General features: G+C 42.6%; 1 protein-coding gene across 22 annotated transcripts; it reads left to right on the forward strand.

Moving 5' to 3' along the window:
• Positions 1-10,819: 10,819 nt before the first annotated feature.
• On the forward strand, positions 10,820-235,953 carry depdc5 (DEP domain containing 5, GATOR1 subcomplex subunit). 22 transcript variants are annotated; one of them, XM_061838759.1, is made up of 48 exons: positions 10,821-11,016; positions 16,942-17,009; positions 17,091-17,178; positions 17,304-17,350; positions 21,451-21,536; positions 31,072-31,155; positions 31,225-31,274; positions 37,997-38,066; positions 48,433-48,511; positions 48,588-48,649; positions 50,320-50,389; positions 50,485-50,557; positions 50,630-50,733; positions 50,811-50,885; positions 63,682-63,816; positions 75,722-75,783; positions 75,857-75,927; positions 76,015-76,084; positions 76,186-76,222; positions 76,298-76,418; positions 77,263-77,498; positions 77,562-77,762; positions 81,768-81,903; positions 86,429-86,512; positions 96,004-96,092; positions 96,292-96,345; positions 110,335-110,491; positions 117,470-117,630; positions 134,198-134,318; positions 134,398-134,565; positions 143,606-143,828; positions 156,623-156,747; positions 158,686-158,764; positions 165,109-165,221; positions 169,428-169,523; positions 176,243-176,375; positions 184,825-184,924; positions 185,033-185,275; positions 201,208-201,377; positions 208,677-208,848; positions 208,919-208,979; positions 216,127-216,209; positions 216,290-219,033; positions 225,294-225,412; positions 225,486-225,699; positions 226,603-226,681; positions 228,373-228,425; positions 235,581-235,953. In XM_061838759.1, exons 2-43 carry the CDS (start codon positions 16,952-16,954, stop codon positions 216,586-216,588), a joined length of 4,746 nt encoding a protein of 1,581 aa, XP_061694743.1. In that variant the 5' UTR covers positions 10,821-11,016; positions 16,942-16,951; the 3' UTR covers positions 216,589-219,033; positions 225,294-225,412; positions 225,486-225,699; positions 226,603-226,681; positions 228,373-228,425; positions 235,581-235,953. The 22 variants fall into 22 exon arrangements, with proteins under 22 accessions (XP_061694752.1, XP_061694750.1, XP_061694754.1 ...); XM_061838751.1 differs by having other exon boundaries at positions 225,486-226,770; XM_061838753.1 differs by having other exon boundaries at positions 225,486-226,681.
• The last annotated feature ends 16,920 nt before the right edge of the window (positions 235,954-252,873 follow it).

Genomic DNA, 252,873 nt, shown 5'->3' on the forward strand with positions numbered 1-252,873 from the left:
CAGAATATATGTGCGTGAATGAGATGAGAGAAGGAGGACGAGTGAGGCTCCAAGGAGAAGAGATTGTGAGGATGAATGGGTTCAAATACTTGGGATCAACAATTAAGAGCAAAGGTGAGTGTGGTAAGGAAGTGAAAAAACAGCTCAAAGCAGGTTGGAACAGCTGGCGGAAGGTACCTGGTGTGTTATGTGACAGAAGAGTCTCTGCTAAGATGAAGGGCAAAGTTTATTAAACATGGAATTCTGGTCTGGTATTTATTCTCCACTCAATGCTGCTGATTTCATGAAAAGATTGTCAGCACCATCCTACGCACCCTTGGGAACTTGTGCCCCACACGAACTTGGACAAGGGGAGCAGGATCCTATTGGTGTGTGTGTGTTTCTTTCGGCTTGTCCCTTTCGGGGTCACAACAGCGTATCATCTCAGATGAACGCATATATATGTCTGGCACAATTTTTACCCCGGATGCCCTTCCTGACGCAACCCTTCTCGGGGAGTGGAGGCCCCAGTGGAATACGAACCCACAACCCCTGGTTTACCAAACCAGTGCTCTAACCACTGAACTACGGGGCCTCCGAGCAGGATCCTATTGGTAAAGCTGGTAAAACCTAGTAAAGCGTTGGTGATGCAGCTGGAAAGCCTTGACCTCACAGTTCTGAGGTCCCGGCTTCAATCAAGGACCCGCCTGTGTGGAGTTTGCATGTTCTCCCCGTGCCTGCGTGGGTTTCCTCTGGGCACTCCGGTTTCCTCCCACGTCCCAAAAATATGCAACATTAATTGGATACTCTAAATTGCCCGTAGGTGTGATTGTGGGTGCGGCTGTTTGTCTCCATGTGCCCTGCGATTGGCTGGCAACAAGTTCAGGGTGTACCCCGCCTCCTGCTCATTGACAGCTGAGATAGGCTCCAGCACTCCCTGCGACCCTCATGATAATAAGCGGCAAAGAAAATGGGCGGATGGATATTATTGATTATTCATGCACTCAGTGTGGTTGTGTAGTGTAATTTAGCATTGCATTAGATAAAACCTGTGAGGAGAAGTAAGGCCTGAGCTGAAAAATTAAGATAGACAAACTCCCTGAGAAATTCTATTTCAAAGGAATTCACTGTCCATTTGGGGCTTTTACAGCTAGCCACCCCACAGCTGACCACTTGGGGTTATCACCAGTTCCACCTGTTCCAAATATGCATTCAGTGGTTTATTGCAGCCAAATATTCAATGACCACAGACCTCCCGGGCTAGAGAGGGGAGGACGTAGTGGGGCAGGGCAGGTAAGATACTAGTGAACTGTAAGTGACAGAAAGTTCGCTCAACATGCTGTCAGAGGGAGGGGGGGAAGGTCCAGCAGTATCAACCTACAACATGCCACAAGGGAACTTGGACAGGCACCTGCAAAGTACAGAGTGACCCAGGTCGGTGAGAGCAGTAATGACCTCATCAATGGTCCATCAACCACAGCTGAACCCGGAAACACAAGACCAGCATGTCAAAGGTGTAAATCCAAACATTATGAAAATTACCGTTCAAGGTGTTTTAGGGCACTCACTTTTACTGCCATGTTTGTAGATATAAATTCTTTATGATCTCGGGCCTGAGTGGGTAAATAATCAAGGGAAAACACCCGATCTACCAAATCGCACTTTAAATGATAATAACTTTCTGTTCAATACCCTGAGGAGATAAGAGGTTGAAGGTGATGGTGCACTTTTTTATACAACGAATTCAAAATACAGACTGGGGACAAGATTAGGACGAACTCTAACCCTCGTGTATAAAATCAAGGTCAACGAATAAAGGAGACCTCCTCAAAGGTTAAATCTCAATTACAAAAGCTATATATTTGACCTGATAGAAGACAAAAATCGAAACCGGACCTTCTCTAAAGGAAAAAGAGAAAAAGCATGTCGCATCCACCAAAGATAGTAAACGACATATAACACATCAAAATTGAAAGGCTAAATGTGAACAACCAATTTGACCACTCATTGGGTGAAATTAGCCAGCATACCACCAAAGAATTAGTATAACAGTAAAGAGATGGATGAGAGCTATTCGCCCGGCCCAAATTGGTCCCGAAAATGTCAGGGGTGTAGCCAGGCCACTGCCTTGGGTGCAGTTGCTTCCATCAGCAGCTCCACACCTGCACCTTATTGACACTAATTAGTCCAGGCATATAAGCCTTGTGTTTTTCATTTCTTGGTGGCCAGTTTGATGTGGTTGAGACTGCATTAGTCTGCGTGAGTATACGAGCCTCTCGCCTCATTGTCATGGCCAGTGTTCCTGTGCCACCACAGCTAAATCAAGTCTTGTTTTTTGCCAAGAAGTAATCTTACACCGTTTTCATGTTTGTGGACCTTGCATGATGCCACTTGTTTTTGGGCTTCTGCCCTTTTGGACTGCTTACCTGTGTATGACCTCTGCCTGAAATAACCCCCTCCCCCCTCAACATCATGTCACTGCCTCTGAGTCCTGCATTTCGGTCCACCCCTATGTCGCATGCTCGTGACCGAAAAGGGGTAAAAAAAACAACTTAAAGGATTTAAAGAAACGGGGAAACTCAATGGAAAGCTTCAGGTTTTGACTCCTTGGCATTGCAAAGCAATGACCTTTGGGCAAGTTGAAATATGTGGTATCAGCGGTTTATTCATTCAATTAGAGAGTCTGAGGTAGGCAGAGACATGTTTGGTCAGGGTTATGCCTCATAGTACATCTCAAAACTATACAGTGTCCACTGCGATGCCATTGCTAGAATGCTTGGTTAAGGAGTCCAGATTTCATGCTAGGCAATCCTACAGCACATTATCTGATGTGGTATGACAACATTATAAGAGTGCCCGGAGGAGAATGTGATTGGGTGTGGAATATACAACAACTGAACCAAGGCCAGGTAAAGAGCATCATAGGAGAGTACAATACTCCAGAATTAAATGAGAAATGGCTGAGTTCCATTCTTCGGAAGCTTATCGTTGGAGAAATAGAGTATTGTTTTTTCCCATAGTACGGTGTGACATTTTTGGCAGATCACATTGATAAAATAACATACTTTACAAAGATTTGTCAATGAAACAATCAAGGGGTTCGAGCTCATGTCCAACCCTCAAAGAAACCATCAACTAACTATTTAAACATCACATGGCATTCGACTACATTCTTGCCCACCGAGGCCAGTGTGGTAGAAGCATTAAATGTTATTAAGGATGCTTTTGGCCCAGCTGCCAAAGCTAGCTGGTCAGTCAACCCCTGGTTCCAAGATAGATTTGGGCCCATTGATCCAATGCTAGTTTAACTGTTAGTAGTACTCATAGTGGCTTTGTGTGTTGTGGTTTGTTTTGGCACATTGTTGCTCACATTTGCAAAGTCCCTGATCCTTCGATGGATTGGCGTTGTAATGCCTGGAAACAAGGCACAATTATCAGTGTGACAGGGATAACTTCAAGGATGAGGCAATGAAAATGGAGACCATTGTACTTGATACATATCCACTGTGAATTTTAGTTATTGTTTGGATGTGAAATGAGGTTCTTCTCAATGCACAGATGTCTTCACGAATGAGGGGGTCCACAGCGTTGACACTCAAAGGTGTCATGTACAGATCCATTTTTGAAGTGGGGGTGGTACAAGAGGGGTTGAGCTATTCAACAAAAATTTTAGTAACTCCACTAGTGTTAAACAACTTCTTCCGCTGGCAGCCACCGGCGAATGCCAGCCACCGCATATCGACACATTTAACACCCCAAACTAACGTACTTTATCAAGCAAATCTTTTGTTACGTTCTGAGAGAAGGATTACATTGTCGGACGTGGACGGAGCTTGTTCATCATCAACTCCCCCTGCTCCACTTGCTGCCAAGTATATATTAAATGTTTGCTTGAAACGCCTCCAGTTATCTGCAAGATTACCAGTCAGTCGCATGGCGCTCGGTGGACTTAGCTTATCCATGATCGTACGTTAGGTAAATTACTGGGACTGCACAGCTTTTTGTTGTTGGTTAAGTACCAATTCAGGCATGGAATCCTTTTCTGCTTGTCCAATCTGTTGTGGTCCTCTGCTTCACTTTTCCGCTGCTTGTAGCTGTCATACACTGCAGCGAACTCCTTTTTACGTGTTCCTTTGCTAACATGTCTCACTCTCGCTACTGGAGACTCTTCTTTTTCTGTCATTCTCTTTCTTGACTCCTCCGTGACAAACATTCCATCCGAAGCTGCTCACAGCTATTTCTGACACCATGTGTTGTCTTATTTTATATAACAAATCGGTGAGACGTATTTCAAAACATCCAATATTTACTTCCACGTTGTAGAATGCGTAGCAAAAAAACACTCTCGGGTTACTTCCGCAGCTCCCCCATCCGGCTACTGAGCATGCCGGGTAATGTAGTTGTTATGATAACCCAGGGGTGCTCAATGCGTCGATCGCGAGGCAGTTTTGGTCGATCGTGGAACGGCGTGCCAAAAAAAAAAAGACATCAGGCAATGTTCCCTCGAAAATGCGCATGTGCATTTGTGCACCGCTGATGTCTCTTTGCACAGATATTCTGCATTGCTCGGAAAAAAAAAAAAAAATCCAACGCAAATTGAAAGTTGTCACGATCCAGCGACACGGGGGCGGACCCAAATGTAGGCATTCCAGGCAATGACATAATATTCAGAGTGGCTTGATTCCAGAAATAGGTCGATACCAAAAGAAAACAAGGCAGAAGCACAAAAACGGTAGGCTCGGCGAAATCCAAAAAAAAAACCAGGAAACAAGGTCCAATGACTATGATGCAAACTAAGAAACGAGACAAGACACGGTCAAACTAAAGTGCACAGAATAGCTGTGACTAAGGATTGCTCGAACTTACGGACATTAGAAGAGTGTCCCAGAATGCAGTGAAGCATGTGCAACGAACTGCTAAATGCCGATGACAAAACTCCAACTTAAATGCCTGCTCTAAATACAGTCAAATGAATAACATCTGTGTGACAGCTGTCAGAGGTGGTCCCGCCCAGAGCAGTGGCGTGGCCACACCCCTCATGGCAGTGGCCAGGGCATGCCCATGACAAAAGTATCACATACAGCTATTCAGTTTGTGGCATTTTGCAATGTGATTCAATGAGTGAGGGATGACTGGTTGCTTGGCAGAATTCAATACTGTAAAAAATGAAAAGGAGAAGCCACTGGTTTCTTTTAGACAGCACAGAGAACTTTCTCAAACAACACTTGCTGCTGGCCACACACTCTTTTTTTTTTCCCCTAATTTACCTAAAACCGCCCCCTCCGCTCTTAAAGGGGTCAACTCATAATTACGAATGTTAGAGTACTTACATAGCCCATCAATGTGGTTTATAATGTAGTAACGTAGAGCTAAGATGAGCTAGACATGCTGCTGATGTTTACTCTCACTGATCTAAAAAAAAGACTGGATAACTCATTGGCCATCGTAGCTGAAGTTGCCAGAAGCAGATATCCGCCATCTTGATACTCCCAAAACAACCATGCTGACCTGTGTTTCGTGGCTGTGAATATGCATTGACATATTCAGTGTTAACACTTGGGACTAAATGTCTGTGGAAATATATTTCTAAATAAAACATACATGGATATCCCTCCTGTTCTTGAGCTGCCACCTTATCGTGGTGGAGGGGTTTGTGTGCCAGGCCTGGAGGTGGGGCTTGAAGGCGAGCGCCTGGTGGGCTGCACCCATGGGGCTCGGCCAGGCACAGCCTGAAAGGGTAACATGGGTCTCCCTTCCCATGGGCTCACCACCAGTGAGAGGCGCCGTAGGGGTCGGGTGCAATGTGAGCTGGGCTGTGTCCAAAGGCGGGGACCTTGGCGATCCGATCCCCGGCAATAGAAACTGGCTCTAGGGACATGGAATGTCACCTCTTTGGCAAGGAAGGGGCCCGAGTTGGTGCGTGAGGTCGAAGTTCCGACTAGAAGTAGTCGGACTCGCCTCTACGCACCACTTGGGTTCTGGCACGACTCCTCTTGAGAGGGATTGTACTCTGTTCCACCCTGGAGTTGCCCACGGGGAGAGACGCCAAGCAGGTGTGGGTATACTTATTGCCCCCCGGCTTGGGGCCTGTACGTTGGGTTTACCCCAGTGGATGAGAGGGTAGCACCCTCCGCCTGCAGGTAGGGGGACGCGTTCTGACTGTTGTTTGTGCTTATGCACAAAGCGGCAGTTGAGAGTACCCACCCTCTTAGAGTCCTTAGAGGGAGTGCTGAAGAGCGCCCCATCTGGTGACTCCATCATTCTGCTGGGGGACTACAATGCCCATGTGGGCAATGACAGTGAGACCTGGAAGGGCGTGATTGGGAAGAACGGCCCCCCGATCAGAACTCGAGCGGTGTTCTGTTATTGGACTTCTGTGCTCATCACGGATTGTCCATAACAAACATAATGTTCAGGCATAAGGGTCTACTTTGCACCAGGACACCCTAGGTCGCAGTTCGATGATCAACTTTGTGGTCGTTTCATCGGCCTTGCGACCACATGTCTTGGACACTCGGGTGAAGAAAGAGGCGGAGCTGTCAACTGATCACCACCTGGAGGTGAGTTGGCTCCGATGGTGGGGGAAGATGCCAGTCCGACGTGGGAGGCCCAAACGTATTGTGAGGGTCTGCTGGGAACGGCTGGCAGATTCCCCTGTCAGAAGGAATTTCAACTCCCAACTCCAAAAGAACTTTGATCACGTCCCAGACGAGGTGGGGGACACTGAATCCGAGTGGATGGTGTTCTGCGCCTCCATTGCTGAGGCGGCTGAACGGAGCTGTGGCCTTAAGGTGGTCGGTGCCTTTCGTGGCGGCAACCCACGAACACGTTGGTGGACACGAACAGTGGGGGATGCTGTCAAGCTGAAGAAGGAGTCCTGTCAGGCATTTCTGGCCTGTGGGACTCCTGAGGCAGCTCATAGGTATCGGCTGGCCAAGCGGAATGCAGCTTTGGTTGTCAATGTGGCAAAAACCAGGGTGTGGGAGCAGTTCGATGAGGCCATGGAGAATAACTTAGGACGGCTTCGAGGAAATTCTGGTCCACCGTCCGGCGTCTCAGGAGGGGGAAGCAGTGCACAGACAACACTGTGTATAGTGGGGACAGGGCGCTGCTGATCTCAACTCGGGTTGTTGTGAGTCGGTGGGGAAAATACTTTGAAGACCTCCTCAATTCCACCAACATGCCTTCCCACGAGGAAGCTGAGTCTTGGTACTCTGAGGCGGGCTCTTCTATCTCTGGGGTTGAGGGTACTGAGGTGGTTAAAAAGCTCCTTGGTGACAGGGTCCTGGGGGTGGATGAGATTTGCCCGGAGTTGCTAAAGGCTCTGGATGTTGTGGGGCTGTTCTGGTTGACACGCCTCTGCAACATCGCGTGGACATCGGGGACATTGCCTCTGGATTGGCAGACTGGGGTGGTGGTCCCCCTTTTCAAGAAGGGTGACTGGAGGGTGTACTCCAACTATAGAGGGATCACACTCCTCAGCCTCCCTGGTAAGGTCTTTTCAGGGGTACTGGAGAGGAGGGTCCGTTGAGAAGTCAAGTCTCGGATTCAGGAGGAGCAATGTGGTATTTGTCCTGGCTGTGGAACAGTGGACCAGCTCTACAGTCTCGGCAGGATCCTCGAGGATACATGGGGGTTCGCCCAACCAGTCTACATGTTTTGTGGACTTGGAGAAGGCATTCGCCTGTGTCCCTCGGGGAGACCTGTGGGGGGTTCTTCGGGAGTATGGGGTACCGAATCCCCTGATATGAGCTGCAATAAGTCAGTCAGGTTTTTGGTGAGAGTTGGACTCCACCAAGGCTACCCTTTGTCACCGGTTTTCTTCATAACTTTTATGGACAGAATTTCTAGGCGCAGCCGAGGCATGGAGGATGTCCGGTTTGGCGGCCTCAGCATCACATCTCTGCTTTTTGCAGATGATGTGGTTCTGTTGGATTCATCAAGCTGTGATCTCCAGCTCTCACTGGACCGATTCACAGCCGAGTGTGAAGTGGCTGGGATGAGAATCAGCAGCTCCAAATACGATACCGTGATTTTCAGCCGGAAAAGGGTGGCTTGCCCTCTCCATGTCAGGGATGAGATCCTTTCCCAAGTGGAGGAGTTCAAGTATCTTGGGTTTGAAAGGCGAAGCTCTCAATTTACCAGTTGATCTATGTTCCTACCCTCACCTATGAGCATGAGCAGTGGGTCGTGACCGAAAGAACAAGATCCCGGATACAAGTGGCCAAAATTAGTTTGCTATGCAGGGTGTCTGGGCTCTCCCTTAGAGAAAGGGTGAGACGCTTGATCATCTGGGTGGGGGGTCAGTGTCGACCCGCTACTCCTCTGTATTGAGAGGAGCCATATGATGTGCCTGGGGCATCTGATTCGAATGCCTCTTGGACCCCTCTCTGGTGAGGTGTTCCGGGCATGTCCCACCAGAAAGAGACCCCGAGGATGACCCAGGACACGTTGGAGAGACCGTGTCTCTCAGCTGGCTTGGGAATGCCTCAGGATCCCCCTGGAAAAGCTGGAAGAAGTGGCTGGGGAAAGGGAAGTCTGGGTATCCCTGCTGAAGCTAGTTCCCCCCCGCGACCTGACCCGGAAAAACAGGAGATGATGGATGGATGGATGGATGGATGGTTGGATTGATATCCCTTACAGCCCATCTTACTGATATGTTTTGAAGTTAAATTCCGGATCATGCTGGAGTATGCTGGGCTGAGTGGCAGCAAGCCTCTAGATTTCACATTTTGAAGGTAACTTTTTTTCTTTTCCTGTTCAATTCTGAAAAATCTTAACACTGGTCCAGGTAACGTACCTCACCTTTAATGTTGACTTACAGTATATGTCAGCTTATACAGTGTTCAGTTATGCAGTGTTTACTGTATTTTCAGTTCCATGTTTTTCTGCCGACAGTACCAACAGGGTACTGAAACCGATAATTCCCATGAAATCTATACTGTGGCTCGAAAAAGGTGGTCTGCTCTGTAACTTGGGGATTGTTTTGGCTCGAACCACATTTAGACCTGTTCTTGGTCTCTGAATGATTCAATGGTACATGTTTAATGTTCTGCTTAACAGCATTTCAGTCATATGAGAACATTATCTTTGTGTTGCAGGATCCATTTCTACAGCTGTTGTCTTATACTGCCTCACAGAGGTCATTTGCCAGAGACACATTATAGCCAGCCCCCTGACACTCACATGTGATAATACTGACACACTACCAACCAGTTGCCGTTGTGATACCAATTACTGAACTTCAAGTGAAACAGTGGCAGCTATCACTCTTATCTTTGGTTTGACGACCCAGACTCAAACGTTTTCTGACAATATTTGGGGTGGTTTTGGCTCATACGACATCAATACTCTTACCAATCATTGAATAACTGGTGTTTAATGTCTTGGATTACAGTATTTTACACCTTTGACGATGGTGTTTCCTTGTAGCAGGACAGATTTCCGTTGCTCTTTATCTGGTGCTGCCTCACCGAAACAACTAGCCAAAGACACGCAGCAAGCCCACTCATTCACATTATAGGCCTCCAAACAATGGGCCAACCAGTCGCTGCTCTAACTCCGATTGCTGAGTGCCACGTGAGACAGGCAGCATCCGCTGTTACATGTAGTGTGTGTCTTACTTGAACCGGGGTTTAAACCTGGATCTCTCAGGCTATATCATTTATATTTACACTGAAGTGTGTCTTCTGTTCATATTTAGTCATGACTGTATAACTCATGTTTGAAGCATGCCAACTCATCAGTTAACCTTAAGTGAATCTTGCTGAAATGTTTAATAGAGACCAGAACGTAAGAATGTGCCCGTTATTACCAGATAGATTTGGTTTAGTCATTATGATGCAGATATTTTGTGATGCTCTTCATTTCATGATGCGATTCTCTTGTGATGCTCTTTATTTTCCTTTCATACTTTTGTGATGCGGACCCTTCTGATAGTGTAAGAATGCTGCAAGTCCTCTGTATCTTTGCACTTGTGATCTGCTAAAGCCATTGTCTGTCACTCATTTGTGCCCAGAATATTCTGTAAGTAAAAGCTTCGGAGAAACTGTTCATCTACTCCAGCCTGTATTTGGATAACCAACATTGCTATGCTTACAGGATGGCTTTTATCTAAATCCTATTTATTATAATTTACGGGACTAGCATCAGGAGTTTTGGTGCAAACTCATTTCCTGCTTTGAAGTGCTGAAATAGTGTGGATATACAAATGGGGGGTTGGGGAAAAATCCCTTAAATTTGTTCTACCTTATTCAGTTCCTGGGGCCTCCCTGTCTTAATCAATATATATCTGTCAGAAATTTGGTCTGCACTCTTGGATTATTTCACATAGTGCTTCACAGCGTATTGTGGGAAAAGTTCACATGTCACGGAAATCGGGCCCTAGGTAATATGCAAGGTTTCTTGGTAGTCACGGTGTTATATGTCTTTCCTTTGCACTTAGCCTTTTTTGTCTTACCAAGTCGAATTCAAAAATCCTTCATGTTACCAGAGCTGAAAAAATGTCAAACTCACACGAGCAAGTTTAATTCTAGACGGCAAACTTTACTGAGGAAAAATTCCACCGTAATCCAACCTGTAAACCATGTCCGCCACACATTTTGGGAGTACCAAGATGGCTTCAACCAATCGATACACCGCTAGATATGTATGAGCTATCCAGTCTTTTTTTTTTTTTTAAGGTCAGTGTTTACTCTTGATAATAATTGCTAAAGTTTTCTCCGGGAAGTCCGATTTCCTCCCACACCCCAAACTCTAAATTTCCCCTATATATATAGTTCTGACACTTTGCCCCCACTAGCTCAACGTAAGTGGGCATGCATCATAAAGAGGCGTGTCATATCTAACTATTAACCTATCTATGAGGTCTACCCCAATTAAAAAACATCGAAGAAGAATACTAATAATGTGAAGAGAACAAGACCAATAAGAGGAAGAAGACGACAAAAGGACGAAAAAGAATTCTTAGTTTCATTTGCAACTTGGAAAGGTGTTAAATCTGACGGAGGGTGCGACTTTGGCGACTACTCACGATCGGTAATCCATCGAATAATGACTTGCTCGTTTTCATTGTCACGTGTTGTGAATGACTAAAACGGATCATTGCACTGACTCAACCACTTTTAATCTGCTGTAGTTTAAACACGTGTTCAAGCAGTACATGAATTCAGAAATAGCTGTGACCATAGCAATTGTACTGGGAGACTTTTAACAGTCACACATTTCTTATTATGGAGGTCAAAGAACACAGGTGATAGGTGAAGCATGAAGTTTTTTTTTTTTTCTATCGTTAATTGATCCGATTGGTCTAAAGACTGTGGGGACGTCATTGGAAAACCATCCATTACCCACTGTACATTTCCCTACAAGGTCAATTCAATGTTGAATGTTTTCAAAGTCCACAGGGCAAACCATGTTCTTGTTTTATTTTCATTTTTTAAATCACCATCACATTGATGTAACTAAATGGTAACCTCATTATCACACAACCAGTTTGAGCAAAAGTTAACTTTTTTTTTTTTCCCGAAACAAACACTCAAAATCTGGATGTCAAAGAGGATGGGTATCAAAGTTGCTTCGCTGTTAATTCTCACATATACAGTAGATATGTTTTCTCCATAACACAAGTATTAGTTTAATTCTTGTCACGCCATATTATTTTGTTCCAGAGTTCTGAGTCCAGGTGGTGTTTGACAAGCTCTCCGTTTTTGGATGACATGATTTTGGTCACAGTCATATCGGAGGTCAAACAGTTTTGTTTCAATCAACCACAAAAAGAAGGTTAATTGCATCCAGCGACTGGCATGGGGATAGCAAAAGAGAGGCCGTAAATAGGAGGCCAGCTTGCTCGAACGTACCTTTATGTGCATGACATCGACCTATCTGCCACATCTGAATCAAGCGACGAGATGGATGATAGGCTGACGTCTTTTTTTTTTTTTGGCACTCTATCACGCAACCGACTTAAACTGCTCCAGTCGTTCGCGATCGACACAGAGGATCCCTGATCGAGACCTTTTGAAAGCTTTCGTTTGGTCTGGTATGTGAGCCGGGTTAGGCGAAAATAGAGGTATTTTCCTATATTTGCATAACACACGTCAGGAAAAACCTCTAGATCTTTTAGAAATGACTTTTTGTCACTCTCATAAGGATCTATACCACCAATAACTGCACATTTTGCATTCTACATGGTCCTATTGACAGGAGAAAGTGTATTTGCGTAACTAGTGCGCGACATGTAGATGGAGAACCTGCCATGTTAATGTCTTAGCGGCGTTTGTCCTCCAACATGGTGGCGTAAACGAAAAACACTCAATTGGAAGCCGGTTGTCTCGTGGCATTGGCGCAGTAATGTTTGACTGTTTCAGGTCATTTTTAATTACTTGGGTATCGTACTTCTTGAAGCAGCCGTACCACTTTTTTGCTGAGAAGGCTGAACGTATTTCAGCTGAAGTTGTTTTGGGTTTTCCTTCCTGAATTGAACTCTCGGTCCGTTGTCATACTGGAGTGACTCCAACTTCCGGAGACAAATTCCTTGTGTGTTTTTCACATACTTAGCAAAATACAGATGATTCTGATTCAGATGGCAGTTGCATCTAAAATCTTTGCCTACATGAATGTGGCTTGGGAATTTAATTTTTAAATCTTGTGGGATATTTGTTTTGTAGGCAGTGAGAGAAAAAGGACAAATATATTCTCAAAAATACACAACAGCACTGTAGGGGGATGAATACTTGAGAGAACTGAAATAAGGCACATCATTATTTATTATAATGCCTAAAAGTGTAATTAAAAAAAAAATTCAATTGTATTATGACGTGAGTTAAAAATAAAATTTTAACCCAGTAATTGTCCAATTTACCAGTTTGATGACAGTAATCCCTTGTTTTTTTGCGGTTAATTCGTACCAAAACCACCCGCGAAAAGTGAAAAACCGCGAAGGGTGTATGTTTATGTAATGAATGAATGTTTAAAATATGTAAGCAGGATTTGTACTTGCGTATTTGAGACAAAAAGAGGTATTTCGTTAAATCTTCAATTATAAAACCTTATAAATATAGTACAAAAAGTATTATAAACGTATACTATAATTACAAATGACAAAACACTGTAAGATATCAGTATATAGTTACCATTCATCACTTGGAGACTTTTACTGGAGCTGCTGCGTGGATACCAGAAAGTTTAGTCAACAGTACAGCATTTATACTTTGAGACAAAAATTATAGCACTACAAGAGTCTAGTCAAACTACTTCTTTTCCTTTCGGCTTGTCTTGTTATGGGTCGCCACAGTGTGTCATCTTATTTCATGTAAGCCTATTTCGTGCATCTTCCTCTCAACCACCCACTGTCCTCATGTCCTCCCTCACAACATCTATCAACGTTTTCTTTGGTCTTGCTCTCGCTCTTTTGCCTGGCAGCTCCATCCTCAGCACCCTTCTACCAATATACTCACTCTCTCACCTTTGAACATGTCCAAACCATCGGTCTGCTCTCTCTAACCTTGTCTCCAAAACATCCAACTTTGGCTGTCTCTCTAATGTCCTCGTTTCTAATCCTATCCAACCTGCTCACTCCAAGCGAGAACCTCAACATTTACATTTCTGCTACCTCGAGTTCTGCTTCCTGTTGTTTCTTCAGTGCCACCGTCTCTAATCTGTACATCATGGCCGGCCTCACCACTCTTTTACAAACTTTACCCTTCATCCTAGCGGAGACTCTTCTGCCACATAGAACACCAGACATCTTCCGCCAACTGTTCCACCCCCTTTGGACCCGTTTCTTCACTTCCTTACCACACTCGCTATTGCTCTGTATTGTTGACCCCAAGTATTTGAAGTCGTCCACCCTCGCTATCTCTTCTCCCTGGAACTTCACTCCACCGGCCCTCTCATTCATGCACATATACTCTATTTTACTTCGGCTAATCTTCATTCCTCTCCTTTCCAGTGCATGCCTCTATCTTTCAAATTGTTTCTCAACCTGCTCCTTACTTTCACTGCAGATCACAATATCATCTGAGAACATCATAGTCCAAGGGGATTCCAGTTTCACCTCATCTGTCAGCCTATCCATTACTACCGCAAACAGGAAGGGGCTCAGGACGGATCCCTGATGCAGTCCAACCTCCATCTAAAGTCTTGTCTAGTTAAACAATGACAAAGTACAATTTTTCTTGCAGTACAGAAACTCACAAACAAATGAAACGCGTGATGTCCTCCAGCCCCTCACAAGATGCCCATTGCGCATTGTTGTGGTGTCACTTCCGCTGCGCCGCTGTGATATCACTTCCATTCCGCTGGGGCTGCTGTGCGAGTAACAGAATGTTTATTCAACAGCACAGCATTTATACATTGCCCACTTGAGAGAAAAATTACAACAGTACAAGTGTCTAGTTAAAGTAATATTTTTATTGCAGTACAGAAAGTCACAAATGTCCATGGTGCGTTGTTGTGATGTAACCGCCGCTGTTACATCACTTCCAGTTCACCGGTGTGCCGCCCCCTCCTCACTTTTGTTTGTGAGGATAATGCTGGATATGTCTCTCTCACCTTCTCCAAGTCATTCTGGCCACATCTACACAAATCCTCTTTATTTATGCAGCATACATGATAAATAAAGCAACCGTGCGTTGATAAGCAAATGCTAGTTAATGTACACAGATTAAGTATAACAAAAGAGCATAAAAAGCAAAACAAGTGAGCAAATATGAGAACTTTATGTACAAATAATCCCTTTAATCTAAGACCCTGTACAAAGACAATGCCGTCAACACAATTCCTAAACTCGACGGCTCATACCATATTGTAAGTCTTCAAACTGACATTTGCTTCGTCCTCGAGGGCTTATGTGCTTCATTGCAGCTTCAGGTTGGTGTTTACCACATCATTCTTTCTGGCATGCCGCTGATTCATTCACGCCATCATGGCGCCAAAAAAGCGTAACTTGTGCTGTCTTTGATCATATTCAAAAGTTTCACTTTTTTCCTCTTCTTCATTGTCACCAGAACGTTTGTTTTTGCTATCCGCTGTCCACAAAGCGAAAGCAGCTTCATTTTCAAGCAATCCTCTAATTTTGCATCTTTTCAGGTTGGGTGTTTCGGCACCAGCTTTAAGATCAAGCACGAGCGCTTTGGCTGCATTTTGAACTTGAGAGGTTATGCGCACACAGAGTAAACAGACAGAAATTTGCAGCATTGGAAGAAGCGAGGGAGAGAGAGTTGCTGGGTGGAGCTTTGATGATGCAGCCCATCAGCACCAAAAGGCGGATCTGTCTTTTTTTGTTTGGGCTTCGTAAAGTGATATAGAAAAGAAACTTTGAGGGATGGATGGTGGTGGACCAAAGTCTTGCAAACAAGAACAAGAAAGTATGGAAATGGCAGTAATGAACACTTTTTTTTTTTACAGAAGAGGCAGTAACATAAGGTGACCTACGAGACCAAAGGTAGAAGCAAGCAGGTGGATTACATTTGAAAAAATATAAAGGCAATTGGTCCAATTGACATACCTGTTTATACCTGCAAGCAATTTGGAGAGGTGGCTGTGGAGTTTTTTACCAATTGTTCCACAGAATAGTCGCAGGCGAGATCATGCCTGAAGAATGGAGGAAAATTGTGCTGGTTCACATTATTAAGAATAGTCGATTTGCAGAGCTGTGGGAACTATAGACGAAAGATAGTTGATGAACCACAGAATGAAGTTATGGGAAAGACTAGTGCAGGCTAGACTCAGTATCTGTAAGCAATAGCATGTGTTCATGTCTAAAAAGAGTATTACATATGTATTATTTGCCTTGAGGATGCGAGTGGAAAAGTACAGAGAAGGTCAGAAAGAGCTCCATTGTGTCGGTGGGGATTTCGAGAAAGCTCATGACATAGTACCAAGAGAGAGTATACCATGTGTAGGTCTGGTGTGGCAGAGAAACAAGTAAGTTTCTTTCAGTTTGTCCTGTTAGGGGTTGCCACAGCGTGTCATCGCTGATGAAACACCAATATTTGTTTAGCACAGTTTTTACGCCGGCTGCCCTTTGTGACGCAACCCCTCAGGGGGAGTAGAGGTTACCTAGTAGAGGCTAACCCTAACCCCAAAACTGAAACGTTTTAGAGACAAGGTTAGAGAGAGCAGACCTCGATGGTTTGGACATGTTCAAAGGTGAGAGAGTTAGTATATTGGTAGAAGGGTGCTAAGGATGGAGCTGCCACGCAAAAGAGTGAGAGGAAGACCAAAGAGAAGGTTGATGGATGTCGTGAGGAAGACGTGGGGGCAATTTGTGTTATAGAGGAAAATACAGGGGGTGGTCTTACTTGGAAAAAGATGACTTGCTGTGGCGACTCCTAATGGAGCAAGCCAAAGGAAGTGTAAATAAGACTTCATGTATTAATGTACAGAAAGCAATAGTGATGGATGTTTTTTTACAGTCTCCAACATCTCTCATGGGTATAAGCACTGGTGGCACCAGAGGATTGCTTCTTCCATGTTGTAGACATGTAATGTGCTAAAATGACTAAAAGATGATGGTTGTTTGATAGCGAGTTCATTTTGCCAACCAATAAGTAATGGACATATGACTTTGTTATGAAAGTGTACACAAAGCAGTAATGGTGATTGGATATCTACATTTTCCATTAACATCTGTAATATGTATAATCACAAGCAGCACCAGAGGGATCCTTTTCTGAATGAGCTTTATTGGTCAGGTCTGTGACAAGACAAGCAATTTCTCTCTGGTAGTTCGAGTTACTCCGGTATAATCACTGACAATATGATGAAATATACATTTAGGATATCAAAAACATATGGAGAGTCATAATGAAAGTGTACCACTTGTGTGGTGATAGTGAAATGACAATTGTGCAAATAGATGCAGTCCTCAAGCAATTTAGAAAGGTTTAGTGAGTAATAATGCAATGTTGCTTCACATATTATGTATGTAATGACATTAACTGATTGTTGTTTGATCAGCTAGTTCATTATGAAGACCAATAAGTCATACAAGCTTGTCCTGCACAAGAGAGGTTTTGGTGGAAGTGGTAAGTTAAAGAAAATATTAAAAAACACATTACAATACTGTTTTATTAGAAATGATTTTATAAACAAACATTTATATTCAGATGATGAGGTGGTGGTCAATCCAAAAGTCTTCCCTCAAATTTGTCTTTTGGACATCATTGAAATTGCACATCCCGCAGATGAATTCAGGTGAGCTTGGACCGTAGAAAGGAAGTTGGTATTGAATTTAAATTTATAGATGTTGTTTTGTTGTTATTCCACAATTTTAAATTCACATATCCTTACCAATCTGTTTCCCCCCCTTAAATACATAGTCCCCTTTTGCTGCAAGTAAAGAGCTTAAAAGAAGACCTTCAAAAAGGTAAGTCAGGTGATATTTAACACCACATGGAACTGTTTATCAAACTTTTTCTGTCATTAAAGTTGAGCAGGGAAAAAAACATTTTTGTAAGTTTTGAACACTCAATTTGTTTCAAGCGTTTAACAATTGAAAGTCACAGTTTAAATTGTTCTCTGAAACTGAAACGAGGAACATATTAAGTTACACGATATAGAATCAATCTATAAACTTGGGCTGTATGATTTCAGTTTTTTTTTTCCTGGGAGATATTGCAGTTTTATTTTGATTCTTGATTTTATTCAAATAAATTAACTTGTCAGTGGAATACAGTGCCTTGTGAAAGTATTCGGCCCTCTTTAACTTTTCAACATTTTGCCACATTACAGGCTTCAAACAAAAAAGTATATATTTTTTTTGTCAAGAATCAACAAGTGGGAGACAATCGTGAAGTGGAATGAAATTTATAGGAAATTCTATACTTTTTTTTTTAACGAATAAAAACCTGAAAAGTGAGGTGTGCAATGTTATTCAACCCCTTTTCTTTCAGTGTAGCAAAGTCACTCCAGAAGTTCAGTGAGGATCTCTGAATGATCCAATATTGACTGATGATAATAAATACAATCAACGTGTGTGTAATCAAGTTTCTGTATAAATGCACGTGCTCTGTGATAGTCTCAGGGTCCTGTTTAAAGTGCAGCGAGCATCATGAAGACCAAGGAACACACCAGGCAGGTCCGAGATACTGTTGTGGAGAGGTTTAAAGCCGGATTTGGATACAAACAGATTTCCCAAGCTTTAAACATCTCAAGGAGCATTGTGGAAGCAATCATATTGAAATGGAAGGAGTATCAGACCATGGTAAATCTACCAAGACCCGGCTATCCCTCTAAACTTTCACCTCGAACAAGGAGAAGACTGATCAGAGATGCAGGCAAGAGGCCCATGATCAGTCGATGAACTGAAGAGATCTAGAGCTGAGGTGGGAGAGTCTGTCGTACACTGCACAAATCTGGCCTTTATGGAAGAGTGGCAAGAAGAAAACAATTTCTCAAAGATATCCATAATCAATCTCATTTAAAGTTTGCCACCAGCCACCTTGGAGACACCAAACATGTGGAAGAAGGTGCTCTGGTCAGATGAAACCAAAATTGAACTTTTTGGTCACAATGCAGAATTATGTTTGACGTAAAAGCAACACACCATCCCCACTGTCAAACATGGTAGTGGCAGCCTCATGGTTTGGGCCTGCTTTTCTTCAGCAGGGACAGGGAAGATGGTTAAAATTGATGGAAAGACAAATGGGGCCAAATACAGGACCATTCTGGAAGAAAACCTGTGTGAGTCTGCAAAATATCTGAGACTGGGACAGAGATTTATCTTCCAACAGGACAATGATCCCAAAACATGAAGCCAAATCTACAATGGAATTGTTCACAATTAAACATATCCATGTTTTAGAATGGCCAAGTGTTAGTCCAGACCTGAATCCAATCGAGAATCTTTGGGCAGAGCTGAAGACAGAGAGATATACCCCAAGCGATTTGCAGTTGTAATTGTAGCAAAAGGTGCCGCTACAAAGTATTAATGCAAGGGGGGCGATTAATATTGCATGCCCCACTTTTCAGGTTTTTATCTGTTAAAAAGGTATAAAATATCCAATAAATTTTGTTCCACTTCATGATTGTGTCCCACTTGTTGATTCTTGACAAAAAAAATAAATGTATCTTTGTTTGAAGCCTCAAATGTGGGGAAAGGTTTAGAAGTTCAAAGGGGCCGAATACTTTCTCATGGCACTGTATTTTCCATCTAAAGTGACATTGAAAAACATGACAGAAACTGACATGATACCACCAAAACAGAGAACTATATGAGCGTTCCCTGTCTCGTCACCAAGTGGTCACGTGGTGTCAGTAGAAAATCTGTCTGCATAGTTGACTGATCAAAAGAAGTCATTGAGTTGTAAAATGCTTATTTACGTACTGTATTTTCACAACTTTAAAGGGGACTTAAGTCTTAAGATTTCTCCCAAATGAATGTGGCACCTTATCTTACGGTGCGCCGAATATGTCAACAGACGTCCAAAATGTGTAACTGATTGGGAACATTTCCTGCTGACACACTAGTTATATAAAGGAAAAGTGGATATGTGAGAGGACAGCATACGGAAGTAACAGGAGGAAGTGTGGGCGTGAGAGAGGATGCTAAAGACATGCCCCCCAGAAGGTATATAATGCCAGAATATGTTATTGTTTTCGGCTAAGTACTCCCAAAAAGGCACCAACGAAGAGATGTGCTTACAAAGCACAGTTTAAACTGCAAGCAATCACTTACGCATAGAAACATGAGAATCAAGTAGCGGTGAGAGAATTCAAGATCAACAAATTTATGGTGCTAAAGTTGAGGAAGCAGGAAAACGAGCTTCATCAAGTGAAGAAAATGAAGCTTAGTTTCTGCGGAAACGAGATGAGGTGGCCGGAGTTGGAAGACCAACTCGGGCAATGGATAACTGAACAAAGAACAAACAACTGCCATGAAAAAACAGGTGCAGTAAATTAACTCGGTGCTTGCTATTATTCCAGGAGGCTTGACATGGTAACTTCATTTGCTGGACATCAGTGTAAACACGGTGTACAAAGTGAAGATGCAAGCTGCATGGGAGCGATGGATGACAAATGGCAAACAGTTTTATTTGAAGGCACTGCCGGGCGAGTTACGCCACAATTTGTGAATGGACTGTGAATGCTCGGGCTAATGTATCTGTTTCCACCTTTCGGAAATCCGATATCATACCTGAGAAGCCACATAAGTCAACGTGACTGACAATGACGAGAGGGAACCTAGCATGCTTGATGGAGAACTTGCCCAGCTGTTAATCTTAGATACAGAAAATAAGGACTTTGATGGACTACTATGGATTGATTAAAAAAAAAAAAAAAACAACATAGGTACGTACATTAAGTATTTCAATAAAGTCCAACCGAACTGAGTTTTGCTCCCGGTGCCTTTTCAAATGGCGTGCATGCACGCTATCATATGTTGTAAGCTAGTGTGCTTTATACAATAGCAATAGGTGAATACTTTTTCACGGCACTATGTATAACGACAATAAATGCCATTCATGTAGGCCTGGCCTGCATGAAAATTTTTGGGTTATGTCAATTGTTGTGTGGGTCATACTATAATTTTTTTGTTGTGTTAAGGGAATAATGCTGAAGATAATTGCAATATTCATATAAAATGAAAAAAATGACACTTCAGATTTCCCAATTTGTTCAGCCTAACTCCTGATTGGTAAAGAGATTTTTTTGAATTGGCGTCAACTTATCGATTTCCCAGTGTGAAGGTCTGACTCAGTGTGGCAAAAGGTTCAGCCACCAAAATGGTGAGCTACAACACAAAGGTATTTTTTAGCCACATTTGGCGCAAGGGTTTCATGGCCCGGTCCCAATTCCTTTGTTTTTTGTTGTAAACTGAAGGCGTTTGGGTTTGACATTAAATGATGAATACAAAACAAAATTTCGTAATTCCAGATTCTCCCTCTTGTCTCAGCTTCAAAACGGTTGGCTTATCTCCCATAGGAACCTCTCTGGTCTTCATGTTTGCTTAAAATGAAATCCATTTTTCATCGGCGCTGCAAAAGCCACAATTAAACGGTCTGTTTAAGCAATTTATCTAAAAGGCAACACCTGATCTATTAGAAATACTCATCCGTCATGAGTTCCAATACTTTTGCTCACTTGAAAAGTGAATAATACAATAAAAAGTGATCTATCCTGGATTGTTTTTAACATTTAGATGTAAATACCATGAAATAAAAGCTAGAATTCTGAACCTGTCTTATGTTTCTTTTTATCTGAAACCTAAATGCCTTTGCTATATAACAAAAAAATAAGAAATGGCCTTTGCTGTTTTCAGATTTTTGGAGAGGACTGAAAATCTATCTTGTCTGTCTGTAATTAAAGTTAATTAAAATAAATGGTACCACCCCTGTCAAAATAACTGAAAGAACTGTGTTTTCCTAATGAAGGATGTTGTATGCTTGTGACATTCATTTATTCTTGGAAAAGAGAGCTATTAATGCCTAAATTTCTTTTAATCCCTTCCTTTTTATACTTCTTTAGAGACAATCAGTGTGGATCAGGCTGTGGCACAAGCCTTCAGACTCCGTGCATACCAAGATGTCTTTGTTAATGTTGTTGATCCAAAGGTTTGTTAACTTAATTTTTCAATTTTCAGTTGTTTTTGAAAAGTATTTTCAAAACATACAAGGAATATGTCTTCAACTTTTTGAAATGCTCCACATTATGTCACATTAAAACCACAAATGTAAATTTTGGTAAGTTCTGTATAATTGTGTAAAATAAGTGATACATGGGTTTAAAATAATTTTATAAATAACTCTAAAATATTTGTCCCACTTCCACTAGAACTTTGACCGTGACTTTTCATTTGTTGGGCTATTACTTGAAATAGTAGTAAAAGTAAAAATTGGAATTCGCTCGTTATTCGCTTATATGCATCCTCACAAAAAACGATTGCGAATATAAACGCCGGGTTTCTGCTTGACAAGCAAGGTTAGTCATCTCAAGTGAAGTACTTTCCACTTTACATCAGGTAGTTTGGTTCAAGGAGGTGGATCAGATCATAAGGTTTTCTTCACAACCAGATACATTGGTATCATGTGCTTAAAGGGAAATTCCGGTGATTTGGAGTAACAATGTATCCAATAGGTCATGTAATATGTACTCTATCTTGATAATGTGATGTTAAATTCTCTTTCATTTAATAGTGTTTTGAGAAGATTTTTGACAATTACGAATTTTCAGATGCACCGCCATTTTCGCGAGTCACATGACCTATATGCGCGGATGGGACGTGTTACATGCCGTTCCAAATGCTCGATTACATGGGACACCATTATGCCCAGCGCTGATTTCTTGAATTTATCCTCGTATGATGAAGAAATAGCAGTATCGGTTGATGGGGAAGACAGAGGAATACTTCCACATAGATTTGAACCTGGGGCTGTAAATAATGTTGAATATTCGGATGGTTCTTTGAGCAGAATGACACGGAGTTTGACGAGCTCGCGCCGCCGGGAGGTGGAGCCTTGAGCTCACTCCCTGGCGAGCCCCAAATCACGCTCGGCTGGGGAGCTCGCGCCGCCAAGCGGCGGCGCCGGGAGCTCACTCCCCGGCGAGCCCCAGTGCAACGAGCTCGTCAGACTCCACGTCATTTCGCCCGAAGAACCATCTGAATATTCAACATTATTTGCAGCCAAGCGGCTCTGCTCCGCGTCATTCAGACCGAAGAAACATCCAAATAGTCAACGTTATTTACAGCCACAGTTTCAAATCTGTATTCCTCCGTCTTCCCGATCAACCAATACTGCTATTTCTTCATCAGGTGAGAATAAATTCGAGAAATCAGCGCTGGACATACTGGTGTCCCATGTCCTGCATTCAACTTCCGGGTTAGTCTGATTTATTTTTTTTTAAATGTAAGAATCAACTAACTTTGTCTCAAAAAGGGGACCACATCACTTTTTTTTAAAAATATCTAACATTTTGTAAAGCGATGACAAACCTTTTTAGCAGTCTCAGAAACGTGAAGTCGACTTTCAACAGCAATATGAGTTACTAAAACTGCCTTTTACCATCTGAAGAACATATCCAGAGTGAAGGCTTTATGTGTCAAGCAGACCAGGAAAAGCTTTAGAATAGATTTTAAGGTTCTGATCCTGGTCTATAAATTACTAAATGGCTTACGTCCTGAATACATAGAAATCCTGATGGAATACAAACCCAGTAGGGCTTTGAGATCAACAGTTGGGCCAAACAAATAGTGGAAGCGCACTGTCTAAAGCAGGGGTGCCCAGACTTTTTATACCCCAAGATCTACTTTTCAAGCAGCCAGCCTCTTGCGATCTACCAATGGGGGAGGGGGAGCATGTGCGCTTTGCTGCAACTGCCGTGGAGGTAGCAAAAGAGTGACCATCATTAGGAAGCCAACTTGCTAGAACGCGCCTCTATGTGCCTGTGATCGACGTGTCTGGCACAACTGATTCAAGCAATGAGATGGATGATAGGCTGATGTCTTTTTTTTTTTTTTTTTTTTTTTTTTTTTTTGCACGCTGTCACATGATTGACCAAAACTACCTCACGATTGACTGGTCGATCACGATCGACACATTGAACATCCCTGGTCTTCAGCAAACATGGGGAAGCAGCATTTTGCTATTGTGCTACACATTAATGGAATGAGTTGCAATTAGAGTTGGCATCAGCTCCAAGTGTAAATGTTTTTAAATCTAGGCTAAAAACGATGCGTTTAAATATTTCCACTTTTTTCAATGACATTTCTTGCACTGTGAGCTGTTGTAATTGTGCTCTAATTTTACTGTGTTTTTCTCTGTTTTAAACTTTTTTTTAAATTAGTATTGCTGTTTGGTCTTGTAAAGCACATTGAGTTACCTTCTGTATGAAATGTGATATACAAATAAATTAGCTTCACGCTCCATTTTGGATATAGAGATCGTCCACGTGACGTGACCATTTTCACGGCGCTATCTTGCTGGTCAAATAAACTGCTCGGCAGTGTCGGAGTTATTGAACCGGAGCAGATTTTTCACAATGCCAGAGACCTATTGTGTTGTTGGTTGTCACAATAGACGAGACAGCTCTTCAAATAGATCATTCTATCGAATACCAGCTGAAAAGACGAGAAAAGATCAATGGATTTCGGCAATTAAATGGGATGGATGGTGCCCAACGAATGCAGCCCTATGGGGGCACAGGCCAGTGCAATCTGTAGGCCGGTCCCAAGCCCGGATAAATGCAGAGGGTTGCCTCAGGAAGGGCATCCGGCGTAAAAACTGCCAAACAAATATGAGCGTTCATCTAAAGAATCCCATACCGGATCGGTCGTGGCCTGGGTTAAGAACGCGCGCCCCCGGCACTGCTAACCTGCAGGGCGTTGGTGGAAATTCAGCTACTGTGGGTCGAAGACAAAGAAGAGGAGGAAACCGGATCTGTCGTCAGAAGAAAAAGAGGAATGCACAGAGCCTACAACTGAGTGTAGGGACTTTGAATGTTGGGACTATGACAGGAAAAGCACAGGAGTTGGTTGACATGATGATTAGGAGAAAGGTTGATATACTGTGCATCCAAGAGAGCAGGTGGAAAGGTAGTAAGGCTAGAAGTTTAGGAGCAGGGTTTAAATTATTCTACCACGGAGTACATGGGAAGAGAAATGGAGTAGGAGTTATTTTAAAGGAAGAGCTGGCTAAGAATGTTTTAGAGGTGAAAAGAGTATCAGATCGACTGAGATTTAAATTTGAAATTGAGGGTGTTATGTATAAAGTGGTTAGCAGCTATGCCCCACATGTAGGATGTGACCAAGAGTTGAAAGAGAAATTCTGGAAGGAACTTGATGAAGTAGTTATGAGCATCCCAGACAGTGAGAGAGTTCTGATTGGTGCAGATTGTAATGGACACATTGGTCAAGGAAACTGGGGCGATGATGAAGTGATGGATAAGTATGGCATCCAGGAAAGGAACTTTGAGGGACAGATGGTGGTGGACTTTGTGAAATGGAGGGAAATGGAATTAGTTAACACTTTTTCCAAAAGAGGGAGGAACATATAGTGACCTACAAGAGCGGAGGTAGAAGCACGCAGGTGGATTATATTTTGTGCAGACGATGTAATCTGAAGGAGGTCACTGACTGTAAAGTAGTGGTCGGGGAGAGTGTAGCTCGACAGCATAGGATGGTGATATGTAGGATGACTGGTGGTGGGTAGGAAGATTAAGAAGACAAAGGTAGAGCAGAGAACCATGTGGTGAAAGCTGAGAAAGGAAGATTGTTGTGTGGCCTTTCGGAAAGAGGTGGGACAGGCTCTCGATGAACAGCAGAAGCTCCCGGAAGACTGGACTATGACAGCCAAGGTAATCAGAGAGACAGGCAGGAGAGTATTTGGTGTGTCTTCTGGTAGGAAAGGGGAGAAGGAGACTTGGTGGTGGAACCCCATAATACAGGGAGTCATATAAGGAAAGAGATTACCGAAGAACTGGGACACTGAGAGGACTGAGAAGAGGTGAAAGGAATACATCGAGATGCGACGTAGGGCATAGGTAGAGGTGGGAAAGGCTAAACGAGGCATATGAAGACATGTACACCAGGTTGGACACGAAAGAAGGAGAAAAGGATCTCTACAGGTTGGCCAGACAGAGGGATAGAGATGGGAAGGATGTGCAGCAGGTAAGGGTGATTAAGTATAAAGTGTGCTAAATAGATTGAAAGAATACTTTGAGAAGTTGATGAATGAAGAAAATGAGAGAGAAGGAAGATTTGAAGAGGCAAGTGTGAAGGACCACGAATTGGCAATGATTAGTAAGGGGGAAGTTAGAAAGGCACTACAAAGGATGAAAAATGGAAAGGCAGTTGGTCCTGATGACATACCGGTGGAGGTATGGAAGCAATTTGGAGAGATGGCTGTGGAGTTTTTGACCAACTTATTCAACAGAATACTCGCAGGCGAAAAGATGCATGAAGAATGGAGGAAAAGTGTTGTAGTTCCCATTTTTAAGAACAAAGAGGATGTTCAGAGCTGTGGGAACTATAGATGAATAAAGTTGACACAATGAAGTTATGGGAAAGAGTCGTGGAGGCTAGACTCAGGAGAGAAGTATTTGCGAGCAACAGTATGGTTTCATGCCTAGAAAGAGTACCACAGATGCATTATTTGCCTTGAGGATGCTAGTGGAAAAGTACAGAGAAGGTCAGAAGAAGCTACATTGTGTCTTTGTGGATCTAGAGAAAGCCTATGACAGAGTACCAAGAGATGGACTGTGGTACTGCATGCGTAAGTCTGGTGTGGCAGAGAAGTATGTTAAAATAGTACAGGATGTGTATGATGGCAGCAGAACAATGGTGAGGTATGCCTTAGGTGTGACAGACGAATTTAAGGTGGAGGTGGGACTGCATCAGGGATCAGCTCTGAGCCCCTTCCTGTTTGCAGTGGTAATGGCTAGGATGACAGATGAGGTTAGACTGGAATCCCCTGGATGATATTGTGATATGAGAGAATAACCAGGGATCAGGTGGAGGAACAATTAGAAAGGTGGAGGCATGCACTAGAAAGGATAGGAATGAAGATTAGCCATAGTAAAACAGAATATAAATGCATGAATGAGAGAGGTGGAGGGGGAAGAGTGAGCCCAAATGAAGAAGAGATAGCGAGTGTGGAGGACTTCAACAATCCAGAGTAATGGTGAGTGTGATAAGGAAGTGAAGAAACGGGTCCAAGCAGGTTGAAACAGCTGGCGAAAGGTTTTCTGGTGTGTTATGTGACAGAAGAGTCTCTGCTTGGAGGAAGGGCAAAGTTTGCATAACAGTGGTGAGGCCGGCCATGATGTACGGGTTAGAGACGGTGGCACTGAACAAACGACAGGAAGCAGAACTCGATGTAGCAGAAATGAAGATGTTGAGGTTTTCGCTCGGAGTGACCAGGTTGGATAGGATTAGAAATGAGCTCATTAGAGGGACAGCCAAAGTTGGATGTTTTGGAGACAAGGTTAGAGAGAGCAGACTTCGATGGTTTGGACATGTTCAGAGGCGACAGTGTGAGTATATTGGTGGAAGGGTGCTGAGAATGGAGCTGCCAGGCAAAAGAGGGAGAGGAAGACTAAAGAGAAGGTTTGTGGATGTGGTGACGGAAGACACGAGGGCAGTTGGGGTGAGAGAGGACGATGCAGGAGATAGGCTAAGATGGAAAAAGATGACACGCTGTGACGACCTCTAATGGGACAAGCCGAAAGGAAAAGAAGAAGAGCATGGTGGCCAATGAAATACACACACCTATCTTGCGATTATTCTTCTCAATCTCAAATTGTCAAGAAGTATTTATAATGACAAGTTGACCCATTTGAGAACCATGTGTATTTAAAAAAAAAAACCAAAAAAGTCCATCGCAGAGGTTGACGGAGCTAACGTGTCCTCTTCTGTGTACGGAGATGACTCCCTGTCGTAAATCTTTTTTATAATCATAGTTAAATGCAACTTTGTGTATAACCAGGGGTCTTTTTTATTTTTATAAATGTTCGAATTTGTATTGAAAAAAAATCTGAGTGGGTGCATCACTATGGGGGATTTATTCCTGATTGAGAACAGATCCAGCAACTATCAGCAATCTTTGCTTCGATGAAGGGCAAATTTATCAGACAGTTGGTAAGACAGCCATGATATACGGATTAGAAACAGTGGCACGGAAGAGACAACTGGGAGCAGAGCTGAGGGTGGCGGAAATGAGCTAATTAACCAATGTTAGATGTTTTTGAGACAGTTAAGAGAGAGCAGACTTCGAAGCTTTATACACGTCCCGAAGGGACACTGTGAGTATATTGGTAGAATGGTGATGTGGATGGAGTTACCAGGCAAAAGAGTAGGCGGTAGACTAAAGAGATGGTTGATGGATGTTCTGAGGGAATGGCTGTTGGTGTTATTTAAGAAGTAGATGCAGGAGACAGGCTAACATGAAAAAAGATGACACGCCGTGGTGACCCCGAACAGCACAAGCATCTTGACACTCAACAGAGAAGTCAAAAACAATTATACATTGTAGCGTATATTATTTTAGCGATCAAGAAGATGCCTCAAGAATGGAAGAAAAGTGTGCTAGTTTCGAGTTTTAAAAACAAAGGGGATTTGCAGAGCTGTGGGAACTATTGAGGAATAAAGTTGATGAGACACACAATGAAGTAATGGGAAAGAGTAGTGGAGGCTAGACTCAGGACTGAAGTATCAGTAGTATACCACAAATGCATTATTTGCCTTGAGGATGCTCTTGGAAAAGTACAGAGAAGGTCAGAAAGAGCTACATTGTGTCTTTGTGGATGTAGAGAAAGTCTTTCACAGAGTACCAAGAGAGGAACTGTGGTACTACATGTGTAAGTCTGGTGTGGCGGAGAAATGTTAGAATAATACAGGACATGTACGAGAGCAGTAGAACAGTGGTGAGGTGTGCTGTAGGTTTGTCAGAATAACTTAAGGTGGAGGTGGGACTGCATCAGGGATCAGCTCTTAGCCCCTTCATGTTTGCTGTGGTAATGGATAGGCTGATGAGGTTAGACTAGACTGAAATCCCTTCTACCATGATGTTTGCAGATGATATTGTGATTTGCAGTGAAACTAGGGCACAGGTAGAGGAACGATTAGAAAGATGGAGGCATGCACTGGAAAGGGGAAGAAGATTAGTTGAAGTAAAACAGAATATATGTGCATGAATGAGACCGATGGAGGGGGAAGAGTAAGGCTCGAGGGAGAAGAAACAGCGAGGGTGGACAACTTCAAATACTTGGGGTCAACAATCCAGAGCAAAGCTGTGTGTGGTAATGCAGTGAAGAAACCGGTCCAAGCAGGTTGGAACAGCTGGCGGAAAGGTGAGAGTGAGTATATTGGAAGAAGTGTGCTGAGGATGGAGCTGGCAGGTAAAAGAGCGAGAGGAACTGGTTGATGGATGTTGTCAGAGAAGACATGAGGCCAGTTGGTGTTTGAGAGGAAGATGCAGGAGATGTGCTTTGATAGGAAAAAGGTGATACGCTGTGGTGACCCCTAATGGGACAAGCCGAAAGGAAAAGAAGTAGTAGTATGTTACCTTCTGGCTTTAACAGTAACTCAAGACAATACTGGCAGCATGTTGCAATGGAGTTTTAAGTTAACTGTTTAAGAAGTTAATGCTAAGAGGGAAGAAGCTGTTGGAATAGCTGCTTGTTTTACTTGGCATTGTTTGGTAGTGCCTACTTCAGGGAAGAAGCTGGAAGAGGTTGTGTCCAAGAAGCCTTTGCATGCACCTGTCTTATTTCTGCCAGTGCTGCAACACTTTTAGGGTGGATAAGGTGTACTGACAATCTTTTCATCAGTTTTCATTGTCCGTTGCAGACAGTTTGTCCTTTTTTTTTTTCTTGTCTTATAATACAGTTGGCGTGATCACCTCATGTTGTTATCCTCACGGTAAGTATCAGGTTTACCAATTAGACATTAAACAGAACAAAAAGGAAGCAAAGACACCAGTTCAAGTTTGACAGCTCGCGAGGACAGAGGAGAGGAACTGTCTTGTACAATTCACTACTGCGCTCTCTGATATCCTCTCCTCAGCACTTCTATTTATTTGGTTTCCAAACACCTCTTATTTACATGGATGTTACAAAAAGGAGACTGGAGCACAAAACATAGTTGGAAACACTTGTTTGTGCGTGTGCGTGTGCGTGTGCGTGTGCGTGTGCGTGTGCGTGTGTGTGTGCGTGTGTGTGTGTGTTGTGTGTGTGTGTGTGGGTGGGTTGGGTGTGCATGTGGGTGGAAGATTGCAAGTACATGTGTGGTCCTCATTTTTTTAACAGACAACAGGTGCTCCTGGCTCTAACAGTTGAGATGATTAGATGGTCTTGTTCTTGTGCGGTCGCCATGTTATCTAAAGCAGAGCAAAGCATTTCTTTATCGGAAGCAGATGATGATAATTATATACACAATTATTCCGACAATAAGTAGTATTTACAGTTGCAATTGATTTGACTGGATAAAAGCCCACTGATTGTGGGGAAAAAATGGGATGGGGTGGTGTCAGAATACATTTTATTGATGTACTTTAACAAAGTGCAATCGTGAGAGAACAAAATTGTTGTTGATCTGCACATTTTGTACTGGTATTCTTGCTCCCATAGAGCTGCATTTAATAAAAAAAAAAAAAAAAAAAAAACGTATTGGCAGCCAGATATTTACAGTTCTATGTCAAAAGACACAAAATCTTTTACAAATGACACTATATACAAATAAACTAGCTTTTGGTTTTCTTATATCCTGTGCCCAACAGCGATGCAGTGTACAGTAAATGTCTTCCGTTTCAAGTCCCAGCGACTCGAACGCTTCTGATCGCAGCAGGCGGCAGAGCTCAGAGAACAAATCATTTCATAAACAAATTCAGTTAATTACATCTACTGAAACGATTTAGCGATCATCACCTTGGCCATCTGTCACACAATGACTGTATTGAGCAAATAGCACACTGTATGCACAGTTATGTAGTATCCTGTTATTGTCACAATAAATAATACAATCCCAGATTGGATGCTACACAATTAAAAAAGGAACTCTGCAGCATGCAACACTCATGTGAGTAAGGAAGATTAACGTTAAACCCACCAATTTGCTCTTCACCTTTATCTCGAGTGGCATACTCTGCAGCGAGAGGTCGCTGTTAAAATTAATGTTGCTCACCTTGCATTTCACCATGAAATGTGGCCACATTTTCAACAATTTCTTTTTTCTTTCTCTCTTCGGCATCACTGTCTTGGTGATTTGTAAGTGTTATGCTTGACTTCCATGTCCATACATTGGTGACCAAAGCACGTTGTGTCAAGCCACGGGGAGCCGAAGCAGAGGGATACTGAAGTTGAAAGATTAATGAACCACTTACGGCTCTGTTCATTTGAATGGGATAAATAAATAAATGGGGTCTGTCTCTGTCCGCCACCATGTCCATCAGAGTACTGTATATTTTTCAGATTGGTAAATTAATAGAAAAACATAGTACAATCACAAAAGATACGAATTGGTCGATCACATGAAATTTCAAGAAAATATCGTTTGTGGGTGTAATGTGACAAGATGTACAAGATTAAAGGGGTATGAGTACTTTACAAGTTACTGTATATTTTCTAGACTAACTTTTCCCCCCCTCCCCATTAAAGGATGTCACTCTGGACTTGATGGAACTGACATTTAAGGACCAGTACATCGGCAGGGGGGACATGTGGAGACTAAAAAAGAGTTTGGTATGGTTTGCAAAAATATACATCAGGATTTAACTCTTTTAGGTCATTACTTCATTTTCCTTATTGTAGGTGAGCACATGTGCGTATGTGTCACAGAAAGTGGAGTTTGCTGGAATCAGGTATGTAAGTATAATCTACAAAGGACAAGGGCTAGCTGAATAATGTCTCATGAAATTAATATTTCAGATCAGTATCAATATTTTTTTGATTCAATAAGGACAGAAAAAAGCAGATTTAAATGTATTTAATTATTAATTTAAAAAAGAGGCCAACACTACAAAAGCACTACTTCCTAATCCGACCCTTATTCACACACATATTTTACTTCAGTTAATCTTCATTCATTCTTTCTAATTGTTCCTCCACCCGCTCCTTGCTTTCACTGCATATCAACAATATCATCTGCGAACCTCATGGTAGAAGGGGATTTCAGTCTAATCTCATCTGTCAGCCTATCCATTACCACAGCAAACAGGAAGGGGCTCAGAACTAATCCCTGATGCAGTCCCACCTCCACCTTAAATTAAATAAACTAGCACACTTTTCTTCCATTCTTTAGGCATTTTCTCGATCGCTAAAACAATATATGCTACAATGTAAAATTATTGTGTGGCTCATCAACTTTATTCCTCTGTAGTTCTCACAGCTCTGCAAATCGTCTTGTTAAAAATGGGAACTAGCAGACTTTTCTTCCATTCTTCAGGCATCTTCTTGCCTACGAGCATTCTGTTGAATAAGTTGGTCAAAAAATCCACAGCCACCTCTCCATATTGCTTCCATACCTCCACAAGTATGTAATCCGGCCCACCTGCCTTTACAGTTTTCATCCTTTGTAGTGCCTTTCAGAATCAGCTTTATTGGCCAAGTGTGTAAAAACACACAAGGAATTTTTCTCTGGCAGTTGTTGCTGCCCAGGTACAACATTCATTCATAACAAAGAACTTGGAACAACATAGCAACAAGAACAAAGAACTCGCAACAACATAGCAACAAGAACAAAGAACAAGACATTTCTTTTTATAGGAGCGATTCTTTATAAGAGTCGCGCAAGATGTAAAATCATCTAGAACAGGTAAGAGCTAAATGTGTTAATGTCCCACATTGTGTTAAGCTTGTACAGAGCACCCTTATAGACCAGAGCAATGTCAATTGTACAAAGGGGGCAGTTTAAAGTGAACAAAATATAATACTATATATATATATATATATAACTAATACTGGTTGGACCAGCAGGATGTGAATGAGTGTCCTAACATGGCACAAGGTAGAAAAATAGTAGGTTCGACAATCAAAAATTTAAAGACTTAATTGCCAGAGGGGAAAAAAACAGTTTGAATGCCTGCTACTTTTGACTTTCATCGATCTGTAGCGCCTTTCCGACGGAAGTTGCTGAAAGAGCTGGTGGCCAGGATGTGGAGGATGTGAAAGGATCCTGCTTGCTCTGCACCTAGTTTGCGTTGTGTGCAACTCCTCAATAGTGGGTAGCGTGGTGCCGATGATCCGTTTAGTGGTGTTGATTGATTTTTGCAATCTGAGTTTGTCCTTTTTTTGTGGTGGCCCCAAACCAGACTGTGATGGAGGTACACAGTAATGATTTTATAACCGCTTTGTGGAACTGTCTCAGCAGCTGGAGTGACAGGCCGTGCTTCCTCAGAACCCGCAAAAAGTAAATCAGTTGCTGGGCTTTTTTGAGCATGCAGTTGATGTTAGTCCCCCACTTCAGGTCCTCTGAGACTGTAATTCCCAAGAATTTGAAGGTCTTGACTTCTACTCTTCCTTTTTTCTGATTTTATTCATTCATCAACTTCTTCCATTTCATCCATTCCATCTATTTAGCATACTACTGGCAGCAGTCAACACATTTCCATCTCTATCCTTAACCTTACTTGCTGCACATCTTCCCCATCTCTATTCCTCTGTCTGGCCAACCTGAAGAGATCCTTTTCTCATTTCTTTCTCCAACCTGGTGTACGTGTCCTCCTCTGCCTCTTGTTTAGTCACCATCTCTACCTTTCCCCTACGTCGCATCTCAAAGTATTCTTTTCGTCTGTCCTCAGTCCTCTCAGTGTCCCACTTCTTCTTTGCTCACCTTTTCTTGTACGTCTTCCTGTATTTTGGGGTTCCACCACCAAGTCTCCTTCTCCCTTTTCCTACCAGAAGACACACAAAGTACTCCCCTGCCTGTCTCTCTGATCACCTTGGCTCTAGCAGTCCAGTCTTCTGGGAGCTCCTCCTGTCCATTGAGAGCCTGTCTCACCACTTTCTAAAATGCTGCACAACATTCTTCCTTTTTCAGCTTCCACCAAATGGTTCTCTGCTCTACCTTTGTTCTATTAATCTTCCTACTCACAACAATCATCCTACGCTGTCGAGTTACACGCTTCCCCGACACTACCATTACAGTCAGTAACCTTCAGATTACATCGTCTGCACAAAATGTAATCCACCTGCGTGCTTCTACCTCCGCTCTTGTAGGTCACTATATGTTCCTCCCTCTTCTGGAAAAAGGTTTTCACTACTGCCATTTCCATCCTTCATGCAAAGTCTACCACCATCTGTCTCTCAAAGTTCCTTTCATGGATGCCGTACTTACCCATCACTTCTTCATTGCCTCTGTTTCCTTCAACAACATATCCATTACAATCTGCATCAATCACAACTAACTCTTTTTCTGGGATGCTCAGCAATACTTAATCTAGTTCCTTCCAGAATTTCTCTTTCAACTCTAGGTCACAACCTACCTGTGGGGCATAGCCGCTAACCACAAGACACATAACACCCTCAATCTGTCGATCTGATACTCTTTTCACCTCCAAGACATTTTTAACAAGCTCTTCCTTTAAAATAACCCCTACTCCATTTCTATTCCCATCAATTCCATGGTAAACTCATTTAAACCTTGCTCCTAAATTTCTAGCCCTATTACATTTCCATGTGCTCTCTTAGATGCACAGTAAATCAACCTTTCTCCGAATCATTATGTCAACCAGCTCCTGTTCTTTTCCTGTCATAGTCCCAACATTCAAAGTCCCTACACTCAGTCGTAGGCTCTGTACATTCCCCTTCTTCTTTTGCCGACAAATCCATTTACCCCCACTTCTTTGTCTTTGACCCACAGTAGATGAATTTCCACTGACCTCCTGCAGGTTAAGGGTGCCGGGGGCAGGCGTTGTTAACCCGGGGCATGACCAATCTGGTATGGTATTCTTTAGATGAACGCTCATATTATTTTGGCACAGTTTTACACCGGATTCCGTTCCTGACGCAACCCTCTGCATTTCTCCGGACTTCGACCGGCCTACAGATTGCACTAGCTTGTGCCTCCATATGGCTTTTTTGAGGTTGTCTTCAACAAATACACAGATGCAAAATGCAAATCATGTTCAAACTATATTGAATGCAATAAAAAGACAAAACTTTTAATATTCCTTACTTTTTTTTTTAAAACAATAATTAACTTTGAATATTGTGACTAACGCGTTCCAAAAAAGATGGGACAGGGTCATATTTACCACTGTGTTAGATCACCTTTTTCTTTTAGGTGGAATTCTCTCCCATTCTTGCTTGATGGATTTCAGCTCTTCTATGGTTGGGGGTCTCCGTTGTCAGATTTTATGACTTAATGTGCCACACTTTTTCAATACGAGACAGGTCAGGACTGCAGGCAGGGCAGTCTACTACCCACACTACGAAGAACACTTACTACGAAGCCAAGTTGTTGTAACACATCCAGAATGTGATTTGGCATGATCTAGGTGAAATAAGCAGGGACGTCCTTGTAAAAGACATTGCTTGGATGGCAGCATATATTTCTCCAAATACTGTATGTACCTTTCAAAATTAATGGTGCCTTCACAGATGTGTAAGTTACCCATACCATGGACACAAACACAGTCCCTTACCCTCACTGATTCTGGATTTTCAATTTTGCATCCACAACAGTCCAGATGTTACTTTTCCTCTTTGACCCAGAGGACACAACCCCAACAATTTGAAATGGAGACTCATCGGACCGCAGAACACTTTCCCTTACCCCATCTTAGATGAGCTTGTGCCCAGAGAAGCCGGCGCTGTTTGAGTGTTGTTGATGTTATGGCTTTTGCTCTGCAGGGTAGTTTTACAGTGCCTTGTGAAAGTATTCAGCCCCTTTCAACCTTTCGCCACATTTCATGCTTCAAACATGAAGATACAAAATTATTCTTTTTTTGTAAAGAATCAACAAGTGGGACACAATTGTGAAGTGGAACAAAATTTATTGGATATTTTATCCTTTTTTTAAAAAATAAAAAACTGAAAATGGGGCGTGCAATATTATTTGGCTCAATTACTTTCAGTGCCGCAAACTCACTCCAGAAGTTCAGTGAGGATCTTTGAATGATCCAATGTTGACTAATGATGATAAATAGAATCTACCTGTGTGTAATCAAGTCTCCGTATGAGTGCAATTGCTCTCAGGTTTCTGTTTAAAGTGCAGAGAGTATCATTGCTTGGGGTGAACAGGTTGGATAGGATTAGAAATGAGCTCATTAGAGGGACAGCCATAGTTGGATGTTTTGGAGACAAGGTTAGAGAGAGCAGACTTCGATAGTTTGGATATGTCCAGAGGCGAGAGAGTGAGTATATTGGTAGAAGGGTGGTGAGAATGGAGCTCCCAGGCAAAAGAGCGAGAGGATTACCAAAGAAAAGGTTGATGGATGTTGTGAGGGAGGACATGAGGACAGTGGGTGTTAGAGAGGAAGATGCACGAGCTAGGCTTAGCTGGAAAAGATGACACGCTGTGCCGACCCCTAACGGGACAAGCCGAAAGGAAACTAAGAGAAGAAGAGTATCATGAAGATCAAGGAACACACCAGGTAGGTCCGAGATACTGTTGTGGAAAAGGTCAAAGCCCGATTTGGATACGAAAAGGTTTCCCAAGCTTTAAACATCTCAAGGAGCACTGTGCAAGCAATCATACTGAAATGGAAGGAGCATCAGACCACTGCAAATCTACCAAGACCCGGCCGTCCCTTTAAACTTTCACTGCGAACAAGGAGAAGACTGATCAGAGATGCAGCCAAGAGGCCCATGATCACTGTGGTTGAACTGCAGAGATCTAGAGCTGAGGTGGGAGAGTCTGTCCATAAGACAACAATCAGTCGTGCACTGCACAAATCTGGCCTTTACAGAAGAGTCGCAAGAAGAAAGCCATTTCTCAAAGATATCCATAAAAAGTCTCATTGAAAGTTTGCCACAAGCCACCTGGGAAGATACACCAAAGATGTGGAAGAAGGTGCTCTGGTCAGATGAAACCAAAATTGAACTTTTTGGCCACAATGCAAAAAATTATGTTTGCCGTAAAAGCAATACAGCTCATCAGCCTGAACACACTGTCCCTGTTGTCAAACATGGTGGTGGCAACCTCATGGTTTGGCCCGCTTTTCTTCAGCAGGGAAGGGAAGATGGTTGAAATTGATGGGAAGATATATGAAGCCAAATACAGGACCATTATGGAAGAAAACCTGTTGGAATCTGCAAAAGACCTGAGACGGAGCTGTTCACAAACGCTTTCCATCCAACCTCACTTAGCTTGAGTTGTTTTGCAAAGAAGAATGTGCAAGAATTTCAGTCTCTCCATGAGAAAAACTGAGAGACATACTCCAAGCGACTTCCAGCTGTAATTTAGCAAAAGGTGGCGCTCCAAAGTATTATCGCAAAGGGGCCAAATAATATTGCAGGCCCCAGTTTTCAGGTTTTTATTTGTTAAAAAAAGTATAAAATATCCAATAAATTTTGTTCCACGTCACGATTGTTGATTCTTGACAAAAAAATGAAAATTTTATCTTTATTTTTGAAGCCTGAAATGTGGCGAAAGGTTGAAAAGTTCAAGGGGGCCAAATACAAGGGACTGTAATTGGACTTATGTGTAAAACCCACATTCCATCGACCTTTACCTTGTGCAGATGAACTGCCTGTTTAAGGTCATACCTCAGCATCTCAGTTGGGTTTAAATCCGGACTTTGACTTGGCCACTGCAGCCCTACGGGCACACAAGGATTGCAATCTGTAGGCCGGTCCCAAGCGCGGATGACTGCAGAGGGTTGCGTCAGGAAGGGCTTCCGTCTTGAAATTTGCCAACCAAATAAGCGTTCATCTAAAACAATCCCATACCAGGTCTGTCCTGGCCTAGGTTAACAACGTCCACCCCCCGGCACGGTCAACCTGCAGGGCGTTGGTGGAAATTCACCTCCTGTGTGTCAAAGACAAAAAAGAGGAGAAAAGCGCATTCTTCAGCAGCGGCGCAATCCAAAGAGCTGACAACTGGGTGGAGGAATTTAGAATGTTGGGATTATTACAGGGCTCATTCAGCTGTCTCAGGTTTAAAGGGAGACTGCATGTTTTAGGTTCATCGAAGAGAACACTAAGAAACTTGGATTTGGCACAGTTATGTTCTGGTGGCCGTATTTTTGCTGCAATCATCCACAGATTGTAATGCAATGCTAAGGGTGGGTACTAAAATGAAAACCCGAGACTATGAAAGCATACTGAAGCCAAATGTGCTTCCAGGTCTCAGAAAAATTATTTTGCATTCCCCAACAGAAAAAATGACCCCCCCAAAAAAATGACAACAAAATATTGTATAAGTAATATATAATACAATAAGTTATAGGAAACATTTTTTGTCCATGCCAGTTTCATTTTTGTTATTCTGTGAAATAATTGTTTGACCAAAAATATTAAGGTAATTCTTGGTTTTCATTCTTGCTCTTATCAGTAGTACATTATTTCACTGTTGGATGAGGGTTTGTTTTTCACGGAAGTGTCTTCACAATTTTGTCCATATGTGTATTTGGTGTGCTAGATCCCAGGCAAGTGAACTGTGGGTGAAGGGGGAGAAAGTGACCTGTGGATACATCAGTGAAGACACGAGGGTAAGACCGTTTATTTAGCTCTGGCCAGAATACATAGTATAGAAACCATATAAATTGATGGATTTACAGTAATATGTAATTTCTGAAGAATATGCTGCTAACTGGTGATTATTTCAGGATTGTCTGCCTTTTGCTTGAAGTTAACTGGCATAGGCTCCAGCACTCCCTCGGAGGATAAGATGCTTGGAAAATGGATGGATGGATAATCCGGTGATCAATGGATTGGAAGGGGATTTTAGAGTTTTTACGCCTGTGTCCAAACAATGTGCACGTAATTTCTGGCACCATGACAGAGCTCTGTTGGTGTGACTACTTTGGAATCATTACTTCTGAGAACAAATACGGTGGCAGCAGCTGTGAGTGCTGGAGCCTATCCTAGCTATATTAGGGCAGAAGCCGGGGTACACCCTGAACTGGTTACCAGCAAATTGCAGAGCACATAGAGATAAACAATTGTTCACACTCACATTCGCACCTCTGAGCAATTTAGAGGCTTCAATCTGCTGGAGTACACAGAGAAAACCCACGAGACATGGTGAAAACATGCAAATTCCACACTGGTGAGGCTAGGGTTTGAACCCCAGTCCTCAGAACTGTTAGGTAGATCCACTCTTCCATTGTGCCGCCTTAAATAGAACCTGTTTGACAAAATTCTTTTGGCCAAAACACCCCCCCCCCCAAAAAAAAAAAAAAAAAAAAAAAAAAAAACAACCTGGATCCAAAGAAATTCAAGATCACATGAGCTATAAATCAATATCCATCAGTCTGGAAAGGGTTACAAAGCCATCTCTAAAGTTTCAGGACTCCAACAAACTATGGTAAAAGACATGATCCACAAATTAAGACTACATGAAACAATGGAAAACCTTCCCTGGAAAAATTTCCCAAGAGCACATTGATTCATCCAGGAGTTACAAAGTAACCCAGGTCTATATCTAAAGAAATGCAGGCCTCCCTTGACATTGACATAGTTGAGGATTGATGGAAACATGCACAAATAATGGACGCATATATATATATATATATATATATATATATATATATATATATATATATATATATATATACACCATAATTTTGCAAATATAAGGTGCACTCAAAGTGTACATTTTTTTCCAAATTGGACAGTGATTGTGTTTTAGCGTGTATGTTCAATACCATATGATGGTGCTCACAAGGCAATTAGGAACAATTGCAATTTTACAGCTGTAAGCAGAAGAAGCTTACATTGCACCACACACAGCCAGCGTAGGCAAGTCATTACTCAAGATGCTCTTGACACTCACGGTGTCACACTGAAACAAAAGTTTTTACACCACAGCAAACAGAATAACTAGCACATAATAAAATCAATAAATAATGACTGAAGAAATAATTGACACAAAACATCCTCTTTAAACTCGATTTACATTCTTCCAGCATGCTTTACGGCACTCCCAGCGGCACTGAGGATCTCCTTAGTCCCACTCCAGACTTGCAGTTCCACAGTTCTTCTCTGGGAACTGTCGTAGGATTTCTCAAGCTCTCCAAAGATGTATGTAGCTCCTTCTTACCTCAAACACCCTCAGGCTGTCTGAGGTAAATCTTTTTTGGCATAAAACCACACTGTTGCTTGGAAATACTCCCTTCTGAAAATAGCATAGTCAAATTTGCTGACAACACAACAGTGGTCGGTCTGATCTCAAAGGGAGATAAGGCACTGTGCAGATAGGCGGTCCAGAAGTGCACAACCTAATGCACAGATGAAAATTTGGCATAGTACACAATAAAAACAAAAGAGATCATCGTGGACTTCAGGTGAAACAGAAATGAACCGGCTGCGCTCTTCGTCAATGGTGAGTGTGTGGAGAGAGTACGCACATTCAGGTTCCTGGGAGTGCTGGACATCATCACAGCGGCCCCTTAAGAATGTTCAATAGCGTCTCCACTTGCTGAGAGTCCTCAGGAAGAATGTGGACACCGCTCATCTATTGAGAGCCCGCTGACATACTGTGCCTCTGTTTGGTACAGGAGCTGTCCTGAGGCTGACAGAGCAAGCCTTCAGGGAACAATAAAAACAGCATAGAAGATCGATGGCTGCTCTCTCCCTTCCATGGCAGGAGACATTTCATTTCATTTGAGCTCTTGCGATCTGGAAGGCGGTACAGATGTGCAAAAGCAAGAACCAACAGACAAAGGAAGTGTTTTTTTTCCCCGAGAGCCTACCACCCTGAACTCTCATCTTTTCTCGAGATGCGCTATTAATGCAAAGGGACACTGATTCCAATATCTTGAGCTATGCTTTTTAAGGCCATTTTACACATATTTTTATTTTTGTATTTTAATCTTTTATGTATGTACTGACTCAGGAGAGGCTCTCAAATTTCGTTGTACATTTATATGTTGCCTTTTTTTCCTTTTCGGCTTGTATGATTTCTTGTATTTTGGGGTTCCACCACCAAGTCTCCTTCTCCCCTTTCCTACCGGAAGGCACCCTAAGTACTCTCCTGCCTGCCTCTTTGAGTACCTTGGCAGTAGTATTCCAGTCTTCTGGGAGCTCTTCCTGTCCATCTAGAGCTTGTCTCACCCTTTTCCGAAAGGCCACACAACATTCTTCCTTTCTCAACTTCCACCACCTGATTCTCTGCTCTACATTTGTATTCTTAATCTTCCCACTTGCTACCAGAGTCATCCTACACACCACCATCCTATGCTGTAGGGCTACACTCTTCCACACACAATACCCTAAATTTCACCCCATCACTCGATCTGATAGTCTTTTCACCTCCAAGACATTCTTAGCCAGCTCTTCCTTTAAAATGACCCCTACTCCATTTCTATTCCATGGTAAAATAATTTAAACCCTGTGCCTAAACTTCTAGATTTATTCCCTTTCCACTTGCTCTCTTGGATGCACAGTACATCAACCTTTCTCCTAATCATCATTTCAACTAACTCCTGAGCTTTTCCTGTCATAGTCCAAACATTCAAAGTCCCTACACACAGTTGTAGGGTCTGTGCATGCCTCCTCTTCTTCTGCCGATTAAGCCGCATTCCTCCTCTTTTTTTTTTGTCTTTGACCTACATTATCTGAATTTCTAGCCTTGCAGATTAACAGTGCCGGGGGCGTGCTTAATTATCCCGGGCCACGACCTATCCGTTATGGAATTCGTCTGATGGTTGGCACAGTTTTACGCCGGATGCCCTTCCTGCCACAACCCTCCGCATTTATCCGGGCTTGGGACCGGCCTACAGGACGCACAGGAATTGTGGCCCCCTTCAGGCTGCATATAGTTATAAGTTGACAATAAATGATATTAATTCCTTTAATAACTCATCTCCTTCAGTTTCCTCTTCCTCATTGTCTTCTTTATTCATTCAGTTCTTAGGTAAGGTACCCTAGAAAGCAGTTTTTCTTTGTTCTGCAGAAAAAACATCTTGTAACTGATGCAGCACATATATATTTAGCCTTTGTGACCTTGGTTTCACCACTTTCCATGGTTGCAGTGTATGATCTCCAGCATTTGTCTGGGGTAGCTGTTGCTGCTGATATAATAGGCTGTTTCGTCCTCTTTAAATGCTGCTAGCTAGAGCCATTTCACATATCCACCATCTGCACACAGATGTAACTGAGAATTTTACTCTGTGGCGGACTAATATCGAAGGACATTAGTCTGAGGTTCTGCCTGTGCGCTCGAGACCTGCTTTGTTTGGATAAGTTATAGAAGTTGACGAGACTAGAAAAAATACTTAACCAGCTTCTGCAAAGAAGTAATAGCAGTTATACTCTTTTACAATGGTTTAAAGGTCACAATTATTTTATTCATCACTTGCTTATTTAGCCACTAATGCACAAGACTTCTGCACTGGAAAATGTAATATCAGTGCAAGTGACGTCAAAGTTCATCATCACATGACAAAGTCATATCACCTTACACGTCTTTGATTGGTTTTCCTGGGCATAGGTATTATCACTATATAAGCCTGCCCGGCTGATCGTGGTGCCTAAATCCTCTGTATTTGGGGGAGATTGCCATACCATGAAGATAATGGCGCGCTACTCTTTACATTTTGACAAACTAAATCAACAGCTTTCAAGTATTGTAGTATTCTTCTGGCAATGTATGCCCGCATAATTTCACCGCATTTATATATACCTCTACTTGCGAAATTAATCCATTCCAGAAGCCATTGCGTAATGTGAATTCTTCGTGAGTCTTCTTCTTTTCCTTTCGGCTTGTCCCGTTAGGGGTCGCCACAGCGTGTCATCTTTTTCCATCTTAGCCTATCTCCTGCATCGTCCTCTCTCACCCCAACTGCCCTCGTGTCTTCCGTCACCACATCCACAAACCTTCTCTTTAGTCTTCCTCTCCCTCTTTTGCCTGGGAGCTCCATCCTCAGCATCCTTCTACCAATATACTCACTCTCTCGCCTCTGAACATGTCCAAACCATCGAAGTCTGCTCTCTCGAATCTTGTCTCCAAAACATCCAGCTTTGGCTGTCCCTCTAATGAGCTCATTTCTAATCCTATCCAACCTGGTCACTGGTTGCATCTCTGCTCTTTGCAGATGATGTGGTTCTGTTGGCTTCATCAAGCCGTGATCTTCGATGCTCATTGGAGCGCTTCACAGCCGTGTGTGAAGCAGCTGGGATGAGAAACGGCACCTCCAAATCAGAGACCATGCATCATCAGTTGGAAATGGGGGCGTGCCCGCTCCGGGTCAGGGATGAGATCCTTCCCCAAGTGAAGGAGTTCAATTATCTTGGGGTCTTGTTCACGAGTTAGTGGAAAAATGGATCGACAAGTAGGACGGTGCATTGTCTGTGGTGATGTTGACTTGGTATCGGCGCATTGTGGTGAAGAGGGAGTTAAGTCAAAGGGCGAAGCTTTCAATTTACCAGTTGATTTACATTCATACCCCCGCCTATGGTCACGAGCTTTGGGTCATCACCAAAAGAACAATATCCCGGATACAAGTGACCGAAATGAGCTTCCTCCGCTGAGTGTCCAGGCTCTTCCTTTGATATAGGGTAAGAAACTCCGTCAGCCGTTAGGGGTTCAGTGTCGAGCTGCTGCTCCTCCCCATTGAGAGGAGCCAGATGAGGTGCCTGGGGCATCTGATCCGTATCAATCCTGGAGGCCTCCCTGGTGAGGTGTTCAGGGCACGTCCCACCGGAAAGAGACCCAGGGACGTCCCAGCAACAGGTCGTATCTCGAAAAACTTTTTTTTTTTTTTTTTTTGTCCTGACCATGGAACACTGGACCAGCTCAACACTCTTTGCAGGGTCCTTGAGGATGCATGGGAGTTCATCCATCCAGTTTAAATGTGTTTTGTGGAGATGGAGAATGTGTTCAACCGTGTCCCTTGGGCATTCCTTTTCAGGGTGCTTTAAGAGTATGGGGTACTGAATCCCCTGATTTTGCCTGTTTGGTCCCATTATGACCATTGTCAAGAGTTTGGCAGTAAGTCGGACTCCTTTCTGGTAAGAGAACTGTGATGGCAGCGTGCATGGACGCAGCAGTTTATGGTTCTCCCAATCAGTGTTTTTATGTGTATTTTCTCTTTGTTTTGTTGGGGCACTGTGCTCACGTATGCCTTGGCACTATACTTCTACACCTGCCAGGAACTTCTGGACCTGGATAACACACTCCATAACTGGGATCGGACTAAGAACTTTGGTAAAAGCAGATTGAAGGGGTTTTCGTGCATGATGATTTGTGCAACAGCAGCGTGATTGAGAGACTGTTCACCTGACATTGCCCATTAAATGCTGGCCCTTTCACCTCCCGAGGGAGCTAACTGTAGCCATCATCATGGCTGTTTACGTTCCATCAGATGCGCACACTAAAGGTGCTCTCTTTCTCTCCAGCTGAACTTCGTACATGAACAGCAATGGGCACGCCCAGTAGGTGTTCACACGCTCGCCAGGTACTTTAGCAGGGCATATCTGAAGACTGTATTCCTAAAGTTCCACCAGCATGTTAAATGTCCATCAAGAGGTGGAAACACTAGAGACCATGTGTACAACAACATTGACTAATGGCTACAGAACCACACATCTCCCCCCACATTGGTGAGTCAGACCGCATTTGCCAATTGTTTATCCATTCATACTTTTCATCACATCCAGGCCCACCACAATGACTGGAATAAACTGGGCAGAGTTTACACTCTGTGAACTTCAGGACTGCTTCTAACATGCAGACTGTGAACTATTGGTACACCAGGGCCTGGAGAGATACACTGGGGCTTTACTGGATCATTTAGAATTCTGTAGGGAAACTGTGTGTTTGAAGAAAAGTATGGATGACCAGCCAGGCACTGCATTCAAGTCAGGGGAATGCTCTTTACAGCACGGCTTGAGCAAAATTGGAAAAAAGGTTATTAAAAATGCCAAAACGCCTCTTGCATCTTCCTCTCTAACCCCAACTGCCCTCATGTCTTCCCACACCACATCCATAAACCTTCTCTTTGGTCATACTCTCGCCCTTTTGCCTGGCAGCTCCAGCCTCAGCACCCTACCACCAATATACTCACTCTCTCGCCTCTGAACATGTCCAAACCATCAAAGTCTGCTCTTTCGAACCTTGTCAGCAAAACATCCAACTTTGGCTGTCCCTCTAATGAGCTCATTTTCAATCCTATCCAACCTGCTCACTCCGAGTGAGAACCTCAACATCTTCATTTCTGCCACCTCCAGTTCTCCTTCCTGTTGTTTCTTCAGTGCAACCGTCTCTTATCCGTACATCATGGCCGGCCTCACCACTGTTTTGTAAACTTTGCCCTTCATCCTAGCAGACACTCTTCTGTCACATAACACACCAGACACCTTTCGCCAGCTGTTCAAACCTGCTTGTACCCGTTTCTTCACTTCCTGACCACACACACCATTGCTCTGGGTTGTTGACCCTGAATGTTTGAAGTCGTCCACCCTCGCTATCTCTTCTCCCTGTAGCCTCACTCTCCCCCTTCCACTTTTCTCATTCACGTACATATATTCTGTTTTACTTTGGCTAATCTTCTTTCCTTTCCAGTGCATGTCTCCATCTTTCTAACTGTTCCTCTGCATGCTCCCTGCTTTCACTGCATATCACAATATCATCTGCGAACATCATGGTCCTAGAGGATTCCAGTCTAACCTCATCTGTCAGCCTATCCATTACCACTGCAAACAGGAAGGGGCTCAGAGCTGATCCCTGATGCATTCCCGCCTCCACCTTAAATTCCTCTGTCACACCAGCGGCACACCTCACCATTGTTCTGCTGCCATCATACATGTCCTGTACTATTTTAACATACTTCTCTGCCAGACCGGACTTACGCATGCCGTACCACAGTTCCTCTCTTGGTACTCTGTCTTAGGCTTTCTCTAGATCCACAAAGACACAATGTAGCTCCTTCTGACCTTCTCTGTACTTTTCCACTAGCATCCTCGAGGCAAATAATGAATCTGTGGTACTTTTTCTAGGCATGAAACCATACTGTTGCTCGCAGATACTTACTTCTGTCCTGAGTCTAGCCTCCACTACTCTTTCCCATAACTTCATTGTGTGGCTCATCAACTTTATTCCTCTATAGTTCCCACAGCTCTGAACATCCTCTTTGTTCTTAAAAATGGGAACTACAACACTTTTCCTCCATTCTTCAGGCATCTTTTCGTCCGCTAGTATTCTGTTGAATAAGTTGGTCAAAAACTCCACAGCCATCTCTCCAAATTGCTTCCATACCTCCATGGGTATGTCATCAGGACCAACTGCCTTTCCATTTTTCATCCTTTGTAGTGTCTTTCTGACTTCCCCCTTGGTAATCATTCCCACTTCCTGGTCCTTCACACTTGCCTCCTCAACTCTTCCTTCTCTCTCATTTTCTTCATTCATCACCTTCTCAAAGTATTCTTTCCATCTATTTAGCACACTACTGGCACCAGTCAACACATTTCCATCTCTATCCTTAATCACCCTTACCTGCTGCACATCTTTCCCATCGGTATCCCTCTGTCTGGCCAACCTGTAGAGATCCTTTTCTCCTTCTTTCGTGTCCAACCTGGTGTACACGTCTTCATATGCCTCTTGTTTAGCCTTTGCCACCTCTACCTTTGCCCTACGTCGTATCTCGATATACTCCTTCCGCCTCTCCTCAGTCCTCTCTGTATCCCACTTCTTCTTCCCTAATCTCTTTCCTTGTATGACTCCCTGTATTTTGGGGTTCCACCACCAAGTCTCCTTCTCCCCTTTCCTACCAGATGACACACCAAGTACTCTCCTGCCTGTCTCTCTGATCACCTTGGCTGTCGTCGTCCAGTCTTCCGGGAGCTTCGGTTGTCCATCGAGAGCCTGTCTCACCTCTTTCCGAAAGGCCGCACAACTTTCTTCCTTTCTCAGCTTCCACCACCTGCTTCTCTGCTCTACCTTTGTCTTCTTAATCTTCCTACCCATCACCAGAGTCATCCTACACACGACCATCCTATGCTGTCGAGCTACACTCTCCTCTACCACTACTTTACAGTTAGTAACCTCCTTCAGATTACATCGTCTGCACAAAATATAATCCACCTGCGTGCTTCTACCTCCGCTCTTGTAGGTCACTATATGTTCCTCCCTCTTCTGGAAATAAGTGTTCACTACAGCCACCTCCATCCTTTTTGCAAAGTCCACCACCATCTATCCCTCAAAGTTCCTTTCCTGGATGCTGTACTTACCCATCACTTCTTCATCGCCCCTGTTTCCTTTACCAATATGTCCATTACAATCTGCACCAATCACAACTCTCTCGCTGTCTGGGATGCTCAGAACTACTTCATCTAGTTCCTTCCAGAATTTCTCTTTCAACTCTAGGTCACATCCTACCTTTGGGGCAGAGACGCTAACCACATTATACATAACACCCTCAATTTCAAATTTTAGTCTCATCACTCGATCTGATACTCTTTTCACCTCCAAGACATTCTTAGCCAGCTCTTCCTTTAAAACAGCCACTACTCCATTTCTCTTCCCATCTACTCTGTGGTAGAATAATTTAAACCCTGCTCCTAAACTTCTAGCCTTACTTCCTTTCCACCTGCTCTCTTGGATGCACAGAATATCAACCTTTCTCCTAATCATCATGTCAACCAACTCCTGAGCTTTTCCTGTCATAGTCCCAACATTCAAAGTCCCTACACTCAGTTGTAGGCTCTGTGCATTCCTCTTTTTCTTCTGACGATGGATCCAGTTTCCTCCTCTTCTTTGTCTTCGACCCACAGTAGCTGATGCCCTGCAGGTTCGCAGTGCCGGGGCGGGCGTTGTTAACCCGGGCCACGACCGATCCCGTATGGGATTCTTTAGATGAACGCTCATATTTGTTTGGCACAGTTTTTACGCCGGATGCCCTTCCTGACGCAACCCTCTGCATTTGTCCGGGCTTGGGACTGGCCTACAGATTGCACTGGTTTGTGGCCCCATAGGGCTGCATTTCTGAGGACATGCACTAGCTAATCAAAAGAAAAAGATGACAGGACAAAAAACAGCACACTATGTGGGAAATGAGCAAGGCAGTGCTATTGATGAGTGGTATGCTGGAATACTTGTTTTAGTTTCCAAACACTTATAAGAACATGTTAGTTATGTTTGTACAACTTGTGTTGTTATTCGTTATCACAGCACAGGTAGTTAAAGCCTATATCATAGGGCAAACTCGATAGCTTTTCGCTTACCCCAATAAATTATCCTCATTTCCATCACAGTATATAGTCATATAAGTGGTATTTTCCTCACAAAGCATTAAAATGAACTCTGACCTAATTTTATAATGCATGACATGTTCATAAACAAGTAAATAGATGATTATCAAGACTAAAATAACTATCTTAACATTTGTCTTTTGTGTTTTCCGGGCATTGGATTTTTTTTTCCTCAGCAAGAAAGCAATGTTCCTCTGATCCTACCCAAACATACATCATTGGAGAGACAAAGATGTTCACCACTGAGCATACAAGCGTTTTTGGAAAGTCAAAAGATATAAGAGAGAAACAAAATGTCCACTAAAGATGACACAAATGAATTGGCTGGGTCTCAGGAGGATTGTTTTGGGTTTAGTTTTTTTAGGCCACACCTTTAAATTGTAGCAAACATGTCAGTGCTATGGTGCACACAAAATATTTCCAAAAACTCCTTAAATATGTATGTGTATTTTATGATTATAAAATGAGCGACTGCTTTCTTTTCTGGCCTGCGGTTGTATGAGAATAAGTCATTAACATCCAAGGTAAGTGTAATTGCAAAATGTATCTACCTTTATTATGAACTCACCGCCGCCCCATAAATTTTAATCTTTAATATCAGCACATTGAACAGTGATTTTTAGTTTGTATTCTTTTTACAATAAACCCTTTGACCTTGTGATACAGGTTGTGTTCAGATCCACATCTGCAATGGTTTACATCTTCATCCAAATGAGCTGTGAGATGTGGGACTTTGACATTAACGGTTAGTTGGTTGCCTTGGTTTGCACTAAGTTAATACTTTTAGATTTTTTTGCCTCATCTTGGCATTTCACTTTTAGGTGATTTATACTTTGAAAAGGCTGTGAATGGTTTCCTTTCAGACCTTTTTGGCAAGTGGAAGGTTTGTGAGTTATCTTTTAGTTTGGCCATTTTTTGCCTATAATGTGCTACAATGAAGAAAATAAGTATTTGAACACCCTGCTATATTGCAGGTTTTCCCACTTAGAAATCATGGAGGGGTCTGAAATTTTCATTGTAGGTACATGTCAACTGTGAGAGCGATAATCTAAAAAGAAAAATTCAGAAATCACAATGTATGATTTTATTAAACGATTTATTTGTGTGATACAGCTGCAAATAAGTATTTGAACACCTGTCTTATCAGCTAGAATTCTGACCCTCAAAGACCTGTTAGTCCGCCTTTAAAAGTCCACCTCCACTCCATGAATTATCTTGAATCAGATGCCCCTTTGTGAGGTCGTTAGCTGCATAAAGACACCTGTCCACCCACACAATCACTTAGACTCAAACTTGAACCATGGTCCAAAGACACCAGAGACAAAATTTTACAACTCCACATGGCTGGAAAGGGCTCCGGAGAAATTGCCATGCAGTTTGGTGAAAAAAGGTCCACTGTTTGAGCAATCATTAGAAAATGAAAGAACCTAAACATGACTGTCAATCTCAATCGGAGTGGAGCCCTATGCAAGATATCACCTCGTGTGGTCTCAATGATCCTTGGAAAGTTGAGGAATCAGCCCAGGACTACACGACAGGACTTGGTCAAAGGCCTGAAAAGAGCTTGCACCACCGTTTCCAAGGTGACTGTTGGAAATACACGAAGACATCATGGTTTGAAATCATGCATGGCACGGAAGGTTCCCCTGCTTAAACCAGGACATGTCAAGGCTCGTCTTAAGTTTGCCAATGACCATTTGGATGATACGGAGGAGTCATGGGAGAAAGTTTTGTGGTCAGATGAGATCATAATGGAACTTTTTGGTCATAATTCCACTAAGCGTGTTTGGAGGAAGATGAATGATGAGTTCCATCCCAAAAACACAATCCCGACTGTGAAGCATGGGGGTGGTAGCGTCATGCTTTGGGGGGGGTTTTTCTGCACATGGGACACAACAACTGCGCTGTATTAGGGGAGAGGATGACCGCCATGTGTTGTGATATTTTGGGGAACAACCTCTTTCCCTCAGTCAGAGCATTGAAGATGGGTCATGGCTGAGTCTTTCAACATGACAATGACCCGACGCACACAGCCAGGAAAACTAAGGAGTGGCTCCGTAAGAAGCATATCAAGGTTCTGGCGTGGCCGAGCCAGTCTCCAGACCTAAACCCAATAGAAAATCTTTTGAGGGAACTGAAACTCCACGTTTCTCAGCGACAGCCCAGAAACCTGTCTGATTTAGAGATCTGTGTGGAGGAGTGGGCCACAATCCCTCCTGCAGTGTGTGCAAACCTGGTGAACAACTACAGGAAAGGTTTGACTTCTGTAAATGCAAAAGCTACTGTCCCAAATAACATTGTTTTTCTCAGGTGTTCAAACACTTATTTGCAGCTGTATCACACACAAATTGTTAAAAAAAATCATACATTGTGATTTATGGATTTTTCTTTTTAGATCATCTCTCTCACAGTCTACGTGCACCTACGATGAAAATTTCAGACCCCTTCATGATTTCTATGTTGGAAAACTTGCAATACAGCAGGGTGTTCAAATACTCATTTTCTTCACTGTGTGTGTATATATAATTTCTAATTAATTGCTGTTTTCAATAGGATAAAAATTGCACTCATGAAGTGACAGTTGTGCTCTTTTCACGCACTTTCTACAATGCAAAATTAATTGGTGAGCCACTCATCACCTTGTTTGTTGCACATCAATATTACAGATATATATATATATATATACAGATACAGAGTAAGTCGTCATTTTTTCAACAGATGAATTTCCCGAGAGTCTTAGAGCGTCAGTCCAACAGGATCACGAAGGACGTTTTTATGAAGATTTTTATAGGTATTTTATGCATTCAATTGCATGAGGTTGTGCCAAAATAGAAATGACCAGTCTGTTTTCTTTTGTGATTAGAGTTGTTGCTCAGAATGAGAGGCGTGATGAATGGACATCCCTATTGGTCACTGTCAAGAATCTCTTCATTCAGTATCCTGTCCTTGTACGACTTAAAGAAGCAGGTGTGACTTTGACCGAGTATTTGTCTGGTGCGTGTTTTGGATGTGTATTAATCAAGTTATTTAATTTTTAATTCCAGATGGGCTTCCCTTTGGCTGTAATTCAACTTCTGCTCAGGGAAACTACTTGGAAGCAATCAACCTTTCTTTTAATGGTTCGTACTCTAAAGTAATTTGAAGAAATTGTAATTGTAAGAAATTGCTGTAATTTGAAATTTCTACATTTGTGTAAACCGATTTATCGTGAGCGGGTGATACCTTCCAGACCTGCCTGCAATCGGTTCCAACCTGCATTTGTAAAACTGTAAACATCTAAACGTAAAACTGCTTCTGTAATCAATGCAGCAGAAGTGAAGAAGTGTTGCGAGTTGAGTGATCAATCGTGAAGGTAAAAAAAAAAGTGTGGAAATGTTTAGTGGTTAAAAAAGTCATTTACAAAAGCACGTTCCGTCATAAATACAGTACTTAGCTATGTGTGTATAAAATTTTCATACTTCTGAAGGTGTTTATTAATGTGCCACCATAAAAATGTTGCCTGTCGGCTTTTTGATAAAACTGTCTCGACCATGCTTTTAAAGTTGAGCCCAGAGTATGTAAAACATAACCTTTAGTCAAATGACAACTGTCAATTGGCTGGTCATTTCTTTTAAATTGTGATTGTTTGAACACTGCCACATTCCTATTTATAAGAGCATGTGCAGACACAATTTCTTTTTACTTCTCTTGAAAAAATATGTTTTTAATATTTTCTACAGTTTGTGAACGTAAAATCGTTTGTTCAGAAATGGTTGCTAAATTGAGTTTGGAAAAACAACGTTAAAGGAATTAGTGCAAAAAAATTCAACCAACCATTTTTTTTTCTTTTTTTGGGTGATTTGTAAGGGTGGGACAGTGGCGACTTGTTAGCACTCTTCCCCCGCAGTTTTGAGGTGAGAAAGCAAATCCCGGCCTCACCTATGTGGATTTTGCATGTACTCCCCATCCTTGCGTGGGGTTTCTCCAGATACTCCGGTTTCCTACCACATCCCAAAATCAAGAGTGGTAGTTTGATTGAAGACTCTAACTTACCCATAGGTGTGAATGTGAGTTCAAATGCTTATTCGTTTCTATTACCATGCGATTGCCTGGCGAGCAGTTTGAGGTGTACTTCTGCTATCTTTCTTGAAGATAAGTGGGATAGGCCCCAGGAGCCGTGCTACCCTAGTAGCGATAAGAGGTATGGAAAATGGATGGGTTTGTGAAGGGTGGCACGGTGGGCCACTGGTCAACACTGTGTATAGTAGGGATGGGGGACTGCTGACCTCAACTCCGGATGTTGTGAGTAATTGGGGAGAATACTTCAAAGACCTCCTCAATTCCACCAACACACCTTCCCATGAGGAAGCTGAGTCTGGGTTCTCTGAGGCAGGCTCTTCTTTCTCTGGGGTTGAAGTCACTGAGGTGGTTAAAAAGCGACTTGGTGGCAGAGCCCCGGGGATGGATGCGATTTGCCTGGAGTTCCTAAAGGCTCTGGATGTTGTGGGGCTGTCCTGGTTGACACGCCTCTGCTCCGTATGGAAATCGCCTCTGGATTGGCAGACTGGGGTGGTGGTACCCCTTTTTAAGAAGGGGGACCAGAGGGTGTGCGTTTCACATAGTTGATGGCTCCATCACAAACTATTAATGTTTGGGGTCCCAATTTTTTCTTGGATGATTTAATTGCATACCTTTCAGTGTTAGTGGAGGATGAGCATTCTTGGCCAGGGTTTGTAAAAGTGGTTCAAATGTATTTGTAAGTCTGACGTCAATATTTTGCACTGACTCATATTTGTTTTTTCTTTCTCTTCGTTGTAATGACCAGGCTGCTCACTTGGTGTTGAGGCGGCCGGCAACATCGGCCAGCCAGATTCCTCTGTAATCTCCTGGTGCTGTCATGTCTTGAAGGCTGGTCTTGCTGCTAACACCAGGCTTGTGCTAATTAGCAGGCCACAGTCATGTACTGATGAAACAGCTGATGATCCACAAAAAAAGAAAAATACTGTCCCACAGATTTAAAAGTATCCAGGAGTCACTGCTTCTAAAATATTCCAAGTCATTTCAACTCTTGCTGCAACAGCACTTGAGATAATCTTCTCTCCATTCATCAATGATAGGGAATGGTAATTAGCTGAGAAAGTAAGGTCTTTACCTGGTTCGAATAATAACTTAATTAAAGCTGTATTCCTACGGCAACTAAATTTACCTTTTCTGTTTATCTCCGTGACTGTTTGGGGGGGGGAATAAAGTGGTGCAAGTATTGGACAAAAATGTTTAATGAATTGAATAAGGTTTCCATCTCGGCCAAGGTCCTGTCTCGTGTGTGTGTGTGTGTTTTTTTTTTTTTTTTTTTTTCTCTAATGCTTTATATATGGTGGTAGTTAAAGGAGCATCAATGTATGTCATTGTCAATTTTGCTTGGATATTTGAGGAACGTTTCGACCCTTCAAAGTTTCAATTACCTTTTGATCTGGGTTAAAAATCCGGGCTTTAAAATTGTAAAGAATTATTTCGAGTGTTGACTGTGTACAGTTTCTGTTTGACTCTTGTGTAGCTGTCATGAATGATTTTTCTTTATTGCACTGAAGTTGGTTCTCAAAGGAATTTTCCGATTTTAACTGTTGTAGAAATAATGCTCTTTTAGATAAGATGACATCTAATTGATGTTTTGCCTTTTGAAGTTGATTTTTAAGCGTTTTCTGTTAGATTAATTGATTATTATACTGGTGAGGTGTTTAATTTTTTCCTCAATTCCATTTTCATGTTTTTGTTGTTTTTCTTTTGTGAACAATGATATTCTTCCTCTCCAAACAGCTTTCCTGGTTTCCCCCAACAGAGACAAGGATAAGGTTGTAGAGTTATTGAATGTAAGAAACTAATCCCATTCCTTCCTCAAAAATTAATCAAAATCCAGGTTTTTCCACTGGCACATGAAGATTGGATGTATTTTGCAAGTACAGTGACGAAAATAAGTATTTGAACACCCTGCTATATTGGAAGTTCTCCCACTTGGAAATCATGGAGGGTTCTGAAATTTTCATTGTAGGTGCATTTCCACTGTAAGAGAAATAATCTAAAGAAAAATCCAGAAATCACAATTTATGATTTTTTTTTTTTTTAAAACGATTTGTGTGATACAGGTGCAAATAAGTATTTGAACACCTGTCTATCAGCTAGAATTCTGACCCTTAAAGATCTGTTTGTCTACCTTTTAAAAGTCCACCTTCACTCCATGTATTATCCTGAATCAGATGCACCTGTCTGAGGTTGTTAGCTGCATAAAGACACCTGTCCACCCACACAATCACTAAGACTCAAACTTGTACCATGGCCAAGACCAAAGAGCTGTCCAAAGACACCAGAAACAAAATTTTACAACTCCACACGGCTGGACGGTTCTACAGAAAAGTTACCAAGCAGCTTGGTGGAAAAAAGGTCCACTGTTGGAGCAATCATTAGAAAATGATAGTCAATTTCAATCGGAGTGGAGTCCCATGCAAGATATCACCTCATGGGTTCTCAATGATCCTTAGAAAGGTGAGGAGTCAGCACAGGACTACACGGGACAGGACTTGGTCAATGACCCTAAAAGAGCGAGCTGGGACCACCACCGTTTCCAAGGTGACTGTTAGTAATACGTAAGTCGTCATGGTTTGAAATTATGCATGGCACGGAAGGTTCCCTTCTGAAACCAGCACGTCAAGGCCCGTTTTAAGTTTGCCAATGACCATTTGGATGATACGGAGGAGTCATGGGAGAAAGTTTTTGTGGTCAGATGGGACCAAAATGGAACCTTTTGGTCATAATTCCACTAACCGTGTTTGTAGGAAGACTAATAATAAGTTCCATCCCAAGAACACTATCCCTACTGTGAAACATGGGGGTGGTAGCTTCATGCTTTGGGGGTGTTTTTCTGCACATGAGACAGGACGACTGCACTGTATTAAGGAGAGGATGACCGCGGCCATGTATTGTGAGATTTTGGGGAACAACGGCTTTCCCTCAGTCAGAGCATTGAAGATGGGTTGTGGCTGGGTCTTTTAACTTGACAATGACCCGAAGCACACAGCCAGAAAAACCAAAGAGTGGCTCCGTAAGAATCATATCAAGGTTCTGACGTGGCTCAGCCACTCTCCAGTCCTAAACCCAATCAAAAATCTTTGGAGGGAGCTGAAACTCCGTGTTCCTTAGCGTCAGGCCAGAAACCTGTCTGATCTAAAAAAGATCTGTGTGGAGGAGTGGGCCAATATCCCTCCTGCAGTATGTGCAAACCTGGTGAACAACTACAAGAAACTTTAACCTCTGTAATTGCAAACAAATGCTACTTTACCAAATATTAACATTGGTTTTCTCAGGCGTTCAAATACTTATTTGTGGCTGTTTCACACAAATAAATCGTTAAAAAATCATACATTGTGATTTCTGGATTTTTCTTTTTAGATTCTCTCTTACAGTGGACAAGCATCTACGATGAAAATTTCAGACCCCTCAATGATTTCTAAGTGGGAGAACTTGCAATAATTTGTTAAGCTGCTGATTAATTTGAAAGAAATCTTTTCTTGAGTAACAGTGGTGAACTGATTACAAAACAGTATTTTCGTAAAAGTCATCTATATCCTTCTCTAGTATATTGGAACATTGTCACTGATTGCTATTTTTTATATTTGAGCGCACTATTAGATTTAGTGTAAGGTTAAAATTGCCTCCAATAATATTGTAGAATTGGATGACATTTCATTATTGTGAAAAAAAGCACATGAAAAAAGGCTGCATCTTCTTTATTTTGAACCTATAGTTTGATAATTTTGTCAAGATTTTGAATATTGTAAAAAGTAATCTTTTATGGACTAATATTGAGACTCCCCTTTGTCTACAGTTCTAAAAGGCAGAAAGAACATGAGCAAAATTAGATTTAGGCATTTTTGTTATTGGTCTGTTTTAAATTTTGCGAGATCTTGATTTGCTTTGCCTCTGAGCGAATCATTGACTTTCCAAGATAATGTCAAATGTGACATAAAATGTGTTTGTTTCATATTTTTAAATAGATTTGGTCCCAGATATTACTTTGTTTTTTTTGACAGCTTTCAGGGAATTTTTTATTGTGTTAAAATGTTTTGTTGAGAACAGGTGCTCAAGATGCTTTATTAAAGTACTGCGAAGCCAGGGTAGGTAGGAGGATAATGAACGAACAGTGAACATTGGAAATAGTAACAAAAGGAAAATATGGTGCTGAGTTATAGGGATTCGTGGTGTGCATAGAAAGTTTTGGGCAACTTTTTTCGTGCGTGTGGAATCAAGCAGAGGAGCAGAAAGATGGATGGTGGTAGCATGCGTGACTCCGTTTTCTAAATTGAGGTAGTAAAAAAGGACACTAGTTATCCCTCTCTACTTCGCGGATCACTTATCGCGGATTCAGTGCATCGCCCCCACCCCAAAAAAGCCAGATCGGCTTCCATTAGGTACTACATTTACGTGAGGCGAATTGATACAACACGGATTGAATCAATGCGTGCGGAACTTGTGGAACAATGAAACAAAAAAAAAGAAATTTTATTGGTTGCCGGTGCGACATCATCCAATGAGAGCACGAGTGGCAACTTCCCTAGTCCCACCCATTTGTGCACGTCTTATCCATGCTGTTAACTGGCTGTGTATGTACTGTATCTTCTTGTGTTTGTGATAACTTTTCATTTTTTTATGTGATAGAATTTTTTTTGATAATGTGGTTACAATACAGTACCACCTCAGCATTTTGCCCATTAAAAGCTTCCTCCGCAGCACCCGACAAGTGGTTACGCCGCGGGCACTTTTTTCCTTTATGGATCCACCAAGAGGAATCGGCTCGTATTTGGGAGAACTTTTATCCTTTTTAATTCACTTTGGGAGGAATCAACCACTTTGTGCAGCAAATGGCACGGGCACCGCGGGGACCTACTAGATGTCCTGCAGGGCTCCGGACAGGGCACTTTTCACCTTGTTGGACCCTGCATTGGTTCTTTCATATGAGAATTTTTGACCAGAAAAGGATGGTTAAAAAAAAAATACATTCTCCGAAATGTGCCTCTGTATGGTGCTGCTTGTCAGTACGTGCAGAAAGTGTTTCCTCGATGGCGGGTGGCCAGACGTTCTCCTTCTTGGCCAGACGTTCTCCTTCGGGATTTTCTGGTACACGGCACAATTCATTGCCCCATCAATCACACCAAGTTGTCTTGGTCCTGAGGCAGCAAAGGAGCCTCTGACCGATAAATGCAAAACAAAATAGCAGGCGATCAAACACTTTTTCTTCTCTGGCAAATAAGTCATTAAATTTTTGATTCGCGAACCCACTATTTTCTGCCTTGTACCTTTGTTGGGACATACCCTCATATCCTACTGGTCCAATCAGTATTAGTAATATATTTTGTAGACTATCACACAATTCAACACTTTAAACGGCTCTCCTTGCACAATTGTCATTGCGCTGGTCTATAATGGGACCCGTGAATGGCTAAAGGCACTCTGTACAAGCTTAACAATGTGGGGCATTGACACACTCTTAACTGTTCTGAATGAAGAAGATTCTGCATCTTACACATCTGTGACTATTATTAGGAATAGTTCCAATTAACTGTCTCTTTTTCTTTGTTTTTGTTTATTTTTTTTCCTGAATGTAGTACCAGTGTGGCACCGACTGCCGGAGGCAAATGACATGCATGTTGTTACACACTTGGCCATTCACTCGTGGCATAATATTTTTATTTATTTATTTATTTTATCAAATGCTGTGCCATTTTTACATCAGATACAACTGGCCGCACACTGCACAAAAGTTCAATATTTGACCTGCCAGTCCACAGAATGTTTCTCCAAACATTTTGAGGATCATCAAGATGTTATTGGGCAAATGTGAGATGAGCCTTTGTATTCTTTGCTGAAGCAGGGGGTTTTCCCCTGGGAACTCTCCCATCTCCCAGTCATCCTGACGTCTTTTTTTTTTTTTTTTTTGGAAAATTTCAGAGTACACGCAACATTCTCTTAACAACAACATGCTGCTTGGCGACACATTCCTACATAGTTTACACCGCCCCCCTCCGCTCTTAAAGGCATTCACTCATAATTACAAATGGTACAGTTCTTACGCAGCCTGTCAATGTTGTTTATAATGCCGCGCCCTCCACCGGTGCTTTAGTTAGCAACAGAGTACGGGCAACGTAGAGCAAAGACGATCTAGACATGTTACTTATATTTACTCTCTAATAATAGCAAAAGTACAAAAAAGAAATGCTGTTGCTTTAAGATGCCATGAATGTCGGGAGTATGTGAATAATTGAAGAAAAAGTGGTGAAACTGGATTTTCTCTTTTTCGAGGGAGAAAGGTCTGGTCTGAAGCCAACGTAGAAAGTGCAGGATGAGATGGTGTGTAATGTTAAAGTTCCACCTTGGCACAGCCTGATCGAGGATGAAAGCACAGATAAGACAGTGCACAAAAAGCTAGTTCTGGTTTTTAAAACTAGGAGGCAACATAACATTAACCTAAAAACAGTTTGGGAGCATCATTCAGCTTTCAACATGCATTGTTAAAGATATTTCGCAAGCAACAATTCAGTTTTACACCAAGAAAAAAAAGACGAGGATATCATTGTGGATTAAAAAAAAATGAAACAAAGTTGGAAGCGACCATTCAAATTTATAGTTCAGCGTTGGCTTAGTTTGGTTTGCAATGTATTTTTTTGTTTGACATTTTCATTGCAAATTTAAAAAAAACACAATTTTTCTTATAAATGTTCTGATGAGAATGTAAATGATGTAATCAGATTCTTTTAATGAGACATGTAACTTCAATGGATGAGACTGATCTGACCACAGTACAGATTAAAACCACTGTTACATAATCCATTAAAAACACATTATGCAAATCTGATCACTGCTTGCTGTACTTAATACCTACATACAGGCAAGCACTTAAATGTGCAAAACCTTTAGTAAAATCAGTTAAAAAGTGGACCAACGAGGCAAAATTTGAACTTCAAAGCTGCTTTGACTGCACAGACTGGAGTGTCTTTGAAAATTCAGCGCACAGCCTAGATGAATTCACGGACATTACTGCGTATGTCAGTTTCTCTTACGAGGTGTTTGTACCAACAAAAACCTTTTACACGTTCAATAAAACCAAGAACATGATGCTGAAGTTCTCGCGACGATTGAACAGGTTGTATAGGATAAGAAAATTAGTTCATTTGAGGGACAGCCAAAGTTGGATGTTTTGGAGACAAGGTGAGAGAGAGCAAATTTCAATGGCTTGGACATGTTCTGAGGCAAGAGAGTGAGTATGTTGGTAGAAGGGTGCTGAGGATGGAGCTGCCAGGCAAAAGAGCGAGAGGAAGACCAAAGAAAAGGATGAGGTATGTTTTGAGGGAGAACATGAAGACAGTGGGTGTTAGAGAGGAGGATGCATGAGATAGTCTTACATGGAAAAAGCTGACACGCTGTGGCGACCCCTAACGGGACAAGCCGAAAGAAAAAGAAGAATAACAAGCCATGGTTTTCAGTTAGACTAAGGGAACTCCGCCAGACTAAGGAGATTGCATTTCGTAGTGGGGACAGGGCCCTCTACAATTGCATTAGAAACCAGCTGACTAAAGAAATTAACATTGCACAGAGGGTCTATGCAGTTAAACTGGAAAAACATCTCAGCGCTAATGACTCCAAATCAGTTTGGCACGGATTACAATCGCTCATTAATTACAAGCGACAATCCCTCTTGGTAGAAAACAAGAGCGGGCTAGCCGATGACCTAAATAGCTTTTACTGCAGATTCAAAATAGGCGGGCAGGACACAGCAGGTGAGGCTGGGGCAGACCACCACATCCATACACACTATCAGCACCGGGGCACCCCAAGGTTTTGTCCTCTCCCCTCTGCTCTTCTCTTGCAACACAAACGACTGCACCTCAAGTCACCTGGCTGTCAAATTCCTGAAATTCGTAGATTACACCACAGTCATCGGTCTCATCAAAGACAGCAATGAGTCTGGGTATCGACAGAAAGTGGTGATATTGAACCTTTGGTGTGGCAAACACAACCTGGCATTAAACACTCAAAACACTGAAGAAATAATTGTGGACTTCAGGAGGCATCCTTCCCCACACCTGGCCTTCACACTTTCTAAAGATCTTGTGTCAATCGTCGAGACCTTCAAGTTCTTAGGAATTACAGTCTCACAGGACCTGAGACGCGAAGACAAAGAAGAGAAGGAAACCGGATCCATCGTCAGAAGAAAAAGAGGAATGCACAGAGCCTACAAGTGAGTGTAGGGACTTTGAATGTTGGGACTATGACAGGAAAAGCTCAGGAGTTGGTTGACATGATGATTAGGAGAAAGGTTGATATTCTGTGCATCCAAGAGAGCAGGTGGAAAGGTAGTAAGGCTAGAAGTTTAGGAGCAGGGTTTAAATTACTCTACCACGGAGTAGGTGGGAAGAGAAATGGAGTAGGGGTTATTTTAAAGGAATAGCTGGCTAAAAATGTCTTGGAGGTGAAAAGAATATCAGATCGAGTGATGAGACTAAAATTTGAAATTGAGGGTGTTATGTATAATGTGGTTAGCGGCTATGCCCCACAGGTAGGATGTGACCTAGATTTGAAAGAGAAATTCTGGAAGGAACTTGATGAAGTAGTTCTGAGCATCCCAGACAGCGAGAGAGTTGTGATTGGTGCAGATTGTAATGGACATATTAGTAAAGGAAACAGGGGCGATGAAGAAGTGATGGGTAAGTATGGCATCCATGGAAGGAACTTTGAGGGACAGATGGTGGTGGACTTTGCAAAAAGGATGGAGATGGCTCTAGTGAACACTTATTTCCAGAAGAGGGAGGAACATATAGTGACCTACAAGAGCGGAGGTAGAAGCACGCAGGTGGATTATATTTTGTGCAGACGATATAATCTGAAGGAGGTCCCTGACTGTAAGGTAGTGGTAGGGGAAAGTGTAGCTCAACAGCATAGGATGGTGGTGTGTAGGATGACTCTGGTGGTGGGTAGGAAGATTAAGAAGACAAAGGTAGAGCAGAGAACCATGTGGTGGAAGCTGAGAAAGGAAGAATGTTGTGCGGCCTTTCGGAAAGCAGTAAGAGAGGCTCTCGATGGACATCAGAAGCTCCCGGCAGACTGGACAACGACAGCCAAGGTAATCAGAGAGACAGGCAGGAGAGTACTTGGTGTGTCTTTTGGTAGGAAAGGGGAGAAGGAGACTTGGTGGTGGAACCCCAAAATACAGGGAGTCATACAAGGAAAGAGAAGAAGAGGTGGGATACCAAGAGGACTGAGGAGAGGCGAAAGGAGTACATCGAGATGCGACGTAGGGCAAAGGTAGAGGTGGCAAAGGCTAAACAAGAGGGATATGAAGACATGTACACCAGGTTGGACACGAAAGAAGGAGAAAAGGATCTCTACAGGTTGGCCAGACAGAGGAATAGAGATGGGAAGGATGTGCAGCAGGGTGATTAAGGATAGAAATGGAAATGTGTTGACTGGTGCCAGTAGTGTGCTTAATAGATGGAAAGAATATTTTGAGAAGTTGATGAATGAAGAAAATGAGAGAAGGAAGAGTTAAAGAGGCAAGTGTGAAGGACCAGGAAGGGGGAATGATTACCAAGGGGGAAGTCAGAAAGACACTACAAAGGATGAAAAATGGAAAGGCAGTTGGTCCTGATGACATACCCATGGAGGTATGGAAGCAATTTGGAGAGATGGCTGTGGAGTTTTTGACCAACTTATTCAACAGAATACTAGCGGACGAAAAGATGCCTGAAGAATGGAGGAAAGTGTTCTAGTTCCCATTTTTAAGAACAAAGGGGATGTACAGAGCTGTGGGAACTATAGAGGAATAAAGTTGATGAGCCACACAATGAAGTTATGGGAAAGAGTAGTGGAGGCTAGACTCAGGACAGAAGTAAGTATCTGCGAGCAACAGTATGGTTTCATGCCTAGAAAAAGTACCACAGATTCATTATTTGCCTCGAGGATGCTAGTGGAAAAGTACAGAGAAGGTCAGAAGGAGCTACATTGTGTCTTTGTGGATCTAGAGAAAGCCTAAGACAGAGTACCAAGAGAGGAACTGTGGTACGGCATGCGTAAGTCCGGTCTGGCAGAGAAGTATGTTAAAATAGTACAGGACATGTATGATGGCAGCAGAACAATGGTGAGGGGTGCCGCTGGTGTGACAGAGGAATTTAAGGTGGAGGTGGGAATGCATCAGGGATCAGCTCTGAGCCCCTTCCTGTTTCCAGTGGTAATGGATAGGCTGACAGATGAGGTTAGACTGGAATCCTCTAGGACCATGATGTTCGCAGATGATATTGTGATATGCAGTGAAAGCAGGGAGCATGCAGAGGATCAATTAGAAAGATGGAGACATTCACTGGAAAGGAGAGGAATGAAGATTAGCCAAAGTAAAACAGAATATATGTGCGTGAATGAGAAAAGGGGAAGGGGGAGAGTGAGGCTACAGGGAGAAGAGATAGCGAGGGTGGACGACTTCAAATATTTAGGGTCAACAACCCAGAGCAATGGTGAGTGTGGTAAGGAAGTGAAGAAACGGGTACAAGCAGGTTTGAACAGCTGGCGAAAGGTGTCTGGTGTGTTATGTGACAGAAGAGTCTCTCCTAGGATGAAGGGGAAAGTTTACAAAACAGTGGTGAGGCCGGCCATGATGTACGGATAAGAGACGGTGGCACTGAACAAACGACAGGAAGCAGAACTCGATGTAGCAGAAATGAAGATGTTGAGGTTTTCGCTCGGAGTGACCAGGTTGGATAGGATTAGAAATGAGCTCATTAGAGGGACAGCCAAAGTTGGATGTTTTGGAGACAAGGTTCGACAGAGCAGACTTCGATGGTTTGGACATTTTCAGAGGCGAGAGAGTGAGTATATTGGTGGTAGGGTGCTGAGGATGGAGCTGCCAGGCAAAAGGGCGAGAGTATGACCAAAGAGAAGGTTTATGGATGTGGTGTGGGAAGACATGAGGGCAGTTGGGGTTAGAGAGGAAGATGCAGCAGATAGGCTAAGATGGCAAAAGATGACACACTGTGGCGACCCCTAACGGGACAAGCCGAAAGGAAAAGAAGAAGGACCTGAGACGAACATCAACTCCATCCTCAAAAAATCCCAGCAAAGGTACTTCTTGCAGCTTCTGACGAAGCACAGCCTGTCACAAGAGCATTTGAGACATTTCTCCACAGCGGTCATCGAATCAGTACTGTTGACCTCCATCAGAGTCAGTTTTGGGGCTACCACAAAGAAGGACACACTCCGACTGCATCGGACAATCAGAACCGTTGAATGGCTTGTTGGTACCAGCCTAGCCACCTTTGAAGACTTGTATGCCACTTGAACTAGGACCAGAGCAGGCGGGATAATTTCTGACTCATCATCATCTTGGAAACCAGCTCCTTCCATCGGGTAGGCGCTACCAATCAATGCCGACATTCAAAATTAGTTTTTCCTCTCGCAATTAAGTCATTAAATTCTTGATCAGCAAACTTACTATTGTCTGCCTTGTGCCGTTGTTGGGACACACCCTGCTCGTCGTATCAGTATTAGTAATATATACTGTATACGATCGCACGATTTGTCATTTTAAATTTCACCCTTTGCACAATTGTCATTTCACTGGCACACTGTATAAGCTTATAATGTTGGGGGTTGATGCACTCACTCTAAATGCTAGAAGACTGCATCTCTGGAAAATTGTGACTTATAAGAAATAGTTCACTATTACTTGATTATTCTTCGTTCTTGTTTGTTTGTTCTTCTCTGACTTAACATGAATGTTGTACCAGGACAGCACCAACTGCTGGAGACAAATTCCTTGTGTGTTGTTACATACTTGGCCGTTAAAGCTGACTCTGATCCTGATGTTTGGTAACCATAAACTGATAGTCTTCCATTTTCTTTTAGTGTTTGATAAGCATTATATCAATCGCAACTTTGACCGGACTGGTCAGATCTCAGTTGTCATCACGCCGGGTGTGGGAGTTTTTGAAGTTGACCGTCTGCTCATGATTCTGACCAAGCAACGGATGATTGACAATGGTAAGTACAACTACCATGCTCCTAAAAACCGTGTGTGTGTGTGTGTGTGTGTGTGGTGTGTGTGTGTGTGTGTGTGTGTGTGTGTGTGTGTGTGTGTGTGTGGTGTGTGTGTGTGTGTCCATACAGTCATGGCCAAAACATTGATACAAATATTGGTTTTCACAGTTTGGAGTTTGTGGTTTTTTCTTAGATTTTTTTGTTAGATGTTACTATGAAATTTTGAAATATAATTTCATAAGTCTCAAAGGCTTTTATTGACCAATGAAATGTATGCAAAGAGTCAATATTTGCAGAGTTGACCCATCTTTTTCACAGGGTTCGCACGCGTCCCTAAAAGTCCCTAAATACCCCTAAATTTTCAAAGGTGCATTTAGGGGCTCTTAAAAGTCCTTAAAATCTGCGAAAACCGGTCAAGCCCCTAAAAAGGCCTTAAATTATAAAAAAAATCAAAGGGAGGTCCTCTACCGCCAAAATTCTCCCGAAAAAAAAAAATTATCTTTTATTTAAAAAAAAAAAAATAGCGATCCGTCTGGCGTCTAAAACAGCCGGAAATTGTCGACGGAAGTCACCGTGTTGACAACGAGTCGCCATCTTGTCGTTGATATTCCATTGTTCATTTCCGTGAGTCGGCATTTCACTTCATCTTCGTTACGTCTTTCATCGATCCAACTTGTATCATGGGGAAGTGCATTTTTCAAGATGCTTGGGTTCAAAGTAAGTAGTTTGGAAGCTGGGTTCGTCGAGATGCAAAAGATCGGCACATGTTTTACTGCCATCTGTGCAAGCAGAGCTACCAGCTAGGATAGATGGGCGTCAAAGCGCTGGAGTCGCACCGGGGGGAAAAAAAGGAGACACGCTGATTTGGCGAAGACTCTCTCATCTTCCGTTGGTATGAATCTGTTTCTAAAATATAAATATAGTGAAGCATCAACTTCGGGCAGTGGTACTCGCAGTGCATGCGCACCTACAGTTGTCCAGCCATCGACTTCAACTAGCCAGAAGTCAGGCTCTTTGAACGTAGTTCAATACACGAAGGTGGACTCGTTAAAGGCAGAGATCGTGTGGACTTTAAAAGTGATCTGCAGCCATTACAGTTCCAAATCTTGTGAAAATAATTCTAAAGTGTTTGCAGTCATGTTCCCAGACAGTGACATTGCTAAAAACTACCACTGTGGGGAAAGGAAGACTTCGTACCTAGCTACATTTGGCATCGCTGCCCACTTTTCATCTCTACTGGCTCAAAGCCAAAAAAGCCAGAATAGACTGACATATCTACGCATATTGAGAAGGCTGACAGGCTGTGTGAGCAGGCAGAAGAAAAGAGGAAGCTGAGGTTTATCACCGAGCCCAATGCACTCAGAGGCAGAGCAAAGTACAAGAGAGCCTCTTTGGCACCTCTGCAGCAGCAAATAGAGGAGGCACTGGGTAGGCTCAAGGAGCTAGAGTAGGGGTGGTGAGACAGACATCAGTAGAAGACATTTGTGTATATAGTTGCAATTGTAGTTAGAATCAGTTTTTCTGTATACTGTTTTGTGAAGACATTGACAATGGTCATATCAATGAGAACTACCACAAGGGGCAACAGGTGATCACTGTCACAGGTACTGAGGTACTGGAACCTTTGATGAACCAAGAACAGCCGATGGCACCATTGGGTGAGTCTTTTTTCCTTACTCTTGATTTCCCACGATGGCCCTAAATTTTTCGTGTCGGCCCTAAATTTTTTCCGTTTCAGCCCTAAATTTTTCGTGTCAGCCCCTAAGAATGGCCCTAAAAAGCCCTTAATTTTTTTGCTTCCGACTGAGTAACCCTGTTTTCAAGACCTTTGCAATTCGCCCTGGCATGCTGTCATTTAACTTCTGGACCACATCTTGACTGATTACCGCCTTTTGTTACAAAATAAGTGCTTCGAGTTTGTCAGAATTTCTCGGTTTATGTTTGTCTCACCGCCTCTTGAGGATTGAACACAAATTCTCAATGGCATTAAGGTCTGGGGAGTTTCAGAGTCATGGACCCAAAATGTCGATGTTTTTCTCTCTGAGGCACATAGTTATTACTATTGCCTTTTGCCTTCATCATGCTGGATAATGAATTGTTCCTCACCAAACTCTTCATGGATTGTTGGGAGAGGTTGCTCTCGAGGGATATTTTGGTATCATTCTTTTTTCATTGCTGTGTTTTGGGGAATAATTGCAAGTGAGCCAAGTACCTTGGCTAAGAAGCAACCCCACAAATTAATGGATTCAGGATGCTTTACTGTTGACATGACACAGGACGTGTGGTAGAGCTCACCCTTTCTTCTCTGGACAAGGTTTTTTCAAAATGCCACAAACAATCGCAAAGGTGATTTAAAAAAAAAAAAAAAAAAAAAAAAAAAATTACTCTACCCCAATCCTCAGCAGTTAATTGACCCCTCCGTAGAAATTGCGTCATCCGCGTCGCTGACCAATCAGAGGCTAGACATCTGCATAAACCACGCCCCTTTTTTGCACCCGCCGTTCCCTCAGATAACGTTGCATGGTCCAGTATAGCTTTTGTTAGCGTTTTATCGCGTATTTGGGTTCTTTAACAGTAGTTGTAATAGTGACGACAGGTATCCTGAAAGGCTAGTTGGAGTTCAATTCATACCTTTTCCAAAACCGAAGACCCAGTAGAAAAATGTCTTCGATGGATCAAACTTTGTGGAAGACCACATCATCAACTGAATCCATCTAAAATCAACCGGAACAGAAGACCGAGTACGAAAAATGTCTTCGATGGATCAAACTTTGTGGAAGACCGCATGATCAACTGAATCAAACTGAATCAACCGGAACAGATATGTTTGCACGAAGGTGACCCCTATATTTGATTTTCAATACATGTCTCATATAAATGAATTAGCAGTTCTTCGCTTGCATAACATAGCTACGTGTGAACGATTGACACACTTGATCTGTGTTGAGCGATATTTTCCGATGATCTGACTGCACAAATGTGTCAATGTTCGGCGCTCCCGAGCTAAGCTAAACCAGACTTTGTTTGCACGAAGGTAAGCCCTATATTTGATTTTCAATACACGTCTCATATAAATGAATTAGCAGTTCTTCGCTTGCATAACATAGCTCCGTGTGAATGATTGACACACTTGATCTGTGTTGAGCGATATTTTCCAATGATCTGACTGCACAAACGTGTCTCTGTTCGGCGCTCCCGAGCTAAGATAAACCGGACTTTGTTTGCACGAAGGTAAGCCCTATATTTGATTTTCAATACACGTCTCATATAAATGAATTAGCAGTTCTTCGCTTGCATAACATAGCTACGTGTGAATGATTGACACACTTGATCTGTGTTGAGCGATATTTTGCGATGATCTGACTGCACAAACGTGTCTCTGTTCGGCGGCTCCCGAGCAAGCTAAACCGGACTAGCGAGTCCTAAAAGCCTTCGAGGTGCACCGAGACACCAAGACTGAACGAAGGATGTTTGAGGACACTATAAAGTAGTGATTGTCGTACTCTGTCAGGACTTACGTAGCTTCGGCACTAATTCAAGAGTAATTATTGAGGGGAGCGCGTGACGTTACATAAAGAAAACGAGAGAGACGACTCGTAAATCAAGCCTCGCCTTCTTCTTTTCCTTCATACGGCGGTTCACAAACGGCTATACAGATACACATACAGATTCTGCACACAAGTGTGATAGGTAACACGAAAATAGGAAACTGTCAATGACGAATTGGTCTTTGGGTTATAATATATTATGTGGCTTCTCGGTCTTCCTCTGACTCCGGAAAGATCTTGTGCTAATATCAATGGTTTCGCCGTCGATATGCATGGAAATACCATTGAAATACCCCTCGCTGAAATACTTGAAGCCCTGCTGTCTGGTTTTCAACGATAATTCACTATTCGCAAAGAATGTGAGTGAGAAATCAGCTGGTAAATCGGACAATTTCGCTCTAGTCTTTTCTTCCTGCGCCGCCATTTTTGCTAATTGTTTGTCTGAGGTTAGCACACGTGGGGTGACGTAACTTCAGGAGGCGTGGTTAAGTGCCCTGTACGGAGGGGTCAATTCCCTGTACCTTTTTGCAGAACATCACTGTCCATGTTTTTGTTCGAGTGAAGTAGTTTCTTTGCTGCCCTTTCTTGATACCAAGGCCGTCCTCCAAAAGTCTTCACTTCAGTATGGGTGCACATGGACTCACACCTGGTTGCTGCCATTCCTGACCAAGCTCTCCACTGTTGATGGTCGATTGGTTGATGGTTAACCCCTTCTTATTTTCCTTTTGGCTTGTCCCGTTAGGGTTGCCACTTGTGTCACCTTTTTCCATTTCAGCCTATCTTGTGCATCTTCCTCTCTAACACCCACTGCCCTCATGTCCTTCCTCACAACCATCCATCAACATTTTCTTTGGTCTTCCTCTTGCTCTTTTGCCTGGTAGTTGCATCCTCAGCACCCTTCTCCCAATATACTCACTCTCTCACCTCTGAACATGTCCAAGTCTAAGTCTGCTCTCTTGAACCTTGTCTCCAAATCATCCAACTTTGGCTGTCCCTCTAATGAGCTCATTTCTAACCCTATCCAACCTGCTCACTCCGAGCGAGAACCTCAACATCTTCATTTCTGCTACCTCCAGTTCTGCTTCCTGTTGTTTCTTCCGTGCCACGGTCTCCGTACATATCATGGCCGGCCTCACCACTGTTTTGTAAAATTTACCCTTCATCCTAGAATAAACTCTTCTGTCACATAACACACCAGACACCTTCTGCCAGCTGTTCCACCCTGCTTGGACCCATTTCTTCACTTCCTTACCACACTCACCATTGCTCTGTATTGTTGTATTATAATTTACTGCTATTGAATTTAATCTGTCTGCCATCCAATACAATCACTAACCAATTGCAAGTGACCAAGCTCCCAAGGTGAGGACAAGAGACCAGCTGACTTGAACAGTTTCTAGTGCAGATTTGAAAAGGACACTTTCACACTCCAGAGCCACCCAGCCGCAAGATTGATCACATCAGACTTTTAACTTCCTCTCGTTTGTTGACCATCCAAAAGCAGCCGGTGAGATTTATCTACAAACGGTAAACAATCAACAAAACAGCAGGCCCAGATCTTGTGTACCAATCCTGCCTTAAAGTCTGTGCTGACCCGCTTGCTCCAGTCTTTACACAGTTCTTTAATAGAAGTCTGAAGCTTTTTGAGATACCATCCTGTTTCAAACACTCAATCATCTTCCCAATTCCCCCCAAAACTGCAATCTCGAGTCTGAATGATAGTAGGCCAGTCACCCTGACATATGTGGACATAAAGTCCTTTGAACGAATCGTACTGGAACTCCTCAAGATCGTCACAATTCCACTGATGGACACCCTGTAATTTGCCTACTGACCAATGAGGTGTGCAGATGATGCAGTCATAATGGGGCTGCACTGCATCCTTGAACACCTCAAGGGCACAGGAACCTACACGAGGATCCTGTTCATGGACTTCAGCTATGACTTCAACACAATCATCCTCGAACTGCTCTCCTCCAGGCTTCTCCAGCTCAGCACCAGCCCCTCCATCTGCCCGTAAATTCAGAGCTTCCTGACGTGACGTTCGAATAACACTAGGGGAGGGTGGGCTTCATCTACATGCACCGGAGCGCCTCAATGTCTCTTCTCTCTCTACAGGAATGACTGCACTGCAATGCACTCGGTTGTCAAATTCTTGAAGTTTACAGACGACACCACAATCTTCGACAAGTGTGCGTATCGACAGGAAGTGACGCCCCTGGAGCTGTGGTGGGGCTGACACATCTTGGAGCTGAACATGCTCAAGACTGTAGAAATGATTGTGGACTTAAGGACACACCCTTCGCTGCAGATGCCTGTTTTGCTGTCCACCTGCTCTTTGTCAACCATTGAGATCTTCAAGTTCCTTCCAATTATAGTCTCACAGGACCTGAAGTGGGAGATCAACATCATCTCTTCTCTAAAAGGCCCAGAAAAGGATGTAGTTCCTGCTGCTTCAGAGGAAGCATGGCCTGGTACAAGAACTGTTGAGGCAGTTGTACACCGCAGTCATTTAATCAGTCCTGTGTTCTTCCATCACAGTCTGGATTGGTTGGTACAAAAAAGGACAAACTCCGACTGCAACGGACAATCAAAACTGCTGAAAAGACTGTCGGTACCCCCACCCCCCAACTACCCACCCACTCGCCCTTGAGGACTTGCACGCTGCAAGAACTAACACTAGAGCATGCAAAAATCTCTTGGATCCTCCGTATCTTGGTAACCACCTCTTCAAGCTCCTTCTCTTCCCTTAACAATGCAAATAAGAACAAGCAGAAATTCCGACAGGTTCTTGCGTCTTACTATTAACTTCTTAAACAGTTAACCCCATTATGATGCCAATTTTGTCTTGAGTTTGTTGACACATCTCTGTTGGAGCAATGATACATTACTCGTGCACTCATTGTTGTAGTTAAGACGATCTGTTGTTGACCAAAACTGGCCTCTCGTGCTTGAGTACATTTCCGCACTCAACATTGTCCCAGATTATTGGACTCTCTGCGCCTTTTGCACAATGGTCACTGCACTGGACAATTGTTCTATTAGTCATTTCTAACTGCTCTAATTGACCCCTCCGTACAGCGCACTTAACCACGCCTCCTGAAGTTACGTCACCCCATGTGTGCTAACCTCAGACAAACAATTAGCAAAAATGGCGGCGCAGGAAGAAAAGACTAGAGCGAAATTGTCCGATTTACCGGCTGATTTCTCACTCGCATTCTTAGCTAACAGTGAAATATCGTTGAAAAGCAGACAGCAGGGCTTCAAGTATTTCAGCGAGGGGTATTTCAATGGTATTTCCATGCATATCGACGGAGATACCTTTGAAAATTAGCGCAAGATCTTTCCGGAGTCAGAGGAAGACCGAGAAGCCACATATTATAACCCAAAGATGAATTCGTCATTGACAGTTTCCTATTTTCGTGTTACCTATCACACTTGTGTGCAGAATCTGTATGTGTATCTGTATAGCCGTTTGTGAACCGGCGTATGAAGGAAAAGGAGAAGGCGAGGCTTGATTTACGAGTCGTCTCTCTCGTTTTCTTTATGTAACGTCACGCGCTTCCCTCAATAATTATTCTTGAATTAGTGCCGAACCTACGTAAGTCCTGACCGAGTACGACAATCACTACTTTATAGTGTCCTCAAACATCCTTCGTTCAGTCATGGTGTCTTGGTGCACCGCGAAGGCTTTTAGGACTCGCTAGTCCGGTTTAGCTTAGCTTGGGAGCCGCCCCACAGAGACACGTTTGTGCAGTCAGATAATCGCAAAATATCGCTCACCACAGATCAAGTGTGTCAATCATTCACACGTAGCTATGTTATGCAAGCGAAGAACTGCTAATTCATTTATGAGACATATATTGAAAATCAAATATAGGGCATACCTTCGTGCAAACAAAGTCCGGTTTAGCTTAGCTCGGGAGCGCCGAACAGAGACACGTTTGCGCAGTCAGATCATCGGAAAATATCACTCAACACAGATCAAGTGTGTCAGTCATTCACACGTAGCTATGTTATGCAAGCGAAGAACTGCTAATTCATTTATATGAGACATGTATTGAAAATCAAATATAGGGGTCACCTTCGTGCAAACATATCTGTTCCGGTTGATGGATTCAGCTCATCATGCGGTCTTCCACAAAGTTTGATCCATCGAAGACATTTTTCGTTCTGTCTTCTGTTCCGTTTGATTTTAGATGCATTCAGTTGATGATGCAGTCTTCCACAAAGTTTGATCCATTGAAGATATTTTTCGTACTGGGTCTTCGGTTTTGGAAAGGATACGAATTGAACTCCACCAACTAGCCTTTCAGGATACCTGTCGTCACTATTATAACTATTGTTAAAGAACCCAAATACACGATAAAACGCTAACAAAAGCTATACTGGACCATGCAACGTTGTCTGAGGGAACGGCGGGTGCAAAAAAAGGGGTGTAGTTTATGCAGATCTCTGGTCAGCGACGCGGATGATGCAATTTCTACGCAAGGGTCAATTGCTTGAGGACTCTGCATTGTTTTTCATAATTGTCAAAAAAATATAACAGCTTGACCACAGTAGTAAACTTCGATTGCTCTGTGACTGTGTTTTTAATGTCTTTGTCTTAAAAGTATTCTGTTAATTAACTGTTGTTGTACGAGAGAGGCTCCAACTACTGGAAAAATTCGTTGGCAAATAAAAAAAGATTCTATTTCTGCGTAATGAATGTTTCCTTATTTAGTTCTCTGCTTATTCACAATTTTTTTTTACTTTTGCATCATTGTCCAGTTTAAAATCTTATCAGCAAAAATTTGAGCTTCAATTTTAAATTTTGATGCACAAGGCAAGCCTTTGAACATATTCCAAAAGCTTGTGTTTGAAACAATGCCTAACCTTGTATTTAATCTCATCATTGATTTGGAATATCTTTAAAATCTATTGCATTTTTTCCACCTAAAATAACTTCACATCTCATCTGACTCGTCTTGATGTGGAGGAGCAGCACCTCAACTCTTGAGGCCCTCCTGGGTGACAGCGCGATGACAGATTTCACCCTGTCTCCAAGAGATAGCCGGGACACCCTGCGCAGGACATGCATTTTGGCTACTTGTATCGATGATCTTGTTGTTTTGGTCACAGCTCACAGCTCCTGACCATAAGCAAGGGTAGCATCTGAGATAGACTGCTAAATCGTGAGCGTTGCCTTTCATCTCGATGACCTCACCATCACAGACGGCAGACTTTAAAAAAAAAAAAAAAAGACCCCAAGATTGTTGAACTCCCTGTCAATCTCCTCTCTGACCTGGAGAGGGCTCTCCACCCCTGTTGTCACTGAGAGCCATGGCCTCACATTTGGAGATTCTGTTTTTGGTCCCAGTTGCTTCACACTCATCTGCAACCCATTCAAGCAAGAATCGGAGGTCATGGCTAAATGAAACTATCAGAACTACATAACCTTAAAAAAAAATCAGTGATTTCATAGTATCAAACCAGATCCCTTTAAAACTCCAACAACCCCTGAAACTTCTATCCATAAAGGTAATGAACAGAATCGGTAGATTCCAATTCTCACTGCAAATTAATATGACTTCATCCTTGCAATGTAGCACACCCTTCAAGGACTCAAGAAGGACAACGAAGTTGAGACCAACTATCTATCGGAACTGCACCTCACACACCAGCTTGGGTTTTTACTCTGCCAGAGAGGTAACATTCCATGTCCCTAGAGCCAGCTTCTTTAGCTGGGGATTGGACTGCCAATATCCCAGCCCTCACCTACCACCCAGCTCACTCTGCACCTGACCCCCTTATGGCCCTTACAGAGGTGGCAAGTCCATGGGAATATGCACCCTCTTTGCACCATTAGGGTATGCCTGGCCAGGCCCATTCGGCGGTCATCTGTAAGCCCCCACTTCCACGTCTGGCTCCGAAAGAGGGTCCCGTTGCCTGTGTCCAGGAAAGCGAAGTCTAGGTTTATTTACATTTATATGGTCTATAAGCCATGGTTTAATGCGGCATGTGGTTCAGCTGGTAAAGAGTTGGCCTCACAGTTCTGAGGTCACTGGTTCAATCCCGGACCCGCCTGTGTGGAATTTCATGTTCTCCCTGTGCCTGCATGGGTTTCCTCCAGGCACTCCAGTTCCCTCCCACATCCCAAAACCATGTAACATTAATTGGACACTCTAAATTGCCCCTAGGTGTAATTGTGAGTGTGGCTGTTTGTCTCCATGTGCCCTGCGATTGGCTGGCAACCAGTTTAGGGTGGACCCCTCCTCCTGCCCATTGACAGCTGGGATAGGCTCCAGCACTACCCGCAACCCCCGTGAGGATAAGCGCCAAAGAAAATGGATGCATGGCTGATCCTTCACCTAGGACCAATTTTCCATGTGTGATCCTATAAGAGGCGTATAGCCCCAGACAACTTAAAGGTCAATGAACAATGAACATTCTAAAATAGATATTGTAAGGAAAAATACATGTGACATTATTCACTTCAATGTCTAAATGAAAACAACAAATATGACCGCAGAGCACATCATCCATGCACAAAGTTGGCAAAATGTCATTCGACATCGAAGTGGTCGCCATATTGGCTGCATCTACCGTCTCTGACGTCACCCCGGACATTCACCATTGAAAACACGCTGGGGCCCTACACTGGGAGACGAACGCACCCCTTCTGACACAGAAGCGATTTTCGAAGAAGAGAAAATGTCACAAACAAGTGACGTTACCGGAGCAATATTACCCTATTGTTTTGAGCCATATTTAGATGATATGCGGATCACGGCCAAACGGCCACCCCGTCTGATCCACTTCTGGAGCGGAGATGAGCCATCGCGGCCCGATACCGCGACGAGCCACCCCGGCTGACAAGTCCGGTGGCTGGCTCGGCCTTGTCAGCCGGGGTGGCTCATTTTCGGCGGCGAGCTGGCTTAACACGGCGCTGAGCCTGGCCGCTTTACGGCGTTGTCGTCGCACGCGGCTGAGTGCGCCATTGCCGGCAGTGTTGTTCATAACCACCACCGTTCGCGAGCCGACGTGGCAGCCGTCTGACGCACACATGGACACATTTATCACCCATTTATCACACATACGCGGATCTTTTGTTACGTTATGAGAGATGGATTACGTGATCCGGCCCAAACTATTATTTTTTTAGTAGCTGTATCAACACCTACCTGTCGTTTGGGACCCACGAAGCTGTCGTCCTTTGCACCTGTGCAATCCGCTTTTCACGACAAACCGGGTCTCTTATGAACTTATGAAGGGTAAATTCATCCTCCCGAGTGTTCGAGCAATATCCAGCAATGGAACAACCCGGCATTTTGGCTAACACGAACGAACAACGAGCTACCTTCCCGCAGGTAAAACTAATAGAAACAAACAAGTCTGCTGGACAGCGCCCTTGAGCCGTTCTTCTCAAAAACAAATCCCTTGAAAGGATTTTCGTGGCGGGAGTTACAAAAAGGCATATATGTCAAAATCATGTTTTGTGGTGGGGAAAAAAAAAAAAGATGGGCCCATACTGGCTGCTGTTTTTCATTAATAACATACCAAAAATCATCCATTTCATAACACTTGACCTTTAAACTTAGCTCCTCTGCTCATTGGGATACATAAGACCCCCCCATCCCGCTCGCCACTACCACGATAAGTTGTCCTCAGGGACTTTTTTGTAATTTGATCTTCACTTTTAACAGTTTTTCTTTGACAAATTAGTCTTCAACATCTCATAGGTTTGAATCACATCTTCCACCATCATTTGAATCTTATAGCATTTGGAATTCAATGCATAGTCTGAAACAATCTCAAACCTTTGGTTCTGAGAAAAATCCATACATTTCTTTTCAATTCTTTGTAAACTTGATCAGATATCTTTATTCACAGGTTTTAGGGAAATTACTTTCTTTTGGCTTTTTAAATTAAATATGTATCTTCATAATTTTACATTTTTCACTGGTTAAATCCATTCGAGATGCCTCTCCCTGTATGAATGATTCTAAACAAGAATTCCCTGACAATGCACAACAAACATGTCTTACAATGATCCTCTTTTCCAAACTGTCCATTCCATAATCGCCCCCTCCAAAAAAAAAAGAAAAAGTCAAAGAAATGGCCTGAAGTGCTTTGAAAGTTCTAGTCATAATGGCTTCTCTTTTTCATCTGGATTACTGCAATGCACTTTTCACCATAGCAATGTCCCATGTTGTCACGCCAAACACCACCACTTATACCACTACCCCCAGAAAAAATTATTTCAAATCCATTATGCTCTTATTTATTTTCTGTTAATTGTCTCAATGCTCTTGTACTGTAGGTACCTTTCCACAGTTCTGCAATGTGAAGTATCTTACAAGTAAAATAATATATTTTAGGTATTGGTGTTGACTTGGTGTGTATGGGGGAGCAACCATTACATGCAGTACCGCTCTTTAAGGTAAAACCCAGTCATTTTACCTGCATAAAATCAAGTATATTTATTAATTATGCATTCTACATTGACTCCATAGTTGCACAATCGATCGACACCGGACTCTTGTATGGGGAATGACTATAATCTGCCTCATTGGATCAACCATAGGTAAGTATTTTGACATATTTCATTTCATGAGTTTTTCAACTTGAAAAAAAGAATAGACTATAATTTTTATTTACTGTGACTTTTTAGTTTCTACACCTCCAAAAGTCTGAATTCTTGCAATACCTTTATTCCGCGACTCAAATGTGCTGGTCACAAGGTAAACTCTTTCATTTTTATTTTGATCTTCTGTGATTTGATGTGTGATTTAATGTCAATGAAACAGTTTTCAAAACCACATCTATATATTATTTTCTTTAGTGTCATTGTGAAAAACTAAAGAAAGGCACCAAACAAAGTAAGTTTTAACAGTGGATCAATTTTCATTTACTCTTTACTCCTACTCAAGCCCCATTTTGAACATTTCTTCAAGCTCTATGTATACAAAAGGGGTGGGACAATTGTCTGCCTATACAGCTGGACTATGATGCCTATGACTCCCAGGTTTTCAGACTCCCTGGTCCTTCACTGATTCAGAGAAATCCCAATTGCAGGTGTGTTCATTTTTGTTGGACTTGTTTGTCAATTTAAAGGGGAAGTCCACTCATTGAAAATAATATCAGATAGGTCACGTCACTGGTACTGTAACTTTTGAAATAAAGATTTTCATCAGATGTCATTTCAGGTCATTTATATCAGCAATTTTGAATGTTCCCGGTCGCTGACATTTTGGCGAGTCACATGACCTACGTGCGCGGATCTAACTTGTCATGTGCTCAACCTGAGGCTCGGTTACGTTCCTACACAGTTATTGTCAGCGCTGATTTCTCTGATTTATCCTCATCTGATGAAGAGATAGAGGTATCGGTTGATCGGGAAGATCGAGGAATACGTCCATACAGATTTGAACTTTTGGCTGTCCGGGGGCCTTTGTTTACGCACTTATGTCCCGCGCGTATGCCTCAGTAGTCACACTCCGCGCCATTCCCGTCCAATGAACGATCCGAATATTCAACATTGACAGCCACAGGTTCAAATCTGTATGGACGTATTCCTCCGTCTTCCCGATCAACTGATACTTCTATTTCCTCACCAGATAAGGATAAATCCGAGAAATCAGCGCTGACAATAACTGTGTAGGAACGTAACCAAACCTCAGGTTGAGCACATGACACGTCACATCCGCACACGTAGGTCATGTGAGTCGCCAAAATGTTAGCGACCAGGAACATTCAAAATTACCGATATAAACAACCTTAAATTATATCTGATGGAAATCTTTATTTTAAAGTTACAGTGCCAATGACATGACCTATTTGATACATTGTTATTTTCAATGAGTGGACTTCCCCTTTAAATTCAACACTTGTATCAATATTTGCAAGAAATACTGTTAAGTGTGTCCTTCAGGATGACTCGGAGTAAAGAGAGAAGTGAAAAGAAAAGCTGTGGATCAGTTGATGTTGCAACTGGCATAGGCATATCCCCTCCCTTGTGCTTTGGTGGTGCAGATGAACAGCATAGCCTGGCATCTGATGATAGTCTGGGCCCTGTGTCCAGCATGTTTCTCATACCTAGGATGCCCTCAATGGTTTATGAAGTCAGTAGCTCTTTAGGATACGCATGTGGCAGAGGTAGGTAACATGCCAATACTGATTAAACACATTTAGTTCCTATTCAAAGCTATTTTTTTCCAGGGTTGTATGAGAAGACTATAGACTCCCAACGAGACTCAAGTGCCCCCGCTAGGTTCACAGTGGGAAGTGCTGAGTCCACACTGTTAATACAGCCAGGAGGTTATACACCCCAGAGAGCGCTTATAAATCCCTTCACACCAGCCAGGATACCCATGAAACTCACATCAAACCGCCGGCGCTGGATGCACACATTTCCACTTGGTGAGCAGTAATTTCTTTTCCATCATCTTCTGTACTGGCCTTTTTAAATGGTATGGAAGGTCCTCAATGCACCTTTTTGCTTATATTATACAATTTTTTTAATGCAGAATTCGAATCTGAAATCCGTTATGAAGGAAACATTTTTATTTTTTGATTATTGGCAAAAGATGATCGCACGTTGCTGGATTCGTCGGAAAAAGACGCAAACTAAGCAGAAAAACCCGAGAAGGAACATGACATTAGACAACAATGGCAAGCAGTGAAATACATTGTAAGAATCATGATGAATTTTCCGATATTTTGACCGATGAACACTATTCTGAAGGGTCCCACGACGACTGTGACGAATATGAGCTTTGTAAAGGCGTTAACGTTTATCAATTTGAGCCAGTTAGACAGCAGACACATTCGAATGCAGACAAAATAGCTGGCCATGAAGAAGGTGCCGAGCACGCATGGAGCAGGATATGCCTCGTGTTGGAAACAAAGACTGGTAATTGTGAAGTTCTTGTTTGGTTGAGTTAGTCATAAACTGATAAATAGTAAAGGCTTCGATATCCTGAATGTACAGTATATACAAAGTGTTCGGTCTTGTTTTAAAATTATGCATACGCCGTGTATTTAGGAAACAGGTACGCGACCATCTGCCCGTTCATTGTACAGCGCGATGGATCTGCCTGTACTTGGATAAGAAACTATCTGCAGTACGATGTGTGTCACTGATTTGCGTGCAGAAGGCTTGTTGATTATTGCACCAAAACACACAGAAGATAACGTAGTCCACAGTCTAAATTGGTGTATTTTCACAAATAAGGATTTTAATGAGGAAGAGCTATATTAAAAAATATTTATCCGAATCAGCCCATCTTTTTGAATTTAGATTCATGCATCCATCCATTTTCTTCATTGCTTATCGTCACAAGGGTCGCAGGAGTGGTGAGCCTATCCCATCTGTCATCAAGCAGAAGGAACTGGAGATCCCGGAGAAATTGCACGCATGCACAGGGAGAACATGCAAACTCCACACAGGTGGGGGCGGGATTAAACCCCGGTCGTCATAATTGTGAGGCCAACGCTTTACAGCTGCGCCTCTGTGCCGCCCCATTTACATTAAGATTTTTCAAAATAAAGAATTATTAATAATATTAGTTTTGCTAAAAGCACCATTTGTCCAATCAATGCTGCTTCAAACAAAGTCCCATTCTGGGAAATTGTCATATTTTCTTATTTTCAGGTTAATGCGACATACTGCTAATAGACAGCTTGTGAGATGGTATTGGGGAATTGTTGGCAGAAATAACCGCGTGCCCCTTCCATCCTGCTGTGTGTCAAAAGATTTGTGACACCTTTCCTAATCTAGAGGGCCAAGAGTACAAAGGATTTAAATGGTCTACATACTAATTTTTTTTCTTTGTGTAAATGATAATGTATATGTTTGAATATGAAGTAAACCTATGCCTCAGAACTCGATTCATACCATTTTTATTGAACTGTATACTTATTTTGTTTAAATGTTACATAACATTTGCACAGAATTATTATTTGGTCTTTCAATAAGAATACTTTGAGAACACCCGAGGTTGAAATACATGCAGTATTCTCTCTGCTGTCGAAAAGATGTGTGTTCCATTTTCAGTAATAGGCACTTCATTACTCTGGCAACTTTTGGAATGTACCAAAGATGGAGATTCACCATCTGCTGGTACGATATCAACCTCTTGTGCAGAAAATGCTTCCTGCAACATCTGTAATTAATTTAGAAAAATAAGGTTCAAAGTTAATAAAATAAGAAAAAAGTGTGGATAAAGCGCAGATTTATTCCAATCTATTTCATGGTGCACAAACTATTTTTGATAAATTGCAAACATCCCTATTATACGATTGACTAATCTGTAATACTGCTTGTTTTAATACTATGTAGTATTTTATTGAAATTAAAAACCCTGCTCAGATAAATAAAAAAGGTTTCTATACATATATCCATTTTCTTAGTCTATTATCATCAAAAGGGTCGCGGGAGTGCTGGAACCTATCCCAGCTGTCAATGGGCAAGAGGCAAGGTACACCCTGAACTGGTTGCCAGCCAATCGGAGGGCACATCGAGACAAACAGGTGCACTCACTATCACACCCAGGGGCAATTTAGAGTGTCCAATTAATGTTGCATGCTTTTGGGATGTGGAAAGAAACTGGAGTGCCCGGAGAAAACCCAATCAGGCACAGGGAGAACATGCAAACTCCACACAGGGAGGGCTGGGATTGAACACGTGTCCTCAGCTCTGTGAGCCCAACTCTTTCCAGTCGAATCACCGTGCCACCATTTGTACACATTATTATCCTGTTTTTCTAGGTGAGAATGGTCAAACGATTTGCGGTAATAAAATATTTTTTGCTAAGAACGACGTGCTTCTGTCATACACTATCTTTCATTGTTCACTATGTAAACGTTTTCACGTTAAACATTTTCAGGGAAAAAAATACAAACCTCCGCAACCTGTCTTTTAACAAACGCTCTTCGCAGTTTTGGTACTTTCATGGAGGGGTTGGGGGGGTTGTCGAAGCATGTCCGGGTTTCAGCGGCCGATCCAAGTTCGTGTTTGCCTGTGTGTTGTGTGTGATCGTGTTGCCTTTAGCAACAGCGATCTGGTCAGATGTTGGAACTGGCTGTATGATCAGCACTGATCCAGGTTTTAACAGTTTTTTACATATAAAACCCATCTCAGACGTGAGTCCACCATGATAAAATGTTCACTGCATATGACAGACTGCTGACCGTGGAATTCTCCAAACGAATGGGTTTTTCTTCGATGTAAACCAGCGAGGCTCTGCTAATTCTCATCCCACAACAGAATCTTGACCTAAAGTGAAGTCAAGAGGTCAGCCACACGAAAGGAGGTGTTTCGCAGACACTGGAAACTAGGTCAAAGTTCGTGGACTGTAATTCATAAGCACTTATATTTTTCAGTAAAAACATTTAAAAAGGTTATGCATTTTATGGGACAGTTTAACATATATTTTCACGAGATAAGGTAATTTGCGTTATAAATTCCTCATTCCATGCACTTTCAACATCCCTACTGGGCCTCGATTAATTTCCTGAGTTCTCTGAGAAACTAATTGAGCCGGCTCATATTTGGGTATATAAAGGTTAATTCATTGTAATTTGTTATTGGTTTTTCAAATGGCAGGACATGAATGTGAAATGTAAACAATGTGGACAACTTGTGTGTTTCTTTGTTTTTGTTTCTATATCTGGCTTTGCCAATGTATTTATTTTTATTATTTATTTATTTGCCAAAAAAGGGCTACTTTCAAGTCAATGTGAAGAATCTTAGTGCCAAGAAGAAAGTATTTTCTCTTTCTCAAAATCTTATATTGTGGCTTACTTTCCCCATTTTGTTAAACTACTTCTTCTTCCCCCATCGTTCAGTCGCCGAGCCGGGGGCAATAAGTATACCCACACCTGCTCCGTGCTTCTCACCACGGGCAACTCTTGAGTGGAAGAGTGTACCTCTCAAGAGGACTTATATCAGGGCCCAAGCCGTGTGTGAATCCGAGCCTGACTATATCTAGTCAAAAGTTCTCAAACGCAGACACCTGACGGGCTCCTTCCTTGCAGGAGAGCTTAATGAAGTCATAAAAACGAATAAAGCAAATGTTTCTATGGGGCCCAATTTGTTCGTTATTCTGCAGTTAGAAATTGAAATGATGGAAGTTGTCAACTCCCATATTAGTTTTTGTTTATGCACAGATTTAAAAGGAAAAATATCTGATTATGCAATTACTTGTGGTTTTGTAATTAAGTACTTTCTTTGTAGTAAATATCTGTATGAATACTGAATCATTATAAAATAAAAGTCCTCTTCCTTAAGTACAATATTTGACTATTTACCTACCTCTGCCTCTCTCCACAGATGGAATAGGTTCTAGCATGATCGTGACCCAAGTGAAGATAATTGGTACGGAAAATGTATGTATGAATAAGAAGTACTCTTTTATTCTTCAGATCCCTATGGTGAAGCTATTCAAATCCACCACCAGACTAGACAAAACATCACTCATTTGCAAGACAGCCATCAGAGATTTAACGGCCACATCTCAACTGATCAACTGGAAGTCGCATATCAGGAAGCCACAGGAAGGTTAGATACACTTGCAATACCTGAGAATTCCTTGTATGTTGTTACATACTTGGCTATTAAAGCTGATTCTAATTCAAAGCCGCAAGCAAATTAAGAATGATTAGTGGTCACTTTTCATGTGAAACTCAAGATGCTTTCTAATTAACTGTTGCATCAAGGGCACAAATTGTCTTTCTGGATTTGTACACACTGTTCCAAAATATGAGGCCTAAATCACTTGAGACTGAGTGAGTCCGAGGATGCACATCATGGATCTACTATTTCAAGGTCCTTGTTTTGGAGTCCTGCTACATTGCAGATTTTTATTGCCGTTTTTACTCTTCCGTTCTACAATGAAGAAAATGTGTATTTGAACACCCTGCTATATTGCAAGTTCTCCCACTTAGAAATCATGGAGGGGTCTGAAATTTTCATTGTAGGTGCATGTCCACTGTGAGAGAGATAATCTAAAAACAAAAATCCAGAAATCACAATGTATGAATTTTATTTTAGTGATTTATTTGTGGGATACAGCTGCAAATAAGTATTAGAACACCTGTTCATCAGCTAGAATTCTGACCCTCAAAGACCTGTTAGTCCGCCTTTAAAAGCCCACCTCCACTCCATGTTTTATCCGAGATCAGATGCACCTGTGTGAGGTCGTTCGCCTTATAAAGACAACTGTCCACCCCATACAATCAGTAAGACTCAAACTTGTAACATAGCCTAGACCAAAGAGCTGTCCAAAGACAACAGAGACAAAATTTTATAACTCCACCGCTGGAAAGGGCTACGGAGAAAATGCCAAGCAATTTGGTGAAAAAAGGTCCACTGTTGGAGCAATCATTAGAAAATGGAAGAAGCTAAACATGACAGTCAATCTCAATTGGAGTGGAGCCCCATCCAAGATATGACGTCGTGGGGTCTCAATGATCCTTAGAAAGGTGAGGAATCAGCCCTGGACTACACGACAGGACTTGGTTAATGACCTGAAAAGAGCTTCGACCACCGTTTCCAAGGTGACTGTTGGTAATACACTAAGACGTCATGGTTTGAAATCATGCATGGCACCGAAGGTTCCCCTGCTTAAACCAGCACATGTCAAAGCCCGTCTTAAAGGTCAAGTGTCATCCCTATAAACATTCTAAAATCGATATTGTAATGAAAAATAGATATAACATAATTCACTTTGTCTATACAAAAAAATAAATATGACCGGACAGCGCATCATCTGTGCGCAAAATTGTGGAAGTGTCATTTGACATCCAAGTGGTCGCCATATTGGCTGCATCTTCTGTCCGTGGCGTCACCCCGGACATTCGCCATTGAAAACACGCCGTGGCCCCTACTGTGTGAGACGAACACGCCCCTTCTGACAAGGAAGCTCTTTTCGAAGAAGAGACCATCTCACAAGTCAAGTGAAGTTACCCGGGCAATATTATCCTATTGTTTCGAGCCATATTTAGATGATGTGCGGATCACTCCCGAACCATCTCCCAGTCCGATCCACTTCTGCGCCAGAGATGAGCCATCATGGGCCCAGCGCCGCGACAAGCCACCGCGGCCGAAAAGGCCGGTCCGGCCACGACGAGCCACCCCGGCCGACAAGCTGGCTCATTTTCAGTGCCAAGGTGGCTTATCATGGCGCCGAGCCGGGCCCCTTTACGCCGTTTTCATCGCACGTGGGTGAGTGCGGCAATACCAGCAGCGCTGTTCATAGCCGCCGCCGTCTGCGCCGTTGTTCATAGCCCCCGCCGTCTGCGATGAACACCACTATCCAGCCGGGCCGTTTTACGGCGTTGCCGTTGCACGTGGCTGAGTGCGCCATTGCCGGGAGTGTTGTTCATAGCCACCGCTGTCCGCAAGCCCAAGCGGCAGCCTTCCGACGCGCACATCAACACATTTAGCACCCCTGTCATACGTACGCGGATCTTTTGTTGTTATGAGAGACGTATTACATGGCATCCGATTATTTATTTTTTTTTTTGTAGCTGTATACACACCTACCTGTTGTTTGGGACCCACGAAGCTCTTGTCCACCTGTGCAATCCATTTTCCACGACGAACTGGGTCTTTTGGAAACTTATGAAGGGAAAATCCATCCTCCCAAGTGTTTGAGCAATATCCAGCAATGCAACAAGCCAGCATTTTGGCTAACACAAAGGAACAACGAGCTACCTTCCCGCAGGTAAAACTAATAGAAACAAACGAGTCGGCTGGAGGGTGCTCCTGCCCTATACATCACTTCCTGCTTCTTCTCAAAAACAAATCCCTGAGAGGATCTTCATGGCCATATACGTCAAAATCATGTTCTGTGGTGGGGAAAAAAAAAACAAAAACTGATGGGTCCATACCGGCTGCTGTTTTTCATTTATTTCATACTAAAAGTCATCCATTTTATGACACTTGACCTTTAAGTTTGCCAATGACCATTTGGATGATAGAGGAGTCATGGGAGAAAGTTTTGTGGTCAGATGAGACCGAAATGCCACTTTCTGGTCATAATTCCACTAACCATGTTTGGAGGAAGACGAATGAGGAGTTCCATCCCAATAACACCATCCCTACAGTGAATTATGGTGGTGATAGCATCATGCTTTGGGGCTGTTCTCTGCACATGGGACAGGACCACTGCACTGTATTAAAGAGAGGATGTCCGCGGCCATGTATTGTGAGATATTGAGGAACAACCTCATTCCCTCAGTCGGAGCATTGAAGATGGGTCATGGCTGGGTCTTTCAACATGACAATGACCCGCAGCACACAGCCAGGAAAACCAAGAAGTGGCTCCCTAAGAAACATATCAAGTTTCTGGTGTGTCCTTGGCAGTTTCCAGACCTAAACCCAATAGAAAATCTTTGGAAGTAGCTGAAACTCCATGTTCTAGAGAAGATCTGTGTGGAGGAGTGGGCCAAAATCCCTCCTGCAGTGTGTGCAAACCTGGCGAACAAGTACAGGAAACGTTTGACCTCAGTAATTACCAGAGTGTTCAAAGACTTCTTTTCTTGACGGTATTTATGGTTTTATTTAGACAGTTTCTGTTGCAGGTGTCTGCATAAGTGGACCAAAACCGGACAGGAGACGTGTGTTTAGAGTTAGGTTCATTTAATGTAACAGAGTAGATTACTTGTACAGCAGTTTGGCGGGTTGCTGGGGTGAGTCAAGTCGAGTCACAAGAGTATTGTTCTTGGGTTTGTTGAAGAAATGAGAAACTTGAGACAATATATGGAACCAGTTTGGACACGGTGATGGTAGGTGTGCAAGAATGACTGTCCCTCTCGAAGCAGCCCACCATGAAACAGTCAAGCAAACAACCAGCACTGTGGTGCAGGAAACGAGCCCACTAAAATAAGACGAGGGGTTGCTGTGCCACCATAGTTTCGACTATTTTTACAATTGGTATTGTTCTCTCAATACCCAACCTCAGATAAGCGGTGGAAGATGAATGAATGTTCAGCAAGCATTAGAAGTGCTGCGTTCGTGCTATCTTGAGGTCAAATTTAGACAACAGCAAGGATAAACTAGGCAAACTCATGGCTTATATTGTAGTTAAAAAACAGTGTCTCTAAAACCAGGTTGCTGTGTGTGCTGAGCTGTGTAACAATTGTACACCAGTTTAGATTTATATAAACGCATATCGCACCATATTTTGTTGTCCTCCAAAACTCTGTGACATAGTACGATTTACTTTGTAGATCAAACACAAATAGTTTTACGGCTCCGTTTGGGACAGCCTCCCAAATATAAATATTGGATATCGGTTTCCCTTGCCCAGACATGTGTCACCGAGGGCCCCCTCTGGAGCCAGGCCTGGAGGTAGGGGGTCGAAGGCGAGTGCCTAGTGGCTGGACCTGCACTCGTGGAGCTCGCTCGGGCACAGCCCAAAAAGGTAACCAGGGTCCCCTTTCCCATGGGGTCACCACCTGTCAGAGGGCTGATAGGGGTCAGATGCGATGTGAGTTTGTGCATGAGGTGGAGAAGTTCTGACTAGAAATAGTTGGACTCTCTTCTACCCACTGCTTGGGCTCTGGTACCAGTCCTCCTGAAAGTGGTTGGACTCTTTTCCACTCTAGAGTTGTCCACGGTGAGAGGCGCTGAGCAGGGGTGCGTATAGAGGTCGTGCACCTACGTCATCAAATCACGTCACTGGCTGGAAGTGTTGATCAAGCAAAGCATTCTTCAATGCTAAGTCGGTTGGAGAAGGCACGAAAATATAGGACGATGCCCAGAGTTTTGTCCGATACCGTTATACATTTAGAAGGTGATAATAATTGAAGGTATGCCCCAGAATCCCATTGGAAGAATCGGAGGAAGTGCCTTTAGAGAGGAAAGTCTGGGCTTCCCAGCTAGTTAGATAGTGCCGCCAAGGGCGTTGCGCCTTCATTTCTCAAACATAATGGAAGGTGGCATGTCTGTTCAAAATTATATTGTCACACCACACATACCTGCCGGAGGAACTGTAAAATACGCCAGTCAATATCTTGTGTTCAACCTCTTATGTTGATCATTCAACTAAAATGTATTTATCACGAATCTTTCTTTGCAGAAAATGCCTATACCTGTTCCTTGATCAAGCAGAAGAAAATGGATGGGGGGATCTTTGTCTCCTGTTTTGGCCTCAAATGACATGGTTTTTGGTTTTATTCTCAAATAGTCTTTTACTTTTTTTTTTTTTTTTAATCTGTGAAGGTTTGACCTTTCAGGGTGGTTTAAAAAGTGCGTGATTAGGGGTTTAAAAGCCTTAAAACATATATAATGGGAGAGAAATACTATAAATGAAAAAAAAAACCTTTGAGACAAAAACACACCCTGTAAAAAAAAAAAAAAAAAAAAAAAAAAAAGTTAATGAACAAAAAAATGACCAAAAAATCTTTGCCTCCACAGATTTCAATTAAGTTTTTTTTTTTTTTTTTTTTTTTTTTTTAAATTTAACCCCCGCTTTAAAGGAGGAAACATTATTAATATTAAGTGACATTTGTGTTGTGTGCAGTGAAACGTCATCCGGTTCAGGTGACAAAAATATTTGACATCAGACATTCAAATTTACTGAAATACAATCACTACTGGTGCTGTTGCAATGGTAAGACTAAAGCGTTAGTGCGAAATTTTTAAAATTTCATATGACATTCAAATGCAGTGAAGATTGTAATTTATTCTTCCGTAATTGCAGTCGCATTCCACCACCTGTGGGTATAAAGTCCTCCATTCATCCATTGTCTCAGGCAAGGAACTAATGTCATTATTGCTTAATGAAGAGCCACCAAACCGTGGGTTCCTCAACTTCTTGTTTTTCAAGTTAGTGTCGCCCCCAAACATAGAGCCGCTTTGTTGGTGAGACGCTTCAGGCTGGTTGGGGGTGAAAGTTAATCAACATTTGAGTGAGAAATTGTTTGTTTCAGCTTTCATTAGCTATTTGGGACTGGTCGGCAATTCTTTTTCTATCCATGTGTGGCGTTAAACCTCTCATGCTTCTTCTTTGAATAGACAAGGCTTCCCTAAGATGTTTTGTGTATCCTCAGACAGAATCAGCGGGGGTGTCAATGCAGATATATGGAACAGCACGAGACCGATGGTGCTGGGTGTCGTCTTTACTGTGCAGCTATCATTGGGCAGGAGGCAGTGTACAACCTGAACTGGTTGCTAGCCAATCGCCAAGCGCATAGCAACAGACAAGAATCGCACTCACAATCATACTCAGGGGTAATTTCAAGTCTCCAATTAATGCATATTTTTGAGATGTGGGAGTAAATGGGAGTGCCTTGTGAAAACCTTCACAACTCCGGGGAGAAGATGCAAACTCCACACAGGCGGGGTCGGGACTCAAACCCCAGTCCTCAGAACCGTGAGGCCAACGCTCTCACCAGTTGCTCCACTGTGCCACTCTTTTCCTCGCGTGTCTGTGACAATGTTTGAACATTCTGCAGAATGCATTTATCATGTACATTAACATACCCTGCCAACATATGGAGTTAAATGATACAAATCAATTAATCCTAAATTAAAATAATGTTAGTAGTTCTCAATCCATCCATTTTCTTTGCTGCTTATCCTCACAAGGGTTGCAGGGAGTGCTGGAGCCTATCCCAGCTGTCAACAGGCAGGAGGCAGGGTACCCCCTGAACTGGTTGCCAGCCAATCGCAGTGCACATAGAGACAAACAGCCTCACTCACAATCACACCTAGGGGTAATTTAGAGTGTCCAATTAATGTTGCATGTTTTTGGGATGTGGGAGGAAGCCGGAGTGCCTGGGGACAACCCACGCAGGCATGGGGAGAACATGCAAAGTCCACACAGGCTGGCCCGGGATCGAACCGGGGTCCTCAGAACTGTGAGGCCTACTCTTTACCAGCTGATCCACCGTGCCTCGTTGTTATCTATCCATCAATTTTCTGCGCCTTTTATCCTTACAAGGGTCGGGGGGAGAACTGGAGCCTATCCCAGCTATTTTTTGGCAGGAGGTTAGGTACAACGGAAGTGGTTGCCAACCAATCGCAGGGCACATAGAAACAACCATTTTCACTTGCATTCACACCTATGGGTAATTAAGAGTCTTAAATTATTAAATTGCCGTGTGTTGTATCACCTCCAGCTCCTTTCGCTCTTCCGTCGAAAGATCCTTGTGATGCTCCTGAACATCGAAAGATCCTGAACCAACTTGTCAATGTCGTCAGCCTTTCCCAGCGAAACAATTTCCTCAACTTGAGGTTCAACCTCCACTTTGAGCCTCTCAAAATCCCATGGAGAAGCAGCATGAGGCCACATGCATGCATGCCTTTTTCATATTTATGGATTATTTCTTGTTTTGTTTTGATGAACAAAACAACTCTTGTCTTCTCACTGGCACTGAGCATCAATTTATTGGGGCCCATAGTGAAAAAAGCTGAATAAATCCGCAAAAACGTTGCACAGTACAAGTGTGTGCGAGTGTATGACAATGCAGGATGTGTGTCATGGTTAAAGATTGACGTCCCTCCTACCCAATGGAGGGATGTGATGCCAGGAAGATGCTTCATGCTAGCCAATGGTAGAGTAGCTTTATCGGGCCACTTTCAAACCAAGATACAGTACATGATGTTTACGTTCGGTGGAATTCACACCATTTTTATCCTTTCGTATCCTGAATTTTCTTTCTAAACTAGAGATAAAATCTTTCTGGGGAGCCTTTTCATAATCTAAATTTTCCACAAGTCGAGACATTCGTAAGTAGAGGTATGACCATATTTTGAAAATGTGATGGCTTTGGGCCTCTCCCACCAAATGGGTTCTTGCTGTGTGCATCTAAGATTCACAAAGTTGAAAAGAAATCAGTGTTGTAGTTTTTCCCCCCATGGTCTTCATTTTCATCTACTAACAAACTAATGACAGTAAAATCTAGATTCCCAGTCAGATAAAATGCTACACTGACGGCCCTCATCAAAGGTTCCATCGCCCTCATGCTGCAGGGACAATCTGTCCTCACTGGCAATTTGTGGCCAAGGCTTTGGCATTTAATCTGAAAATACCTCCATAAGAAGTCTGAATGCTTCAAGCTGGAGCACCAGCCAGCATCATTCTGTTCTATTTGGTATGCTGATCGTGTCAGGGCTGCATTCACTTGTCCAAAGTGCGTTGGAAATCCTACGAGTACATCACCCCAAAGAACGACCCAGGTTTCAGTACGTTGACCATCCATCCATCCATCCATCCATTTTCCGACCCACTTATCCTAACAAGGGTCACGGGAAAGCTGAACCCAATCCCATTTGTCTTTGGGCAGGAGGCGAAGTCCACCCTGAACTGGTTTCCAGCCAATCACTGGGCACAGACAGTTGAAGGCAGTGGTTTCCATATATAAATAAATATAAACACGCATTTCGGTTTTTTTTTTTTTCGTCAAATCAGAGTAAACTCCAGATTGTGATCATTCATCTATCCAGGCATCTATTTTCTCACACTTTTCCAGATCGGGTTGCGGAAGAAGTAGCTTCAGCAGGGATACCCAGACTTCCCTTTCCCCAGCCACTTCTTCCAGCTCTTCCGGAGGGATCCCAAGCAGTTCCCAAGCCAGCCGAGAGACATAGTCTCTCCAGCATATCCTGGGTTGTCCCCAGTGTCTCTTTCTGGTGGGACATGCCTGGGAAGCATCTGAATCAGGTGCCCCATCTACCTCAACTGGCTGCTCTCAATGCGGAAGAGCAGTGACTCGACACTGAGCCCCTCCCAGATGACCGAGCTTCTCACCCTATCTCTAAGGGAGAGCCCGGACACCCTGCGGAGGTGATCTTGTTCTTTCGGTCACGATCCACAGCTCGTGCCCATAGATGACGGTAGGAACCTAGATCGACTGGTAAATTTAGAGCTTCGCCTTTCGACTTAGCTCCCTCTTTAACACAAAGGACCAATACAAAGTCTGCATCACTGCAGACGCTGCACCAATTAGTCTGTCGATCTCCCACTCCATTCTTCCCTCACTCGTGAAGAAGACCCCAAGATACAGTGAAGAAAATAAGATTTTGAACACCCTGCTATATTGCAAGTTCTCCCGCTGAGAAATGATAGAGGGGTCTTAATGAATCTTAGAAAGGTGAAGAATCAGCCCAGGAGACCTGGGACCGCTGTTTTCAAGATGACTGTTGGTAATATACTAAGACATCATGGTTTGAAATCATGCATGGCATGGAAGGTTTCACTACTTAAACCAGCACATCAAGGCCCGTCTTAAGTTTCCCAATGACTGTTTGGATAGTACTGAGGAGTCATGGGAGAAGGTTTTGTGGTCAGATGAGACCAAAATGGAATTTTTTGGTCATAATTCCACTAACTGTGTTTGGAGGAAGAAGAACGAATGATGAGTTCCATCCCAAAAACACCATCCCTATTGTGAAGCATGGGGGTGGAAGCATCATTCTTTGGGGGTGTTTGTCTGCACATGGGACAGGACGACTCCACTGTATTAAGGAGAGGACGACAGCGGCCATGTATTGTGAGATTTTGGGAAGCAACCTCTTTCCCTCAGTCAGAGCTTTGAAGGTGGGTCGTGGCTGGGTCTTTCAACATGACAATGATCCGAAGCACACAGCCAGGAAAACCAAGGTGTGGCTCTGAAAGAAGCATATCAAGGTTCTGGCGTGGCCTAGGAAGTCTCCAGACCTAACCCAATAGAAAATCTTTGGAGGAAGCTGAAAGTCTGGGTTTCTCAGCAACAGCCCAGTAACCCGTCTAATCTCGAAAATATCTGTGTGGAGGAGTGAGCCAAAATCCCTCCTGCAGTGTGTGCAAACAACTACGGGAAACATTTGACCTCTGTAATTGCAAACAAAGGCTACTGAACCAAATATTAACATTGGTTTTCTCAGGTGTTCAAATACTTATTTGCAGCTGTATCACACAAATCGTTAAAATAATTCATTGTGACTTCTGGATTTTTTTTTTTTAGATTATCTCTTATTTTAGATCTCTCTTACAGTATACATGCACTTACGATAAAAATTTCAAACCCCTCCATGATTTCTCAGTGGGAGGACTTGCAATATAGCAGGGTGTTCAAATACTTATTTTCTCGACTGTACTTGAACTCCTCCATTTGGGGCAGGATCTCATCCCTGACCCGAAGAGGGCATGCCACCCTTTTCCAACTGAGGACCATGGTCTCAGATTTGGAGGTGCTGATTCTCATCCCAACCGCTTCACACTCAGCTGTGAACCGCTCCAGTGAGAGTTGGAGATTATGGCTTGATGAAGCCAAAAGAACCACATCATCTACAAAGAGCAGAGATGCGATGCTGAGGCCACCAAACCGGACACACTCTCCACCTCAGGTGTGCCTAGAGATTCTGTCCATAAAAGTTATGAACAAAATCGGTGACAAAGGGCAGCTTTAACGGAGTCCAACTCTCACCGGAAACAAGTCTGACTTATTGCCGGCAATGCGGACCAAACTCTTAGACTGGTCATACAGGGACCGAACAGCTCATATCAGGGAGTTCGGTACCCCATACTCCCGAAGAACCCCTCACAGGACTCCCCAAGGGACATGCTCGAGCGCCTTCTCCAAGTCCACTAAACACATGAGACTTGTTGGGGGAATTCCCATGCACCCTCGAGGATCCTGCCAAAGGTGTAGAGCTGGTCCGCTGTTCCACGGCCAGGACCAAAACCACATTGCCCCTCCTTTATCTGAGATTCGACTTCCTCACGGGCTCCCCTCTCCAGTACTCCTGAATAGACCTTACCCAGGGAGGCTAAGGAGTGTGGTCCCCCTATAGTTGGAACACATCCTCGGGTCACGCTTCTTAAAAAAAAAAAAAAAAAAGGGGCCCACCACCCCAGTCTCCCAAACCATAGGCACTGTCCCCGATGTCCACGCAATGTTGCAGAGGCGTGTCAACCAGGACAGCCCCACAACATCCAGAGTCTTTAGGAACTCCGGGCAAATCTTGTCCATCCCCGGGGGCCCTGCCACCAAGGAGTTTTTTCACCACCTCGGTGACCTCAACCTCAGAGATAGAAGAGCCTGCCTCAGAGCACCCAGATCAGCTTCCTCATGGACAGGCGTATTGATGGAATTGAGGTCTACGAAGTATTCTCCTGACCGACTCACAATATCCCGAGATGAGATCAGCAGTGCCCCATCCTCACTATACACAGTGTTGACAGTACGCTGGTTCCCCCTCCGAAGACGCCAGACGGTGGACCAGGATTTCCTCAGAGCCATCTTGAAATCGTTCTCCATGGCCGCACTAAACTCCTCCAACGCCCGGGTTTTGGCCACAGTGACCACCGAAGCCGCATTCCACCTGGCCAGCTGGTACCTATCAGCTGCCTCGGGAGTCCCACAGGCCAAAAATGCCTGTAGGACTCCTTTTTCAGCTTGACAGCATTCCTCACTGCTGCTGACTGAATCACCTAAATTATTTAATTTTGTTGAATGCCACAGTAAAGAGTTTCCTGGAGTATTCTGTTTTTATATTTTGTTTTGTCTGAGGTCAAACGTTTACATACACAAAAAAACGCTCTCTCTTCAGAACATGAGGGAAGCCCAGATGATAAGGTCTTGGCTTTGAAAACTCCTGATAAGTTAACCGACAATATATGAGTGAAACGAGGGGTACACCTGCAGAAGTGTTCATGGCCCCTCCTCAAACACTCTGCTTCCTTGTTTGATATGGGAAAGTCAAAAGAAGGTGACCAGGAAATTAGAGACAGAATTGTGGAGCTCCACCTGTCTGGGTCATCCTTGGGTGAAATTTCCAGATAGTTGAAAGTGCCACGTTCATCTGTTCAAACAATTCAAAGAAAGTCTAAACATCATGGTAATGTCTTGCCATCACACCACTCAGTAATGAAACTGTCTCGGTGTCCTAGAGATCAACGTGTTTTTGTCAGAAATGTGTGAATTAACCCCAGGAAAAAAGCTAAAAACCTTAAGATGCTATATGTAGCTGGTCAGAAAGTGTCATTTTCAACAGTGAAACAAGTCCTGCACTGACATGGGCTGAAAGGCCACTCACCAAGAATGAAGCCATGGCTGCTCAAAAAACACTAACAAAAAAAAAAAAAAAAAACAAGAATACAGTTTGCACAAAGACAGCAAGACAAAGATCTTAACTTCTGGAGACATGTCCTGTGTTCTAATTAACGTGGAGCTGTTTCTCTATATTGACCAAATGTTACATTTGGACGTACAAGACGACGATCACTTGATGAACCTGAGAACGTTATACCATCCGTGAAACATGGAGGTAGCAGCTTCAGGTTGTAAGCCTTTTTTGCTGCAGCAGCTCTTCATAAAATAGACAGCATCATGAAGAAAGAACATTACATGGAGAAATTTAGGCAACATCTCGAGAAATCAGCCAGGAAGCTAAAAGTTGGGCACACATGGGTCTTCCAAATGGACAATGACCCAAAGCAAACTTCCAAGTTGGTGAAAAAGTACCCTGAGGACAACAAAGTCAATATCTTAGAGGGGTCATCACAAAGCCCTGATCTGAATCCCATCGAAAATTTGTGAGCAGATCTGAAACAGCTTGCGCAAGCAAGGTGACCAACAAATGTGACTGTTACACCAGTTCTGTCAGGAGAAATGGGCCAGGCAGAATTCCAGGAGTACTCTCAGAAGCTTGTGGAAGGTTACAAAATATTTGACCCAAGTCATGCTGTTAAAAGGAAATGCAACTCGATACTAAGGAAATGTATGTGATGATTTAACCTCTATGAAAATATATGCCGGTAATTCTCTCAGAAAATGTTTCTGACTGACCTGAAACAGAGAGGTTTAGTCTTGATTTGACTTCTGACAGTGAGACAAAAAAAATGAAACGTCCATTTTTGCAAAGTGTATTTAAACTTCTGTCTTCAAAAATAACATTACACTACATTCAAACCCATGGGCAATGTTGAGTACCGTAATTTCCGGCCTATAAGGCGCGACCTTTTTCACACACTTTCAACCCTGCGGCTTATGCGGTGATGCAGCTAATTTGTGCATTTTTTCTAACGGCCGCAGGGGGGGCGCTTGAGTAGAAAAGGTAAGAGTGACACCGGTGGAATATATGTGCCGACGAAGTGACTTTTACCAGTATTTTTTTTTTTTCAATCCAACCCTGTTAGCGCTGCGCTAGCCTGTTACTGCCGTGTCTGAGTGATTACCAGTATGTTTTTTTTTTTCAACTGCCTGTTAGCACTACGCTAGAATTAGTGCCGCGCTGACGTTAACGCTGCACTAGCGTGTTGCTGCTGTATTACTGCCACGTCTCAGTGATTTAGGTATGTTTTGTTTTTAACCAGCCCTGTTAGTGCTCTCCTACCATGTTGCTACTGTGTTGCTGCTATGACTGTTTTTTTTTTTTTTTTAACCAACCCATTTCATGCTACCGTGTTGTTGCTAATTGAGCTAAGATAAGGTATTAAAACTTTGAAAACTCTTTGTGTACCATCTTTGTAAATATTTCGTGTTTCATTGTGGGCACTTGCTGCTTTTACACAGGTGCAGCTTATTTATGTATCAAATGGTATTTCCTTTCCAAATGTACTGGGTGAGGCTTATAATCGGGTGCACTCTGTAGGCTGGAAATTATGGTATTCATTTCACCCACCACACACGTTTTAGGGATGTGGCAGGAAACCGTGAGGTAGCAGAAATGAAGATGTTGAGGTTCTCTAGGAGTGAGCAGGTTGGATAGGATTAGAAATGAACTCATTAGAGGGACAGCCAAAGTTGGATGTTTTGGAGACCAGGTTCGAGAGAGCAAACTTCGATGGTTTGGACATGTCCAGAGGCGAGAGAGTGAGTATATTGGTAGAAGGGTCCTGAGGATGGAACTGCCAGGCAAAAGAGCGAGAGGAAGACCAAAGAGAAAGTTGATGGATGTTGTGAGGGAAGACATGAGGGCAGTTGGCGTTAGAGAAAAAGATGCGGGAGATAGGCGTAGATGGAAAAAGATGACATGCTGTGGCAACCCCTCACGGGACAATGCTGAAAGGAAAAGAAGTAGTAATGACTTGAATTTGTTTATGAAATGAAATGTCTCTTGTTCTTGTTCTTTTTCCTATGTTGTTCATTGTTCTTTGTTCTGCATGTCGAAACAATGGCAGCACCAACTGCTGGAGAAATATTCCATGTGTGTTTTTACACAATTGCCCATGAAAGCTGATTCTGATTTGTTCTTTGAGCTCTGTCGCCAAAAGCCAGCCCGATGTGACCAGAAGCTGAAGTGTTCGAGTCGACTGGGACTGGAAACAGAAGCATTCTGTGCAGTCTCAATGTGTAAATTGAGACAAGGAGCTATTGCAGTGGAGAAGATGCGGTCAATTTTCATCATAAAAGACTTACACCTGAATTGAAATACAATAAAAATATCAATTGGTCATTCTTTCTCTGTGGCCCGGTAACAAATGCCTCACATCCTGGTAACGGTCTGCCAGCCAGTGATTAGGAACCACTATTTTACATCACAATGGACATCAAATCTGCCTTTTTCACAGTTCTGATTCTCAGGCATTGTTACAAAATGGTTAGTTTAAGACAATCTGCAAATTTCCCACATACTTTTATCATCATTCTCCACAACCTTAAATGGTGAAAACAATTGTATATTTCTGAATGCTCAGTAAACCACTGTGGATCATTTCCGTTTCAGCCCAACAAGTTATCCAAAAGCAGACGAGAATGTCCTCTGCATAAGTGAAGGAATGGAAGAATACACTCAAAGTTCGGCCAACAGTGGAGGTAAGCATATTCAAAAACATACTGTGTGTGTGTGGGTGGGTGGGTGGGTGGGTGGGTGGGGGTGTGGGTGTGTGGGTAGGTGGATGGGTGGTAAAATGTTCCACAGTGCTATGCCTCAGCTAATCATCATATTTGGCTGTATTGTAAAAATGCAGCTATGCTGCTGTGTTGTCTGGCCTAAAAATTAACATCTTTATAGGGACCAGGAGTGCTTCTGAATTTGATGACTCGACCCAAATCGGTGCCAATCCAAGTAAGTTATTCAATAAATTCAAACTACTACTATGGGTGACAGATAAGTCATGTGACTGTAGAGTGAAGGTTCATTTCTCACTGAGATTGTCATCAGTAAAACCATCGAAGTCAGCTCTCTCGAACCTTGTCTCCAAAACATCCAACTTTGGCTGTCCCACGAATGAGCTCATTTCTAATCCTATTCAACCTGCTCACTCCGAGAGAGAATCTCAACATCTTCATTTCCGCCATCTCCAGTTGCTTCCTGTTGTCTTTTCAGTGCCACAGTCTCTAATCCGTACATCATGGCCGACCTCACCACTGTTTTATCAACTTTGCACTTCATCCGAGCAGAGACCCTTGTCACATAAGACACCAGACATCTTACACCATCTGTTCCAACATGCTCGGGGCCGTTTCTTCACTTCCTTAACACACTCACCATTGCTCTGGATTGTTGACCCCAAGTCATTGAAATCATCCACCCTCGCTATCTCTTCTCCCAGGAGCCTCACTCTTTCCCCTCCACCCCTCTCATTCACACACACACACACACACAGTGGAGAAAATAAGTATTTGAACATCCTGCTATTTTGCAAGTTCTCCCACTTAAAAATCATGGAGAGGCCTGAAATTTACATCGTAGGTGCATGTCCACTGTCTTCTTTTTCTTTCAGCTTGTCCCGTTGGAGGTCGCCAGAGCGTGTCATCTTTCCATCTAAGCCCATCTCTTGCATCCTCTCTAACACCGACTGTCCTCATGTTCTCCCTCACAACATCCATTAACCCTTTCTTTGGTCTTCCTCTTGCTCTTTTGGCTGGCAGTTCCATCCTCATCACCCTTCTACCAATATACTCACTCTCTTGCCTCTAAATATGTCCAAACAAAACAAGTCTTCTCTCTAACCTCGTCTCCAAAACATCCAACTTTGGCTGTCCCTCTCATGAGCTCATTTCTAATCCTATCCGACAAGCTTACTCCAAGCGAGAACCTCAGCAACTTCATGACTGCTACCTCCAGTTCCGCTTCCTGTTGTCTCTTCAGTGCCACCGTCTCTAATCTGTACATCATGGCCGGCCTCGCCACTGTTTTATTAACTTTGCCCTTCATCCTAGCGGATACTCTTCTGTCACATAGAACACCAGACAGCTTCCGCCAACTGTTCCATCCCACTTGGACTCGTTTCTTCACTTCCTTACCACACTCACCATTGCTCTGGATTGTTGACCCCAAGTATTTGAAGTCGTCCACCCTCGCTATCTCTTCTCCCTGGAGCTTCACTCTCCCTCCTCCGCCACTCATATTCATGCACATATTTTCTGTTTTACTTTGGCTAATCTTCATTCCTCTCCTTTCCAGTGCATGCCTCCATCTTTCTAATTGTTGCTCCACCTGCTCCCTGCTTTCACTCCAGATCACAATATCATCTGCGAACATCATAGTCCAAAGGGATTACAGTCTAACCTCATCTGTCAGCCTGTCCATGACTACCGCAAACAGGAAGGGGCTCAATGCGGAACCCTGATGCAGTCCAACCTCCACCTTAAATTCTTCTGGCACACCAGCGGCACATCTCACCGCTGTTCTGCTGCCCTCATACATGTTCTGCACTATTCTAACATATTTCTCCGCCACAACAGACTTGCTAATGCAGTACCACAGTTCCTCTCTTGGTACTCTCTCATAGGCTTTCTCTAGGTCTACAAAGATACAATGTAGCTCCTTCTGACCTTCTCTGTACTTTTCCAAGAGCATCCTCAAAGCAAATAACGCATTTGTGGTTCTCTTTCTGTGACTCGCAGATACTTACTTCTCTCCCAAGTCGAGCCTCCACTACTCTTTCCCATAACTTCATTGTGTGGCTCATCATCTTTATTCCTCTGAGGTTCCATAGTTCTGAACATTGCCTTTGTTCTTAAAAATGACGAGCACACTTTTCCCTCCATTCTTCTGGCATCTCTCCCGTTAGTATTCCATTGAATAAGCTGGTCAAAAACTCCACAGCCACCTCACCAAATTGCTTCCATACCTCCACTGGTATGTCATGGGCACCAACTTTCTTTCCATTTTTAATTCTGTTCAGTGCCTTTCTAACTTCTCCCTTACTCATCAATGCCCTTCCCGGTCATTCACACTTGCCTCTTCTACTCTACCTTCTCTCCCATTTTCTTCATGCATTAACTTCTCCAAGTACTCTTTCCATCTACTTAACACACAACTGGCACCAGTCAACATATTTCCATCGTTATCCTGAATCACCTTTACTTGCTGCACATCCTTCCCATCTCTATCCCTGTCTGGCCAACCTGTAGAAATCCTTTTCTCCTTCTTTCCTATGCAACCTGGAGTACATGTCATCATGTGTATCTTGTTTAGCCTCCGCCACTTCTACCTTTGCCCTACGTCGCATCTCGATGTATTGCTTGCGCCTCTCCTCAGTCCTCTCCATGTCCCACTTATTCTTCACTAATCTCTTTCCTTGGATGATTTCCTGTATTTTGGGGTTCCAACACCAAGTCTCCTTCTCCCCATTCCTACCAGAAGTTACCCCAAATACTCTTCGGCCTGCGTTACTGAATACCTTGACGGTAGTATTCCAGTCTTCTGGGAGTTCTTCCTGACCATCTCGAGCCTCTCTCACCTCTTTCCAAAAGGCCACACAACATTCTTCCTTTCTCAACTTCCACCACCTGATTCTCTGCTCTACCTTTGTCTTCTTAATCTTTCTACCTGCTACTAGAGTCATCCTACACAGCACCATCCTATTCTATCGAGCCACACTCTCCCCCACCAATACTTAAAAATCGGTAACCTTTATCTGTAACATCCTTCAGATTACATTGTCTGCCCAAAATATAATCCACCTGCGTGCTTCTACCTCCGCTCTTACACGTCACTCTATGTTCCTCTCTCTTCTTCACCGCTACCAATTCCATCCTTTTTTGAAGGTGTCTGGTGTGTTATGTGACAGAAGGGTCTGCTAGGATGAAGGGCAAAGTTTACAAAACAGTGGTGAGGCCGGCCATGATGTACGGATAAGAGACGGTGGCACTGAAGAAACAACAAGAAGCAGAACTGCAGGTAGCAGAAATGAAGATGTTGAGGTTCTCGCTCAGAGTGAGCAGGTTAGATACGATTAGAAATGAGCTCATTAGAGGGACAGCCAAAGTTGGATGTTTTGCTGACAAGGTTCAAGAGAGCAGACTTCGATGGTTTGGACATGTTCAGAGGCGAGAGAGGGAGTATATTGGTGGAAGGGTGCTGAGGAGCTGCCAGGCAAAAGAGCGAGAGGAAGACCAAAGAGGTTTATGGATGTGGTGAGGAAAGACATGAGGCGAGTTGGGGTTAGAGAAGAAGATGCAGGAGATAGGGTAAGATGGCCAAAGATGACACGCTGTGGCGACCCCTAATGGGACAAGCCGAAAGGAGAAGAAGAAGAAGAAAACTGTTAATATTTGGTACAGTCGCCTTTTTTAACAATTACAGAGGTCAAATGTTTCCTGTAGTTGTTCACCAGGTTTGCAGACACTGCATCAGGGATTTTGGCCCACTACTCCACACAGATCTTCTCTAGATCAGACAGGGTTCTGGGCTGTCGCTTAGAAACACGGAGTTTTAGCTCTCTCCAAAGATTTTCTATTGTGTTTCGGTCTGTTAAAAGACCCAGCCACGACCCATCTTTAATGCTCTGACTGAGGGAATGAGGTTGTTCCCCAATATCTCACAATACATGGCCGCGTTCATCCTCTCTTTAATACAGTGCAGTCGTCCTCTCCCATGTGCTGAAAACACCCCCAAAGCATGATGCTCCCACCACCATGATTCACTGTCGAGATGGTGTTCTTGGGATGGAACTCACCATTCGTCTTCCTCCAAACACGGTTTGTGGAATTATGACTAAAATGTTCATTTTGGTATCATCTGACCACAAAACTTTCTCCCACGACTCCTCTGTATTATCCAAATGGTCATTGGCCAACTTAATACTGTCCTTGACATGTGCTGGTTTAAGCAGGGGAACCTTCCATGCCATGCATGATATCAAACCATGACGTCTTAGTGTATTACCAACAGTCATCTTGGAAACGGTGGTTCCAGCTCTTTTATGGTTATTGACCAAGTCCTGTCGTGTAGTCCTGGGCTGATTCCTCACCTTTCTCAGGATCATTGAGACCCCACGAGGGGATATTTTGAATGGGGCACCGCTCCAATTGAGACTGACAGTCATGTTTTATTTTTTTCCATTTTCTAATGATTGCTCCAACAGTGGACCTTTTTTCACCAAGCTGCTTGGCAATTTCTCCTTAACCCTTTCCAGCTGCGTGGAGTTGTACAATTTTGACACTGGTGTCTTTAGACTTCAGTCTTGGCCACGGTACAAGTTTGAGTCTTACTGATTGTATGGGGTGGACAGGTGTCTTTATGCAGGTAACGACCTCACACAGGTCTGATTCAGGATAATACATGGAATGGAGGTGGACTTTTAAAGGAGGGCTAACAGGTCTTTGAGGGTCAGAATTCTAGCTGATAGACAGGTGTTCAAATACCTATTTATGTATCACTGAAATTGTTACTAAAATCATACATTCTGATTTCTGAATTTTACTTTTTAGATTATCTCTCTCACAGTGCTTTTTGTTGTTAATGAAAAGAATACCACGCTTATAGATTTTGGTCTCCTGCAGGCCAGGAGAACAATTGCATCATTTTGTAAAAAAAGTAGACGTTCCTTCAATAAAAGTATGGATGTTGGAAATGGCATCTTGTGTTGCACTGGAAAGACTCACGTATATCATGAGAGGAAGAGCTCAGGAATTTGAGGACATATAGAGACAGAAGAGTTTTTGAAAAAAAATGTGAATAATTTGTGATGTGTACTTTTTTTTAACACTTATGTCTGTGCATAGTTTTTTTTTGTTTTTTTGTTTTACTGTTATTGTTGTTTTTGTAAAATTATATATGAGAAATCAATATAATCAGTATAAAAAAAAAAAAATCTCTCACAGTGGACATGCACCTACGATGAAAATTTCAGACCCCTCCAAAATTTGGAGTGGGAGAACTTGCAATATAGCACGATGTTCAAATACTTATTTTTTTCACTGGAGTACACTACTGTGATCAGTCAACATATTTCCATTGCTATCCTTAAACACCTTTACTTGCTGCACATCCTTCCCATATCTATCCCTCTGTCTGGCCAACCTGTAGAGATTCTTTTCTCCTTCTTTCATATCCAATCTGATGTACATGTCGTCATATGCCTCTTGTTTAGCTTTTGCCACCTCTACCTTTGTCCTACGTCACATCTCAATGTACTCCTTTCACCACTCCTCAGTCCTCTCCGTGTCCCACTTCTTTGCTAATTGCTTGCCTTGAATGAGTTCCTATATTTTGATGTTCCACCACCAAGTTTCCTTTTCCCCTTTCCTACCCGAAGACACCCCAAGTAAACTCCTACCTGCCTCTCTGAAAACCTTGGCAGTAGTATTCCAGTCTTCTGGTCGCTCTTCCTGTCCATCTCGAGTCTGTTTCAACTCTTTCCAAAAAGCCACACAACATTCTTCCTTTCTCAAATTCGACCACCTGATTCTCTGCTCTAACTTTGGCTTCTTAATCTTCCTACCCGGTACCAGAGTCATCTTACACACCACCATCCTATGCTGTCGGGCTACACTCTTCCCCCACCACTACTTTACAATGAGTAACCTCCGTCAGATTACATCGTCTGCACAAAATATAGTCCACCTGCGTGCTTCTACCTCCGCTCTTGTAGGTCACTCTATGTTCCTGTCTCTTCTGGAAATAATTATTCACCACTTCCAATTCAATCCTTTTTCGGAAGTCCACCACCATTGACCCTCAAAGTTCCTTTGCTGAATGCCGTACTTACCCATTACTTCTTCATCGCCCCTCTTTCCTTGGCCAACATGTCCATTGAATTCTGCACCAATCACAACTCTCTCGCTCTCTGGGATGCTCAGAACTCCTTCATCTAGTTCCTTCCAGAATTTCTATTTCAAATCTAGGTCACATCCTACCTGTGGGGCATACCGCTACATTATACACAATACCCTCAATTTCAAATTTCATCCTCATCACTTGATCTCATCCTCTTTTCACCTCCAGTACATCCTTAGCCAGCTCTTCCTTTAAAATAACCCCTACTCCATTTCCCGTCCCATCTTCTCCATGGTAAAATAATTTTAACCCAGCTCCTCAACTTCTAGCCTTCTCATTTTCCACTTACTCTCTTGGATGCACAGTATAGCAACCTTTCTCCTAATCATCATGCCAACTAACTCCTGAGCTTTTCCTGTCATAGTCCCAACATTCAAAGTCTCTACCCACAGCTGTCGGGTTTGTGTATTTCTCTTCTTCCTTTGCAGACTAAGACGTTTTCCTCCTCTTTTTTGCCTTTGACCTACATTTCCTGAATATCTACCTATGCCTTGCAGATTAACAATGCCGGGGCCGGGTGGATTCAGCCCATGCCACAACCTATCCGTTATGGATTTCGTTTGATGAAAGCTCATTTATCTTTGGCACAGTTTTTAGGACGGATGCCCTTCCTGACACAACACTCTGCATTTATCAGGTCTTGGGACTAGCCAACAGGTCGCACGATATTGTGTTCCTCAAAGGGCTGCAGATAGTCAAAAAAAGCAATGAAATCAACCAAGTCAACACATAAGGTACACAATTCACATACAACTTTATCTATGTTAAAGTCCAAATCGAAGCAGTCAAATAAACAAAGTCAACATATAAGTAACACAATTCACATACTACCAAGTCTATGTTAAATTTAAAGTTAAAGTTAAAAGGGTATATGGCTAAGAGGGTTCGAGTATTAAAAAAAATGTAAAGGATATGTAGATTTAAAGGATATGGGGATGAAAAAGATTCACACCAATGGCTCTCACTCCAGTAGTTGCAGGTTGAGGTTGCTCAAGATATTCTGCAAGCAATAATTCGGTTTTACACCAAGAAAAACAGACAGGGATATCATTGTTGGTTTAAAAAAAATAATATATGATTCATGGTTGGCTTGGTTTAGTTAGCAATGTATCTTTTTTTGTTTGTTGACATTTTCATTATAAATTTGCAACAACACAAAGTTGTTCTTAAAAATATTCTGATGGGATTGTAAATGCTGTAATCTGAATCTTTGAATAAGACATGTAACTTCAGTGATCAACACTGATCTGACCACAGTGCATCCGTCTGATGTTGCTCACAGGAGGGAACGTTGGTTTTGACATTAATTTACAGGTTTATTTCTAAATGTTGGTTACAAAACAAGCCTGATCCTAAACAATCAGTATTCACCTGGAAACTGGAAATTCAAGTTCACCGTACTGAGCATGTTTGGAAGTTAGGCCAAAAGCACGTTTAGAGCTTCTTCATGTACTGCGAGCGGATTTATGTCGAAAGTCATCAACATCATGAGCCATGTCCAAGGAAATTCAGTTGCACAGAAAACATTTCCGAGATATAGCACAGGTACTGTTCAGCATATAACTATAATAAGTATGAGATTGTGATTTACTTTGATTTGATCTATGTTCTAACATTAGACTAGTCTGTCTATATATCTAAATGCAAACGTTCATTTTCTCACACGGTACTGCGTCATTTTGAAGTTGAAAACTTTTTCACTCTACATACTTTAGGAAGATAGAGATCTACTGCTAGCTTTCATCAATGAATTGATAATAGATAACGCCATAAATTACGCTATATTATAACAATACATCATGATTAAATAAAATATAAGTATATGAATACTTGGTTTTGAAATTTAATGTCTATTGACCTCTTTAAAAATGTCTGTCTCACTCTGTGCAGTGTCAAATTATGATTATGGTGTTAGGTAACAACTACATGTTCTTGGGATAAGAACTCAGTAAGTTATTTTAAGGTCTTAAGATTCCATCCCTGATCACACCCGCAACTTTATATCTGCGCGCACAACTGGTGAACCACACTCGCAACTTTATATCTGCGGTCATGACTAACCACACCCGTACATTTTTCAAATGTAAATGACAGCTGTACTTTTCCACGAGCATCCTCAAGGCATCTGTGGTACTCTTTCTTAGCATGAAACCAAGATGTTGCTCACATATACTTACTTGTGTCCTGAGTCTAGCCTCAACTTCTCTTTCCCATAACGTCATTGTGTGGCTCATCATCTTTATTCCTAGTTCCCACAGCTCTGCAAATCGAGCAGAGTAATACAATGGCGTCAGTATACCTTGCTCCCATCATCTGGATTATACCTGCGTTGTTGAGCACTCTTGGTCCGTGTATTCATCCCCAAGGAACTGACCCATGTCAAATACATGTACGGGAGACAATAGGGAAGCCTCGTCCAGTTGGGGTCGATAGTCGTACAAATTCTTGCCCACACAATAGCACCAAATGTTAGCTCGTATTAAGTTCATATTTGCTCTATGGGAGCTCTTGTGATGCATGCTATTATTGAGCACACTGCGATGTATTTCGCACTTGTGACTATTTGGTGAAATCAATTAGATATTTTCCATCATGTTACATCACTGATCGAAAGGCATGTGTAATAATTTATCCATCCTCTTTCCGCAATGATTATCCTCACAAGGGTTGTGGGCGCGCTGCCGCCCGTCCCAGCCAATCCCTGGCAAGAGGCGAGGCACACCCTGAACAGGTCGCAAGCCAACTGCAGGGGACAGAAAGCAAAACAACCCTTTGCATCCGCCTTCACCCTTATAGGTAATATATCTTCAATAAACCCGCCATGCTTGTTTTCGGAATGTGGGATTACACCGTAGTATCCTCAGAAAAAAAACACATAGGCATGGGGAAAACACACAGGACTTCAGAACTGCAAGATAGATGTGCTAACTCGTTCTCCACCATGCCTCGATGCACGTAGTTATTCGTAGTAGGAAGGAACGGGAAGAGGAGGATCAGCTATTTTATCATTCTTGGCAAAAAGGACATGACAGCGTGAGAGAGACCCAAACGAATTAGCAGAATGGAATACAGGGCGGATTTTTAGAAACTGCAGGATACACCTCAGGGATGCATTGTTTTTTGGGCAATACAGGTGTGAATGCTACATTTCAGAAGAAAAAAATTTTTAATGATAAGGAGCAATTGAACTTTTCTCAGAACTGTCTGCCTGAGACTTTTCAGGTATGGCACTTAATTATGGCAAACACTTGACAGCTTTTGAGACCCATTCCTCTCTGTAGATTAAGGACAGCTTGCTACTATGGGGTCTTTCATAAAAGAAAGAAAAAAAAAAAAAATTCCATTGTCTCTCCAGTCTGAGTGTATGGTCGAGTGCCGTCAGATTGTCCTCAAGTCTGTGTTGTTTGCAGAAGCTTCTTTTTGTCTTTATGAATATCATTTCTACATGGCCTTCTGTATTGGCAATTTGCCAAATGGTGCTTCAAGTTTGTCATTCTTTATTCACTAATAGGGAACAAAGGCCCCCAAAATATCAAATTTCTTAAAAGTTTTGGAATGTAAAGTTTTGGACTGCTTCACACTTTTTTTCTTAACTTTGGTAGTATGAATTTGAACTTTGGCACAGTTACGTAACCTAAGAAAGCAATTAATATAAACAGCCTTGTTTAGTGCCAGTTAAAACCCAAATGGTGCTAGCTTCTTTTGCTGCAGCATGTAATCCCTGTCTAACGCCAACTGATGTCATGCAGGGCTCAACATTAACCTTTGCATCTACTTGCCCTACTGGGCAAGTGAATCTAAATCTCACTTGCCCCATCCGAAAGCCCACTTGCTATAGCTTTCAACAAATATTTCGTGCTTTTATAGCAACTGTTATTATATACTATATATAGGTTTTGTTATCGTTTATTGCATCCATGTGACAATACACAATGTAGCTCCTTCTGACCTTCTCTCTACTTTTCCATGAACTTCTGCAAGGAAAATAATGCATGTTTTTTTTTTTTTTTTTGGCGTGAAGACATACTGTTGGGCAGAAAGTTACTTCTGTCTGCACTTCCACATGCATTGCCACAGTTCCTCCATGTGTACTCTTTCATATACTTTATCTACAAAGACGCACTGTCGCGAGAGCCTTTCTCACCACTTCTCAAAAAGCTCCCTAACACTTCCTTTCACAGCTTCCACCTTATAATCCTCTGCTCTGCCTTTGTCTACCCAAACCTCCTCCCTACAACCAGAGTCATCTTAGACACCACAATCCTCTGCTGTCAAGCCACACCCTCCCCTAGCAATACCTTAGTCACCAATATCCTTGATTACTTCGTCTGCACAGGATGTAATTTACCTGCATGCTTCTACCTCCGCTCTTGTAGGTCATCTTATGTTCCTTTCTCTCTCTCTCTCTCATCTCTCTCTCTCTCATCTCTCTCTCTCTCTATCTCTCTCTCTCTCTCTCTCTCTCTCTCATCTCTCTCTCTCTCTCTCTCTCCTCTCTCTCTCTCTCTCTCTCTTCTCTCTCTCTCTTCTCTCTCTCTCTCTCTATCTCTCTCTCTCTCTGTCTCTCTCTCTCTCTCTCTCTCTCATCTCTCTCTCTCTCTCTCTCTCTCTCTCTCTCTCTCTCTCTCTGTCTCTCTCTCTCTCTGTCTCTCTCTCTGTCTCTCTCTCTCTCTCTCTCTCTCTCTCTCTCTCTCTCTCTCTCTGAGCTATTTCATCTAGCTCCTTCAAAGATGTCTGTCACAATATACCTGTTGTTTCGATATGATAATCTCCACCTCAAAGACATTCTTAGCTAACTTTTCCTTTAAAATAACTCCCTCATTTCTCTTCCCATCGTCACCATTGTAGAAAATTTTATGCCCATAAACTTCTCACCTTATTGCCTTTTCACCTGCTCTCCTGGACACACAATACATCTATTTTTCTTGATTATCGTTTCAATGAAATCCAGATATTTTCCTCGCCCTCATGAATGTGAGCAAGCACTTGAGAGAGTATGAGTGACTGCTTGACTCGAAGAGGACCGCAGCTCATCCGCCCTGTGTGCCTTCGGCATTACTTGGCTCTAGTCTGCTACCCAGTCAACATGGGCTTAGCTTTCCCCAGGTGTTTGGACACTTAGAATTGGTCGAAAACCAAGGTATTTTTTTCTACAATTTTTGGGGTCGAAAACCAATTTGTACAACTACTGAGCCATTCAAATTCCGAGGTTCTACTGTATTATGTCAAACTTTGTTGAAAGTAGAGTTTTAATTCCAGAAACTGAAGTACCAGCTACCGTCATTTACATTTACCATAAGATCATCATAAATATCAGACATTGCATTTAAGCATCCTGTGAGTAACAATGAATAAGGTTGTAACACAGCGCCATCTTCTGGTTTAATAACTGGCCAATCCAAGACTTCCTGATGTAGACTATCGCTGATAGTGATCACCCAAAAACGTTTCAGCATTTGCTTGGCTTTTACGTAACCAATTGAGGGTTTCATTTGGTCGCAGCTTTTGACTAAATCATCCAGTGGTCCACTTGTTTATTGCAGTAGAAACTGTAGTCAGTCACGATTAGCACTAGTTCAGCCTTCTACTCCTTCGATTGATCTAAGAAAATGATTTCTAATCAAGAGGATCCAAAAAATCCAGTGTATTTGTCTAGGCTCAAAACACTTTTGCTAAAAATTCCAAAATTCCTCCTTATCCGTAAATTGCTCTAAGCCAGAATTAAGATATACAAATTTCTGCTGCATGCAGTTAAAATCAGCACGCAATTTATTCTTTACAGTGTTGACATTTGAGTCATCTTCTATAAGCTGTTCAGTTTGTTTTCCAATTATTTGGGATTGTTTCTGCTTGCGTACGTGCAACTGTCTTGCTTTGTGCTCTTCCACAGCCTCAGTCATTTTAGCTTTGTTTTCCGATGTTTTGTTCATCTAGAGTTTTCCACAGAGCAAAATGATAGGGCAAAATACCTAACGTAATTTCTTCCACAACAGGCTACAAAGATTTCAAGATCGCCATCTTATTGGCAACTCACATCATCGCAACATGGAATCAACTTACAGTTTAAAATCCTTAAGATGTCCGCACGTTATTTTCTTCAAGCTTAAAAATTATTTTCCTTTTTGTCCAACGCATTCTCTTCCAAAGTCCACATATTATTATTATTTAAATGTACTTTTGTGAATGGCGTTAAGCTTGATGCATTCTTCCTGAGTTCATTTGCTTACCAGTAAGTAATCCGCTGATGCAGTTGTTTTGGTCAAAGAAAGCGTTTACTTGTGTTAAAAAATAAGCACAAGGGAAAATTTGACCCATTGAATAAGGTTTCCAGTGTAAAATTATGGAATTAAAACACAGCAAAACCAAATAAATGAAGAGAGAACAAAGAGAGGTTAAAAAAGTATTTTGGGCTTTTGTCAACATTTTCACTACATGTCTTCCGGTTCATTACATCATCATCTCAACATACCAACTTCCATACCATCGTCTAGTTGGGCTTTCAGGTGAAATAGAATGGAGGATCTGGATCGTTTTTCTGCATGAACAGTTTCATTGTATCACATTAGAGTTTCTAGTTTCAGATTTTTTATTTAAACTATTATACTGAATTAATTTTTGCGAGTCAATCAGTCAAACAGAAAAGTTTCTAGAGGCTGAAAAAAAATCAAAAGACAAAGCACTAGTTCAAAACGAGTAATGAGAAAAATTAAATAAATAGATAATTTCATATGTGCAACAAAGCAACATTAAATATAAATATTGCCTGGGGCTGTAGTGCTACACCTTGTGAGGGAAGGACATGACCAAATAGCCTATGACAAGACAGGGACAGTAGAAGAAGCATGCAGGACAAGGGTTGTGAATCTGGCAGTACAATGGAAATGTGTTGGGATGAATTAAAAAAAAAAGTTAAGGACCTTCAGTGGTCCACCCGGAGCCATTCTGTGGACAGGACGCATCCCACACCAAGGGACTCATAGTAATCTGCTGGCCCCCCTTAGGTGACCTCTCAACTGGCAAGTCCCCAGTCCCGCTCACCCCACCATCCTCCAGATTTCCCTCCCCCAAACCCGCAGGGCCCACAATGCGGCCAGGCCCTGCCCAGTCCAATAATGGGAGAACATCCCCCACCTAATGGATCGGGCAAATAGGAGCGCCCATCAGAGGAACGATGACGGGGGACCCCACGCCAAGGAGTCATACAGCACAAGGGTCCTCGGCCTCAGCAGCACCACCATATAACTAGGTGATGATTCACCCCACCCCCCATTGCAATGAATGCAAGATCCCCGACTGGCAGTCATTGACCCTAACCCGTGGATCAGTGCTGCCCCTGAGTGAGGTGGTGCAATTAAAATCTGGAGGGCTATTGAGCCAAGGGGCAGGGGGTTGTTCAGGCACTACTAACAACCAACTGCACCCCCACCCCACCCCCACCACGCCGCCACTGACCCATCGACCCACAGAGATGGGTGTATGCGATGGATGGAAAAAAAAAAAAGGTGATTTGTGTAATGCATTTAAAATCCTGGAGGGCAGGCAGGATGGAGGGGCAGAGCGCACGGACATTTCAAAACCCTGTCCATCACTCATTAACCCCAGACCAGTCCCCCAGGAACACGATATGAATATGTGCCCAGGTGTGATAAGAATATGTACAGTTTATAGTGTGTGTGCGGCGCTAGGTGAGGGATTAAGAGACATGGCAGGTCAGGCCTATCAGGCTGGTAAATCACCCTATCCCCACCCAGTACTTGCCTCAAAGAATGGGAGGTGGACACTCCCCAGGCAGGGATCCACCCCCCCCCCAAAAAAAAAAAAAAAAAAAAGGGAAACAGGCCCAAGGAGTTGACCGGGGAGGCATCATTCCCACCAGCAGTCACAGCAGGAAACCCAGAGGGTGCCTATAAAAAAAAAGTGTGCGAACCACTGCATTCAGTTTCCTGTTTAACTGCTTTTATTTTTCATTTTCATACGTGTTTGTGTTTTGTTGGGTTAATTTTTTTGTTTTAATATAATGACCTCAGTACTATATTTTTGTCACAGTGCCTAGCTTCTGTTGTGCAGTGGGAGTTGACTGGAAATCTCTGACCACACCGGCCTGCTTGCCCCTCACCACTGACTACTTCCCTGACCGCCAAATGCTACAAAGTGACTACACTGAGGGATGCTACGACTTACTGCCACACAGTGATCTGGAGAGGTATCTGGAGACATTTAGTTTGACCCAATCATGCAAAAAAATGTTATTGAGATTATGTACAAAATTAGTCTGAGAAAAATGGGTACATCTTAAATATCCAATCATTTTAAAGGTACCCATTGATCAAATAGGTTTTCTGCATTTAAAATAAAAGAACAAAAACAGATGCTGAGTCATAAGTGAAGTTGAAACCCAAAGACTAAAAATGTGTTTTAAGACAAGTTTTGAAACTGGACAAGGAGGAGGTCGGGGGACCATCTTTATCCATCTGCAAAGGGAGCTCCTTCCACAGCGTGGGACAGCAGTTTGTAAAGGACCAATCCCCTCTGAGCTCCTGGCTAGACTTTGGTTCCTCAATATGGACCTGACCTGAGCCACCAGGTACGCCATAGGGATAGAGTAACTCAGTGAGGTAAAGTGGACAAGACAATAAGAGATTTAAAAAGGAAAAAAGAAGGACAGCAACGCCGGGGCATATCTAATGTACAAAGGGAGCTCCTTCCACAGTGTGGGACTGCGACGGAAAAGGCCCATTTCCCTCAGAGTTTCTGCTTAGCCTTTGGTATCTCAAGAAGCACCTGACCTTAGGCACCAGACCCTGCATAAGGATAGAGTAACTCACCAAGGTAAGTTAGCCAAGACCACTTAGAGATATAAAAAAAAAAAAAAGGAATCTTAAACGACTGTATTCTAAAATTCACTGAGTTAAAAATGAGCCTGTGACATGGTCAAATTTTAAATTGTAGGCAGTTGTCGATTTGAACGCAAAAAGTAAATCCAGTCATCCCGCTCTAGTTTGCGGATCACCTATCGTGGATTCAGTGCATCGCGGGTTTTTTCACACACTAAAAAAAAAGACAGGTAATCTCCTCCATGTACTATATCACTTTAAGCCATATCCGCCTTTTGGAGCTGATTGGCTGCATCATCGAAGCTCCACCCAGCAACTTCCTTTCTCCCTTCTTGTTCCATTGTTCAATTTGCCACGACTTTTGACTCTGTGTGCATAACCTCTCGAATTCAAAATGCATCCAAAAATAAGATAATCTTAATAGAGTTAAGAATAAGCTTTAAGATTAAGCTGCTGCCGAAATGCCCAAGATGAAGAGACAGATGAAAAATTAGAGGATTGCTTGAAAATGAAGCTGCTTTCATTTTGTAGACAGCGGATGCAAAAAAAAAAAAACAGCCTGTGACTATGTGAAAGAGGAGGGGACGGAGCTGATGTATCAGTAAAAAAGGGAAACTTTTGGATATGATCAAAGACCGCAGAAGTTACCATTTTGTGATGCCATTGTGGCGTGAATTAATCAGTGGCGTGCCACATAAAGAATGATGTGGTAAGCAACTTTTAGCTCCAATGAAGCATTCAACCCCTCGAGAACGAGGCTTTTCAGCAAGCAATGGTTGGTTTGAAAAATTTTACAAGCGTGGTCCATGCTGTTGAGTTTAGCAATTGTGTTGATGGCATTATGTCCTTTTACTGGGTGTTGTATTAAATAAATTAATAGTTATCTCATATTTGCTCTTTTGTTTTGCTTTTAATGCACTTTTGTTATGCTTAATTTGCATACATTGACCGGCATTTGCTTATCAACGCACGGTTGCTTTATTTATCATGTTTGCTGTGTAAATAAAGAGGATCCGTGGAGATGTGGCCAGAATGAGAGACAGTCAGAGAGAGACATCCTGCGTTCTCCTCTCATAAAAAAGTGAGGAGGGGGCGCCACACCAGCGAATTGGAAGTGATAGAACAGCAGCGCGCCGGAGGTATTGTTACAACAATGCGGTGCGGACACTGCGCTACACTGGAAGACATCACGCGTTTTATTTGTGACTTTCTGTATTGCAATAAAAATGTATTTTGTTATTGTTTAACACGACACTTGTCATGTTATAATTTTTGTCTGAAATGTATAAATGCTTGCTGTTGAATCAACATTGTGGTACCTCCACGACAGCCCCAGTGGAACGGAAGTGACGTCACACCGGCGCGCCAGAAACTGGCGTCGATGCTGGGTGCCACGAGCATTTGGTTCTACAGAGAAGACAGCACGTGTTTGGTTTGTTTGACTTTCTGTACTGCAATAAAAAAGGTTATTTTATCATTAACTATACACTTGTAGTGTTGTAATTTTTGTCTCAAGTGGCCAAAGTATAAATTCTATACTGTTGATGAAACATTCTGATTTCCACATGGCAGCTCGAGTAGACGTTTTCCAGTGATGAATGGTAACTATACAGTGATATAATACAGTAAGTGTTTTATAATTTGTAATTGTACATTTATAATCCTCTTTTCCTTCCGGCTTGTCCCGTTACGGGTCGCCACAGCGTGTCATCTTTTTCCATTTAAGCCTATCTCCTGCATCTTCCTCTCTTAACACCAACTGCCCTCATGTCTTCCCTCACAAACTTCCATCAACCTCTTTGGTCTTCCTATCACTCTTTTACCTGGCAGGTCCATCCTCAGAACCTTTCGACCAATATACTCACTCTCTCGCCTCTGGACATCTCCAAACCATCGAAGTCTGCTCTCTCGAACCTTGTCTCTAAAACGTTTCAATTTTGGCTGTCCTTCTAATGAGCTCATTTCTAATCCTATCCAACCTGCTCATTCCGAGAGAGAACCTCAACATCTTCATTTCTGCCACGTCTTGTTCCACTTCCCGTCATCTCTTAAGTGCCACGGTCATGGCCATCTGAACCACTGTTTTAGAAACTTCGCCCTTCATCCTACCAGAGACTCTTATATCACATAATCCACCAGACTTCTTCCGTCAACTGTTCCAATCTGCTTGGACCCGTTTCTTCACTTCTTTACCACACTCACCATTGCTCTGGATTGTTGACCCCAAGTATTTGAAGTCGTCCACCCTTGCTATCTCTTCTCCCTGTAGCCTGACACTTCCCCCTCCACCCCTCTCATTCACGCACATATATTCTGTTTTACTTTTGCTAATCTTCATTCCTCTCCTTTCCAGTGCATGCCTCGATCTTTCTAATTGTTCCCCCACATGCTCCCTGCTTTCACTGCATTTCACAATATCATCTGTGAACATCATGGTCCAAGGGGATTCCAGTCTAACCTCACCTGTCAGCCTATCCATTACCCCTGCAAACAGGAAGGGGCTCACAGAGCTGACGACTGATGCAGTCCCACCTCCACCTTAAATTCTTCTGTCACACCCAAGGCACACCTCGCTACTGTTCTGCTGTCCCCATACATGTCCTGTACTATTCTACCATATTTCTCCGTCAAACCAGACTTATACATACAGTAACACAGTTCCTCTCTTGGTACTCTGTCATAGGCTTTCTCTAGATCCACAAAGACACAATGTAGCTCCTTCTGACCTTCTCTGTACTTTTCCACTAGCATCCTCAAGGCAAATAATGCATCTGTGGTACTCTTCCTAGGCATGAAACCATAGTGTTGCTCGCACATACTTCTGACCTGAGTCGAGCCTCCACTATTCTTTCCCATAACTTCATTGTGTGGCTCATCAACTTTATTCCTCTATAGTTTCCACAACTCTGAACATCGCCTTTGTACTTAAAAATGAAGCTCGCTCCCTCTCGCTGGTATTCTGTTGAATAAGTTGGTCAAAAACACCACAACCACCTGTCCAAATTGCTTCCATATGTCCACCGATATGTCATCAGGACCAACTCCCTTTCCATTTTTCATCCTCTTTAGAGCCTTTCAAACTTCCCCCTTAGCTGACCATTGCCACTTCCTGGTGCTTTACACTTGCCTCTTCTACTCTTGCTTCTCTCTCATTTTCTTCATTTCTCAAAAGTATTATTTCCATCTATTTAGCACACGACTGGCACCAGTCAACACATTTCCATCGGTATCCTTAATCAACCTTACCTGCAGCACATCCTTCCCATCTCTATCCCTCTGCCTCATCAACCTGTAAAGATCCTTTTCTCCTTCTTTCGTGCCCAACCTGCTGTACGTCATCTTATGCCTGTTGTTTAGGATTCATCACCTCTAGCTTTGCCCTACATCGGATCTCAATGTATTCTTTCTGCCTCTCCTCAGTACTCTTCATGTCCCACTTCTTCTTCACTAATCTCTTTTCTTGGATGACTTCCTATATTTTGGGGCTCCACCACCAAGTCTCCTTCTCCCCCTTTCTACCAGAAGACACACCAAGTACTCTCCTGCCTCTCTGATCACCTTGGCTGTAGTAGTCCAGTCTTCCGGGATCTCCCCCTGTCCATCAAGAGCCCGTCTCACCTCTTTCCGGCAGGCCGTACAATATTCTTCCTTTCTTGGAATCCACCACATGGTTCTTTGCTCTACTTTTGTGTTCCTAATCTTCTTACCCACCACCAGAGTCATCCTACACATCACTCTTCTATGCTGTCGAGCTACTCTCTCCCCTCCCACAACCTTACAGTCGGTAACCTCCTTCCTATCCTTCTGTTCAGTTCTTTTCTAACTTCTCCCTGAAGATCAATGCCACTTCCCGGTCATTCACACTTGCCTCTTGCTCTACCTTCTCTCCCATTTTCTTCATTCAGTAGCTTCTCAAAGTACTCTTTCCTTCTACTTAGCAGACTACTGGCACCAGTCAACATATTTCCATCTCTATCCTTAATCACCCTTACCTGCTGCACATCCTTCCCATCTCTATCCCTCTGTCTGGCCATCCTGTAGAGCTCCTTTTCTCCTTCTTTTCTATCCAACCTGGAGTACATGTCAGCATCTGCCTCTTGTTTAGCCGTCACCACCTCAACATTTGCCCTATGACACATCTCAATGTATTCCTTTCGCCTCTCCTCAGTCCTCTTCGTGTCCCACTTTTTCTTCGCAAATTTTTCCTTGGATGACTTCCTGTATTTTAGGGTTCCACCACCAAGTCTCCTCCTCTTTCATACCAGAAGACACCCCAATTACTCTCCTGCCTGCCTCTCTGAATATCTCAGCAGTAGTATTCCTGTCTTCTGGGAGCTCTTCCTGTTCATCTAGAGCCTGTCTCACCGCTTTCCGACAGACCACACAACATTCTTCCTTTCTCATCTTCCACTATCTGATTCTCTGCTCTACCATTGTCCTCTTAGTCTTCTTACCCGCTACCAGAGTCATCCTACACACCACCATCCTACGCTGTCAAGCTACAATCTCCCCCACCAATACTTTACGATATGTAACCTCCGTCAGATTACACCATCTCCACAAAATATAATCCACCTGTGTGCTTTTACCTCCGGTCTTGTAGGTCACTCTATCTTCCTGTCTCTTCTAGAAATAAGTGTTAACCACTGCCAATACCATCCTTTTTGCGAAGTCCACCACCATCTGACCCTCTAAGTTCCTTTGCTGGATGCCGTACTTACCCATCACTTCTTCATTGCTTCTGTTTCCTTTGCCAACATGTCCATTTAAATCTTCACCAATAACAGTTCTCTCTCTGTCTGGGATGCTCAGGACAACTTCATCTAGTTCCTTCCAGAATTTCTCTTTCAAGTCGAGGTCACATCCTACCTGTGGGGCATAGCTGCTAATGACATACATAATACCCTCAATTTCAAATTTCATATTCATCACTCGATCTGATATTCTTTTCACATCCAAGACATTCTTCGCCAGCTCTTCTTTTAAAATAACCCCGACTCCATTTCTCTTGCCAAATACTCTGTGATAAAATAATTTAAACCCTGCACCTCAACTTCTACCCTTACTACCTTTCCACTTGCTCTCTTGGATGCACAATATATCAACATTTCTCCTAATCATCATGTCAACTTAGTCCTGAGCATTTCCTGTTATCGTCGCAACATTCAAAGTCCCTAAACACAGCTGTAGGATGCCCGGATCACGACCTAACTGTTATGGAATTTCGTGTGATGAACGCTCATATATTTTTGGCAGAGTTTTACGCCAGACTCCCTTCCTGACACAACCCTCTCCATTTATTGGGGCTTGGGACTGGCCGACAACTTGCACAATATTGTGCTGGACAACGGGCTGCAGTTGGTCAAAAAAAAAAAAAAAAAAGCAATCACATAAACAGTGTCAACACATAAACTACACAAATCACATACTGCCTAATCGATGTTAAAGTTAAGGTCAAATGAAAGCAATCACATGAACACATTCAGCACATATGGTACAAATCATACTGTGTGAAAATATAAAGGATATGACAAAAGGATATGTGGATGGGAGGGATTCAAACCACAATGGCCCTCAGTCTCATAGTTGAACGTTGAGTCCAAGTTCGATGTTTGGTCCTCGTTGTTTATGTAGGTAGTGTTGTTAGCGCGCTGAGCTAGGCTAACTTGGGCTGAACAGTTTCAAAGGGAACGATATGGCAACAATTTGGGTACTAAGATGAACCAAAATAATACTTGTTAAATTTCCTACAAATCCTCACGGCCCTCGTCGTACAAGTTATGAAGTTATTCATGTTCGATGTTTCTTCAACAGCTCGGTATGATCACAAACGCGTCTCGTAGTTAGCCAGCTAAGATAAGGTGGTCTGGGACTATAAGCAAGTTCAAGTTGACGTTTCTACTTGCCCAGCTTACTCCTATGTACTCACGGTCCTCGATGTAAACGAAACGTAGGTTTTGCTGGTCATGCAAGTACTAACTTAATATTAATATACTAAATATTTGATTACAGACGTTACTTGATGTTATCAAGCTAGGTTAGGTGAGGCTAGGCTAGGCCGCGCAGCTTCAACTTAAATGAATAAGGCTCCAATTTGGGTACTAAGATGACACAGATGATGGTTTTAGTCCACAGAGGTCGTCACCAGAGGTGTCCTATGTCGAGTATTCACAAGATTCGGTCCAAATTCAGCAAAATTTATTTAATGTACGGTCTTGCAGTTCAGAGCCTCTTCGATTAGTTGTCAACAGTTCAGGGACCGGAAAGCTAACTCAAATAATGCATATTGCTCTCCCATTTTTTAATTACAAACTGTCGTTTTTAATGGAAGACTTGATTCTGTGCAGGCGAGAAGATGAAGTGCCAGGGATGAATGCTGCTCAAGTGTTTGAAGAATTTGTCTGTCAGAGGTTGATGCAGGGCTACCAGATCATTGTCCAGTCAAACAAGAGGAGACGACATACCTCTGTAGCTGCTCCCCTTGCCAGCAGTCCTTTATACACCAGAGGTAATTCCAAGTTTCGTAAATGTTTTATCCATTAAATACCGCTGATAAAATGGGATCCTGTCCATGTTTTTGTTTTTCTTGGGATATCTTTGAAAAGTTTTCAGGTGTCCAGAGTGTGGCAACTATAAAATATTTTGCTCCTAAACAAACTCATTTTCAGTCTACCATCTGTCCTTCAAAGTCAAAACAAATCTGCTTTCTCCTAGTGTTGTCCTCATCTGCTATAGTACAGGTCCTCCCTTGTTTTTTTTCGTACTTTTTTCTATGGTCATTTTGTTTAGCGTGAACAGCTAGCTCCAGACTAACACACTGGATGACAGCCTCCATGCTGACTTACTCTTCCATACAGCTGTTAAAGTAAATCAATTTGTTCTTTTGATAAAGTATCATCAATTAGCATAAGTTTTCTTGCCTAGCACATGTGAACCAAAACTCAATTTATCTTGTCAGCTGGTTGCTCTGTCACATCTACATGTTGTCAGAGCGTTGCTGGTGCTGGCACTCGTATGCCTGGAAGAAGTGTGAGCCAGTTGCATGCTCAGGGTTCTGACAATGTGCAGTGGATTTTAGTCTGCTCAAATGCAGGCCTAGTCTCCCCAGCATTTCAAACGTCAAAATGGGACTTTTAAGTACACAATCACTGACAAATAACTTGTGAATTATCAATGACCACATCTTGAACAAAAGGGTTGCCTTGATTTGTATCACTGAAACCCACCACCAGCCAGTCTATTTTAAATGAAGGCTGTTCTCCTGACTATGGAATTATATGTAGAAGTCACAGCATACTGGCCGTGATGGAGGCTTGTTGGTTTTCTACTGGTATGAACTCAAATTGTTTCTTCTCGTATTTACAGGACTTTCTTTTGAAGATGGTTCTTTTGCCTTCCCACAACACCTATGCTTATCAATCAACCAGCAAACTGTTCTCAGTTTGTATGCCAGATATACAAGTCCCCTCAGCCTTCTGCTCAATGTGTACGAAACGGTAGTTTTTGGTGAATGCGGCCCTATGGGGCCACAAGCCAGTGCAATCTGTAGGCCCATCCCAAGCTTGGATAAATGCATTGTGTTGCATCAGGAAGGGCATCCGGCTTAAAACTTTGCCAAACAAATATGAGCGTTTATCTAAATAAACCCGTACTGGATCAACCTTGGCCCGGGTTAACAATGCCCACCCCACGCACCGTTAACCTGCAGGGCGTCAGTGGAAATTCAGCTCCTGTGGGTCGAGGATAAAGAAGAGCCGGAAAGCCGATTTGTCGGCAGAAGAAGAGGAATGCACTGAGCCTACAGCTGTGGATACGTACTTTGAATGTATGGACTATGACAGGAAAAGCTCAGGAGTTGGTTGACATGATGATTAGGAGAAAGGTTGATATATTTTGCATCTAAGAGCTCAGGTGGAAAGGTAGTAAGGAAAGAAGTTTAGGGACAGAGTTTAAATTTTACCATGGAGTAGATGAGAAGAGAAACTGAGTGGGGGTTATTTTAAAGGAAGAGCTGGCTAAGAATGTCTTGGAGGGGAAAAGATAGATCGAGTGATGAGGCTGAAACTTGAAATTGAGAATTATAAGTTATGTATAACGTAATTAGCGGCTATGCCACACAGCTAGGATGTGACCTAGAGTAAAAAGAGAAATTCTGGAAGGAACTAGAGGAAGTAGTTCTGAGAATCCCAGACAGAAAGTTGTGATTGGTGCAGATTGAAATAAACATGTTGGTGAAAGAAACGGGCGAAGAAGTGATGGAAAAGTACGGCATCCAGGAAAGGAACTTTGAGGGACAGATGGTGGTAGACTTTGCAAAAAGAATGGAAATGGCAAACGTGAACACCTTTTTCCAGAATAGCCAGGAACATAGATTGACCGACAAGAGCAGAGGTAAAAGCACATAGGTGGATCACATTTTGTGCGGATGATGTAAGCGTAAGGAGGTTACTGACTGTAAGGTAGTGTACTCACTCACATTTGCTGAGCGCGTTTACGCCCGCGTGCCATTGCACTCGCAAATCTGTACAGTAGAGCACGAAAAATCACACATGTAAAATTTGTTATGAGTAGAAAGACATAGACATTCTCTGGCCACATGAAAACCAATACAGCGCAGTGAACCACAGCCTGACTTTTTTTTTTTTTTTCCTCAACACAGAAGTCCACGGTCTCCTGCTAGTTTACCTGACTCTGCCCCCCTTCGGCTCTTAAAGGGGTACACTCATAATTACAAACACTGTCCACCCACACAGTTGGGGCAACGTAGAGCATAGAAAGTTCGACATGCTGCTTGTGTTTACTCTCGATAATAATTGTAAAAGTAAAAAAAAAAAAGTGCTGTTGGTTTAATGAATGTCGGGGTCTGTGAATATTAGAAGAAAAAGTGGTGAAACTGGATGAGATTGTCTCTTTTTGAGTAAGAAATAGTCTGGTCTGAAGCCACCTTGGCACAGCCTGATCGAGGATGAAAGCACAGACAATACAGTGCGCAAAAAGCTAATTCTGTATTTTAAATATAGGAGGCAACATAACTAACTTTAAAACCGTTTTGTAGCATCATTCAGCTTTCAACATGCATTGCTCAAGATATTCTGCAAGCAATAATTATGTTTAAGATCAAGAAAAACTGACAGGGATATCATTGTGGGTTAAAAAAAAATAAAGTTGCATGTGATCTTTCAAATTTATAGTTCATAGTTGGCTTGGTTTAGTTCGCAATGTATTTTTTTTGTTTTTTGACATTTTCATTGTAAGTTTTCAAAAACACAAAATGTTCGAAAAATCGAAATGTTCTGATGGGAATATAAATGCTGTAATCTGAATCTTTGAATGAGCCATGTAACTTTAATGGATGACACTGATCTGACCACAGTGCGTACGTCTGATGTTGCTCACAGTGGTCAAAGGGGGCGCATAGTGTATTTGCGCTGACATATAAAAAAATTAGAGGGAACGTTGGTCTTGACATTAATTTACATGTTTATTTCATAAACTTTAACAAAACAAGCCTGCTCCTAAACAATCAGTATTCACCCGGAAACAGAACATCCGAGTTCACCATACTGAGCATGTTCCGAAGTGATGCCAAAAGCACATGTTCTGACCTGCTGCGAGCGCGTTTAGGTCGAAAGTCATCAACATAATGAACAATGTCAACGGAAATTCAGTTACACTGAACACATTTCTGGGATATAACACAGGTAATGTTTCAGTATCTAACTATAAAAAGAATGAGATTGTGACTTACTTTGACTTGATCTAAATTCTAACGTTAGACAAGTCTGTCCAAAAATCTAAATGCAAACGGTCATTTTCCTCTGTGGTAACGCGTTATCTTGAAGTTGAAAACATTTCCCCTCTACATGCTTTAGGAAGATACAGATCATCTCCTGCGAGCTTTCATCAATTGATTGACAATAGACAGCGCTGTAAATTACGCTAGATAACAATACATCATGATGAAATAAAATGATTTGATTATATGAATACTTAATTTTGAAATTGAATGTCTACTGACCTCTTTAAAAGTGTGTGTCTCAGTGCAATGTCAATAAATGTATTATGGTATTAGGTAACAACTGCATACTTGGGTATAACAACTCAGTCAGTTATTTTAAGGTCTTGAGATTCCATCCCTAATCACACCTGCAACTTAATCTGCGGGAATGACTGTTGGACCACACCCGTAACTATAACTGTGAGCATGACTGACCACACCTGTACATTCTTCAAATGTGAGTGACTGGTTGTGGTTTACCGATTGTAAAGTATTGATGGGGGAGATTGTAGCTTGACAGCATAGGATGGTTCTGTGTAGGATGACTCTAATGGTGTGGAGGAAGAGTAAGAATGTAAAGGTACAGCAGAGAACCATGTAGCGGAAGGTGAGAAAGTAAGAATATTGTTCAGCCTTTTGGAAAGAGATGAGACAGGCTCTCGATGGACAGGAAGAGGCCCGGGAAGACTAGACGACTACAGCCAAGGTGATCAGAGAGACAGGCAGGAGAGTGCTTGGTGTGTCCTCTGGTAGGAAAGGGGAGAAGGAGACTTGGTTGTGGAACCCCAAAGTACAGGAGTCACATATAAGAGGTTCGCAAAGAAAAAGTGGGACACTGAGATGATTGAGGAGAGGCGAAAAGAATACATTGAGATGCGACGTAAGGCTAAGCAAGAGGGATATGACGACAAGTATACCAGGTTGGGCACGTAAGAAGGAGAAATGGATCTCTACAATTTGGCCAGACAGATGGATAGAGATGGGAAGAATGTGCAGCCGGTAAGTGTGATAAAGGATGGAGATGGAAATGTTGACTGGTGCCAGTAGTATGCTAAATAAATGGAAAGAATGCTTTGAGAAGTTGAGGAATGAAGAAAAATGGGAGAAGGAAGGGTACAAGAGGCAAGTGTGAAGGACTGGGAAGTGGCAATGTTTGGTAGGGATGATTTTAGATAGGCATTAAAGAGGATGAAAAATGGAAAAGCAGTTGGTCTTGATGACATACCTGGAAGCAATTTGGAGAGGTGGCTGTGGAGTTTTTGACCATTTTATTGAACAGAATATTAGTGGGCAAAAAGAAGCCTGAAGAATCAAAGAAAAATAAGATAGTTCTCATTTTAAGAACAAAAGAGAGGAATAAAGTTGATGAGCCACACAATGAAGTTCTGGGAAAGAGTAGCCGAGGTTAGACTCAGGACAGAAGTAAGTATCTGCGAGCAACAGTATGGTTTCATGCCTAGAAAGAGTACCACAGATGCATTATTTGCCTTGAGGATGCAAGTAGAAAAGTACAGAGGCCAGAAGGAGCTACATTGTGTCTTTGTGGATCGAGAAAAAGCCTTTTTCTTCTTCTTTTCCTTTCGGCTTGTCCCATTAGGGGTCACCACAGCGTGTCATCTTTTGCCATCTTAGCCTATCTCCTGCATCTTCCTCTCTAACCCCAACTGCCCTCATGTCTTCCCTCACCACATCCATAAACCTTCTCTTTGGTCTTCCTCTCGCTCTTTTGCCGGGGAGCTCCATCCTCAGCATCCTTCTACCAATATACTCACTCTCTCGCCTCTGAACATGTCCAAACCATCGAAGTCTGCTCTCTCGAATCTTGTCTCCAAAACATCCAGCTTTGGCTGTCCCTCTAATGAGCTCATTTCTCATCCTATCCAACCTGGTCACTCCGAGCGAGAACCTCAACATCTTCATTTCTGCCACCTCCATTTCTGCTTCCTGTTGTTTCTTCAGTGCCACCGTCTCTAATCCGTACATCATGGCCGGCCTCACCACTGTTTTGTAAACTTTGCCCTTCATCCTAGAGGAGACTCTTCTGTCACATAACACACCAGACACCTTTCGCCAGCTGTTCCAACCTGCTTGGACCCATTTCTTCACTTCCTTACCACACTCACCATTGTTCTGTATTGTTGTATTATAATTTACTGCTATTGACTCTAATCTGTCTGCCATCCAATACAATCACTAACCAATTGCAAGTGACCAAGCTCCCAAGGTGAGGACAAGAGGACACTTCCTGGTCCTTCACTCTTGCCTCTTCAACTGTTCCTTCTCTCTCATTTTCTTCATTCATCAACTTATCAAAGTATTCTTTCCATCTATTTAGCACACTACTGGCACCAGTTAACACATTTCCATCTCTATCCTTAATCACCCTAACCTGCTGCACATCCTTCCCATCTCTATCCCTCTGTCTGGCCAACCTGTAGAGATCCTTTTCTCCTTCTTTCGTGTCCAACCTGGTGTACATGTCTTCATATGCCTCTTGTTTAGCCTTTGCCACCTCTACCTTTGCCCTACGTCGCATCTCGATGTACTCCTTTCGCCTCTCCTCAGTCCTCTCTGTATCCCACTTCTTCTTCCCTAATCTCTTTCCTTGTATGACTCCCTGTATTTTTGGGTTCCACCACCAAGTCTCCTTCTCCCCTTTCCTACCAGATGACACACCAAGTACTCTCCTGCCTGTCTCTCTGATCACCTTGGCTGTCGTCGTCCAGTCTTCCGGGAGCTTCGGTTGTCCATCGAGAGCCTGTCTCACCTCTTTCCAAAAGGCCGCACAACTTTCTTCCTTTCTCAGCTTCCACCACCTGCTTCTCTGCTCTACCTTTGTCTTCTTAATCTTCCTACCCACCACCAGAGTCATCCTACACACTACCATCCTATACTGTCGAGCTACACTCTCCCCTACCACTACTTTACAGTCAGTAACCTCCTTCAGATTACATCATCTGCACAAAATATAATCCACCTGCGTGCTTCTACCTCCGCTCTTGTAGGTCACTATATGTTCCTCCCTCTTCTGAAAATAAGTGTTCACTACAGCCATCTCCATCCTTTTTGCAAAGTCCACCACCATCTGTCCCTCAAAGTTCCTTTCCTGGATGCCGTACTTACCCATCACTTCTTCATCGCCCCTGTTTCCTTTACCAATATGTCCATTACAATCTGCACCAATCACAACTCTCTCGCTGTCTGGGATGCTCAGAACTACTTCATCTAGTTCCTTCCAGAATTTCTCTTTCAACTCTAGGTCACAGCCTACCTGTGGGGCATAGCCGCTAACCACATTAAACATAACACCCTCAATTTCAAATTTTAGTCTCATCACTCGATCTGATACTCTTTTCACCTCCAAGACATTCTTAGCCAGCTCTTCCTTTAAAATAACCCCTACTCCATTTCTCTTCCCATCTACTCCGTGGTAGAATAATTTAAACCCTGCTCCGAAAGTTTTAGCCTTACTACCTTTCCACCTGCTCTCTTGTATGCACAGAATATCAACCTTTCTCCTAATCATCATGTCAACCAACTCCTGAGCTTTTCCTGTCATAGTCCCAACATTCAAAGTCCCTACACTCAGTTGTAGGCTCTGTGCATTCCTCTTTTTCTTCTGACGCTGGATCCGGTTTCCTCCTCTTCTTTGTCTTCGACCCACAGTAGCTGAATTCCCACCGACGCCCTGCAGGTTAGCAGTGCCGGGGGCGGGCGTTGTTAACCCGGGCCACGACCAATCCGGTATGGGATTCTTTAGATGAATTGAGAGAAAGCCTATGATACAAATACCGAGAGAGGAACTGTGGTCTTGCGTGCGTAAGTCAGGAGTGACGGAGAAATATGTTAAAATAGTACAGGAGATGTTTGAGGGCAGCAGAACAGTGGTTAGGTGTGACATAGTTGTGACAGAATAATTTAAGGTGGAGGTGGGACTCCATCAGCTCTGAGCCCCTTTCTGTTTGCTCTGATAGTGGATAGGTTGACAGTTGAGGAATCGCAGACTGGAATCCCCTTGGACCATGATGTTCGCAGATGACATTCAGCAGTGAAACCAGAGAGCACGTGGAGGAACAATTAGAAAGATAGAGGCATGCACTGGAAGAATGAAGATCAATCAAGAGCAATCTTGAGTGTGGCAAGAAAGTGAAGAAACGGGTCCAAGCTGATTGGAACAGCTGGCGGAAGGTATCTGGTGTCTGATGTGACAGAAGAGTCTCAGCGAGGAGGAAGGGCAAAGTTTATAAAACTGTGGTGATGCGGGCCATAATGTACTCATAAGAAGGAGAGCCAAAGTTGGATGTTTTGGAGACAAGCTTCGAGAGAGCAGACTTTGATGGTTTGGACATGTCCAGAGGCGAAAGAGTGAGTATATTTGGAGAAGGGTGCTGAGGATGGAGCTGCCAGGCAAAAGAGCGAGAGGATGACCAAAGAGAAGGTTGATTGATGTTGTGAGGGAAGGCATGAGGGCAGTTTGTGTTAGAGAGGAAGATGCAGGAGATAGGTGCACATGGAAAAAGCTGACACGCTGTGGCAACCCCTACTGGGACAAGCCGAAAAGAAAAGAAGACGACTCGGTCAGGATTATACTGTCAACATGGGTCTGCATTCATCCTTCAACATCTCGACAGTGAGGGTATCTATGTAAGGACCCTGTTTGTAGACTTCAGATCTGCGTTAAACACCAACATTTCTGAACTCCTTTCCTCCAAACTTCTCCAGCTCAGTGTCTTGCTTGCCATCTCTCGTTGGATAAACAACTTCCTGAAGGGCAGGACACAGCAGGTGAGGCTAGGGGACATCACCTCATCCACGCCCACTATCAGCACCGGCGCACCCCAAGGTCCTCTCCCCTCTGCTCTTCTCCCTCGACACGAACGACTGCACCTCATGGCATCCGACTTTCAAACTCCTCAAGTTCGCAGATGACACAACGGTCATCGGCCTCATCAAAGATGGGGAAGAGTCTGCGTATCAAAAGGAAGTGACGAGACTGGAATTTTGGTGTGATCAACACAACCTGGCGTTGAACACTGAAGACTGGAGAGATGATTGTGGACTTCAGGAGGCATCCTTCACCACAGCTGCCCCTGACACTGTCCAACTGTCAAGTGTCAACTGTTGAGACCTTCAAGTTCTTGGGAATTACAGTCTCAAAGGACCTGAAGTGCAATTACTATGAGGACCTGAAGTGGGAGACGAACAACAACTCCATCCTCAAAAAAGCCCAGCAAAGGATGTACTTCCTGCACCTTCTGAGGAAGCACGGCGTGTCACATGAGCTCCTGAGACAGTTCTACACAGCGGTCATCCAATCAGTACTCTGTACCTCCATCACAGTCTGGTTTGGGGCTGCCACAAAAAAGGACAATCTCAGACGGACTATCAAAACAGCTGAACGCATTATCGGCACCACTCTACCCACTATTGAAGACTTGCACGTGAACTAGGTCCAGAGCAGGCAGAATCCTTTAGGAGTCTCCACATCCTGGCCACCAAGTCAACCAGTTCCTTCCAACAGGAAAGCGCAACTGATCAATGCAAGTCAAAACTAGCAGGTATTCAAACATTTTTTTCCTTCTGGCAATTTAGTCATTAAATTCTTCATCAGCAAATTTACTATTTTCTGCCTTGTGCCATTGTTGGGACACTCATTCACATCCTGCTGGTCCAATCAATGTTAGTCATATTTTGTTGACTATCGCACGATTCATCACTTTTACCTGTTCCCTTTGCACAGCTGTCATTGTCCTTTCAATGGTCTGGTCTATAACGGAAACGGCGAATGGGTAAAGGTACTCCGTACAACTTTTACACAATGTTGGACGTTGACACACTTATCTCTCACCTGTTTTAAATTTAGATCTTACATCTTGCGCGACTCTTATAAGGATTAGTTCCTATAAATGGAAATTTCTTGTTCTTTGTTGATGTTGCTTTGTTGTTCTTTGTTCTGTATGTCGTACCACGGCAGCACCGACTGCTGGAAAATAATTCCTCGTTTTTACACACTTGGCTAATAAAGCTGATTCTTATTCTGATTAAGATGCAAAATTTTTATGAGCACTGCACTGTTTGAGCATGGATCAACATGTTAACTTCCCTCTTCACGCAAAGGGTCACATCCTCAACCTGGTTATTGCAGAAAAAAAGCCTTCAAACTATTGACCATGATGTCTCATGGTTGTTTCATTAAAAGTTCAATTTCTTTCCCACTGTCTCCAAACAAAAACATTAAATCCATCCAGAAGACTATAACAAATCCTCATTATGCTTGTGGATCCCCACACCCGTCTAAAAAAACAGCTGTCTTTTTTTTTTTTTTGGGATAAACTGTGCGTGTGTGTGTGTGTGTGTGTGTGTGTGTGTGTGTGTGTGTGTGTTATTTGGGGGACAGACACATACGTTGGAAAGAAAGAAACCACAGCGCCACACAATCAATATTCAGACAGTCGTTCAATTTCGCCATATCATTTTCAGGTTCATTTGATTGATCGGTAAAGGTTTCGCATCACAGTCCAGGAGCTCAAGGCTGGACCTTCCATCCAACCATTTTCCACACTGCTTATTCTCACTGGGATCGTGGGGATGTTGGAGCCTATCCCTGTACACCCTGAACTACAATGACTCATTCGCATTGCACATTGAGACGATCAAACATCCTCACATTTACAACTGCGGGCAGTTCAGTCTCTAGTCAACTTACCATGCATGTTTTTGGGATATTGGAAGAACTGGGGAAAAAAAAAAACACTGGCATGGAAAGAACATACAAACTCCCACAGGGGAGAATGAATTTAAACATGGATCCTCAGAACTTTGAGGCAGTGTTGCTCAACACTGTGACTGTGCCACCGTCAATAATGATTATCCTATTCTGGGTAGGATGGACCTTATTTTACTTATTTTATTTACAGTTGTATTCAAAATAATGCTTCAATGTCTTCAGTTTGAACTGTGGGTTGAAATCAGAGTTTGGGGGTTGTCTCACAAACTGTCTGTGGCACCTGGTTCTGAAAAGAAGAATTTAACTCTCATCAGTCTACAAATGTTCCTTCATTTCTCTTTTGGCAAATTGTAGCTTCTCGTGCACATGCAATTTTCTAACAGAGGAACTTTGCTGTGTGTGTGTGTGTGTGTGTGTGTGTGTGTGTGTGTGTTGTGTGTGTGTGTGTGTGTGTGTGTGTGTGTGTGTTATTTGGGGGACAGACACATACGTTGGAAAGAAAGAAACCACAGCGCCACACAATCAATATTCAGACAGTCGTTCAATTTCGCCATATTTTCAGGTTCATTTGATTGATCGGTAAAGGTTTCGCATCACAGTCCAGGAGCTCAAGGCTGGACCTTCCATCCAACCATTTTCCACACTGCTTATTCTCACTGGGATCGTGGGGATGTTGGAGCCTATCCCTGTACACCCTGAACTACAATGACTCATTCGCATTGCACATTGAGACGATCAAACATCCTCACATTTACAACTGCGGGCAGTTCAGTCTCTAGTCAACTTACCATGCATGTTTTTGGGATATTGGAAGAACTGGGGAAAAAAAAAACACTGGCATGGAAAGAACATACAAACTCCCACAGGGGAGAATGAATTTAAACAAGGATCCTCAGAACTTTGAGGCAGTGTTGCTCAACACTGTGACTGTGCCACCGTCAATAATGATTATCCTATTCTGGGTAGGATGGACCTTATTTTACTTATTTTATTTACAGTTGTATTCAAAATAATGCTTCAATGTCTTCAGTTTGAACTGTGGGTTGAAATCAGAGTTTGGGGGTTGTCTCACAAACTGTCTGTGGCACCTGGTTCTGAAAAGAAGAATTTAACTCTCATCAGTCTACAAATGTTCCTTCATTTCTCTTTTGGCAAATTGTAGCTTCTCGTGCACATGCAATTTTCTAACAGAGGAACTTTGCTCGGGATTCTTGTAAATAGATAAGCTATATTTTCTCTCTCTCAGTACTGTACTTACAGGTAACTCCAAAATGTTTTTGATTTCCCTGGAGTTGATCAGTGGCTGAGCCTTTGCCATTCTGGTTATTCAGTGATCCATTTTGATGGTTGTCTTCTGTATTCTACCACGTCTCTGATTTTGTTCTCCATTTCAAGGCATTAAAAGATTATTTTAGTTGAACAACCTATAATATTTTGCACATTGTCATAAGGTTTACCCCTCCAATTAAAGGTTTATTCAATGTACGCTTTTCTTCTGACCAATGTGTTGAACGACTCATTTTCCTCAGGCTTTCAAAGAGAATTGCATGCTCAACAGGCGCTGGCTTCATCCTGAAATACGGGGCACCTGATCAACTCCTCCTTTTCACAAAATTGATATCACTGATTGAATGCCACTTAGAGACCGTGGCATTGAAAACATCAGGAAGCAGAGATGGACGTGCCAGAAATGAAGATGTTGATGTTCTCTCTAGGAGTGTGCAGGTTGGATAGGATTAGAAATGAGCTCATTAGAAGGACAGCCAAAGTTGGATGTTTGGAGACGAGGTGAGAGAGAGCAGACTTTGATGGTTTGGACATATTTAGAGGCGAGAGAGTGACTGTTAGTAGAAGGGTGCTTAGGATGGAGCTGCCACTCAAAAGAGCGAGTGGAAGACCAAAGAAAAGGTAGATGGATGTTGTGAGGAAGGACATGAGGACAGTGGGTGTTAGGAGGATGCACGAGATAGGCTTGGATGGAAAAAGATGAAACACTGTGGCGACCCCTAACGGGACAAGCCGAAAGAAAAAGAAGACACCGTTTTCAACAAATGCTTAATTGCACAGCCTTAAGAGTGTGTATATCATGCATGCTGTGTCTTGTTGGTTTTCTGAGAATCTAATGCACCTACAGGTAATTTGACTTGTAGCAATAAAAAAATACCCTGAAAATGTGGATTAATCTGGTTTGTAACATTGGACTATTGTATTGAACACTACTGTGTACTTGAACTGGGTAAAAGGTTTCTGAGAATTCTTGAAAGCCAAGAGGCATCAGAAATTACATGGGTAGTAGAAATTACAGTATGCAGTACATCACATGACAACATGAATACATAATATCCATCCATCCATCTATTTTGCATTCTGCTTGTCCTCACGAAGGTCGCGGGCCTGCTGGATCATACCCCAGCCTTCTTTGGTCAAGAGGTGCGGTACAGTCTGACATTGTCGCCAGTCAATTTCAGGACACTTATAAACAACCATTTGCACTCACATTCACACTTATGGGTAATTTATTCTTCAACCTATGGTGCCTTTGACATGTAATTGTCACCAGATGTTGGGAACAACCCAAGTAATCCATAGATATAAAGAAAGTAGAACAAATCAGATCAGAAATTGTTTTATGTAATGACGTGAAATGACATCGGGAAAATATACTGAACAAATGAAGGGATTTGCGAAAAGCCAAGACAACACCTAAAATGTATCAATAATCAAACAGCAAACCAGCCCCTTCTCAGTGCAAATGAGTAACAGCCGGTTTAGTCCCTACTTATGGCCTACAAAAAGGTCTCATTACCAAGGTATGAAAGACAAGTGCCAAAGAGCTGTCTCAAAACCATTGCAAACCATTTGTTCCCAAAAGTAATGATGGCATTGGCTACAGGTGCATACCGAAGCTTTGAAAACCAGGGGTATACAACCTGCGGGTTCTTCAGCACTGCCCTAGAGGCTTTTTCAAAAATGTATGAACATGGAAAGAGATGGGGTATAAAACTAAAGAAGAACAAAAGATAGAGAAAAGACCCCAATTGGGCCTTCAAGAGAATTGAAGGCATCTATGTGGTGAAGCTTGGACGCTGGGATTCACTGCTGAACCCTCTCGAGAATGTCGTGGGCCTATCAGCAAAACACTTGACGGAAGGAAGCCCACTTGATAACCCATAGGGTGCAGTCAGTGAACTGAACATCCCACAGAGCCTCATCTGAGCCTCAAAATATGCATGAATAGAGGGATATTAACATCTAGTCCTACATAATAATATCTGATCATCTGGGGAACCAGTGACTGCTGTGAAAGGGTAGCTGTCAACAAGGGAAAGACCTTGTAACGGACTGAAAAGACAGCTGGGAGGAAGATTAGATTAGCTCGTGGCGGCAGGGCCAAAAACAACTGTTCTATGCTGAATTTATCCTCACGAAGTTTGCAGGCGAGCTGGAGCTTCTCCCAGCCTTCTGATGAGAGTTGGGGAACACATTGTCGCCAGTCAAGCATCACTACTGAGTGTGGGGATTTTTAATGTTTGGACGTTGACAGGAAAAGCTAAGGAGTTGGTTGACATGATGAGGAGAGAGGTTTATATATTATGCATCCAACAGAGCAGGTGGAAAGGCAGTCAGGCTTGATGTTCAGGAGCAGGGTTTACATAATTTTATCAAAGTGTAGTTGGGAAGAGAAATTGAGCTGGGGTTATTTTAAAGGAAAAGTTAGCTAAAAATGTAAAAAAAAAAAAAAAAAAAAAAAGGTCAAAAGAGTGTCAGATTGAGCGATGAGGCTAAAACTTGAAATTGCCGGTGTCATGTGGAATGTGATTAGCTGCTAAGCCCCAAAGGTCGGATGTGATCTATAGGTGGAAGAGAAATTCTGCAAGGAGCTAGATGAAGTACTTCTGAGCATCCCTGACGCATAGAGAGTGGTGATTGGTGCGGATTTTAATGAACATTTTGGTGAAGGAAATGGGTCGAGGGGCAATGAAGACGTTTTGGGTAAGTACGGCATCCAGTAAGGGAACTTTGTAGATTGTGGTAAACTTCACAAAAAGAATGGAAATGTCAGCAGTGAACACTTTTTCCAGAATATGTAGGAGGTAGACGTACGGAGGTGGATTACATTTACGTTCTGTAAGATAGTGGTAGGTGAGAGTGTAGCGAGAAAGCATAGGACAGTGGTGTCTAGGATTTCTGGTGGTGGGGAGGAACATTAATCAGACAAAGGTGGAGTAGAGCACCATGTGGTGGAAGCTGAGAAAGGAAGAGTGTTGTGCGGCATTTTTGAAAGAGGGGAGACAGTTTCTCAGTGGACTGGAAGAGCTCCCAGAAGGCTGGACTACTATACCTATGGTGATCAGAGAGACAGGCAGGGGAGTACTTGGCATATCTTCTGGTAGGAAAGGGGAGAAGGAGACTTGGCGGTATAACCTCAAAGTACAGGAAGTCATACAAAAGGTTAGCAAAGAAGATTGTCATTATGTGGTATTGTGTGCAGAATCCTGAGGGAAATTGGAACAGGCCTATAACAGAAAATTACTGTAAATACTCTCTGGATGCTGTAGAGTTCTACCCAAACAGTCCCTTTTAGAATGTGCCACAGGTTTTTTTCTCATCAGGTTAAGTTAAGGGGATGATGGTGGCTACAGCCTTACGTTTTCACCCATTCCCGTTGCAGCTTGAATATTTTTCCAGCACTATCTTGCATGAGAATTATTTTACTGTCGAAGACAGGAAACCAGAATTTACGTTTTGCGCAGGTTTTAATACCTTCAGCTACCCTAAAGTGGCCTCCCATCTCCTTATCCCTTATTCTCGTTGAAATCATGACTCCCACCTTCATTCTGATGTCACAGCTTCGTGTGTATGACATGGTGGGATTCCACAGAAAACAATTCATCTGTGGGTACAAACTACAGTGGTAACTTTAGTTATGAGTGACCCAACGTCAAGTTATTCAAAACACGAGCAGTTACTTGGACGATTTTATGATTTGATTCACAAGCAAAAAAAATTAGATATGAACCCGATGTTCGCCAAGACATCAACTAAAAAATTATTCCCGATCAGATATAGGCCATGTGCTTGCTTCAAGCTGTCTTTGGATTACATGTTCAATAGTTCAATGAAACACCTAACTTTTCCTTTCGTATGTCAGTTCCACTAATAACAACAAATAGTGCAAAATGTTATAATTGGGCAAATGAAGAGCATCAATATCACCATGTTAGAAGCAATGGATATTGGAACACAAGTGGTGCATAACATTCAGAGACAGAACAACAATACTCACACATGTAGTTTATCCTCTAAAGTTGACATCATTTAAAACAAAAACTACAATGATTTCAAAATTAATTAAACCCTATACACTACAAATACAAAAATACAAATACGCTACAGCCAATGTGATCAGAGAGGCAGCCAGGAGAGTACTTGGTGTGTCTTCTGGTAGGAAAGGGGAGAAGGAGACTTGGTGGTGGAACCCAAAAATACAGGAAGTCATACAAGGAAAGGGATTAGCTAAGAAGAAGTGGCACACTGCGAGGACTGAGGAGTGGCGAAAGGAGTACATTGAGATGCAACGTAAGGCAAAGGTAGAGGTGGCAAAGGCTAAACAAGAGGCATATGACAACATGTACACCAGGTTGGACACGAAAGGAGGAGAAAAGGATCTGTACAGGTTGGCCAGACAGCGGGATCGAGATGGGAAGGATGTGCAGCAGGTTAGGGTGATTAAGGATAGAGCTGGAAATGTGTTGACTGGTGCCAGTAGTGTGCTAAATAGATTGAAAGAATACTTCGAGAAGTTGATGAATGAAGAAAATGAGAGAGAGAAGGAAGAGTACAAGACAAGTGTGAAGGACCAAGAAGTGATTAGTAAGAGGGAAGTTAGAAAGGCACAACAAAGAATGAAAAATGGAAAGGCATATTCCACTTTCTATTACTATTAATGAATGTATTGGCTACTGCTAGGGATACAACTGTCCATTCAGTGTTGAATGTGTCATTTTTATTTAGACAGTGGAGGACACACTAAAAACTCTAGTTACCAAGAGTTCCAAGGTGTGGAGAGCGCAGCCAGAGAAAACACACCCTATATTTATATGTTGTGTGTTTGTTGTGTCTGTGCGACTAAGTGTGATGCAGTTCTGTTTATAAGGATGTCTTATGTTACTAACATGTTATATGGATGTAACAAACAAAAGTGTATGCTTGCAGCCAGTAATTTCCATCAAGACGAGGCACTGGGGCGATCTTCAGGCATGTGGGCTTGGACCAGTTTGAAGTGGCTGAGGTTCATGTGCTGCTCCACTTTTCCACTAGTTTGGAGCCTGAGTCGGGAGGTTCTAAGCAAACATCTGGGAGTCATTGCAGCTCATTGTCGGGATTCCAGTAATCGACTTAAGTCATGTAGTGCTCCTTGACATATCATGCAACTTGTAGGCCTTGAGGGCTGGATTTTCCTCATGAGCAGATAATTGCAATGATTTTAGTGTTCGTTTGTATCCTATGTGTATGATGATATATTGCAGAAAATCTGTTTATTTTCCATGTGTTTTTTTTTAACATCAGGTTTGATGGCAATGCGGCGAGGCGAGGAAGAAGAGAAAGTTTACTGGCTCAGTATGGGTAGGACCTTCCATAAAGTTTGCCTCAAAGACAAGATACTCACTGTAACTCGATACTTGCCAAAGTAAGTTCACTTGTATATTAAAAGACTGTACAGAATGTTATGTAAGACTATATGATTAATATCTATGACTGTGTTTTAGATACCCATATGAGTCAGGTCATATTCGGTACAGCTACAGCCTGTGTCCTCCACATGTCGATGCTCAGTTTGTGTCCTGTTGGGTCGAGTTTGGCCATGAAAGACCAGAAGAATATAAATGGAATTACTTGGACCAGTACATCTGCTCTACTGGCTCTGAGGATTTCAGGTATATTTCAGTGTGCTTATGGTTTTATTTATGCCCTCTGGAGTTCACATTTTATTCCAAATAAAAACGTAACTATTTCATGTGGTGTACCATCAAAGTTACCGATAATTGTGAAATTGAAAGGTAATGATATATGATTTTAATTAGGTATTTTACCAAATAAACTTTAAAGGGTGGCCTGTTAAATGATGCAGTTCTCATTACTCTAATACCACTACATAAAATCCAGTACAACTAGTTGACCTCAAAGGTCACCTCATGAGGAAATTTGGATTCATTGTCACAATCATCAAGTTTGTAATTTGGCAAGAGCCATTTTATGGACAGAAAACGTGGAAAAATGTGCTATTCTCACAGTAGACTGAATTAAAGTTCTTGCCGTAAATGGAAAGCAATGGGCCTGATTTCCTGAGCTCCAAAAACCCAGGTTACATAGTAATACTATACTATACTATTACTATACTAGTAATACATACTTTAACAAGTTGCACATGATTTCAGATTGTGTCACAATTCACTTCAGATGTCAAAAAAAGTAGAGACCACTGTATTTAGATTTTGCACTTTTAAGTAGCTGTGATGGTTTTCACTCGGGCTGAACAATGTCGTTATGTAAATTCAAGATATCTGAAGTTTCAACTCCTATTAATTCTCCGAGACGGAGGTACACCCCAAGTCACGAATGATAACATTGTTTCGGAATGCTAAAATGGACAGTCGTTCATGTCTCTGGCATGAAGGTCAAGACAATGAGACACACCTGGACAACAATATATACTGTATGTGGATGGAGAGATCTGATTGTCTTATAAACAGGGCTGGCAAGAATGATGAAACCAGGTAGATGGAGACAGACTGTTGAGACACAAGACCAATAAAAAATTCCAGGTAATATGAATCAAAAGCAAATATGATCAAAACATAATAAAGCAAATCCGATCTTGACAAAATTATTTTTCTCATATTGCATGACTCCTCCTGATGTGTCCAAGTCAGGCAAAATATTTTTTATAACCTCCAAAATTGCATTCCTAAATGATGTGCTAATTTTTTTTCAAAGTCATTTAAAAAATCTGTAGTCCCTTTTGTCTACCATTTTGCTTTCTCTTTCCCACTACAACTGCAGCCTTCATTACCATAGTTGTGCTGGTTTACAGCCGCTGGTCCTCAGCAAGAAAAAAAGTAGCCTGCCCCCTCTGCAGGTCCGTGATGACCTGTTGTATCCCATTGGAAATGTGTTGCTTATTATTGATCTTAAAATGTGACAACTGAGCCCCAAACTTTTGAACAGATGAAGCTGTGCATCAAGCGAGATTGGGAAAGAATTCCACAGACAAAGCTTCAACAATTAGTGTCCTCATTTCCCAAATGTTTATTGAATCTTGTTAAAAGAAAAGGTGATGCAACGCAGTTGGAAATGACAACCCTGCCCCAACTTGTTTTGGAACGCGTTGCAGCCATAAAATTCAAAGTTACTGATTATTGGCTAAAATTACAGTTGATCAGCTTGAACATTGAATATCTTGTCATTGTGTGTATTCAATTAAATATCGGTTCATCATGATTTATATATTATTGTATTTTGTTTGAAATAATGTCCCAACTTCATTGCAATTGTGGTTTTAAAATTCTTTTGCAAAACATGAAACTGGAGAAAACCAAGACAGAAAAACAAAAACCAGAATGTAAAAATTATCAAATTTAATTTGGAAGCACTTTTCATTGAAAAAAAAAAAAATAAAACAATACCTTCTGATTTCCTATCGGCTTGTTCCGTTCGGGGTCGCCACAGCGTATCATCTTTTTCCATGTAAGCTTATTTATTGCAGCTTCCTCTTGAACATAAACATCTGTCATGTCTTCTCTCACAATATCCATCAAACCTGATCTTTGGTCTTCCGCTCGCTGTTTTGCCTGGCAGCTCCATCCTCAACACTCGACTACCGATGTACTCACTCTCTCCTCTCTGGACATGTCCAAACCTTAAAAGTCTGCTCTCTCGAAACTTTTCTCCAAAACATCTAACTTTGGCAGTCCCACTAATGAGCTAATTTCTAATCCTATCCAACCTGCCCACTCCTAGAGAGAACCTCAACATCTTCATTTCTGGCACGTCCATCTCTGCTTCCTGATGTTTTCAATGCCACGGTCTCTAATCCGTACATCACGGCTGGGCTCACCAGTTTTATAAACATGATAAAACTCTTCTGTCACATAACACACCAGACATCTTTTGCTACCTGTTCCAACCTGCATTGACCTTTTTATTCACTACCTTACCACACTCACCATTGCTGGATTGTTGACCCAAGGTATTTGAAGTTGTCCACCCTCTATATCAGTTCTTCCTGGAACCTCACTCTTCCCTTTCCACCCCTCTCATTCATGCACTTATATTGTGTGTGTGTGTGTATATATATATATATATATATATATATATACACACCTGTGTGAAGGTGTTAACTGCATAAAGACACCTGTCCACACCATACAATCAGTAAGACTCAAACTTGTAACATGGCTAAGACCAAAGAGTTGTCCAAAGACACCAGAGACAAAATTGTACAACTCCACACGGCTGAAAAGGGCTACGGAGAAATTGCCAAGCAGCTTGGTGAAAAAAGGTCCACTGTTGGAGCAATTAGAAAATGGAAGAAGCTAAACATGTAGGTCAATCTCAACCGGAGTGGAGCCCCATGCAAGATATCACCTCGTGAGGTCTCAATGAGTCTGAGAAAGGTGAGGAATCAGCCCAGGACTATATTACAGGACTCGGTCAATGACCTGAAAATATCTTGGACCCCCGTTTCCAAGGTGGTTGTTGGTAACGTACTAAGACAGCATGGTTTGAAATCATGCATGGCGCAGAAGGTTCCCCTGCTTAAACCAGCACATGTTAAGGCCCGTCTTAAGTTTGCCAATGGCCATTTGGATGATATAGAGGAGTCATGGGAGAAAGGTTTGTGGTCAGATGTGACCAAAATGGAACTTTCTGGTCACAAATCCACTGACTGTGTTTGGAGGAAGACGAATGATGATGATCCATCCCAAGAACACAATCCCTACTGTGAAGCATGGGGGTGTTTTTCTGCACATGGCACAGGATGATTGCACTGTATTAAGGAGAGGATGACCGTGGCCATGTATTGTGAGATTTTGGGGAACAACCTCTTTCCCTCAATCAGAGCATTGAAGATGGTTCGTGGCTGGGTCTTTCAACATGACAATGACCCGAACCACATAGCCAGGAAAACCAAGGAGTGTCTCCGTAAGAAGGGTATCAAGGTTCTGGCGCGGCCTAGCCAGTCTCCAGACCTGAACCCAATAGAAAATTTTTGGAGGGAGCTGAAACTCCGTGTTTCTCAGTGACAGTCCAGAAACCTGTCTGATCTCGAAAAGATCTGTATGGAGGAGTAGGCCAAAAGGTGTGCAAACCTGGTGAACAACTACAGGAAACGTTTCACCTCTGTAATTGCATACAAAGACTACTGTAACAAATATTAACATTGCTTTTCTCAGGTTTTCTAATACTGATGTATCACTCAGATAAATCGTTAAAAAATCATACATTGTGATATCTTGATTTTTCTTTTTTGACTATCTCTCTCAGCGTGAACATGCACCTGGGATGAAAATTTCAAACCCCTCCATGATTTGTAAGTGGGAGAACTTGCAATATAGCAGGGTGTTCAAATGCTTATTTTCTTCATTGTATTTCTTTGCCACACCAGACTTGCGCATGCAGTTCCACAGTTCCTTTCTTGGTACTCTGTGATAAGCTTTCTCTAGATCTACAATGACACGATTTAGCTCATTCTGAACTTCTCTCTAGTTTTCCACTAGCATCCTCAAGGCAAATGCATCTGCCATCCTCAAGGCAAATGGCTCTTTCTACGCATGAAACCATACTATTGCTCGGAGATACTTCTTCCCTAAGTCTAGCCTCCACTACTCTTTCCCATAACTTCATTGTTTGGCTCAACTTTACTTCTCTATAGCAGTGGTCCCCCACCACCGGGGCGTAGAGCGGTAATGGTATTCATTATCCAAGTCTGAACGATCTTTTGTTTTGAAAAATGACTGGATTCTCTTGGTCTTTTGGTTACATCTCTCATTTGACTGCCAAAATTTACCCCCACAAGCCAGCATAATTTGTACAAAACGGACATCTTTGGAAAGTTTATTTTTGAAGGCCAGTGAAGAGACAAAAGAGGAGCCTACAACTTCCAAGAAAAAAAAGTTATCTACCAAATTAAAGCACACACCCTTACTTGTGCCTTTTTTACGTGCTTTGTGAGTAGATGGACGTAGAGCACACATGGCTTCTCTTATTTACGGAAACAAGATAATTATCCAAAGGGAAATCACTCGCAAGAGTGTTTGAATTACGGGAGCCTGCTGCAAAGATTTCTCTCCAAAAAGAAGCTGCCACTGGCAGCACATTTCAGTGATGAGGAATGGGTCGCAAAACTGAATTACTTGTGCGAGATATTGACAGCGGTCTTCAAGTAGCCAGATAAAGTTGCTGGATTGAAAGCCAAACTGGATTTGTGGGGATGGCGCGTGAACAGAGACATATTTGTCATATTTCAAACCTTGGTGTGGATTTTGTGTGACACTGAGCCTTCATTCTGCGAGCTGGTGCACGATCACCTGTCTCTCCTCCTTACAGTCAATAACCTCATTCAGATTACATCGTCTGCACAAATTATAATCCACCTGCCTGCTTCTCCCTCCGCTCTTGTAGGTTACTCTATGTTCCTGCCTCTTCTGGAAAATTATCATCCTTTTTGTCCACAACCATCTGTCCCTCAGAGTTCCTTTCCTCAATGCCGTAATTACTCATCACTTCTTCATTGCCCCCGTTTCCTCCCCCAAGATGTCCATGACAATGTGCACCAATAACAACTCTCTCTCTATCTGGGATGCTCAGAACTACTTCATCTAGTTCTTTCCAGAACTTGTCCTTCAACTCAATGGGGCATAGCCGCTAGTCACATTATACATAGCCTCAATTTAAAATTTCAGCCTCATCACTAGATCTGATACTCTTTTCACTTCCAAGACATTCTTAGCCAGCTCTTCATTTAAAATAATCCCGACTCAATTTCTCTCACCATCTACTCCATGGTCAAATAATTTAAACCATGCTCACAAACTTCTCACCTTACTACCTTTCCACCTCTTGGATGCACTATATATCAACCTTTCACCCAATCATCATGTCAACCAACTCCTGAGCTTTTCCTGTCATAGTCCCAACACTACACTACACTCAGTTGTAGGTTCTATGCATTCCTCTTCTTCAGCCAATGAATCTGCTTTCCTCCTCTTTATTGTCTTCAACCCAAACTAGCTGAATTTCCACCGACGCCCTGCAGTTTAATGGTGCCGAGGCGGGCATTGTTAACCCAGGCCACGACCAATTCTGTATGGTGTTCCTTAAATGAACGCTCATATTTGTTTGGCACAGTTTTACGCCGGATGCCCTTCCTGATGCAACCCTCTGTATTTATCCGGGCTTGTGACTGGCCTTCAGATTGCACTGGCTTGTGCCCCCGTAGGGCTGCATTAATCAGTTACCAGCACTGATTGTTGTTTAAAGTGAATCTTCTTTCGAGACTATTCAGCCACATCGAACTTATGCAGGAAAGTGCTCCTTTCTGGTTGTGGTGACCATTCAGGTTTATCACACCAGGCTTTCTGACCACTCTTTATCAAAGATTGAGGAGGAAGAGGAGGGTAAACTATATGAGCATGATCATGTCCAGGTGACCTTAACCCCTGACTCCTGAACTCCAACTGGGAAGGCCTTAACCTAGACCAGCAGTCGGCAACCCGCGGCTCCGGAGCCTCATGCGGCTCTTTCATCCTTATAATGCGGCTCTGATTGGCTTGGGAAAATAAATTACTAATTTTTTTTTTTTGTATTTAATTGAAGTGTGTTTTATTTGTGTTAGTTTTTATATTATTTTAGTTCTAAATTTGAAGATTGTGATCTTGAAATATTAAAATATTAATTAAATTATTTGATATTATTTTTTCGTCGCTCAAAATAGACGTCACACTGCGGAAGCGGGTATACCCGCTGAAATGCCGTCTATTTTGAGCGACTTTCAAGCCCGGCAAAGCCAATGGAGAAATGTAAGAAAAGAAAAATATCTCAAGAAAATAGAACATTCAATGATTCCTGGGCAGATTCATTTGCATTTACCTCGGGCGAGAGTGGCCTACCAGTATGCCTAATTTGTGGAGAAAAACTGGCTAACAATAAACGGTTAAATGTCGCAAGACATTTTAACAATACACACAGAGCCTTTGCTGAAAAATATCCAGAGGGAGAAGAGAGGAAAAAAGCTGTTTCGGAACTGATGCAGAAGGCTGACCGGACGAAAAATCAATTCAAGAAGTGGGTGAAGTCTGCAAATTCAACTACATATGCAAGCTTTGTGGCCGCTCAGGAAATAGGCAGGCATGGGAAACCGTTCACAGATGGAGAATATATGAAAGAATCATTCCTTAAGATTTCAGAACACTTATTTGCGGACTTTAAAAACAAAGACGAAATTGTGCAGAAAATCAGAGAGATGCCTCTCTCTGCGAAGACTGTCAAAGACCACACTATAGTTGTTTATACAAAGTGTAAAGGTAAGAAAAAGCAATATATACAGTGTTATCTTCATTTTAGATAAGATAAATGGATATAGGGATGACGCCTCATGGCATTTTTCTGCTTTCGTTTGCTACATGGACAATTTAAATTCAGCTTTTTAATTTATTTGAAAGAGACATTCATTGTTATTATTTTTCAAGAATTCAAAATGTTCAAAATGTGTTCATTAAATGAATAAAATGTAATTTTCTCTGTAGCACGTGGATTTCATAAGAAACATGCTGCGGTAAAGTAGTAGAAGTTTTTTTTTTTTAATTTTAGATGTGCGGCTCCCAGTGTTTTCTTTTCCGTGGAAACCGGTGTCAAAGGTTGCCGACCGCTGACCTAGACTTTAACTGGGCTCAGACATAAGAACTTTAAACCAGGACCTTAACCTGGCCTTTAACCCAAACCTAAGTATTCAGACCTTAACAATCAAATGTGGGTACAGCCATTACAATAGCACTTCTTACAAAGGCAAGGTTATTTCAAATTCAGTACACCATATGAAATGTTTCAATGTTCAAGGAATTCAGATTTTCTTTACCATAATTCTTCGCTTGGAGGACAACAGGTTAGTCTGGTTCCTGAGGTGATAACCGACATCCAGAGCCTTTGTGAGGAGGTTAGACTCATGCATTCTTCTTATATAATGAATTACTTCCAAGGTCCCCTTGATCTGCAATCAATCCTAGGATCCATCCATTTTCTTTGCCGCTTATCCTCACAAGGGTCACGGGAGTGCTGTAGCCCATTCCATCTGTCAACGGGCAGGAGGCAGGGTCCATCCTCAAGGGATTGCCAGTCAATCGCAGGGCACATGGAGACAGACAACAGTCGCACTCACAATCACACCTCGAGGCAATTCACAGTGTCCAATTAATGTTGCATGTTTTTGGGATCTGGGAGGAGACCCGAATGCCCAGAGAAAACCCACACAGTATGGAAAGAACATGCAAACTTAACACAGGCGGGCCCGGGATTGAACCCTAAACTTCAGAACTGTAAGACCGACGGTTTACACCTGCACCACTGTCCTACCCAATCCTAGGATCCCACTTCTGAAATCACGTTTGTGTTGGAAATTAATTCAGGAAATAATGTTGTCTTCTGTAGTTTTAATATTTGCAAAGAGAGAGATTGATGTTACAATTGCCCTACGTTTATTTCGTAAATGAATAAACTGTTGTGCTTTAACTGCACTTACACTTTAAAGGGAGGATTTATGGTACTCGGGAGAGGGAGAGAAATATTTTTGACAAGTCCAATGCAGACTGTCATTACTCTGTTTCTTTATTTTATTAAGATCACATACATACCCCAAAATACCGTGAAGAAAATAACTAGTTGAACACCCTGCTATATTGCAAGTTCTCCTACTTAGAAATCATGGAGGGGTCTGAACTCTTCAGCGTAGGTACATGTCCACTGTGAGAGATAGTCTAAAAAGAAAAATCCAGAAATCACAATTTATGAATTTTTTAACGATTTATTTCTGTGATACAGCTGCAAATTTTATCGTAGGCCTTTCCAGCCATGTGGCGTTGTACAATTTTGTCTCTGGTGTCTTTGGACAGCTCTTTGGTCTTGGCCATGTTACAAGTTTGACTCTGACTGATTGTATGGGGTGGACACGTATCTTTATGCAGCTAAAAACCTCACACAGGTGCATCTGATTCAGGATAATATATGGAGTGAAGGAGGACTTTTAAAGGCGGACTAACAGGTCTTTGAGAGACAGAATTCTAGCTGATAGACAGGTGATCAAATATTTATTTGCAGCTGTATCGCACAAATGAATTCTAAAAAAAATCATACATTGTGATTTCTGGATTTTTCTTTTTAGATTCTCTCTCTCACAGTGGAGATGCACCTATGATGAACATTTCAGACCCCTCAATGATTTCTAAGTGGGAGAACTTGCACATAGCAGGGTGTTCAAATACTTATTTTCTTCATTGTAATATAGTTGTCATTGGAGCAATATTGACTCAGGGACAGTGAATACTTTAGAAAGAACTAATTTTCTGATTATGATTTTTAAAAACAAATCAATTTCTTTTCCACTTGACAATTACAAGCCACTTTGTGTTGGTCGATCACATAAAATCCCAATAAAAATTCATTGTTTCTGGTTGAAAGGTGACCATTTATAAATGCTCTTTTTACATTTTCTTTCATCAAAAAAAAATAATAATAATAATTTGCAGGTGATTCTTTAAAGTGAATTTTTATTTTATCCAAAACCTAGCTTGTGACAGACTGGAGGGCATCATTTAAATGCATAAGCATTTGGGGACAATGAATTATGATTGTATTATTAAAATTGTAAACTTAGATGTGAGTATAATCTTATGATGAATATTGACTTTCCTCTTCCGATGCTAGTTTGATCGACTCACTAAAGTTCTGGAGGACAAGGTTCCTCTTGCTTCCAGCTGGAGGAACTCGGCGTGTGGCTGATGGAGACGGACACTGGGATGTTTATGGAGATGGATCAAATACAGGAATCGGTGGTTGTGCTGATTGGTTCCTGGTGGATGGTTTCATCCGCTTCCTTGAAGGAGTCAACCGGATTCGACGGCGTCATCGCTCCGACAGAATTATCAGAGTGAGTCTTGGTAGAATAGTATTTGGTTTGCTATGGGTAGTCTTAGAGATATCAAATGCTACCTCAGCTACCTAACAAAACAAAGAAAAACAATAAACCTACGAGCTACGGTGGGCTATCTAATACACCTAAACAAAATGCAGAGCTGCATTGGTGAGAGTTCTCTTGTGTCTGGTGTCCATGCAGCAGGGATATGCACATACATTTTGGGGGGTCAGTGACTCAAGTGAGGATTAAGCACACGTTATTTATTACTGAATAAATATTCAGGCATCTCTTTATTTCAGTACTTACATTCAAATTGAACCCTACAAAATAACACCAGTTATAGTTAATATATCATGTTATTGCCGAGTTAACTGCATTCTGTTCCTCTTGTTTTGTACAAAAAAATCCAACTTTTAAAAAATAAAAATTCAAGTTCCTCAACTATTACTTACTTCCTTTCTCTGTGCTTTCAACTTTCTTTTTTAACTTGTTAGGTATTTTCTTGTCTCCTCTTTTTGCTTTTCATTTTTGTTGACACAAGCAACCTTTTCTAGGTGGTATTTTTCTGCAGATGTTTACAAATAAAATGATGCCAAAGCTGATTAAAACATGGTTCTTCAGGTAAAAATTTTCATGTTATAGTCCTTAGTTGAAAATATATGATCCATCCTCTCTTCACTCCAAAAGAAGAAATTTAGAAAAATATACAATATTAAGATTCCATTTTTTTAAATTGCCCTCTTGTCTGTGTGTAATTGAAGGCTTCTTAAATCATTAACTACATTTCTTGATATAACTAAATATGTCAGGGGGAGATCCGTCCATCCATTTTCTGAGCTATTTATCCTTCCTACAGTTGTGGGAGTGCTGGAACCTGTCCCACCTAGCTTTGTGCAGGAGTTGTGAGAGACCGTTAGCTGGAAACCAAGCCAATTGCAGGACACACATCTGCACCTGCAGGCAATTTAGAGTCTCAGGAAAATTTCCTCTCTAATAACTGAAGAGGTTCTATGATGATTTTGTTTTCCATGATTTTTTTTCTTGCAATTCCTAGACAATTGAAAATGCATAGAAATTAATGAATTTTAATGTCACAATTCCCCAGATGTGCGGTTTTAGATGTCAAAATAAGATAGATACATCTAACTGTATTTAGCAATATTGTTGCAGTATATGATCCTGTATGACCAGGGAATAGAACAGCCTGAGCTAAACCAACCCGGTGCAGTGTTTAGCAGTTTGAGTCATAAAAAGCATTTTTCTCTTGGGCTGTATGGTAATTTTCGCACAATGGTGTGGACGCCCCTGGCTGTCTCCAAATAAGAAAGGTCGGGGAGACTTCCTACCTACTCTGGCTTGAATTCAGTGTTTGCGGGTCGTCTCACAAACAGTCTGCGGCCCGTGTACCCAAAAAGAACAGTTTTACTTCTTCTCCATTTCTCTTTCGGCCAGTTGATGTGTTCTTTCTCTAGCCTCTTCTGCACATGCCTTTTTTTTTTTTTTTTTTTTTTTTAAAGAGATGGACTCTGCATGGGATTCTTGGAAATAGATTTACTTCACAGAGATGTCTTCTCACTGTCACAGTACTGACAGGTAACTCCAGACTGTCTTTGATCATCTTGGAGCTGATCATTGGCAGAGCCTTTGCCATTCTGTTTTTTTCTGCGATCCATTTCGATAGTTATTTCCCATTCTCTGCCACGTGTCTCCTTTTTAAGGCATTACAGAGAATTGAACAGAACAATATTTTTTTTTGCATCTCTCTATAATATTTCCCCTCTCCAATCAAACTTCTAATCAAAGTATGCTGTTCTGAACAATGTGTTGAACGTCCCATCTTCCTCAGGCTTTTAAAGGAAAAATGAATGTTCAACAGGTGCTGGTTTCATCCTTATGACCTGATTCACACCTGGTTTTCACAAATTTGATGACCTCACCGATTGAATGCCACAGTGTTATTTTTTTTAACACACTCCTTTCAACAAATTAGCCAGTTCCACAGCCTTAATAGTTTATATTGTGAATGTTGGGTGTTGTTGGTTTACTACACCTATTGGTAACTTGTTTGACATGAATTATCTGGATTAATCTGGTTCGTCACATTGGACTGCTATTTTGAACACTACTGTGTGTATGTATGTATGTATGTATGTGTGTGTGTGTGTGTGTGTGTGTGTGTGTATGTATATATATATATATATATAATATATATATATATAGCAATACTGTATATACACCCATCATTGGACTGAAATCAAGTGTTTGCGATGAGTCTTTCATATCACTCTGAAGAAATTTTGTCCCACGATTTCAGAATTATTTAAACTCCACCATATTGAAGAGTTTTCTATCATAAAGTGCCCATTTAAGGTCACACGAGCATCTCAATTGGATTTAAACCTGAAATATTATTATTATTATTTTTAGCCATTCAGAGGTCGACTTGCTGGTGTGTTTCGGATCGTTGTCCTGGTGCATGATCCAAAAGCGCTTGAGTTTCAGGGCACGAACTGATGGCTGCCATTCTACTTCAGTATTTTCTGGTACACTGCAGAATTAATTGTTCCATCACAGCAAGTTGTCCTGGTCCTGAGGCACCAAAGCAGCCCCAGACCATCACACTGCCACCACCATGCTTCACTGTGACATTGTGCTCATTTTATCAAGTCCTCTGGCATTTTTACGCCAGATGTAATGGGCCAAACACCTTACAAAAAGTTCACTTTTTGACTTGTCAGTGCACAGAATGTTTCTCCAAGTCTGGAGGATCATCAAGATGTTTTTTGGTAAATGTGAGATGCGCCATTGTATTCCTTGCTGACAGCAGGAGTTTTCGCCTGGGAACTCGCCCATGGATGCCATATTTGTCCAGTATGGTAGAGTCATGAACACTGACCTGAACTGACACCAGCAAGGCATGCATATTTTGTCTTAGGTTCTTTCGGGTCCTCCTGGATGATTGTCCAATCCAAATAATTTTTATTGGTTGTCCACTCCTGGGAAAGTTTGCCACTGTTACCAGTTTTCTCCATTTGTGGATAATAGATGACTTGCAGGTGACGTCACACATCACATGACTTTTGTTTACGACACCATATTGGACAGCTACATTCAGCATGTCTACTCACCCCCAAGGCGCCGCGTCCGCCGGTCACTGCTTTGGCAAAGGCTGCCGGGTCCGGCTCGCGGACAGCGGCGGCTCTGAACACCACTGCTGACAATGGCGCCCTCAGCCGTGTGTGATGACAGTGCCGTAAAGCAGCCCGGCTTGGCTCCGTGATCAGCCACCTCTGCGCCGAAAATGAGACATCCCGGCCGAGGCGCCGCGTCTGCTGGTCACTGCTTCGGCGAAGACTGCCGCAGCGGGCTCGCAGATGGCAGCGGCTCTGACCAACACTGCCGACAATGGCGCACTCAGCCACGTGCGACGACAATGGCATAAAGTAGCCCGCCTCAGCTCCGTGATAAGCCACCTCGGCGCCAAAAATGACACACCCCAGCCACGGCGCCGCGTCCGCCAGTCACGACTTCGGCGAAAGCTTGCGCGTCGGGCTCGTGGGTGATGGCGGCTCTGAACAACGCTGCCGACAATGGCGCACTCAGCTGCATGCAACGACAAGGCCGTAAAGCTCCCCAGCTCGGCGGTGTTGTTCATCACGGATTGATTGTGTGTGTGTTTATGCGCGCGCGCGCGTGTGTGTGTGTGTGTGTGTGTTGTGTGTGTGTGTGTGTGTATGTATATATATATATATATTATATATATATATATATAGCAATACTGTATATACACCCATCATTGGACTGAAATCAAGTGTTTGCGATGAGTCTTTCATATCACTCTGAAGAAATTTTGTCCCACGATTTCAGAATTATTTAAACTCCACCATATTGAAGAGTTTTCTATCATAAAGTGCCCATTTAAGGTCACACGAGCATCTCAATTGGATTTAAACCTGAAATATTATTATTATTATTTTTAGCCATTCAGAGGTCGACTTGCTGGTGTGTTTCGGATCGTTGTCCTGGTGCATGATCCAAAAGCGCTTGAGTTTCAGGGCACGAACTGATGGCTGCCATTCTACTTCAGTATTTTCTGGTACACTGCAGAATTATTGTTCCATCACAGCAAGTTGTCCTGGTCCTGAGGCACCAAAGCAGCCCCAGACCATCACACTGCCACCACCATGCTTCACTGTGACATTGTGCTCATTTTATCAAGTCCTCTGGCATTTTTACGCCAGATGTAATGGGCCAAACACCTTACAAAAAGTTCACTTTTTGACTTGTCAGTGCACAGAATGTTTCTCCAAGTCTGGAGGATCATCAAGATGTTTTTTGGTAAATGTGAGATGCGCCATTGTATTCCTTGCTGACAGCAGGAGTTTTCGCCTGGGAACTCGCCCATGGATGCCATATTTGTCCAGTATGGTAGAGTCATGAACACTGACCTGAACTGACACCAGCAAGGCATGCATATTTTGTCTTAGGTTCTTTCGGGTCCTCCTGGATGATTGTCCAATCCAAATAATTTTTATTGGTTGTCCACTCCTGGGAAAGTTTGCCACTGTTACCAGTTTTCTCCATTTGTGGATAATAGATGACTTGCAGGTGACGTCACACATCACATGACTTTTGTTTACGACACCATATTGGACAGCTACATTCAGCATGTCTACTCACCCCCAAGGCGCCGCGTCCGCCGGTCACTGCTTTGGCAAAGGCTGCCGGGTCCGGCTCGCGGACAGCGGCGGCTCTGAACACCACTGCTGACAATGGCGCCCTCAGCCGTGTGTGATGACAGTGCCGTAAAGCAGCCCGGCTTGGCTCCGTGATCAGCCACCTCTGCGCCGAAAATGAGACATCCCGGCCGAGGCGCCGCGTCTGCTGGTCACTGCTTCGGCGAAGACTGCCGCAGCGGGCTCGCAGATGGCAGCGGCTCTGACCAACACTGCCGACAATGGCGCACTCAGCCACGTGCGACGACAATGGCATAAAGTAGCCCGCCTCAGCTCCGTGATAAGCCACCTCGGCGCCAAAAATGACACACCCCAGCCACGGCGCCGCGTCCGCCAGTCACGACTTCGGCGAAAGCTTGCGCGTCGGGCTCGTGGGTGATGGCGGCTCTGAACAACGCTGCCGACAATGGCGCACTCAGCTGCATGCAACGACAAGGCCGTAAAGCTCCCCAGCTCGGCGGTGTTGTTCATCACGGATTGATTGTGTGTGTGTTTATGCGCGCGCGCGCGTGTGTGTGTGTGTGTGTGTGTGTGCTTAAACTGATAGAATAATGGAAATAGTGGAAAAAGATTTTAAATTTTGCATGGGAATATTATAATGATTCTATGAATGATTCTTAAAATATGTTGCATTTGCTTCAGATCAGAAGAGGAATGATCCTCTGTCGCCGGATTATATTCCGATATTCTTCTTTGACTCCTCCTGTGAAGATCAAGAAAAAAACAATCATGGAAATGTCTGAAGACGCAGGTAAGAAAACAAGTTCAAGAAAATGGGGACTACTCCCTGGCCACCTCTGTTCTTCTGGATATAAGAACAGGAGCTGGGATTAATATTTTATCCACGGAACATGAGCCTATTCCCATGGAGAAGGAACCTTTTGAAGATCCAGAAGAGACTCCGCTGGAATCTGCCACAACAAGCCTCACTTCATGGAAAGCACCAGGCAGTAGCCATCGATATGTCAATGCAATGAAGCAGCAGTTCCAGCCACTTCTTGAAGTGCATGAATTGCGAGATCAGGTCAAGGCACTCTCTCTCACAGAAACGATGAAAAGGTGAAATTCTACAGTAGATTCTCATCTTCTAAAGTTATTTATGCTCTTTTCTGATGAATACTTTGTAGTGCCACTTTTTGTTCCAATCACAGCTGCAAGTAGGTAGGTAAGTAGTCTCTATCAGTTTTACACATCGAGAGACGGAAATTCTTGACCATTCTTCCTTGCAAAACAGCTCAAGCTCAGTGAGGTTGGATGGAGAGCATTTGTGAACAGCAGTCTTCAGCTCAGCCCACAGATTCCTGATTGATTTCAGGTCTGGACTTTGACTTGGCCATTCTAACACCTGGATACATTTATTTGTGAACCATTCCATTGTAGATTTGGCTTTATGTTTTGGATCATTGTCCTATTGGAAGATAAATCTCCATCCCAGTCTCAGGTCTTTTGCAAACTCCAACAGGTTTCTTCCAGAATGGTCCTGTATTTGGCTCCATTCATCAATTTTTATGATCTTCCTTCTCCCTGCTGAATAAATGCAGGCCCAACCATGAGATTGCCACCACCATGTTTGACAGTGGGGATGGTGTGTTCAGGGTGATGAGCTGTGTTGCTTTTACCCCAAACATATTGTTTTGCATTGTGGCCAAAAAGTTGGATTTTGGTTTCATCTGACCAGAACACCTTCTTCCACGTTTGGTGTGTCTCCCAGGGGGCTTGAGGCAAACTTTAAATTCAACTTATTATGGATATCTTTGAGAAATGTCTTTATTCTTGCCATTCTTCCAGAAAGGCCAGGTTTGTGCAGTGTACGACTGATTGTTGTCCTATGGACAGACTCTCCTACCTCAGCTGTAGATCTCTGCAGTTCATCCAGAGTTATCATGGGCCTCTTGGCTGCATCTCTGATCAGTCTTAGCACCCTGCTATGAAAATTTAGAGGGACGGCCGGATCTTGGTAGATTTGCAGTGGTCTGACACTCCTTCCATTTCAATATGATTGCTTGCACAGTGCTCCTTGAGATGTTTAAAGCTTGGGAAATCTTTTTCTATCCAAATCCGGCTTTAAACATATCCACAATTGTATCTCGGACCTGCCTGGTGTGTTCCTTGGTCTTCATGATGCTCTCTGCATTTTAAACAGAACCCTGAGACTATCACAGACCAGGTGCATTTATATGGAAACTTGATTACACACAAGTGGATTCGATTTGTCATCATCAGTCAACATTGGATCATTCAGAGATCCTCACTGAACTTTAGGAGTGAGTTTGCTGCACTGAAAGTAAAGGGGCTGAATAATATTGCATGCCCCACTTTTTTAGTTTTTTATTTGTTGAAAAAGTATAAAATATCCAATACATTTCTTTCCACTCCACCATTGTGTCCTACTGGTTGATTCTTGACCCCCAAAAAAATCATTTATGTTTGAAGCCTGAAATGTGGCGAATACTTTCACAAGGCACTGTAATCCTATCTGCATCTTCCTCTAACACCATTTGCCCTCATGTCTTCGCTGAAGACTTCAAAAACAGTGAAGAAAATAAGTATTTGAGCACCCTGCTATATTGCAAATTCTCACACTTAGAAATCATGGAGGGGTCTGAAATTTTCATCATAGGTGCATGTCCACTGTAAGAGAGACAATCTAAAAAGAAAAATGCAGAAATCACAATGTATGATTTTTTTTTTTTTTTTTTTTTTTTTTTAAATGATTTATTTGTGTGATACAACTGCAAATAAGTATTTGAACAGCTGAGAAAACCAATGTGAATATTTGGTACAGCAGCCTTTGTTTGCAATTACAGAGGTCAAACGTTTCCTGTAGTTGTTCACCAGGTTTGCACACACTGCAGGAGGGATTTTGGCCCACTCCTCCACACAGATCTTTTTTTTTAGCTCCGACAGGTTTCTGGCCTGACGCTAAGAAACACGGAGTTTCAGCTCCCTCCCAAGATTTTCTATTGGGTTCAGATCTGGAGACTGGCTAGGCCATACAAAAACCTTGATATGCTTCTTACTGAGCCACTCCTTGGTTTTCCTGGCTGTGTGCTTGGGGTCATTGACATGTTGAAAGACCCAGCCACGACCCATCTTCAATGCGCTGACTGAGGGAAAGAGGTTCTCCCCAAAAATCTCACAATACATGGCCGCGGTCATCCTCTTCTTAATACAGTGCAGTCGTCCTGTCCCATGTGCAGAAAAACACCCCCAAAGCATGATGCTACCACCCCCATGCGTCATAGTAGGGATGGTGTTCTTGGGATGGAACTCATCCTCCGTCTTCCTCCAAACACGGTTCGTGGAATTACGACCAAAAAGTTCCATTTTGGTATCATCTGACCACAAAACTTTCTCCCACGACTCCTCTGTGTCATCCAAATGGTCATTGGCAAACTTAAGACGGGCCTTGACATGCGCTGGTTTAAGCACGGGAACCTTCCGTGCCATGCATGATTTCAAACCATGACGTCTTGGTGTTTTACCAACAGCCTCCTGGGAAACGGTGGTCCCAGCTCTTTTCAGGTCATTGACCAAGTCCTGTCGTGTAGTCCTGGGCTGGTTCCTCACCATTCTAAGGATCATTGAGACCCCACGAGGTGATATCTTGCATGGGGCTTTACTCCGATTGAGATCGACCGTCATGTTTAGCTTCATCCATTTTTTAAGGATTGCTCCAACAGTGAACCTTTTTTCACCAAGCTGCTTGGATATATCTCCATAGCCCTTTCCAGCCATGTGGAATTTTGTCTCTGGTGTCTTTGGACAGCTCTTTGGTCTTGGCCATGTTACAAGTTTGTAGTCTTACTGATTGTATGGTGTGGAAAGGTGTCTTTATGCAGCTAACGACCTCACACAGATGCAGCTGATTCAGGATAATGGAGTGGAGGTGGAGTTTTAAAGGCGGACTCACTGGTCTTTGACGGTCAGAATTCTAGCTGATAGGTTTTCAAGTACTTAATTTCAGCTATATCGCACAAATAAATCGTTAAAAAAATCATACATTGTGATTGCTGGATTTTTCTTGTTAGATTATCTTTTTCACAGTGGACGTGTACCTGATAAAACCGATGGAAAATTTCAGACCCCGCTATGATTTCTAAGTGGGAGAACTTGCAAGATAGCAGGGTGTCCAAATACTTATTTTATTCACTGTATTTGAAGTCTTCCACCCTCGCTATCTCTTCTCCTTGGAGCACCCCCCCCCAAATCACACATATATTCTGTTTTACTTTGGCTAATCTTTGTTGGTCTCCAGTGCATGCCTCCATCTTTCTAATTGTACCTCCATCTCCCTGCTTTCACTGCCGATCCCGATATCATCTGCAAACATCATGGTACAAAGGGATTCCAGTCTAACCTCATCTGTCAGCCAATCCATTACCACAGCAAACACGAAGGGGCTCAGAGCTGATCCTTGATGCAGTCCCACCTCTACCTTAAATTCTTCTGTCACACCTATGGCACACCTCACCATTGTTCTGCGGCCGTCATACATGTCCTGTATTCTTCTAACAAATTTCTCTGCCACACAAGACTTATGCATGCAGTACCACAATTCCTCTGACATTATCTGTACTTTTCTACCAGCATTCTCAACGAAAATAATGTATCTGTGGTATTCTTTCTAGGCATGAAACCATACTGTTGCTCGCACTGTCCTCCACTACTCTTTCCCATAACGTTATTGTTTGGCTCACCAACTTTATTCCACCATAGTTCCCACAGCTCTGAACATCGCCTTTGTTCTTAAAAATGGGAATTAGCACACTTTTCCTCCATTCTTCAGGCATCTTCTCACATGCTAGTATTCTGTTGAATAAATTGGTCAACAACTCTACAGCCATCTCTCCAAATTGCTTCCATACCTCCACAGGTATGTCATCAGGAGCAAATGCCTTTCCATTTATCATCCTCTTTTGTGCCTTTCTAACTTCCCACATTGCCACTCCCTGGTCCTTCATACCTGCCTCTTCTATGCTTCTTTCTCTCTTATTTTCTTCATTAATCAACTTCCCACAGTATTCTTTCCATCTATTTAGCACACTACTGGTACCAGTCAACACATTGCCATCGCTTTCCTTAAAGCGACACTGTCATGTAATGCATGATTTTTAGTATGTTATTAATGAAAAAACGGCAGCTGACATGGACCCATGCGTTTTTTTTTTCGCTACAAAACATGATTTTGACGTTTACAGCTTTTTGTAACTCCCGCCATGAAAATCCTTTCGAGGGATTTGTTTTTAAGAAGAAGGAACTGACGTACACGGCAGGACCGTCCTCAAGTGGACTCGTTTGTTTCTCTTATTTTTACCTCCGGGAAGGTAGCTCGTTGTTCCTTTGTGTTAGCCAAAATGCCGACTCATTGCATTGCTGGACATTGCTTGAACACTCGGGAGGATGGATTTACCCTTCATAAGTTTACAAGAGACCCGATTCGTTGGGAAAAATTGATTGCACAGGTGCAATGGACGAGAGCTTCGTGGGTTCCAAGTGATAGGTAGGTGTGTATACAGCGACTTAAATAGCGAAAATAATAGTTTAGTGCGGACCACGTAATCAGTCTCTCATAACATAGCAAAAGATTTGTGTACGTGTGATAGACGTGCTAAATGTGTTGATGTGCACGTCGGACGGTGTCGGGCTCGCCGGCGAAGGCCGCTGCATCGCCTCGCGGACGATGGTGGCTCTGAAGAACGCTGCCGACAATGACTCACTCGGCCGCGGGCGACTACAACGGTGTAAAGCGCCCATGCTCGACGGTGTTATTCCTCGCGGACGGCGGCGGGTATGAACAACCCCGTAAAGCAGCCCGGCAACGAAGTAAAGTAGGGTCCACCGCATGTTTTCAATGGTGAATGTCGGCGTGACGTCACGGACAGGGGATGCAGCCAATGTGTCGACCACTTGGATGTCATTGATGCTTCCACAACATTGTGCGTGGATGACGCGCTCTCTGCTCATATTTATCTTTTCGTTTAGACATTGAAGTGAATGTTATATGTATTTTTCATTACAATATCTATTTTAGTACGTTTGTAGGGATGACACTTGACCTTTAATCACCCTTACCTTCTGCACATCCTTCCCATCTTCATCCCTCTGTTTGGCCAACCTGTAAAGATCCTTTTCTCCTTCTTTCGTTTCCAACCTGCTGTACATGTCATATGCCTCTTGTTTAGCCTTCGCCACCTCTAGCTTTGCCCTACATCGGATCTCGATGTATTCTTTCTGCCTCTCCTCAGTACTCTTCATGTCCCACTTCTTCTTCACTTATCTCTTTTCTTGGATGACTTCCTATATTTTGGGGCTCCACCACCAAGTCTCCTTCTCCCCCTTTCTACCAGAGGACACACCAAGTACTCTCCTGCCTCTCTGATCACCTTGGCTGTAGTAGTCCAGTCTTCCGGGATCTCCCCCGTCCATCAAGAGCCCTTCTCACCTCTTTCCGGGAGGCCGTACAATATTCTTCCTTTCTTGGAATCCACCACATGGATTGTGCTCTACTTTTGTGTTCCTAATCTTCTTACCCACCACCAGAGTCATCCTACACACCACCCTTCTATGCTGTCGAGCTACTCTCTCCCCTCCCACAACCTTACATTCGGTAACCTCCTTCAGATTACCTTCTCTGCACAAAATATAATCCACCTGCGTGCGTTTACCTCCGCTCTTGTAGGTCACTCTATGTTCCTGCCTCTTCTGGAAAAAAGTGTTCATTACAGCTATTTCCATCCTTTTTGCAAACTCCACCACCATCTGTCCCTCAAAGTTCCTTTCCTGGATGACGTACTTACCCATCACTTCTTCATCACCCCTGTTTACTTCACCGACATGTCCATTACATTCTGCACCAATCACAACTCTCTCTCTGGGGATGGTCAGAAATACTTCATCAAGTTCCTTCCAGAATTTCTCTTTGACCACTAGGTCACATCCTACCTGTGCGGCATAGCCGCTAATCACATTATACATAACACCCTCAATTTAAAATTTTCTGCCTCAGCACTCGATCTGATACTCTTTTCACCTCCAAGACATTTAGCCAGCTCTTCCTTGAAAATAATAATGATGTCAACCAACTCCTGAGCTTTTCCTGTCACAGTCCCAACATTCAAAGTGTCCACACTCAGTTGTAGGTGCTGTGCATTTCTCTTCTTCTTCTGCCGACGAATCTGGCTTCCTCCTTTTCTTTGTCTTCAACCCCAATAGCTCAATTTCCACTGACTCCCGGCAGGTTAGCGGCGGCGGGGGCGAGCGTTAACCTGGGCCACGACCGATCCGGTATGGGATTTTTTAGATGAAGGCTCATGTTTGTTTGACGCACAGTTTTACGCTTGATTTCCTGCCTGACGCAACCTTCTGCATTTGTTCGGGCTTGGGACCAGCCTACAGATTGCACTGGCTTGTGCCCCCAGTCGGACTAGACAGACAGTTTTGTGATAGCTACATGCTTGCTACAGTTTTTTTTTTTTTTTTTTACATTTTGCATCATTATGTATGCAATGTTATCTTATTTTGGGAATGATTTCACATACATATTTACACACAAGATATATTAAGAATTTAAAAAGAAATTATAACCCTTAACATTTTGTACTTACTGTTCAACTGGCATAAAAATGCCTGTCTTCATGTCACTTAGCATACATGCCCATAATAAATGCATTTTAAATGAACGAGTTACTAGACACAATTTTTTTTTGTTTTGTTTCCATGTGTATGCTGCACAAAAACCTTTGATAAATAGGTTTACCCTGAAAGGTGATCTAAAAAAAAACGTTTTGTGGTTGAATTTGTAACGTATTAACTTTTACTTTGAAATTTAAACAACCTTTGTGTGTTATATGCAAATAATCAGGAGAGGCAAATAATTTTCACAGCACTGTGTACAAGCTTTTGCACGTGCGTGCACGTGTGTATACATATGTCAGTTAAATGTAATAACATTGTGAAACAGTATCAATTATTGTCTGAAATGTCATTCTGTAGGGAATTCATATGTTTATCTACAGCCGTATGAGCTAAACTTGATTTTGGTGTTTTTATTCATATTTTACAATGCAGAAAGGCACTCCAATGAAGGCCATAAATATTCTCCTTTCATATCCTTCCGAACCAATGGTGACGCTGCAAGGGAAAAAAGGAACATCAGCTTTATCAGCTTTACTGGAGATGGATCAGAGCCATAGGTAAGTATGCATTGTATATTAGACAAATATACGTTTAGGTTCAGAAGCATGTAGGGAATCAGACTTTATAATTTAGTTTTTATTGTGCTTTATTAATTGACAAATGATCATTATGTGAATAAAGAGTACCTTTATCACTTTATATCGTATAGCTCTGCATCACCGTGACAGCTGTTGTAAGGATGCACGTGGCTCATGTGGAAGAAAAAAAGCCTTGAAAGACAGTAAAAGCGTTGATGGTATTTCGAGTTGTGAAGACGGCACAAAGCCACTAAATTGCACATCAGTTTGTGTGGGATCCATGCATACAGAATGTGGTATTCAGCCCCCAAGCCTCCCTAAACAGTGGTACCTTGTTCGTATGCCCCAATGTACACCTTGAGGACACAAGGCCGCTTGTGGGGACCAACATCGACTGTGACTGTTCAGATTAAAGATTTTTTTTTTCTGTGTGTGATCTGTGTAGTCCAATTAGTCACCTGGACATCTTGATTTGGTTAGAATTGCTGGCAATTTGACAATAATATGGCAGCATTGACTCACAAAAGATTAAATAAACTGTGGGGAATGAAAGCTTAGTTGGCAATTCTTTCACTCACACATTTGATTAGTCACTCAGTTGCTGGAGTTTTGTAATGAGCATGACTGACTGGGATGCCACTGTTTAACACAAACCACAGTGAAAAGTTCATGAAAATAAATTTACAAATAGGCAGCAAGGTGGAGTTGCTGGAAAGCGTGAGCCTCACAGTTTTGAGCTCTTTGGTTCAATCCCGGACCCGCCTGTGTAGAGTTTGCATGTTCTCCCTGTGTCTGCTTTGGTTTCCTCCCAAATCACAAAAACATGCAACATGAATTGGACACTAAATTGTCCCGAGGTGTGACTATGAGTGCGGCTGTTTGTCTTGAATGGGCCCTGTGATTGGCTGGCAAGCAGTTCAGGGTGTAACCTACCTGCTGCTGCCAGTTGACAGCTCGGATAGGCTCCAGCACTCCACGCGACTCTTGTGAGGATAAGCGGGTAAGAAAATGGATGGATGGAAATTTACAAATACCAATCTAGCCTGACATGCAGTGTAGTGAAAGCACACTCAATGATATGTATTAAATGTAAGCAAAGGGGAACATTTTTATTTTTTTAACAACCTGAATTTAAAAAGAGCACAGCAATCAATTCTGAGAAGCAGCAACAAGGACCATGATGCTTTGTGCTGTCTACTTCTTCGTGTACAATCTACTACTACTAATCTACTACTTTGTCTACTACATTGTTCATTTGAACACAGTGTTCATGGTGTTTATGCATGTTTTTGTCAGTCTTGTCTTAATTCACATATGAGATATAAGACCCTTTGTTAATGATTGGCTTGTTTAAGTAATACAAACATTGAAGTGTTGTTTTATTTATTTTTATTTAAAGAATGATTAATCTTGTTACAAATATCAGCAGTCACATCATTAGTGCATTCCACTGAGCTCAAGGTCTTTTTTTTGTTCAAGGAAAAACCTTCAAACAGCCACTGAAGTTTTCATCACGGCAAAGCAATTCAAACATTTTAAATGAAAAGAAATTTCAAGTGTCATCGCTCCTGATTAGTCATTGACTGCAAAGAATGTCCAGCCGTGCATTGCAAAATATTGTATTTACAAAGATACAACTTTGGGGTAATATTTCTGAACTCCGAAAATTGAGACACTCTCTAATCAATGACTGAAATCTTAAATGCAATATTGTGTGGCAAGCTTCAACTTGAGGTTTAAGTCAATGCTACTATCACGTTAACCATTTTATTTAAAGTCCATTATGGTGTTGAAAAAAGTTGCACCCATGAAAACTTTAAATTACACTACCGAATCTATATCGAAATATAATCAAACATTTTTACACTATAGCCAGGAATGTTCATCTTTGTGAATTGTCGCTTTTTCTTCTGTAAGGACATTTGAAGAGCAACAACAGAAGGCCAAGCCCATAACACCGGTTTCTGAAGTCTCAAGTGCAGAAAGTCCACATAAGGTAAACTTTTTCCCAATGTCTTAAAGTCCTTGTGAAGTGTCAGCTAAGGGCATCTAAATTTGACAAACCAAAGAGAAGTTGTCAGCATTGCCAAATTTGAATGGTTAAAAAAAATATGCATAAAATGAGGGTTCAAAATCATGAAGAGTCAAGCCTTGTCTCTGCACTTAAATGGTGTGGCCATGTCTGCTGAATGAGCTGAAGCCATGCCCCACTCTACTGTCACTCAAATACCTCTACTACCACCGAGAAAAATGCATTGCAATTGCGCTGAATAACCTTGACTATCAATAAAGGTGCTCAATTTCCTTTGTAGTGGTGAAGAGGATGACTGAGGCATGTTTGAACTTGAACCAAAAAAGTCAGGAAAATTGAAATGCCGAAACTCAGTTTAACACTAGAGCTGTACAGTTGAGTGCAACATTTTTGCACATTTTGAGAATTTGGGAACCCTTTAGATGTATCAAACAATTACACTGTCTCAATGTCCTCCCTATGGACAATGACACGACACCTCAATTAAATTATAGTCATCTGGACACACAGCTACATATAATTGTGTCATCTGCATAGCTATGATAGGCTAAATCAAAGTTCTGAACCAAGGATAGCATATACAGGGTGAACAGGAGGGTTCCAAGAACTGACATTTGAGGGACCCATTGGTCATTGCCATTCAATGACATTGAACACTTCCAATGGATACAAAATCACTCCTTTCCACCAGGTAGCAGCTGAACCATTTGTCAACTGTTCCATTATGATCTTCCTTATTAAAAACAGCTCTGAGTGCCAACAAGATGAAAAGTGGTTACTTTCCCGAGTCAGTATTCAGACTCTTTACTACAGATTTTATGTAGTGATGAGTTCAGAAACTAGATTGAAACTTTTCAAAATGTTCAATTAAGTTCAATACATTTCTGAGTTGATGAAATTTCACATTTTCTACAATTTTGGCGGTGAAAGGGAGATTGGAGACAAGTCTGTAGCTTGCTAACATGGAAGCATTCTGCCTTACGGCTGCGACTTTAGCTTTTGGACACTCGCCCTACTGAAGTGAGCAATTGATTATTTCGTACAAATCAACTAGCACAGACTTAGCAATAACGTTGAAATAGTCAGATGTTATTGAGTCAAGACAACTCATTGGTTTCAGCTGCTGAACCGCTTTCGCTACAATTTTTTGGTTAACTGTATCAAATTCTGACATGCTCATAGAGATTTTCCTGGCTTCAGATGTCGTACCAATTACTTGTTCTGCTATTTAACCTGATGGATTGTATTTTTTTTTTCACTAAAAAAAAAGCAAATTAATCGCATTAAATCACTGTGAGGAATTCTGTAGCCGTCTGATCTGGAGGCTTGTGAACTTTTCAACCATAGCATAGAGTGAATATTGTTGAAGTTCTTACTCATGATTTCCAAAAGTGTTGTTGTCCAGCCCTGACTAACTCTCTGTTGAAATCACAAAGACAGTGTATGTATAGGTCATAGTCAGTTTGGAGTTTAGTTTTTCTCCGCTTAGGTTCTTCTTTCCTCCACTTTGATATTCAGGTTTACTATCATTGTTCTCCTCCACTGTATTTTAGGTCACATCAACATGGTCTTAGTATTAATAGGAGCAACAACATTCATGACATTTGAGATTTCCCAGGTCAAACTGTTCAAAGGTTCATCAATCGTCCTAGCAATTTACAATTTGTGGCACAGCTATGTTCTCCATAAACTTTATGGTGTCACTCTCATTTATCTGTAACTGTTCACTGATTTAAAAAACAAACAAAAGAAATAAAAACAGCAACTGTCTTTTATATTTCAAAAGGCAGTCATTTATCTTACACCTACTTGCGCTTAGCTTTTCAAGCGTTCTTGTCTGCCAACACATGTTACGTGATTTAGCCAAGCCTCGGATACATTTTGAATGCCTTATTTTTATTGTAGCCAATGTTTTGAATATCGACTGAGTGTGAGGAGAGTACGTCAACAACTGCAGAAGGCCTGAGCTACCTCATCTGGCTCATCTCAATGCCTACGTGCATTTATGTCTAATTTGAGCCCTTTGTTGTGCAGGGAACTCTGAATGCTTTGACAGACCAATAATTTTGAAGAGTGAAACAGTTTGGGGATTACACCATCCTTTTCCAACATGTTTGTGGACCAGTAAGAAAGCAAGATCCACAGCCTTGAAGGTGTACCTGTCCCTGCGCCTGAGGCGCTCTCCCCAGCCTACACAGGCTGGGGAGAGCGAGGGAAATGTTGTCAGATTGGGTGAGGTGGTGGGTATACTGATTGCTCATTGAACTGCACAAAAAAATAAAAAGTACCATCAGAACAACAAAAAGAAACGCGGAAATGGAGAGTCATAAGCTGCTTCAACATTATGCGCTTCCATCCTGGCCACTGAGGGACATGGATCATCATCTCTGACTGGAGGAAGAAGGAGCCCAAGCTGATGTGTGAGTTTGAGAATTTCTGACGAGAGAGACTGGAGAGACTACGTGTCTCAGATGGCCTGGGAACACTTCAGGATCCCCCCCGTCAGAGCTGGATGAAGTGCCTGAGAGGGAAGTCTGGGCATCCATGATAAAGCTATTGCCCAGCAGCCTGACTTTGGATGATAGATACATAGATAGATAGATAAATAGATAGTAATAATGACATTGAAAGGTAATCATGATTGCACTAAATCATTTTTATAACTCTAATTCTATCATTTTTATAGTCTGTGCACTTGGACACCTCAAATTAATACATTATTCTTGAATTTATACATTATGATAACCATTAGGGGACCTTCTCTCCTTGGTGCTGACCTTATTGTTTCCCTGTTGGGCGTCCTTGTTCTCCCTCCTTTCCCCCATGTCAGTGACACTGTCTCGCCCACTGGCTGGGCGTGGACTATCTACATTGGCGGGCCTTGGGGCATGGTGGAAGAGATGGGTACCGTGGGATGGTGGGGGTTTCTTTGGGCACCTCTGGCCTCCTCTGTGTTGCCCATATTAGGTGGCCTTGGTGGGGTCAGTGAAATTAAGTCCCTCGGTTTGGGTGTGGTCCCATTCATTGAGCTGCTTTCAGGTGGGCTCCTGGATCCACTTGTCAGTTGGGAGGGGTGGTGTCCTCTGCCCCCACAGTGCAGGTGCAGTGATTTGTTTAGGTTATTGTACATTGGTGAGGGGCCACTTACTCATTGCAATAAATAACAATGCAAACATCCTGGGTATCCCTTCACTTGCACACTATTTCTCAAGATGTTTAGTATGTACATGGCCACTCCCCACACACTTTAATTGTACAGGTGGATCCACTACCTTTTGTCTTGAATGCTTCCCCTCCTGCCCCTATCCTGTCCAGTTCCTTCTTACATGGTCCTGTCCTTCTTTCACAGGGTGAAGCACTAATGCCCCATACAGCACGCGGATCTCAAGTCATTGTACTTGGCATATGAGTCCTGTCTTTCGTTGTCTTCACTCCATGTATTATCTTTTGACTGACATTCCATTTTGTTTTTGTGTCATTCCCCTTTGAAACTATTGCCCCATACAGCACGCGGATCTCAAGTCATTGTACTTGGTATCTGGACCTACTACTTCTGAAAATTCAGCATTTCAATATTTGCTGTAACTTATAACAACTGAGAAGGTCTGAACAAAAATGCCATTGAATAGAAAATCATATTCTGCAAATTTTAAATAACATGATGTTGCTAACCAATGACGACAAAAGTACTTCTTACATTTGCGTTCTGCGCATGACAGAAATCACATGTACAGTATGTCGTTATGAGGGATCAACGAGCCATGAGGCCACCACCAAAAGAGCCATGTATGGCTCGCGAGCCAGAAGTTCCCGAACCCTGCTGTGGGAGCAGTGGATGACAGATGGACACCACAGCTTCCGGGGGAATCCGCCATGCAACTTTCCAGGAAGTCATTGGATGGCTCGACAAAGTATGGGCTTCTGTGACAACCAAAACCATCCTGTCGGGATTCAGAAAGGCTGGAATAGACTAGTTTTAACTGCAATCGATGATGAGTCTGACGTACGCGACGTAGAAGAGGAAGCACTGTGTCATCTACCTCTGGAGTTGGTGGACTTGTTTAGAAGTTACAGAGCGGATGAAGATTTTATTGGATTTTAGTCACCGGGTATTTGGAGTGACATTAACGGTTTTGGTAAACTTCTTAGTATGTTATTTATGCTCAAGTTATTGGAATAACTCTTACGTTAACATACCAGGCACGGTCTCAGTTGTGTCATGTAATGTCAGCATACCGTTCAGCCTGTTGTTGCCTAAATTCTATTTTTATTTTAAATTGTTCGTCATTTAAATTTTAAATGACGTCTGTTCTTGGTGTTGGATTTTATCCAATAAATTTACCCCAAAAATGCGACTTATATACGTTTTTTTCCCATTTTTATGGATTTTATGGCTGGTGCGACTTGTAGTCCGGAGCGACGTATGGTCCAGAAAATACGGTATATGAAAAAAAAAAAGCGTCTCAAAACTGGATGTATGGAAAAATATGAGGTTTGGTGCTGATGGAGTTAAATGGGTATGGGAGAGAAGCAATTCTAAGACGTTTTTTATTAAATTTAAACAATTTCTTTGCATTTTGATTAGTATTCGTTCCGATGTCCCGATGATCCGAGGAACTAAGATATCTGGGGCTTCACGCCTGGTGGGTCACCCATGGCAAACAGGTTCTAAGTGAGGGACTAGACAAAGTACAGCTCCATAAACCCCTATGATGAGTAATGATACTGATAATGAATAATGGATTCAGGTTTTCCTTGCCCAGAGGGGGGTCACCGGGGCCTCCCTCTGGAGCCAGGCGTGGAGGTGGGGCTCGAAGGCAGGCACCTGGTAGCCGGGCCTGCACCCATGAGGCTTGGCGAGGCACAACCCGAAAGGGCAACATGGGTCCCCCTTCCCATGAGCTCACCGCCTGTGAGAGGGGCCGGGCAGTAGCCGAAGGCGCGGACCTTTTTGATCCAATCCCTGGCTACAGAAACTAGCACTAGGGACATGGAATGTCACCTCTGGCAGGAAAGGAGCCTGAGCTGGTGTGTGAGGTGGAGAAGTTCCTGACTTGCCTCGATGCACCACTTCGCCTCTGGTATCAGTCCTTTTGAGAGCGGATGGACTTCCACTGTGGAGCAGCCAATGGTGAGAGGCGCCAAGGAGGTGTGGATATATTTATTGCCCCCTGGCTTGGCACCTGTATGTTGGGGTTCACCCCGGTGGATGAGATGGTAGCCTCTCTCCATCTTCAGGTTGGGGGACGGGTCCTGACTATAGTTTGTGCCAATGCACCAAACAACAGTTTAGAGTACCCACCCTTTTTGGAGTCCTGAGAGGGTGTGCTGGAGAGCGTTCACAGATTCAAAGCCCACGTGGGCAATGACAATCAGGCCTGAAGAGGCGTGATTCGGAAGAATGGCCACCCCAATCAGAACCCGAGATGTGTTCTGTACTGGACTTCTGTGCTTATCATGGATTGTCCATAACGAACACAATGTTCAGGCATAAGCGTGTCCACATGTGACTTGGGACACGGAGACTCGAAGCCAAAGTTCGATGATCAACTTTGTGGTTGTCATCGGACTTGTAGCCACATGTCTTGGAAACTTGTGTGAAGAGAGGGGTGGAGCTGGCAACTGCTCGCCACCTGGTGGTGAGTTGGTTCCAATGGCGCGCGCAGATGCCGATCCGACATGGCAGGCCCGAATATTGTGAGAGGTCTACTGGGAACAGCTGGCAGATTCCCCCATCAGAAAGAATTTCAACTCCCACCTCTGAAAGAACTTTGCTCTTGTTCTGGGGGAGGCGGGGGGCATTGAGTCTGAGTGGACACTGTTCCGCGCTTCCAATGATGAGGCGGCCGACCGGAGCATGATGGATTGATAGTATTCGATCCAAACACAAACACGCATGTGGATTTGATTTATGAAACACCCGAACATTGCTAAGTGGAATAGCTGCATGCTAGTGTGTACTCGGCCATACTCTTTCTGTTCAAAAGTGTGAATCTTTACGGGGGTCTTTGAGACATGCTTTGTCTGGCCCCTCACTTACAACCTGTTCACACTTGGTGACCCTATCGGGGGCTTAAAGCCTTACCTCCTAGGATCATTGAGGCAAAATCTGCTCCACCACAAAAAGGTAACAGCTCAAGGATAAGTTGGATATTAAAATCACCTAAAATTAAAACACAATTTTGTATTGGTCTAGGAATAGTCTCCATTTTTGTTTTGTTTTGTTGTGATTTGTATATGATTGTGCACAACAGTGGTTTAAACGATGATAATATGATGAAGAAAAACTGTTGGTACTATTTGCATAGTTGGCTGCTGAATATAATGAAGTTGTGGACAAGGGATTCCAAGTTGGACCAACTGCTGGAGCATCATTACAGTCTACAGGAGAGACTGCAACTGGCAGTAACATTGACCCGAGGTAAGACTCAATTCGATGTTATGGTACTTTTGGCAGCAATAACGTCTTTTATCATCTGGTCCATGACCAACTTTTCTGTTTGCATTCTACTTTTTCTTGCAGTGCTATTAGTTTTAAAATAAAAACATTGTTGGTTTCCACATTTGTAAAACAAAAAATCTGAGCAAGTCTTCTGAAGGTCCGCATTGCCTACACCACAACCTTGGTGTAACCCATTACATCAACACATCTATGCGATATGTAGAGAATGATGTCATAGAGTTACAGTGAAGAAAACAAGTGTTTGAACATCATGCTATATTCCAAGTTATCCCACTTAGAAATCATGGAGGGGTCTGAAATTTTAATCGTAGATGCATGGCCACTGTGAGAGAGATTATCTAAAAGGAAAAATCCAGAAATCACAATGTATAATTTCTTTTAACGATTTGTGTGATACAACTGCATATAACTATTTGAACACCTGAGAAAACCAACATTATTTGGTACAGTCGCCTTTGTTTGCAATTACAAAGGTCAAACGTTTGCTGTAGTTGTTCACCAGGTTTGCACACACTGCAGGAGGAATTTTGGCCCTCTCCTCCACACAGATTTTCTCTAGATCAGACAGGCTTATGGGATGTCGCTGAGAAACACAGAGTTTCAGCTCCCTCCAATCATTTTCTATTGGGTTCAGGTCTGGAGACTGGCTAGGCCATGCCAGAACCTTGATATACTTCTTACGGAGCCACTCCTTGGTTTTCCTGGCTGTGTGCTTTGGGTTCGGGTCATTGTCATGTTGAAAGACTCAGCCACGACCCATCTTCAATGCTCTGACTGAGGGAAAGAGGTTGTTCCCCAAAATCTCCCAATAAATGGCCGCAGTCATCCTTTCCTTAATACAGTGCAGTCGTCCTGTCCCATGTGCAGAAAAACACCCCCAAAGCATAATGCTACCACCCCCATGTTTCCCAGTAGAGATGGTGTTCTTGGGATGGAACTCATCATTCCTCTTCCTCCGAACACGGTTAGTGGAATTATGACCAAAAAGTTCCATTTTGGTCTCATCTCACCACAAAAACCTGTCCCATGACTGTATCAACTAAATGGTCATTGGCAAACGTAAGACGGGCCTTGACATGTGCTGGTTTAAGGGGAAGCTTCCGTACCATGCATGATTTCAAACCATGACATCTTAGTGTATTACCAACAGTCACCTTGGAAGCAGTGGTCCCTGCTCTTTTCAGGTCATTGATCAAGTGTTGTCATGTAGTCCTGGGCTGATTCCTCACCTTTTTTCACCAAGCTGCTTGGCAGTTTCTCCATAGCCCTTTCCAGCTGTGTGGAATTGTGCACTTTTGTCTCTGGTGGACAGCTCTTTGGTCTTGGCCATGTTACAAGTTTGAGTCTTACTGATTGTATGGGGTGGACAGGTGTCTTTATGCAGCTAACAACTTCACACAGATGCATCTCATTCAGGATAATACATGGAGTGGAGGTGGAGCAGTTTCTGTTGGTGACCTTTGGAGACTTTATCCTCACTACTGAGAAAATAATAAGTAGTTGAATGGAACAAAACTGCAATGATTATATGTGGTCGGTATGCCTACCTTAACCTCTGAAAATATTAGAATAATATCTGAAAGATTAGGGATTAGAATAATATCTGAAAGATTAGGGATTTTATGGTCGTTAAAGTGTTTTCATCATTTGAGAGGATTGCCCCAGTGTCTGTACTCTGGAAGCTGAGTGTGGAGCATGGATGCTGACAAACTTTGGGACTGACTACATTGGGGACATGGTCGTGAGAGGCGAAAGAGAGGAATATTGTTGACTAATAAATTCTGATGATTGTATTTCATTCTCTTGTTGAACTCTCAAATGGGCAGCGGCCAATGCCTGCTGCTGTGAGTTATAAGCACTACTCCCTGCTGCACCTTATTAGTTTTTCTTTGATGATACAGTGATACCTCTCCTTACGAAAGTCTCTCTTAACGAAAGATTCAGGTTACGAAAAGCCTCCCCGGAAAATGTTTTTCTCAAGTTACATAAGAAATGGATTCCACCGAACATAAACATCCTATACTGTATCTTGGTGTGAAAGTGGTGCGATAGAGCTGCTCACTCACTGGCAACCAGCGGAGCATCTTCCTGGCATCACATTGGCTAGGAGGAATGTCAATCTTGAACCACGACGGACATCCTGTATCTTGGTTTGTGTAGCACAATGGAGCATCTCCACCCATTGACTAGCACGTAGCATCTTCCTGGCATCACATCCCTCCATTGACAAGAAGTGACGTCAATCTTTTTTGTTTTGGGGGGGGGGGGGGTTCAATCTTTACCCATGATGAAGATCCTGTATCTTTGTCGCCGAATTCATTGTCATGCACTCCCGCACACTTGTACTGTACAACTTCGTCAATGATTTATTAATCTTTTTTCACCATGGGCCCCAAGAAATTGATGGCCAGTGCCAATGAGAAGAAGATGAGTTGTTTTGTCTTATCAAAACAAAACAAGAAATCATCAAGAAAATAGTGCCTTCTGAAAGTATACGTCCCCCTTGAACTTTTCAACCTTTCACCACATTTCAGGGTTCAAACATAAAGATATATTTTTTTTGTCAAAAATCAACAACAAGTGGGACAGAATCATCAAATGCAACAAAATTTATTGGATATTTTAAACTTTTTTAACAAATAAAAACTTAAAAATTGGGGCATGCAATATTATTCGGCCCCCTTGCATTAATACTTTGTAGTGCCACCTTTTGCTGCAATTAAAGTTGCAAGTCGCTTGGGGTATGTCTCTTATCAGTTTTGCACATCGAGAAACTGAAATTCTTGCCCATTCTTTCTTGCAAAACAGCTTGAGTTCAGTGAGGTTGGATGGAGAGCGTTTGTGAATAGCAGTCTTCAGCTCTGCCCACAGATTCTTGATTGGATGCAGGTCTGGACTTTTACTTGTCCTTGTCATGTATCTGGCTCCATTCATCTTCCCATCAATTTTAACAATCTTCCACTGTTTTCAAAAAAGGTCTCATTTCCAGTGCCAAGAGAGATGAGTCAAGACCTATTTATAATGGTTAAAAGAAAAGAGCACTCAAGATCATCACAAACTAATTGTTCTGAAACATAAGAATGGCGTTGGTTACAGACTGAAAAAGTTGAAACCAGAAGTTTACATAGATTGCAAAAAAACATGTTTAATTTTTTGTCTCACTGGCATAGTTCAAATCAGACCCCTCCTGTTTCAGGTCAGTCAGGATCACCAAAATTATTTAATTTTGTTAAATGCCACAATCAGTCAGGATCCCCAAAATTATTTAATTTTGTTAAATGCCACAATCAGCTCCATTCTCAGCACCTTTCTACCAACATACTCACTTTTCACCTCTGAACATGTGCAAACCATCGTCGGCTTGCGGCTAACCCACTATTGTTGTCTGCTGGGGGTGATTGTCGCTTAGAATTAGTGAGCAATTGTAATCCTTGCCAGACTGATTTGGAGTTTTTCCAGTTTCCAGTTTTGCTGCATAAACCTTCTTGACGGTCAATCACAATCAGAGTGGAGCCCCATGCAAGATATCACCTCGTGGGGTCTCAATGATCCTTAGAAAGATAAGGAATCAGCTGAGGACTAGAGGACAGAACTTGGTCAATGACCTGAAAAGAGCTGGCACCACTGTTTCCAAGGTGACTGTTAGTAATACACTAAGATGTCATGGTTTGAAATCATGCATGGCACTGTGGGTTCCCCTGCTTAAACCAGCACATGTCAAGACCCGTCTTAAGTTTGCCAATGACCATTTGGATGATACAGAGGAGTCATGGGAGAAGGTTTTGTGGTCAGATGAGACCAAAATTGAACTTTTTGGTCAACTAACCGTGTTCGGACGAAGATGAATGATGAGTTCCATCCCAAGAACACCATCCCTACTGGGAAGCACAGAGGTGGGAGGATCATGCTTTGGGGTTTTTTTCTGCACATGGGACAGGGCTACTGCACTGTATTAAGGAAAGGATGACTGCGGCCATTTATTGGGAGATTTTGGGGAACAACCTCTTCCCCTCAGTCAGAGCATTGAAGATGGCTCGTGTCTTTCAACATGAGAATGATTATGCGCCCCCTACATAAAGATCACTGTGTATGAGGAGCCCTTTTTCGGCCCATGTTTTGTACATTTTAATTCAGTTGTAATGACATTTTAGTTATTTTTCACAGATTAGCTGGATGCAGTGGACATTTTGGACTTGAAGACTTTTCTCTGTCCTCGTCATCAACACTTTTGGATATCCTGGAGGCCATTAAACATCCCAGGTAAGTATGTTGCAAAACTGTTGCATCGAGATAATGCGTAGTAGCCCCGTCGGGGATAGCTTTGTTTAAAACATTAAACATTTGACACTTTTGTTTCCCACCTCAAATCTTAACTAGAATTGAAAGAATCTAAAGCTGCAGCCTTTCAAACAAGATTTGTTGTTTGTTGATGTTCCACCTTTGTCCAAAAAGGTTCTTAAGTTCTAAATTTTAGGTCGGCACTTCAACTATGTTTGCCCTGTGAATGTGTTCTCTGGGGGTGTTCAACAATAGAGTGTTGTTGTTTTTGCCCAATGTGGTTCCTGAAATCACCGTCATGCATATTAGGTCACGATGAATCGTTATTGTATTAAGTCCTTATCAGTTGTTCGCTAGTCTTGTTGCAAAACGGGATCTTAGTGCCACTCTTCCCATTTTAATGAGGGAATATTTGGGGAAGAGGGCTCAGGACATTATCAGCAAACAGTAGGTGGTGCCCCCTCCTCTATTTCTAGATGGGTTTTCTTGTTTGACAGAGATGAGTTCTTTCATACTTCTTTCAAACCAGCAATGTTCCTTTTCTGGTAGTAGTACATTTTGTCTTTGAAAATGTGTCCTTTTATCTTGACATTCAAATGAAACACTGATTTTGGACTTGAAGAAGCCTCATGTCGAGGTATTTTGCAAACTCCATAAACTGCTTATTTTGATCAACTCAGCAATTTTGTTTATACATTACAGTGCCGTGAGGAGTGCAATGACTTGGACATTGAAGCACAGCAGTCACTCCACATGGCACAGCTTCAACGGGAGACTTCTTAGGGTCCTGAATAAGCGTGTAATTTGCATCTCAGGAAGAAACATATCTTCAAGGACAATAATATACATAATATCCAAATTCTGGATAGTGAAGACTGCTGCTGTCATGTATGGAGAGACGCTGGACTCAAGAGCAGCCGAAGGCAAATAGAGTGTGAGGAAGAGGTTTTTTTTTTTTGTTTGTTTGTTTTTAAATAGGAAGGTAGTGGAAGTGGTCCTGCATGTGCAGGCGGTGGGGTTGACAGCAAGCAATGGAGAGGCCAAGCAGCTGGCTTGTTGGCAGGAGTGACGTGGATCAGGAACACAGGAGAACACTGAGAACAAGAAAACAGGAGCTTACTTGAACCAAGTCGGCCGTGGACTAGAAGAGCCTGCAAAACTTTGACGAGGATTTCAGGGAACAGGCAGGCTTATATACCGCTTGTAACGAGTCAAGTGCTGGTAACACAGAGGGTAGGGGACAGAGAAAGAGAACATGAAGCCCCCTCCAGGTTCCAATAATGGAATTGCAAGGGAGTACACACAGTACCACCCTTTTAATGAATGCCTCCTGGCACCCTGCCAGGCTTCCTCTGGCCCATACTCTTCCCAGTCGACTAAGTACTGGACCCCTCTATATCTTGGGCTCATGTGACACAGCGAAGGCCAGATAGTCTTCAATAATACTGTATGTGGGGGCAGAGTGAGTTCGTCTGGAGGGCTCAGGGCGCAGGTGGAGACAGGCTTCAGCAGAGAGACCTCGAGTGGAGGATGAATCTTAAAGGATTGTGGAAATTTTAATTGGAAGGAACTGGGAATAAGGAAAGGACCCATGAAATGCTGAGTGAGCTTCCGGCACTCCGTGGGAGGTCGGTTGAAGGAAGCTGAACTGACTGACACATCTTGTACTTGAGTGTAAGAGAGTGATGGTATATGACCCTTTTATTCCTTTCAGTGGATCGGGTTAAAGCTGCCTGGTCACCCTTCCATATGGCTTGGTCCCTCTTAAAGAGGTCCTTAATAGTGGGAACTGCCTGGAACTGTTCCTTGAATAAAGGCAAGGCATGAACGGGTATACCAGGCCCGGAACTGGTGAGGGAGGAGTGGACATAATCAATCCATGGGTGGAATGAGTTACAGGAGGAGGGGTTCCGTCCAGCAACACAACAGAGGGCTGATTACAGGGATTGATTTGCCCACTCCGTCTCGTCGCTGGTCTCTGGATGAAATCCCGACAACCAGCTGGCTGCTGCGCCCACTCATTTACATAATTCCTATCATACCTTGGGATGACAAATAAGGACGTCTGTCAGAGGCAATGCCGATGGAGTCTAAAGACGTGCTGGACAAGGAGTTTAGCAGTTTTGAAGACAAGTTGTTGTTTGGGGTGGAGTTCGTAATGGCCATCTCCCGGTGTATCAACAACTTCGTGACGGGCAGGACACAGCAGGTGAGTCTGGGGCACACCAGCTCATCCACGCGCACTATTAGTACCGGGGATCCTCAAGGTTGTGTCCTCTCCCCTTTGCTCTTATCGCTTTACACAAATGACTGCACCTCGAAGTATCCCAATGAAGTCTGCAGATGACACCTTATCAAAGACGCCAATGAATCTGCATATCGACAGGAAGTAGCGAGACTGGAGCTTTCGTGTGGTAAACACAACGTGGCGTTGAACACTTTAAAGCAGGGGTGTCAAACTCATTTTCGTAGCGGGCCACATTTTACCTACGGTTTCCCTCACAGGGCTGTTATGACTGTGAAACCATGAAAATCTTTGACCGCTTCATCATATTTAAAGGTACATATGAAATGTATGAGCTTTTGCGATCAGAACTCAAGAGTAATGGGTTTTTCAACTATATTTTTTGTAACACAAAATTTCTTGTAATATCTCAATGTTATCATTTATATGATGTGACAATTTGAAATTTTGACAGATTTTAACTTGTCATGGAAGTTGATACAGATGATTTTCCTTTGATTTGGCCTTGAGTTTGACACCAGTGCTCGAAAGACTGTAGAGATGATTGTGAACTTCGCGAGACATCCTTCACCACAGCTTCCCCTGACGCTGTCCAACTGTCCTGTGTCAACCGTTGAGAATTTAAAGTTCTTAGCAATTACTCTGAGGACCTGAAGTGGGAGACGAACATCAACTCCATCCTCAAAAAAGCCCAGCAAAGGATGTACTTCTTGCGGCTTCTGAGGAAGCACGGCCTGTCATAAGAGATGCTGAAACAGTTCTACACAGCGGTCATCCAATCAGTAGTGTGTACCTCCATCACAGTCTGGTTTGGGGCTGCCACAAAAAAGGACAAACTCAGACTGCAACGGACAATCAAAACCGCTGAAAGGATTGTTGGCACCACTCTACCCACAAATGAAGACTTGCACGCAACTCGAACTAGGTCCAGAGCGCACAGAATCCTTTTGGACCCTCCACATCCTAGCCACCAGCTCTTCCAGCTCCTTTTGTCAGGAAAGTGCTACTGATCAATCAATGTTAAAACTGGCAGGCATTTGAACAGTTTTTTTCCCTATGGTAATTAAGTCATTCAATTCTTGATCAGCGAACCTACTATTTTCTGCCTCGTGCCATTGTTGGGACAAACCCTCACATCCTGCTGATCCAATCACTATTCGTCTTAGTAACATATTTTGGAGACTATTGGACGATTCGTCACTTTAAACTGCTCCCTTTGCACAATTGTCTTTCCACTGGTCAATAACGGGAACTGCGAATGGGTAAAGGCACTCTATATAAGCTTAACACAATGTGGGACGTTGACACACTCTTATCTCTTACCTGTTTTAAATGAAGATGACTTTATACTTTGCACATCTGTGACTCTTATAAGGAATTAACAGAAATATCTCTTGTTCTTTGTTCATGTTACTTGTTCTTCGTTCTGAATGTCATACCAGGGCAGCACTAACTGCCGTTTTTACACACTTGGCCAATAAAGCTGATTCTGATTCTGACAGATTTGGAAAATCAATCAGTAGTGATAATGATCGTACCAGTAACAAAGGCGAGAGCGAAATGGGACCAAGGGCGGCTAGGGATAGGCAATGGCCACAGCAGATAAATGGAAGTTCAGTCACCTAAAGTCAGCGCCTCACCTCTTCTCAGGCACATCCAATGGCCAGCACCTCTTGGTTGTTGATGGTGTAGTTCCACTCTGGAGGGGACAGGTGATGGGGGGGAAAAAAAGCCCAGGGGTGGAGTTTCTGGGTCCCGGTGAGAAAGGACAGCCCCTGCCCCCGTGTCAGAGGCGTCAAACTTGACCACAAACTAAAGGGTTTGGGTTTGGGAGTGACGTAGTATGGGAGCACTGGTGAGAAGTGTTTTGAGTTGCTCGAATGCTTGGGATGCCGCTGGGGTCCACTGACAGGGAGAGTTGGTGGATATAAGGCTGGTCAGGGGAAGTAGAACCTTGCTGTAATTGAAAGAAAATCAGAAAATGTAGTGGAGAGGTGTAACTCAAATTTTTCTGCTTTGACGTGCAAATGTTTTTCAAAGACATGCTGGAAGACTTGGTGCACATTTGCAAAAATGAACTAGTTTAACATGTCATGGAGGAAGTCACTGATGAAGGGTTGGAAGATTGCAGGAGCCTTGGTCAATCCGAACGGCGTAATGTAGTATTCAAAGTGTTAGGGGTATTGAAAGTGGTCTTCCATTCATCCCCCTCACAGATACGGATGACATGGTAGGTGTTCCGTAGGTGCAGTCTGGTAAATATTTGGGCATCGCAGAGGCGTTAAATTCATGGGTAGGTTGTGGGATAGTTGTGATTTGTTTTTAATGGTGATGTCATTGAGTCCACGAGAGTCAATACAAGAAGCCCTTACTAGAGATGAAGAAAGTCAAATGATTACAGAAGTTAGTGTGTCATGGATATACAATGAAGAAAGTAAGTATTTGAACACCCTGCTATATTGCAAGTTCTCTCACTTAGAAATTCTTGGAGGCGTCTGAAATTTTGATCATGGGTGCATGTCCACTGCAAGAGAGATAATCTAAAAAGAAAAATCCAGAAATCACAATTTATTATTTTTTTAACGATTTATTTGTGATACAGCTGCAAATAAGTATTTGAACACCTATCTATCAGCTAGAATTCTGACCCTCAAAGACCTGTTAGTCCACCTTTAAAAGTCCTCCTCCACTCCATTTATTGAAACTCTGTGTTTTTCATCGACAGCCCAGAAACCTGTCTGATCTAGAAAAGATCTGTTTGGAGGAGTGGTCCAAAAATCCCTCCTGCAGTGTGTGCAAACCTGGTGAACAACTACAGCAAACATTTGACCTCTGTAATTGGAAACAAAGGCTACTGTACCAAATAACGTTGGTTTTCCCAGGTGTTCAAATAGTTACATGCAGTTGTATCACACAAATAAATCGTTAAAAAAATCATACATTGTGATTTCTGGATTTTTCTTTTTAGATTATCCCTCTCACAGTGGACATGCACCTACGATTAAAATTTCAGACCCCTCCATGATTTCTAAGTGGGAGAACTTGGAATATAGCAGGGTGTTCAAATACATATTTTCTTCACTGTATAAGACGTGCAAGATGTAAAATCTTCATTTACAACAGGTAACAGATAAGTTTAACGCCCCATAATGTGTTAAGATAATATAGCGTGCCGTTACATGTTCACGGTTCTCGTTAGAGACAAGTGCAATGTCAATTGTGCGAAGGGAGGAGTTTAAATTGACGAATTGTGCGGTCTACTGTTGCCCGGTAATCACAGTTCTACTGTATCACAATCAGTTTGTTGCTTAATTGTGATGGACCATCTGTCTGTGCAAGACAAGTCTGGCAGGCCAAGTTGTTGGATTCGCCATGTCATTTGGGCAGTTCTAGTTTTGTGGCACATTTCAGATGGAAGCCACGTTTGCAGAAGCAACAAATGAAAGACCATTTCGATGGCACTAGCTTGCTCTGATAAGTTTTGTTGGCTGTGTTTTGCACCAGAGGAGTATTTGGTACTTGGTTGGAACAAGGTGAGGAGGTTCACAAAACTATCGTGGCATATCGGGAGGTATGCTCTGGGGTAGATTTGGACATTTCTCACATTTTACTACTTCACTCTGAAGTTTCAGCATTTTGATTTGCAAACACATGTTTGAGGGACTCAATTTGTTCTTGTTGATGGAGATGGAATTAGGTCAGCTGGGATTCTTTTTGAGAACAGAAGATGAAGCCTTGTATTCCCTTTTGAGCTCGAGTAAACTACTGGGGAAAAACTGACAGCATGCAGGTGTGGATAATAGGAGGTGAAGTCTTGACGAATTGTTTTCTCATCTCCAGAACACACAGGTCAACAATTCTCCTTGATGTCAACTGCCCTCTGGAGCAAAAATCACCAATTTAGGGCAGGGCTGACTGCTCCAGTTACTAAAAAGGGGGGATTTGGCTCCACCACGCAGCTTCGGGCACAAAGTATTCCCTTTGAGGTCAATTGCCCTTATTAGGAGAGAACAGAGTGCAGGCTGGGGTGGACAGCTCCAGTGACTGAAAATGAGGAGATTGAGGTCCACCACACAGTTCATATGGGGTTGTTGGGTTTGTATGTAGTCCAAGGGTTCCAAGGACTCCGTATTCTCTATTCACTGAACACCACTGGAAGATCCTAATACTCATCCAAGACAGTTGTTACTAAAGGATGGCCCAACTATTAAGAGGCCCTTATTTTTTCACAGAGCCAGATAGCTTTGATAATTTTGCTTTGTTTTGTTTTGTTTTTGTTTCAAGATAGCAGTTTCTGCATTCATGGCTTTTCTTTGACTATTAATGGCATTTGTTTGATGGGTATGAAGTGTGAAAAATATGCAACAAAATACAGAATTTGAATAGGGGGAAAATACTATTTTATGGCAATGTATATCTATGACAATCCGATTTTTTTTGTTCTCTCTGATAATAGAACAGGTGTGCTCCTGCTCCCAGAACAGAGGGGTCTGCCATGCAACTGCTTCATAAGCGCTGAGGTCGTGCACTGGTTGGTCACCAATGTTGAAGGTGTAGCCACACAATGCATGGCTGTTGATATTATGCAGGTAAAAGTTGTCTTTCAGTGATGCAAATCTTTTGGGTTGTTGTCTGTGTCAGTCCTTTCTACATTTACTAATACTGTATTTTTGATGAGTAATTTAGTCTTCTGGTTGATGTGATATTTGGAATCTTCATGTTTTAGGGTTAAAGTCTCGTAGTTTTTGCTGAATTATTTATATTTGTTAAAATTGTTTATGTTCAGTGTACAGGTGGCATCAAGCAAACAATTGAACAGTTTGTATCCCTGAAATTGCAATAGTAATAATAGCCACAGTAAATATGAGCTGATTGGGAATTTTTAATTTCATTTGAATCCCAATAAATACAGGAAAGCAAACAAGTATTTTAACACCCTCCTATATTGCAAGTTCTCCAACGAAGAAATCATGGAGGGGTCTGAAATTTTCATTGTCGGTGCATGTCCACTGTGAGAGAGATAATCTAAAAAGAAAAATCCAGAAATCACAATGTATGATTTTTTTTTTTTTTTTTTAGCAATTTATTTTTGTGATATCGCTGCAAATAAGTATTTGAACACCTGTCTATCTCTAGAATTCTGAGTTAGTCCGTCTTCAAAAGTCCACCTCCACTCCATGTATTATCCTGAATCAGATGCACCTGTGTGAGGTCGTTTACTCCATAAAGATGCCTGTCCACCCCATAAAATCAGTAATACTCAAACTTCTAACATGGCCAAGACTAATAAGCTGTCAAAAGACACCACAGACAAAAAAGTACAACTCCACACAGCTGGAAAGGGTTACAGAGAAATTGCCAGGCAGCTTGTTTAAAACAGGTCCACTGTTGGACCAATAGAAACCCCATACAATCAGTAAGACTCAAACTTGTAACATGGCCAAGACTAAAGAGTTGTCTAAAGACACCAGAGACAAAATTGTACAACTTCACACGGCTGGAAAGGGCTATGGAGAAATTGCCAGGCAGCTTGGCGAAAAAAGGTCCACTGTTGGAGCAATCATTACAAAATGGAAGAAGCTAAACATGACGTTCAATCTGAATCGGAGTGGAGCCCCATGCAAGATATCATCTCGTGGGGTCTCAATGATCCTTAGAAAGGTGAGTAATCAGCCCAGGACTACACGACAGAGCTGGGACCACCATTTCCAAGGTGACTGTTGGTAATGCACTAAGACGTCATGGTTTGAAATGATGCATGGCACGGAAGGTTCCCCTGCTGAAACCAGTACATGTCAAGGCCCGTCTTAAGTTTGCCAATAACCATTTGGATGATACAGAGGAGTCATGGGAGAAGGTTTTGTGATAAGATGAGACCAAATTGGAACTTTTTGGTCATAATTCCACTCACTGTGTTTGGAGGAAGACGAATCAGTTCCATCCCAAGAACACCATTTCTACAATGAAGCATGAAGGTGGTAACATGATCCTTAGAAAGATAAGGAATCAGCTGAGGACTAGAGGACAGAACTTGGTCAATGACCTGAAAAGAGCTGGCACCACTGTTTCCAAGGTGACTGTTAGTAATACACTAAGATGTCCTGGTTTGAAATCATGCATGGCACTGTGGGTTCCCCTGCTTAAACCAGCACATGTCAAGGCCCGTCTTAAGTTTGCCAATAACCATTTGGATGATACAGAGGAGTCATGGGAGAAGGTTTTGTGATAAGATGAGACCAAATTGGAACTTTTTGGTCATAATTCCACTCACTGTGTTTGGAGGAAGACGAATCAGTTCCATCCCAAGAACACCATTTCTACAATGAAGCATGAAGGTGGTAACATCATGTTTTGGGGGTGTTTTTCTGCACATGGGACAGGATGACTGCACTGTATTAAGGAGATTTTGGGGAACAACCTCTTTGCTTCAGTCAGAGCATTTAAAACGGATCGTGGCTGGGTCTTTCAACATGAAAATGACCCGAAGCACACAAGGAGTGGCTCTGTAAGAAGCATATCAAGGTTCTGGCGTGGCCGAGCCAGTTGCAGTCCCGTGCATCTTCTTCTCTTAACACCCACTGTCCTCATGTCCTCCCTCACAATATCCATCGAGCTTTTTTTGGTCTTCCTCTCGCTCTTTTGTCTGGCAGGTCCATCCATAGCCTTGGTCTTCCTCCGGCCCTCACATATATGCACATATATTCTGTTTTACTTGGGCTAACCTTCATTCCTCTCCTTTCCAGTGCGTGCCTCCATCTTTCTAATTGTTCCTCCGCCTGCTCTCTGCTTTCACTGCAGATTACAATATCTGCAAACATGGTAGTCCAAGGGGATTCCAGTCTAACCTCATCTGTCAGCCTATCCATGACTCCCGCAAACAGGAAGGGGCTCAGCGCAGATCCCTGATGCAGTCCCACCTCCACCTTAAGTTATTCTGACACACCAACGGCACACCTCAACACTGTTCTGCTGCCCTCATACATGTCCTGTACTATTCTAACATACAGTGGAGAAAATAAGTATTTGAACACCCTGCTATATTGCAAGTTCTCCTACTTAGAAATTATGGATGGGTATGAAATTTTCATCTGAGGTGCATGTCCACTGTGAGAGAGATAATCGAAAAACAAAAATCCAGAAATCACAATGTATGATTTTTTAGCAATTTATTTTTGTGATACCGCTGCAAATAAGTATTTGAACACTTATCAGCTACATTTCTGACCGTCAAAGACCAGTGAGTCCGCCTTTAAAACTCCACCTCCACTCCATTATCCTGAATCAGCTGCATCTGTGTGAGGTCGTTAGCTGTATAAAGACACCTGTTCACCCCATACAATCAGTAGGACTCAAACTTGTAACATGGCAAAGACTAAAGAGTTGTTTAAAGACACCAGAGACGAAATTGTACAACTTCACATGGCTGGAAAGGGCTATGGAGAAATTGCCAGGCAGCTTGGTGAAAAAAGGTCCACTGTTGGAGCATTCATTAGAAAATGGAAGAAGCTAAACATATGGTCATTCTCAATCAGAGTGGATCCCCATGCAAGATATCACCTCGTGGGGTCTCAATGTTCCTTAGAAACGGGAGGAATCAGCCCAGGACTACACGACAGGACTTGGGCAATGACCTGAAAAGAGATGGGACAACCGTTTCCAAGGTGACTGTTGGTAATACACTAAGATGTCCTGGTTTGAAATCATGCATGGCACGGAAGGTTCCTCTGCTGAAACCAGCACGCCAAGGCCCGTTTTAAGTTTGCCAATGACCATTTGGATGTTACAGAGGAGTCGTGGGAGAAAGTTTTGTGATCAGATGAGACCAAAATGGAACTTTTTAGTCATAATTCCACTACCGTGTTTGGAGGAAGACGGAGGATGAGTTCCATCCCAAGAACACCATCCCTCCTGTGAAGCCTGGGGGTGGTTTTGTCCATCATGCTTTGGGGGTGTTTTTCTCTACATGGGACAGGACGAGTGCACTGTATTAAGGAGAGGATGACCGCGGCCATGTATTGTGAGATTTTTGGAGAACATCTTTCCCTCTGTCAGAATATTGAAGATGGGTCGTGGCTGGGTCTTTCAACATGACAAAAACCAAGGAGTGGCTCCGTCAGAAGCATATCAAAGTTTTGGCGTGGCCAAGCCAGTCTCTAGACCTAAACCCAATAGAAAATCTTTGGAGGAAGCTGAAACTCTGTGTTTCTCAGCGAAATCCCAGAAACCTGTCAGATCTAGAGAAGATTTTTGTGGACGAGTGGGCCAAAATCCCTCTGCAGTGTCTGCAAACCTGGTGAACAACAACAGGAAACGTTTGACCTTTGTAATTGCAAACAAAGGCAACTGTACCAAATAGTAGCATTGGTTTTCCCAGGTATTCAAATACTTATTTGCAGCTGCATCACACAAATAAATCGTTAAAAAAATCATACATTGTGATTTCTGGATGTTTCTTTTTAGATCATGTCCCTCACAGTGGACATGCATGTACGATGAAAATTTCACACCCCTCCATAGTTTCTTAGTGGGAAAACTTGCAATATAGCAGGGTGTTCAAAATACTTATTTTCTTCATCTCCATACACCTTAGAGCCAACACTGATTTTTTTTTTTTTTTTTTTCCTTCAGTTTTAGTATATGGGACATCCCAACATGGTCATAAAGTACTTTCTTTTAATAAACCGAGATCTATGAACCAGCCAGCCATCAGTTTTGTAGCTTTGAGAAAGTTTTGTGTCAAAGAACTGTTAAATTTGTGTAAAATCAATCCATTTACTTTGCCTTACAAGAGTTGCAGGAGTGCTGGAGACCATTCCAACCATCCTCAGGCAGGGTGCAATTTCAAACCTATCCATATCAGTTCTTCTTCTTTTCCTTTCGGCCTGTCCCGTTCGGGGTTTGCCACAGCGTGTCATCTTTTTCCATCTCAACCCATCTTCTGCATCTTCCTCTCTGAGACCAACTGCCATCATATCTTCCCTCATCACATCCATCAACCTTCTCCTTGGTCTTCCTCTCACTCTTTTGGCCGACAGCTCCATGTCTCCTTGTCTCCAAAATATCTAACTTTGGCAGTCCCTCGAATGAGGTCGTTTTTAAACTTATCCAGCCTGCTCACTCTGAGAGACAACCTCAACATCTTCATCATTACTGCCACCTCCAGCTCTTCTTCCTGTTGCCTCTCTGTTGTCTCTAATCAATGCATCATGGCTGCCCTCACCACTGTTTTATAAACATTTTCCTTCATCCGAGCAGAGACTCTTCTGCCACATAACACACCAGACAATTTCTGCCAGCTGTTCCAACCTGCTTGGATCCGTTTCTTCATTTCCTTACCAGCCTCACCATTGCTCTGGATTGCTGACCCCAAGTATTTGAAGTTGGCCACCCTCGCTATCTCTTCTCCCTGGAGCCTCAATCTTCCCTCTCCACACCACAAGGGGCTCAGAACTAATGCAGTCCCACCTCCACATTAAATTCTTCTGTGAGACCTACGGCTTACCTCACCACAGTTCTACTGCCCTCATTCATCCCCTGTACTATTCCAACATATATCTCTGCCACTCCAGACTTACACATGGAGTACCACAGTTCCTCTCCTGGTACTCTGTCATAGGCTTTCTCTAGATCCACAAAGACTCAATGTAGCTCCTTTGGACCTTCTCTGTACTTTTCCACTAGCTTCCTCAATCCAAATAATGCATCTGTGCTACTCTTACTAGGCATGAAACCATACTGTTGCTCGCATATACTTCTGTCCTGAATCTAGCACCACTATTCTTTCCCATAACTTCATTGTGTCGCTCATCAAATTTATTCCTCTATAATTCCCACAGCTCTGTACATTGCCTTTGTTCTCAAAAATGGGGACTACCACACTTTTCCTCCATTGTTCAGGCATCTTCTTGCCTTCTAGTATTCTGTTGAATAAGTTGCTCAAACACTCCACAGCCACCCCTCCAAATTGCTTCCAAATCTTCACAAGTATGTCACACTACTGGCACAAGTCAACACATTCCCATCTCTATCCTTCATCACCCTTACTTGCTGCACATCCTTCCCATCTCTATCCCTCTGTCAGGCCAACCTGTAGAGATCCTATTCTCCTTCTTTCATGTTCAACCTGGTGTACATGTCATCATATCCCTCTTGTTTAGCCTTCGTCACCTCTACCGTTGCCCTACGTCGCATCTCAATGTTTTCCTTTCGCCTCTCCTCACTCCTCTGTCCTACTTCTTCTTCGCTAACCTCTTTCCTTGTATGACTTCCTGTATTTTGGAGTTCCACACGAAGTCTCTTTCTCCCTTTTCCTAACAGAAGACACCCCAAGTACACTCCTGCCCATCTCTCTGATCACCTAGGCTCTACTGGTCTTGTCTTATGTGAGCTCCTCCTGTACATCAAGTGCCTGTCTCACTTCTTTACTAAAGTCTGCACAATATTATTCCTTTCTCAGCTTCCACCACATGGTTCTCTGCTCTACCTTTGTCTTCTTAGTGTTCCTACCCGCCAGCATAGTCGTCCTACACACCACCATCTTATGCTGTCGCGCTACACTCTCCCCCTACTACTACCTTACAGTCAGTAACCCCCTTCAGATAACATTGTCTGCACAAAATGTAATCCACCTGGGTGCTTCTACCTCTGCTCTTGTAGGTCACCCTATGTTCCTGTCTCTTCTGGATTGTGTTCGCTATAGCCATTTCCATCCTTTTTACAAAATCCACCACCATCTGTCCCTCAAAGGGCATTTCTTGGATGTCGTACTAACCCATCATTTCTTCATCATCCTTGTTTCCTTCACCAACATGTCCATTTCAATCTGCACCAATCACAACTCTCTCTCTCTGTCTGGGATCCTCAGAACTACTTCATCTCGTTCCTTCCAGAATTTCTCTTTGACCTCTAGGTCACATCCTACCTGTGGGGCGGGCATACCCGCTAATCACATTATACATTACACCCTCAATTTCAAATTTTCTGCCTCATCACTCGATCTCTTTTCACCTCCAAGACATTTAGCCAGCTCTTCCTTTAAAAAAAACCTTACTCCATTTCTTTTCCCATCTACGCCATGGTAAAATAATTTCAACCGTGCTCCTAAACCTCTCGCCTTACTGCCTTTCCACCTGTTCTCTTGGATGCACAGTATATCAACCTTTCTCCGAATCATCATGTCAACTAACTCCTGAGCTTTTCCTGCCATAGTCCCAATATTCAAAGTCTCTACACTCAGTTGTCGGCTCTATGCATTCTTCTTCTTCTTCTGCCGATTAATCTGCTTTCCTCCTCTTCTTTGTCTTCGACCCATGGTAGCTGAATTTCCACTGAAGCCCTGCAGTAACGGTGGCAGGGGTGGGCATTATTTACCCGGCCCATGACCGATCTGGTCTGGTATTCTTGATATAAACGCGCATATTTGTTTGGCACAGTTTTACACCGGATCCTCTTCCTGAGGCAACCCTCTTCATTTAGCCGAGTTTGGGATCGGCACACAGATTGCACTGGCTTGTGCTCCCGTAGGGCTCCATTTCAGTTCATACTGTTAATAACTGTTATTGCTCTCCTCGAACCGTCACTTTATTGTGGTGCAGTGGTTTGTGCGTCCCGATGATCCTAGGAGCTAAGTTGTCTGGGCTTTCATGCCCCTGGTAGGGTCACCCATGGCAAAAAAAAAAAAGTCCTAGGTGAGGGACCAGATAAAGTACAACTCCAAAACCCTATGATACGGGCTGTTCGGCCCCTGTACGACCATTGTCAGAGTTTGGTCCGGATTGCCGGCTATAAATCGGGCATGTTTCCGGTGGAAGTTGGACTCGGCCAAGGCTGTCCTTTGTCACCGATTTTGTTCACTTTTATGGACAGAATCTTTACGCGCAGCCGAGGCTTAGAGGGTGTCCAGTTTGGTGGCCTCAGTATAGCGTCTCTGCTGTTTGTAGATTATGTGGTTCTGTTGGCCTCATCAAGCGGTTCGCAGCCGAGTGTGAAGCGGCTGGGATGAGAATAAGCACCTCCAAATCTTAGACCATCGTCCTCAGTCGTAAAAGGGTGGCGTGCCCTCTCCGGGTCAGGGATGATATCCTGCCCCAAGTGGAGAAGTTCAAGTATCTCGAGGTCTTGTTCACAAGTGAGGGAAGATGGAGTGGGACATCGGCAGATGGTGTCTGCAGTGTTGTGGAGTTTGTATCAGTCCATTGTGGTCAAGAGAGAGCTAAGTCGAAAGGCAAAGCTCTCAATTTACCAATCGATTGATGTTCCTACCCTCACCTATTGGTCCCACAGCTCGTGCCCGAAAGAACAAGATTCTGGATACAAGTGGCCTAAATGAGGTTCCTCCACAGGGTGTTCGGACTCTCCCTTCGAGATAGGTGAGAAGCTCGATCATCTGGGAGGGGCTCAGTGTTGGGTCGATGCTCCTCTGCATTGAGAGGACCAGATGAGGTGGCTGGGGCATCTGATCCGGGCGCCTCACTAGTGAGGTGTTCCGGGCATGTTCCACTGGAAAGAAACCCCAGTGACAACCCAGGACACGTCTCTCAGCTTGCCTGGGAACGCCTCAGGATCCCTCCGGAAGAGCTGGAAGAAGTGGCTGGGGAAAGGGAAGTCTGGGTATCCCTGCTGAAGCTACTTCCCCCGTGACCTGATCCGGAGAAGCTGTCGAAAATGGATGGATGGATGGATGGATAACTGTTATTGTTGACAATAAAATTTTACCCATGTAGTTGTGAATTCCCACCCCTTGTGTGCTGCCCCCAAAAAACAAATGTGGATAGGAAAGAACACAACATAACACATTACATATCATACAATTACTAATCAGACCTTCCATCATCTATTGGGTGGAGGGAGGCACTGACAAATTTTCAGAAAACCTCTAAGACCTGTCGTGCCTCCACCATGTCCTCAGTATGGAAAGTGCAGTATCCTGAAAAGGCAGACACAGTACAATAGAAACAAAAGTATGACCTTTCTAACTTTTTCAATATTTTTAACTCACCTGCATGTATGTCTAAGCATCTGTTTTCTCTTTTGTCTTAGAAAATGATGGAGGAAGGGTTGGTGGCCCATGCATCTGGAGATGCTATGCGGACTTTCATTTATGGATTCTACATCTATAAGATTGTGGCAGAAAAGGATGGTGAATGAGTTCAAAATCAATCTGATGCATACTCATCATATTTTTTTGATAATGTGCACAAACAATTGAGACAACTACATAAATTACAGCATTCTCTTTGTCATTCAGCAGGCCAAACCTCACAGCTGCCCCCAACAGGGGCCTGTGGATGGTCGACTTCAGCCTTGGAAGATTTTGCCCTGTTTCAGAGAAAATGGTTTGAGGTGGCCTTTGTGTTGGAGGAGCAACAACCATGTGACCTCCCAGCGTTCCTGCTGCCCTGGCTCCCAAGCCGACCAGCGTCTTATGCAAGCAGGCATAGCTCTTTTAGTCGCAGCTTTGGAGGACGCAGCCAGTCAGCAGCAATGCTCGGTACAGACAGTTCAATCCATGTTTCACTTTTCTCTTTTTCTTTCTCCTTTTCTCTCATTCAGTTGATGTGGATTCTACCTATGGATAAGTACAGTGTGCACAGGCACGCTAAGCCTGGTGTCTGGTGTTTGGATGTAGGCTTTTAACAGTGTTTTGAAATGTTTGTCCTCTTCTACATTTGGTTCATGTAAATTTCGAAAGTACGCTTTGCACAACCAGCAGTAATAAGCATGGGATGTCTGAAGTCTCCCTTGTTTAACTGTGAGGGGTGCCAAAGAACTGATTGTGGCCTTGGATCGTCACATTTTTAAGACAATGCTTGGCGACGGTCGTCCACCAGATGAGCCGGTTGTTGTTCAATGATGCTACTTCTTGTTGTTCAATGATGCTACTTCTCGGCATCTTTTACAAGGTACGATCTGTCATCAGTAAATGCAGAAGGAAATTGTTGGTGAAATTCAAGGTCTTGAACGTACACGGCTGTATTGTATGACCTGTTTGGCTTTGGTTGTGCGCAACTTTGTCTAAGTCTTATAGAGTCATTCCTGGAACAGCGCTGGGTTGAAGGAGGGTTGGGGGTGGGTCAAAAAGGTAAGCTGTGACAGGTTATTAACCAATCGTGCGGTTGTCATACAGCGCCGCTTCAAATTGGGTTCAGCCCAAAGGTTGAAGATATTTTGTCGGGCTTCGTGACACTTTTGGTCAGGGAGGGCTCCCGTCTGTCTTTAGAAGAGGCCAGAGCGATGGGATGAGTCAGAGTCGGTGGACAGCCCTCACACCAATTGTAACTCACGGCTGAATCAGGCTAACTCATCCTCTTTGTCTCGGAGCTGTTGTTGTTTGTTGGAGGCCAGACAGTTCTGCCTCTCGGGCTGCCATCTGCCATCTCAAACATTTCTGGGATATAACACAGGTAATGTTTAGAATCTAACTCTAATAAGTATGAGATTGTGATTTACTTTGACTTGATCTAAGTTCTAATGTTAGACTAGTCTGTCCATATCATGTTCCCTCGTGGTACCATGTTATCTTGAAGTTGAAAAACCTTTCCCCTCGACATGCTTTAGGAAGATATAGATCATCGACTGCTAGCTATAATCAATGGATTGACAATAGTTTCAGCAGTAAATTACGTGACATTATAACAATACATCATGGTAGTAATAAAAATGATTTGATGATTTGAATATTTATTTTTGAAAGTGAATGTCTATTGACCACTTTAAAAATGTCTGTCTCAGTCTGTGCAGTGTCAATAAATTATGATCTCTTATGATGGTATTGGGTAACAACTACATTCTCAGGTATAACAATTCAGTAAGTTTTAAACTCTTGAGATTCCATCCCTAATCACACCAGCAACTTTATATCTGCGGGTATGACTAACCTTAACCACACCCATACATTTTTCAAATGTAAGTGACTGGTTGAACAGATATATTGGTCTCTGTGATGGTTATCACAGTTAGTCCATTCAATTTGTGAATGCAATTTAGGACCTCAGTGAAATCACAAGTTTTATTCAACTTTGTTAAAATTACACTTGGGCTTGTGAATTAATCAATGGCTCACAATTGTGTGGGTTTTAGGCAAAGGGAAAAGCTCGCAAAAAAATTTTTAAAGAAAGACATTTCAAAAAGAACACCCCCAAAAATGAAAATACCCCAAAACATGAATCCATCCATTTTCTTTGCCGCTTACCCTCACAAAGGTATTCCCTGAACTGGTTGCCAGCCCATTGCAAGCTACATCTAGACAGACAACAGTCTTCTTCTTTTCAACTTGTCCCATTAGGCGTCACCGGAGCGTGTCATCTTTTTCCATTTTAGCCCATCTCCTGCATCCTCCTCTCTAACCCCAAGTGCCCTCATGTCTTCCCTCACAGCATCCATGAACCTTCTCTTTGGTGTTTCTCTCGCTCTTATGCCTGGCAGCTACATCCTCACCACCCTACTACCAATATACTCACTCTCTCGCCTCTGGACATGTCTTAACCATCGAAGTCTGCTCTCTTGAACCTTGCTTCCAAATCATCCAGCTTTGGCTGTCCCTCTAACAAGCGCATTTCTAATCCTATGCAACCTAATATCATCTGCAAACATCATGGTCCAGGGGATTCCAATCTAACCTCATCTGTCAGCCTATTCATTACCACAGCAAACAGGAAGGGGCTCAGAGCTGATCCCTGATGCAGTCCCAGCTCCACCTTAAATTCTTCTGTTACAACTCTCTACACCTCACCATTGTTCTGCTGCCATAATACAGTGAAGAAAATATGTATTTGAACAGCCTGCTATATTGCAAGTTCTCCCACTTAGAAATCATGGAGGAGTCTGATATTTTCATCGTAGGTGCATGTCCACTGTGAGAGAGATAATCAAAAAATAAAAATCCAGAAATCACAATGTATGTTGTTTTTTTTTAATGATTTATTTGTTGGATACAGCTGTAAATAAGTAATTGAAAACCTGTCTATCAGCGAGAATTCTGACCCTGAAAGACCTGTTAGTCCGCCTTTAAAAGTCCACCTCCACTCCATGATTGTGACTGTGAGAGGTCGTTAGCTTGATAAAGACACGTGTCCACCCCACGCAATCAGTAAGACTCAAACTTGCCCAAGACCAAAGAGCCATCCAAAGACACCAGAGACAAAATTCTACAACTCCACACGGCTGGAGAGGGTTACAGAGAAATTGCCGAGCAGCTTGGTGGGGAAAAAAAGGTCCACTGTTGGAGCAATCATTAGAAAATGGAAGAAGCTAAACATGACGGTTAATCTCAATCGGAGTGGAGCCCCATGCAAGATATCACCTCGTGGAGTGTCCATGATCCTTAGAAAAGTGAGGAATCAGCCCAGGACTACACGACAGGACTTGGTCAGTGATGTGAAAAGAGCTTGGACTACCGTTTCCAAGGTGAGTGTTGGTAATACATTAAGACGTCATGGTTTGAAATCATGCATGGCACGGATGGTTCCCGTGCTTCAACCAGCACATGTCAAGGCCCATCTTAAGTTTGCCAATGACCATTTGGGTGATACAGAGGAGTCATGGGAGAAGGTTTTGTGGTCAGATGAGACCAAAATCGGACTTTTTGGTCAGAATTCCACGAAACGTGTTTGGAGGAAGATGAATGATAAGTTTCATCCCAAGAACACCATCCCTACTGTGAAGCATGTGGATGGCATGTATTCTGAGATTTTGGAGAACATCTTTCCCTCAGTCAGAGCATTGAAGATGGGTCGTGGCTGGGTCTTTCAACATGACAATGACCCGAAGCACACAGCCAGGAAAACCAAGGAGTGGCTCCATAAGAAGCATATCAAGGTTCTGGCGTGGCCTAGCCAGTCTCCAGACCAAACCCAATAGAAAATCTTTGGAGGAAGCTGAAACTCCATGTTTCTCAGCAAAATCCCAGAAACCTGTCTGATCTAGAGAAGATCTGTGTGCAGTGGGCCAAAATCCCCCCTGCAGTGTGTGCAAACCTGGTGAACAACTAAAGGAAACGTTTGACCTTTGTAATTGCAAACAAAAGCGATTGTACCAAATATTAACATTGGTTTTCTCAGGTGTTCAAATACTTATTTGCAGCTGTATCACACAAATAAATCATTCAAAAATCATACATTGTAATTTCTGGATTTTTCTTTCTCTCACTGTGGACATTGACCTACGATAAAAAAAAAGTAGACCCCTCCATGATTTGTAAGTGGTAGAACTTGCAAAATAGAAGGGTATTCAAGTACTTATTTTCTTTGCTGTACTTGTCCTGTACTATTCAAACATATTTCTCTGCCACACCAGACCTACGCACGCAGTACCACAGTTCCTCTTTTGGCACTCTGTCATACGCTTTCTCGAGATCCACAAAGACAACATGTAGCTCCTTCTGACCTTCTCTGTACTTTTCCACTAGCATGCTCAAGGCAAATAATTCATCTGTGGTACTCTTTCTAGGCATGAAACCATACTGTTGCTCACGGGTACTTACTTCTGTCCTGAGTGTACCCTTCACTACTCTTTCCCATAACTTCATTATGTGGCTCATCATCTTTATTCCTCTATAGTTTCCACAGCTCTGAACACCGCCTTTGTTCTTAAAAATTGGAACTGGCACACTATTCCTCCATTCTTCAGGCATCTTCTCACCCGCTAGTATTAACTTGAATAAGTTGGTCAAAAACTCCACTGACACCTCTCCAAATTCCTTACATACCTCCACAGGTACAGTGAAGAAAATAAGCATTTGAACACCCTGATATATTGCAAGTTTTCCCATTTAGAAATCATGGAGGGGTCTGAAATTTTCATCACAATGCATGATTTTTTAATTATTTATTTGTGTGATACAGCTGCAACTATGTATTTGAACACCTGAGGAAACCAATGTTATTTGGGACAGTAGCCTTTGTTTGCAATTACAAAGGTCAAACCTTTCCTGTAGTTGTTCACCAGGTTTGCACACTGCAGGAGGGATTTTGGGCCCCTCCTCCACACAGATCTTTTCTCGATCAGAAACGTTTCTGGGCTGTCAACACACGGAGTTTCAGTTCCCTCCAAAGATTTTATATTGGATTTAGGTCTCGAGACTGGCGCGGCCACGCCAGAACCTTGATATGTTTCTTACGGCGCCACTTCTTGGTTTTCCTGGCTGTGTGCTTCGGGTCAAAATGTCCACTGCATCCAGCTAATCTGTGAAAAATAACTAAAATGTCATTACAACTGAATTAAAATTTACAAAACATGGGCCGAAAAAGGGCTCCTCATACACAGTGATCTTTATGTAGGGGGCGCATAACCATTCTCATGTTGAAAGACACGACCCATCTCCAATGCTCTGACTGAGGGAAAGAGGTTGTTCCCCAAAATCTCATAATACATGGCCGCGGTCATCCTTTCCTTAATACAGTGCAGTCGTCCTGTCCCATATGCAGAAAAACACCCCCAAAGCATGATGCTACAACCCCCCATGCTTCACAGTAATAGTTCCAACCGTGTGGAGTTGTACAATTTTGTCTCTGGTGTCTTTGGACAGCTCTTTGGTGTTGGCCAGGTTACAATTTTGAGTCTTACAGATTGTATGGGGTGGACAGGTGTCTTTATGCAGCTAACGACCTCACACAGATGCAGCTGATTCAGGATAATGGAGTGGAGGTGTAGTAGAGTGTTCTAATACTTATTTTCTTCACTGTATGTCACCAGGACCAACTGCCTTTCCATTTTTCATCCTTTGTAGTGCCCTTCTAACTCCCCCCTTACTGATCATTTCCACTTCCTGGTCCTTCACACTTGCCTCTTCTTCTCTTCCTTCTCTCTCATTTTCTTCATTCATCAACTTTTCAAAGTATTCTTTCTATCTTCACTACTGGCACCAGTCAACACATTTTCATCACTATCCTTAATCACCCTTACCTGCTGCACATCCTTCCCATCTCTATCCCTCTGTCTGGCCAACCTGTAGAGATCCCTTTCTCCTTCTTTCGTGTCCAACCTAGTGTCCATGTCATGATTTGCCTCTTATTTAGCCTTCGCCACCTCTACTGTTGCCCTACGTCGCATCTCAATGTATTCCCTTCGCCTCTCCTCACTCCTCTCAGTGTCCCACTTCTTCTTCACTAATGTCTTGTATGACTTCCTGTATTTTGGAGTTCCACCACCAAGTCTCGTTCCCTCCTTTCCTACCAGAAGACATGTCGAGTACTCTCGTGCCAGACAACAGTCACACTCACAATAACACTTATGGGCAATTTAGAGTGTGGTATAAATTTTGCATGTTTTTGGGCTGTGGGAGGAAACAGGAGTGCCTGGAGAAAACCCATGCAGGCACGGGGAGAAAATGTGAACTCACACAGGTGGGCCCGGGATTGAACCCTGGACCTCAGAACTGTGAGGCCAACACTTTACAGGTGCACCACATTCCACCTCCCAAAAATTCAGAAAAATGTAAAAATATTTTTCAATTTCCTCTATTTTTTTTTTATCAAATGAAGTTGTCCATTTTTCTTTTTTTGTTGATATAAAAATGTAAATTGAAAACCCAAGCTGAAGTTAATTAATTCAGATATTGTGTATAATTACTGTGAGGCAGTGTTTAAATCGAGTTGTGTTTGGTCGGGAACATCTGAGAACAAAGGTAGCACTACTAAATAAGCAAAGCAGCACCTTTTGGTGGCACAGCTTTTTTTGTTGCGTTGCAAATCACGAAACTGGTGAAAATGGCAGGCATAAAGCTTTGAAACACAATTGTGGCATTGGCGTTTTGAAAAATGAGTAAAAGAGGAGTCTTTTAGATTAATAAGAGCACTTAATCGCGATTGTGGATTGAGTGAGTTAAATTAGCCGTGCTCTCAGTTAGTGTTCTGTTCCTTTGTGATATACTACAGGAGATTGTGCATGTCACACGCAGTGGAGCACCCGCTGGTGATCAGCACACAGTAAAGTTTAAAACCAGCTGGAACAGCCACTTAATATGACACATGCATTTGTCTCTGGATGCGTCAAAGAAACTGCTTAGTTCAGGGGTGTTCAATGTGTCAAGGTCGATCACGAGGGAGTTTTGGTTGAAAGCGTGACAGCGTGCCCAGAAAAAAAAAAACGCAGCCAACGTTCCCTTGAAACTGTGCATGCGCAATTGCGCACTGCTGATGTGGTCTTTGCGCACAGATATTCTGCATTGCACGAAAAAAAAAAATCCAACACAAATTGAAAGTATAACATACAGCTATCCAGTTTGTGACATTTTGAAATGCGATTCAGTGAATGAGGGATGACTGGTTGCTACATTCAATGCCACAATTCACATACGTACTGTAAAAAATGAAAAGGAGAAGTCACTCTGGGCGCCGGCGGAGCTCATTCGCAGGGGAGCGCTTGTTAGACTCGGTGTCATTCTGCCTGAAGAACCATCCAAATATTCAACATTTACCTTCACAGGTTCAAATCTGTATTTGTGTGTGACTGTCTCGATGTGCCCTGCGATTGGCTGGCAACCAGTTCTGGGTGTACCCCGCCTCCTGCCCGTTGACAGCTGGGATAGGCTCCAGCGCTCCCTGCGAGCCTTGTGAGGATAAGCGGCTAAGAAAATGGATGGATGGATCCACGGCCCATCACATATCTGCAGTTTTGTTTGGAGCAGCCACCTGGCATACCGAGTGCAATGAAGCGCACGTCGCAGGCTACAATTTGAATGTTCGTTGACAAAAATGTTGACAATAATTACTCCACACTTTTTTACACCGTTGGAAAGCATTCAGAATGTTTGTGAGTGGTTAGTCTTACCTCAGAAAGCACATCAAACAAATATATATTTTTCTCCCCAATCTTTTTCCATTTTCATACATTTTTTTAAAAAGCCAGGAACCCACTCGGGCGGCGCTAAAGAGTCGCATGCAGCACGGGTGCCGTGGGTTGCCCCCTGCTGGTGTACGTAATTCACCAGCTCGAAAAGAAAATACTTGGAATGTTTACACAAATGAACGAAAGGATGCAATTGTTCCTCAATGTTCAGAGAGACAAGAGATAAGGCGACACAAGGTGCAGGTACTCATTTCTGTCATCAAAGTAATCATACGAGCAAAGGACAAATGAGATGAACCAGCACTTTAAATCTCCCACACCTTTTTATAACCCCATTGGAGCAAAGCCCAATACCAAATTCACTCTACTAGATTGAATGCAAATCTACATCTGACGGATAAGGTGAGGACTTGTCACTGTTGGAGTACAGCCCGCACTACACCAAGGTCTCCCGCTCATCGTCCCCTGACCTGAATCTACCGTCCATTAAGATCCTCGTCCGCCCATGAAAAACGTTGTATGTAAATCTGACTGATGGGTCTTTTCCAGAATAACTCAAACCCCTATGGAGATCAGGCATTTTTCATCGCTGTAATTACAAGGGTCAGAAAGTTTTTCAGAGATACAGCACAAAAAATAACCTACATAGTGTGAGGCTCGAATGTGACTCTATCGAACTATTGTCTCCAGTTATCATTGTGAGATTAGCTTATTTGAATATCAGGTTACGGGGTAATAAATCAATGATGATTGATGACATCATTACAACTTCTTTCTTTCTTGTTATTCAATGAAACATGGTTAACAGAAACTAGCTTTAATAGAATTTTAAATGAGGCAACACCAGCAATTTTATGAACGTGTCAAAAAAAAGTCGGTCGAATTGCTTTTATTTGTAAGTCATTATTTCAGTGTAAAGAAATTATACTGGGTGATTTTAACTCTTTTGAGTGTCTTTTTTTATTTAAATGTGACCGAAAGGTTTTTGTTTTATACATTTATAGACCTCCAAGAAACAATGGAAAATACATGGAGGATTTTTCGAGAACTGCTGTCAGTTATGCATAATGGGTACAACTATTTTGTCATCACGGGAGACTTTAACATTCATTTTGAGAATAAAATGCAAAAAAGATCCAAAGAACTCTCTGCCATGATAGACACATTTGACCTCTCAAGATATTTAGAGTCCACCTCACATCTAAGGTTACATCTTAGACCTGGTGGATGTTGAAATTCTATCAACAAGGATATGGCTATTTTTGACCATTTTTGTGTACTCTATTTATTGAATTACAGATTCTTCCAAAAGTTCAGACAACCTCTATGTCGATAAAGAAAAGGTACATAAATGAGAGTACTGCCACTAATTTTACGGAGAATGTAGCTGTGAAACAAACTGAATGCTAAGACAGTTGATGAAGTTTTGGACAATTTCACCTGAAAAATCCCAAAAGTAATGAAAGCGATCGTTTCTGTTAAAACTAACCATCTTGAGGAGATCAAGCACACCGTAGAGGAACACTACAATGTTCACGAATTTTAAATCAAAGTGTAGGAAAGCAGAACATATGTGAAGAAAAAAATGTAACCCCAAATTGACTTGAGTTCAATTTAGGTATTGTGCCACTGTCTTAAGTGGACAAATAACAAGGATGAACCAACATTTTCTTCAACTAAATCACAACAAAACTGAGACATTTGTTTATGGCAATAAAGAAAAGAGAATTGCTGTTAATAAACACTTGGACTCTATCTTTAAAAACCAAAGACCAAGTCCGAAACCTTGGTGTTCTGATTGATTCCGACCTGACTTTCAACAGTTATGTCAAATCATTCACAATAACTGCCTTCTGCCATCTTAAGAACATATCTAGAGTGAAGGCTTGTATGTGTCAAGCAGACAAGGAAAAGCTCATCCATGCTTTAACTCAAGTAGACTTGACTACTGTAATGCTCTTCTGACAGGACACCCCAAAAGAGAGCATTCAAAAGTTGCAGCTCATTCAGAATGGTGCATCTTAGGTTCTGAACAGAAGAAAGCGGTCAGAGCATATAACTTCAATTCTAAAGTCTTTATACTGGCTTTCAGTCAGCTTTAGAATAGATTTAAAAAGTCCTGCTACTGGTCTATAAACCACTAAGTGGTTTAGGTCCTGAACACATAAAAGAAATGTTAATGGTCTCGAAGCCTATTTGGGCTCTGAGATGGACTGACTCGGATCAAATTGTGGACCGCAGAATCCAAACCAAACATGGTGAAGCAGCATTGGCTACTGTGCTGCACACAAATGGAATAAGTTGCCACCAGAAATAATGTCTGCCCCAAGTGTGAATGTTACGCCCGCCCCCGGCACTGCTAACCTGCAGGGCGTCGGTGGAAATTCAGCTACTGTGGGTCGAAGACAAAGAAGAGGAGGAAACCGGATCCAGCGTCAGAAGAAAAAGAGGAATGCACAGAGCCTACAACTGAGTGTAGGGACTTTGAATGTTGGGACTATGACAGGAAAAGCACAGGAGTTGGTTGACATGATGATTAGGAGAAAGGTTGATATTCTGTGCATCCAAGAGAGCAGGTGGAAAGGTAGTAAGGCTAGAAGTTTGGGTGCAGGGTTTAAATTATTCTACCACGGAGTAGATGGGAAGAGAAATGGAGTAGGGGTTATTTTAAAGGAAGAGCTGGCTAAGAATGTCTTGGAGGTGAAAAGAGTATCAGATCGAGTGATGAGACTAAAATTTGAAATTGAGGGTGTTATGTATAATGTAGTTAGCGGCTATGCACCACAGGTAGGATGTGACCTAGAGTTGAAAGAGAAATTCTGGAAGGAACTAGATGAAGTAGTTCTGAGCATCCCAGACAGCGAGGAGAGTTGTGATTGGTGCAGATTGTAATGGACATATTGGTAAAGGAAACAGGGGCGATGAAGAAGTGATGGGTAAGTACGGCATCCAGGAAAGGAACTTTGAAGGTCAGATGGTGGTGGACTTTGCAAAAAGGATGGAGATGGCTGTAGTGAACACTTATTTCCAGAAGAGAGGGAGGAACATATAGTGACCTACAAGAGCGGAGGTAGAACCACGCAGGTAGATTATATTTTGTGCAGACGATGTAATCTGAAGGAGGTTACTGACTGTAAAGTAGTGGTAGGGGAGAGTGTAGCTCGACAGCATAGGATGGTAGTATGTAGGATGATTCTGGTGGTGGGTAGGAAGATTAAGAAGACAAAGGTAGAGCAGAGAACCATGTGGTGGAAGCTGAAAAAGGAAGAATGTTGTGCAGCCTTCCGGAAAGAGGTGAGACAGGCTCTCGATGGACAACCGAAGCTCCCGGAAGACTGGACGACGACAGCCAAGGTGATCAGAGAGACAGGCAGGAGAGTACTTGGTGTGTCATCTGGTAGGAAAGGGGAGAAGGAGACTTGGTGGTGGAACCCCAAAATACAGGGAGTCATACAAGGAAAGAGATTAGCGAAGAAGAAGTGGGATACTGAGAGGACTGAGGAGAGGCGAAAGGAGTACATCGAGATGCGACGTAGGGCAAAGGTAGCGGTGGCAAAGGCTAAACAAGAGGATATGAAGACATGTTACACCAGGTGGACACGAAAGAAGGAGAAAAGGATCTCTACAGGTTGGCCAGACAGAGGGATAGAGATGGGAAGGATGTGCAGCAGGTCAGGGTGATTAAGGATTAGAGAGGGAAATGTGTTGACTGGTGCCGGTAGTGTACTAAATAGATGGAAAGAATACTTTGAGAAGTTGATGAATGAAGAAAATGAGAGAGAAGGAAGAGTTGAAGAGGCAAGAGTGAAGGACCAGGAAGTGGAAATGATTACTAAGGGGGAAGTCAGAAAGGCACTACAAAGGATGAAAACTGGAAAGGCAGTTGGTCCTGATGACATACCGGTAGAGGTATGGAAGCAATTTGGAGAGATGGCTGTGGAGTTTTTGACCAACTTATTCAACAGAATACTAGCGGGCGAAAAGATGCCTGAAGAATGGAGGAAAAGTGTTCTAGTTCCCATTTTTAAGAACAAAGGGGATGTTCAGAGCTGTGGGAACTATAGAGGAATAAAGTTGATGAGCCACACAATGAAGTTATGGGAAAGAGTAGTGGAGGCTAGACTCAGGACAGAAGTAAGTATCTGCGAGCAACAGTATGGTTTCATGCCTAGAAAGAGTACCACAGATGCATTATTTGCCTTGAGGATGCTCGTGGAAAAGTACAGAGAAGGTCAGAAGGAGCTACATTGCGTCTTTGTTGATCTAGAGAAAGCCTATGACAGAGTACCAAGAGAGGAACTGTGGTACTGCATGCGTAAGTCGTGTGGCAGAGAAGTATGTTAAAATAGTACAGGACATGTATGATGGCAGCAGAACAATGGTGAGGTGTGCCTTAGGTGTGACAGAGGAATTTAAGGTGGAGGTGGGACTGCATCAGGGATCAGCTCTGAGCCCCTTCCTGTTTGCAGTGGTAATGGATAGGCTGACAGATGAGGTTAGACTGGAATCCCCTTGGACCATGATGTTCGCAGATGATATTGTCATATGCAGTGAAAGCAGGGAGCATGCAGAGGAACAATTGGAAAGATGGAGACATGCACTGGAAAGGAGAGGAATGAAGATTAGCCGAAGTAAAACAGAATATATGTGCGTGAATGAGAAAAGTGGAGGGGGAAGAGTGAGGCTACAGGGAGAAGAGATAGCGAGGGTCGACGACTTCAAATACTTGGGGTCAACAATACAGAGCAATGGAGAGTGTGGTCAGGAAGTGAAGAAACGGGTCCAAGCAGGTTGGAACAGCTGGCGAAAGGTGTCTGGTGTGTTATGTGACAGAAGAGTGTCTGCTAGGATGAAGGGCAAAGTTTACAAAACAGTGGTGAGGCCGGCCATGATGTACGGATTAGAGACAGTGGCACTGAAGAAACAACAGGAATCTGAACTGGAGGTGGCAGAAATGAAGATGTTGAGGTTCTCGCTCGGAGTGACCAGGTTGGATAGGATTAGAAATGAGCTCATTAGAGGGACAGCCAAAGCTGGATGTTTTGGAGACAAGATTCGAGAGAGCAGACTTCGATGGTTTGGACATGTTCAGAGGCGAGAGAGTGAGTATATTGGTAGAAGGATGCTGAGGATGGAGCTCCCAGGCAAAAGAACGAGAGGAAGACCAAAGAGAAGGTTTATGGATGTGGTGAGGGAAGACATGAGGGCAGTTGGGGTTAGAGAGGAAGATGCAGGAGATAGGCTAAGATGGCAAAAGATGACACGCTGTGGCGACCCCTAACGGGACAAGCCGAAAGGAAAAGAAGAAGAAGAAGAAGGTCAATCTCAGAGTCCAACTACGTTACTATACCACTAACATTTTTTTTCATGGGTTCAGGACCATTTAGTGGTTTCTAGACCAGTAGCAAGACTAAATCTATTCTAAAGCTGACTGGAAGCCAGTATAAAGACTTTAGAATTGAAGTTATATGCTCTGACCTCTTTCTTCTGTTCAGAAGCTAAGCTGCAGCATTCTGAATGAGCTGCAACTTTTGAATGCTCTTTTTTTTTAGGGTGTCCGGTCAGAAGAGCATTACACTTGTCAAGTCTACTTGAGTTAAAGCATGGATGAGCTTCTCCTGGTCTTCTTGGCACATACAAACCTTCACTCTAGATATGTTCTTCAGATGGTAGGAGGCAGTTTTAGTAGTTGATTTGATGTGACTTTTGAAAGTCAGGTTGTAATCAGTACACCAAGAATTCGGAGTTGGTCTTTGCTTTTTAAAGAAAGTGACTCCAGATATTTACCAAAAGCATATTGATTCATATTCTGAACTACTTATCCCCACATGGGTTATGGTTGTGCTGGAACCTACTCCAGCTATGAAAAGAAAGCCCGGAACACCATGAAATGGTTGCCAGGCAATTATAGGGCACATTTAATCTCTCGGAATCAGAATCATCTTTATTGGCCAAATGTGTATGAACACACAAGGAATTTGTCTCCGGCAGCTGGTGCCGGCCTGGTACAACATTCAGAACAAAGAACAAACAAGAACAAAGAACAAGAGACATTCAGTTAATAGGAAGAATTCCCTGCAAGATGCAGTCTTATTCATTTAGAACAGTTAAGAGTGCGTCAACGCAAACACATAAATCTTGTACAGAGTGCCCTTACCCATTCGCGTTTCCTCGAATAGACCAGTGCCATGACAAGTGTGCAAAGAGAGCAGTTTAAAGTGACAAATCGTGCAATAGTCCTCAGAATATATTACTAATACTGATTGGACCAGCAGGAAATGAGGGTGTGTCCCAACAACAGCACAGGGCAGAAAATAGGAGGTTCGCAGATCAAGCTTTTAATGGCTTAATTGCCAGAGAGAAAAAAACGATTTGAAATCCTTGTGAGTTTTGGCTTTGATTGATCGGTAGCACTTTCTCGATGGAAGGAGGTGGAAAAGCTGGTGGCCAGGATGTGGAGGGTCTAGGATCTGCCTGCTCTGGACATAGTTCGAGTGGCGTGCAAGTCTTCAATAGTGGGTAGGGTGGTGCCGACAATCCATTCAGTCGTTTTGATTGTCTGTTGCAATCTCAGTTTGTCCTTTTTTGTGGCACCCCCAAACCAGACTGTGATGGAGGAAGACCGTACTGATTTGATGACCACTGTGGAGAACTGTCTCAGCTGCTCTTGTGAGAGGCCGTGCTTCCTCAGAAGCTGCAGGAACTACATCTTTTGCTGGGCTTTTTTGAAGATGGAGTTGATGTTCATCTCAGATTCCTATGAGACTATATTTCCCAAGAACTTGAAGGTCTCGACCATTGACACAAGACATTTGGACAGTGTCAGGGGCACCTGTGGTGAAGGATGCCTCCTGAGGTCCACAATTATCTCTACAGTCTTAAGAGTGTTCGATGCCAGGTTGTGTACACCATACCAAAGCTCCAGTTTCGCCACTTCCTGTCGATACATAGGCTTGTCACCATCTTTGATGAGGCCAATGACCGTGGTGTCATCTGCGAACTTCAGTAGTTTGAGAGTTAGATGCCACGAGGTGCAGTCGTTAGTGTAGAGCGAGAAGAGCAGAGGGGAGAGGACAAATCCTTGGAGTGCCCTGGTACTGATAGTACGCGTGGATGAGGTAGTGTCCCCCAGCCTCACCTCCTGTGTCCTGCCCGTCAGGAAGTTGTAGATCCACTGGGAGATGGCGGGCGAAAAGCTTAGCTGGAGAAGTTTAAAGGAGAGTTCAGGGATGATGGTGAAACGCAGAGCTGAAGTCCACAAACAGAATCCTCGGATAGGTTCCCTCGCTGTCAAGATGTTAAAGGATGAGGTGCAGACCTATGTTGATGGCATCATCCGCAGATCTGTTAGCTCGGTAAGGGAACTGCAGTGGGTCAGCCGGGGACCTGTGAAGCTCTTGAGATAGTCCAGCACATGGCGTTCAAAGGACTTCATGATGATAGGTGTCAAGGCAACAGGCCTGTAGCGATTAAGACCTGAGACCGGTATGATGGTGGAGTGTTTGAAGCAGGTTGAAACTTCACACAGTCCTCGAGACCTGTTGAAGATCTTTGTGAAGACAGGAGCAAGTTGGTCTGCGCAGACGTTGAGGCAGGATGGGGACACAAGGTCTGGGCTCGGCGCTTTGTTGATCTTTTGTTGTTTGAAGATCTGCCTAACGTCCCTTTCATGGATGTTAAATAGTAGAGTGGAAGGTGGTCCGGCTTGTGGTCCATCTTGGTGGGGCGTGGTGTGGAAGTGTCTTTTTTTAATCTGAAAAAGCTATTTAGGTCGTCGGCTGACTTGGTTTTGTTTTCTACAGGGGGGGAACGTCACTTGTAAATAGTGAGCGATTGTAAATCGTCCCAGACTGATTTGGAGTCTATAGCGATCCAATTTAGCTGCATCGTCCCTCTTTAATTTAATTTAATTTAGTCTCACTGGCTTCTAGTGCGATTGTAGAGGGCCCTATCCCCACTACGATATGCAATCTCTTTGGCCTGGCGAAGTTGCCTAAGTCTGGCTGAAAACCACACTTTGTTGTTATTGAATGTGCGAAAATTTTTTCATTTATTCAAACGTTCCAAGCTGGCAATGAATGCAAATGATTCTCTCAAAGAACTGTTGAATCTTCTGTTCTCCTCAACTACAGTCCTGTGAAAAGGTATTTGCCACCTTACTAATTTTTTTTTTTTAAATGTATCATTCACATCGGTTTCAAATCATCAAACAAATTTTAATATCACTGAGAGACAACCTAAGGAAATACAAAATGCAGTTTTCAGATGACAAATCAATTTATAAAGGCACAAACAAAATCTGAACCTTTCTGACCTTTTAAACAAATATTGGAATATGGCAACAACTGAATATCTACAAAAAAAGTACATTACCACAGGATAAAAAAATATCCAGGAGTCACTTCCACCATTTTCCTTGGAAGAAGAAAGCAAGCTTATGAGGAAGAAAAAATTCAAACAGGCGATAAAAGCAGTAGCATGCAGAAAAGCGTCTGCACTGTTTGAGAGCAGGAAGAAAGAACGCACAGTACTTGCAATTAACATCGTTTTTTTCTGCAGGCAGTCCTGAAATCACTTTTGTATGTACTCATCATACATCCTGACCGTTATGCCTTTCTCACTCCATTTATCCTTTAGCTGCTACAGTCCCAGAGCAGAAGACAGTCACTCTGGATGTTGATGCTAATAATCGCCGCGGTCGAATTGAATGGTGCACCTGTTATTATCTTGGCAACTTCTCCCTAAATTCTGCCTTTGAGATTAAACTGCATTGGATGGCTGTCACTGCTGCAGCCCTCTTCGAGATGGTAACTACATTTTCTTTATGATGTTCTTCAGCATTTCTATATTGTTGCTGTCTAATGATTGGTTTTTCAGAGTTGGACCTTTGTCTGCTCCTAGCATCACATTAATTATTAATTTCTACTTGCGTGTCAGTCACTACGCTTTGTTTCTTTTCACAAAATGCTCTGTTGTTAAAAAAAATGGTGAAACCAACTCATTCTATTGCTCATTACTAAAGAACACAAAATAACCAAAACCTTTTTCCTCCAGTAGAAAAAGAGTATTCTTTCTTTTGGTAGTTTTTGTCACAAACACAGGACATGGGATAGGACCCAAATGTATGACTCCGAGGCTGTGACATGGTTTTCGAGGGTGGTTTAATATCAGGCAGAGGTCATAAGCATAAGCAGTTTAAAGTGACAGCACAAAATTGCATGGCAAAAAGGTCAGATAACTACAAGGTAAAAATTTGGAACATGAACAAAAGAATATGGTGGCACAGGGACCCTGAGCCACAGTAGTGAGCCAAATACACGAACAAGAAGCTTGCATACTCACACACATCGAACTGGCCCCTAGTGACGCCACACACACGAGTCTTAAATACATGACATAATTAGTACCAGTGAGGAGCTGCTGCCAGGAGCAGCCACGCACACGGCAGTGGCATGACCACGACCCTGACAGTTGTGGTCCTTGTATTGCACCAGAACACAATATTCTGTGGGTCTTGAAAAATCAGTCACAGTGCCCTGAAATGGCTGTTAATATGGGGTAACTATGAAAATTCTTGACAGTTAATGAATTAACGATGAGAAAACAAGCATTTATTGATGATTGGAACCTGGCCGTACATTAAATTTACATTTTTATTTACGCTTTTTGGTCATTTTTGTTGTTTTTATCTAATTTTAAATGTTTTATCTCTTTGTTTTCAAATGCTTTTAATCATGTGAAGCACATTGAGTTATCTTGTGTATGAAATGCGCTCTACAAATAAATTTGCTTTGCTTTACATTATTTACCAAACTACTGGCTGCCTGTGGACATTCATTTACTAAACTGCACAGTACCTATGCTTATTTGAAGGAGGTTTTGCCTTTTATTTTTTACAAATGCATAAGTGTCCGCGAGACATTCTGATGTCCACACCCAAATAATGAAATCAAAATAAAGCCTGTTATGGCCTCTATATTTGCAGAAACATTAACAAAATATATCATAATACACATTAGGAAATGACATCAATTCACTTAAAAATTGAAACAAATTATATTGCAGTGTACTCATAAACGGTTGAAATTAGAACTACAGTATTTCATGTACAACAGTGTGTTCAGACCGATGAAACACAACATTATTATTCAGCACCTTGATCATATTCAAATGTTCTACCCTCTCAAATGTTCCATTCTATGTCTATGGCAGCTGGCAAGCATCCTGCAGGTATTTAGCTCCTGTGTGAGGAAGCCCTTTTCTTTTATAAGGAGGAAAACAACAATAGATTGTTAGCAGTAACAATGATACTATTATACTCCGACCAACAACAACATTGTAATGACCTACACGGAATAATTGAAGAGTTCAGATGCAAAAGAAAATATCTCAATTTTTGCTGTTTCTGTAGATTCTTTGATTTATATATTATATAAATCTATAATTTTAATCTATAATCAAAATCTATAATCTTCGATTTATAATGTTATATAAATCAAAGAATCTACGGAAACAAAAATTGATATATCTGCTTTTGCGTCTCAAGTCTTCAATTCTTTTTAAGACCCGTTTCCTCCTGTCTTCCTTTACAATGGTAATACTTTCAGAGAAGTCTTAATTGAACAAGTTTATAATTTTTTTTTGTTTTGTTTTTCTTTGCAGTGTTCGAAAGTAATACAGCTTCATAATGACAATATTTTGGTTTCTCTAAATTCTAAGATACTGTAGTTTGCTTCATACCAACTGCCCTTCAGCTGAATCACTGCAAAGAAACTACACTTGTTAGAAGTAACATTATGAAGGAAGGAAGGAAGGAAGGAAGGAAGGAAGGAAGACATTTATCACACTGACCAAGTGAGAGTTGGGAAAGCGCCACTCCCCTCCACAGTGGAATAGTGAGGCATATTTTTACCCTATTACAAGTATTCTGATGAATATTGCATTCATGGAACAAGAATTAAACCATTAAAATCTATTTTTATCCATCTTCAGGGAGCCGCCATGTTGGGGAATATCTGTCTCTATTGTTGACTGAAATTAATGTCACAACTGCCCTCGTGCGTTGCATCAGTTATATGCGGAATCTCATCTGACTAAACCCGGAAAACAGCTGAGCTTATACACCGGGAGCCCTCGTGTTTGTTGCAATAACTAGCATAACTAAGGGTTGATGATAAGGGTATTTTTATTCAGATACTAAAAAATGAAAAGTTAAATTGTGTAAAATTAATCTATTGTATATTCATAGTATTATAATTGACTATTACTTAAAAAGAATGAGGAAAAAAAAGTTTTCAACCTGGATTTAAAAACATTCACACTTGGAGCTGGCGTCACTGTTGGCGACATATTCCAATTGTGTGCAGCATAAGAGCTACAGTGAAGAAAATTAATACACCCTGCTATATTGCCAGTTCTCACACTTTGAAATCATGGAGGGGTCTGAAATTTTCATTGTAGGTGCATATTCACTGTGCGAGAGATAATCTAAAATGAAAAATCCAGAAATCACAATGTATGATTTTTTTTTTTAAATAATTTGTGTGATACAACTGCAAATAAGTATTTGAACACCTGTCTATCAGCTACAATTCTGACCCTCAAAGACCTGTTAGTCCCCCTTTAAAAGTCCACCTCCGCTCCATGTATTATCCTGAATCAGATGCACCTGTGTGAGGTCAATAGCTGCATAAAGACACCTGTCCACGCCACACAATCAGTAAGACTCAAACTTGTAACATGGCCCAGACCAAAGAGCTGTCCAAAGACAGCAGAGACAAAACTGTACAACCCCACATGGCTGGAAAGGGCTACGGAGAAATTGTCAAGCAGCTTGGTGAAAAAAGGTCCACTGTTGGAGTCATCAAAAAATGGAAGAAGCTAAACATGACTGTCAATCTCAATCGGAGTGGAGCCCCATGCAAGATATCACCTTGTGGGGTCTCAATGATCCTTAGATAGGTGAGGAATCAGGCCAGGACTACATGACAGGACTTACTCAATGACCTGAAAAGAGCTTGGACCACCGTTTCCAAGGTGACTGTTGGTAATACACTGAGACGTCATGGTTTGAAATCATGCATGGCACGGAAGGTTCCGCTGCTGAAACCAGCACATGTCAAGGCCTGTCTTAGGTTTGCCAACGACCATTTGGATTATACAAAGGAGTCATGGTAGAAGGTTTTGTGGTCAGATGAGACCAAAATGGAACTTTTTGGTCATAAGTCCACTAACCGTGTTTGGAGGAATAAGCATGATCAGTTCCATCCCAAGAACACCATAACCACTGTGAAGCATGGGGGTGGGACCATCGTGCTTTGGTGGTGTTATTCTGAACATGGACAGGACAACTGCATTGTATTAAGGAGAGGATGACCGCGGCTATGTATTGTGAGATTTTGGGGAACAACCTCTTTCCCTCAGTCAGAACATTGAAGATGGGTCGTTGCTGGGTCTTTCAACATGACAATGACCCGGAGCTCACAGGCAGGAAAACCAAGGAGTGGCTCCGTAAGAAGCATATCAAAGTTCTGGCGTGGCCTAGCCAGTCTCCAGACCTAAACCCAATAGAAACTCTTTGGAGGGAGCTGAAACTCTGTGTTTTTCAGCGACAGCCCAGACTATTGGGTTTGTATTCTGTAACAATTTCTTTCATATATTCAGGACCTAGACCAGGGGTCACCAACGCGGTGCCCGGGGGCGCTTGGTAGCCCGCGAGGACAATTTAAAGCGCCCGCGAGGCATGTTCTAAAAATACCATAGCTTTAAATGTTGAATCTGACTTACGTATGTTAGTTAAAATTTTAAAATATCTAATGTCACATGATCCAAAAAATTTAAATGAAAATATTTTATGCATGTATAATGAACTATGACTGAGGTTTGCTGCAAACAAGTCATGTAGCCCTTCGTACAAGCAGTTCTCATGAAGTAGACCTCAGACTAAAAAAGGTTGATGACCCCTGATGTAGACGATTTAGTGAATTATAGACCAGTAGTTTAGCTCTTTGTACCTTTATTTTTTTTGTCACTTTGTGACATTTAAAATGTCGGAAACGGAATAAAATCAATCTTTTTGGCCCAATTTCAATTTTTGATCACATGATCAGATCAGACAGCCGTAGTTGACATGATTCTTTGAACCCAAATTTGAAAACTAATTTCGGGAGCATATAACCAAATAGAAAAGTGTCCAGGAAAGGTGTCAGAATTTTATTTTCTCAGAAGTGGATATTGCAATGGAGTAAAAGTCCACCCCATATATGCTATACATCTAATTATCTCGTCATTTCCTTTAATGTACTCCACTGAACAATGAAAAGCCTTAATCCGATAGGTCATATCATACAGTATGTACTGTACCTTGAAAATCTAGGTTAATCCGATATGATTTAATGGTGTCTTTATCAGCAATTAAGAATTTTCACTGGTGCCGCCATTTTGGTGAGCCACATGACCTACTTGCGCGAATGTGACGTATTCTGTGAAAATAAAGAAATCCTGCCTGATTTGTAGTGTAATCACATGTAGTACCACCACCATCAGACACGTGAAAATGCCCTACTGTATCGCGAAATCTTGCCATAATTTGGATAGAAATTATTCGAGGAAGGCTTGGTGGAAGATTCTACCCAGTAAGAAAAGCAACATTTAAAGGTCAAGCGTCGTCAAACGGATGATTTTTGGTATATTATTAATGAAAAACCCACAGCCAATATGGTTCCATATGTTTTTTCACCACAAAACACGATTTTGACGTGTACAGCTTTTTGTAACTCCCGCCATGAAAATCCTCTCAGGGATTTGTATTTGAGAAGAAGCAGGAAGTGACGTAAAGGACAGCGACGCCCCCTCGTGGACTTGTTTGTTTCCATTAGTTTTCCCTCCGGGAAGGTAGCTCGTTGTTCCTTTGTGTTAGCCAAAATGCCGGCTCATTGCATTGCTGGACATTGCTTAAACACTTCGAGAGGATGGATTTACCCTTTGTAAGTTTGCATAAGACCCGGTTTGTCATGAAAAATGGATTGCATGGGTGACGAGGACGAGAGCTTCGTGGGTTCCAAATAACAGGTAGGTGTGTAGACAGCTACTAAAAAAATAATAGTTTGGGGCGGACCACGTAATTGGTCTCTCTCATAACGTAACAAAAGATCCGCGTATGAAATGTCGATGTGTGCATCGCCAGCCAACCATGTCTCACTCAGCCTCGTCTCGATAGTGTTCATCGCGTACTGCGCCGACTTTGAACATAGCCCTAAAAGCAGCATAGCTCGGCTCCACCTCCTCCTTATATGCCACCACGGGCGCCGAAACTCAGCCACACTGGCTGAAGTGCCGCCTTCAGCGGTCACAACTTCTGCGAAGGCTGTGCGTCGGGCTTTGCAACGGGGGCAGCTCTGTAGAACCCAGCCGAGAATGCGTTACTCAGTCGCGTGCCCGCCTAAAGCGCCCCAGCTCGACTGTGACCACCCCCCTAAAGCAGCACCGCTCGGCTCTGTCATAAGCCACACCGGCCGGCTGCGATGAGCCGCGATGGCTCATCTCCGCCGCGGAAGTGGATCGGACGGGATGCGGTTTGGCCGTGATCGGATATCATCTGAATATGGCTCGAAACAATAGTGTAATATTGCCCTGAGGGCTCAAAACAATAGTGTAATATTGCCCCGGTAACTTCACTCGGTTGTGTGGTCTTGTCCTTTTCGAAAAGAGCTTTGGTGTCAGAAGGGGCGTCTGAAAAATCTGAATATCTCTGTTGTTCGCCTTACGTAGTAGCAGGCATTGCTCGTTTCCAACGGCGGAAGTGACGATGACGTCAAGGACAGAGGACGCGACTAATATGGCGACCACTTGGATGTCGAGGGACAATGAATTGGGCATCTTTGTGCATGGATGACGCGCTCTCCGCTTACTTTTTTTGTCGTATAGACATAGAGGCTAATACTGTTATGTATTTTTTCATTACAATATTTATTTTAGAATGTTTATAGGGATGACAGTCCTACTTTAAGGACCCAGTTGCTAGCGAAGTGTTTGCCCTGAGCCGTACGACATATGAACAGGTGTATTTGCGCATTTATTTAAGACCAACATTTTTGGAGTACAATGAGTCTCTGAATTCTTTAACATTATGATGTTGCTCACTAATGATGACAAAAGTACTTCTTACCATTAATGGGACTTTTTGTGCTTTCATACATCATGCAGGCATTGAGACTTCCATCCCTTCATCGTGACCGTTATTCAATTTGATTTGCCATCATGATGGTACAATGGTGAATAGTTCTTGTCGACAAAGGCATGTCTTTTATTAATTTGATTGTCTTGTCTTTATGTGAAGTTGGAAAAATGTTGATTGGCAGCGTTGAGTACGAATGCTTTGGCATACTCCCCATCTGATGACAGTAGAACCCTTCCTCTCCACAAAGGCTTTCCATTCTTGTTGAAAACTTCGGTGGTACTCCTATTTTTTTTCTTTGAGCGACCTTTGTCAAAAAAAATAATTATTGTTCCGACACGATCAGCGTTCGACCGTTCTGCACCTGTGGTTAGTTAACTTGTCAGACTCAGCATCATTCGTGTCCGAAAATCCATCCAAAGGTTCACCATTATTTACAGCCACAGGTTCAAATCTTTATGGACGTATTCCTCACTCCTCATGATCAACCGATAGTGCCATTTCTTCATCAGATGAGGATAAATCTGAGAAATCAGCACTGTCCGAGATTATGTATTCCTTTTGTTTGCGCACAGGAGACGTCACTTCCTGTTTTTTCAAGTCATGTGTGTCGCCAAAATGGTGGCACCTGTGAAAATTCATAATTGCCGAAAAAAATCTTTCAAAACACCATTAAAAGATAGCTGATTAACCTCAAATTTTCAAGGTACAGTACATATGACATAACCTATCGGATTAAGGATTTTCATTGTTCAACGGAGTATTCCTTTAAAATATTGTGGAATTGCAGGTATGGCTTTGACAATCCAGAGCTACAAGGAGTAACTCTTTGTTTTGTGTAGCACTCGGTACCTGGCTTGACATAAGGAGACTGTAATTTCAGAAATTAATACTCTTCCCTTTTCAAGTGTATTGTAATTCTTTTTTTTAGGTTCAAGGTTGGCACAGGAAAGCGGCTTCCTGTGGTTTGTTATTGGTTCCTGTTTTGGAGGGTCCATTCGCACTGACATCACAACTATATGGAGATCCACTGAGAGCCCAACTCTTCATTACTATTAATATTCAATGTCTGATGAAGAATGGTAGCGAAAACTTGTTTGAAGGTACAAAATCTTGATGTTTTTTTTTTTTTTTCTTCATGTGATTTCTTCATCTTTATATTTGTTCAAACAGGTTTTGAACCAGAGACCTACTGGGAAAGGATGCAGCTCTTTCAAGAGGCCATATTGTTCAGGTTTTTATGGCTAGACTGTACTACCCTTCCAAAGTTTTCGTTATGTTTGATTTATGCAAGAATAGCATAAATCAACTTCCTTCCTTTTCAAAGTCTAAGACGGTACGTTTTTCAGGCGCTGTAAACCCTCCGGCATCTTTAACGATACGGCTAACATATCGGGGGAGCTGTCGTTACCGACTATGAGTTTAAAAGTACAACAAAAACTTGCTCAAACAAAACCGTTAAAACATGGTCATTCCCTATAATGCACTCGGGTTTGTGCATGCACAGATGGCTCCAATTTGTAGAACAAAAATACTTTACTTTCAGCATGTGTAGAAGACTAAAAATCTACCTCACTTGTGCATAGAAGAAGAATCTACTTCAATTTCCTGTGGAAGAAGACAAAGTTACATCTAGCATGTGTAGAAGAAGAATGAGGAAGAATCTTTGTCGTGAACATGCATTCATGCACACAAAAATTGTTGTCCGCATTTTACCTATTGCAGTGAAGACACACTTGTTAGTTGAATATACTGGAGCAGGGAGCAGCTGAAGCGCCCGGAGACCAATTTGTGGTATCATTGTCTTGCTCAAGCACACCACAACCATGAGTCCCAGGGATGTTCCAGTCCGGGATTAGGTCTCTTGGGTAACCTAAGTCCCCCACAGTGGCAGGCAATGATCTTGACCATTGGGCCACGGCTGGCCCATCGTTTTGGTGCCCCCAAAGCACGACGCAGCATGAGACACATGAATGCAAAATATTCATTGATCCATTTTCTTAGCTGATTATCCTCACAAGGGTCGTTGGAGTGCTGGAGCCTAACCCAGCTGTCTACGGGCGGGAGGCGGGGTACACCCGGAACTGGTTGCCAGGCAATCGCAGTGCACATAGAGACGAACAACAGCCGCACTCACAATCACAACTTGGGCCAATTTAAACCCTCCAATCAATGCATGTTTGGAAGGTGTGGGAGGAAACCGAAGTGCCTGGAGAAAACCCACGCAGGCATGGAGAGAACATGCATACTCCACACAGGCGGACTGGGATTGAACCCGGGTCCTCAGAACTGTGAGGCCAATGCTTTACAGGTGTTCCACTGTGTCACCAATGCAAAATGTACAGTTTTAATTTTTTATTTAATTATTTTTCCACAAAAATGTCAAAAAAATTGGCCGCATGCAAAGGTCTTCCTTTTCTGAGGCCTGCCAATGGGTTTTAAATGCGTGGAGCAGCGTGAAAGAATCTACTGTCAAAAGACTCTACTGCTACGTGAGAACAGCACATTTTCAGCGGTAACCTGAGAGGAAAATGACATTGAAAGAGACATATATAGTGTGTGATGGAGACTATCTGAGGCTCTTCAACTGTGCACTGAAGACGATGACTTTATTGGTTTCAGTGAACAGGAGGATGAATAAAAACAAATTTGCTCCGTTTTACTCCTGTGTTACAGTCACTGTTTTGAAACAAGGTCTATAAATAAACATTTCCAAAGTCTTTCTGTGTGAATGTACCAGGATGTATGGTATATATCTGCGGCATAAGGTCAGGCGCAGCTCCTGTATATTCTTCTTCTTTTCCTTTCGGCTTGTCCCATGAGGGGTCGCCACAGCGTGTCATCTTTTGCCATCTTAGCCTATCTCGTGCATCTTCCTCTCTAAACCCAACTGCCCTCATGTCTTCCCTCACCACATCTACAAACCTTCTCTTTGGTCTTCCTCTTGCCCTTTTGCCTAGCAGCTCCATCCTCAGGACCCTACCACGAATATACTCACTCTCTTGCCTCTGAACATGTCCAAACCATCGAAGTCTGCTTTCTCGAACCTTGTCAGCAAAACATCCAACTTTGGCTGTCCCTCTAATGAGCTCAGTTCTAATCCTATCCAACCTGCTCACTCCGAGCGAGAACGTCAACATCTTCATTTCTGCCACCTCCCGTTTTGCTTCCTGTTTCTTCAGTGCCTCCGTCTCTAATCCGTACATCATGCCCGGCCTCACCACTGTTTTGTAAACTTTGCCCTTCATCCAAGCAGAGACTCTTCTGTCACATAAGACACCAGACACCTTTCGCCTGCTGTTCCAACCTGCTTGGACCCGTTTCTTCACTTCCTGACCACACTCACCATTGCTCTGTATTGTTGACCCCAAGTATTTGAAGTCGTCCACCCTCGCTATCTCTTCTCCCTGTAGCCTCACTCTCCCCCTCCACTTTTCTCATTCACGCACATATATTCTGTTTTACTTCGGCTCATCTTCATTCCTCTCCTTTCCAGTGCATGTCTCCATCTTTCTAATTGTTCCTCTGCATGCTCCCTGCTTTCACTGCATATGACAATATCATCTGCGAACATCATGGTCCAAGGGGATTCCAGTCTAACCTCATCTGTCAGCCTATCCATTACCACTGCAAACAGGAAGGGGCTCAGAGCTGATTCCTGATGCAGTCCCACCTCAACCTTAAATTCCTCTGTCACACCTAAGGCACACCTCACCATTGTTCTGCTGCCATCATACATGTCCTGTACTATTTTAACATACTTCTCTGCCACACCAGACTTACGCATGCAGTACCACAGTTCCTCTCTTGGTACTCTGTCTTAGGCTTTCTCTAGATCCACAAAGACACAATGTCGCTCCTTCTGACCTTCTCTGTACTCTTCCACTACCAGCCTCAAGGCAAATAATGCATCTGTGGTACTCTTTCTAGGCATGAAACCATACTGTTGCTCGCAGATACTTACTTCTGTCCTGAGTCTAGCCTCCAATACTCTTTCCCATAACTTCATTGTGTGGCTCATCAACTTTATTTCTCTATAGTTCCCACAGCTCTGAACATCTCCTTTGTTCTTAAAAAAGGGAAGTAGAACACTTTTCCTCCATTCTTCAGGCATCTTTTCGCCTGCTAGTATTCTGTTGAATAAGTTGGTCAATAACTCCACAGCCATATCTCCAAATTGCTTCCATACCTCCATGGGTATGTCATCAGGACCAACTGCCTTTCCATTTTTCATCCTTTGTAGTGCCTTTCTGACTTCCCCCTTAGTAATCATTCCCACTTCCTGGTCCTTCACACTTGCCTCTTCAACTCTTCCTTCTCTCTCATTTTCTTCATTCATCAACTTCTCAAAGTATTCTTTCCATCTATTTAGCACACTACTGGCACCAGTCAACACATTTCCATCTCTATCCTTAATCACCCTTACCTGCTGCACATCCTTCCCATCTCTATCCCGCTGTCTGGCCAACCTGTAGAGATCCTTTTCTCCTTCTTTCGTGTCCAACCTGGTGTACATGTCTTCATATGCCTCTTGTTTAGCCTTTGCCACCTCTACCTTTGCCCTACGTCGCATCTCGATGTACTCCTTTCGCCTCTCCTCAGTCCTCTCATTATCCCACTTCTACTTCGCTAATCTCTTTCCTTGTATGACTCCCTGTATTTTGGGGTTCCACCAACAAGTCTCCTTCACCCCTTTCCTACCAAAAGACACACCAAGTACTCTCCTGCCTGTCTCTCTGATTACCTTGGCTGTCGTAGTCCAGTCTTCCGGGAGCTTCTGCTGTCCATCGAGAGCCTGTCTCACCTCTTTCCGAAAGGCTGCACAACTTTCTTCCTTTCTCAGCTTCCACCACCTGCTTCTCTGCTCTACCTTTGTCTTCTTAATCTTCCTACCCACCACCAGAGTCATCCTACACACTACCATCCTATGCTGTCGAGCTACACTCTCCCCTACCACTACTTTACAGTCAGTAACCTCCTTCAGATTACATCATCTGCACAAAATATAATCCACCTGCGTGCTTCTATCTCCGCTCTAGTAGGTCACTATATGTTCCTCCCTCTTCTGGAAATAAGTGATCACTACAGCCATCTCCATCCTTTTTGCAAAGTCCACCACCATCCGTCCCTCAAAGTCTGGGATGCTCAGAACTACTTCATCTAGTTCCTTCCAGAATTTCTCTTTCAACTCTCGGTCACATCCTACCTGTGGGGCATAGCCGCTAACCACATTATACATAACACCCTCAATTTCAAATTTTAGTCTCATCACTCGATCTGATACTGTTTTCACCGCCAAGATATTCTTAGCCAGCTCTTCCTTTAAAATAACCCCTACTCCATTTCTCTTCTCATCTACTCCGTGGTAGAATAATTTAAACCTTGCTCCTCAACTTCTAGCCTTACTACCTTTCCACCTGCTCTCTTGGATGCACAGAATATCAACCTTCTCCTAATCATCATGTCAACCAACTCCTGAGCTTTTCCTGTCATAGTCCCAACATTCAAAGTCCCTACACTCAGTTGTAGGCTCTGTGCATTCCTCTTTTTCTTCTGACGACAGATCCGGTTTCCTCCTCTTCTTTGTCTTCGACCCACAGTAGCTGAATTTCCACCGACGCCCTGCAGGTTAGCAGTGCCGGGGGCGGGCGTTGTTAACCCGGGCCACAACCGATCCGGTATGGGATTCTTTAGATGAATGCTCATATTTGTTTGGCACAGTTTTTACGCCGGATGCCCTTCCTGACACAACCCTCTGCATTTATCCGGGCTTGGGACCGCTCTACAGATTACACTGGTTTGTGCCTCCATATGGCTTTTTTGAGCCCCACAGGGGTGCATTGCTTCTGTATATAAAAAAAATACTAATAATAAACTACACAGAGCAGACGCAGCTATCGTCTATAGGATACGGTATATGTGAAGGATTTATTTCTAGTTGTGCTTGCCTTTTACTTTGTAGTTTGTATATTTCATCCTCAATGGTTTTTCATGACTACAAAACCAAAATATGTCCATACTTCTTCTCTCAGCTTCATGGGACGTTTGCATTTCTTTTGGGCTGTCCTTCTTGGTGTAGGGGATCATGGGAGATGTGGTTTTCCACCCAGACTGGCCCTCTCAATATTAGCTTAAACAAACTACACCGTTTGATGATCCCATGATACCCTGGAGCATCACAGACAGGAAAATGTATTCAAGGTATGCTTAATATCTTGAATGTTAAAAGTGCTAAAAAAGACATGCACCCAAGTGCAATATCGACTTCTGTGTGTAAATAGAATACGCTATTTCCTGATTTAAAAAAGTCGATTGATTACCTTTTAAAACGATTTAAATCGATATTTCACTGGATGAGTTGATCGACTTTCCCTCCAATGAGTTCATGGTTGAGTTTTACTCACCTAAAGTCCCCAAGAATAGTTAGAGCAAATCTGAGTGCATTTGGACGACAACACTTAGAGTGGTATATAAATGCTGGAAAAAAGCGGAAAACGTATGTGGTGTGTGTAAAACAGTCTATAGTTCAAAAACAGCAACTCTAAATCTTGGCTTGAGTGTCTGTAACACTCTGTGATATCCATACACCAAATTTTGTTCATGTAGAAGCATATGTCAATATCTTTCCCCCCCAAAAGCTCTGTCATGCAGTCTACTTAATGAGGTTTCAGTTGGAGCATGCCTTTAGGCATGCATTCCCCGAGACAAATTTCAGTAAATAAGGGAGCAGCAGAGCATGCAAAGTCTTTGTTGGTCTTTTTAAGGTGAAGAGATAGGGCCAGAGTAGACTACCTAATCCTTAGCAAGACAGTCTTCCCTCGTGTATGTGAGTGGCATTGGGTTGCCAAACGTTCACTGTGTGATCAGTTGATGTAACCTCTGTGAATGTGAAAAGGATCCAATCCCTGCAAAGCTGCAGGCCCAGCCAACAGCACAGGAGAGATACTGAGGGAGTGTGCCACTTCAACTCGGATATGTCTCAACTTCCTACACCAAGATTGCTCCCATTATCCCCATCCCTAGGAGCTCAACAGTGACGGGTCTTAATGAATTCTCATGAGAGAACTCACCTCTATCCTTCCTCTACTTATTACACCAATAATTATTTTAAAGGTACCCTTTTTTCAATGCGTGCAGTAAAGGCATTCAGATTTTGATGTATAGTAGACTCCTACATATTTGCAGTTCAGCACTCGTGGATGAACGTAACACATTTTTTAAAAAAACATTGTTGAGGGGGGGGGGGAGACAACCTCAATTTTATGTGGAAAATCTTTGTTGGAGGTATGACTGCTTATTCAAAAATGTTTTGGGTTTTAAAAAAACCTTTTCACTGCAATCGTTATGGGTATCAATTATTCACAGGGTTTCCCTGCAGGGAGTCCTCGTTCTACAACCAAGTTACGTTCCTACGCTGGCAATACAACCCGACCCCACTGTTAAATTAAAAATTTACAGTGATGGCTGGAATTCGCTCTAGCACTCCAATGACCCTTGTGAGCGGCTCAGAAAATGGGTGGGTGTGGGTATTAAAATGGAAAAAAAATAAAATGCTCTACTTAACCATTCCTGCAAGAGGTGGATGGCGAAGAATCAGTTGAGGCTGTGCTTAGTTTTTGCTAAGGAAGCATGTGCAGGTACACCTTGCTAGTGGTAAATTCTTCCTCAGCGTCCTTGCCTTTCTTATCTTTCAATGTTAAGAAAATATACCGTGCCTTATCCCTTCATCAACATTTGGCTGATATTAAGCCTATTCTGATCTTTGATTCATAACGTAAGTAATCTTTCCATCTCTGCAACAATTGGACAATGTTGCTTCGTTCTTTTTTTTTCCACAAAAAAAGTTGCTTCATGATCACCGAATCCCTCATGGGGCGAAAACCTTCACGTGTACTAAAATATGGGCTTTGTCCTTAATAATAATCAGCACGGTCGACCGACTGAAGCCAAAGTCTTTACCGATGTTTGTCGGTGTTACTCCTTTCTCTGATCTTTATATTCTGTTTCGTTTCCATGGTAATTGCTTTTCTTTCACCTGGACAAGCATTTCTAAAAAAAAAAAAAAAAAAAAAAACATCTTTCTTTTTTTGGGTCATAATGTGTAAAAAAGGTGGTTGAAAAAGGCAAATCTATTCCTGTCGCACAAACAGAGATAAGCAATATGCATACGCTAAGCAGAAACACTATGGTGCTGGAGACAAAAGTCGAGAAACGGGTGCTGTAAAGTCGAAATGTCGTAGGTCGCGAACGTTGTAACCCGAGGACTCCCTGTATTGACTGCCAGAACCAGTCCTTATCCACTATATAGCCTTCCAACAGGAATGTAATCTTTGTAACTTCCAAATTAAATGTCTAATTTTACAACATAAATACTCTCACAGATTTGGGTTTGTACTCGACAAGTTTTCTGCTTCAGCCTTTAATTTCCCGTCGGAGAGCAGACCCCAGTACATCCACATAACAGGTTGGTTCCGCAGCATCAACATACAGAATTGATGTATTTTCTTGAAAATATGACGCTTCATTCTGCCCCTTACCTTTCAGGAACTGTGCTGCTACAACTGCCATACTCAAAAAAAAAGTATACTAGTGGCCAACAGCGTCGGCGCAGGAACTCCACCACATCCAACAACCAGGGCTCACTGAGTGGTGAGGATCGGGTTGGCTACTATTGGTGCTACAACACCATGTTGACTAAAGCCTGGAGGACTGGTGTTCTGGGTGATGAGAGGCTGGCTGACCGACTGCTAAAAGACTTCACAGACTTCTGTGCCAATAAAGACAACAGACTGCTTAACTTTTGGAACAGTTGCCTCGAGAAAATTCGCACCAGTGCACCCTAAGGCAACAATTCTTGTTTCAGTGCTTGTGTGTGATATATCATTTTTAATACCTGATGTTACATTGTTTTTTACTCACATCATCTCTGTTTCCCTGTTTATTCTTTCAAATGGAATTTCTCTAAGTCTCTTTCAGGCACTTCTATGGCTAAGGTTGGGTGAGTTTAAAATGTATTCTGACAGTTATATCTGTGAAGAAAATGTCATTATTGATGTAATCCAAGTACCAAAATGCAAATGCCAGTTGGTTGTTTTAGTTATTTCTTTTAGGTTACTCCAATATAAAATATGCTAGAGAAGAAATAAAAAGACAAAGGAAACTAGAGCCCTTTTTGACAGAGCGGTCACCCAATGATCCCAGAAGCAAGGTTGTCTGTGGCTTAATGCCAGACAAACCACGGTTCCAAAAAACACCAATGCAGGAAGACATTTTCCCTTTTCCGGACACAGAACACCGGAGCTCCCCCCTGGAGGCAGATTTGAATGCGAGCGCCAGTCCTCTTGAAAGGGGTTGGAATGTTCTACTCTGGAATTACCCATGGTGAGGCTCCGAGCAGGTGTGGATATACTTGTTATCCCCCAGCTCGTACCTGTCAATTGGGGTTCACCCGGGGGACAATCTGCTAGCTTCCCTCCACCTTTTGGGGCGAGACGGGGTGGGGGGTGCTGAACCCACCCTTTTTGGAGTCCTTGGAGGAAGTGCTGGAGAGTGCTCCTGCTAGGGAGACTATACTTCTGCTGAAGGACTTTAATGCTCATGTGGCAATTATATTGAGACCTAGAAGGATGTTATTAGGTGGAACGGTCCTCCGATCAGAACCCGAGTAGTCTTCCGTTATTGGACTAGGAAGCCTTATACAGTACAACGTGGGTTCTCGACCACAATCTGTTCCAGAAGGTGGTTTTAAGAAGGGATTTGTTCAAAATCCAAATTGATATTTTCCATTACAATTAATGGAAAAAGAAATCATGTGCTCAAGCATAAAAAATGGGCTTTTAAAAGAACTTTTTGGCTTTTTCTGATCATAAACTGCATAGTATAAATACATATCTAATTACTTTGTATAATGAAATAATTTAAGAAATGTATTTATTTTTTGCTTAAAATATATGGTTTAGTAGTTGAGTAGCTAGGCTGGGAGTGCATTGCCATATCTCTGGCGACTCGGCCCCCAGCCTTGTAAACTTTTTTTTTAATTATTAAAAGTGCAGAATAACTTTAAACAAGCAATAATGACGGGGGTGAAAAAAGCAAATAAAATTATTTTTACAAAAAGTAACATACAAAAACAACTCGTAACTCGAGTTAATGAAATCTTTTAAACAAAACAAAAATGCAGAAATACTAGTGGAGCATTATTAAAATTCACAAGATAAAAGCAATGCAAAATTATCAACTCTCTTTGGTGAGGGTGACTCGCCGCCTGGAAGTTCTTTCCCAAAGTACTTATCGAGTGTCACTACTTTAGAGCCGTGATTGGAAATTAATAGTCACCAATAGGAAGAAAAAACAGTCAGTAAATGTTGCTACCGGGACACGTCTGCGTACAGAGGCTGCATTATACACAATAACAAATCCCGTCGTGGGTCAGCTGGTCAAGTCGCGCGCGTTATGTTATTTCCGGGTTCTTTCTGGGGTGTTGGAATTCTTGGTCGACATTGCCGCCATTTCTGACGGTCTTATTTCTTATAGATGTCTAGATATGATTCCTCAGTTTTGAGGAAAATTCAAAGTGTCTGACTTCGGGTTGAATACTCAGCTTCTACTCCCAATTTGGAGCAGGTATTCCTGGGTATTTTACTCACGACCCTGAGTCAGTTTTAGATCTCTCAAACTTTGGAGATTCACTCTGTAGACATTCACTCTCACAGCATGATCAATTTCTGTGTCCTGAAACTTAAGAGTTTCTCTTCGGAAGTAGTGATCTTCCTAGGATCTTATTCTTTTGAAAATGGGAAATGTACTAGTCATTCAACTATAGTTATTCTGTGCTATTTTCTTTGTGGAAAATAGGAAATATACTAGTCCGTTGACAAAATATTCTGTGCTATTCTTCCTGTGAAAAATAGGAAATATACTAGTCTTTCGACTAGATATTCTACGCTATTCTTCCTGTGAAAAATAGGAAATATACTAGTCATTCGATGAAATATTCTGTGCTATTCCTCCTGTGAAAAATAGGATATATATTAGTCTTTCGACTAGATATTCTGTGATATTCTTCCTTTGAAAAATAGGAAATATACTAGTCTTTCGGCTAGATATTGTGCTATTTTTCCTGTGAAAAATAGGAAATATACTTGTCGTTTGACTCGATATTCTGTCCTTTTTTCCCGTCAACCTTCAGATCCCAGTCTGAGAGCTCGAGGACCGGTCCCTTAACGGGTATGTGTTGCCGTGGCCACGGTCTTTCCCGGAGGCTGACTGTGAAGCTGTGATCTAATTAGGTATGTTGAAATCCGGCTCGAAGGATCACGTAAATGTCAGGTTTGACACCCAACCGCTGGACTGAGTATGCAATTAATTAGGGATAATGAAGAGGTCTTTAATTGGCTCATGAGGAAAACTTCGACTCTGGTGGTGGTAGGAAGATTAAAGGGGAAATCCAGTGCTTGCAGTAACAGTGTATCCAATAGGTCATGTAATATGTACCCTATTTTGACAATATGATGTTAAATCCTCTCTCATTTAATAGTGTTTTGAGAATATTTTTATCGACAATTACGAGTTTTCAGGGGCGCTGCCATTTTCGCGAGTCACATGATCTACGTGGGCATATGTGACGTGTACCGTGCCGCAACCACGGCTCCTTTACATGGGAAATCATTTATGCCCAGCGCTGATGTCTTGGATTTATCCTCATCTGATGAAGAAATAGGAATATCAGTTGATTGGGAAGGCTGAGGAATACTTCCAAACATATTTCAACCTGTGGCTGTAATTAATGTTGAATATTCGGATGGTTCTTCGGGGAGAATGACACTGAGTCTGACTACTCGGAGGCCGACGTGCGACTTAACCGCGTAAACAAAGCCGGCAGCCTCAGCTGGTTCTTCAGACGTGAATGACGTGGAGTCGGATGAGCGAGGTCCGACGGTGGTCACGAGCCGAGGTTCCAGGCGCGGAGGCCGTTAGCCCCGGACACTGAAGCTAGGCTAAAGCCCTCTGCCACCACCGAAGGTGGGCCAAGAGCTCCGGCAGGAGGCCCCGAGCCGAGCTTCAAAGTTCGGGGAGGCCTTTAGTCGAGCTGCGGTGGTGGTGGATGCCTTTAGCCTAGCTTCGGCGTCCGGGGCTAATGGCCTCCGCCACTACCTGCTTCGTTATCTCCCGACGCTGAAGCTAGGCTAAAGCCCTCGGCGCCACTGAAGGCGAGCCACGAACTCCGGCGGGATGCCGCGAGCCGAGCTTGAACGTTCGGGCAGGCCATTAGTCGAGCTTCGGTGGTGGCAGAGGCCTTTAGCCTCGCTGTGGCGTCTGGGGCTAACGCCCTCCGCCACCGCCCGCTTCGTTAGCCCCGGACGCCGAAGCTAGGCTAAAGGCCTCTGCCACCACCGAAGCTCGGCTAATGGCCTCCGCTGCCTGAAAGCTCGGCTCGTGGCCCGCCACCAGAGCTCGCTCGTCAGACTCCGCGTCATTCCCGTCCGAAGAACCATCCGCGGCTGCCGGCCCGGAACTCCCGGGGGCCTTTGTTTACGCACTTATGTCGCACGTAGGCCTCCGCGTAGTCAGACTCAGCATCATTGTGCCCGAAGAACCATCCGAATATTCAACATTAATTACAGCCACAGGTTCAAATATGTATGGAAGTATTCCTCAGTCTTCCCGATCAACCGATACTGCTATTTCTTCATCAGATGAGGATAAATCCAAGAAATCAGCGCTGGGCATAATGGTGTCCCATGTAATCGAGCGTTTGTTACGGCACAGTACACGTTACATTCGCCCACGTATATCGTGAAAATGGCAGCGCCCCTGAAAATTCGTAGTTGTCGACAAAAATCTTCTCAAAACACTATTAAATGACAGAGGATTTAGCATCACATTGTCAAAATAGAGTACATATTACATGACTTATTGGATACACTGTTGATGCAAAGCACTGGATTTCTCCTTTAAGAAAACAAAGGTAAATCAGAGAGCCATGTGGTGCAAGCTGAGAAAGGAAGAATGGTGTGTGGCCTTTCGGAAAAAGGTGTGACGGCTCTCTGTGGACAGGAGGAGGTCCCGGAAGACTGGGCTGCTACAGCTAAGGTGATCAAAGAGACAGGCAGGAGAGTACTTGGTCTGGTTGGACACTGACAAGACTGTGGAGAGGCGAAAGGAATACATTGAGATGAGACGTCGGGCAAAGGTAGAGGTGGTGAAGGGAAAACAAGAGGCATTTGATGACATGTATGCCAGGTTGGACACAAAAGAAGGAGAAAAGGATCTCTATCAGTTGGCCAGACAAAGGGATGGAGATGGAGCAACAGGTAAGGGTGATGAAGGATAGGGATAGAAATGTGCTGCCATTAGTGTGCAAAATATTTGGAAAGAGAAGGAAATTAGTGGTAATTACTCTAAACTTCTATTACGGCTTTACCCGTGCACTTATTTCCTCTCAAAAGGACCCTGATCGGATTGCCGTAAATAGTAATAACCGGGAAGTGTTGTGTTCTGAGAGCCAGCAAAGCGAGTTGATGCTCTGTGTTATTACTATACCGACCATTGAGCAAACAAAATGAAAATAATGTACAATGTTCAAGTGTTTGAGCCAGAACACACACAAGCGGAATTCGACATGTTGGGAGGGCGGTAGCGCTGATGACGAACAATAACAGTCCTATGAAATGGACCACGGAGAGTTTATGCTTTTCTGAGGAGTTGGTTTAGGTGAGAATATATAGCAAGTGGCCAGACTTTTTTTAACACCAAGTTGTACTTTTCAAGCAGCAAAGCTTCTTGTGATCCATCAGCGGCAGGGCTGGGGGTGGGAGCGTTGCAAAGGCGGAGTGCCGTAAATGGTAACCGGGAAGTGTTACACGTATATATCCATCCATCCATTTTCTTAGCCGCACGATGGTCGAAGGTGTGCTGGCGCCTATCCTAGCTGTCAACGGGCAGGAGGCAGGTTACACACACGCATACATGGGGAGGACGTGCAAACTCCACCCACAGAAGTCCGGGATTGAACAGCTGCGCCACCATGCCACTTCATAAAATATGTTATTGCTTCTACAGTATGAGCACGAGAGGCTGTAACTTAGCGGCTAATAACCAGTAATGATTAAATGCATGCAAATTTCCCCGCTGATGAATGAGCCTCAACTGTGACAGCCACAGCTTTATCCTGTCAGGTTGACCCCAGGGGAGGTTAAAGAAGGACAAATTTGGGTGCGTTTTTTCACTTTTGGTGCGGAAAAAGTCACCAGCTTGGCTTTGTGAGAACGATTGGTCTGTAATGCTAAGCACCGGCGACGTCAGGGGCTTAGTCAAGGATTTTTCTTCCGCGTTTGGCTGTGAAAGCTGGCACACATCCAGATTTTACTTGGATTTCACAAATGTTCGTTATTTTCAATTAATGTCCAAAATATATGTAATAATAATATTACTTCACATTGGAGGGTTTATTGTACATATGAATTTTGGGAAGAGTCTTCCTTTAAACAACCACGCTACCATATAAACTCCCCACTTTTTTAACTGTCTTGCAGTCAAATAATAGACATGGTTATGTAACAAAAAAGTGTGAACATTTAATAACAAAATAAAGGTTGGAAAATCAAACATTTATACAAAACAAACACTCATTCAAATAAACAATGTCCACACAAGAGGTACACAAGGCACACATGGGCTAAACTGGGCTAACATAAGGACCCATGGAAATAGGAACATAGCCACCAAAACAAAGGAAATTCAAACCCCAATGTCCCTGCAGCGTTCCAAGCAGCAGGAGTGAAGAAAGTCGAGCGTTGTGTCCACTTTTCCACCCTCATCCAAATCCTCACAATCCGATCCATTGCGAAACCTTCGTCCTGGTTGTCATCTTCTTCCCCGTGGTACAACACAAGACTTGCTAGCTTGCGTTAGCTTGTCGCTAGCATCCTAGCAAAAGTCTATCCATCCACTTAGCCTCTGTATTAGCGGCTAACTCCACCATGTTACGACGTGATTTGAGTAGTTCATTCAAATGACACACTATCACAATTGAACTGTCAACAGTCCTTGTCGAACACGATCAATGTTGATAAACTTAACTTTTCTTTTCTTCAAACAACCACTCGTATTTCGCACTTTGTCTGGCTTTCTTTTCTCTCTTCAACCCCTCCTCAACATGTCACTTCCGGTCCTGGTTATACTGATAAAATGACAAACAAAAGTATTTATTTTCACAAATTAATAAAACACATTTTAATACAAATCCCTCCAAAATAATCAGCACACACTTGTAAGAAAATCTATAATGTAGTTGCTACTCTATTTACTTTAAGTTTTAACTAAAGCAACTTTTTAACTGTGTGACACCTACAAAGATTACCACAGATGCATTATTATTATTATTATTATTATTATTATTATTATTGTTATTATAGGATGCTAGTGGAAAAGTACAGAGAAGGCCAGAAGGAGCTACATTGTGTCTTTGTGGATCTAGAGAAAGCCTCTGACAGAGTACCAAAAGAGGAACTGTGGTACTGCATGTTTAAGTCTGGTGTGGCGGAGAAATATGTTAAATAGTGCAGGACATGTACAGTGAAGAAAATAAGTATTTGAACACCCTGCTATATTGCAAGTTCTCCCACTTGGAAATAATGGAGGGGTCTGAAATTTTCATTGTCAGTGCATGTCCACTTTGAGAGAGATAATCTAAAAAAAAATGCAGAAATCACAATGTATGATTTTTGAACGATTTTTGTGTGTGATACAGCTGCAAATAAGTATTTGAACATCTGAGCAAATCGATGTTTATATTTGGCACAGTAGCCTTTGTTTCCAATTACATAGGTCAAACGTTTCCTGTTTTTATTTGTTATTATTTTTAATTGGGTTTAGGTCTGGAGACTAGCTAGGCCATGCCAGAACCTTGATATGCTTCTTATGGAGCCACTCCTTGGTTATCCTGGCTGTGTGCTTCGGGTCATTGTCATGCTGAAAGACCCAACCATGACCCATCTTCAATGCTCTGACTGAGGGAAAGAGGTTGTTCCCCAAAATCTCACAATACATGGCTGCGGTCATCCTCTCCTTTAAACAGTGCAGTCGTCCTGTCCCATGTGCAGAAAAACACTCCCAAAGCATGATGCTACCACCCCCATGCTTCACAGTAGGGATGGTGTTATTAGGATGGAACTCATCAGCTTATTTGGTCTGTCAATATGAGCATCTTGAAGCCACCTGAGGTTGAAATACATGTTGCAGTATTCTTTCCGCTGTTGGGAAGATACTGTATGTGTTCCTTTCTCTTGAGGAGGCACTTCATCAGTCTAGCAACTTTTGGAATGTACCAAAGATGGAGATTCGGCCTCTGCCGGTTAGATGTCAACCTCTTGTGCAGAAGATGAAGCATCTGCAACAGCTGAAAAATAAGGTTCAAAGTATGGATAAAGCACAGGTTTATTTCATGGTGCACAAATTATTTTTGATAAGTTGAAAACGGGAATCGTATTCTGTGAATGTAGTACTTCATGTAGTACTGCTTGTTTTAATGCTACGTAGTATTTTATTAACATGAAAAAAACCCTGCACAAATAAAAAAATTGATAAAAGGTTTGTATCTATTTTTTTAGCCACTTATCCTCACAAGGGTCATGGGAGTGCTGGAGTCTATCCCAGCTGTCAACGGGCACACCCTGCAGTGGTTGCCAGCCAATAGCAGCGTGTACATCAAGACACACAACTGCATTTACAATCACACCTCGGGGCAATTTAGAGTGTCCAATTAAAGGGCCACTGTCTTGAAATGGATGATTTTTAGTATGTTAGAAATGAAAAAAACAGCAGCCAATGTGGGCCCATGCGTTTTTTTTCACTACAAAACATGATTTTGATGTATACAGCTTTTTGTAACTCTTGCCATGAAAATCCTCTCGAGGGCTTTGTTTTCGAAAAGAAGCAGGAATTTACGTAAAGGACAGCGGTGCCCGCAAGTGGACTCATTTGTTTCCATTAGTTACACCTCCGGAAAGGTACCTCGTTGTTCCCTCGTGTTAGCCAAAATGCCAGGTCGTTGCATTGCTGAACATTGCTTGAATACTCGGAAGAATGGATTTACCCTTCATAAGTTTGCAAGAGACCCGGTTCGTCGTGAAAAATCGATTGCTTGGGTGAACAGGACGAGAGGTTCATGGGTTCCAAATGACAGGTTGGTGTGTATACAGCTACTAAAAAAAAATAATAGCTTGGGGGGGACCATGTAATCGGTCTTTCGTAACATAACAAAAGATCCGCGTACGAAATATGTCGATGTGCGCATTATAAGCCACCACGGCGCCGAAAATGAGCCACACTGGCTCACACCAAGGCCGAGCTCCATTTCCCTGCATCTTGCCGCTTTTCAAACATTAAGTAGTTGTTCGCTCAATGTGATTGTGAAACCAAAACATAGCCTGTTCATTTCCTCCATACTGTCATGTTCCTGCCGGTCCAGCCCTGGCCAGCGCACCGGCGCTGATTAGGAGGCGCACACCTGCGGCTCATCCTCGTTGATTAACCCCTGTATTTATAGGACCCAGGGAACGACTGGTCTTCGCCAGATCGTCGCAACTCATGCCCCGTTCCTGCACTCCCGTATTCTTGATCGTGAACCCTGGTGTACCGACCTCCGCCTGTCCTCCGACCGTCCCCGTAAGCTTGACATCTTTGATATTCCTGCCTTCACTGATCGATTTCCTGTGTACCGACCCCTGCCTACCCGCAGACCTGCTCTCTACGCCCGACGTCTTGAGTACCGCTGCTCCACTTGACTGTCTGCCTGATCCCCGACATTGGACCGAATAAACACTTTTCCCAAACTGCTTCTGCATCTCCGGAGTCCTGCATTTGGGTCCTCCTCCAACCGATGGGTCGTGACAGAACGATCTGGCCAAACCAGGACCCACCAGGAAAGACCTCGTCGCCGGGACCGACGCGAGGTAAACCGACTGCCGAAAGACCAAGCCTGTCCTATCCGGGTAGGCTCCATGATGTTGTCCCCTTCTTCCGTGTCACACGCACCGCCTGCATGCCATGAATACATCCTGACCACGACCTGCTCAGCGCCTCATATTGTTTTGGACTGTGATTTTTGGACTATGAGGAAGAACTTGATTTATACAACCGTCTGCCTGACTACGATTCAGATTTTGACTATGAATGTCCTCTCCCTATCTTTAGTCCCAGTCAGTTTGCTTCACCTCCCCGTGTTTCCCGCTCCCGAGTGTCTTCGCCCGGTAGGTCCAAGTCCTCGTCCTCCAATCCTTTTTTGGGAACCCGCTTGGCCATCTACCCGGGTCCTCCGCGTGGCGGAGAGGAGACGCCCAGGCCGGGTGCTCCCGTGTGTCACTCCTGCAGTCTTGGCAAGGAATATTGTTTCCCGGGCTGCGACATCCCGCCTTGCTGAACAGTAAGAGATGTGTAGGCTGCTGTACCCAAACATTGTCATGAACGAGACTTGGCCACTGCCAAGAGGGGTGTGGCAACACCATTTCTCTCTCACAGCTGTTTCTCATTGGGACTATAATTAGACAGGCATTTAAGTTGGAGTTTTTGTCTGTGGCATTGGCCAGTTCGTTGCCTTGCGTTACTGAGTTGCGTTCACTGCCAGCAGGAATCTTCACCACTGAGAGAAAGCGATTCTGTGCCACCATAGTTCCAAGTTTCCCTCCTTGTCATCAGACCTCGCTTCATGTTTTTGTATTTTGCTGGTAGCCTAGCGTTGTTGTGGCTCTGCCTTCTTGAATAAAACTATGCCTAACGTCATGCCCTCATCTCGGAGTCCTGCATTTGGGTCCAGCCCTGCACCGTTGGTTCCTGACAGAACGAACTGGCCATTACAGGACCCAGCAGGAAAGACGCGGAGTCGCCGGGGACAGCACCAGGACAGCACCTGCCTGAGGACCACGCATATTCTGTCCGGTGATTTTTCAGATTATGAGGAAGACCTGAATTTAAGTGACCGGCTGCCGGATTCTGACTTGGACATGGAAGGCGAATTCTCCCTTCTGGTAATGAGTCTCAGTGACTTCGTTTCGCCTCACGTTCCTGTCCAGGGGGCGGCAACAGCTTGTTGTCACATGAAAATTGACGTCCCTTGACATCCTTACAAATGTAGATTGTGAAACACAATAACATCGAATTTAATTGGAATATGTTAGGTTTAGCTTTTTTGTTGCGCTTGTTGGCTGTCAAAACCATGCAGGCAGTCGCAAAAAAGTAACTTTTCACTGGTAAGTGTGTTTCAGCTAAACCTTCATATTAATTATTATATATTCATCGCATCGTTTTCCATAACAATGTGTGTATGTTTACCATACTTTTTGCCCTGACCAGAAGTCAGAGCCTGTTGACCATGGCAGAATCAATGATGGATTCTGAGTGCACAGTCCAGTTTTTATTCTACGTCATTGCTTCCCACTCAGCAACCATTATGTCTGCCGCCATGGTCAATGGGCTCTGACTTCCGGTCAGAGCAAAAAGCATGGTAAACATACACACATTGTTATGGAAAACAATGCGATAAATCTAAATACTTGGGATGTTTTGGATCGCTAGAGACACGAATGTATTCTAAACATTTGCAGGATGCCCAGGAAGATTTAGAAGATACATTGACACATGCATATGTAATAGGAATTACAGACCTTAATATTATTCCCTATGCCGTTCCACATTAAAAACTTTTTAATTTTTCTAGATAAACATTGGACTGATGATTCTACATGGAAATTTGTTAAAATGTCTAAGAGGGAAAACACTACCATTACATGTGCACCCAGTTGTGACGGCACCTGAATTGCAGAAAAAAGCTGTCCAGAAAATGACTATAACAAGGACCAAGGTGAAGGACCATACAAAGTTATTTTCAGACTGCACAGAGGTGACTCATGTCTCTGGCACAAAAAGCCCATTCACCTTGTCAGTCTATAAAAAAAGTACTTGGGAAACCATATAGACGGCTCACCTTTTTCATTTGCCTGGAAACAGATTTTAGAGGGGGTTAGTGAACTTCATGATTAATCCTTAATTTGTCTGCATCAACTGTTATAAATCTGTGGGTTTATTTTTGTGATGATTTTTTTTTTTAATTCACAGTGGGTTCCAATGATAGTACCTCACATTCTGAGGTAGTCATCACATTAAAGAGCACAGATGAATTATATCGAGCTGATACTGTGGTACATCGTTTATTTTAATACTTTAATTTTGTGGTCACTAGTTTAGAGAAGGATTATTATTGTTTAAGTTTATAGTTACTGTTAGGAACAATGACAACCTTTCACGATTTATACAGTGCTGTGAAAAAGTCTTGGCTGCAATGAACTCATGATCTAACAAGAGGGGTGATTACTTTTTCTACACAGGTTAGGTAACAAGTCCCCCCCCCCCCTTAATAAATTAAATTACCATTGAAAAATGGCATTTTAAGTTCACTTGGGTTATATTAGTCTATTTACATCTGTTTGCTGATCTTAAAGTTTGGAAACTATGTAAAACTTATAAAACTTGTGAAAGATGCAATACCTTTTATGCCACTGTATGTACTTTGTATTATAACAGAATAATCATGGAAACTGTTCCAAATTGTTAATTAATTAATTTCCGTTCAGGTTTTTCAACCATATAACCAAAGCACTCCGAAGCCTGACCCTGAAGATCTCCGGTAGGTTGTAACCCTTGTATAACAGTTACATGCATTTATTTAAGAGGTGTGGGCATGCAATTAAGAAGCAGTTCAGCATCTAGCTTTTGTCAGGGAGTCAGTGATGGCGCTACAATGCTCTTCAATGCTATTCTATTGGGAATCAACCAGTAGAAATATATCCATCTAAGCATTTTCTTCGCCGCTTGTTCTCACAAGGGTCGCGGGGAGTGCTGGAGCCTATCCCAGCTGTCAACGAGCAGGAGGTACACCCTAAACTGGTTGCCAGCCAATCGCATGGCACATTGAGACATACAGCCACACTCACAATCACACCTGGGACAATTTAGAGTGTCCAATTAATGTTGCATGTTTTGAGAAATGTGGGAGGGAACTGGAGTGCCCGGAGGAAACCCACGCAGGTATGTGGAGAACATGCAAAGTCCACATGGGCGGGTCCGGGATTGAACCCGGGACTCTGAGGCCAACGCTTTACCAGCTGATCCACCGTGCCGCCCCCAGTAGAAAGACAAAAGTTAAAATGTAAATGTACATGTTCAATAAGACTAGGAAAAAGTAAAAGAGCAAACCCCTAATTCTTTGTATAGATTTGACTTATATAATAGGAAATGTTAAATAAATCACATGTGGCACTCTTAAGTTTTATAGAAATTTGGGTGTGTAAGTGTGTGTAGATATAAAATGTGTGTGTCTTTGTGTCAGCTTCTGAATACAGTGGCAAAGTAAATTTTGTATTTTATACAGTGCCTGTTAAGTATTGAATTAACCAAGTCGTAAACATATTTACATTGCCATACTCTTGGTTCTGTAGTTGGTTGTTGTTGGTTGGTTCTATTTAGCCAACTCAATCATTTTTTGTGGTATTCACAATGTTTACATTTTTTCCATAACCTCATACATGAATACTAGAACAATTAGCAGAATGTGTCCATTTAAACAATGTTTCAGAGATACACAGGGACCTTCATTAACAATTGAGCCTGCCCGGGTAATGTCTAATCTTTGCCATTAATATTTCATATATTTCAACACATTATTTGTCGTAGATTTTATTTCATATTTTCATTTTTTTTCAGATAGTAATATCTGACACTGAAGATGTTGATCTGCATGAAACAAATCCAGTCAATCTTTCTTGCTATAGGGAAAAAAAAGAAAAAAGCTGACATTTTTAATGTCATTCACTTGATGAGGGAAAATATTTTACATATTTGAATGTTTTAAGTTTAATATTTCAACACCAGGTACACAGTACTGTTATTCACCACATGTGGAGGATGAAGTGAAGGAGCTCTTTGCAGTCAATGTGGAGAATTTCCAACATCCAGCAGAGTAGAATGAGCATATTCCTGTTGTTTGGTTTTACTCCATAGTATTTTTGGAATTTTCATTACTTTTTATCAAGGTAGTAAATTCTGAACTGTTTGGAATGTACACCAATCACAATCATCTTTACAGCGAGGAGACAACCACGACACTGCAGGACACTGTGGCAAACCTGTCATGTCTTATTGACCACAAAAAAGTCAGCAGGTTCAATGTCACAAGAGCTGATTTTTGGGATGGAATAGTCAGAGGTTTCAAGTGTACAACGTACTCTGAAACCTGTGACATGATTGTCAGATTTACCGATGATCCTGGTATTGCTGAGGAGGGAGGTGACACGGTTGGTCCAAGATAAGAGTTTTTAACTCTTCTAATGAAGCAACTGAAAGATCGGCCCATTTTTGATGGACAAGATGCACATCGGTTCTTGGTATATATATATATATATATATATATATATATATATATATATATATAGGGGACGTGGGAGGAAACCAGAGTGCCCGGGGAAAACCCACGCAGGCACGGGGAGTACATGCAAACTCCACACAGGCGGGTCTGGGATTGAACCAAGGACCTCAGAACTGTGAGGCCAACGCTTTACCAGCTGAACCACTGTGCTACCATAAAGATAAATACATACATAAAAAATATATACATACAGTGCCTTGTGAAAGTATTCTTCCCCCTTGAATTTTTCAACCTTTCGCCACATTCCAGGCTTCAAACATACAAATATATATATTTTTTTTGGAAAGAATCAACAACAACTGGGACACAATTGTGAAGTGGAATGAAATTCATTGGATATTTTAAACTTTTTTAACAAATTAAAAAAATGAAAAGTGGGGCGTGCAATATTATTTGGCCCCTTTACTTTCAGTGCAGCAAACTCACTCCAGAAGTTCAGTGAGGATCTCTGAATGAGCCAATGTTGACTGATGATGATAAATAGAATCCACCTGTGTGTAATCAAGTCTTTCCATAAATGCATCTGCTCTGTGATAGTCTCGGGGTTCTATTTAAAGTGCAGAGAGCATCATGAAGACCAAGGAACACACCAAGCAGGTCTGAGATACTGTTGTAGAGAAATTTAAAGTCGGATTTGGATACAAAGAATTTTTCCCAAGCTTTAAACATCTTTAATAGCACTGTGCAATGAATCATATTGAAATGGAAGGAGTATCAGTCTACTGCAAATCTACCAAGACCCGGCGGTCCCTCGAAACTTTCACCTCGAACAAGAAGAAGGCTGATCAGAGATCCAGCCAAGAGGCCCATGATCACTGTGGATGAACTGGAGAGATCGAGACCTGAGGTAGGAGAGTCTGTCCAAAGGATAACAATCAGTTGTACACTGCACAAATCTGGCCTTTATGGAAGAGAGGCAAGAAGAAAGCAATTTCTCAAAGATCCATGAAAAGTCTTGTTTAAAGTTTGCCACAAGGCACCTGGGAGATGCACTAAACATGTAGTAGAAGGTGCTCTGGTCAGATGAAACCAAAATCGAACTTTTTGGCCAACGATATGTTTGCCGTGAAAGCAACACAGCTCATCACCCTGAACACATCATCCCCACTGTCAAACATGGTGGTGGCAGCCTCATGGTTGGCCCTGTTTTCTTCAGCAGAGACAGGGAAGATAGTTAAAATTGATGGGAAGATGAATGGAGCCAAATACAAGACCATTCTGGAAGAAAACCTGTTGGGGTCTGCAAAAGACCCGAGACTGGGATGGAGATTTATCTTACCAGGAGGACAATGATCAAAAACATAAAGCCAAATCTACAATGGAATGGCTCACAAATAAATGTATCCAGGTATTAGACAGGCCAAGTCAAAGCCCAGACCTGAATCCAATCGAGAGATGGTGGGCAGAGCTGAAGACTGCTGTTCACAAATGCTCTCCATCCAACCTCACTGAGCTCGAGCTGTTCTGTAAGGAAGAATGGGCAAGAATTTCAGTCTCTTGATGTGCAAAACTGATAGAGACATACCCCAAGCGACTTGCAGCTGTAATTGCAGTAAAAGGTGGCGCTACAAAGTATTAGTGCAAGGGGGGCGAATAATATTGCACGCCCACTTTTCAGGTTTTTATTTAATAAAAAAGTATAAATATCCAATAAATTTCATTCCACTTCACGATTGTGTCCCACTTGTTGTTGATTCTTAACCAAAAAACAATAATTTATCTTTGTTTGAAGCCTGAAATGTGGCAAAAGGTTGAAAAGTTCAAGGAGGTATCAGATTCCGCTTATCCGTCCTGACCGACTCTCCAGTTAAAGGGTTAAGTTACCACTTTACCCCAGCCGACTCTAACACCGTGCGTGCAGGGGAACGGGAGCTTCTTAAATCGGTGTCGTGATGAATTCGCCTAGGTGAACTAAATGCCTTTAGTTTTGAAGAGCCAATCCGGTCTGCCCTCATTTATCAGCCCTTATCGAGTAACCTTACATAGTAAATTGGTGACAAAGTGATCGCTCCGCTATTACAGCAGCTTCATCTCTTATGAATTGATTGCACTTGTCATCGACCTAGTAAATTTAAGAGTCCTTGTTAAGATCGTACGTATTTCTTTTTATCTTAAGCCAGAGATTATCAATGAGTGAATAGAATTTACGACTAGGTGATGTTAATGTCGTTGACGATCGATCTTTAAAGAGGTTGAATGGTAAAAATGAGACAACTCATTATAAGATTGACAACAATAGATGAAAATGGAAGTTTAAGTATTTAATAAAATGATAAAAATTGTTCAGATAACATTCATTACTCGACAGTTACCGCCGCCAGTCGCGGGGTACGGTTTTAACGTTAAGGCAAAATTTGATGTGAATTGAACATAAATCATTAAAAGGAAAAATGATTAAAATGATGATACTGATGGTAAGTAGGATGAGATGAACGATAAAAGTAGTAAAAAGTAATCAAAATTAAGTAAGTTTAAAAGCATTCAAAAGCATTAGAAATTCAGGAAAGTAGACATTTTTGAGTGAGCCTTTTAGGGGTGATCAAGTCCTATGAAGCTCGAAGCCTAATTTAGTAATCAGGAATTTTAGGATTAAGGATAAATTGTCAAGCCAACTTGCCCTTCTTAGGTAACCACGTAATATCCCTGGTGTTAACCTGCCATTACCTTATTATAGTAGTTGTTTTACTCGTGCCCAATCATAAATGAAGAAGTCAAAAATCAGCATCCCAAGTTGCTCGAAGACTTCTCCCCACCAGCTTGTAAGACGACTATTACTCCCTGCAGAAAGGCCCGTCTCTTTGTCAGCGTGAAACGAACAAAGAGCCTCAGACTTCCGTATCCAAGGGTTTTATAGCTTTTGGGTGGAACATTCGGGAAGGTTTTGGCTGTACATATGCCCAGTGGGAAGGGCCCCCTTTGTTATTCTATGAGGCTTCTTTTGCCATTCCTGGGTTGTCTTGTCACACCCCTCTTAGCTCACTCAAAATAGGGCAAGGCACCCGCAAACTCAACTGTCATTTCCCTTTACATCAATGACCAACAGGTGCATCCTGTAAACATAACCACAAACCTGCGTTCAGTTTCACTGTAGTTCTAAAGCAATAGCATAAATGTATCAACATTCTTGTGAATACAATTCTCTCATGCATTCAACAGGCTTGTTCTCGTTGGTCACATATCGTGTGTTGCCTTGTCTAAGAGAGACAGTCATACACAGGTATATATTCTGCGATCCATTTTGATGCTTCACCCTTGAGTTACCACACAGGATGTTTGCAATTAACTGATCTTATTTTTACTGTTTTTCCATTGAACCATTCGTAAAGAATATGATGTTTTGAAACTGCTTTGTGAAAAGAAAGTGTATGACTAAGTAAGTGTAAGTAAGTGTAAGTGTATGACTGTCTTTCTCAGACAAGGCAACACATGATGTGCAACCAATGAGAACAAGCCTGAGAATGCATGAGAGAATTGTATTCACAAGAATGTTGATACATTTATTGTATTGCTTAAGAACTAGAGTGAAACTGAACGCAAGTTTGTGGTTGTCTTTACAGGATGCACCTGTTGGTTAAAGGGGAAATGACAATGGAGTTTGCGGGCGCCTTTCGCTAATTTGAGTGAGCTAAGAGGGGCGTGACAAGTCAACCCAGGGATGGCGAAAGGGGCCTAATAGGATAACAAAGGGGGCCCTTCCCACTTGGCGTATGTATAGCCAAAACCTTCCAGAATGTTCCACCAAAAAGCTATAAAAACCTAGGATACGGAAGTCCGAGGCTTCTTGTTCGTTTCACGCTGACAAAAAGACGGGCCTTTCTGTAAGGAGTAATGGTCGTGTGGCAAGCTGGCGGGGAGAAGTCTTCGAGCAACTTGGGATGCATATTTTTGACTTCTTCATTTAAGATTGGGCATGAGTAAAACAACTACTATGATAAGGTAATGCCAGGATAATACCAGCGATATTACGTAGTTACCTAGGAAGGGCAAGTTGGCTTGACAATTTATCCTTAATCCTAAAATTCCTTATTACCAAATTCGGCTCGAGCTTCATAGGACTTGATCAAACCCTGACCCTGATCAAAAATGTTCTTTCACAACATTATACTCATCTGGAAAGGTAGGAATGAAACTTATTCTATATAAAAATAATACTCCAGCACTTTTATCATTTCATCCAGATATTGTGCTATTTATACCGTATTTTCTGCACCATAAAGTGCACCGGATTACAAAGCACAGTTTCACTTAACGACTTTACTTCCTAACTTGACTCATAAAGGTGCACCGTATGATAAGTTAGTATAACATACGGTCTATGAAAAAAGGTAACGGGTGCAAAACCGAGTTTAATTCAACTTTATTCTATTGTTTAACAATTTTTTTATTCAATATTTTCATTGTAATCCGGTAGTAGTTGCTGCGCCACAGTAGTCCTTGCATAGATGGAGAAATATCGCCTTTTCATAAAACAAGAGCATGAAGACAGACCTCCTTGAAAATATTTGGTCTTCATGTCTTGTGCTATCATTACTGCCTAAGGTCAAACAGTGACTGTGGAGACACTTCTCCCGGTTGTTCTTTGTTCAATCATCCATTCTTACTTTGTTCGTTGGTCTTATATCTATGACCACCTTACTTAGCTCCCCCGGAAACTCCGTTTCATCTCCTTAACTTGGTGCAGTCCATTTTCTTGATTCCTCCACTTCCGAACCATAGATTAATTCATGTAGAATTCTTTCGTGGTTGCTCTATTATCATTTACAATTGTAACTTCACTGTAACTGACAACACATGTTGTTTTGCTGCATACCAGCAGTGTACCTACCGGAGGTGTGGCAAAGGTAAACCTACATACAGTACATATTACATAATCTTCTCTCATTGGTTTAGCACTACCAGCATATGTACTGTATGCATTATGAAATGTTCTCTCATCCATTTATCGCTGCCACCGCACGTAGTGTACATATTACCTAGTGTTGTCCGATTGGTTTATCCCTGCCAGCGTACATAATGTACGTATTTACCTCCCTGTGTCAGTGGGAAATGCTCCAACAGTCAAGCCATTACCAAAGTCGCACAACATTTTCACAGATTGTGGAAATCATTGCACACAAGATGCACCCGAATATTAGGCGATTAATTATTGTTATTATTGTTGAGAAAATTAAAGGCTTTTATGTGTACCTTATAGTGTGGAAAATACTGCTCTTTAATATGGCACAATGTTTTACAGCATATTTTGAATGTGCATTTTAATGGGTTTTTGTGGGCCAATTGATGGAAAACACCATAAAAACAATCTGAATAGTTTTAGCGTTACACATTTTCCTAAACTGTTGTCTTCATCTATCTTAGGTCTCCATGGAAAGGTCTGCCTGAGCTAACAAATGAGAATGGGCAGTATTGCTCCTTTAGCTGTGAGACTCAAGCATGGTCTTTGGCTACTCTGCTGGAAGTACTGTATGACTTCTAGAATACTTCTACAAGACTCTGTTTAATCTTTCTTTTATGCTGTGCTGCAGTTGAGATATGTAATACGCTTCATTGGCTTGGCAATGCATTGCATGTTGAAATCAATTTCATTTAAAAAATGTCATACACAAGAATTTATTAATAAGTCTCTTATTTTGCCAAAACAACTTTTTCTTGTATTTGGAATGTGATATTGTGCCTGTAGAGCCTCAGCAAATGTGAAATATGAATTAAAATCACATACGCTTTCCTGAGTCCCAGATATTTTTCTGTTGACAGTTGAAAGTAGGACATTAAAATTTCTCAAGCTTAGCTACTTCACTTGTGAAGGTCTACTCTCTTGAACAAGCACTGTCAACAAAACAAACAAGTGGTCTCACAAATGGGTCATCTACATGGAGGCAACCAGTCAGAGGAAAGTGGCGGTCTTAGTTTAATATGGACAAAGCGGATACAAAACGGTGTCAAACAGGTTTATTCCTCTCTCTCTCTCTCTCTCTCTCTCTCTCTGTCTCTCTCTCTCTCACACACACAAACACACTCTCAACCTCTCTCTCACACACTCTCTCCCTCTCTCTCTCTCTCTCTCTCTCTCTCTCTCTCTCTCTCTCTCTCTCTCTCTTTCTGCATTATAAAGAAGAGACATCCACAGGTGTTCACATTTTTTTTTCTTCACACAAACTTTCCCTGCTCTCTCTGGGAATAGTTGCGGACAAGAGGAGGTATGTGATAAAAATAAATAAAATCGCAATAATAAAATCCTCACATACCAGCATTATAAAGAAGAGACATTCACAGGTGTTCACAGATTTTTTTTCTTCACACATGCTCTGTAACACCAAAAACAAGGTCACCACGCAGCCTCTGCCAACACTCATTCCCAGCAGCACAGACCACACTATCAAACAGCAATGCACGCGGACCGCGGCAACCTCTCCACTTCTCCTCCAGCAAGCAAGTTTCTGCTTTAAATTAATGAAACATATTTAACACCCCTCCTTGAGTCGTCACTTTATTGTGGGGGAGGGGTTTAAGTGTCTCGATGGTCCTAGGAGCTAAGTTATCTGGGCTTCATGCCCCTGATAGGGTCACCCATTGCAAAAACATCCGAGGTGAGGGACTAGACCAGGTAGGGTTCCAAAACCCCTATGATGAGTGCAAATGTTGGATCTCTGTTTCCCATGCCCGAGCCCGGGTCACCGGGTCACCCCCTCTGGATCCACGTCTGGAGGTAGGGCTTGAAGGCGAGTGCCTGGTGCCTGGGCCTGCCTGCATGCATGGGGCTCGCCCGGGCCCTTCCCATGGGCTCACCACCGATGAGAGGGGCCATAGTAATGTGAGCTGGGCGGCGGCCAAAGGCGAGAACCTTGGCGACATGATCCCCGGCTCCAGAAAGTAGCTCTAGGGACATGGAATGTCACCATTTTGGCAGGGAAGGAGCCTGAATTGATGCATGAGGTCAAGAAGTTCTGACTAGATATAGTCTGACTTGCATCTATGCACCGCTTGGGCTCTGGTACCACACTTCTTGAGATGGTTTGGACTCTGCTCTACTCAGGAGTTGCCCAAGGTGAGAGATGCCGAGCATTTGTGGGTATACTTATTTCCCCTCTGGCTCGGGGCCTGGATGTTGGGGTTTACCCCGGTGGATGAGAGGGTAGCCTACATACGCCTTCAGGTAGGGGGACAGGGTCCTGACTGTTGTTTGTGCCTATGGACCAAACAGCAGTTCAGAGTACCCACCCTTTTTGGAGTCCTTAGAGGGTGTCGTGGAGAACGTTCCCTCTGAGGACTCCATCATTCTGCTGGCGGACTTAATGCCCACGTAGGCAATGACAGTGAGACCTGGAAGGGCGTGACTGGGAAGAATGCCCCCCCTCCCGATCAGAACCCGAGTGGTGTTCTGTTACTGGACTTCTGTGCTAATCACGTATTGTCCATAACGAACGCCATGTTCAGACATAAGGGTGTCCACATGTACACCTGGCATCAGGACACCCTCGGTCGCAGTTCGATGATCAACTTTGTAGTCGTGTCATTGGACTTGCGACATCATGTCTTGGACACTCGGGTGTAAAGAGGGGCAGAGCTGTCAACTGATCACCACCTAGTGGTGAGTTGGCTCCAATGGTGGGGGAAGATGCCGGTCCGATGTGGCAGGCCCAAACGTATTATGAGGGTCTCCTGGGAACGGCTGGCAGATTCCCCTGTCAGAAAAAATTTCAACCCCCAGCTCAGAAAAAACTTTGGCCACATTCCAGGGGAGGAGGTGGACATTGAGTCCGAGTGGACAATGTTCCACACCTCCATTGCTGAGGCAGCCAACCGGAGCTCTGGTCGTAAAGTGGTCGGTGCCTGTCGTGGTGGCAACCCCTGAACACGGTGGACACCAACAATGAGGGATGCTGTCAACCTGAAGCTCGTGGTTTCAAGACACATTCTGAGTTCAAAATTAAGAGACTTGGTTATTATTTCGTCTGGCAAAAACTATAAATATCAGATAGGAATCTATCAAACACAAGAATCCATCTTTTGTTTCTAGAAAGAGCAATTGAAGAACCTCAATGTTCAGTAGTCTGTAAACAGCACACAAAATGCTTTCAATTGTTTAATAAATGCAATATTGTTTGAAAGTCAAAACAAGTACAAAATCTTCACCTTATTCTCAACTGTATATTACTGGTAAAAAAATTTAGATTCTGTACAAAATGTATAATATTCAATTACATTTTCAGGATCCATTTAATATTTTCCCTAAAGATTACGCATCCGACTTTCAACATTTGGAATTTCTGCAAATCAAAAAGAGGATGGCAAAATTAGAAACGAAAAATGAGTGACATGAGAACGGACAGCCTCTTCCTTGTCAAGTTTTTCACAGGCTGCACTCAGAGGTTCTCTCAGTCGATCGTCTCAAGGCAGAAAGTCCAGGTCTTCTTCATCATCTTGCACTCTGCAACACAGTGCCTCCACAACGGTCATCAGATCAGCCACATACCCCAATAAAAAACAAAACTTGAAATGAAGCATGATATGTCACTTTATTGTGGTTTGTTTTCCAAATAGAATTTTCTGAATTCTAAATTTTATATTTTAATTTAGAATGAATCCTGGGTCATTTGCATCCATCCATCCATCCATTATCCAAACATTGTCACAAGAGAGCGAGACAGTATCCCAGCTAGCTTTGGGCAAACGGCCAGACTACACCCTGAAATGGTCACCAGTCAGTCACAGGGCAGATATCGACAGCTTCACTGAGCAGGAATCAAACCCACGCTGCCTGCACCAAAGTCAGGCGTGTGGACCACTACACCATCAGTGACTGGGTCATGTGCATATTAAACCAAACTCTCTACAATAGTAAATACTAAGGCCAGCATAATTACATGTTTCACATTGTAAGTCATCCACCTGTCTTGGAGGCATTATTATTCACATTAAATTTCAAGGGGACAATTTAAAAAAAATGTAATACTGTTAACCAATTTATAATAGCACAGTTTGGTATTCATGAATTTTATTAATATAATTTTCTTCTTTCTAAAAATAATGACAATAAAGGGATTTATGGCTTCAGAATTCTCTAACCCTCACCGTATATGTACCCAGTACATGCAGGAAGTTCACAGAAATCGCATAGATGCTTCAAAATTGAATAGCAGACACAATAATCCTTGTGCAACATACACATACTGTAGGGATTGTAAAGCTTTTAGTTCAATATGAACAGTATGCCATAATTACCATAGCTTGGATTTTCAAGAATTCTGTGGATGACAAAGCCACCAGTCTTGTACTTCGGATAATGATGACTTTAGCGAAGTTTCTCATTTGCGGTTGCACTTTGTGAACGATGCTCATTCTCAATGTAGTGCATTGCAGCTAACATTGTCCTAAGGTACAAAAATATTTAATATATAAATTGCTACTGTAAACACCACTGTCTCAGTACAGACACAAACCTGCATTCCATCCCTTTGAACGAAAAAGCATACATTTTTTGTGCGAAATATATGACCAAGGAGTGGAAGGCCTCAAGGTCTTGGAGGCCTGTTACCCTGAGGATCCAGAACAAAAAGCAGTTTATTCTGAAAATGTTTGAGTTTTATGGTACATTGTTTATATCTCACCTTGCTTAAGCCATGGTTTTCGTTGTTCTCGTCCTTCAAGGGGCCCATGAGTACATTGGTAAAATGGGCCTGGAAATTCATCATGCACATTCTGGATGTGTTGAAGGATGGACTTCCATTTAGAGACCACAAGCTCCCTATCATTCCCCTCTGTGGAAACCACACACCAGTACAGGTGATTAATGAAACTGGATATCCACGGACCAAATGCCTGACAGGCTCGGAGTCTGGCGGCAACCTTGAGCTTCTTCTTCAAACTTGGGGTTGCCTTTGTGGGGTTGTGAAGGTGAGATGGGGAAGACAAAGAAATACATATATTTAATTCATCACTTCACTTGAGCTTACTCCACATACATGTTCAAGACTATTCATTGGAATTTTATCCTGATTGCCACAAAAACAAACATTATATAAGGCTTACGATTACCTGCACCACTTCAATGTTGAGGATTGCACGTTTGTGGAGTTCCATCAATGTATAAGTGCCATACTTGGCACAATGCCCAGGGGAATCCGCACGACCGTCACCTCCACAGATGATGGAATTGTCTTCCTCTACCTGCAGTGCACTCAGCAGCCAAGACTGTCTCTCTCTCCACACACGCTGCACAGCTTCGAACAGAACCTGCTCCTGATGACGGTAGTAGGTCCTCACTTTGTAGATGGCCACTCCTAGGTGTGCAAGGACTCGTAGCACTTTGGTTACAGAAGCGCCCGCAAAAAGGATTGCAGCCAAGAATTTGATGTTTCCTGCAGGAGTGTTGCCACACAAAGGTTGGGTACACCATACGGACTGGTTACCACATTCCCTGCAGATAAAACAAAGCTGAAGCATGCTGCCAAGTTCCTGCCTGTTCCATCTGTCAGATTCCGCTTATCCGCAGGACTAATCGGGAGAAATGTCCTGTCCGACTCTCTAGTTAAAGGGTTAAGCTACCTCTTTACCCCAGCCGACTCTAACGCTATGCGTGCAGGGGGACGAGAACTTCTTAAATCGGTGTCGAGATGAATTTGCCTAGCTGAACTAACTGCCTTTATTTTTGCAGAGCCAATCTGGTCTTCCCTCACTTATCAGCCCTTGTCGAGGAACCTTACAGAGAATAAGGGAGATAGTGATCGCTCCGCTTTTACAGCAGCTTCATCTCTTATGAATCGATTGCACTTGTCATTGACCTCGTAAATTTAACAATCCTTGTTAAGATCGTCTGGATTGGTTTTATCTTAAACCTGAGATTATCAATGAGTGACTGATTAAAATAGAATTTTACGACTAAATGATGTTAATGTTGACGATTGATCTTTGATGAGGTTAAATGGTAGTAATGAGACAACTCAATATAAGAATGGCAAAGATAGATGAAAATGGAAGTTTTAGGTATTTAATAAATTGAGAAAAATTGTTCAGATAAAATTCATTACTTGACAGTCATTCCCGCCAGACACTGGGTATGGTTGCGATGTTAAGGCAAAATACTATGTTAATTGAACATAAATAAAAAAAAATGATGAAAATGATAAGACTGATGGTAAGTAGGATGAGATAATTGATAAAACTAGTAAAAAGGAATAAAAATGAAGCAAGACGATGTAATCTGAAAGAGGTTACTGATTGGAAGGTTGTGGTCGGGGAGAGTGGAGCTTGACAGCATAGGATGGTGGTGTGTAGGATGACTGGTCGCGGGGAGTGTCAGATTCCGCTTATCCGCAAGACGAATCGGGAGAAATGTCCCGACCGACTCGCCAGTTAAAGGGTTAAGCTACCCCTTTACCCCAGCCGACTCTTTTAACGCCATGCGTGCAGGGGGACGGGAGCTTCCCAAGTCGGTGTCGAGATGAATCCGCCTAGGTGAACTAACTGCCTTTAGTTTTGCAGAGCCAATCCGGTCTGGCCTCACTTATCAGCCCTTAACGAGTAACCTTACAGAGTAGAAGGGTGACAAAGTGATCGCTCCGCTTTTACAGCAGCTTCATCTCTTATGAATCGATTGCACTTGTCATTGTCCCAGTAAATTTAACAATCTTTGTTAAGGTCGTACGGATTTGTTTTTATATTAAACTGGAGATTATCAATGAGTGACTGATTAAAATAGAAATTTGACGAGATGGTGTTGTCGTTGACGATCGCTCTTTAATTAGGTTTGTCAGATTCCGCTTATGCGCAGGACTAATCGGCAGAAATGTCCTGTCCGACTCTCTAGTTAAAGGGTTAAGCTACCCCTTTACCCCAGCCGACTCTAACGCCGTGCGTGCATGGGGATGAGAGCTTCCTAAGTCGGTGTCGAGATGAATTCGCCTCGGTGAACTAACTGCCTTTAGTTTTGCAGAGCCAATCCGGTCTGCCCCCACTTGTCCGCCTTGTCGAGTCGCGTTTTTGGGTAACAAGGTGACAAAGTGTCTGCTCTGCTTTTACAGCAGCTCCATCTCTTATGAATCGATTGCACTTGTCATTGACCTAGTGTAGGAATAATTGTGATCATAATTATCATACTTTTGCTTCCAATAAAGAAATGCTTTGCTCTGCCCTACATAACGTGGCAGCCTCTGAGCAGAAGATAGCAAGAACAAAAACATCTAATCATCAGAACTGTTAGAACTGCTGCCTGTTAAAGAAATGATGACCACACATGTATTCAGCAATCTTCCACACATGCACACGCACATGAACAAACATGTACACTTTGTTTCAAACTGTTTTGCTCGTCGTCTCCTTTTTGTAACATCCATTTAAATAAGGGGTGTCTTAAAACTAAATAAATAGAGGTGCTGAAGAGAGGATAATCAGAGAGTGCAGTGGTGAATTGTACGAGACAGTTCCTCTCCTCTCTCCTCGCGAGACTTGAACTGGTGTCTTTGCTTCCTTTTTTGTCCTGTTTAATGAATGTCTGATTGGTGAACCTGACATTTACTTGGTCCTTCGAGCCGGATCTCAAGATACTTGAGGTTTCTAGGGGCCGAGTCGACGTCCAGGCAAAGACCGTGGCCACGGCACTTGAGACTCTTTCCGGGACTGGGCATCGACTTGGCGCCTGGAGGCTGAGGGTTGACGAGAAGCCGAAGGAAGTGAAGACATCTCTGGTGAGTAGGAAACTCCCACACTCATCAGGAATGAGTGAATGCGCGTCTGGGTGACTGCGGCAGAACCAAACCTCGAGAATACTAGTCACTATCGAGTAGACTAATTAGTCTATAAAACTGAGAAAAGGGCAAGGTGTGTCCTGTACGTGAGCTCCGTGAAATGTGTGCATGTGTAAATGTGTGAGTGGAGGTTTGCTACCTCATTTGAACAGGAAATTGAGTGACAACTGTTTGAGGATGCAGAGGTAAGAATTCTCCGCCACTTGTGGTCAAAGCTTGAGAATTACCTCAAACGGAACATAATTGTAACCCTGTTCAGTGGGAAGTCAGTATAGTTACCCTCGGTGAACCACTGACTCCAACAGGGAAAAACAAATACCAAAATAATTGATAAATAGCAAAATAGTTGAACCACAACATCTGGAAAAAAATAATGATGTGTAAGGACTAGAAGTTTGTTGAAAGCAAATGTCCTACTAAAACAAAACATCTAAATTTGTGGATAACAATATGACTTTGCTGGCCTGCTCAACATACACACAAAAAATATATATAGTTAACCTGCAGGATAAAATAAGAGAACCAGACACACACGCAAAAAAAAAAAAAAAAAAAAAAAAAGGCGGGACTCAAGATGATGTGAAAACGGCCATAAAAGGTATCACATCTCAAAGTTGATGTCACAATTCGTCCAGGGAACGCAAGACTTGAGAAAATCTTACCACCTAAATGGTGTGGAAGTATAATAAATTTGGATGACAGCAAAGTACTTTCTCACAGCAGCAGGGAGTTTGAGGGTTAATATCGCGCACCTCTGCTAGATTTAGAAAAAAAAAAAACCCTAATTGTTCTGCCATTGGAAGAGCAAAATAAAATAACAATGAACCATTTGAAGAATATAGAATTGGAATAAATGCATGTTTTAAAGCAAATAGTGGCATTCCTGAAGGTCACACTCCAGGGAGTGTGTATCAAGGGCAAATAAAAAATGCTCTTCATGCAAATTCAAATAATACTACAAAACAATGGATTGAAAAACATTGGGTTGACAAACCGACTGGCAACCTGTAACATTACATTAACCAAGCACTACACGCAGAAAGAGTGCTACAAAATAAGACAAGAAAGTTGACACCTTTCTGACAGAGGAAGGAGAAATTTATGGAGCTTTATGCGAAACATTTAATAATTGTGGCCGCAGATGAGGAAGAGAGCAACCATCTCCCCATCAAAAATGTCACAACTAATGCTCTCAAAATGCAACTTTTTAATTTGCCCCGTACGTTTGTTGGGAAGAGATGGCTTGCTGAAACTAGGACTGGGCTTAATTCCCTCTCTGACAGGAAAAATAGAAGTAAAAAGAAAAAAAGGAATTACTGGGAGGACAGTTAAATATCTTACAAAATAGGAATCCAGCGCTCTATTATTACACCTTAGATATTCTAAACAAACCTCCCACAAGAATAGGAGATTTCTTGCTCCAAACAGCTCAAGCTGTGATTGGACAACCACAAAATGACGTAGGAAGTGACTCATTGCATGTGACTATGTAGTATAAGATACTGTAAACTTATAACAGCCCACACCAGACAAAATCATGATTATCTGTCCTCAGATGGTATATTAGTCGTGGTGACAGGAACAAGACTGACAAACTAAATGCACTAAACAAGGAATGGACACCACCACACACGTCATTACAACAGGAGTATAGCCATATGTAAATGTGCAGTACACACATAAAATACAGACAAAGAATCGTTAGGAAATGGATTTACAGATAAAATAGCAAAAGAAGCAGCAGCCAAAACCTTTATGGGATTAGCTGACCATGTAACAAATGAAGACATACTTTGAGATGTTAAACAAAATGCAACAACAAAGCTTACCAGTAGAATTAAAAATTTGGAAAAAATAAGGTACTACATTACAAAATGGGAATTATGTCAGCACAGATACAAAAAAAAAATTCTACCAAAAAACATTTTTTAAGTGGGCGGCAATCTTGGGCCATGGGAAGTCTCAGGTCTCAACAGGGGAAATGGTAGCCCTGGTACAAAGGCATTACATGATCCATGGATTTAACTTGTATGCAAAAAACTTTTTTTGTAGGGCTTGTTTGATCTGTGTGCGACATAATCCACAAGGGAATGTGCATCCAAAACGTGGTCAGTTTTCTCAAGCTAAACATCCATTCACCCCTCCATCCATTTTCTTAGCCGCTTATCCTCACAAGGGTCGCGGGGAGGGCTGGAGCCTATCCCAGCTGTCAACGGGCAGGAGGCAAGGTACACCCTAACCTGGTTGCCAGCAAATTGCAGGTCACATGGAGACAAACAGCCGGACTCACAATCACACGTAGGGGCAATTTGGACACAATGATAGATTTAGTCCAACTATACATACATTACAAGCACGTAAGGGTCTCATTCCATTCAAAACACTGTTTGGGAGACCATACAAATTACCAATATTTTCCACACAATGAGAGATAGACAAATGATGAAGGAAAAAAAAACACAAGTGGGTCCCTTTCAGCCATTATTAACAACCCCAAACAGCTTAAAAAATTGCAAAAAGGGATACTTGAGTTCATTTGTTCATTGTAGGAAAGTTTTTGCTTTTGAAACCATTGTTAACACAAACAAAACTAATTTGTTTTTATTGGCCACTTGTAAGATAGCTGTTCTCATTCCCACTGCCAAGGTCGCTGTAGTCCGGTTACACATGGGGGTGAGACTGCTGTCATAATGGCAACTAAACTGTTAAATTTTACTGTTGGGTGTCGGATGAAAACGCTACCCGTTATTTTTATTTTTCTCTTCGAGTGGTACCTGTGGGAACCACTCAAGGTCCCCCCCCCCAAAAAAAAAATAGATAAAATAAAATAAAAACAAAACAAATTGGATAACTACATACAAAAAACGTGTCCAAAAGATTGGGTTGTTTGCGCAGATCCAGAGATAATATCAATGCTATTAATTGATAACGAATGCAAAAAAAATAAAATAAAAAAGTTGGGGGATTCTGTGTATCCATTAACTTCTCTTGAAAAACAAAAAAACAGTTTTCTAATGGCGTGTCACTAGGAAATTTCACATGCATCAATTTGATAGGACGAGAAACAAATTGGGAATTTTATCAGCATTGATGTGTAAAGCCATTTTTGTGCCATTGTATTGGTGGTGCGGCAGTAACTGTCTTTTTGATTTTTTTTACGCCGTATGCCTTTCCTGATGCAACCCTTCTGCATTTATTCGGAGAGAGAGCTGGAGCCAATCCCAGCTAACTTCTGGTCGCCAGCCAGTCGCAGTCCAGATATCGACACCATCACTGAGCGGGAATCAATCTCACGCTTCTTAAGTCGGTGTCGAGATGAATTCGCCTAGGTGTACTAACTACTTTTAGTTTTGCAGAGCCACTCCAGTCTGCCTCCACTCGTCCGCCTTGTCGAGTAACCTTTCCGAGTAACAAGGTGACAAAGTGTCCGCTCTGCTTTTACAGCAGCTCCATCTCTTATGAATCGATTGCACTTGTCTTGTTTAATTAATGTCTGATTGGTGAACCTGACACCTAGTAAATTTATCAATCCTTATTAGGATCGTACGGATTTGTTTTATCTTAAGACAGAGATTATCAATGAGTGACTGATTAAAATAGAATTTTTACGACTCAATGATGTTAATGTCGATGACGTTCGATCTTTAAGGAGGTAGAATACTAATAATGAGATAACTCAATATAAGAATGACAAAGATAGATGAAGATGGAAATTCTAAGAATTTAATACAATGATAAAAATTGTTCAGATAACATTCATTCTACCGTTATCCCCGCCAGACGCGAGGTAAGGTTGCGATGTTAAGGCAAAATTCAATGTTAAATTAGGTAACTATACAGAAGCAGGCGGTATTGCCATAAGAGAACAACTAGCTACAACCTCACTCATGGCGTTCCAGAACCGCATAGCCGTCGACATGCTACTGACCAAGAAGGGTGGTGTCTGTTCAGTGTTCGGTGACCAGTGTTGTACATTTATTCCAAATAACACCGCACCTGATGGGTCACTCACAAAGGCCATTGAAGGCACCCTGAACGACAAGATGAAGAAGCACTTGGGTGTGAACACATCAGCCTGGTCTGAGTGGTGGGAAAAAACGTTTGTCAAATATAAAAACTTTGTGTTCTCTGTCCTAGTTTCGATAGTTGTGTCTGCAGCTATTCTTATATTGTGCCGATGTTCCATTCCCTGCATAAGGGCATCACTTAACCGACTTATAAGCACTGCTATTGCCCCAATAAATTCAAAATTGGCAGAGATGTAATCCTCTATTGGCACAGCAGGGTGATGACAGTGATAATGTTGACTACGATGATAACGTTAGGACTTCTCTTCCAGACCTGTTCTCTGATCCAGAAGATTACAAGTGAATAGTACTATATTTTCCTCTGAATGTAACTACGTTTGTTTTCATGAATATGATTCTGTAGAATAAACCCAAAAAGGTGATCTATTAGATGATGTGAGGATTTGAGCAAATGTCGGAAAAATGAGGGAATTGTAGGAATAATTGTAAATATAATTAAGAAATCAGAAGCGAGTGAAGCAACTGGAACCATTTTACTATATCGTTTCAAGCCATATTGAGAGGATATCCGGATCACTTCTTTACTGACAACAGACTCTCGTACAGACATAGACGAGTGGGGAGACGAGGAGGATGAGGGACCCGATGAAATATTCTAAATGACTGGCCCATAATTGTTCAATTTCCTAACCCATTTACAAGTCTTGTGTATGTAGCTTACTCAGGAGGACCTATGCCAAGCGAAGTCAATATCATGGATGTTATCGAAATTAATCCTGAGCTACGTGTTATGTGTCTATATTGCTATTGTAGTTATTCATTCTTTCTTATTCTCTTGATTTTCCTTTCTTACTTACTTTATTACTTACGTCAGGGGTGCCCAGATAACGGTGGCCAGTGTGGGGGAGAGTTCCTTTCACTCCCCGCCCCCATTGCACACTGCCTGACCCACCTCCGTGTCAGGGGAAACCGCACCCTGTCCCCCGTGCCACTGCTAACGGTGCCCGCGACACTGCTAATGGCGGCCTGTGCGCATTGACACAGGTACTGTAATGTTCGTGTTTTAAGGAATTCAGACTGAGGGCTGTCTAACAGCTAAGAAGCTAAAGCTAACGTCAAAAAACAACGACAAATAACACAGGTGCCTAAAGTAACGTCAAAGAGCATGTCTTTACCAGTGGATACAACTCTCCTTCCATTCAGCACAGAAACCAATCCAAGCTCTGTTGGACCTTGCTGGAGCAAATGTATTCAAAGGTATGAAAATTACACCACTGCGATGAACATTACTGGAGATCCTAGGTTGAAAGCTTTGCTGCTACACATGGCAGGAGAACGTGTATTTGACATCTACGATACACTTGATCCATACAATCCAGATAAGAACCAGGAGAGACTCTAGAGAAGTACCACACAAGACTAAGAATATGGGTCAAAAATTGTGAGTTTGCCAATGTTGACGCAGAAATTAAAAGGCAAATTTTCAAACATGCACATCATTCAGAGTAAGCAGAAAATCACTGAGGGAACCTCAAGCAACACTAGAGTTGCTTCTTGACTATGGGAGAACATTTGAACTGTCTGAAATGCACGCAACAGGCATAGAAAATGCCGCAGCAGCTTCAGAAATGCACTAGATAAAAGAAAGACTCAAAAGAATAACAGATGGCCAGAAAAGCGTTCCATTTTCACCACTCAATGCAGAAATTGTGGAGGTAAATATCCCCTTAAAAGTGAATGTCAAGCTAAAAATAAGGATTGTTAAGCGAGTGATAAACTAAATCACTTCAAGAGACAGTGCCGTTGAACATCAAGACAAAAAAATTACAAAGACAGTCGTGACTCACGAAAAGTTCATCATGTAACTAAGACAAAGATGAACACACAGAGTGCAACTCAGCCAGCAGTGAAAGTGAGGACGCATATGTATATGCAGTGGAGGGCAACAAGACTCCTGACCTACCACAGACTGAATTGCAACAAATTGTCTGTTTTGATTGATTCCGGTGCGTCAGCAAACTGGATGAACGATACAAGTTTTGAATAACTGATGCCACGTCCGCAACTGAGTCCCACTACAATCAAAATATACCCATTTGGCTCTAATGTCTTAACTTTGAGTGGTGCATTAAAGTGTAATGTGGAAAAGGGACAGAACGTGGCCCAGTGCACATTCTATGTGATAAAAGGTAACTGCTTCAATAGGACATCCAAAGCACTGGGCCTGATCAAGAACGTCACGACAGTGTCATGTACACCACAATATTCCACCGTGGCAGATGAGCTTGTTGCAACTCACTCCGAGCTGTTTCAAGGAATCAGAATGCTGAAAGATGGTCAGGTGAAACTACACATAAACCCTGATGTTAAACTGACATGTCAACCACATCGACGATGACAGTTTCACCTCCACCAGAGGTTTTTGACTAACTTATTCAATAGAATTACTAGCAGGAGAGAAGATGCCAGAAGAATGGAGGAAAAGTGTGCTAGTCCCCATTTTTAAGAACAAAGGCAATGTTCAAAGCTATGGAAACTATAGAGGGAATAAAGATGATGAGGCACACAATTAAGTTATGGGAAAGAGTAGTGAAGGTTAGACTCGGGACAGAAGTAAATATCTGTGAGCAACAGTGTGGTTGTCATGTCTAGAAAGAGTAGCACCGAGGAGCGACATTGTGTCTTTATAGACCTAGAGAAAGCCTATGACAGTACCAAGAGAGGAACTGTGGTACTGAAGCGCAAATCTGATGTGGCAGAGAAATATTACAACAGTACAGGACATGTATGATGGCAGCAGAACAACAGTGAGATGTGCTGCAGGTGTTTCAGAAGAATTTAAGGTGGAGGTGGGACTGCATCAGGAATTGCGCTGAGCTCCTTCGTGTTTGTGGTAGTAATGGATAGGTTGACAGATGGTTATACTCGATTCCCCTTGGACTATGATGGACTATTGTGATCTGCAGTGAAAGCAGCGAGCAGGTGGAGGAACAATTAGAAAGATTGAGGCACGCGGAAAGGAGAGGAATGAAGATTAGCCAAAGTAAAACAGAATATATGTGCATGAATGTGAGGGGCGGAGGAGGAAGAGTGAAGCTCCAGGGAGAAGAGCTAGCAAGGGTGGACGACTTCAAATACTTGGAGTCAACAATACAGAGCAATGGAGAGTGTGGTGAGGAAGCGAAGAAACGGGTCCAAGCGGGGTGTAACCACATAGCTATGTGACAGAAGAGTCTCCGTTAGGATGAAGGGCAAAGTTTATAAAACAGTGGTGAGGCTGGCCATGATGTACAGATTAGAGACGGTGGCACTGGAGAAACAACAGGAAGCAGAACTGGAGGTAGCAGAAATGCAGATGCTGAACTTCTCTCTTGGAGTGAACAGGTTTGATATAGTTAGAGATGAGCTCATTAGAGGTACAGCCAAAGTTGGATGTTTTTGAGACAAGGTAAGAGAGAGCAGATGGTTTGGACATGTTCAGAGGTGAGAGAGTGAGTATATTGGTAGAAGGGGGCTGAGGATGGAGCTGCTAGCCAAAAGAGCGAGAGGAAGACCAAAGAAAAAGTTGATGGATGTTGTGATGGAGGACATAAGGACAGTGACTGTTAGAGAGGAAGATGCACGAGATGGGCTTGGATGGAAAAAGATGACACGCTGTGGCAACTCCTAACGGGACAAGCCAAGAGGAAAAGAAGAAGAATAAGACTGAGATCTCCCTATCTCTATATCCAAACCAACTCTATGGTGGCTATAAAGTGCAAAACACTACAACAAAAGCGGAAACACCCAAACAACAGCGGAAACATTTAAAGTGTATGTCACCACCCAATGCACCTTTTTGCTAATATCGTGCTGTTTTTTATTCAGAAATCACATCTGATGATAAACGCAATACAACATGGCGACCACTAGAATACATTGTAAAAGACGATGAATTTTCCGATATTTTGAGCGATGAACACTATTCTGAAGGGTCCCACGAAGACGGTGAACAATACAGGCTTCACAAACGCGTTAAATTTGAGCCAGTTAAACAGCATACATGTTCGAATGGACACAAAATGGCTGGCCAAGAAGGTGCCGATGATGCAGAGTCTCGTGTTGGAAACAAAGACTGGTAAGCATTTGTGAAGTTCTCGTTTGGTATAGTTAGTCATAACCTGATAAATAGTAGAGGCTTCAATGTCCTGAATGTATATATGAAGTTTTCTGTCTCGTTTTAAAAACTATGCAAACGCCGTATATTTAGCAAATAGTGACGCGACTTCCCGGCCGTTCATTTTCCAGCAACAGATATGCCTGTGCTTGTCAGAGAAACTATCAGCAGTACGTTGTGACTATTTTGCCTGTACAAATCTCGTTTATTATTGCACCAAAACACACAGAAGATGATAATGTAGTCCACTGTCCAAGTTGGTATATTTTCACAAATGAGGATTTCAATGAACAAAATCCGTTTAAAATGGTGTCAAGTTAATTTGAGAGCAATACAGTGACGAAAATAAGTATTTGAACACCCTGTTATATTGCAAGTTCTCCCACTTAGAAATCATGGAGGGGTCTGAAATATTCATCACAGGTTCAAGAAAAATATAGAAGTCACAATGAATGATTTTTTTAATGATTTAGTTGTGTGATACAGTTGCAAATAAGTATTTGAACACCTGTCTATCAGCAAGAATTCTGACCCTCAATGACCCGTTAGTCCAGTTTTAAAAGTCCACCTCCACTCCATGTATTATCCTGAATCAGATGCACCTGTGTGAGGTTGTTAGCTTTATAAAGACACCTGTCCACTTAATATAATCAGTAAGACTTAAACTTGTAACATGACCAACACTGAGAGAGCTCTCCAAAGACACCAGAGACAAAATTGTACAACTCCACACGGCTGGAAAGGGCTACAGAGTAATTGTCAAGCAGTTTGGTGAAAAAAGGTCCACTGTTGGAGCAATCATTAGAAAATGGAAGAAGCTAAACATGACTGTCAATCTCAATCGGCGTGGTGCCCCATGCAAGATATCACCTCGTGGTGTTTCAATGATCCTTAGAAAGGTGAGGAATCCGTCCAAGACTACACGACAGGACTTGGTCAATAACCTGAAAAGAGCTGGGACCACCGTTTCCAAGGTGACTGCTGGTAATACACTGTCATGGTTTGAAATCATGCATGGCACGGAAGGTTCCCCTGCTTAAACCAACACATGTCAAGCCCTTTCTCAAGTTTGCCCAACCATTTGGATGATACAGAGGAGTCATGGGAGAAAGTTCTGCAGACAGATGACCTTCCATAGCTCAGTGGTTAGAGCATTGGTTTGGTAAACAAGGGGTTGTGAGTTCGTATCCCGCTTATTAGCACACAAATAACTTGTTAGAAAATCATACATTGTGATTTCTAGATGTTTCTTTTTAGATTATCTCTTTCACAGTGGACATGCACCTACGATGAAAATTTTAGACCCCTCCATGATTTCTAAGTGAGAGAACTTGCAATATAGCAGGGTGTTCAAATACTAATTTTCTTCACTGTATAATATCTCAACATTCTCATTTATATGACAATTTAAACATTTGGTCCAGATTTTCACAGGAATCATGGAAACTGACACTATTTGCCTCCACGGGCCAAACAAAATCATGTGGTGGGGCACATCTGGACCATGGGCCTTGAGTTTGACACCTGTGGTCAAGTGGATCAGTCATAAAACTGCTTCTGGCGCTGCTGACAGTTCTCCCTCCTTGCATGGACAGAAGCTTTAGGAGCCACCTGAGGTCAGAGTTGTTGCTTTGTTGCAGGCATGATGGAACATAGTTTGCAGCTCATTAGGATCTGGGCTGATGATTAGAAGCCGTCAACAGGTGTGTTTCTATACTCCAGAA

This window comes from Syngnathoides biaculeatus, chromosome 13 (assembly GCF_019802595.1).
Source record: "Syngnathoides biaculeatus isolate LvHL_M chromosome 13, ASM1980259v1, whole genome shotgun sequence".
NCBI classification, from domain to species: domain Eukaryota; kingdom Metazoa; phylum Chordata; class Actinopteri; order Syngnathiformes; family Syngnathidae; genus Syngnathoides; species Syngnathoides biaculeatus.

Coding starts and splice junctions, on each gene's coding strand:
- depdc5 (XM_061838766.1), top strand. CDS start 16,952: ATGAAGACCAATAAGTCATACAAGCTTGTCCTGCACAAGAGAGGTTTT. Junction 76,085..76,185: donor TCAAATGTGCTGGTCACAAG/GTAAACTCTTTC, acceptor TATTTTCTTTAG/TGTCATTGTGAAAAACTAAA. Junction 184,925..185,032: donor GATTGTGGCAGAAAAGGATG/GTGAATGAGTTC, acceptor TTTGTCATTCAG/CAGGCCAAACCTCACAGCTG.